Source organism: Hirundo rustica, chromosome 4 (genome assembly GCF_015227805.2).
Source record: "Hirundo rustica isolate bHirRus1 chromosome 4, bHirRus1.pri.v3, whole genome shotgun sequence".
In the NCBI taxonomy this organism is placed as follows: domain Eukaryota; kingdom Metazoa; phylum Chordata; class Aves; order Passeriformes; family Hirundinidae; genus Hirundo; species Hirundo rustica.
Window position 1 is genome coordinate 36,148,405 of NC_053453.1, and position 288,358 is coordinate 36,436,762.

The following is a 288,358-nucleotide window of genomic DNA, read 5'->3' on the forward strand; positions in this document are numbered from 1 at the left end:
GGTTTCTGCAAACTTTAGCCCAAATGGCCAAAGTGCCAAGAACAAACACATGGAAGAGGAGACACCTAGAACAGTGTTTAATAAGAAAAGAAAAACACTTATGCCATGGCTTATATTTCAATAATCAGATGAAAGGAAGCACAGCTGAATTTCTAATTATGATGCCTGTTATATCATGCAAATATGGTCTTTCAATCCCTGACAGAATTCCCATAGCCAGAGTTATCGAAAAATCAGCTTATTCCTGTGCGTGGTTTTCCTCTGAGAATAAAAGCCTGTTTGGTTTGGGGTTTTATTTCCCCTCAGTATGGAACAGCTGCTGCTCCTCCATTAACCGTCAGTCAGAAACCAACTGCTTCCCTTTCTGGCATCTTAAGACGCTGCTATGCTGATCTGTCAAACTAACAATCTTTGCTGCAGATAGCATGAGCAGGAAAACCTCTGAGGGAATATGTGTGCAATTAATCATACTGCCTTGTCAGGTCACAGGCCCACTGAATGAATCAGCCCCAAAGTTTGACATTCGAGAGGCTGTGTGATTTTTGTTCTGGTTTGATACCCAGGCCCAAATGATGCCATTGTTTGCATTGTGTTTAATTCACAGCCCTTTGGTGCTCTAATGGTTTGAAGTCTGGTGTGTGCATTGGATGCATGGCTGGACATACTATAAAAAGAAAAAAAGAATAGCTCATTACACTATATAGCTGTAATTTCCATGTAAAATTATATTATAAAATATGTCGTCATAGCTGTAAAATTGCATACACACCTATAGTACACAATCTCCAAACAGCACATACAGCCATCACTCGAAAATAACTCTCCCAGAAGTTCAGTACTACTTCTGACACTGCATTAAAGTAAAAAAAGAGCAAACTCTGTAATTTAATTTAATGAGCTAATGGAACATCAAAATTTACTTTTAATAATATAACTTTTTCATAATGTTTCAGCTAGCATAAGTTCTATCCTTATTTTATTTGCATGCCAATTGCCATTCACTAAAAGCAGTTGGAAAAAAAAAAATCAACCCGTAAGCTCTTTCACATAATTGCTGGTTCAGCATCTGAGGGTTTCTGGACAAAATACTTCAACTATTTGGACTCCATACAGCAGAATCAATTCCTTTCCTCTCTTGTAGTAGGCTGTTTTGTCTCGTGGTAGGGCAGCCACCCACTCTGCACTGCTGTGTCCATCCAACAGCTTCTCTAGGGTGGAATATCTGGCATTTGCCACGGTACTGGGTATTAGGAGCATTTCCAAGGTATGGGGCTGTGGGGATGGGAGCAGGACTCAGGGACATCAAGGAGAGAGCTCCCACCTGAGACAAATGTGAAATGTTGGAAGGGGCAGGGTTTTGGCAAAGAATGAAATCTTCCATGGAATCTAAAGGGATGAGCTATATTTTCCCACACTATTACTCTGAAGAAAAATGTTTGAGATGATTCAAAAATTCCTGTGAAATTTTCAGGAAATCTGTTCTTAGGCAGGGGGAGAGTCATTTGGAAGGACCAAATATACAGCAGTCAACACACCTAAACAGCAGGTAGCCTAGATCCTTGCTATTGCTTTTTTGAAAAATCATGAAAAATGTGTCTGATTCAAAAGGCAAAAAAAAAAAAAGGAAACAATGGAGTTAGCTACTGTGTCTTGCTTTTGATGGAATAATTTTCAATCCTTATCAAAAATATAGAGCATATGTTATGAATCTGCAAGTATGTGGACAAGTGAATCACAGGCAGTAAATTATTCTGTTGTATTAAACATAAATAGTGAACTTCACTCCTTTTTTGCTAATGGAGACATATACAGGAAGAAATACATCATAAGGAGGATTTAAAATATTATCTCAAGATCTTGTTGGTCAAGTCAATTCCGCTCAGGCTGGCAACGACAGAGAGAAGACTGAAAATGGGCTGCAGAATTGTCAACACAAAGCAATAATGAAGAGTGGGCTACCAAACACAGGTGTAGGATGAGGGTCTCAGTAACTTTTTTCATGACATTAAATGGAAAGATAAAGGGCAAATTGATTGCATTTTTAAAAATATGCCAGTTCAGGAGATTTATGAGCATCAGTTTGATGGGCAGGTGATTCAATAACAAATCTAAGGAACTAAGAATACTAGCAGAAGAATAAAATGTCTTGTCTATTCTTGGAAAATATAAGGTATTAAATAAAAATAAAACATAGAGACCAAATATTTTGGTGGAAGGAAATATTTCAGCAATCAAAACTGTAACTGCAAAGCCTTCAGGTAGCTGCTAAAAACATGCTAGTGCTAGCTAACCCTGGGTTTTGTTGGCATTTAGCTGATGTTTTGGGGACTGAAACTGTAGCCTTTTCTCCAGCAGCTGTCGCTAGGTGACATTTTGGAGACATGCTGGGGGACCATGTATTTTTAACCTGTTTCAACCCATTTTTTTCACCTGTTTTGCTCAGAGCAATGCATTTCCCATTCTTTTTTGTGCTGAAATTTCTGGGAAGTTGAGAGCAGTGTTGCATGGGATTGTTTACAGCAATTTGGATGTGTTTTGGTGCCTGAGGAAGGATCTGAAGCAGGCAGAATTTGGTGGAAATAGCCTCCTCCTGTCCGGGTCCAGGTAAAGCAGAGCAGCAACTTCTACTGCCAGCTTTAAGCTCTGTCAATGCAGCATCAGAACCATCACACTGATTTTTGTTTCCAAAAAGCAACACAGTTCTGCTGCAAACCCATGCATGACCAGAGGACCCCTGCCTAAATTCTTGCTAGGGAAGGAAGTTTGCACAGCTGGATGCAGCAGGCAGGACATTGCTGGGAGTGAACATCTCAGTGTTTGCTGGTATCAATGTCAACAGGTTTGGGGCTAGGTGGGGTTTTCCTCCAGACTTATTTTGGGCATAAGTCACACATTCATGCCCACAAGTTACTTGACAGTAACCTGTTCCTCACTGACAGGACATGCATGTGTGCCCACAGCATTCTTGCTATGCCAAGCCAAGCAAAATTGAAAATGGTTTAGGCAGTACTCTGTATTTCAAGTCAATTTTTAAATTATGCCTTGACCTGTATTGAAAATTTGTGGGAACTACTTGTCCTTGTTTATAATACCTATACAGATTTAAAGCCTATTTTGTAGGAATAGAACCACTAATGTATGGCTGCACAACAGAAGCTCATTGCAGCACTAACTGTGCCTCAAAGTTAGATGGATTGGAAGTTCTTCCTTCCCTGCATCCTGCTACTGGAGTGACTCACACACACTTTGATTTCCCTCTGTTGCTTCCTTGTTAAGCACCCTCTCTCCGGGCACACAAATACATATGTATTGTGCACTAAGTGTTTACCAAGCTCATCATTATTCTGCATTCATGCACACTGAGCAGTCTTTCTCAATAATTAGCTTTGTAATGATCAAAGACATTCTGTAGTCACTTGCATTCCTCCTCATTTTATTGTTCCTCCATCACTGCTAACTCCTCTTATGTTACATTTTCAAGGTTGCTTTTATTGATAGCCAAAACAAAAAGGCAAAATTAAAAATGAAAAGCCAAATTGATTATTTTTTTTTTTTTGCACAGACATATTAAAATGAAGTTTTTATTTTGTTTGATGTACATTCTGTGCTTTGCTAAATAACCTTGAAGACTGTTCTGCCAAGTAAAGCATTGCTATTAGCAATACGCATTCTGTAGTTCCAAAGTGTTCTGGTAATTTGTCCCTCTTCATTTAAACCCTACCTTTTATACCCTAGGACCTTTGAGAAAAAAGCCCCAAACATTAGAGCTGCAGTCTTGTTGACAGTGAAGCATTATCTTCCTCTTTCACAAGAGTACATTTCTGGCAAATGTATCATATTAAAACGTACTCTGTCCTTGGATGAGGAAGAGGGCTGGCAGTAGAGTTGTTAACTGGAGTTAGGTCTCTTCACAACTCCAGGAAGCAAGAATTTCTTTTACAGGAAACTGAACTACTACATGCAGAGGTTAGATTTTATATGAAAGGCTGGACAGTAAAACAGACAGATATGAACTGCAGGGATCCTGGTTTCTCAAGACCTGCCTCAGAGACTAGCCCAGTTCCTGCCCTTTGCTAGAAGCATCTGTGGGAAGATGCAGGTTTTGTGGGGCAATTTAGTGTTTCTGCACATCAGCAGCCCACTTAAGTGCCAAAAATGCTCTGGGAAACCGACTGTGCAGGCCAGGGTGTGAGGCTGTGAGTGGCAGTCCTTGCTGCTGCTTCCACTGGATGCTAGCTTGACGATGAAGACGCGGTTATCCATGTGGGCTGGTTTGGTGCTCACCCATCTGAGGGGAGAGAGACAGCTTTTCCTCCCTGTTCCTCCTTCCCCCCGTTGCTTAATCCCTTACTGTTCCTCTGAACAATGCCCTCACAGTTTGAACTCATTTTCTTTGAACTGCAGGCACTGCATAACTTATACTTCTGCCTGTTATTCCATCCCTAAACATCTGCCATTATTTATCTGGATGGTTTAAACTCTTTATGTTCGATTTATTAGTCTCTCTGAGAATTACCTCCAGCTTTGCGTGGAAATATGTTCAGCAGTGGAAACAGCTGCAGGGCTCCCCAGATCCTCTTGTGATGGATTCCATTAGAAGGCGACCTCCACCATTCAGAGGGTGGGATTTGATGACTTGGCCATTTTCCTGGACAGAAGCCACAGACCCATCCAACACAAGCCAGTGCAATCTCTTTTACCACCTAGGTGTAGAGTGAAGATGCTTTTAATGCAGATCCAGAAGCAAATGTCATTGGTGAACACCTTCCCTCAGTTATGCTGGCGAAAGAGCTCCCGTTCTCCTATCCTGCTGAACGTGCCACAGTGGGGTCCCACTGCACAGCGCTCCTCCAACATGTCTGGGACACGGCATTTGTGCTGCCAGCAACTGGGGCAGCTTGTCCTCACCCAGCCTTGTCTGGTTAAGACCTTGCCATGGTCTTAAATGTAAGGAAGATGGGGAGAAGGGGCTTAGAACCTCACACAGGTTAATGATCTCTTCTTTTTGGTGTCTTCTTCCCTTACATTTTAGACTTGTGCCAGGCTGAAAGGCTGGTTTCAGGGCTCCATCTTGCCCAGATCCCATATTTCCTTCCATTGTTAGTTACCAAAAACCTGGTTAGGTCACACCACATTCTGTGGCAAATTAGACCAGCCACAATGCTCATGGAAAAGCTTGATTTGGATACTTAATTGTGAGTATCAAGTTGAAGGCTGGAGGGGCATTCATTCCTTCTGCTTAAAGGTCATTGCACAAGCAGCCTTTGAAGTTCAATTACTTCAAGGCCCATATACCACCCAAATCTGTCCGTGTCTCTGCAGTAAGGTTTAAAATGCACCACTGTTTTCTATAGCATCTTGTATGCCATCTGTTTTCCAAATCACTTTCCTCAGCTGCATAATTTAATTACTGAGATAAGAACTAGAGGGGGGAGGATATGGAGAAAAAGGAGAAATTTGTTTGTGAAACCTCTGCATACAATTCCCCTTTTCAGTGTGTAGGTAACAGAAGAGTAAAGTGGCACTTCAAGAGCAAAGGGGACCTGGTCACACTGAAAAGGCTCTCAGCTTCCCCTCTCCCTGGAGAAGATTTGTGGAATCCTGTTTTGAGGAGGCTGAAATTATGACGCAACAAAGGTTGATGCAGGGAACAAAGTCTCATCATGCTGGGCTTCTGTGAGCTTAGCATAACACAAGGCATGAACCAGTATCCATCCTCCCCCTGCTATTCAGAGCTTTTCCTTCACTTTCTCTGGCCCCTTCCTCTTTGAGGCTGGTACCCAGTCATTGGTCATACTTGCACCTATGGGAAAATCAGTGTTAGGCTAGCCTTTTTTCAAACTCACCATGCCTGCTCCTCAGGGGGATAGGTGACAGTCTGGGGGCTGAGGCGGGTTGGCGTCTCATTTTCTGGGGACAGTCTAGAGGGACTTGTGAGTGGCAGATCATATTTGGCCAGAGCAGCTGGACTGAGGGAGTGGGAAGAGGTCTGAGAAACAGAGAGTGATGTCTGACAACTCATGCCCTGTGAGCCCATGGCTGCATAAAATCCTCAGACTCCCTCTCCTGGAACAAACGGGAGAGATTAAAAATAGCTATTTGTTTTTGTTGACAACAAGGTAATTTTAACACAGGTCACTACCCCAGTCTGCTGCACTGAGTGGCAACAAGAAGAGAAATGTGGGAACAAGTGGGCAGCACAGGGGGTGGAAAGGAGGAGGTGGGAGAGAGCCACTTCCTTAGGGACAGCAGCATCTCATGCAGACAATTCCAGTGTGGCTTTCCCTGGCGAGGCGGAGTGAGGAAGTAGAAGTTGACCTCCCCTTGGCGCAAGGACCTCATGGGTGAGGTGAGTGTGCTCCTGCACTGCATGATCTTGTCAGCTCAGCCCCCTGCTCAGAGCACAAGAGAGGCCGTCCCCTGTGATCACACCATATGGTCCTTCACAGGCTCTTTTTTTTTCTGGTCTTTGACAGTGTGCTGGAGAGAGAAGGGGAAATAAATAGAAGTTGTCACCACAATACTGTTGTACTTTGGAGGTTTTATCCTTCTTCCTAGCTGCCTTCCCATCCCAGCATGGATATATGCGTGTTTTTCCACCCTGAAATGGATGCATCTTTCCTAGACAAGAATAGAAAAAAAATTCACTCATATTTTCTCTTTTCTCCTTTTTCTCTCAGGGACCCAGTACAATAAGATGTTTAGAATCCCAGACAAAGCAAACACAAATCCGTGGGGAATAATATTGCCAGGTCAAGGATCAGCAATTTTCTTACCTGCCTTGGCTCAACAACCACAACATAGTTGACGCTAGCACTTCTTTTTGCTTCTTCTCTTCTCCACTTTTGTAATTGAAAGCTCTGGCATTTTAGAGGCAGGATTTCACCCTGGGAACTGCTGGAAGGTGCTAGGGGAGCTGCTTGTTCACCAGAATGTTTACAGAAAATTTGTCACAGCCTGACCGGATCTAATTGGCACAATGTGTAAAGTAATCCTTGGATATTTTTAGTACTTTCCAACCTTTCTAGCACAGAACTGTTGGGCATTAATTAATTCTAGTTGTCTGCCAGTTCATTCTCTTGAAGTTGGATTCTCACAAATAACTTGGCTCCAGGTGTATTTCAGATTCAATAAGACAACAGGATGCTGGCATTTATCATTTGTGGAATCATGAGCATATCTTTTCTGATGTTTGATACTTTGGACATTATATAACTCTTTATTGCCTTTGCAACTATCCATCTTTTTCTTCTAGTGGTTTCATAACTGCAACTTTAGTCACTGACAGGCAGGAGAAATGCCCCCAATTAACACATGAACCTTTCTGTAGCCGTCTTTTATTTGTACAACATTTTTCCCTAGCTAAGATGCATGGAGTATTCTAAACATCTTCACTTTGCTTTCTGCTTCCTATTATTTTTACTCTGTGTTTTTACAGTGTAGCTCCATTCATACCAAACCTATTTGGGTAGCTTTACTACAGGCCATATTGTCTGTATTTGATTTTCCAGGAAGTTTGGGTGTTCTCTGGAATGCCCCTTGCCTGTTATTTAATTTCAAGATTCTTTACTCTCTGTGGTATGGAAAACAGAATTGGAGGGCCCTCTTCCTGTGCTGGCCACACTACAGCCTCAAGCTTGATCTGGGAAAAAAACAGATACATTTGTCCCACGTATCCAATGGGGCTGGGAGAGATCTTGTGATTATAGTAGGAAGAATTAATTTTTAAAACTTCTGTTACTAAGTTTCCAAAGTAAAAATTTCTGAGCTAGAAGTGGATTTAGGAGACAAGAAAGACGTACCAGATCAAAGTCATATTTATGCTCCTGAAAACCCACCAAAAGGTTTTTATAAAGGTGTTCTAGTAACCTTATACTCAGCTTTCTTCTGCCCAAGTTTTGGACCTATGCATGAGGAAGCACTTGGGCATTGCTTAGTAAAACATGGATAGTTTTAATGCTTTGTGCAAACCAGCCCAGCCTAGACAGATACACATAAAAACATCCATGAGAGCCAACATTTGAAAAAGGGCTGCTGGAGGACATGGACTCCCAGGAGGGGTTCACTCAGCTTATCCCTTTATACCTGCCCTGTCCTTTGGAAAGAACAGTTCCTCTTATTGAAAACTGGGTTAAGATTTGCAGGGAAAAAAATACCCAGGTTTGGGCTCCTTCTTGTCCTGAGAGGATTAGGTTGTGTGGCCCCACCAATGTGGGGAGGGTGGGAAACCTTTGCCTTCATCCTCAGTAAGAAGTAGCTGCTCCATCTGCTACTGGTTTGGTTTGACATATCAGCAAGCAACCACCAAAGGCAAGCAAGGACACTGTGTGTGATTTGGCAGGGATTTTGGCATGAGTGTGCAAAAAGCTGTGTACAATGATGTCTGGCCAAGCTGCTGTAGCACTTGCCAGTGGCGCTTGGAGCCCGACGTTCAGCTGCTGCACAAGGCCAAGGCTGTCACCCTCTTGGCGTCGGTCTTGGCACTGAGCTCATGCTCTGGGCTTCTGGAGTATACAGATCCCTGTCAGCCTTGAGATGGGGGCACTGGTAGAGCCGGTGTGTCCGCATCACGTGCCTCTGCTGTTCCCAGCATGTGCTGCGACCCCACAGCTCAGTGACAGAAAGCCTCGGCACGGAGGGAGGAACACACCAGCGCTGAATCCCAGCTGAGCTACCTCAGTTTCCTCTCTCCTTGAACCCTGAAGATGTTCACCCATGTGTACACCCATGTGTACACCCACCTGAAGCTCTCTGTTGCCTAGGACATGCTTCTGCCACCCTTCCCGACAGGGAATTTGAGTCAGGACTGGGGAGGGCAGCCTGCAATAGGGCTTGGAGTGTACCCTCCCTGTGCCGACAGTGGGGATCCTGCCTGGCGAGAGCCCTCAGGGCAATTTTAGCCTCCTTAGGGGGCCCCAGGACCCCTGCAACAGCAAAGCTGCAGGTGCTTGAGATGATGTTTTCCCTGGAGACTTAAAGGCTTTGAGGTCCACAGAACGCTTTGCCCTTTCAGACCAAGGTGCCTTCGCACCTGCTCTGTGCTGCTGACTACTATCTCCAGATCTCTGGGACCATCTCTCCACCCAAGGAAAGCTGCTCATTGTAGCAAGGTTCTGCACGATGCCGTAAGCACAAATAAAGAGGATGCCAGGCACCTGCAGGAGCCAGACCCCAAGAAGCTGCAGCTTTGGCCTGAGGAGACCCAACAGCAGGTCAGTTCCAGGTGAGGCCATGGGCAGCTCAGTGACCAATCCAGCCCAGCCACACCAGCTGCTTCCTGACCTGCCAATGGCCTGTGCAGCCACGGCAGAGCAATCCCCAGCCCCACAGAGCACTGACCCTGGGAACAGGAGAAGGGCCTCTGGCTTTTGGAACATCTCCACAAATTGAAATGCTTTTTCCCCCCTCTCTTTTTCTGCTGTGTTTTTGTTTTTTTGGGAGGGGGAGTTGTGGTTTGTGTGTTTTTTTTTTTTTGTTTTGTTTTTTTTTTTTTTTTTTTTCTTTTCTTTTCTTTTCCCCACGTGTTGGGAGAGGTATTGTACCAGAGCAACGTGCAAAGCCGTGCCTAGTAACAACTGAAATTCTCACTCTTGGTATTTGCTGACATACACTAGCATCGCCATGTCCTGCCTGTCACAAGACATCTAAGCAGCTATTTCTAGGGCATAATAAAGCAATTGACAGTGAAGACAGGTAGACAGAAAACTGAGATTATGGTACAAGAGATGACTCTATCAGAAAAAACCACCAGCTCATAGGTATGAAGCCCAGGTACAAATCAAGTGCATATAAAAATATCAAAGTTAAAAACTAGATTCTGGGGATATTTTAACAGGAATCAAACACTGTATTCTTGTTGAACTACAAGAGACTTTAGTTTCCTTGCTGTACCTTGTAAAAACATTTGTATCTATCCTTGTCTGCAATGTTGGCCTTGTTTCTCCTGTGTGGAGATATTAACTGTACATTTTCTTATCTTTATCACTTCTCTTTTTTGTCTGCATTGGTTTCAGGACAGAGCAGAACTCTGAGATAAACTTTCAAATCACAAAGATAAAATCTCACAAATCCCTCAGCAAATAGCTCACAGTACAAATCTAAATCATTATTTATTTTAAATAAACTTGTCTTAAATACTTCTGATGACCAATAAGGAGTAACTGAAACAGAACATTGGCAGTAAGCACACTACTGCCAACCACCCTGACCCCACAAGGATGGTTATGCTAATGGTTTTTAAGAACTGTGGGGAGCAAGAGAAGAAATCCATTTGTTTAAAAGCATGGTTCAGATCCTCAAGGGGCAGGCAGCGACGGAGCTGCACCGCGATGGAGTGTGGTGCTAATTGGTACAACTGCCTGGCAAAATGTCCCTAAAATAAGACACATTCAGGTTCAAGACCCACTGTGGTTTCAGATATCCATTGCATAATCCATTCAGTATCCGGCTTATTAAAGGAGGGCACAAAACCAGGGAGGACAAGAGAACAACGGTATCTTTCCACTGGGGCACTAATCTGGCCAGCAGGCAACAGCAGAGCCTCTTTTCCCCCAACAGGTTGAGGCTTCTGATGAATTTAATGTTCTCTGAAGACTGTCTCAATTGAAATCAAACTCACTTATGACCTCTCCTCTGAGCAGCAGAACAACAAAATCCATGATGCAAAGGCAGTCAAACAGAAGACAAGAATGTGATTTTTTAAAAGAATGTTTTATTCATGAAGTATTTATAAAAATGTGTAAAATACGCTCAATTATATTTGATTTGTTGACTGTAGCTAAAAATATAAAAATATACTTAAATGCATAAATTAAATTGACAATAGTAGCACAGTCCTGTGTTCACCCAGTGTTTGTTAGGAACACAATTATAAGTAATTATATTGCAAATGAGCATGGAATACATACTGAAGATGTTTTTCAGACACTTTACTCCAGGCACTGGCAAAGAATTTATGGGTAGCCACACTTCAAAATTCTGGGGTTTTCACTACAGTGTACTGACCTAGAGCAAGACTGCACTGCTCTAGAGCAATATATATTTAGCTTCTTAATGTTACTTACAGTATTTCTTTAGCTTTCAAATAAAATAAACCAAGAAACAACTAAACTGTCATGGATATTAGACCACCAGCATTGCTGACACTGTATGTTTCCCAATTCAACAGTTCTTTCTCAATTAGCTAGTCTCTAGTCTCTAATATCTCCTGTCAGGCTTAAAAATAATAATAATAATTATATATATATATATATATTCCCAGTTTGAACCAACTGTTGATCTGTGAGGGCACTGCTAACAGACCAGCTTGCTTTGACCATAGTGGTGCTAGCAGCAGGTCAGGAATTTGATTTTGTCAGCATGAGGGAGACAGCTGAGGGCACAGGGTCTACAGCAAGTTGCCCAAATACTGGGGTGAGCACTTACTTCAATTACAAGTTACAGCATCCTGGGATTATAGGTCCCGGAGCTCACAGCTCCAGAGCCACAGACATCTGTGACAGGGCCATGAGGGAGCGGTAGTCATTCTATATTGCATTTTATTTACACAAACTGTGTGTCTGGAATATTGAAAGAAATCTGAATAAATGTTAAGCACCTGCTGAGGCACTCCTTGGACATGAAGCTGTGGCTGCAGTAGGCTGTATCTCTGAGTGTCAGATGCATTTCTCTGATCTGTGGCCTTGGAGAGAGATGCTGTTAGAATTATTCGATGGCTATTCTCACCCCTCTAGTCCATATATTAAATCCCAGGCTGAGGAGCACAGTTAAGTGCTCATGTACTCCTATCTGTCTAGTGTTTAACTTTTTGCTTTCAAAGTGTAAATAACCATATACAATACATAATATAAACTTAAAGCTCACATATTTTCTTTTCTCTGTTCTACAATTGAAAGGAAATTCATAGTATATTCTGGCACAAAATAGTATTTCTGGCATTTTAGGCATTATTTATTGCTAAATAACTATAGCAGCAGAGAAAAATGTATAAAGTTGCACTTTTTGACATCTTCACAGTATGCCTATTTTTCTCACTCACTTCTGTGTTCCATTAGTAACAAAAAATATCATTTATCAACTCCAGCTATGTAAAATATATTTTTTTCCCTACAATCGCTAGTGGATCTTGTAATTGTATTGCACAGATTAAAAAATATTTATTACAAGTTTTTCATTATTAAATAACTTTCAATACAAAAATTTGAATTAACCTAAAAGCCCAACCCTGCAAGTGCTTCAGAAATGGAATGGCATGTTCTTCAGACAAGCATTCCAGTTGACTTTCATGAAGGTACTCAGGTAGCTTTGTGGACAATACAGAGATTTGAAGGATGGGCTCCAAGTGTGCAAATCTTAGCTTATGGATCAGCAACAACACTAGCCTTGCTTTCTAACATTATTATTGGGAAACATCAAGAAAAGAATTCTGAACATCATCAAGGACATTCAAAAGATGTTGTTTGCCTTAAGAGCTGTCTTTGTTCAGCACACAAGCTCCTTCAAAACCATTCTTACATTGTTACATTAACAATTTCCCATTAATCCTGTTATTCAGCTTAGAGGCACAGTAAATATAATTACTTATATTGAGAAGTAGGTGTTGTATATTAAAAATGCTACATAGGTACTTTTTAAATTTTTTCTCAGTGGATTTACACTGGTTTCATATGAGCAGAATTGGCTAGAGAGCAGAACCAGAGCAATAATGTGCATATAGTCTCATGTGTGACCTACTTGGGCAGAAATGTAAAGCTGCTCATGAGCACCGTGCCAGAGTGTTTAAGGTCTTCTGTCATGTTATGAAGTGATGAGGAGGAAGAGGCTTATGAACTGTGTCCACTATTAACTGAGAGAAAAGATGAAACTAGCTGTCTGCTATGCAATCGTCATTTTGGGTACACATTTGTGAACTCTGTAGCTGAGAATGATAAAATAAACTGCAGAATGATGTGTGTCCTTCTGAAAATGATGAACAACACGTATACAGAGCATGCAATCAGACTTCTGCCCTCAGATCATATAGTATTGAGTGAGCTCCATTTCCCTCAGCATTAAAAAATGACGTGATACAGAGTGCGAGGTAACTTAGAGGGTACACTTCGTTATGTCTTAACAGTGTAACCGTACTGCTGGTAACTAACATGGTGATCTTCATTCCTCGGCTACCCCTGCAAAAAAGAAAGGACCAAATGCAGTGCACGTAACACAACAGCAGTTTTCATGATGCCTTACATCCAGCAGTCATTAGCATGATCAACAATCAATCTAAAACTGCCATGTTTGTTTACCCTTGCTTGCTAACACAGCCATCTAGCAAAGGAAATGGAGAAAAGAAGGCATCTGCAGACAATGTGCACATTTCTTTGTGGTTTTGCTTAGACTTTCCTCTGTGAAAATGTCTTCCACTTTAATGCTAGTTCCCTTCTTCAGTTTCTAGTAAGGGTGGTGAATTTCGAGGTTTGTGTGGCGCCAAGAGGATGAGCAGGAGGGATGAACAGTGTTTTCATTCAGAAACACCTAAGAAGATTAACCAAATTTACATGTTCTGAGCAGCTGTGACAGCTGATTTGAAGGGTGGCTTCTGAGGCATGTGAGGGTATTTGGTCAAGAAAGGATGAGATTCCAGGTGGAGTAGGAAGAGTGACTATCAGGCTGTTACCTTCTCTAGGAAAACCAGAGTGACACAGATGTGCACAGTCCTGCTGTGCCACAAGACTTCCTTTGTTAGGCACTTAGTTAGCTACTTACTGATTCTCAGAAGGCCTTCAGATATATTTATTTTTCCAAAACAGAAGTGGAATTTAGGCACTTGTCTTCAGTAACAAGCTAAGTTTTCTCTACAAAAAGCATGGGTATATGAAAGAAGAACTATGAAGCCCTTCCTTTTTTTCATGATGGAGAGGAACTGTATACTGTCTCTTCACTATTTGTTTGAGGAGCATTTTGTAAAGACAAGTAATAGCTGAACAGAGTGTTTAGACCCTTGAAGGAGGAGAGACAGGCTGTGCATAATCCAGCTGGCTGAGCAGGATACCTGGTAAGTGCTATTCGATGATACTTCTTGCTGATCACCACATATTTTCAGTAATGAGCTCCTGCCTGGGGGCATAAGGGTTGGAACTACATGATCTTTAATTTCTCTTCCAATCCAAAACATTTGATAATTCTATGATCAGAACAGCCCTGCCAGCTTACATTCCCTGATGAGCCTTTTTCCATTCCAACCGCCCCTGGGGTGGTGACATCAGGTAACATTCCTGTGGAGAATTCTTTCTATGCAGACATGCTGGGGCCAAACTGTCCCTTTGTGAAAGCAAGTGGCATTTGAAGGATACCAACAACTGGGACAAAGTGCAGCTTAAGGCCAGTTGTTTAAACTGTGGTATATATACCTTTATATGTCTTTGTTTCAATATGTTTGCAATCGCCGTACTTTTCTGGCTGTCATGGTACAGCATTGTTTCTAATGAGCTATGGAAGTTGCCAGACTTCACATCCTCACAGGTCTGTTAACAAAATGTCTGAGGTGTTTCTTTGAACACTTTTCTTAATTAAAATTATACACACGTAAAAGTGCACAGACACAAGTTGTGGTCTGATTCTGCTCTCTTAAACCAGTGTAAAGAAATCAGAATGTGACCTGTCTCCCTCCAAAGTATGTGGTGGGAGAAAGGTCTGCTTGACTTCACTGCAACATATGTTGTTTGATATTTTTCTACTATGTCACACTAGACTGAAATAGTTGCTTCTAGTGAGGTGAACCCTGTTTTGCTCAGTTGTTAATGAGTTCTGTAAAAGGTATGCCACTGTGATATGGATTACTTCCATTTTTGTCAGATGAAAAGCAGTAAGTTTAAAGTGTAGAGTAGCATTGCAATTCCTGTACAGGACTACTGTTCCCTTGCTTAATAGTAGCTTATTTCATCTCACAAACACTGCAATATTTTTAAAAAATGAGGTTCTCCATATAGGATTTTTCCCGTGTCATGGCAAATAGCGCCCCAAATGCAGCAGTCCTGTTAGCCACACAATTTAAAATAGTTTATGTAGAACAGTTTATAAAAACTGTGATAAGAAAAAAATAGTATTATCTGAAGCATATTAATATAAACAATATAGAAAAAATACATATTTACATAATGCCAAAATACAATTATATACATTAATATCTATTACATTTAAATTATATATCTTTAAAAAAAAAAACATCACCAGACCAATAAATTATACACAGTCTCAACCAAACGGTCTGGCACCTTTCTGGTGCAAGAAATACATACATAAAAAAACCCCCCCAAAACAAAACCCCTAGTTAACAAATGTGTTCACAAAAGCAGATATCTCTAACATTCTTAGTGCCTTGAATAAACAGCATCTGAAAGCAAGGAAAACTGAGATTAGAAAAAGTAAACCAACACAGATTCAGCAGTGCTCTGAGAGGTGGCTGTGTGGCAGCAGCACTAGCTGGTAACTGATGTGACAGCTAAAGATCAGATCCCACTTCTGCTTGGACTCTCAATATGTGGAACCTGGATATTTAAGTTTTTGGCCTCCTTCAAGCCTGTTCTACCTGCTGATGACAACTGATTTCTACAGGCTAAATCAGGAAAATTATTTGGATTTCTTATCATATGAACTTAATTCCTAACATCCAAATTTGTGGAGCCACTGAGATCCTTCTCCCTTGACCCTAAAAACTTCTACATCCCTTAAGAATCAGCTCTATTAAGGCACAAGGTCATCACTGCTTACAGCTTCCTCACATTGGTCCTCTGGCCATGGGCACAGGAGGTGAAGGGCAGCGCTAGCGCACTCTTATCAGCAAGGGACTGGATACAGGCTAGGAAAAGGAGCCTACAAGGTTGAGGAGTATGGGGAGAAAGAAAGCACAGCCTAGGACACCTCTATTTTCCAGTCAAGGCAGATGGGAAGTCTCCCAAGGCTGCCTATATTGTCAACAGCAGATGAGGGTGATGCAGACAGAAACTGAATGCCGTGAATTACAGAAGAGCCCAGTGAGTGCTGTCAGTGGCCTCAGTTGCTTATGGATGATGTAAAGACTTGTCAGGTAAAACTAATATCATGATAGGGAAAAGGGTTCAGTTCCCTTGACAGCATAGGAACCATGAAGTGTGAGACAAGGAGAGTATAAAGGTAAGGCAGGAGCAGGAAGTGATGCTAGAAAGACTACTAATGGAGAAAATAAAGACACAACTGCAAGAATGAAGAGTAGAGGGAACAAATGAAGGTCCAGGAAGTAAAGAAATATCAATGGTTAAGGATAGCACAATTCCCTCTCAATTACACTGTCAGTGAGCTACTACATTTGAAACATTTTACAATTTGATAAACGTGCAGTTACCTCTGTGATACTCTGGATTCACATTCTCATATATTGGAAATAAGGGATTTTCCTGTTCACTGCGAAGTTTTCTGGCTCTTAAGACATCTCTCACACATTGATGTAGATACACATATTGACACTGCAAAAGATTTGTTTTTAAGACATTGATGAATTTTGTAATTTAGATTTCTGCACTGTGAAAAATCACTACAAGCTAACTTCCCTCACAAAATCAAGGGCGGTGTTAAGAATTAAAAAATCCTTCTAAAATTAATCTCCTTTTCACAATAGTAACATAAACTTTTGTGATCACCTCTCTTTAGAAATAATACCAGTAAAATATAAATGAACATAGTATGTTTTGACAGATCATGCCATTAATGAAAGCTTTAGGAACTGTAAAGTGCAATTTCACATGGCACTATGTTAGATAGCTACTGTTTCTGAATGCTTTGGTATAAAGTATATGTAGAATTATTCATATGTACAGGGAAGCATGCAGAAGACAAACAATTTCCTGATTTTTCTTTTTGCTCTGAAAATAAATATTTTCCACAGAATTTTATAATATATATTTTAGACAACTGTGAGAAACATAAATATCTGAAAAAACTAGAAAACTCTCTGAAAAAATCTATTTTTTGGATCCATCCTAAGTTCTAAGATTGTTTCTGACTATGCAGCACATGAAAGTCTTTTCTGAAGAGTGCCCTTCATAGAATGGGGCTAAGATGACATTCACAACCAAAGTAAGGAGGGTCAGCATGTTATTGACGATTGACTACTTACCAAACTGTCTTGACAGAATAGATTATTAAACTTTCATGCTTTGCTAGTCTTTGTGGTTTATGACAGAGGTCATAATAATCTTTTGATTAGTGTAACATGGTACCCAAAAGTCAGGCTGAGCATGTTTATATATCAAGGTGTATCTTTTTAACATTATCTCAAAAACATAATTTCTCCAATAAGTATATGTATTTTCTCCCCTCATATAGTCAGCCATTGCTCTGTCTTTTTCTCAGTGCTCTGGCGCTGGGAAAATGAGGATATCTGCCTCTATGCACATGCAGCTGCTCTCTTTGTGGAGAAGAACCCTGCACCCACCAATACGATGGAAAGTTGGCCAAGCATGGAGACTTTCTTTGGCAAAGACCATTTTTGACTGGAAGCTGTAGCATGCTGCATTTTGAGATAACGCACAAAGTTTTCCCTTGCATGTCTCCACTTGCAGTCCCTTGTCTTGAACAATATTGAGCTGAGTCTGAAGCAGGAGCATCCCTTTGTTGCTGCTGTTTTTCTGTGCCTGAATATTACCAAGTATGATGGTACTGTGGCCTTTGACCTTTTGTGTGGATCTGGCTGCCTTTTGACTCAGATGTCGTGTCAAGCTCACGCCAAAGGAAAGTTTTGTATCACGCAACTTTAGTTGTCTATATGTCAAATTTAGGCTCTGGAGGTAGTTGCCTCTTTTTTCCAACTAGGGAAAAAGAGCCACCCTCCTGAGATGTCTGTCTACTGTTGCAGACTATGGATAATGGGAATGTAGGAGGATATGTCTCTGAAGATGCCCAGACCATGCTGAGAATCTGTCTCCCCTCCAACAGAAGGTCTTCTGTGATTAAGGTATTTCCAGGAACCCCTTGGTTTTGTGCTCCCAGCTGGGCCTCTCTCTTTATACCCATATGAGAATTCTACATCTATCAGAAAACACTGTCAATGACATATTGGTTTCCAAATTGCAGCAAAGTTCCATTAGTATGAAGCTACAGGCAAACCCAATTCTCATTCTTCTATTAATGGTTCACAGGAAAAATGTAAAAACTACCTACACACACACCTTTATTAAATTAGCTCCTAAGTTTTTCACTCCTATCAGTATAACATGATTTTCTTTCCATTTTAAAAGCACAGAAAGAAATACAAAATATTTAGTTTTCTCTGAACTTTGAGGGTAAATTTACTTGCTTTTCCATAGTATGTTACGAGAACAGCAATCAACTTTCCAAAATCATTATAATGAAAATGACAGAGCAGCTCAATAAAACATAAACTGCCAAGGCACAAGGTCATAGTGGCTAGAGTTTTAAAATTGCATATATCTAATTTTCTCTGTTCTGCATTCCTCTTTCCTATTATGTCAACCTATCTGTCTGGTTTAGGCTTGTCTTCCAAACCCATCCCTGAAGGACCTATCTCCACTTAAAGCTCATTTACTGGACTGCGCAGAAAAGCAACAGTGTGCTGTTAAGTGTCTTGCATAATGCTGCTGGGGTGATTGTGGGCCAGGGCAAATAAAAGGAGAAATCTAGATGAAGCGTATCTGCCACTTGTTGTGGTTTGGACCCTCTCCAAGAGAGCCAATGGAAAAAAAAACTGAACTGGAAATTCTCACAGAGCTAAAATACATCTATCTAACTAGTATTTCACAGTGGAGTTAAGTGCAAAGTGCTTTAAAAGCCTTTAAGATGAGAGACTGATTATTATATACTGTGGCTGTTGTTGCTGCACAGCAGGCTATCCAAACCTTACCTCTGTCTGAACCATGTGAACACGGTGAAGCCTTAGATCATGTACTGCTGCATAAATGTCAACAGTGTCCTTCGAATCCAGCTGTTGCAGAATTCGGTCCAGTGCAATGAATGTGCCAGTCCTGCCAACACCAGCACTGGAAAAGAAAACAACCCAAGAGATTTAAAAGCAGATGGATGGATCAAAGCATTCAGTCTCTTCACGTGATACTTCTGCAAAGTTCAGATCTCCAGGTGAGAAGCAAATTGTTCAAATGGCGCCTTTGGGCCTTTGTAGCACTTTATAATGGAATTTATTTAGGAAAGAGGAAAGGATAGTAATGGTAGAGGTATCTCTGCTATAGCCTGCAATGCTTTCTGCTTTGGATTAACTCAGACATTGAGATAGACTTTGAAACCTCTTTTCTCCACGGATGCAGCTGTGGGACACAGTAGACATCTGACATGCTGTAGCACATGCTGTACAGGCAGACACAGGCGGGGTCACATAAGATACAAGCCTCAGCCCATATAATGATGGAGAGGTCAGATACTACAATCAGGTCAGGTACTACCAGTGAACATATGGCTTTATCAGAAGATGCAGCACCAATCACACATTTTCTCTCTCTGTAGCCCTATATTCTGCTGCAACTGGCTAGTGGATAACAGATCAGACAGTTCAATTTTGTCATTTTTTATTCAAGTGTAGGGGTGGACCACATAACTGAGGGAAAAGTGCAGCCCTGTCACTGCCAGAGATGCAAAAAGCAGAAGAGCGTGAAAAGGCAGTAAGAAAAGGGAGTCTCAGTCAGAACGAGGGAAGGATGGATCTGGAAGCTAGTCTCAACATCCACACATAGTCAGATCCACCCTAGGCATATCGTATCTTTTAAAACACCCTTTTGTGATTCAAACATTGGGCCACAACAGCAGCACATGGGCAATTTAAGAATGTAAGAGCTTATGAGCAGTGGCAGCTGCTGACACTTTTGCACTCTCCAGTGGTACCACAGAGACACAGCGGTTCCCTAAGAATAACTTCCAAGGCATCTCCAGGGTGAGGTTGTGGGTGAATGCATGTGCCTTAGGAATACTGCTCTGATGCATCTGGAAACTTAAGACCATCAGCTATCTCTCAGATTCTGTGTCTGCCCATAGTCTAACAGGGATGGAGATTTGGGATCTTCCCAAGGGCATGCACAAGTGCTCTGTGCCACTGACCTTTTGCTGCTGCACATACCTGCAGTGTACAATACTTGGTCCTGTGTCTGGGGTCCTGTTGATATAATCTCTTACAGTTCTGACAAACTGAATCAGGGACTGGGTGGTCTCTGGCACCCCATGATCTGGCCATACAGTGTAGTGGAAGTGACGAATGAGCCTCGTTGAGTCAAGCTGCTCTTCCTGTTGGGATTCAAAAGTGTGGGTCATCAGGACAAGAGCGAAAGGGATACACAGAACAGGTGCCTTTAGAGAAAATGCTATAGCTTCCAACAGAGGGGAGCCAGGCATGACACAACTGAGGTACGGCAGAGTAAACCTTTCTAGTTTAGTCCTGCAGGTGTTTTAAGCTAATTAATCAGAGAAAAAAAAAATAGCAGACATACACTGCAGATTTTAAACTCTCGTATTGTCCACTCGGGTAGCACTGATTCAGACAGCATCTCAACAATCAGGTCTCCATAGTACAAGGAATCCTGGTCATGGGGCCAGTATTGATCACACTTTACCTGCAGGGACACAAGCAAAGACATATATAGTGTTTGAAACAGCTATAAACAATGCCTCCATCCTGCACTGGCACAAGCAGACTTCAGCGCTCTTGTGCCTGAGGATGAAGGAAGAAAGGTAGCAGCTGAATTCAGAGAGAGATGCCACTACTCTCTGCCATGTCAATAAACAGGGAATGAGTTAGCATGGGGGTGGGAAGTGGAAGTTCTCATAATTCATTTGTGATGAGGGGAATGGGAAGCATTTCACTGATGCCCCCTTCTAGGGCGTATTTTCTGCACAACTCTTCTCAAATCTCTGCTTGGATGAGAGCTATGCCTCCAGTCAGTACCCCTTTGTCACCTCCTGCTGAGACTTGGCAGTAGAGTCCCACTTGGAACCAGTGACATGAAGAGGGACACAGATCCTGTTCAGTGTTGGCTTTCACTCTCTCCTCAAGAAAAAGTGGGAAGCTGAAAGTACTGACCCTATATGTGCCACTAGAGGATCACTAATTCAAATTTGCTTAATCTTCTTATGGATCTAGTCGCTATCTTACAAAGGGCACAGGACGTGGTCATACCTGGGAGGTATGCTACACCTGCACTCAGTAAGAGTGTTAAGTGCATGAGTGGTCTCTTTGCTAAATACATCAGGACTTATATATCAGAGATAATTTGATGTATTTACTGATCAACATTTGCTCTCCAGACCTTATATTTGAAGTAGAAGTTGATCAGAGTTGATGCGATAAACAGGCACTTTTTGTTAGTGCTTGTCCTTCTGCATATTGAAGAGAATTGTCTAGTGAACAAAGTCCTGGACTAGAAACTGTGGAACACTGAGCTCTGTTCCTAATTCTAGCCTTGATGTGCTGCATGATCTTGAGATAGTCTGTGTATCCTCACTTCACAGCCTTAATCTGTCTCCAGTCTTTATATCTCCTTGACTGGGCTCTTCTTGGCTTTAGTGTGATGCAAATAAGCAAAAACTTTTAACAGATATTGAAACAGGCATTAATAATAAAGAAGAGTACTTACCCGGCCCTTCTCAACACACTGGGTTACCATGACAATATTGTGCACATTTTGCTCCCATGCCATCTTCCAGAACTCATCTTTGGTTCCAGGCAAAGGGCCCTGAGTTGCTATGTATTCCCTGCGGAAATTGTTGCCCTGTAAATAAAGAGAATTCCATCAGTTTCCAAAAAGACAGAAAAAAAGTAGCTTCTAACAACTGAAAAAGCCTTGGGGCTGCAACCAGGGCTCTGCAGCAACCCTTGCTGGGACAATAGTTTTGAAAGCTAAATTGTTGCCTTGGACCTGGAAGCAAATGACTGATTGGAACAGCGAGAAGGAAGAGACTATGGCAGTATATCTAAATACTGTTCCTTTTGTGACAGTTGAAGCTTTCCATTTTACTTTTGTGCTCAGCACAGTCTCAAGCAATTTAAAAACTGCTAGGGGTTTTTGTTTTATTTATAATTTTTAATAAATTAGCTGAGTTCTGGCTTGAAATCTGGATTGTTAGAGCCACTGCTATTATCAATCATAACTCTTTGGCAAAGGGCATTATTTTAATTTCAGCCAGTTTTACCACCCTGCAAGGTGCCAATGCTGTCAGGATGAGCTACAGCTCCACAGTGAGGATGCCACCTGCAGTGATAGCTACAGTTGTTGTGGACACTGTATAAAATCAGTGACCTTTAAAAATATGTCCTTGGCCAATTAGACTTGCTATCTTACATAACTATAGCAATGCAAGAAAGTCCTTAGTGCTGGGTAAATCACTCACAGTTAACTTAATGGCAGTCAGACACAGTCTTTTAGCACACCCAAAAAATGAGTTCTCAGTTTTTTAGCTCAATTGAATCAAGGAAGAGGGAGGGAAGCCTTAACCAGCCTTTATACTCAATTTTCAATGAAGGAAATATTACCACTGGAAGGAGGACTGTAAAACACCACCCTTGAGTCACTTACTGGTATGTAGCTTGCATTAATGTAGTCTGAGCAAGGGTCATCATCCACATTGGAAAGCTTCACTCTTGATGTATCATCTAGCAAGAAATTGATTACAAGAGGCTCAGGACTAGGTCTTGATTTTCAGTCCCTCTCGGCACTTACAGAAATGCATTTGTGAAAGGACTGCCAGAACTATTACAGGATTTTATATGAAGAGCTAATTTATAAGGAATAACTGCTGGGTTTACTGCCTCTTTAATCTGTGAGTGCTGTGGAGTGTTCCAGAGACTAGGAGATAGATGGGTAAGAAGGAAGCAGTAAATATTCTGAATTTCCTCTGCTGAGCTGCACAGGATTTGTTATGAAAACGAAAGGGCCAAAATAGCATCCTCCTTTGATCCTAACAGCAGTCGACTGTACTGGAAGCAGCACCCAGCTCTGCCCTTGAAAGAACAGTTGCACTTCAGTGATATTTCAAGCTAATGCTGAGCAGGCCAAACATCTTCTGTAGGTGAAGGGCCCTCTGTACAGAGATACAAAGCGTCTGAGCTTCCAGGACACTGATTCATGAGATAATGCCATGTTGGATCTCACTCAGGGGTCACTGCTGGCATGAGCAGGCAGGACACAGAAGAGGCTGTGCTGCAAGCACATGCCACATCCATTAGTAGGGATGTGGAGCAGTGAGTTATGTGGTGTTCCTCCTCAATGTTCTACCTCCAAAATGACAGGTAGGAGACTAAAGGGGGAACCTCTCAATGACAGACAGGTCTTGCCAGAGAAGAACAGGGTTAACTTGACACGTCTTACCATGCAGAATCACTAGCCCTGCATTGTATAGTAGGTTTGCTGTGTACTCTGAAGAACAAAGATTTGGCAAGGATGTCAATGAGCACTGAATGGATGATACCTGGTATGTAAAAACCCTAGTGTTATTTCTACTACCCTTCGCATCAGTGACTGAATGCCCCTAATAGCTGGAGCTTTTTCTCCCTGGACTGAAAGCTAGTCATTACACCTCTAGTGTGAAATTAAATTACTGGTCTGTGTGAAGCCATGCATCATCTGCCTCCTAGCACATGGACCTGAGCTGGCAAAGATATTTCATCTCTGACAGAAAGGAGGGAAAGGATTAGGCTCCACTCTTTTCCACTAGGCTTGCTGAAAAAAAAGTGAAAAATAGCTGGTGTGATGTAATAATATACAACCAAAGCTAAAACTCACAGGGCAATATATTATTGTATCGATTTTTCCCTCTGTTCTCTGGCAGAAGTGCTATGTCACATGTCTGGTTTCGACCCACATCTTTCAAGTCCTGCAAAAAAGGAATAGGAATAAAATATGAGGTGAAAATAATTAAAGGACAAGACAACACAAAGGGAAATAGTGCTCATCAGCTCTCAAAGCCAAGGACAGGAAACAGGTTGGTTTTTTTTTTTTTTTTTTAATACAAACTAAAATTGCATAGGTAATCATACTGTTTTAAAGCAAGCACATGGCTGGCAGGTACTTCCCATACTTTATCACATAGATGTGCCATACGAACAAAAACATCTGATCTCAGCCTGGCAGATATCAGGCAGAGGCTGCCAACCAGAAGATGCCAAATGAAGAGCTGGTTTCTGCACATGGACAAGCAGAGTTCGAATTAAATGCTCCACCTTATTTGGATTTGTGTGAATAAGACAAACAAATGCAGGCCTTTCTAATACATTAACAAGTCGATTCAGTCAGCCCGCCCCTTCCGAAGGCAAGTCCCTTGCCAAGGTTAGGATCCCACCTCGTACTCCTTGGACAGAAGGTAGTTGGAGTCTGCTTGAAGTTTGGTGAAGTGTGCTTCAAAGTGACTGACCTTGATCGGACTGAAATATTCAACAGGAGGAAGAAAATCACAGGATGAATCACAGTCATAATTTATCCAGTTGGTTACCAAGAAGTTTTTAGGTAATAATTTTTTCTTTTTACCTGGAAGTTTTCCGGTACCTGGAAATTATTTCAAAAGAAAAAGAGACATTTAATCAGTAAGTGATCAGATAGGTCTGCTCAACCATAATGCCATGTTAAAAAGCCCAAACTTTTTACATTACCCTTTTTGCCCCAAGTTCAAATGGACTGACAGTGGCCTGTCTCTGCGGATGCTCAGCCTTGTTGTAGGTCTCTCATGGCCATTGCTGGAATAAAAAGGAAGGTATTCTGTCATAACATTAAGTTTTGAAACTGGTAGGAGTTGTCAATGACATATACTTTCTTAAATTTCTTTTTTTCCAGTTTACCGTTTTCCAGTATGTTTCAATTTCTGGCTCTGATCCTGTGACATTGCTCTTAGCTGAGGCACAGAGTTTTCTTGTATTTTAGCTTGGCAATAGTGATGTGGAGTGTCTGCATGGCACAGGTAGTAAGACATTTTTCTTGCTCTGAAACACTCGCAGTCCAATCCATCACTAAGGAGGGAGCCCTATGCTAAGATGGACCCGAAATCGGTTGATTTTCTACCCGTAGAGGAACCTGTAGGTAGATTTTCAGAGCTGTAAAAGATCTACAGCTTCCAGCACATCTACTCTGCAGACCAGGCCTGTAGCAGATGCCCATGTTCATGGCAGAAGTAAGTGGCAGAACCACAGCAGGCTTTGGGAAAGCCACAGAAGTGGTACTTACTTCACACAGCTAGTGTGGCCTTTCATCTTTTTGTTGCCATCTCCTCCTTCAAGACACCTCCCTTAGAGAACACTTTCTCTTTATGTCTGATGTGGGAAAACCATACCAGTATTATTGCCATCCTCCTGGGTATATAACTTACAACAAGAAACCACATTCTATAATGAAGTTTAACCATTTTGGCTAAAAGCTATGACTAGTCAGAAAACAGGTTTTTTTCAATCTGAAATTCTGGAATATGAAAAGCAAGTTCAAAAACATATCAACTTAATTTTATATCAGTAAAAGAACTGAATTTCAGAGTTGCAGTGTTTCCCATGCACTGGAAATGCTGAGGATTTTTTATTAATTTCAGGAGCTACAAAGAATTTCACATCTCTCAGTCATGCAAAATAGTTTAAATAGATAAATTTTTTTTTCAGTTGAGATACAGTATTTAATTTTTTAAAAAGATGTAAGTTCACTGTTTAAGATTCATCTATAATGTGAGACATACAACTGTAACTGACAAAACATGAGAAGCAAAGGTTTGAGCTAATCTTTTGGACACTGAGGTAATGCCATATCTCAGTATTTTTGAATTGAAATTATAAAGTCTAAATTAACAGTTTCAAAAGCTTCCTATCTACAATGCAGATGTAATTAATCTGAAACACTTCATTTTTTGACAAAAGACTTTTTCACAGAAGATAAAAGTTTGAATGATTACTCAGAGCTATTCAGACTCCTATGCAAACTAAAAGTTACAAGGATCATCTATGACATAATTCTGACAACATTTGAATTAAGTATATATATTTCTTGATATGCAAGTCATTAGTTGTCTACTAGTGTGTAGACATTTGGGGGACATAGATTTTATCTGTTGAACAGTTCAGTGCATCCATCCAATTTTTTTAGCTGTGCCTAATCAATAGTATTACTTAAATGAATACAATTTGACATGACTTCAATAACAGAGACTGATAAAGAGAGTCAACTTACCAAACTTTTTGTCTGCAGACAAATAAAGCAGTAACAGCCACCAGCATCACAATCAGAAACAAGCCAGCACTCACACCTTCAATAACTCCAAAGAGAGGCTCTAGAAACAAAACAGCATATTTATATATCTTGAGGAAAGGATCAGAAGAATCAGAGAATCAATTACTTTCTGTTAGGGGATCTGTTATTATTAGCTGAAGAAAATGGCTAAATACAAGTAAATGTAAGGCATTAGAACACTTAGCTAAAACCTCGCCTTGATTTTCTGGCCTCATTTTTTCAAACCAATAAGAATTTTTTTTACTCCCAGCCACAGTAAAAGAAAGTACAACTCCATTATATGGAAGTGGTTCTCTTGCACTTAGAAGCTTTCTTGGTGGTAGCCTCACTGAGCATTCTTCCTTTCCTCTACTTTCAGCAGCTTGGTTAAGCAGTCTTCTCTCTCAATACTCCAGTAAAGGGAGATAAGCCAAGGCTGCAGCTTCCTCTCAGAGCAGCCCTCAGGACATGAACAACAAGCTTTGTTTCACCCCTTACAAATATTTCTAGATGCCAGAGTATTCCTAGGCACAATATATAATCACATGGCAGTCAGTGATAACAGCCTGAAACTAACCTGCCTCTGTAGTGATCGGTAAAGAGAAGAAAGTGTCTACAAAGAGTGGTTTAGGAAGTTCCTTTGGGTCGTCACTGAAAAGTTGAGTAAAAGCTCGTATGCTGATTCTAAAAAAAAACCAGTGAAAAAGAGGCTCATCAGATGTTCAGAACCAACAGCAGAAAAGTAAAAACTCATTTGCCCCTTTGAGACGACTAAAAGCTTCCCACATACCACAGCTAATTCTTAATACAGACACTTGAGTAAACCAGTCTTCCAACTAATTATTAATACTGATCCCTGAGTAAAATGCAGAGGAGCCCAGCTAGTACATGTGGAGGGCTCTGAGGTACCCTGGCAGAGGAAACAGATGGGACTCTGGCTGCTGGCACACACAGCCTGACCATGTCTGAAGACAGGACCAGCAGGAGCTGCAGAGGAGAGAGGACTCAGAAATGCTTCTCAAGTGGGACACATTCCCTTCAATTGGCTGGGCATGACTGTGATAATGGATGTATGTTACAGTCCTCTTTGTTCTCCTGGTAATGCGGGTATTTCCCAGAATGAAGTTTTGGGAAATGTGCCCTAATGAGAGCAGACTATAGCAGGCTAGCACTGTTTTAATGATAATGAAGAAGCTGAGAGGCATAATGGGCACTCCTTGGCATGTGCCTTCTGTCCATGTACCATTTCAGTGAGTAGCTTGCAGATCTCTTGGGGCAGTATTTGCCTGTGGGAGGGGTGTCACTAAGCCTGGTCCTGGCAGCCACGCTCTTCTACACCCTAAGGCTAACCTGGACCTATCTCTGTAGCTTGCAGATGGTGCTACAGGATAGAATGGCCTCCAGGTTTTTCTAGCTTGTTCCAAAAGAACAACTGGGGGAGTTCTGCCAGACTGAGTGAAGCATGCTTGCCTTCTTCTGTTAAGTACTCTTCTAACTTAGCTAATAGTCTTCAGCCTTTCCAACGAAATGTTGAGCAGCAATAGGAGAGCTTCTCATCGAGCTGAGGTAAATAAATAAGCCCATTCACTGCTCAGAGTTTTGTGCATAATTAATCATATAATTCCCATGCTAGTGAATGACTGGTTACCTATGGAACAGGGGCATGGATAAACATTTGCAGTGAAACACAAAGAACACTGTACAACACAGTTACTAATCTACAGAAGCCCAAGTGGATCAGGCACCCAGATGACACCAAGCCTAATAATGCGACAGAGCACAACTACCAATATAAGTCCAACCTATACGCAGTTCGAGGCTTTAGAGGTCCATCGCAGAATTTCTGGTGATCTGGATCACACTTTCCTCCCAGATTTTCCATTTCTCCTCCAAGCTTAATGTCAAAGCTTTTATAGTCACTATCAGGGTTTTCAGCACAGCTACTGGCAAAATAATTTGTCTGGTAGATGCGTATAGAGTCATTGTGTTTGTACTCCAGGTAGGAAGGTAATGGGTGCTGCTCATCAGGCTTTGGTCCTTCGCTACCTACATCATGTGCAGAGAAAGACAGAAAGTTTAGATGCCACAGCAATTAATGTGGTGAGGTTTACAGGCTCAAGCTCTTGACAGAAATATCCTTATCCAATTTTCTTTTTCTTGAAGGCCATCTCATGAATTCAAAGCTACAATGGTTAAGGTACCTTGTTTCTAGTACCAACCTTTTTATTACTTTTTAGGCAGATTTCCTCACAAGTCCTCAGTGTAACCTCTGCTGCAATAGGCATGCACAGGTCAAATGCTATGACATTTTTTCCTGTGCTGTCGGTGGGAGTTTTTGTGATCCAGATTCCTGGATCCTACTACTAGCTATTTCACAAAGCAAGTAAAAAAATCCCACATGCTGACAACTCTACTGTAAAAAGAGAAAAACTACAGTAGGAAATTACAGGGGTCCCCTGAATGTAAATTCACAGTAGTGGATAAGAGACTCAGCTAGGCAAAGCTATGGCAATGAGTAGTCCCTTTCTCAAAGAGCTTTATAGTTTGCCCACACATACCAAAGCAGACAGTGGAAACATGACCTGTAGTTTGTTTTTTTTTTTTCCTCTAAGGGCAGACAGACAGAGAAATTAAGAAACTTTCATAAGGGTCACAAAATATGCCCTGGTATGCCAGTAAATGAAGCCACTTCTAAAAACAAGGCATAAATTGTTGAGACATGTATCTGATTTATCAGATACATCTCAACAATAGGTCAGCTGTAGAAAGGGAGACTTACATGCATATAACAAGGACAATTTCTGTTCTGTTTTATAGTGCTGCCTGCAAAGTAATTTTCTTAAGTTAGCAAACATCACCTGGCAGACATGTGTCTTCTCAGCATGGTTTACTGAGACTCTCCAAAAGGGTTGTCTTTTCGTGTTTGCACCTAACACTTAAACTACCTCTTGAGATCTGTGCCTTGCTGTGTTCACTGGCAATGGCAACCAACATAAGCCTTCTACTATGGAAATTGTCTGAACACAGGACAGTGTAATCTAGAGTACGGAAGCTAACTACTGCTTCTGACTCAGCTCTATAGTTGCTACAGACTCCCTGAGAATAGAACTGAGTTCCTACATCCTCAGGCTAGGGAGAGAGTACAGATCCAGAGCCTGTACGACACACAGTCGTGAGGAGAAACCCCTCTGCTGTGTGGCGATAGGGATCCACTTCCACATGCAAATTTTATTGGCTATAGAGAGAATAGCATTAAATCATGACACTTACCATCAGCCTCCCTCACAACCACAGTAAAGTACTTCACAGCTCCATTAGTATCACTAAACCAGCTGCAGTTAAAAGTAAAGTTGATGGAGGATTTGGTAATCAACACCTCTTTTTTGTTGACTCGTACATCTGGAGGTGGCTGAGGAGGACCTGAGTAATTAAATAAATAGAAAATAAATACAAAATAGAGAGAAAGCATTACTTATGTAGTTGTTGTGAGCTAGACCCAGTAAGGAAAATGCAATCCGTAATAAATCTCAGTTGCCTGGACCCAAGTATCTGATTCTATTCTCTTTGCAATCAAGGAAGTGTCTTCACCTCCCACAGTGAAACTGCCAAAAGATGAAACAAGCCAGCAGTGTGTTCACCATAGTAAGAGTGACATGCCCTCAGTAGGAATTCCTGCAGAAGCCCACATGGAAAGGCATTAAAGTTGTGTCAAGCCTATGAAAACAGAAATTGTAGCTGCTAAAAACAACACAGGCTTAAGACAAGTATTTGGAGGCCACTTAACACACTCACTATAGAAGTTACCTATTTTAATCTGTATTTTCTGCTTTCTTTTCCAGAGGAACAGGCAGGGTTAGCCAGACCCAACATTCAACTAGAGTACCATTTTCTAGACTGACTGCAGAATTTCCATAGGAAATGTTCTTTGTATGATACAAAACTAAACCTTGAATGGTGACACAATAGAAGTAAACTGGAAAGTGAAATACGCAGTGAAGAAAGTACACCAAAATTTGGGATTTTAAGGATCCACATTGCTGATTCTTTTAAAAATCTGTAGTACTGAAACTATATTGCACATATGGGAAACATAAAAACCGTAAGCAGGCGGCTAAATTTCAAAAGCTTTTAGAATACCAAAAGAACCAAAAATTCATACATTTGTATGCTTTTTAGCTAAACCTCTTACATACACAAAATCTAGCTGCAATTTTTTGTGTTCCCTTGAGGTAGGGCCTCCAGTGCTAACCAGGGTCTGGGAGGGCAGCAGTGTTCAAAACAAGTAAGTGACAATAAACAAACATGAACATAAACCAAATAAGAATAAACATGATCAGCAAACCTTCAGACAGGACTGAGTCTCACTTGTGACATGAATAACTAGGTGTTACATCTGGATTTGTAGTATCCTTTGTGACAGTCAGGAAGGAGAGTAAAAGGCAATTGAGGGGCAAAGGAGAAGGTGGGTTGGTGACTGAGCTCTAGCTCAGCTAAATAGCTCCCAAAACAAACATAATTTCTATGATCTAGCATTTCATACAAACATGGCTTTTAATAAGCAACTACAGAGGCATCCCTGAACATAGGCCTCCTGGCCATCCTCTCATTTTTGAGAAGTTTAGCCCTGGAACAGTTCAGACCGCTGCATTGTGCTGTGCCACTGAATCCAGAGGAAGTGCAAAATCTGGGGCAGCTCTAGGGTCAGCAATGGCAAACTGTTGACTGCAGTGCTGCCTGGCAGTGCAGAGGTACCAGCAGATGCTACTGATACACTCCACTCAGTAGCCCATGGGTAGAGAAGCTGAAGAATTTGTTTCAAAGAACAGGCTATAGAAATCTGGATCCTCTCTCAGGTAAAAGTCCTACAGGTGATTTGGTCAAGTAGAACCTCAGAAGAGTCTACAGAAGCCAAAAAAGAAGGTAGTACTATGATCCAAGGTCCTTACTGATGGTATTTGGGCTGAGGATGGCTACCATCTATGAGAGGAATAGCCAGATACAGAAAGCCAAGCAGCGGGTGTGAAGACAGCTGAAGGCATGTGATGATAAGAAGCCAAATAACTGGATCTGGCAATGTAATGAGAGGCAATATAGTCAAAATCCAGCATTGTCTGTCGCAACAGGGACCAAAGGATGGGTTCAGTCTACTTTGGCTACCACTCCACGCATTGGCAGTTATAGAGTTCAGAATTCCTTTTACTGTTTAACCAACACGAGCAATTGCTTATTGCCGCTCAATGCCTCTCTTCAGGGCAACTCTGAATTCCACTTACGATCAATCATTGTGATGGTGCTGTCTTCTACCACTTCACTCGTCATGTCTGCAGAATGCACCTTGATGGACACCAGGTATCGCTTGTGGGGAACAAGGGTCATGATATTAAGTAGAGATTTGTCTTTTTCTATCCTTTTAGAAAATTCCACTTCAGGAGCATCCATTTTCTTGCACTCGACGCTATACCCATCGAAGTCAGAATCGGGAGGAGTCCAAGAACACGCAATGGCAGTAGAGGTTTGGGGCCGACAGTGTAGGCTTTGTATCTTGTCTGGTTCTAGAGAAATGTTAAGAAGTTGAAGCTTGGTGGGAAAAGGGACAGGTGTCATATACTCTCTGCTCACACTACAGCTCCTAGATTCTGCATCAACTATCAGATCAGAGCAGGAAGCTGGGAGTCAGAATTCCCAACTATCCTGCAAATGTGTGCTGCCTGATTATCATATAAGGCCGTCTAATCATTTTAACCCTCTGAAATCAGATCTAGTGACATCCAGCCCCGTTAGCATTGTGAAGCTCCAGTAATCAATTGTGAAAACAAGGAAAAAACTCCACAAAGAAATGGATTTCTAGAAAGTTCTTACAATTTATTTGGAGGCTCCATGTGGTCACTTATTTAGTCAATACTAATACTGTCATCTCATGACTGATTTGGTTTCCTGAGCAGCATGCAATGTGTTCATATCACAAAAACATAACACAGAAATATGCTTCACCCATGTAATATGGGAGCACCATTTATATCATATAACACATAAAGACAGGATTTCACTCTCAGATGGCAGGCATCTACATTTAAGTGATTAAGTACAGGTGAAATTTTAATTATTATAATGTATTAAGGAGCCATATAGCTTACTAAACATAGATGTCAATTTAGAGCTGAATCCCACCCCAAATGACATGAGGATTTGCCACGACTCACTTAGTTTTATAATTTCATGTCACTTTTTCAAATCAGCCTGTTACTGAGGTTGCTGAAGACAGCTAGAGATGAAAGATTCACAGAGATGGGCAGAAACACAGAGCAGTGAAACACTGATTCCATTTTCAAATCTAGTACAGCATAGTTTCTGTCATCCTTCCTGCCTTACCACTCAGAAACATGATTATTTCAATGTACCACCATCAGAGAAGTTTGGATATTCAGCCTTATTTTACCCCTAAAACTGACTGATTCTGGCTCTGCAACCAAACAGCTTGACTCTGGATGTGAAGATTATAAATGTATGTCCATTACCAGTCTTTAAACAGCTGACCCTGCACACAGCAAGGGCTTAGAATCTAGCTGAATTGATCAGTGTCATTTATGAATTTAATAATGGAAATTACTGACTGCATAAGAAATTGGTAATATTTTATAGTTTTGCATCTTCTTCAGCTGAGTGTTAGGGTGCTGGAAATTTTTACTTACTTGTTCTCACAGTTGCAGACTGTGACCGACTGTATGTCTTCCAGCTGTCGCCACTGACGGTTCTGACATTGAACTCATAGAGTCTTCCTGGTCGCAGGCCATAGATGATGCGTACTTTAGATTTGCTGCTGCTGTAGGGATTGAATACTGTGAGGGGATCCCTTGGAAGCCACTGCACCTCAAAATCATCATAGTCTGTCCAGTCTGGAGGACCCAGCCAAGTGATTGATAAAGAAGTGTTTGAAACATCAGTAAACGACACAGTGTTAGGAGGGCTGGGTGCTATGCAGAAAGGGGGAAAAAATGGAGAGAAGAAAGAGATTCTTAACGAATTTTTACACCAGACAAACGAAACATGCATTATTTTCTTCATGCATCACAGAGGAGTTTGTATTATCTTGTATACACAGCCAGTTACTGCACCTGTGCTGATTATGGTGACTTTCACAGTCGTATCATATTCCTGAGCTTTTGAAAGAAAAACAGTGCTGAATGCTTTTCTTTCACATTCCATTGGTTTAATAAATCCTCCCTCAGAATAAGTCTGTTGCATAGTTGTGAACTAATAAATTCAAACAGATGGGACTAAAAAATAAATCCCATACCTGTTCTTCCTTCAGCATTTGCTGTGTTGGTCAGGTCACCACTGTGAGTCACCACAACCAAAGTGTATTTTCTGCCAGGAATGAGTCCCTGGAAATGCCACTCTTCCAGGTCTTTCATTTGCTCAGTTTCTTTCTGTGTCCCATTTGGGTTGTAAAGATGCAGCTCGTAGAAGTCAACATCTCCTGCTGCTGGACCCCAGGTGAACCACAGACTGTCTGTCATGTTTCGGTTGGTTGCCTTGAGACCAACAACTGGGGCTGGTACTGAAAAAAGGAGGAATGAATATTACTTTATTCATCTTTTGGGTGAGAAGAAACAAAAAGGTCAAGCAGACCTTATACTCATCCTGTAATGACAGTCATCCTATAAACTAGAGAGCCACCACAGCTGGCTGAAAAGCACAAAGCATATCTCAGGAGCTTCCTTTATTATTCTGAACTGCCACAGTTACCAAAAGAGGTTGCAATGTTTATAATGGATAATTTTGCAAATGTTCAACAGTTTTTTCCTAGTCACTATTTGGAAACACCCATTTCTGAGGTGGCTGAAGAAAGTGCAGCACTGCGCAGATGTAGTCCCACAGATGGGTTCCTATATGGTGCCGTACGGGAATAAAGAATGGTTTCACAGAATGACAGAGCTGCTAGGACTGCTTAGAAAACTCTGCTTCCCACATGTGGCTGAACAAATATAGAGCTGCACCCAGAGCTTCCCAAGGGAAACAAGTTTTATTTCACTGGTAGACTGTCTATCCCATTAACCCTACTCGCTTTTTCTTTTTGCCTTTTCCACGCAGACCAATACTGCTTTTAGGGATACAGCCATTTTCCTGCTTAAGGAGCATACACTGGAATGTCTTCTTCTGACATGAGCTCCTGGGAACTGTTGTAGGGTTTTCTACTTCATTTTTCCTGCTGTAACTACATCAATCAGAATTTACCTTTTTATATATCTAATGCTTTTTACATATTAGAGCTTTTGATACTCCTAATAGTTGCTCTAATCTAGTATAAGCGTCAGACTCAGACCAGCTCACTGGTGTCCCCCCTAAGCACCACACTGGAGACAGGTGGATTTCTTAGATGTTCTTGCCTGTTCTTCCATAGACAGATGACTCATTACTGAGGTCTCCACTGTGTGTAACAATCACCATTCGATACATCCTGCCTTGACGCAGGTTCTGGAACGAACACTGCTGGAGATGCTGCTCTCCTGAAATCCTGTCATGAAGGGACTTGTCTGGATTGTATAGGAAGATGTCATATGAATCTAGCTCCCCTTGAGAGGTGGTCCAGCTGAAGGACAGTCGGTCAGTGGTGTTCTCTGTGACTTTCAGATTTGTAACAGCTGCTGGAACTGAAAAGAACGATAAATGTAAGAGTAAATATCAGAGTCTAGGCACTAAGCTGAACCTTTAATAAATGCTTGGCTACAACACATTTCAATTAAGCCACAAGTAGCTAAGTAATATCAACAGCAATTGTCAGAAACAAGAAGAAAGCATTTATGAAATGCCAGTCTCTCCAATACAATATTCTTATTTCCCAGAAGGTCTGATTCAGTAGACTGTGCTCACTCAGAACTGTCCATTAGCTGCTACAAGAAGTTTTAAAACAGTAAAGGCTGCAAGCAAGACTTGGCCTTGAGTTTAGAAGTGTGTGTTCACATCAAATCCCGCACTAAGAACTTTGAGACTGTGAATTAAAAACTTGATGACAAAAAGCATTCAGGTATTTCCACAAAAGACAGAGGGGAAGCATCTAGCATTTTGGTTTAATATCCTTATTATGAACCATGGCCACATTAGAATGATAATAAATTTCAGATTCACATAAAAAGCATGCATCAGGAAAAATGATGCATAAACATGCAGAGTTTGTACCTTACTAGAATCTTTGCAGAATCATGGTAGACAGATGGTTCAGGTATTTAATGACATCTGACTGAGGGAAGCATAAGTAAACCAAGACGTTCTAATTACCTGTTCGGCCAACAGTTTCTGCACGCTTACTGAAGAGTCCACCACTGACTGTCAGAACTTGTATTTTATACTTCTTGCCAGCTAGTAAATCTTCAAATTTGTGCTGTTTGGCAGTAGGTGGCTCTGATTTGTTACTCAGCAGGATTCCTTGCTCATTCAAGAGCAGAATGTCATATCTTTCGGCTACACCGGGAGCTTTCTGCCAGGTTACTAACAAGGAATGACTGCTGTAAGCATGATGGGCTAATAATTCCTGGACAGCAGCTGGAACTGGAAGCAACAATTAAAGGCAGAGTATTACCAGGTGAAATACAGATCATTCAATACACAAATCTGAATAAAGTAATTAACAAGACATAACTTTATATATTTTCAGGTTCACTCGTGGGAAAAGAAGTGTCTGTGCATATGTTTATGCAAACAAATAATTCCTAGGCATAAATACAAACAGATACAGCATCATGGATATCTGAACTGGGAACGGAGAAGCAACATACATACACATATAAACTATCATGCAAAGACAGAGAAGGAGAGTAAACTGAAGTGACTGAAACAGGTAAGAAAGGAACATGAAAAATAAAGGAGTGGTAAATTGGTGCAAAACAGTAGCCCAGAATAGAAAATGTTAGCCAGCAGCTGCTGCACAAAAGTCAAGGCCACAGATAAACGCAGGTGCTAAAGAGAAAGGACAGATTAAAAACAAGGTATTGCATTGTTGCAATACTGACACCCTGGATACTGGGGCAATACATTGTCTAACAAGCCTTGACCATGCAATAGACTCTGCTGAAACACAACACTTGACTACATGGAGTGGAGGTATGTGTCAGATGGGTACAGGCATAGGAAATGAGAGGGAGGGAACTGCATTCATCCTATGAAGGAAAACACTGGGCTGGGCTAGAATTCCATGTACATTCACCCAGGTAAAGCTACTGAAATGACACATCTCACTGGTATTAACAGACCCATGCCCACTCATGCTTTGAGATAAAAACTTCCCATGAGTCTGAATGTCCCCACGCCTTATGGTACATTCATAAACACTGTTAAACAAGGGTCAGCCACTGGGAAGATATAATGCAACTTTCTCATTGTCTCAAGAGAAACATACTTGTTCTCCCAAAAGCTGCTAAGCTGTTGTGCAAGGTGCCACTGTTAGACTGCACCACAACCCGGTACTGCTCCCCAGCTTCCAACTTGTGAAACATGTGCTCAGAGATGTGTTTGGAGACACTCTGGGAATCAAGCTGATGGTTTTGCTGAAATATAGTCACTGTGTAGGAATCAACATCTCCACCTCCAGGGGTCCAGCTCACTTTCAGGCTGTTTGTCATGCCATTAGGTGACACATGAATGTTTCGGACCTTGCTTGGAACTGGAAAAAACAGGGAACAAAAAGGCACCTGCTCACAAATTTCCTGTTTGACTCAGGCTTCCTAATTTCTACCTATTTTATGGCAATAGAAAAATGATTCAAAAGAGGAACATCAATTACAATTACAAATAATATCATTCACGGGTGAACACAAAGTTGTAAACATTTGTGTGGGCTTATGCCACTTTAGAAAAGCAATTCTATGTGTAACCTCCCTCTTGTCCAAATGATGCTTTAAGAACATCTCAAAAAATGAGAGCTCTTTAGGTACCCTCAGTTAGTTAGCCATCTTGCCATTTTCACCTCAATCACTACTTTCAGGTAGGTAAAGAGAGGCGTAAAATAAGTAAGTGATTTATCTAGAGACACTAATAAACAACTGTCACGCATGGGAGTAACAGAAACCTAAATGCCGACATCTCAGTACAACTGCCATGCAACAAATCAGATTCTCTGCCAACAATCAAACATTAGTAAATGCGACACTTTTTTATTAAGCATGGGTCACAAGCTGGCTGAAGTACTACTGTGATTTTCAACGAGATCTGCTGTCTCTGAGCCAGCGTTACCAGAGATTGAATATAATCATGGCTCACCCTTGATTTTTCAGTGCTCCATTTTAGAGAAGCCTAAACACGCTTTAGATACCACATTATTTCTTACTTGTCAGGCCTTCTATGAAAGTAGCACGCTGTGCATCTCCGCTGATGGTCAAAACGAGAATTTTGTATAGACGTCCTGGAGTCAGAGCTGTAAACCAATACTCCTCAATGGTGTTCCCAAGGAAAATGGGTGGGAAGATCTTCATATCATTGAAGAGAAGCTGAATCTCATACTTATCAACATCCCCCTCAGCCTTTGACCAAGTTACCTGCAGATCTTCTGTGCTCCTGTTACTAAGAGTCAGTTCCTTCACTGACTCTGGCACTGAAGAGGTGGGAAGAAAGATGGCAAACTTCTCAGTACTTACTAACAGATCACAGCAAAAAGCTAGCAGCTCTGAAGCCATGCTTCTGAGCTACAATTCATCTCCCAAGAAAAGCAGTAGATTGCACTCATTCGGGAAAGTCTGCACCCCATCTAACACTGGAAGGCCCCATTTCAGAACAGAAGTCCACAATTTAGCAGCATAAAAATAATAAAGCAATAATAATGGAGCCTGCAGGGAGTTTACCTAGCCAACAAAACCTGAGTAAGATCTGCATGTACAACAAATACAGAGAAAAGAGGCCTGAGCTAATGCCAAGCCAAGGGAATCCATCTGCGTGAGGCAGCACCACAATGCAGTTTCTGAACTGTGCCAGACACAGGTGTGTTATTTTTCCCCCTTGCTACATCTTTGCCAATAAACTGAGTTTCTCAGCATGGCTCCTTAACTCACATAGGGTGCTAGGTGAAGGTTGCACCTAGATCCCTGCTGGGTCCCAACTAGCCACCTTACCACCCTTGCCCCATGCTCTCCAATTTCAGTGCTCGGGGTAGTTTGAATAGAGTGAGATCTAGTCTATCTTCTTTTCTATATATTTCCATGACCAGAAAAAGCTGCATTCTGGCATAATTTAATTATAAATACTAAGCTCACGTGGAAAACTGTACAACTGTTTTTTGGCTTTCAAAGTTTCAAGATTTGCTTTCCAATTTAACCGCACAGGTCTTTTCTTTCACTTTTTGTTTATTTGTAACTTGAACACTAGTCACAAACTAAACACTGCTTTCTGTATTTGGAATAATACACATTGAAAGAGTCATAGTCAACATCATATGTTAAAATCATATGAGATTTTTATTCCTGGGTATGGTAAATAAAATAAAATAAAAAAATACCCTGGGGCGTCTCATAATGTTTCCAGGGTGTGTACTTACTTGTTCTGCCATAGACTCTTTCACTAGTTTCATATTTTCCACTCCTTGTGCTGACTGTGACACTGTACTGCCTCCCTGGGACCAGACTGGTGAACACACATTCATTTTCATCCTTTGGGACACTTTTTGTTTGGATGAAATCATTGTTGTTCCTAATGATCACTTCATAATTATCAAAATATCCAGATGCATGTAACCAGGATACCTTCAAGTAGTCACTTCTGGCTGAATTGCTGACAGTAAGTCCCTGGACACTTGAAGGGACTGAAAGAAAAAATGCAGTTCAAGATTCAGAAAGCAATAACTTCCTAAAGTAACCAGAATTGTGGTAGAGAACTATATCTGTGGCAGTTATCAGAGTTTGTGAGGAAGTTGCAACAAGACAACAATGTGGATTTAAGCAATAAAATAGTATCTGCAGTTTCCAGGCTGCTTTACATCTTATGACGATACAACGGTTAGCCTTTCTAATTTTTTGGTCTTATGGAACTTGGTCCATTTTTGTAATTAATGCATTACAACATAGTGAGTTCCACAAACACTGATCCAAAATATGGTTCTTGTCCTTTTGTAGCTGTTCCTTGGATTTCCACTTAGATCATGAGAAGACTAAAATTGCACTAATTGATACTCTTCGGTATTTTAACGCCTGTTTCAATCTTTCTTTTGTTCTACTGGTTTACCAAATGTAAAGTCTCAGTTTTTACAAAATTTGAGAAAGTTTTAAAAGGTTCTCCATCATTATTGCCATCCTTTTCTGAGATTTCTCTATTCCTGTTATATCCTTGAAAATTGCATGACCAAAACCATAGACACACGTTTTACATTATCAAAACCAATTGACATGGATGTTACTCATTATTGTGACACCTCACTAACATTTTACTAATTAGTCTATCATATTCTTTTCTTTCTGATTAACTTTCTGAGGACATGCTCTGCAGGATATTCTTGAAGGGGCAAGTAAAGGCATTAAGGGCAGGATAACACATTTGAGCCAAAACTGACACATGATTTCTGTTTGCTCATAAGGACTGACAGACAGCACTTTTATTCATGCGAAAGTACTTCTGCATGAAATAAAACAGCAAGAGGGGCATAAGGATAAAACAAAGTCTTTAAAGCTGTAATTTTATGGTTTGACCCCCCAGCCCGTTCTCATCCATCCCAGTTTGGTCAGATATTGATAAATCATTGGTAATAGCTATACATTAGCCATTATCAACATAATAATGGTTATAGTGACTGTACTTGCCCAGAGCCCCTCTTTACCTGTTCGTTCCTGGCTGAGGGAATAGTTTTCATACTTTCCACTCTTTGTGGTTATCATTATATCATAAAGCGTCCCAGGAGTAAGGCTGCTGAAGGAGCATTCACTGAATGATTTGGAAACGGTAAGAGTCTGAACAATCCTATCATCATGAGACAGCGTTACCAAATAACTGTCTACATCTCCAGAAGCTGGCAGCCAAGAAACACTGAGGTAGTCACTCCGACCTGAGTTATTTACTGTTACTCCAGTCACGCTGGAAGGAACTGTCCAACAAAGAGGAAAAACAAGAAAAGCATTAACTGGCCAATTCCTATTGTTATGAGAATCCCTGGAATGCCATCCCCTGCAAAATAAGCGCTCTTAAGACTCCTGAGAAGTTCTGCACTGACTGCCTCTCAGCAACATTCATCTACCTTTTTAAATACAGTGAAGGAAACTGTCTTTGGTGGTTTAATCCCAGCACTTCTAAACTCCCAGAAGTTGAGATATCCTCTCATATTGCCATTCCTCAGTAACAGCAATAACCGGTGAGACTGGCAAGACGCTAAGGCCTACAGCTGAATGTTTCATTTCCAGTGGGTTCTCTGACGCCTAGCGGACAAAACATGAATGCCACCCGTTTTTCGAGCCAGCAAGGTGAGCTCAAAGGCTCTGTGTTGCCAGAATTATCATCACTCAGGTACAAAACTCTCAGTTATTACAGGGGCTGAACTTGACACAATGAACTTCCAAATTTTCACTGGGCTCTGCTGCATTGAACTCACTCATCTCAGCAGAGGGACTGGCCAACAGCTGTCCGAGTCAACCCCCCCCTCCCCCAGATTTTACAAAATACGCTTATCTACTTTAAGCCATTTAGTATTATTCCTCTCCAATTTTTTTTTTTTTCAGGTTTGTTTTGCCTTTTCACCTGAAAATAGTCATTTTCAGGAACATTGCAGAAAACCGCAGGTTTGCCTCTGCCAAATTCACATAAATTGCACTGTTGCCAAATTTTTCTTCTAAATATCCACAGAACAGGTATTACATTTCACAACTCTTTAAACCTAAAGAATTTGATGCAACAGTAGAAGTTCTGTGAAGTACAGAAGGACCTCATAATAACTAATTAGCCCTGGTGGACATTCTTTGATGCTGGATTGAAGAAAAAGGGTTGTGAGAAACTGAGACACAAATTCACCCCACCACCTTTAGGCAGGTTCTTGGCACACATAAGTGAGGAGCAACCATCCTACACCACAGCATAGCCAAGGAGTGATTCGCCCAGCACAGTTGTTCTCTATTCTCAGGGCATATTGTTGTCTTCATTACAGAGTGATCCTGCTGTAGAGTTCCCACTGTAGGTAGAGCAGTTAGCTCTCTAAAGCTGTATTTACACAAATCTGAACAGTGTGCACATATGAAGCTACATGGATGAAACTCCCACTCTTCTGAATTCTCAGTGCAGTGCCTTAATCACAAGACCATTCTCTTAGATAAATTCAGCTTTTAAGAACTACCAAAAAGCATGCTGGAGTGTTTTCCTTTTTACCTGTCCTTTCCTCTGCAATCGTTTGCCTTGAAGATATCCCTCCACTGACAGTAGTGACAACAACTGAATAGAGTCCTCCAGGTTTCAGGGGATAGAAGTGATATCTGTTGGTTTCACTGGGAACAGTTTCATTTTTAATGACAACATTCTCATGAATCAGTAACACTTGGTATGAGTCTACATCTCCCAGTGCTCTTGTCCAGTTGGTGAACAAGCTGTTGGTTGATCCCTGACTTGCCACAGTCAGACCTGTCACTTGGGCTGGCACTGAAAAGGAAATCGTCGCACTGTTACTGAGAAGAAATAAAACAAAATAGAATCCCCCAAAGAACACAAGTTTAGTCACACTGAGGAAGTACATCAAAAGAACATTCCAATTTGCAGCCAGACTCAACAGGACTAAAAATACTCTAACTGGGGACTGCTTCCTGTCTGGGATGTGGTCTATGGGAAACTAAGTAAGGCACAGAAAGGTCTTTCAGCCTTTAGCACAACTTTTCTCAGACACATGAAAATGAGTCAAGATCAGGAAACTGAAAGAGATGGCATTTTATAAATACCATTAAATAAAAGACAACAATTTAGGAAATCACTCAGGGTTTTCGATGACTATTTCAAATATAGTCTGTGTCTTTCATTTTCCCTTTCCTCTCCCATTCCGAGTATTTCATTTCTAATAAATGGCAAACTTGTTTGAAGAATACCTCAGGCACAGCCATCTATACTGTGTCAGACCCTTTAATTTTGGGGATAACTGAGATAGATGGTTATGGTTCAACTTTTTATGTCAGAAGATCTACAAGATACCAACTTTTATAGCATCAAAAAGATGAATTGTTAAACAAACATAACATTTCTCTAAGGCACAAGCTCATAACTTAGCCAGACCAAAATGGAAAAAGAAATAACAAAGAAATGTAATATGTAGCACAAATTTTACTCCAAATCCTCTTTTTTTTAAATTTGGTTTGACGATATTTGCTCAAAGCAAGGAAATATGATTACTTCTAAAGATTTCTGTTTACATGACCAAGCACAACTAAAACAAAATGTGAATGCATTCTTCTGTTCTTGTTTTACATCAGCCTTTTTGCACACGTAGTACTGGTTTAGTAATCATTAACAGAAACTAGAAAGTCAGGCACATAGCTGAAAAAATATGAAGTTGACAAAAAAACTCAATCAAAAATCCTTCCTGTTTTATAATGTTCTCATAACATAGTTAGCTCCAACAAGACACTAAAGTCCCACATTTCTGTGCTAAATGCTCTTTCAGCGATACTGGAGGTTTCACTGGAAGCTGACCAGTCTGGGATGGAAGTAAGAACTACTTCTGTCATATTTACAGCAATATTTTTCAAGCCTAGTAAGCTGTCAGGCTGCAAGGAAGATTCAGAGGATTGGAATGCTTATTAAAACCTATGTTCAAGCTAAATGATATTAGCTCATTATAGCTCACTTTGAATGTAAATTGACACACAATCAGTGCCTGATGCATTTTCAAGCACTGACTCATACTACTGAAGTGGGACCTTCATGCCTGAATAGGTCACCCTAAAGGGGTGTAAGTCAGATGGAAGTGAAATTCCAGTTAATAACCTTAGAGAAAAATGAAAGTATAAGCCAAACTTCTCAGGCCTCAGAAGGATCTATAAAATTTAAGGACCACCATCAACACTAGGCATGCTTAGATTCAGACACAAGCAGCTTGTTTTTCCCTGTGCTGTGCAAGGCCAGAGCTGCATTTTAAAACTTTGCTTGTACTGGAGAATGCTTAAGTCAGTGCTTGCGCAGAGTAAAGCTACCTGTATGGTTTAAAACTTGCACATGTGCACAAAATTAGCACCCTGCAGGGTGTGAGAATGGGACCTTCCTTGTGACACAGTTATCATCCTTGGTAACAAATACATATTCTGGAATCAGAAGAGCAGAAAGATTCAAAATACATCTTCAAGGTCACATGTGTTCTGTGTCTGTCAACTTTGGAATGTTACCCTTAAAGTAACATTTTCCTGTGTGGTGATGTTTCTCTTTTTCCCAGATAATGAATGCTTTGTATCAAGGAAGTGACCCTCCAGAAAATACACAGTGAAAATGGCTCTTCTTATATGGAATCTTGTGCTAATGTAGATTGATTAGATGGGACATAATATTTCAGAAACCTTTTTTTCCAGGAATTACACATCTATTTCCCAAAAATCTTAAATAAATACAGCAAGATAACTGACAGTCAGAAATGAGAGACTCAGACATGTAACATTTTTACTGAGGAAAAAAACATAAGATTAAGACTTTTGAGATTTAGACATTGAGTTAATTCACTTCACTACAAAGCAAAAAAAAAAAAAAAAAAAAATTTGTTAATGATTAACAGAAGATTAAAACAGTTTGACAAGATGATACCTGTTCTTCCTTCTACAGAAGTCCAGTTGCTTAAAGTCCCACTAATGGTAGTGACAGTAGCTATGTATTTCCTTCCAGGTATCAAGTCAGTAAAAGTGAATTCCTTTGCTTCTTTTTCAAGTCCTTTTTTTACAATAGCAAGATCACTGTCTCCCAGAGAAACCACATAGCTGTCCCATTCTGCAACAGGGGTCATCCACATGACACTAAGTGAAGATTCATTAGCATGCTTCACACGGAGCTGGAGAACAGGCTCAGGAGCTGGAAAAGTACACAGATATTACAATGAGAACAAGACTGTGTGGTGAGCACACATGCCCTATCTCAAGCTGTTATTAAGAAATGTGTTCTGTATGACAAATGAGACAGCAACAGAGTATCTCCAATCAAGAGGAGATTCTTCATCTTTCTCTAGGAAGCCATTGTTACAAATCTAATATTTGTGCCCCTCCTCCAGAAAGGACTGCTAGCAGCAGACTTCAGCAATACACTATGGCTGTAATGCTTAGGTTTAAACTTACATCAGGATATATATTTCAGCGCAAATGAAATGCAGGGAATTCAGTGAACTTCCTCTTGAACTCTGGGTGCTCAACAGGGATATAAGACATTGGTACCATAAATCAGATCTACACCAATGTGGATGTGTTGCATCCAACAAGGATGCAAATTACAGTGTCAGAGTAAAATTGATTTTGCATTGGTCTAAACCTCAGTCAAGTTGGGAGACACTTAAAACTTACAGTGGAATAAAAGAAAGAAGTCAATCAGTGAATTTCTGTGTGTGTTTGTGTGCACGTGCCTGCATACCCAGCAAGCGTGTCTTGCCTTATATAGTCCCTGATCTGATTTCATCTCTGTCACATTGAAATACAACTCACTTTCCAAGTCTGTGGGTCAATGTAAGAGAAAACTGAGTCATAACAGGGCCTAATACTGATACTTCATAACAGACCCATTATGCACCTCACTGTGGGTCAAACAGTCACAATACACCCATTGCTGGGTATTATTTAATGTACCATGTTCTAATCAAAGAATCATACACTCAACTTAGATTGCAAAACACCCCTAAAATCATTGGGTCCAACCATCAATTGCTCAGCTGAGTCAATTAAAAGTAACATCATAAACTTAAATTACTTGCAACATATGTCATAGTAAGGAAGATGAGAATGTATCTTGCTCTGATCAAGTTTGCTACAAGTCAGAGAAAGCTTCAGTTCTTTAGCTTCTACTGGTCTTACTGCTGTGCAAAATTGACAAAATCAAGTCCTCTAGGAATGACAGATGAGGGTATAGTAAAAAAGGCCACAGGAAGGGTGAGGATGAAGTAGAATTGACCTGTCCTACCTCACGTTCTTCAGTGAGATAAGGGTTAGACTTGAGCCTTGCCTGTTATTCCTATTCCAAGTCTTTCTCTCCTCTGAAAGGGACTTATTCTGCATTCACTGAGCAGAAATTCCAACAATTATATAGGAATTATTTTTTAAGGTTGAAGTAAATCAGATGTGGCTTTGACTAATGCACTGCAAAAGAATTCCACTCATGTGCCTGCAGTGTATATGGATTCCCTGTGGAAACACAGACTTGAACAGACTAACCCATTTTCTTCATGGACCACAAAAACAAGAACTGGGATGTTATAGGACACCCATACTGAGATACACCTTAGCCATATGGTCAATATTCTTTACACAGAATGGCAAGGAAACATACAGGAAGCCTATAGTGCTTTCTTTAAGACCTTTATAGCGTGCTTTACAATCAGCTACAAAATCTAGCAGTGAAATAAACATGTAATGTAAAATTTGAGTCACGACAGAATTGTGACATAGTTTCCCTAGCTTTCACTAACAACATATACTATAAAAATAATCCCAAAAGTTTTCAGAGAACTGCTAAAATTATTTCTGTAGTTTACAAGGGAGCTCCTTTTTACTGCATTAATGGTGAAATTCATCTGTGGATTCCAAGTACTCCTTCATTGTTCAGAGAGCTGAACTCTTCGCACTCTCACAGCGCCTGTGTGAGCATGCTGACCTGTTCTCCCCAAGCAACTCGCGTTGCTCTGCAAATCGCCGCTCTCCACAATGACTTCCACGCCGTACTCCCTCCCCGGGACAAGGCCCGCATCACGGATGAGGTACTCGGTGGTGTCCTTCTCGAGGGTGGTGTTGAGCAGCAGGGCTGAGCGGTTCCACAGGAGCAGGTGGTACCTCTCCCAGTCTCCCGCAGGGGGCACCCAGGTCACTCGCAGAGAACGCAGCCAGCCGCCAGCACCCGCCTGCAGCTCCAAAACTTTCTGGGGAACTGGAGAAAGAGAAGGCAAAAAAGCAATTCTGAAGTGGGTTATTTCTGGTGAGATGTACATGTGCTGGATAAACCTGTCTCGCAGCACAGCTATCGTACAAATGCTTGGACCAGCTAGAGCAATGTGAGTTATCTTGTTGGAAAAGTTGGCTTTCATTTTAAAGACAATTTTTACTCATCCCCACACAAACCACTCGCTTATTTTCCTGCTGATTTCTGACATGAGAGATAGGCAAGCCCTCTTAGGGCAGACAAAATCTCCCCCGTATGCTTCTCAGATGCATCTCACAGTTTTCAGTCAGGTTCCCTATTGTTTCCTGCCCTTCAGCTCACATAGAAACAGTCAATTTTTCACCACTAAGGTTAAACTTCAATCTATATTGGCCCAATTCTGGTATTAGCAGCAGAAATGCAGTCTAAAGGCTTCTTTCACAGACACAGCTTCTTCCACCTTGTATGCCCTAATTCCTCCCAACTATATAAGGTTAACTATATGAGGTTACGACAATGGTCCATTAAAGTGTCCACTCTGTCCTGTACTTCAAGGATCCTGAATTTACACGCCTAACCTTCTTATCCTATACTCCTGCAGGTCACATTGGACCACTGAATTTTTTTACTTCCATGGAATAATTAAATATTAACCAGACCAAGCAGAGACTAGAAGAAGACAGATGCAGACCCTCAGGACAAGATACCTGTAAGCATCATATTAAATACTCAGAGAACAGCATTGGAGCCCTGAGACCATCCATAAGTATTAACTGTAAACTACAAGGCTAGCATCATGTTCTTATGCTTTATCTAGCTTATTTAATATTTAATTGCTCGTTATCTAGCACAGGATTAAAACCTCTCTACCAGCATCACAAAATACTCACCGGTTCCACTTCCCATGGGCATAGCTGGATATCAGACCTAGAACTCCCATATGCCAGTGAATATGGGAAATGTGTTTCAACTTCTGATTGAGTGGATAAAAGCACACAGTGTATTGTTAGGAAGCACAGATGGACTTACATCATAACAGATAACGTTCAGCCTTGTCAGGCTGGCTGGACATCACTACACCTTAATGGTACAAAGTTTCAGGCTCTGAGACGTCTGTATTTCTTACCACAACACTTCTTGGCAGGTTCTGATGCTGTAGGCACCCTCTCAATACACAGCAATGTGTATTGCGCTCTTAGACACATGGCTTTCTCTGTGAGTTACAGAGGGACCCAAAGAGTCTAATCCCTTCAGCATCTCTAGACCTGACAGTTTGGACTTAAAAATTTATGTCTACTGCACAGAGCTTTTGCTGAAGTGACTGTTTACAAAGCTCTTGATGCCTATAGTAGAGGAAGGAATTACATATGATCAGCACCCTTGGAAACAGGACTTCTAAACCCTGACTTTGAAAGCACTGGGTCTAGGTCACAAAGCTGGGGATCTGTGGTGTTGCGTGAGGGCCAGAAGTTCTCCCTTTAGATTGAAATGGTAATCTTAAAGGACTTTAATTATAGGCTAAACAAACAAAACAGACTTGCACATAAACCACTCCAGCTTCGTACTTTCTGGACATGAAAAATTTTTAAGGCTCTTCCTTGCACTGAGATTGAGGTATCAGCTAGGTATGTCAAGGATATGACTTTCACATGAGATGTTTAGTTGCAGATAATAAATATTTTCTAAAATAAATACTCTGTCTTACACACACATTTCCCACCTTTTGGCCCTGAGTCTACTAGAAATTTATGTATGAACTCTTCACTGAGTTAGACATTTTTTACCATCTAACTTTCACTCAGGCTACGCTGGTATGGAAAAGATGACACACCTCTAGGGCTAGTAATGTACTGGGAGATTTATGTAGTATTTTTCAGGTTCCGCACTCATACAAAAGACACCTGAAAGAAAATTATTACTTCTGAAAGACGATAAAAAAACCTCATAACTCAGCTCTACCCCAGCTGCTGCATGCCTTTGTTAATCCATGCTGTTTATAATAGAGAAATCTGAGATGTAATATTTTCTGGTTTGTAGATTTGTGTCTAGTAGAAGGAGTAAGACTAGACCTTGCAGAATTATTTAAAAACTGTTAATAATTTGACTACACACACACTTCCCCACCATGTAACTCAGTTTATGTAGTATGCTAAGCTGAATTCAAGATAACGAAGTTGGTCAGAAGTGCAGTAGTATTGCAACAGCTTTGTAACAGACTGACTCAACTATAAGGTCCAATAAAAATTCACAACTGTTCACAAAATATTCACAAAATATTCTGGAGCTGCTTTTGGCTGTCAGATTAACTCTTGCCAGAGAGTCAGCAGGGGATATTCCTAAAACAGTATTATGCTCTTAATATCATTTTGCCTCAAATACAAATCACTTTGTCTCTTACAATGATTTGCTACAAGGCTAGCACAGGCAAAAATAGCACTAGTTACAATGTTCTTACTGAAGCAGAAGACTTACATGTCCTGCCAGTTGCCATCCTATCGGTGAACAGTTCACCACTGACTGTGCGGGCAGTAACCTGATAAAGACGTCCTGGAGTTAGCTTGTCAAACTGCGTCTCTGTGACTGGTGGCTGCACAGTTTTGACTTCTTTAACTGATCCGAGATGAGACAGAGTGATATTATAGAAATTGAGGTTTCCCAAAGGTCTTCTCCACTTAACTCTTAAGGCATCCAAGCTGCCACCATTAGTCACCATCAAATCTAAGACTTCAGCTGGAGCTAAAAAAGGAAAATAAGAAAGAGAATAAAATACATCCGCCAAACACATAAGACGTGCTGCCTCCCAAACTCCTATAGTTAAGTTTTGATTTTGAATAGTTATATGAGATGAACAATTTTGTCTGAACAGTGAAAGGGCAAAGTCAGGTCAAGTGCAACTGAACCCTGCCCTGTGTAAGACATTGCAATTCTGAGAATGACATGTCTTATGATGCCCACTCTTTTCTCATGGAACAGAAAACCTTTTACCTATGTCTGCCTTCACACCCATCATTTTGACCATAAACCAGATCATGCACATGCTCCTAAGAACAAGAGATGCCTGAATACATTTTGGTAAACAATACAGCATTACTGCAGATATGCCCAATTTACACCAGTGTAAAGGGATTTGAATAATTATTCAAATGTTCCACCAAAACAAAAGCACAGCCACCTCCAATATCTTAATTTCTCAGGCCTGGGGCAAAGAATGTACTGAAATGCGGGACCATGCTGCAAGCTATATGGAATGGTTTTATGTTTTAAGAATACCTGTGAGATTTGAATTTTTTTTCACCCCAAAAGGGAAAGAAATAAGAATTTCTGAAGAAACCAAATGAAATTAGTATCACCTGTTGTCAAGATGGCCACAGCACTCAAGAGTGCTTCCTTAAGAACCTCAGGGGGCTCCAAGTATCAGTCCTTTGTTATCTAAAAGTCTTTCATACCTTTTCTATGTTGCAGTCCCATGAGTAACTCCACACAGCTCTGGCTTTCTCTCCTTCTTCTACCTTCCTTCTGCATTTCCAGCTCACTCCTTCCTATCCCTGGCACAGCTGCCTAACCCTGTCTGTCCCCTGTATGATATCTTACCCTTTCTATCCCTCACACGACCTCCCATCCTTTCCTCCTCACAGCACAGCCAGCAGACTCCAACTAACCTCTCAGCCAATTCACTCTTTAATCACACCCATAGCTGTGAGGGTGAGGCTGTTCCCAGTCTTGGATAATTAACACAGCTGCAATGTATGGGGGCAAGACTGCCTTTAGCACTATCTCTGTCTTCCCACAATAACCCCCTAAACACCCCCGACAACAGCACTCATCTGTGCATCTTAGACATGACAATATTAAGTGAAAATATTGTCATGTCTAGGATGCATCTTAAATTGCATCTTACTCTTCCCAGAAATTAAGGAGAGCAAAAACATGACCTTTTTTTTGCCTACATAAGTATTTTAACCATTGGACTCTAACAGGAAGTCATCTTATCATTATTTCTATGACCACAGAACTCCAGCCTGAAAAATGTTCCTGAAAAAACCAAAATTCTAAAATTCTAGTTCTGTGAATCAGTATCTCCTTGTGAAAAGAAAAAAATCCCAACAATTCACAAAAACCCGTATCAAACCAACCAACTAGGCAAAAAAACCCCCAAACAACCCAAACCACCATTTAATTTTAAAGTTCTTTACCTACTTTACATTTTTTCCCACTTCCCTTTCACACTTCTACTTTTATTTTAGCCTCTAAGTTTGTTGCAGTGATAACTGAGGGAATTAAACAAGCAGCTTATGGCGTCTCTAACTTGGAACACAAATCACTTGTTATTCTGAAATATGTCCTATAATACTATTAGGTTATGGCCTTAGCTTCTTGCTTTGTTGTGATGAATTTTGAAATCGTACCTGTCCTGACTGTTTGAAAATTGCTGCTCTCCAATCCTGCAGCCTGGGTTATGATAGAGAGGTTATACAGGTGACCTGCTGTAAGTCCTGAAAAAGTGTAGGAGGTCAGAGAACCTTCCTGGTGAATCTCATGAACTGGTACATGATTATCCAGTAACAGCAGCCTATAACGATCCACATGTCCAGAGCCAGAAGACCATGAAACGTGGATAGTGTCTGTCTTGGCACTGACCTGAATATTTTTCACGGGAGATGGCACTGTTGGTACAAAAAGAACACATGCTTAAGGCTTAATGGTTATCTCCATGATTTCAGCCATTTTGAATAGATTTACTCTTGGAATATGTTGGTTACCTTTAGTTATTGAAAACCTGACCCCAAACACACAATAAAAATGAGACTCTATTCTTAGCAAACAATTCTCTATGTCAGTCAGAGATTCATTTTTTTTTTTTCTACTTACAATCAATAGATAATTACACACACACACACACACACACACACATATATATATATATATAGCCATGTAGAAGAATTATACCCATTATACCCAATTATACCCAATCTCAAAATGCAGAAGTGCAGAATACATTAAGTGGTTTTACTCAGATGAACTACTGGAAAAGAAGTCCTACCAGTGGATCCACTTATGTGAAGTTTGGGAGTAGTCTTATTTCCAGCAACGGCACTGAGGACAATGTCATATTTATTCCCAGGAATGAGATTGGAAAATGTATTTTCTGTTTTTGAAATTCTTCCTGGTACAGAGACCTCTTGTATCTTTTTATTATCACGATCAAATAATACTAGGTTATACATGTCCACCTTTCCTGAGGAAGGATCCCATTGAACCTGCAAGCTTGTGGGTGTAGTCTTTTCCTTATTAATTTCCAAATGAGATGGTGGCAAGGGATCTGCAGTTATGAAAAAAAAAAAAAAAAAAAAAAAAAAAAAAAAAAAAAAAGAACACAGAAAACATAAACCATTTCTTGCTTCGGGATTGTCTGAAATTTTGCACAGCAGCACAAAAAATCTTCCAAAACTCTCTCTTTATCATCAACACGCTGCCAATACTTTTCAAAAAGTTTTTTTCTTTCTATTTATAAACACTGTGCATTGAAGCCAGTCTACAAAAGAGTCTTGCAGAATCCAGAAATATTACTTTTATATATTTGTACACAGTCACACAGACATACACATAGCAAAACACTTTCACTGTGGATGTATATTGCAAGCTTGGAAATTTGCTGAAAATTAAACTGCAACAACTTTAATAAGAAACAGTAAATATGTAAACCCAGCAAATTATACTCAGCGCCTCAGTGTAATGTACCTTCAAAGATGGCAGCAACAGCTTTCACTTCCTAGCACTCACCCTGAACACTTTATCAGTTATGGGCAGGAGCGTTTATATAATCTTTTGGTTTTAGTATTAGCTTCAATTACTTCAAACAGATTCTGACAGAATATGCTTCTGCTCTGTTGTAGTACTGTGCATATAAATTTAAAAAACCCAAACAGTACACTGGATATACCTTATGGAACTAAGATTGGGATTAATTCTCTGAAATTCTCAACATTCATTACGTTGTTTATTAAGAAGCTCTCCAGTAAAACCTCCTGCGAAACAAGATACACTCTAAAGGAAAGGCAAACTGACCAAACTTAAGAATCTGGTTGCTTTTATTTTCCAGGTGTATTTCATCACTCACAAGACTTGATGCAAACCACACAAAATATATTACTAAAATATATGAACTAAGGTATTGATGTTTATGTCTTCCAATAAGGTTAAGCAAATGTTTATTAAGAAGGTATCATGAAACAACACAAAACAGTGAAATCAAGCCTTCATAAGTTGGGACGCTATAGTTTCCCAAAGATTTAGGAATAAATTTTCCTACTACAAGAGTACACTCTGTGTTACTCTTTCCTAGCATCAGACCAGGAGTGTAAGGAGCATCCAGGCAAGAACTGTGGTATGAACAGCACCTCAAACACAGAAGAACAAAACTGTTTTTCCAATGCAGTCATTGCTGCTTGGTTCCCTGAACAAAGGAGATGAGTAAGTGTCAATCACATAATTAAAAAATGCAATGGAAAGGCTGAAAGGATGAAGTTGAACCTCCCCCCACCTACAAATACATAAGTAGGAGGGCCTTTGAAGCCTTTAAGTTGCTTTTTCTTCAAATTCTGGGTGGTGTGGAAAGTTTAATCACTTCCTACAAAGCTCTGCTGAGAACAGAGTAATGCCGAGTTTTGGTGGTATACTTGGTCAATCAAATACATTAGGAATGTCAAGGAAGCATCTCCTTCCCTGGAAACATTCAAAAACTGACTGGACATAGTCCTGGGCAACCAGATACAGGTGGTCTTGCTTGAGTGGGAGCTTGGACCACATGAACTCCAGAGGTCCCCTCCAAAGTCAACCTTTCTGTGACTCTGTAAAATACTGTGTCCTTTTGAACCCACGTCTCTGCTTAAATTCAAATTCTTCCTTTGGACCACAGAGATGTTAGTGCTCTTCAGAAAAAGAGATGAAAAGCAAACAAACTGATTTACAAAATCGATCAGTAAAATTAATCTTTTCTTGACTGCTTTCTTAAAGGCCAAACTAAGTCTGCTTAAATCTGAAAAAGAAAAAAGTAATATTAAAAATCAATTCAAAGACCAAGCACATGAAACTTTAGGCCAAAAAGTTAAAACTTCACCCAGTTACAGCAACTGAAACAGGAGGTTTTGATGAAAAGTGTCAGGAAATCTTAACAATAGGCTTAACTACCAGCTCCACCTATAATATGTACTAAACCACTAAAGACTATTATGTTGGCAAAAGTGAATAGTGGGGATATAATCTTGTTCCTTGAAGGCAATTGTTCTAATCTGAAAGGTCAGACTTTGGAAGTCAGAAATAAATTCCAGCACTATATATGGTCAGATGCACAGCCAGCTGAAAAAGTTTTAATTTGACTGACATTGAAAGAACAGTCATGATAACTGGCAAGAAGTTTAACCCTCTTTCTGACTAAGTTAGGATAAGGTGGAATGTTCTTTAGCCCTGCAAAAGTAATCACCATTGTCATCTGTATTATTTGCCAAATTTGACAAAAGAAGATATCTGCATTTTTAGAAGCACTTATACTGTCCTGGGTAATCTGTCTTCTAAGGTGCATGAGCAAAGAAGAAAGTTGCGTGCCTAGAAGGTGAAGTTCAGAAATTCAGACTTTATCTAATCTATCTGGTCCAGAAAACAAAACACTCAGTGCTTTGTACATCCGCTAGAACAAAGGAACAATGAGACTGGGAAGTGCCTGGGCTGAAAGAACCCTGGATGGAAACAAACACTTAAAAAACCATTTACATTGTTATACAAGTCTCTGTTGGCAATGACACAACACTGATATATCACAGAAATAAAATATTTTCATCAAGATATTTTTAACCGTTTGACACTACATGAATTAATGCCTCCTGGTCTACAAAGGCATCTTCCAGAAGACTTAATGGTCTTTGAATTATATTGCAACTCCATTTTCACTTTTGGGGAAGAGGCTGTGCCTTGTGTGCACAGCTGCTGCAGACCCAATTTATAGATATGGCTATGTCAAACTCTAGTGACGTGACTCCCAGATACAGCCTGTAAGCACAGAAAAACACCTGCCTTATGCAGGGCAAAAAACCCAAACAGCTGGGGGGAGATACGAGCCCAGGACTTAGTGACCAGGAATTCCTGCCAGTCTCAGTCATCTTCCTACCATATTATCTATTTTTTTCATAGATTTCCCTCTTCATAAAACAGTAACCTACTTCAAAAGAACTTTTCTGAAAGTTAAGTAAAGATGGTTGATTTCTTTGATGTTTTTTTTTTTTGGTCTTCACTAAGTACAAATATCCATTTATTTTGGATGACACGCAACTTGGAGAATCTTTAAAACACAGTTATTTTTCTTCTTGCACTCTGCTTTTGAAATGATGATCATAACCATTACATGATTACAGATGATAGGATTATACAGCCTATAGTTAGAGCCACATCACATGCTGTTGCTACAGATGGCTAGTAAATCAAATTTGTCCCAAACAAATTGGAATTTACAGGAGTGAACACGTGGCCAGGGTATGGTTCTGGCAGTTAGAGAGTTACATATTACAATGCAAAAACACTCCAACAGTCTGTGTCTTAGAAGATAGAATTTTATCTTCTTTTCATTCAAATATTTAATGGATTTTCTAACAAAAAAATTATTTACCTGTTAGTTCTCTCAGTACAGGAGGCTTGGATTAGGCAGTAATAGAATGTAGCACTGCAAAATTTTTGTAGACAATTATTTTTAAAATGGCATTTATAAGTTTATTTTAGAATACATAGTTGAAAGTGGGATAATTGCCAAATTGTTTTTCATGGCTCTCTAGACCAGTATCTCAAATCTGAATTTCAATTCAAAATTGAAATTAATAAATTTAACTGTAATTTAGGATCTAATAATATACTACTATTTTTAACAGACCTAGTCATTAATTGAAATACAGTAATACTGGTGCACCGACATTTGGAGACTTGAGAACTTAAAACGTATCTTTTACTTGAAATCAGGAAAGTCAAAATCCTATCATCTTTTGCCATACATCAGTTCTTAGTTACAGAAATAGTTTTACTGAGAAAACAAAGAGTATAACATGAAAGGAATGACACGTACATATCCCAGCTTTACAATGTCAGCAGCATGCTGACTAGTTGTATGATTTTATGTTCTGTTTCATGCATATATATTTATTTAGAAAAACCCAAACAAATTGTAAATATTAATATGAAGCAAATATGCAGACTTGTGCCTACTAACATTTGTAATCTCAGTTTTGCAGTGGAAAAGTTATCTATAGCTTGGAGCTGATAAATGGTGCTATCAGCATTTTCTTTCTTTCCTATTTTACCAAAATAGCACTAATGTCCCCACTGTTTGTGTTTCCATGTCTATGTATACATGGCTTATGAAGTGCATATGTGACTGTATTTTCCATCATTTTGGATGACTTATTCTGCTTTACAGGATTAAATACTTGCTGTTTGAAATTGACAACCCACAGATCAAAACTTCTTGAGTAAAGAGAGTCACTTTAGAGGACTAGTGTGGATTCTTGTACCCCTATTTTACACATTATTTAGACTTTAGATCTATGTATCCACAAGTGAAATAGAAGCTGCCTCTCTATGAAAAGATTCATAAGGGTGAATCTGGTGTTACTTGAGAGTTTACGGAATCTTGGCGAGCTGCACAATTATTCTATTGGACTATCAAACTTGGAAACAACATAGACCATGATGTTAATGTAACATTATACATACTCAAAAAGCCAATATGGTCTTCTCCAAGCTTTTACATTACCACTGCAGTTGTGGCATGCATTATACATTGCTTTCACCATGAGTTCCCAGTCAGAAAAGATCACACTCAAAATGTTTTGGATTTTATGTGCTTAGCTACTCATGTACTTTGTATCAAAGAAACTTGATGAAAACTAAACTCAGAACTCAGACACAAAAATTTTTACAGGATTGAATATGAGCAAAAAAGCTAGTTTCTGAACAAGGTATATAAACAAACTTGCAACTTTCTCGCACTTTCTCACATTCATTTATTGTATCAAGATCCCATCATTTTGCAAAAATAAAACCCATGAGGATGGGATTCCTTTCACTTCAACCAACTACACTTCAGTTTTCTGGTCTAACCTAGTCTCCTTTGATAGCCAGTGGAGAAAGCACCTTCAATGGACAGCTTAGCCCATCTTCCTTAGAAAAAGAGCTCAAAAAGGGAACCTCACTGACTATGTGGTCAGACATCATGGTTTCAGATGACCCATGACAACTCAGTTCCACTACCACTGAAATTGGTGGAAATTTTGTTTATAATATGGCTGGAAAGACTGCTTATACTTCCATATTCACACTATTATCATCAAGTTACAAAGGAACAGGTGAAAAAGAGCTTCCATGAAACTGGTTTGAAATGCTGCCCCTGGTGGAAACATAAGAGGAATAATCCTCTCCTATTCTGCACTGAAAAGCTTAGTATGGACAATACAACATGGGTTGCTCACAGGCATAGTTTAGAAAAATTCCTTAGGGGGGTAAAAAAAAAAAAAAAAAGACAAATTCTGGGGCTAATTGTGTGTTTTGAACACCATCAAGCAATTCAACTCAAGGAAAGCAAGGAACCACAAAGCAATCTGAGTAGCTCTCTGCAGGAAACATCCATGGCCATGGCCCCTGTATTCTCCTCTCATGCTTTTGACTGATATCTGCTATTCAAAATCCAAATGTAAACATCACTTCAACTATGGTATACCAATTTTAAGTATTTCAACTTAAACTTTAATCAGACTTTTCACTTTGATGTCAGCTACATAGTGACTCTAATGATCAGCTGCTTCCAACCACTTTCATCTTACAGCCTTGAAAAATCTACTTAGTGATAAAAAGTCATAAATGGCATATACAAGCTTCTGTGTTAATGGTTATGCATTAATCAAAATATGCTCCAAAGTGGTATCTTCTCAGCTTCTATGCAAGTGTTCAACAATAGAACTCTACTATACAAAAATGATGGTGATTTATACCCGTGTCTCTGATAATGGTTGATCTATTCTTTCGATTTTCACATTACAAGTCATCAATATTAAAAACAATCAGCATGATGCACAATAAATTTAAATCACTGTCTGCATAGAAACTATTAGTCATTTTTACCAACTGACGTGACTTGTGCTTAGTGTACAGCTGTGACACCAGCAGACTTGACAATGGATTCTCTTAAATTGAGTTAACACAGCAAATAAATGGAGAGTATTTAGTGAATTTGTATGGTTAATGCAGGAAAAAGGCTATGACAAAAAGAGACATCTCTGAACAGGGAACTGTGAACTATTTGGCTGTTGTAATCTTCAATACTAATATTAAGTACCTCTCTAAAACTAACACCTTAGAAGCAAATCAGAGAGGCATTTAATGATGGACTTTATTTAAGACAACTCTGTTTGGGGTCTTGAATTACTACCTTTTAGAGGTCAAACGATATTACATTTTACCATCTTCAAAGAAGCACAAATACAGGCAGAAAGAGGCGAGTTGTGCCACTGCAGCTGTCATTCAGCGCTGTCCATTGCTTCACAGCTGAATTGTTCACATGCCCACCCAAACACAAATGCAGAAAGGAGGCTTTCCTTGGCAGCCCTCTGTCAGGCTGCTGGACCATTTTTACAGCCAGCTATGGATGTGTCACTCTAAGTGCTTTGCACACAGCTGTATATCATGATACCCCACGCGATATCCAAGGAAAACATATAAGAAGGAAGATTCAGCCTTACTTTCTGACTTTTTAGACTCTGGTTAGACAGAATAAAAGTACAGAAATGGACTGAAACAGTAAGTTATCCTTAAAGAAGATTTACCTGCTATGAAATAGATTGTATTTTAAACACAGTAAATAAACTGTCAATTGAGGAACTATGACAACAACATGTTTGCATGAGCACAAAGGACGTTATGGGCTACTACTACAAAAAACAGTTTTCTGACTTAATATCCTCACAGCATCTTCTTTCAAGCTTGCTGGGTTACCTGTCAGCAAGTTACTTCTGGCAGTGGGCTAAAGAGAACTCAAGCGCAGGGCTGCTATGTTCAGCAAACATTGCCCGCTTGCAGTAACTGTAAATGCATCGCTCTTCTCCTCTTGGAGCCGGCCGAAGCGAGGGGAGGGAAAGGAAAAGCCCCGCGCACCTGCCGTGCCCGCGGCCGTACCTGTCTGCAGGGAGATGTTGAGAGCCTCGCCGGCGGCGAGCGGCTCGATGCGCAGGTGGTACCAGGTCCCAGCCTCCAGGCCCCGTAGGGTGCAGCCGTAGGTGCCGTTGCCGGCGGGGGCGGGCTGGCAGCCGGCCGCCTCCCCGTCCTCGGAGCGCCCGCTCAGGCTGAAGTTGCAGGCGCGGCCTGCGGCGCTCCAGCGCAGCCGAACGCTCTGCCCGGCGACGCTCCGCTCCGTCAGGTTGGCGCTGCATCCCTCCTCCTGCCCCGGCGCGGCCTGCGGAGAGCGGAGACAGCTCTGAGAGACGCTCCAGTACCTCCGGGCTCAGCCCCCAGCCCCGTCCCCGCGCCGTGCCGGTGCGGGGCGAACCTGCCCGCGTCCGCCAAGCTCGCCCGCGACCTGCGAGGGGCGACCCTACACCGCCCCCTCCTCCCGGCCGCTCACCTTGGTCAGGGCCAGCGCCGTCCACAGGGCGAATCCCGCTCCATAGCTCAGCATCGCCGACAGTTTTTAACCCCAAAAACCCTCGCGGGGAGGGGGAAAAAGGGAAAGGACGGCGGGGTTGGGGGACCCGAAGAAACGAAGTGGCGGCGGCGGGCCCCGGGGGCCGCCGCTCCCCGCCGGGCTCCGAGCCCTGTGCCGGGCCGCCCGCCTGCTGCATGCGCTCGGGGCTGCCCCGGCCGCCGAGCCGCCTCCCTGACACCGGCCTGGGGTGGGGGGGCTGCCCGCCCGCGGCTGAGGAGGAGCGCAGGAGGCGGGGGAGGCGGCCGCTGCTTCCCACGCTGCCATTCTGACCCGGGCTGACTCTCCCGGAGCCCTTCCCGCCGACTTCCGCAATCAAGAGGCGATTTCCTCGCGTCTCGCTGCGGGGGGCGAAGCTCGGCGAGTCGGGCCTGCCGCCCCCCGGGGCAGGAGACTAGCCCCGGGGTGCCGCCCCTCTCTCCTTAAGGATCCCACCTTCCTCCCGGCTCCTCTCCCACCCCACTTCCCTCCCTTCTTCGCTGCTTCCTCCTCATGTCGGTTTCCTCCTGTGTCTTGTCTTTCCAAGCGTTACCCCCGGCGGACGGGGCCCTTCAGCGATGCCGCTTTGAGGGGCGGCACTCTTGTCTCACGCTGGCTGCGCCTCACTTAGCGCTGCCTTGCCTTGTTTCGTAGTTGCATCGCCACACAATGTCTTCTTGCCTCTGTTCCATCTCGCAGCTGCCTTGTCTCATGCTGGTCTTGCCCCTGCCCCACCTTGCTTCTCGCCTGCCTTACCTCACGGCTGCCTTGCCTCCTGTGGCTCCTTCTCCTGCATGCCACTCCTCTTGGCCACCTCGCCTCATGCTTGTTTCTTTCCATGGCCACCTCACCTCACATGGTCTCCTCACACCTGCCACCCTGAACAGCCGTCCCACCTCCTGGCCCACCCTCCTCTCGGCCTCAGCTATCAGTAGCCCACCACTCCAGCTCCCACGTCCCAAACTCTGATGTTTTTAAGGGTTAACCATAGACCACCAGGGCCTCCATTCTCTCCCTGGCCATATGGCACTGCAACCAAGAGGCCTTGCATCCAGGAGAGTCCAGCAGAGCCCAACACTGAGCTCCTGCCTGCAGCAGCAGTCTGTGAGCAGCCAAGTCATCTCTGTTTTCTGTTTCAACTTATGTCCTCGAAACAATTCCTTCCCACATCCCTTGAATAACTCCCAAGCTAAAATTATACGCACCATGGAAAGCAAGAAAGCCTCCCTGTTTTCAGACCGCACCAATAAAGCAGTGTGCAACTCCGAGTTGGCTACTGCCAAAATGAAAACTTTCCATTTCTGTCATGCATACCCGTTTCCTTCTTGTTTAAATTTCAGCCTCTGTAAACTTGCATATAAGTGTGTATGTGGGGAGACAGGGAACTGTAGACAGAAGCATTTTGCACCTTCAGATACTCAAATACAAAATAGCAGCCATGGAGTGAATTTGAGGGTGCACAAAAGAGAAGTAAATGGACATTTACTTTCTTCAATGGGAATGGTATTTTCTGCATCTTTCTGTACTGCATTATGTGTGTGGGATTTTAACTTTTAAAAGGAGTACCTCAAATTCAACACCATCTCTGTTTCACCTTTGCTCTCTTTGAGAGAGAAAACGGTTCTAGGTTTACAAACGTTTAGGGGAGCTGCTGCTCTAGTATTTTTCTGGGCACCAGCCTGTCAAACAAGATACAAATATCTGAAAAGCCTTAGCTCTCCTTCTTCTGTTCTGAAATCAAAAGTCTGAGCACTCAAGGGTGTTACCTGCACCTACAGAAAACAACTATCACGGCGGAGCTCTGTGCCTGGTCCTAGGGACATGGCACTGAAAGTGTTGTGCTGTACTTTGCAAAGCTGAGGATAGTTAACAACTTTAGGATCATTGTCTTAAGTGACAATATAAATCTGTATTGGTTATTATGCCATTCTCAAGCCCATCACAGAAGAAGATCTCCCTTGGAAGAGATGTTTTACATACTTCAGACAGAAGGAGGAACCAAACCCCAAAGAGCTAGCACAGGGATAATCATACCATTGATGGGAAACACAAGGTGTATTTCTTAGACCTAAACTGGAACTAAAATGACATACGTGGCTTGTAATCACTTAAGGTGAGAGTTTTACAGTTCTTTAGGCGATTGTGCTTTTTGGGCTTAACAGCATAAACCACACCAATACATTTCCAGCACTAGAGAAGTGCAAATCTGAAGGCTTATTGGGATGTTTGGATTACTTCAAAACTGTCTCTAAAAATTAAAACATTCAGGGTAACCTGCCTTTTCCTGAAATGGAGCTCATATTCTAAGGATTTTTGGGAACATCCATGACCTGAATTTGCCGGGAAAATATAATTTAGATATTTAGATGTAAGTTGTTTAAGCAGATGTAATAAATAACAGGAAAAAGAAGCATAGTCAACACTGCAAACATAAAATTCAGGAAAAAAAGCAGAAACTATCACAAGTAAAATGTAAAGGCTTTTGAAAATAAATATCTCTTTGTCTCTTCTAGCTAGCATAAGATAATTTGCATAGGAAAATTATATTACTACTTCTCAGAAGTGCTCATAATTCAGAAGTTCCTACTTTATTATTGTTGCTATCATAAAATCTTTACTTTTTTGTATTAGTAGGAAAGTACTGGTTTATTACAGGTTTTGAGACTTCCTTCTGTATGTTTTCCAACAGAAGTTACTATATGGGTAAAGTCTGACACAGATGCCTATGCCAGCACTGGAATAAAACATGAGGCATCCATCATTCACTGGTGGCAATATATTTATATAGAATAGCCAACACAATGCAAATAATTATTTCCAGACTGGTATTAAATAAATAAATGGGCTTTTAGTAAATCAGCAGTCACACAGCCTTTAACACTTACTAACCTGTGTGGCAAGCCAAGAAACTAATTAAACTGAAAAAAGAGCTGGAAGTGAGTTTTGGGAGTTGCCGGATGTGTCTCTAATAGCAGGCTCCAAGGTCCCTTTTAGACACTTTCCCAAGGTTTCCTGACTCTTTTTTTTTTTTTTTTTTTTTTTTTAACACCAACCCCTCTGTCTCTCTAATCAAGAGGAAATGGGCTTTGCATAGCTTTTGTCATGGATTCAAAGTGCAAGCTGCAGTTTTACTTGAAATCCAAGACAGGTCTAAACTAAACATTTTGTTAAATTGAAATGTCACTATTGTCCCCCCCCCCAAAATGGGTATGTGCACAGCCAAATAACAACGTGGCTTTACTTCTGCAAACAAGAGGCCCCAGCCTGGGCAAATGCAGCTCATAGAAGGTATTGTCTTCTTCACAACAATACTCAGCCCTATGTGTTTTCAAAGTATTGTGTTAAATCAAGTTAATACTTTAAACATCCCTGAAGTTTGAAAAAAAAATGTTATAAACTCCGTTCTAAAGACTGGGAAACAGAGAGGAAGGCCAAAGATTTTAAGTTTTTGTGTCTAAATTGCTATATCTAGATTCAAATGTCCAGAGCCAGTTAGAGGTTGCAAGAGAAAGCTATTACTGATTTTTTTTTTTTTTTCCTTTTTCCATAGATATGCCTAGACAGCTTATCATAAGAATTCTGGTTTGAAAGTTTTACCTAAGCAGCTTGCTCAGTGCAAATGATGTAATTCAGGAAGTGAAGTGGGGTAAAAATACAAGAGGCATTAGTTTCTGTTAAAATTATGCCATTTCTCTTGCTTTGGCAGGGTTATGTAGTAGTAATAGTGCTGCTGGAGGCAGTTTGGATAATACCTGATTTTATAGGACATTTCCCTTTGGAAGGAACAAGTATTCTGGGCAGGAGGTATGCAAATGAACAGAGGGCATGAGGAGACAAGCTCAGCCTAGATGCACTGAGCCAGAAAGATCATATTTAAAAAGAGCTGCATCAGTTGTGGACTGCGGTGCAGTGCATCCATCCTTGGTTCAGTCCCTTCCCCTCATCAGTATCAGAACAGCAGTGTTGGGGTCCATAAGCCATCAAGTTTATGGACCCTGACACTCTGTCCACAGCCTTCCCAAACATAAAACACATTTCTTAGTCTTATCCACTTCCACATATAGTAGTAACTGAAACATGTTTGCCTGCCCCAATACATTGATTGTAGTGTGGTCTCCTGGAAGATAAACCACAGGGAATTTAGGGATTTTCAGTTCTAAGCCACTATGTGATAATAGTGATACAGTGACCAGTAATATCCTGCATGCTTTAGTTCTAACTGCCCATACGCGTTTTGCCAGTGGTGATTCCAGATTTGCTCTCAGATTATTGAACTGAGTCTTGCAGAAAAGTAAGACTGGAAATTGATTTGGAGGAAATGGCCTGCCATGTGCTCCTTCTACATCTGGGGATGGCAGCCCTATTCACTTTCTCTGCCAGGCCAGTTTGTGGTTGGACAGAGCAGAGACCAAGTACTGTCTGTGTGTTTCCACTCTGCCTATCAGCAAGTAGATAAGCTGACCATGGGCAAGGCCAGGGCTCCTTTGAGGCCAGTTAAAGCATTTGGATTTCTCTTGCTTTGATCTGTTAACAGTGTATGTAATTATCTGTAAATAAGACCATTGCATACCGTAATTCTTAGCATGTAATTAGAGCTGGACCCTCACATCATGCAGCAAGTAATACCAGAGTCCGAGTCACTGAGAACAGATACACAGGTTCCTGTGGGTCCGGCCACATCCGGGAGCTTTCCATTGCTTCTCACATACCCTAATTTCCCTTGAACTTTTCCCAGTGTAACATACACATTGGGATTGGGCTGTATAGAAGAGTGAGAATTTTTCTGCAGCTATGCTTCTAGCAAAGGACACTGTCAGCATGAACATCAAAACAAAGCATCCCACCAAAACCAGAACAAAGGTTAGTCCTGTAGCTAATTTTTTTCAGGTTTTGGTTTGTTGTTTTTTTAAGCCCACAAAACATCCACTTGTAATAGCTATCAGGCTCCACAGAGTGGAGCAGGCTTAATAAAAATCAGTAATTCTTCTGTCTTACCTCTTCTGTAGTACTAGAGTACTGAAGAGTGGTTGTTGGAATCCAGGCTTTCTCTGTTACTGCAGTTTTCAAGTCAAAGTAGAGGTTTTCAATGGGATTTTTACTGAAGTGTTCAGTCACATTTCTGATGAATATCTCTGTGCTACTCTTCAACACATTTTCAGGCCTAGAAGTAACAGCATTCGAAGAGAAGGATGTAGTTCTAGTACTCCACACAGAAGTGTCTGCATCTTGGAGATCTAAGACAAACAAAGGAAAATTATTAACATCAGCTCAACATTTTTATAAACAATTCACTAGATTCAACAAATGTGGCTGATACAACTTCCAAATAGTTTAAGTGCACTTCTCAGTTCTATAGGTTTTTTATTTTCAGTATAAACATGTTTTTGCATCAATACCAAAGCCTGCAAAACACAACCAGAAAAAAAAAAAAATTAATGTCCCTTACCATTCATTTAAAATACAGTCTGTCAGTGATTCTGAAGGGAAGAGGAAGATTGTACTTTGTCATTGAGGGTACAGTGTTTTTCATTTGCAACTTTTCCACTTGCTCGTATTTATCAAATGGCACACAGTATCAGCTTTATGTTGTCAACCCTCGCCCCTCCTTTCTAAGTGCATGGGCCAAATTCTCATCTGCCTTTTGCTGGTGTAAGTTTAAAATGTGGCTTTGTTCAGTATAATTTTTCAAGACGATTTTTTCAAGATTTTTTTTTTCTCAACATATGTGTTCAAGGTAAGTTCCTTGTGCCCACAGGAACATTTCTCTTGCTTCTAAAATCAGTTCTGTGCAGACCCCATACTAGTCTCTGACTGCTGCCTTCCTAAGGCTCACCTAATGATCTATCACTTAACTGAAGTATCTAAATACAACAGTGAATTCGCTTTTTTAGTCACGTACTCTTCAGAGAAAGCCAAAGTTGCAATTAGAGCTCAGGAAAGATTTTACTACACATTTTTCCTCCACATTTTCATGGCTCTTCCTCCCCATTGGTATGTATTTAATATCCTTTCTTTGTGGCAGTGAGGGCAGAGTTCAAGCTGTCATGGCCTCTACATCTGGGAGCATCACATTTCAGCTAAACTATTGGAATTACTCACTGCCCCCTTCTCACAAAATCTGTGTTGCCATTGCTGTAACACAGCTAGTGTGTATTGGCTCTATGCCCAAGACACTTTGTCTGTCCTTGAACTGGGGTCTCCAGCATGACAGAACCTTGTTTTGCTGCTGAGCTACTGGGCTGGTTGCCATTTATAACAATTTCAGCTCACAAATCCTTTAAAAACAAAGTAGTGACTGGGTTAAATTGCAGCAGAAGCTTTCAAATGCAATTACTTGGTGTGCCATTATGATGTCTTAGCTGGGCAATGTGTGATTACCTCTTACCTAAAGGAGCAGTGGGTAAGCTTTCACAAAATCAACATTATCAGGTTTTTTTTGTATATGTGTAAATAGATATGTTAACCTGTTAATGTAAAGAAATTTGCAGCACTCTTATTTGCACAGAAAAGTGAGATTGTAAAGCCTTGTAGGAGACATTTTCATGCAAGCATTTACTGTGCTTGACAGCACAGTGTTCAGCTGGTATATGGTTCTGGAACCTTTTGAAAAGTAGTGGTTTACTGGAATGGGTTGGTATCCAGAGTAGATGTTTTCCTTCCTTTTATCTAACTGTGCTCCTCTGGAAATAAAACAGAAAACTTCCAAATCTCCGTTAAATTACAGAAAATGTTGATCAAATATTTTTCCAAATCAAGGCAGTGAAAACAATACTACAGATCTAATTCTTCTCTCTTACACTTGGGCAAAGTTTTCTTCAAAACCTCAGGTCTCATCCAACTCCGCACGATCATCTTCATGCTGCTGCCTTTGCAGAACCCCCTGTAGAAAGCCTGAGGTGCAGACTCTGCTGTGGTCCCATATCACATACCTTCATGGTCCCCACCAGAAGGACAGGAACCTTGAGCTCATGTTGTCATCAGCTGCTGCAACAAACCCATTAGCTGACACAAGTCCAGACTTAGACTAGATTCCATGTTAGTCATTGTTCCTGGAGATCTCCTATCAGTTGGGGGTCTCTGAAAGCCTACGGTGGGCAACTAGAAATCCTAGCCCAAACAACTTGGAAAGAGCTCTATGCCTCTCAGATATTTCTGAGTTCAGCAGGAAGTAGAACTTACAAATAGAAAGACAGCAAAAAAAGGGGTATATCTGCAGTCAGCAACTGCTTTGGAAAAAAGGCCATACAGTTAGGTTCCTAAATATATATTTACACACCCAATGTGAAAACGCACTTAAAAAAAACAACAAAAAAACAAACAAACAAACAAAACTTTGCTTAATTTACAGACAAATAGCAGTGATTCCAGCAGGAAGGCATTTACATTCCAGAGAAGTTATGCTTTAGGAAAGCTGCTCCTCCATAGAAAGGAAGCTGGTGCTGCCAGTGACGTTTATGGGATTCAGAAGCCAGGGAATAGCTGGCATTCTTGGTGCAGGAGCTGAGGGGAGAGCTCGACTGTCCTGGAAACAAAACACTTGATCCTCAGAAAAGTTCCACTATCCCACAGAGGTCCCATGAACAAGCATTTGGTCACTGCATGACCCAAAATTTCTTGTTAAGCTTAGGACTATTCTGGGTTTCCAGTTAAAGGATCTTTCCCAGAAAATACTGGTTACAATCTGTTACCTGTAACCTATGGATAGAACTGACTTGTGTATAGCACTATGCCGTACTGAAACTTCAGATACATGCACCAATATATTCCATATAACCTACAGTGGACTGACTAATGGGTTTCATATCTGTTACACACTCTAAGAAAGTCAGAATCCATGTTTATATTCCAAGTAAAAACAGTATTGTGATCCTAGCATAAGGATTCTCATAGCCCTTCTTCAGGAGCAGGCACTTAAAAAAGAAAACTGCATATTATAAGGCCCATGTAGCAGATTTCTACACAACTTGAGTTCCAAATTTTTTAATGAGAAAAAATTCACCTCCTCTCTGGACGTTAGTGAAGTACCCACAAATTTCAACAGTGGCATTTTTAAGATGTGTTTAGCATTGTTCCAGCAGCCTCTTTGGAAATCAGTTGGAAAACTGTTCATGGGAAAGGAACAGTAGCACTGACACTGATGCTGATCACTAACGGCTGCATGATATACAGTGTGTGAACATAAAATTGTGGTAATCAGCACCACACCCAGGAGAAATGATGATGTTCTGACTAAGTGCATATTTCATCCATGGGATGTACTGCAAACCATATCCATCTTCATGCAGCAGGCTGCTTACAAGGAAGGGACTTCCATATGTTTGAATCTATGAATAGCAAAAGTGGTTAGCTGTGAAGAACTGAGAACCCTACACTGAGCTGGCACAGTGCAGCTTTCTGAAATAGCTCACATTGTACTCATCTGCCTACTCTATTAGAGCAGTTTCAGAAAACTAAGGCTGAACTGCTAGTGAAACATAGTTGAACCAGATATTTAGTGTATAAGATACAAAATACTCCATAAGACTGCATCTAACTCACTGCAAGGCTTGAAACAAGAAGGGGTTCCTTTAAGATCTCTTCATGTGCAGGACAAAATGAATTCTCTTTTTAGCTAAGTACTCGTAAATAAAAAAACCCCATAATTCAGATTTCTGTTGTATGTAGGAGTATTGACAGAAAACCAAAATCCGCTATGTATCCTTCCTTTCCCATTCAATGTGACTTTTAAAACCTGCAAAATCTGTGCTGCTTGAAAATTTTTACCTGCCTTATTTGAATGTTGTAAAAATTACTATCTGGTTTGTATCTTATGTCAGAGAGGTTGAATTTCTCAACACTCCAGTCTAAAGCTGAGCTGCTTCTTTTACTTGCTTGTTTTTGAAATGCTGAAGTAGCCACTGAAAGGTTCTTCCAGCATCAGTGGTAGCAGAACATCCATATAACTATGATGATAACACCATTGCTGTACCAGCCCTATTTCTGACACTATGGGTAGTTCCAGCTCACCCTGGAGTGGATTTTTGGTCACTGGACAGGCATCTAGACTACACATCCTCTTGAAGAGAGCTCGGATACTAAGGAATTACATAGACACCTTGGTCTCGGTTCAGTTGCCTAAAGCTAGTAGATCTGATCTGCCCTAAGGTATCTAAGGCATCTGCCTGGGGCTCTCATAACAACTACGGGAGACCTATGTCTCTCTGGACTAACAGCCAGAGATCAGGTGGAATATTGTGGAGGACCTCAAATGACAAAAAGCACCTTGTTGAGATAAGTGAAATAATAACTTCCCTCAGAGACCTACATTTAGATACCTAGAAGTTCAAACCCACTACAGCTTCCACATGAAGGTCCACACAAAATAAAGGGAGAGAATGTAATAATGAAAAATACCAGTATGGTTGTTTGGAGTTGCTGTCTTTGTTAGATTAGCAGAAGGTGAAATCATAAAGCAGGGCTTGCCTGATTGCTCTAGGAAGCTGTGCCTATTGTTCCATTTTTTCCCTATTAAAGTAGCTGAGCTGGTTTAGTTCAATATCCTTTGTGCTGTGGCACATTGAGACTTTGAAAATTTACAAAATCCAAATACCTAGGCTACAGTTTAGGCAGATTTCTCCCTTTATTTTTAGAAAATCTAAACCCACATTTATCTTTGAGCTTCTATCAGTATGCTATTGGATTGTGTACAAGGTCTTGTAATTATGTCCAAAGATCTGGTATTGATGCCTCTCTTTGTCCAGGTGGAGCACAGCAAAAGTGGTCATCCATGTATTTCTTTGACCAAAGAAAGAAGATTCAAGAAATTTTTTATATTTCAAGGCTTCACATAGATGTTAGTAAATTCTTATACTTAAAAAACCCTATAAAATATCTTGGAGAGATTAAAATGAATTTCAGTGAATGTATTTTAGGAAAAATGTTTTGGGTCAACTTAAAGGCAGAATGAAAATATTGTTTATCACTGTTCTAATTTATCCTGAAGAAATCTTAAAAGTTACATAAAAAATTGCAACCAGTAGTGAACTTATGGATGGACTATTGCAGTATCTACAAACACTTAAGTTGTGGAAAGCTTAAAGCCTAAAGATATTTTATTTATATTATTTCAAAAACAGGTAAGTGTTGCTGCCTATTCTCTGCTTCTGCCACCTTTCTTTGGTGCTTTTTCACCTTCCCAAGAGTCCCAAGAAGATGCATGTGTCTCCCCTTCCCATGTCCTGCAGTTGCTACTGCTGCTCCAGTTGTTTAGAGCATGCTTGGAGTGCGCACTTCTCTGGTGTCTTTTGTGCTCCATCTCAGCCACAAAGGATCAGCAGTGGGATGTGAACTTAATTAGCTGAAATTCTGATTATGAAGCAGGTAAACTGAAAGAGGGATAAGGGGAAGAGAGAAGCTCATGTGAAAGAGATTACTCCGGACAAGAACCAAGGGTAGAAAAGGGTGAAGGAACAGCATGAACGTCAGATTGCACATTAGACTTCAGCTCAGATCTGCTATCTGGTATTTTGTCTATTTCAGGCTGGAAACAAGAGATAGAAAGATGTTCTAGTTGTTATTTGAATTCCTTGTCCAGCGTGTTTTATATCTTTGTAGATCCCGCTATGGTTCTTCAGTGCTTGGCACACAACTGTAACTAAATCCTCCACAAATTCAGTTACTCTTTTTGAATGTCTCAATATCCACAGCTTTAGGGTTGTCCCTACCATGTATGATATGACAGAAGTGCAGTCTCTTGCAGAGGGAAGAGCATAATATTACAAAACAGTTCATGCCAGCTTCTGCATCCAGACCACTCTACAGCCTGTGTGACAGTGTCTAGAGCTCAGCGCATACCTGCAGCATATAGCTTGGCCTTGTGTCTCCTCATTTGAAGTAATTCTCTACTTAGTGAATAATTTTTGGTCAGCAGTGGTTTTGAGGTTTGCTGGTAATATTCAAGGTGCCCCATAGCATTGCATCTGTTCTTAATTGGATATTTTATTGAAATTTACCTACCCAGAACAAAAGATGCTTGTAAGAATTGCTTATGCATCTCAGGAGTGACATCAGTGTTCGCATATCAATATTAATGATGGACATTTGTTCCACAAGTGTTATTTACATGCAATAGTCTTTGTTCTTTTCAGTCATCCTGCCTTCTACCTCTTCACATGCCCCATCTTTTCCTCTTGTCTGTTTCGATTCCAGTTCCTTCCCCTCATTTCTGAGCTTAGAGAAGTTCTGAACCCAACAGTAGGCTGGTGAAAAGAAGGCTTTAACATTGCATAGATTTTTTTCTCTCTCTGCCCAGAATGGCCTTATGAATTTGGTGGGAAATGAAGTCTCTAATTATCAAGGGACACTGACACCTTATGACCACTCTTCATGTTAGCTGTTTCAGCTGGAGGCCAATTCAAACATGAGTTTGTATGAGAAGGACTGCTGCTAGATTTGGAATCACCTCTGAGTGAGCAGAGAAGGGTTGCATTCCCAAAGTGATCCTGGTTTCCATAAACAGTCATTTAGGTCAGGACTGTTACAAAACATATAAATTCAAACACATCTCAGATGGCTGATTTGAAATCCAAATCCAAGCTCAGACTTTCCACAGGCTCAGAAAAATCATGTTTGAAATTTGAGTAAGGTCCAGAATAAAAGGTAGTTGCAGTTATTGGATTTGGAGCTTGTCTGGGCTGATGTTTGGGATGCAATTCAGTCCTGTGCTAAAATATAACTATTTTTATGAGTACTATGAACACAGAAGGTGACTTACAGCAAAATGTGTTCTTAGTCAGGAGTAGAAAAACTTACAGCCATTTCAGCTCCAAAGATTTTGCTCAATTTTTACCATCTTAGCTAAATATAGACCAAATATGTTATTTTAGGCTGATCCACTTCTGCTTGTACTGAAAGCAGATAGATGTTCTTGGAAGACTAATTTTACACATTCAGCATTGAAAATTTTGACATGCATATGGATGCCACAACCAGAATTGGGGGCATTAGATATTGTTCTCACAGTACTTACTGCTACTTGAAAAATTAATCTCTTTGCACTACTTCCACTCTATGAGCTTCTTATATTCCTAGAATTCTTAGTTAAGTATTGAGAATTATAATGCTTTGTTGATTTTTCAGCAGAGCTTCCCGCAGCTGTCAAAAATAAGTAACACTCTTAGAAAGGATTTACAGGCTTTTCTAAGGAGAGAATTTCAGGAAAATCAAGGTACATTCATTTAAGAACTAAGCACAGTAAATAGATAGGAAGGTGCTTTAATATTCCATGGCAATTGTCTCAGTGCTTATTAGTCTTAAATTGCTTCTCCTCTGATGATGATTAAGAAAAGTGTGTAAGGTTACTTTAACTTTTTAAGGCTACACTCCATCCAGCTATCTAAAGGAAATAACACTACCTGTGTACCTCATCTGAAATGTTCATAGTATCTTTGAATATGCAAGCCATATGCACCACACAGGACTTCAAATGATTTTGCCATTTTAATCTAACATATATGGGCGGGCTGGGATGGCATCATGGCCTCTTTTCCATTCCCTGATTCTGAAGCTATCCTTTCATACCTCCACTCAGGTGAGTAGTCCTGGTTCTATGAATTGAGTTCTGCAAACACAAATTTGCTGGAAAAAAAATGGTACCGTGCCTTACAATAACTAGGAGTTTAGAAAGACTGATGTTTTGGTTTAAACATTCTGAAAACTTGTCCATATGCAACAATTTTGGGTCATAAAACATTTTTTTAACCCTGTAAACACAAGATTTAACAGTAAAAAGATATCTGTAGGTTGTTCTTTTTTACTATGGAGAACAGTATAAACAGGATTGCCAGGAAGGATTGACAATGGGAAATTGAAGAAAGGATTATCAAAGAGTATTCAAACCACTGTACCTTCCATTTTGCCATGGATATGGAAACCCTTAACTACACAGGTAAAATGCTACATGTCTGTAGGTATGTGCACAGACCTTTGCATTTCAAGGTACTATTACAAGAATTTCTGAGACTTTTGATTCAGTTCATTATTCTCAGGATTTTGATTGTTCTCATGTGTATGGCACCTAAGAGCAAAATTACACTGAGTAAACACATAAATGTGTAAGCCATGACTGTTCTAATCATGCATTTATGTTGCTCAGAGAAATAATTGTGCATGTGTTTGATTTTCAGATGTCTTCTTGCTCTTGACAGATTGAATCTGGATTCGTATGATAAAATGAATGGGTAGAAGAACTTGGCATCCACATTTTTGAAAAGAAGTAAGAATCAATACCCGTGGTTTAGAAATAGAAAAAGGAAATGACACAATAAAAGTGAGGTGAGATGAGATGACATATAAGCAAATTGATCCAAAGACTGGGAGTAGACAAAAGGAGGGATATTCTGAAAATATAAAGTGGCTTAAAAACTCCACTCGTTGTGAGAAAGACAGCACTCATCTCAGATGTTCTTTAATAGTTCTCAAAACGCTTTTCAACTGTGAAAAACATTCTTCTGTATGAAAAAATATCATAATTTTTCACATTTGAGTTAGCATGACAGAGCAAAACTCCCAGGATATTTTCTTGAAGGAATAACTCACCTTGCTTTGAGCACAGATTTACATAAACAGGTTTTCCCGTCTCGCTGGCTTTTAGCTGCATCCATGTATGAAGGTATTTTTTGCTCCGCTTGGCCATTACTTTCTGACCTTGTTTTGTGAGGAAAAGAGAGCTGTTGGCCACCTTCAGGAGCCCATCCTCATGGCAATTCCACCTGACTGCCTGGGGACAATCGACGATGATGCTGCGAGACGACAGAGCAGACTGTGTAGAGATACTCAGGCACTGGGCAGACTTCACCTGGAGGAGCCTGTCATCTGCCGTCCACTGCCACTTCTGGTTCAGGCTGGTCATATTGCACTTTTCCATAATGACTCCTTTCTTTTCTGAAAGACACTGCTGTTTCTGGACATGGATAATCAGAAACCCTTCTGGAAAAGGAAAATTCCAGAAAAATATGATAGATTACACATTTACTTGACAAAAAGCAAATTCTAAATTATGTAAAATACAGCAGCAAATAAATCTCTCTTCTCACTTTCTGTGTGTTGAACTTTCCATGAAACTTCCCATAAGTTGAACCCATTTAAAAAAAACTCTAAACACAACATCCACGTGATGCATGTGCTGGTAACGTAAATAATGAAAATGAAAAATCCTAAGTTATTGTGGCAATGTTATATTAACCTTCATTATATATAAAAATAAGAAAAAATTAACCTGGATATAAAAGAAATCCAAGAACTATTAACTTCAAACACAAGTTTGTCATTTTCCCTGCTGGAAAGCATAAAGAGATCTACATGAGTACTGTCTCTGTTTCAGTTTTACAACACAGACTTTTAAAAATATAATTTACTGCCTAAAATTCATAATGTTTCATGTTTCATAATGTTTCATAATATAGGAAGATATTCACAAACTGATGTGTCTCTCAGTGCCTGTGTTACAGGAATGGAGGTTCCTTACTGATAGGAAGTACATCTGTTTTACTGGATTTATTCCAATGTCTCTAGCTGTTAGCTTTGTGACCATTCCAATTCACATAAGATTAGCTGTCTGTGTCACCACACTTCACGATCAACACTAACTACTCAAATGAAGAAAATTACAGTGCATTAATCAAAACCCTAGAAAGTTATCAGTGCAAAATGCATACTTGTTACAGAACACAGAACTTATTTCAAATGCAGCCTCCCTGCTATATCATGTTTAGGTTGTTCTTTGTTTTTAATCTCAGTTACTCAAGCATTTCCAGCCCCATTAGTTACAAAGTGCTAAAGCAAATGTGTATTTATTTCCCGCAACTGATGTTGTCATTCCCCTGTTTTTACAAAACTGTAATTTTTTAACTAAGCATTACAGAAAGTTCTTGTCTCTGAAGTTTCATATAGTATGAGTAAAAGATAGGAATCTCCCCTCTGAAGAACTTGTCCCAAAAACTCAGCTCCTGGATTGTCTATCAGGAGACCTTCTTAAAATAAGAAGATGTATCTGCAGCATAGAACAAGAAAGTTTATTTTCCTTTGGAAAGGAATCTAAACAGAACGGGCTTTGTTGGCCCTGCCCCTCATTCCTCTGGTATGAAGCCCAGAGAAGAGGTGACTCCATTTTTGTAAGCCACTGGCTGTGCCGGAGGGCTCTGCTCAGCGGCAGAGAGAGCAATTCAGCTGAGGGGAAGTGGGGAGAGACACTTACCTGAGAATGTCAAGGCAAGACAGGTAGAAACCAGGACGTGAAATAAAGAGTCCATTTTCCCTCTAGCAACTCCCCATGCTTCTCTTAAAAAAACCCACCTCAGATAAGTGAAGCGAAGGCTAGGAAGGAAATGTGCCTTCACGGGGGAAAAAGTCAGTGACGAGCACTTCCTTCTATTCAATTGTTTTGGGGGGTTTTACAGCACTTTGTCCTTTTATATGATTCTTCAGTTTACTGGTTGGTTTATTTTGGAAAAATACAAGCAAAAGAGAAGTTTTCAAACACCTGGGAAATTAAAAGAGATTTTATTGAATCTCTTTAGACTAAAAGAAAGGGGATCATACTTTTGTGTAATTTGTTGCCTGTGAACTATTACAAATCTACAGGTCATCTGGATGGTGCTGACTAAGTATATTCTATATTATCCAGGGAAAAACATGTATTTTTGTAACTATACACAATCAAGAAAAATCTCAATATATTTCTAACTCCACATGGTCTAAAAGCCAAGTGGAGGGTGGAGAGGGAGGGGAAGAGGAGGAGACAAAGCTCTGGCATCAAGTGATGCTGGGTTTGCATTCCCATCAGGTCGTGCACCTTGCTCCATGTCATCTGGGGATTGCCTCTGTTGTCTGGGTTGGTTCCCAAGTGATCTGAAGCCATGGTGGAGGCTGACCAAATTGTGGTGGGCTGAGCCTGTTTATGGGGGTACAAGACTGCGTGTGCATTAACTACTCTAGGCAAGAACAGAGACTTCAGTTAATATTTTATATTAAGGGTAATTTATTAGCAGTATGAAGCAAAGTCAACATCACTGCATTAAAAACTCATTGTACCCTGTAAAAAGACCTTCCAGTGCTGTAAGCCATAATGCCAACTTCGCATCTCTCTTTAAAACAAACTTTTACTGAACAATAAAGGAAACAGTCATAGCAGCATTTTCTTTCTTTTATAACCTGTCATGGAAGAGTCCGTATCACTAAAGGCATCTATCTCTTACTGAAAGAAACAGAGCAGATAAACAACATATGCAAAAAATTCTGCATTAATAAAAGACAGACAAATGTTTAAAATCCTTACCATTTAATATATGCTACAAAGTTTCTTTTAAAAGTAGAATGACTTTCACAATTTACAAATACACTGGATTCAGGTCTGTAGCAGAAGCATGTTCCAAGACAATCAACAGTACAGAGTAAATACATACACACTGAATAACACACATTGTGCTCTGCAACTGCTCTGTAAGACCTACAGTAAATACACATTTAATAGTTAATAGTATGAAGAACATATATTTCCATATAAAATATTAACTGCTTTTGAATATTTTCAAAACCAGGATTTTAATTTTTTTTTATTATCTCCTTTTTTTTTTTTTTTAATCCATAGTTGAACACTTGCAATTTTAGCAGCAAGAATATTATGTGGCCAAGAAACAAGCTCACCACATAATCAGTAATAGCACTTTACAGTACAGTTGACAGTCCATTCACAAGACAGTTTGCAAACGTCAAAGCTTTTATACACTTGTTAAACATTTCTTCTGTAGAAGTCCCAATGTCCATCTGACCACAGCAGTAGTACATACATACATTCCATATGGCAGATATCAGCATTACCAAATTAAACCCACCTTTAGATACATACACAAAATCCATGTGTAGTTTCAGTACAGTACCCTCTTTATAAATCATTTTTGGGAAGCTCACAATACATTCATATATAGTAAGGGTCCAGCAATCTCTGTACTTTTGCCAAACCATCCACAATCCTTTCAGAAGTTGGCCTCAAAGCCGTCTTTCCCACTGCAGTAAACTCCTTGAAGAAGCTGCTGGTAGGTAATGAATCAAATTACCTCAAGTGACTGACATTCAGTTTTACCCTCCTTGGCTTCACTGGACAGCTTCTGCAGAAAGTCTGCTTTCATACAGACTCAGTGCATGGTGCACAAATTCATACTGCTCACTGGTCTGAACCATTCCACCCCTGAAAAGGAAACACACTGCACTGAAATCTTATTTCTTAAGATTGCAACACCCTCCAGCTCCTGCCAGCCCCATGACCACCAGATGACACAAGCCCTTTTCTCAGTTTTTGACTTAAAGAGTTTGCTTGAGTAAGTGAGAGATTTTGTCAGAGCAGGATTACTTTCTTCACAACTTACGCCATCCAACACTTGCCCAGCATGAAGAATTCCCAGTTCCATTAGAGAAGAAAACATCTGGCATCTACAGTGTTAAAACCTGTATTTCAAATTCAGTATATTCAAAGAGAATTTTGCTCAATCACTTGGGCAAGGAAGACCAGATACATGGATGCAGCATTACCACTCATGGAGCAAGGAAGCAGACAGAATCTGGTCTTTCATTTTTGTCCTTTACTAAAAATGTAACCTTCTGTGACCTGCAGATGGCCTGTGCAGAGAACAGCTCTTCCTGTCCTCTTTCTAACGCCTACAATGCATCCTGTCCCAACAGCCACCACCTACAAAATTTTACAGCGGTGAATCATTTCATCACCAACAATGCAAAAGTGTTTAACCTAACCGTAAAAAGAACTAGTTGCAGCCGGCTTAGATTAAATGCCTATATTTTATACATTGACCTGACAACAATCAAATTTTCAAGTCTAAGTATGAGGATCAAGTCCCACATCTCCAGTGCCAGTTGCAGCATCCTGCAGGAGGTAGGTGTGATAGAGTGCTACTATTTAGCTCTGAAATTAAACTGAGCCTCTTTCTGTCAATACTGAGGTACTCAAGGTCTCCCTTCTCATGGAGCAAGGCCTCAAGTTTACTCAATTCCACTTCTATTATCTCATCTGCCAAAGTTTTCAAAGCTATCTATCTACTCTGCTTCTAGAAACAAGTCCCTGGCTCATCCTCAGTGTACCCTGGAGCAGCTAGCTCCCTTTGGGATGATGAAAGACTAAATGGCTTTAGTGAGAAGGAAGACATTGAGATATGTGTCACATCTGGCTTCAGTTAGATCTTCCTTGAAACATTAAAATTTGCAAGGTGTTTGAATCCAGAGCACTGTTGGAGCCAGATATCTTGCAGGAGTAGGTCTGAAAATCTCATGAGATCCCTAACAACAGATATGGTACGGATACACCAAGCTATTTGAAAAATTGCAAAGCTTCCTCAACAAGTATTGTCCTTCAGTACTAGAGAAGCTTATTTACAACCACAAGGTCCTTTTATTTTCTTCAGAGCTACTGGATGGCTAAATGCCTATGGCAGTAAAATCACAATTAAAATAATACCTTCTTCTTTAAGCAAGTGACCAGTGGTCTGTGTTCCTCCAATGAGCTCAGGCAAATATAGGACACCTTTTAGTAAGCTGCATGGCTATTATGATATGCTACTCCTAGGAATGAAATCACAGGTCCTTAAATGGTCTCATCCAGCCCAAAATGCAGCACTCGTAGATTTGCCAACAAAGACAACCACAAATTCATAACTCTTGGCTGCCTTTTGCCTTCAGCTGCTTTCCTCTGTGCTTGTCCTCTGCCTGGAGATGCAGTGAGATACTAAAGGTGATGGGAGGGCTTTGCTCTGGTCCTCTATGCTGCCTAGTCTCCTTCCTTCCTCCTTGCTGCTGCATCCTGCTCTGCCCACGCAACCCCTTCCCAAACAGCTTCCCTCCCTGCCTTCCAGCCTCAATGTTCCGCCAAGGTGTTCTCTAAGGGAGTGCACTTCCCAGGTTAGAGCCACTGTGTGGAAGGGGTGGAGGAAGGGATCATATCCAGGGAGAAAGACTTAGCAGAAAGGGCAGGTTAAAACAATTTTGACTGCACTAGGCTGTGTGATGGTGATTCTTGCTCCTTCTTCTTCAGTGCTGAAGCAACACACAAAACCCCCAAGAAAGGGTGTGTAAGACTGGCGGGGGCTGAGCCAGCACCACATCTGCCCTGTTTTAGCAAGCACAATCCAGAGGATATGATGCTTCTGAACTTTGGCATGTATGAGCAAACAGTCCATATCTCTGTCTGCTTAAGGGCATATGATCTTATTCAGAGGTTCAGACAAATTAGCCTTGTCAGTGCCATTTTACATGGGATTTACTGAACGAAAGTACCACAAAATGGTTTGGTTTGGTAGGGACCTTAAAGACCACATAGTTCTAAAGCCCCTGCCATGGGCAGGGATACCTTCCCCTAAGACTAGGTTGCTCAGAGCCCCATCCAACCTGGCTTTAAAAACTTCTAGGGATGGGGAAGTAAAGATTTTTTTCCTAATATCTACTCTCTGAATTTACTCTCTCTAAGTTTACCATCACTATCTCTTGTCCTATCACTACAGACCCTGGTAAAAAGGCTTTCTCTGTCTTTTTTATAAGCCCCCTTTTATATTGAAAGGCAGAAAAAACATGTCCCTGGATTCCTCTCCAGGCTGAACAGCCCCATCTTTCTCAGACTTTGCTCATAGGAGAGGTGTTCTGTCCCTCTGACCATTTCCATGGCCCTTCTCTGGATCCACTGTAGCAGGCCTTTTTTGTCCTGGGGACCCCAGAGCTGGATGCAGCACTACAGGTGGGTTCTCACCAGAGCAGAGCAGAGCAGAGCAGAGCAGAGCAGAGGGGCAGAATCCCCTCCCAGGCCCTGCTGGCCACGCTGCTTTGGATGCAGCCCAAGATACACTTGGCTTTCTGGGCTGCAAGTGCACACTCCTGGCTCATGTCCAATTTTTCATCTACTAATACCCCAAGTCCTTCTTACCTTTGTTCTTATACAAGGCTCATATTTAATAGCAGGGAATTATCTGTGATCTCAAGACATTGCTTTGTGGAAATGTCTGTGTGGAAGAGCATTTCAGGAGGAAATTTGCTCAAGGAGGGAGGTTTCCTCTCTTGTGTCCCTAGTGTCCAGAAGGGATGTAGCCACAGCTACAGCACCTCTGGGTGAGCAGCCTTGGTCTATTTGCCAGCCTGCACTGCCAGCTGCTCTGTAAGCTGCTGGGGTCTCTGATTCTTTGAGCCTCTTTGGGATGGTGCTTGGAAGAAACAGACCCTGGTACCCAGAGGGCTCAGGGACTGTGACCATGTTTGCTTGAGTTGCAGTGGATGCATAAAGGGTCCTTTGCCCTGCCCTCTGGCTTGCTGCTAGTACAGCTGCATGCAGTCTGCTCCAGAATGAATGTGATGCAGGATTTGGGATTTTTTTTTTTTTTTAACCTGAAGCCATTTGTCAAAACACTTAAACAATGAATTGACGCACACTGGAAACTCTTTTCATCCTGTCTGAGGAGCCAAGAGCAAAGTTATCGGATGTCATTCCAAGAATGTGCCTTTAAGGTTAAGAATGTGCAAAGTTTCTAGATGTCACAGTAAGTCTTGAAGATGCCTCATATCAAACATTTCCTGTTTCTGTTGCAAAATATAAAAAATTAACTGGGAAAAAAAAGCAAGCTGAGCAGACCTGTGGGCCTGTCTTTCTACAAATTCACAGAGACCATGGCTGTATTTCCATCCTGGGCCAATATTTTGAGTGGATGGTCCATTTTCTCATTTCAGCTCAGCACTGCTTATTCAGATCCATTCACCCCTTAACTTAGACAAAACAGCTAAGGAAGAAGTGATACCTGGACATACTCTGGCTAGGAACAGCTCTGTCCTGTCTCAATCCTTGTTGGAGTTCTATTTAAAACTCTGTTTCCAGGGAGAGCTACATGGGCCATTATTTAAACTATTTTCCAGCATAACTTTTGCCACCATCTGCAACTTGTCTGGATTCTCGTTCTGTTTTCATTGAATATGCTGGGCAATAGGAATGTTTTGGTAAGTCACTACAACACCACTCATGAGTCCCTCAAGTCAGCTCTTTTCTTTTTCCCTATTGCTTGATTCACTTTGGTAGAAAAGTGGTCATGGACCCATGTGATAAAAAGTCCACATGAGAGTGGACATCCCTGAATGTGTTCATTCCATCAGCAACCTGCATTTGGAAGATGCAGCTCTGAGCATAAGCTAGAGTGGCCAGGAACCTAGTGGAGATAGGATACCAAGAATAAAATACTCAGTGTACCTCCTAGCCAGGTTGGGGGTCAGATAAAACCATTCTGTTCTGCTAAACTCTCTCTTCTTTTCTTTTCTTTTCTTTTCTTTTCTTTTCTTTTCTTTTCTTTTCTTTTCTTTTCTTTTCTTTTCTTTTCTTGTTTCTTTTCTTTCTTTTCTTTTCTTTTCTTTTCTTTCTCTTTTCTTTTCTCTTTTCTTTTCTTTTCTTTTCTTTTTCTTTTCTTTTCTTTTCTTTTCTTTTCTTTTCTTTTTCTTTTCTTTTCTTTTCTTTTCTTTTTCTTTTTCTTTTTCTTTTTCTTTTTCTTTTTCTTTTTTTGAGGGCTATATGATGCACAAAGAAAAAACTGGAACTCAGCTGCTGGCCAGCGTAAATGAGGAAGACAGCCTCAGCACTGCTCCTGCTCTGCCCACAATTGTACCTCACTGCTAATGTTGGCTGCGCTGGTAACTGATGTGCAACACCATGATGGCCACAGCCGGCTCTTGCAGCCAAGTCTAGTGGGCTTGAAGTGCATTTTTCCAGCTTCATGACACGTGTAATGACCCTGTCTCACACACCATCTGCCAGTGACCATCATGTCAGGACAGTGACAGCAGGGGAGGCCAGTCTCATTGAACTTTGTCCATGTAACAGTGACCCTTGCCCACTTCATGGACCCATGGTCTGATAGGGCTGGCAGCAGCTACTGTAGTCTAAGGGGCTGCTAAGTTTTGCCTTAATAATCATGACTATAAGCTGACTGCCAAGTCAGTGAGATTCATTCTGCAATATGGCCAGCTGGAAAAAAAAACCCCAAAAAATCAAGAAAAGAAAAGACAGGTTTGGATTACTGAGAAAAATGTCTTTAGAAATTAAAACAGAGACATACTCTTTGTCTCAGGTGATCCCTGAGAATATGAAGCATGATCTCTGTAGTCTATACACTAACCTGAAACTTGAAAAAATACAGAAATGTACAAGCCACAATATTTAACAATTCTTCTACCAAGCTTTGTGTCATGGAAATTTCAATGAATGTTATATTTGGGTCAGATTTTCATTCTCTTTCTGAGTTTATCTAGGATACTAATATGTAAAAGAAAGTTCATTAGGCACATCCACTCAATAAAATTGTGTTGTCAGTTAATAATGCTGAAAATCTGTGTTGTTTTTTATGTCTGAAATAGGGATATTAAAAGAGGCAGCTGAGACCGCAGTTTGCTTCCACTTCTATATAATGGATTGCAAAAGCAATACAAAAAAGCTTCTCTCATAATAGAAATACTAAAATGGGGACGAACACTTCAAACCTTTTTCAATATGACAGATAGATATTCAGAAAAGAGGGTTGGAAATCTGCCATTGGTAATTTAAAACAGAGTAAGCATTTTTCCCTCAGTTATTCGTTCTCATTTTGTTGCTGAGATTTTTAGGTCAATAACTCCCCTTGGAGAATTTTACACTCCAAGTGGCTCATATCGCCCTATAAAGATCATATTACAATGTCTAGTATGATGAAGCCGTATGGGAGGGGAAGGCAGAGGAGATGATCCATAAACACAGTCAACTATATGGATTCTGGTCCTTCTGCACTTCTCAGTTCCAGTATCTTTCAAAGCTCTTCACAACGCAAAAAATTCTGTATTAACCCTTTGACCTAAGCCATTTTTGAGCATTTGTATCCTTATGGATTTTTTTCATTTAAAGAAGACATGCATGTCAGAAGCAGTTCAGATACTTGCAAGGAGATTATACGACCTGGTACCTACAGCAGAAGAGGAGACTCCTCTACTCTTGGTGCAACCCTGTTTATTTACTTTATACAAAATCCTGTTTCTCACAGCAGAATAAGAAAGAAAAGTACATCCCAGCCAGCAGTTTCCATTGTACACAATACCCACATCCTCCTTTAAAACACAAATCCTTCTTCAGCCATGGTTTCACAAAACAAAGCACTGTGCAACAATGCTGGCTTACATTGTTCCTGCTTCCAAGCTGTGAATTCAGTCAGGGAATTGATCTGACTTCAGAAAAGTTTGGAATAAATGCCTTGGTATTTTCTTAGGCTGGGTAAATTTGCCAACTCAATTCAAAAGGACCCCCAACACAGCTGAGGAAATAGCAACAGCACTAGATTTGTCTTTATCCAGTGCTCAAAGAAACTACACACTCAGTGAGCCTGGACTTCTTCGTCAATCCAGGCTTAAAGAAAATCCCTTGTCTCCAGATTGCCTCCCCTCTCTTGTGTCCTAATGGATGATGCAGGCAGCAAGTAGAAAGTCCCAGGGGTGGGCGGGAAAGAGAAGCAACAAATGCCCAGCAACTACAGGGTTGTCATTTCAGGGGAATTTCGTTCAAGGGAAGTTTCACCCAGAAAACAATATGGTTCCTTATTCAGGACCTAAATACAAATGTTACCTTGAACATTCAGTTAATGTGGTCAATAAAAGTCAGCAAAAGCAATAGCAGCCATTTCACATAAACTAACATTCAACTGTGAAACTGTTTTCAGAATCATTACTGAATCATTACTGATCATTACCAAATCATTTTGGTAATGATTTCAGAATCACTGATTGATTTGTGGCTTTTCTGGAACTCACCGATCCACTCGCAGCTGGCAGACAATGCTCAGTGCATCTACAACTCCCTCTTCCTTTAACTGCTGACAACCAATGGCTGTGGCAATAAAACATCCTGTTCTTCCTATACCAGCACTGAAAAGAAGGCAAAATTTAATAGGGGAATGAAGTTCACAGATCAAGGAACTACCTGGAAAACACTAAATACATATGAAAACACAAAAAAATATGAAATATGGAATTGCTGGAACCCACAGTTCCCGGATGCAGTCCAGCAAGGCTGACTTCTCAGCCCACTTTAATAGAGAGAAATGAAAGTGTGCACTGTTCCAGCAGTCCAGTTGTGGGTAATTGTGGTGCTTACATTTTTTCAGATTGCACACAAGGGTATGGTAAGAAAACCAAGCCTCATTAGCACTACAAAATCTGAGTATTCTCTGGCCCAGTCCAAGCAAATGGTGGAGATAAGCACTGAAAAGGGGGAGAAGCTAACCGAAAGACAAAATTCAGTAGACCTTTATGTTTAAAGTCCTCTAAGTACACAGGGGTTCTGCTAACCATACCTCTAGCCATGTAGGCAAAAAGGACCTAGACCCATGCTGATGAAGTTAACTCACTCTCCTGTGATTCTGAAGGATGGTGAAGGATTTAGTGCTCCCAGGTTTTCTTGATGCCTGCTGGGAAACAGCCATTTTGGCATTATTTTTATCCCTGAAGCCTCAACAATTTCAAGAATCTCTGCCCCACTCTGTTTCTTGCTTAAGTAATGTGGAATGCAGTGCAACTCAGGGCTTTCATGCTGAATGGCTGGGAAATTGGAGGAAATTACTTAAAACATGAATTTGGGGTCCAGATCTTCATAGCCCTCTCACTCAGACAAAAAGGGAAGAAACTGTCTAACTGGAAAATGGAGTGTGAGATTTGTAGACCACAGTGTAGTGAACATATAGATAGCAGAGTTGTGACTGAAGAACTATGAATTTTAATCACAACAGAGATGATATCTTAATCACAACTGAGATGATATCTCTCTTCAATCATTAATAAATTCCTGCCTATGCTTACAGACCTTACTGTCATATCACTCATCTCAGAAAAACATCCCATTCTTCTAAAGACCTTCATTACTGAAGATCTGTACTATAAAAATGGCAATCTCAATAGCCATCCACAGTTTTCTGCATTGTTAGGGGAACTATAATTCTTGATAAATACAGCTGCATAAAATTTGGGAAAGTTGCTTATTCATCAGATTCTAGTTTTCAAAAATTATGGGTGGTACAAATCTGTCTTCCCTTTCTGTAAATCTCCAAATATGGAGCTGGAAAGTTGTTCAAGATGAAAAGTTCTGATTTAATGTACTTCTAGGAAAAAAAGATGTATTATTCCAACTGTAAGAGATGTATTATTACTGTTATGAGACAAACCAAGTAAAAAAACACTGGTTTTATTTTTACTTTCTGTTTTGCTTCTTTCCATCAATATAACAAATCCAGTGCTGTCTCCTATTATTTATATTGCAATATGGGGTAATGAATCAATATATAGCAATAAAATAGAATTAAATTAGAATTATTAGAAGGTCATTCTCTGGCATTGTAATTTGTGTGAGTAAAACTCTATTCTTGAGTACTGAATCACACTTTGCCCTTGAATATCCAACAAACTGCTTCTGTGAATATGTTCACAAATTGTAGTACTGATGTGTTTTGGTCTTGAAATGTGTACCTGATGCTTGCTCTTCAAAACTGATTTGGTTGGCAATATTTTAGCCTACTGGTCACCAGGCACTGCATCTGAATTAAGTATGCAATCATGCAGCGACAAAAAAGTAAGTAAATCATAAATAAGAAACAAAAGGAAAATAATTTTTCCAGCTGGTCTTTAAAAAGCAGAGTTCATTAACAGAAATAGAGAACATTTCAGAAGTGATCTGCTAACAACAAGGGAATTCTCTCCAAAACTCATATCCTCATATATGAACTAAAAAAGTCAATTAGCATGAAGAGGAACTGGGGAATTTTGCTGTAGCCTTGCTTTAGGTAGTCACTTAAGAGAAGGACTGGCTAATTACCTGCAGTGCACAATTACAGGCCCTCTGCCTGGTGATTCCACCCTGTCCTTCTCCACATCCAGCATGAGCTGCAGCAGAGGCTGAGCGCTGTCAGGGGTTTTGTGGTCCGGCCAGGATGTGTACCAGTAGTGCTTCACACTGTGGGACTGACTCCCTTGCTGAAAATAACACAAAGAATTTACATGAATAATTTACATTATTCTTTTCATTTCTTACAATGTTAAGGTAGAAAGACAGTAAACAATTAAACAAGATTAAACAATTTTTTATATTAGACTTGGAGGATGCAACTGTGGATGGAACTGATGTGCTTCCAGACACCCATTTGTAAGAAGGGTTTGTGCACCTGAAAACTTGGCTGATTTTCCAGCTGTGTAACTTGGCTGATTTTCCAGCTGTGTATGTTTTGTCCATCTGACTACTGACAATGACTGTGTTGTCAATAGCGAATTGTCAGAGGTCTGTGATATATCAGCAACAACATCTAGAGAGAATAGCTTGACGTGAGCGTCTGAATTTCTAAATTATCATGTATTTCTGCCTTTTAAGGTCATTATCATAAGGGTCTGATGCTAAAATTAGAAGGGTATTGAAGTTAAAGATGCAGAAGGACTTATTCTAGATTAATAAGATATCCCAGTTTGTTCAGTTATTCTCTCCAACAAAGTCTGCTACCACCTACTTCAACAAGGGGCTAAATATGGGCTAGGGTAATTTGTATTGGATGATATGACTTCTGCTCAGTCCTCAGTGCTGGGGCTGAAACACTGAACACATTTTCCCAATACATTATTTACTGTAATGCTCTGTCAAGAGTAGCAGGTCAATCTGATAGCATGAGACTGTACTATGGGGAGCTAATTCAGAAGAGGGGCATCTGTCTTATTTTGCACAATTAGTGTTTAGTGAGAACCAGGAAAGTATGAAAATTTCCTTATATACTGCTTGTATTTTTAGCTTCTCAGACAGGTTATAGTTTCTCTCAGCAAACAACATGTGCAGTGTATCTTTTTTTAGAATGATGTTATATTAGTTTTGTCATTAACTAAAATCCTTTTACTTTGCCTTGGCAATGTTAAAGGGGCCCCAAAACAAATGCAGTTCAAGAGAATGAAACTTGGACTCTTTTTTGAGGCCTTTTCTATTGCCAGAGTGATACGATGTGGCAATACAATAAGTATTCCAGTACTTCGGTATCAATCCTACCTTGCAGCTTCATAGCTCCTCCTGCAAAAATTTATACTCTTTAAAAAAGCTAACATTTAACTTCATTTAACAATAAAGAAAAGAGAGCATTGTGAATGATACTTCTCAGATGCAGATTATTACCTTTATTGTAAGCTGGCGGACAGTGTAGTTTTTGCATTCTTGCACACTGTTAACAAGGACTTCAACCTTCCCATAGATTCCTCTTTTTTCTGGCCAATAAAGCACACATTTCTGGAAAGCAAGCATCAGTATCATCAACAAACTGGATCCTGGAGCTATATCCATATCTAATTTTTACACAGAATGTATTTTTATGCAAAATTCAGATTAATTCAACTGAAGTGTTATTAATGTCGGAAGTATTCCTAAATAAGATTTTGCAGAGTTCTTACTGAATTAATTAGGCCTGGTTTTCAGGATCTGGGTTTTACAGTATAAATCACTTCCACAGAGCAATATGCACAGATGTTTTCATTCTTAAAAGCTCAGTGAAGTTCAGTTATAGAAATTATTTTCCACATTCAAAATTAAAGAGGTTTTTTTTCCTAGAAAACTCTAAAATTCAACTTTTGAAGGTTTATCTTTCCAAATGGGATTTCCCTCTGAGCAAGAGATTCAGAATTTGTCCTCTGCTCAAAAGACTTTTTATCCGATTTACTCTCCTGGGCCCTGATACAAGAAAGCATGTAAACGTGTCCTTAGATCTTACTAAACTCAATTGGACCTAATGTGCATGTTAAAGTATTTTGAGGAACCTGAGCTGTTTTACTAGATAACTTTCTGGAAATTAGTGTTAAAAATTTTTTTTAGTCTTGGTAGAGCTACACAAAATTGTATGCAGAATTCTCAATGAATCAATACTGTTACACTATTTCAGCAATTTATCTGACAAACATCTAATAACAAGGAGATGAAGAAATAGTATTTATGAAGTAAATAATTTTATTTTTCCCCTGCAATAGTTTGCTTATCTTCAAGTCTTCAGTATTTGTTTCAATTACAGTATCCCATAGGCTATATGAAAACAAATATCTCTCTTGTATAAATACTTCTTTAGAAATGGATGCTTATTCCCTTATGAATGTAAGGTATTTGAAAGCAACATTTTCTGAAATAAAGCTACCCAGTCCAACTCATTCATTAAATAAAAATGCAACTCAACATTTAAAGGAAACCTGTTTTAATATCCAATATATAGGCATAAAAACCCACTCACCCACCCGACCAACCAAATAAACAAGCAAACAAAAACCCTCGAAACCCCAGGAGAACAATTCTACAGTAATAGGAATCCCAGAAAGGCTTTGTTTGTATTTCCTCACAAACTCTCGCTGAAGCAATTGGTACACATGTAGATAGACAGTAGCCTACATTATGCAGCAAAATGAAACAATCCCTTTATTATAATTAATTGCCATAAAGCATAACTTCCAGTAAATACTGCTAAAAATGATCCAGAAAAACAATCAGTGAAATGCAAGGCTTTACCACCAGGTGTGATATTTAAGTTGCTACTTGATAACCCAATAGTGGATTGAACTGAATCACTTCACTTGTATAAATACTTTTCTAAAAATAGATGCTCATTACCTTAATAATGTAAGTGTGTGAAAGCCACATTTCCTGAAATAATGCTGGCCATTCTGACTGGCTTCGTTCAAATCCTGTCTTTTGCAGAACTACTCGAACATCCTACATTTGCTGTCTCCCCGAAGAGATCGAGAATGGCAATAAAATACTCAGAAATTTGTACGAAAAAGATTGTTCAAAAGTTCCACAGTCTACCCATGTGACTATCATCTGCCAGATCTGCAGTTCATGCCCCTCCCTGGGAGTGTAGTTTTCAGTGCTAATATGGGAAAAAGAAAAGTCTAAATACACAATTGTGCCCTGACAATCAACAATAGTTGAGTAAACTCCTGAGACTTCTTGATAAATGCGAGCATGCAATGCTCACTACAAAGCCTTCAGGCACTCCAGAAGAGTGTTTTTCTTGACTCTTTCCCAGAACTGGAATTGGCAACTTGTGCTGGGTGGACAATGAAATGTAGCTGTTCATTAAAATAACTTTCATTTAACAGTCCGTCTACATTTAGTGAGATACAATGGATTATTTTTAACACTGTTGCTGTGCATCTTTTAAAAATACTTTTGCTGCTTTAAAAATAGCCTTGAAAATACAGGTGGGATAAGCTGATGCAAGCCTTTCTAATGAGTGGAGAATTAACATGTTTTTGAAAGTTAACTGAAAAGAGGGAAAAATATGGCAGTCAGAGGGATAAAGTTTTCAGATATACAGAAAATAATATACAAAACCTCAGGACCATAATTAAAAAAGGTAAACTGCCTTAAGCTGTTACTTGGATATAAAAGAAAATTATTCTCTAGTAGGTATATTTTAAACCTGTTCAAACATCAGATATAGTGGATGAGGAGTCTGGTGTCCAGCCTCATGTGTGCAAGCAGGAAGAAGTCACTGCACACAGTATTTATTAGAAACAACCAAACATGGCCCCTCCCCACCCCCAGCTAAACATTCTCTGACAAACAGGAATTATGCATGAAACACTCTCTCACATGACTTTTAATTGATTTTGGCCTTTGTCCTTCCCCCTGTGACAGGGCTGCAGGCTTGGGCTTCCTTCCATTCCCTCTCCTGTCTCCTGGCATGCCCTATCCTATGCCCACTGGGTGCCAAGCTTCATGGGACTGCTCCTGAGGTGGATCTCCACAACTGAGAGGATCTGGCCCTGCCTCAGGCTGGGGCTGGCACCTGTAATTTATCACAGTCAATGTTTTCAACTTGCCAGAACTGCGCCTATTGCAGCCTCATCCCCTGTTCTGCCCAATAGAGAAAGGTTGTCCGAGGTGACATGGTATTTACTGCCTTTACATTCTCTGGACTTAGACTGCACAAAATTAACAATTCTCACATATTTGTGCAGTTGCTTTACTACAACTCTGCTTCTGGGGTATTTCTCCATATAGCTATGCCTATAAATTTATATATTAAAAGTCCCAATAACACAACAGTAAAGAATAATAACAGCAAAGCTTCAATTCCAGAATCCCTTTTTACTCCTGCCCTCTATTTCCTGTCATTACTAACTCAAGCATGAGAGGTACGCCTCTCATGAGAGGCTTGCAGGATTTGCCTTCATATACTGAAATCCTCACAGTTAGCACCAAATCTTTCTGAGTTCTTCCAAAACCTATATTTGGTACCAATACTCAAATAATAAGTAATCTTCAGACTTATATGAAGTCTGTAAAAGGCAGGATTTCTGAATTCCAGAATCTATGTGGCTGTACATATATAAGGGTAGACTATATACAGACCAACCAGGAAAAAATTTTACATGAAATATGACATGAGCGTTAAACAGTGAGTTAACAAGATTGACCTAGATAATTACTGACAATAAGATTTGCATTATCTGAGTAATCTGATGCATCAGGTAGTATTAGTTCTCTCTCTTGCAGAATGCTGTACAAGACTCTTTCCTTACGCTTCCCAAAATGTTTCCTGTTTACCATGTAATGTTTCTACTAAGTTTTGAAGGGAGAATAAATGTTTATTATTGATGTAGTACATAGCTCAATGACAAAAATCAGCTGATACAACAGAAGTCTATAAACTTCTCTATGAAATTATATGTCTGTGACATTCTTACACCCCACGTATTTATCTGAATTCCGCTGCTCAGTAGTTGTGACTAAACTCAGTAATATATGAAAATTATGTATGTCTTGTAAAGCTTTGGAGGACTGTGTTCTAGAATATTAGTACAGAATTAGAGGTGGTCGCCTTCAGTTAGTGATTTATCTCATTCTCTAAAAGAGGGATGGATCACAGCTCAAATAGAGGCTGACTAGTGTTAAACCAACTGAGAAATATGGCCTATACGTGAGAGTCAGTTGTGGAGGTTTATTTGTTCAGAAGTGCATGGGGATGAGTGGATAAATATGCTTGCAGATATGAAGGTATTTGTATGTCTGTATACTGCAGATTTCCATCCCTGAAAATGATGGAAATAAAGTAGACCTCAGAAAGGAAAAAAATACCGAGTGCTGTTATGCTAAATAAGATCTGCTTTTGCCTTCTCTATAGAGCAAATATTTTAACAGTAAAGATAATATGCTGAGCATGGCCAATAAGAGTTTGCTTCCTTTACAATAGCAAGCAAGGTTTTAGGAGGAACCTGCTGACAGTGGGAGAGCTCCTAAGGTTTCTAGACAGGACAGCTTGCACAAACACAGCCTCTCTATATAGCCTGGGAACAACTTGAGATCCCCCACCCTTTCTATGTGAAGGAAATTACTACTGCCAGGCACAGCGATGCCGATAAACACCAGTGCCTAGAGCCTGCGTAACTCAGGTAAACACAGAGCTTCCTGACATGATGAAAACCACTGGGCACTTCTTTCAAGTCATTCTTCTTACACAGTGTCAGATGTGAGTGTTTAAACAGTCAGCATTTCCTCAGTGAAATACTTACTCTTTTGGTCTATTAGCCTGGTCGATTGCTATGCTTTCGTGATTATTCCTAAATGTGGGATTCTGAACACTAACAGTCTACTGCAAAATGGCACCTGGTTTGGGAATACTTCTTGGGACATTTTATGGGACCAACCTACTTTTCATGTAGTTTCTTAAAATCCTCTGGATTTTGAGTTCATGTCAGAAGTCCAAACTCATGCTGAGATAGAGTGAAGCAACAGTCAAGAGCAGAAGAAAGCAGAATTTGTCTACTGAGTGCACATTTAAATGGAGCAGTGAGCCCTGGGAATGCACTCAGAGTCTTGGTCCTTGATCACTCAAACTAGAAACTTTGCCTGAATAAACTCTGTTGCTCTACCATCATGCATCTGAGTTTGAATAGCAGGGGTGTGAGTGTAGCAGGGGAAATACAGCCCTGGTGCTTACATGGCAGTGTGCTGAGACTTGATTGAGGACCTGGGACCTGGGAATCATTACTAAGTCTGGACTCAAGAAAAAAGTGAATCTCCTTTTTTTCTGACTCTCTCTTGTCCATAAGCCCTGTAAACTATTTATTTCTTCACCATTCAGTCTTCCAGAACAGGTTTTGTTTTGGCCTTCTGCATGGGAGAGTAATTTTTGTTCCTAATTTTTGGTAGTCAGAAATATGGACTCTGGGACTATCAAGGAAAGCCTGACAAAAATTTACATAATTACTAAATAAAGATATTGAAGATATAGTTTGGAATTGATGCAAAAGTCATGGAATGGGTAACAGGCAGATAGTTGGCCATTAGCCACTAAAATGCAATTGTCAAGTTTTAATTGATACTAAGGTAAAAAGCATTATTTCCATTCTGTCTAAATTCCTCTGTGGTGTTGGCATCTGGGAGCCTAGACTGTACTTCTGGGATGATCCAGAAGATTTGTAACATTGGGAATGGATTAAATCTCTGACATTATAGCAAAGTGCAAACCTCAGCCATGTCAGAAAACCACTAATCATAGCATTAACCGTCTAGTCTTCATATACCAGAAATTAAAAAGAAGTACAGAGGTGACCAACAGATAAATGAGGTGTTTCTTTAAAAGTTAGGAACCCAACAGCACTGATCTGGAAAATGAATTTTTATTTTTTAATACATAATGGCTTATGATGGCTATCCTATTGCACTTGGCGTATTTGGCTATCCCCTCATTTTTCACACATCTTATTAACAGATTATTTAAGAACCAGTTATCTGCTAGCTTTCTTCTGTATCTTCTAAAGTCCCTTCTGTAGCATGCAGCCATAAGAATAATTTCTCAGTTTAGCTAGTTGTCATACCTCATTTTTTTCTTTCAGCTTTGTGATCATAACAATGACAGGGCTGTCTTCTTGCCAAACCATCTGCCAGAAATCATTCACGGTATTAATCATGGGTCCCTGAGTTGCAATGAATGCCTTCTCTTTACCTCCATATCCCTGGTTTAGAAACAGACACAAAAGAATTTACTTTAAATTCATGTGATCAATCAATATTGCAAGTGAATAAAAGAGCAGAAAGAAAGAGCAGAAAAATTAATCTGAAATAAAATAAAATAAATATTTGAACTGAAAGAAGTTACAACTAAAAGTAGAGCAGATCAGAAATTTTTCAGCAGAACAGTTTTTTGTCTGGAAACAGATTTGATTAACTTAAATGGTCCTGAGAATACAACAATTCCTCTCAAATTTCCCTGCTTACTTGGCTTCTTTTAGCTAACTCCATTTTTCAAGTTATTGGGACTTTCCTCATCCAGTGGTACTTTAATCTATAATTTAAATTGCAGCAGTGTTTACATGCTAGTTTATAGTCAACAAGCCACAGGAGAGAAAAGAAAAACTATAAAACTGGTATCTACAAAGATTCATGACTGGAAAAAACTTTAAAATACATGACTGTTTGTGGAGTCAAAGACTCTGCTATACATGTTTGCTAAGGGAGAAGTGCCTTTATGAGACTTTATAGGAAGAACAACATATATGGGGAGTATAGGGAGTCCCAAGAAACGTGAACATTTAGGAGGACAAAGAAAAGTCAGGCAAACAGTGGGGAAGCAGAAGAGATGGAAAGACAAGAAGAAATGGCAAAAAAAAAAGACACACCTTATTTTTTGTGTGAAAAGAAGTTATGATTTTGTGCAGTGACAGGGTGCCCAGCAGTAAGGCAGGAGAAAGCCTGGCAATGTCTGAAGGGAATGAGTGAATTGAGAACAGCATGAGGTGGTGTGAGAGCTTCTAGCCTTGTGTCTTCCTTTTGGGAGCCTTTCTCCATGACAGCGGTTACTCATGAACCTCAGTGGGATAATCAAGTGTCCTCCTGCCACTCACCAATCTGCCTGAACATACCTTGTCCAAGACAGGTCTGTCAGGATCCTAGCAATCCCAATGATTTTGTATACAGGGATGTGAAATTTCATTTCATTGCTGTGTTGCATTTTTTTCCAAAGTTGCTGACAGTTCACCTAGTGTTAGTAGCAGGAATAATCACTATATGAGAGAGTGAAGGCTGGTGGCGTAGGGAGAAGGGAGACCTCAGAGGACTCAATATGTGGCCTGATTCTTGGATATGACGTTGTTATTGTCCAAATAGAAACACTCTGCTTAGTTACATGACGATGTCTTCATAAGAAATGTTGAAAGTACAGGATGCAAAGTGGGGCAGGGTAAGGGGCATGGTGCTATGTACCTACATATTAATGTACTGTTAATTAAAGAAGGAATATCACTGTAGAGTTCTGTGGCCAAATTTTCATCTCACGATTACGTTTATTCCAGCTGAAGGTCTGGATAATAACTCTAAGGAAAATATTAAATTTTGCAGGTAGAGGACTACACTCCTAAAATATGATTGAAGTAGTTTCTTTGTAGTCTATTTAGCATATACTCTGTCATGAGTTCAAGAAAGCTCTGTGTGTGGGGGTGTGTGTGTCTGTGTGTGTGATCAAGGACTATAGCATACCTGACACTTAGAAATACTGCTTTCCAACAGGGTTCATGCAGGTTATGTCATTTTGTCATGTGACCAATACAGGAAGTAAAATGTGAACGGCTGTGTTGTAGGCACATGTGTATATTTAATATGTCTGTTTATGTTCCTTTTCACAAACTGGTTACAGTATTCATTTAATTAATTAACTGTTGATTTCAGAACTATCAATTGGTATCTTAAAAATACTGGTATCTGTCACTGCTAAAAGGCAATCCTCTTTTCTTTACTGTAAGGCAGTAGATCACTATGAAACAGTAAATACCAAAGTAAACAAAAAGTAATGCATGTGTTTCTCAATGTTTTTTATAAATATTTTGATTATTTTTTTAAATTCCAACCATTTTTGTACATTCATGACTATGTTGTCTTTGTTAGACATGGCTCATGAAATTATTTGTCACACATATGTAGACAAAAAGACTTGGAATTATCAATGAAGATAGGTAAGAATAAAATAAGTAGCACCTTGGCAAAGCCAGTTATTCACATGGCAAAAAAACAAATTCTCAAAAGTACATGTAGAGTGTACATTTACTTACCCTAATGTAGTTAGCATTTATGTAGGTACTCAAGGAGTCAGATGGATTTTTTGGTTTCAAATACACTCTGCTTAGAGGATCTAAGAGCACAAGGAAGATGGAAATTAATAAGAAAACCCATAGTTAGAAGACTTCTAAAGAGAATCAGAGAATTCCTGAAGGAAAAATACCCCTACTGTTATTTGGGGTTGTCAAGTAGTAAAGAATTATGCACCAAATTCTTCCCTCTGCAAAGGATCATCACATGTAACTAAGGCACCCCTGTACTGCACAATGCTGGGCTGTGCAGAACCATCTCTGCGAGCTGTGGGCACTGAAGCAGCACTGCCTGGCCCAGGCAATGTTCAGTGGGGTCGAGTCTGCCCGCGCTGCCTATTGAGCTGGCCTGCCTAGATTGTCTCTGAAACCTGTGTCCTGTCATTGTACATCGGTTCACAATTACACCAAGCCCCTTGAAATTGACTTTGGTACTTCTGCCTGAAGCTGTAGTGTTCAGCGACTACACTGGACAGTTGGATTTAAATTAAGAAAAAGATTCCTCTGCCTGGGATGAAATTAAATAAAATATACGTGTTTTATATCAATTTAAGTTCACTGTAAGGGACTAGACTAGGTAATCCATATTCTTCCCTCCAGTCTTGTGTCCTCATCTGGCACAATTTGTGACCATTCATGTGTACTGGACTGGAGACACAATGCCAAAATACAAGAGTATATTTTCTTTCACACTCTTCTTCAGTCTTGGATGCTTTAGAATGGAGGCCAGCTCTATTGAGTAAAGAGCTGAGGCTTATTACATCCCTCCTGGAGAGGAAGGTTTTGCTTCTTCATTTGTGATGATGTGACACCACTCCCCACCTCCACATAATACCATTTTGGAATTAAAGCAGTATATTCTCAAGTATACAATATAGCAGAAAGGGGGAAGCAGACAGGGAGCGAGATGCCCATGCTGTGTCTTTCTAGAGACACACTTTGACTGTCTTCACACTTTTCCCAAAAGAATATTCTACCCCTAACAAAATGATATAGAAATATTTCTATGCTGAAAAAAGTATTTTATTCTGGCAATTTAGTTAAATATTTAGTTATAATCAGTGGTTTTTTGGACAGTATATGGACACCTATTGGTTTGGAAATAGTCTCTAGGTAGGTCCCTTGCAGAGTGCAATCTAGGCAATGTGTTTAATGATATATATGTGGGCACTGAGCTGGAAAGAGATAGGAGAACACTGTTCAGTGTGTGGCCCTGCTGTTCACATAAAAATATATATAACATATATATACATATGCTGCAGAAAAACCTAGTATTTTCAGAGTTGCTTCTGGATTTCTTTTGTGACTTTTCATCCTGTTCCTAAGAGCATGATACAACCTTTGCAAATCAAAGGAGAAAGAGGAATGATCCCAAACATATTTTATGTCCTTTTCCCACTGGAGGTCACAGGAGCACCTTGGACAGGAGTGGAGCCTTTGTGAACCCAGGATGATGTTTTGCATAATTTATATTCTTAAAATATGCAAATGACTGCATGACTTCAAAGTCTGCACATGGAAGCCTTGTCTTCTGTGGTTAATGGCACTACGTGAACCCTAATTAACTTGTGTTGAAATATCTTTGTACTAGCTTTCCTAACTTTTTTCACTTAGAGTTTTTTTCCCTTAACAATATGAGGACAGGAAACCTCTCATTTCTTTTCAGCACAGAGTGGTTATTAGCTATTTCCACAAATGCCTCAGGCTACGTGGCCTTGAAAAAACACCCGCTTCCTCTAGCTCACACAATGCCTCTGATTCTGGTGTCACTTGACCCCTACCTTAAAAAACCTCTTCTAAGTAGACTCAACATCCAGTTTAATTATCATGTCTTGAGACAAATTCCTCTGTTACTAAGGAGCAGCTAAATCACCCCCACAATTTCTGAGACCTCCTTCCAACTCCAATCAATGAAACAAACTCTGCTTCCGAACAGGAATCTTTTATAAATTAACAGTCATGATCAGTTATGAAATAGGGAAGTGCTGAGCTCTGAGATGAGGAAAACCTGAGCAATGCAAAAGATCCAGAGCCACTAGGCAATCAGACACAAATGGAAGTCATTAGCTTCCTCCTGAATAACAAATACTATGGAGGTAATAATCTTATCCCTAAGGATGGCAAAGTCTTGGAATCTGAAGCTACAGCAGAAAGACAGATGTTGACTGCAAGGTTGAATTCATCAATGTCTGTAAAGCATCTGCAAATGCACTGGTGCTGCTAAGCACTTATAATTACTAATAAAATATGTCTGCTATAGTTTTAACTGAGGCAAAATTACTGCTTTTTTTTCTATATATCTATGAAGTCTGGAATAGTTCACTCAGTAGAGGAGAAGGTGCTTCTTCTTAACTCCACCTTTAACAAATTTTTGTTGTCCTGAATTTATAACATTGGAGGAATAGGAGGGTGTTAAAGGGACTGTAACTTGCCTCCATGAGAGTGCCTGGTGCAGGGAACAAGCAGGGTTATATGGCAGGAGTGCTGGACAACCTCCCGCCATGCCATGGATACTGGAGGATCATTCACTCCATGAACTCCACTGCTGCTTTCATTAGGGAGCAAAACTGGAGCAAATATGATTGTCTCTAGTCAGGACTGGGGAGTCCAAGGTAGCTCAAAAATTTCAGCCTCAAGAGAATAGTTTTCCAGCATCTGTTTATATGTTTTCATAATAAAGTGGTTTGATGATATGATTTAACTTTCCCCTTGTCTTTAGTGGTATGTCAGAGCCAGTGTTGGCACAAGCACTTCAAGCAACAGATTGTGGACTTCTGGGTCTGACCCTTTAAATGGTTTCTATCTTCATGTTAGTGTGAATCTGCTGTTCTGCCCAGGGTGTTTTCATGCAGATATTTGACTTGAGGTTAGTCTTCAGAGAGGGATAGGGAATGGTAAGCTAATGGATGTGTTGCATATACAAAGATAGCCACAGAATAGTGTTAAACTACTTGCTCCTTTGTAAGCAAAAGTCCACGTATACTCTGAAATACCCCAGGAATTCTGCTTCTGGTTTGGGATGGAGAAGTGAGACAAGAAGTAGGAAAGATATAGGGTTGAAGAAGTAGTGGGAGATATAGAAGATAGTAGGAAGCCGAGGTCCTGCTGCAGGGACATGTAATGGGGGATGCAGGAGACAAGCAAAGGTGAAGATGTGGAGTAAGAGGATGAGGAATGAGCAGCAGGGCTGCTGTTCTGCCACACATTCTGGAACATGGCTGTGGTGAGAGATTGAGAAATCTGTGTGCAGGATTGGAAACCTGCTCAGAGGGCGTGAGGAATACTGTAGATTGGTGGCAGAGGGGATGCAGCTAAAGGTACAGAGCAGGAGCTATCAGTGGGCTCACAGTCAGGAGGAAGGATGGAGAAACACTGATCTTAAGGAACTGCTTAGCCACTCAACTCTGATCCCACATTGACCTCTGAGTAGTTGCATTAGAATATTATTGTAATGCAATTAAGACTTAGAAAATTTAAAGTGGCAGCCTGGTGTTTGCATAAGAGTGTTGGCTATGTTACACTGCAACTGAAGCATCTGTCATAGAAATGTAACATCTCCTGTACTTTGTAGTTTTCCATATAGAATAATTTTCAATAGGCATTAGTTGTATTTCACATGAGTGTGTCTGCCTGGGTGTCTGCCTGGCTGACATAAACCTGGCTAACATAAACCTACTCTCATGCACCCTGTCATGGACTTATCTCTTAGAAAATGAGCTGGGTGGAGCTGGCAGGACTGGGCATTTTTAGGATGTCACTTGTCATCACAGGTGCCTCGATTCAGGAGACGCACCCAGTGCTGGGAATGGAAAAGCTGATGTGGGTGTACAAAGCAGCGGGTTGATATCATCTGAGCAGGAAACCAGGAAAGCTGTTCTATTTAATCACTCAAATAATTTCCAAACCTTCTCAGACTGCATGTGAGGTGTGTGAATATTTATTATAAGCATGTGCCTCAATCCTCAAAATATCTTCTTTGGAACACCTGGTGCTAACACACAACAAACCTTCTGATTTCTGTCAAGGACAGTTACAAAGTGTTTGACAGTGGGCAGCTGTGGTGCACATCAGCAGTATGCTTGGATTGAAAATGTGCCGTGGAGCTAGCAGCACATCCTGGCTAACTGGAGGTGAAGACACACAGGCACTCTGGTTCTCAAACTCATCAGCATCAAGTATTGCCTAGCTGTCATGTCCCAATTCAAAACACATGCTACAGCGAAATTGAACTCATCACATTTGCAAGGCATTGCTGGAGGTGAACCTGATGGTGGCTGGGGCAGCCTGAACATGAGATGCTTTGGGAAGGCAGAGTTACTTCCAAAAATCTGACAGTCAGGTAGAGAGGGCTGGTGATATCTTGTCTCCACTGCAGCTGATGGCAAAAGTCCTGCTGTCATCGAGGGGGTCAGGACTTCACCCTCCATGTACACCCTGTTGACACTGGGCCGGACTAAGGGATGCTGAGTTGTCTGATTGTTGGTATCTAACTTGCATTCAGTTACCTTTGTCTTTAATTCCTTTCAATATTTCTTGACTGTACTTGGATGCACACAGCTATTGGTTGCAATAGATAAACTGACCTTGAATACAATGAAAATTTTCCGGAAGGCTGAAGAGAAGCAAGGACTCCACACAAGCTTCTTTTCCAGCTACATATCACATTTCTGAAATTAATCTAGAGGCTGAAGGCCATCAGTTTTCATTAGTTTAACTGCAAGGCCTTGGTGTGATATGAACAGTTTTCAGGTTTGGTGAAAGAAATCTCATCATTTAAGATATGTGAATTTGAATGACTAACATATAACATAGGCTTGCAAGGACATTCTAGAGATGTTTAGAAAGCAAATTTCTAGTTGATAGGATATGCTTTAAGTTTAAAAGTATTCTTCATTCCAATCCTAGGCAAAGAATTTACATTTTTCTGTGGGAATGTTCTGTAATATTTTGAATCACTGAACTATTTCACTTTGGTGATGTCAAAAATTATAAAAGCTCAGCTATTCATGTCTATATTTAGTGTAATGTTAAAACTTCCACAACCTATTTTGAAACAGAACACAAAACAAAATGTTTAATAAAGGAGAAACAGAATATCTCATTATCCACCAACAAATGTTATGAAAATAGCTGCATTTCAGAGAAACAGCTATTTTGAAGGAAAACTATTCCACTGAAAAGTTTTCAATCACCTCCAATTATAACAAAGCAATTGAATATGAATTTGGGCCAATGAAAATACAGAAGCAGTATAGCGAGGCAGTAACAAGTTAAGAGCAAGGAAGAGGCAGCACTCTTGGAATGTAAACAGATTTCCACAAAGAGAGTTTAGTGCATAGAGAAAAAAAAAAGCAATCACCAGAGGACCTGTAAAGATAGAAACCACTACAAGACAAGATAGGTTGTACTTGCTTTTTGTAGTCTGGGTTTTTTTAGTCCCAAGTATCTTGACCCAGCCAGAGGAGGGAATTCAGTGACTGCAAGATGCTTTGGGCTATGATAAAGAGCTACTGCAAGTCATGGTACACCTCACTCTCACCATCTGCCTGTGCTGCCTTTCAGAAAAAATCAGCATAAGCCAGGCTTGCCCTTCAGTACGTGGCTGAGATGCTGCCAACCTGCATACCTACCAAGGCATCCAGTGAGAGTTCTGCATTTGCCAGTCCTATAGCACTGGGCTTCTGTTCTCTTTCTATGTGCATTATAAATACAAGTATGAATGGGTACACATCGAGCAAATATAAAGACAGTTAGATTCTCACAGCAATATGTTCTCAAAGCAGGACTAAATATCATAGCACAAAACCATGGGCCAGCTCACTTACTTGGCAGAATTGTTTTATAGCGGTTTTTAGTTCCATGACTCGGGATGTCAATTTCTTTGGGATCCACAAAATTCATTGGTATTTCCTATAAAAAATAAATTAAATCAGACTGACGTTTCCAAAGGAGCTATGCAGGAAATTATCACCAGAAGGCCATCTACTGTTACACAACTGTCTCTTAACATCAAAGTTATTAAGAAAAAAAGTGGTTCCCACCTCAAGCCTGTCAACACCCTTCCTTTAATGAACACAGGGAGTCACATATTGAAGGGGTGACTTCCAAGGAACACTTCTGATGAATTATTAAAAAAAAAAATTATGGGATTAGGACTGAGGTTAAAATGCACTATAGTTCCAGAAAAGTGGAGTTCAAAAGTACAGTACTGTGGCAAAAAAGAGCAATACTTTACATAACTGGGGGAGGAACTTTAAAAATAATTATATATTAATATATGGCAAACTTAAAAAAAAAAATTGTGCTAAGCCCATAACAATAAATTCAAAGACCTCACTTGCCTTTTATTTAAACTATTAGAATAAAGTGCCTTAGTCTTTTGCATTCAGACTCAAGAGTAATAAAAATCTGAAGTAATTTCTTTTGCTTCTCATTTTCATCTTTTAGTGACTGATTTATATTGCAGATGTGCAATGTAAATTAATTAAAATTAATGTGGCAGTTTCAGGTTTCAAAAATACACAAATGATAAACTCCTCATAAATTTAAAATTACTGTTTTTCAAACTGTTTGTCAGTGTGGAAAGTAAAAATGCCCAAAATTTGCATTGAACGAAATGTTTAACTTGGTTTAAGGGAGAGTAAGAACAATTTTGATTTTGAGGTCCTGAAACGATGTTTCTACTGTTGAATAAAACGAACCCTTTTAAAATGGCAGGATGAAACATGCAGGGGTTTGTTGTTTTCACGATTGTGGGGGATGTTTTACCAACTAAAATAATCTGACAAAATCACATTAAAAATGCTTCAGTTTACTCAAATCTTCATTTTTATGCTGATTTTTTTTTTTTGGCCACCCTTATTTAAATTATCTTAGAGTAAGCTGGAGTTCAAGCTTCAGTAAATTAATACTTCTTGAAAGAACTCTCATAACTAGAGACTTGGAAACATCATGCTAGCCTGGGACATTTAGCCTAAGAGACACTGGCATATTATGTAGTCACCTCTTAGAGACACATAGGAACATGAGGAGGATCTGTTGGGTTGCATCACTGGAAAATTTACTTAAGGATTTTCCTCCAAAATGACTTGGTTTCTACTCAGAGGTGCAGGCCTGCCCAGTACTTCGGTACAGAAGAGATGCATGGTCCCTGTCCTTCAGACACAAGCTCTGGTCCTGCCCAGCATGACGACCTCTGCAGAGTTTTTTTTTTAAAGGAATGTGATAAGGCCTCTAACATCTTGTCAAGCATATACCCAACAGCAGATTTTCCCATGGGTTCACCAAGCAGGGGAAGCTACCCTCTCACTTCACTGCTTGAAGAGATGGCAAGGGAAGTAAAACTTAGATGGCTCATACTGAAATGTTGTGATTTGTCTCCACTTCCCAACTTGGCTTCCGAGCATCTTACTATGTGAGGTTCCACCTGTGTTTATTTTTCTACCTTATGTCCATGCATTTCATGGACTTTTATTCTTCCCCTCTCCTTCATTCAGTGTCTTCCTTGATCTCTTCTTGGTCTTCAGCTGACTCCTCAAAAGAATGACTTGCTGTGTCAGGCCTGTCAAAGTGTTCCTACTAAGGCATACCTTCCTTGCAGATACTTAACCCAATCCTGTACTGCCATCCATATGATGGCTGTCCTAAGTTCAGGATCTTCTCACTTCTAAGATTTAATTCTTGCATAAATCTCATCCCCACTACTTCAGGTCAAACCATCTCAGCTTCATCCTGCTTCCTTATCCGCAAAACTACAAAATGAGCTCCCATACCCTCCTCATACTCACTTTTGACTTCAACCACTTCCCAATGGTGAGCTCTGTCTGAGACTCTTACCCTTGGCCCTTGGGCTCTGAATTGTTCCAACTGGCTGACCTAGAGCTTCCCTAGCTCAGTTCTGGCTCAGTACAAACACCACCAGTACATGGCCTCTGAAAGGTTTCTGTGCTAAACTATGCACCGAGTGACAGAGAGCAAGACACTAAGGTTGTGCTTCATGGGATCTCTGTCTGTCAGCTACAGAGACTGGAAGAAGATGGGTGAGGAAGAGTCCTCTGCCCATCCAAGTGATGGCGGTCAGTGAGGGTCTTCCAGATGCCTGGCTATCTCCCTTACTATGCCTGCTGAAATTTTTAAATCATTCTTCTTTTGGCAAGTTACTGACAGATGCAAAAATACCACCAAGTTGAAAACAGAAACAAATTTCTTTGGGTCAACCAGTACCATTTAATAACATTAATCACTTACATCCTGTAAACACTTTCTAATCAGTGGTCTCCTCCCAGTAGTAAGTACTTGTGAGTCCAAGGGCACAGACAGAAATCTAACAATACACTGTGGATCACAGCCACAGACAAGTCACTTATTCTGAAACTTGTGAGAAAAAAGAGTTTATTCCAGAAAAAAAAAAATTAGGATAATATGGTGATAACAATCCTGCTAACAGGGGAGCAAATAAGCCCAGCAGACTGCAAATAGCAGGAACATATGCAAAATAGTATACAAACTCTGTAGCTGTATAGGCAACATATATATAAAATTTTTTTATTACACAAATTTATTTAATTAAATAATTGCAAATAATACATGAACTGCACACTTTCCTGTGCTCAGTCACTTGCATGCAATTATAGATGCATATGCATGTTGCTCATGGGCTGGTTTCCCTCTCTGAGTGATACCTTCTAATAGCAGCTATTCTGGATCACATAAAGTTTTAAATGCTGCTCATTCACTTGAAGAGGTATGATTAGGATCTCTGAAAGCATTCAAGAAAATGTGGCAACATTTAGGAAAATTCAGGCAGGTAGTCATTATACCTATCCCTCCATTTTTATGAGGACCTAATTTTATAGATTTAATGATCAGGCACTTTCCCATGCAGGACTTTATCTTGACATTTGGATGTTTTGGGAATGAATTTTATCTTCTGTCACCAACTTTACATATTTTGTCCTTTGAAGAGTAGCACCTCAGGTTACTAAAAGAAACATATATGCCGGGCAAATTATGTTTCTTCCTCCTTGCAAATCAGGTATAGTCTCTCAACGAAATATACCCTTTAATTAAGTAATGTCCCTTTAATTGTTAATGAAAAAAAGAATATGAAGAACTAAAAATAACCTGAAACTGCTCCTGTTTTAATTTTCCACTGAAAACGTCGAACCTTTCTCCACTTTTCTCACATTTGGAAGTTTTTCATGAGAGCTAATAATTCCAGGAGACTGCCTTACTGTATTTCTTCAGCTAGTTATAATGAGCTGTGTGAGTAGAATGGCTGAGGGTTATATACTGCATCCTTTGCATGCCTCAAGTTTCTACCTGAGCTATTATCTGCAGCAAGGAACATAGTAAACAGAGACTGTTCAACAGCTTCGTCTTAAAACACTTTTTTTGGGATGTTTAAAAAGAGAATAGATATGTCATGACCTTTTCAACAAAATTCTGTGGAAACACTGAATCGCCAAAGCCATGTTGTGCCCCGCTGAGGGACAAATAAAATGTGACTCTGTCTCCCCAAGGACAGTACAACTGCTGTGTGAGACGATTTGGGTAAATAGGATTCTATGAGGTTCCAATTTGTCTGTACAAACTGTCTCCTAACATGGGGGCTTAAGCATGATGAAGTTATTTCCTCTGACTTGCCTGCCTAAGCAGCAGAATGGCAGAGAACCTATGGCAAAACTGGTGATAAAAGTGTGTGGGAGGATTGTAATTTTTTCTGTATACACTATCTGTCCACGTTTTGGTAGAAGAACTGAGGGATTTACTTTTCTTAAGTAAATGACTTTCACTTTAAACTTTGCATTTTAAAGGTAAGTAAAAGGGCTGCTCCATAGCATGCAATTATTCATAATGAAAAGCAATTTTTAGTGTAAGATGACACTTATCATCTATTGATTCACATGCACAAATTGGAAACAAAATGAAACCTAAGGGATCACGTGTTCTGGCATGTTTAATTTTAATTCCTTCCAATTTTTCTGTTTTAGATATCAGATTTCTAGACATACAGTTCTCTGGATCAATTCTGGAACCCTTCTGAAAACCTGCTACCTCTGGCCCTCTGATTCCTCAGCTGCTGAAGCACAACCACTACATTATATCTCTCCAGTTAATACATCAGTAAGTGCATGTATGGACTCCTTTAGGATTCCTGGATGACTACTAGCTTACTTTTATTAATTTTATTGATTTGTTATAGAATTCCTTCCACTGATGCTTCAATATCAGATGGAACCTCTAGTATCCTGCTCGAACCTGGCCCTGTTACAGATGTAGGACATTCCTAAGTTCTTCTATGGTCAATGCAGATGCAAATAATGGAGTCACTTCTCACCTACTGGTTCAAATCCCCCAAATCACTTTTCTACCACTTTGACCATCAATTGATCTTTGTATTCTTTAGTAAGCATCATGCTTTTGATCTGTTTAAACATGAAGTTATGATTTTTTCAAATTCAAAACCTTTTTTGCCCTGCCTTAGTCAGCTTTCACATTCAAGCAGCATCAGTTTATGCTCTTCTCTATTTCCCTTTTAAAAAGCACCTCCTTTTTTTCTGACAGCTTTTTCATTTGAATGTTTTGCAATATCAGACTTTTTCAGGTCTTCTTTAAGTAATATGTTTTCCTTGACTGAGTTCTTCTGCTCTGACTTTTTTGCACCTGGCTGTTTTCTTCATTTTAGGTTCTTACCTTTTTTACTAATATATACACTTGTAAAACACTTCAGGTTTCTTTGTCTTGAGTATATTTGGATGCTGTATGGTATGCTTCTTAAAGGTATTTTGGACATTGGGAAAAAAAAAGTCCCTTTTGGACAGGGTGTCTGGGTGCCCCATTTGCGCCAAAAAAAAATTTACAGTGACTAAAAATCTAGTGTTCAAATTGCAAACATACATGGTGCTTACATGGGAATAAACAAAATCTTCAATTATTACTGTGTTTTCATCATAGCCTTTATGATCTCTTTGAAACTGTCACAGTGTTACAGTTCTGACTGTTTGCACTGTAGCTCTATTATAATACTTAGCCCATCTATGATGGGACTTCAAACCAAGAGGAATCTGTATTATCCATGGACAAAACTGACTGACTTATCTGTCTTTAGTGCACTGTAGCGGCTCTCTCTCTCCCTCGGAGCCCATGCTCCATTTCAGCTAGCTTGAGAGAGAAACCACTTCAGAAGGAATCTTCTTTCTGGGGCCTTAAAGCTACCCAGAGGCAAACCTTCTCATTTGGAGAGAGCAGGCATCCATCGATGGCAAAAGGAAAGAGTCTGCTCTTTGTCTGGGGGGGATCAGGGCTTTATTCTGGGGTCCTGCCCCTCCAGAATCCGGAGCTCCGTCCAATCCCCGTTCCCCGGTGGAAGAGAGCGAGCCTCTGCCCATCTGACGGCTCTTTCCCCAGGGGGACGGGCCTAGAGGCAGGGACAAACCACTACCCAATCAGGGACAAAGTGGGAATGGAACAGAGTTGGGTTACATTCCAGTGTGGGGGGATGGGCGGGGCAGAGGAGCAGGGACAAACCACGTGATACAGTTTCCAGGGAAACAGAAGAAACATTACAAAACCCAATATAAAAATGAAATAGAATATAAACCCAATTAACGCACTACAACAGTGTGCAAACATAAAACGTGAAACTATCTAATCTACCCTTTGGAAATGATTTGTACCTTGACATTAAAGTGTTGCCTGATTATTTTTTCCCCACAGTTTCTGTTATGCCACTTATGTCAAAAATCCTCATTTCAAGCGTGTTGTTAAACTCACCATGAATTCTGTTTGAAGCAAATGAGAACATGCAACTGTGTCTCGAAGCTGCTGCCGTGTCAGGACGCGGCCAGCTGACTGCAGGTATTCCATCGCTACTTTTTCACGTGGGGTTGGCACAGTGACGAAAGGTTCAACACTTCCCAAGCCGCTCATATCCAAAGTCAGTGAGACATTGGATCCTCGTCTGCATTAGAAGATAATTCAAATGGTTATATGAGATCTGTGTTACTGTAAATCCCATACTCATGAAGCTGATCCTGAGTTATTTATGCACCCTGACTTTCTCTATAGTCAGTGGTGGATTTGGGCATGCAAAGACTGCAAGACTAGTTTCACTGATACCACCAAGCAGATGGAAAACAAAGTACATCCTACTTCTTCAGTCTAACAATCAATGTTAGATTGTGCGCTACGGTCAACTATTTGAATTATTCTAAGAAGGAGAAACAGCTCTTTATATGCTAATTTATTGCAATGAATGTTGAATGTGAATATGGTATCTTGGTAAGGAAGAAATATTTCACAGAAAAAAGCACAGGGAATATACTTCTAACTGATACACATAACAGTGTGAAATAAATTCATAGTTATGTCAGGTGAATGTCTAAGAATTTACTGAAATTAAATATACATAATGGAGTGGAAAAATTTGATTAAAATGGCAGAAATAAGTGAAAGGCAGTGTAAACATTGTAACTACCAAGACAGTAGTCAATGTCTCATGTTAGACAGAAGGGAAGAGAGAGGCAATAAACCACAGTAAAGGATCTGTGTCTGAGGAGACGGAATGGTCATAGACTTAAAAGGGGCTATTTGGAAATGCCTAACATCTCTTACAGGACAATAAAATTCATAAGTTCCATTTCTACAGGAAAATAAAGTTGGATTCAGTAAGAACTTCGAGCCAAGGAAATACAAATACAAATACCACATTTGTATGGGGCTTGGTCTGAGTTCTATTCTTTTGGGTGCTTTCTCAAAACAGCGCTTAAGAAAACTAGCTTTTTTTTTTTTTTTTTTTTGCATTTTCAAACCATCAATCAAACATTACCTACTAGACCCCTGACTTTAGGCATATTGATTGCAAAAAATCCATGATCTGCAAATTGTGATGACTAAACACAAATTTATAAGCATTTATCAAAGATTTTGTGTTAACTAAGCAGCAATCAGTCCTATAAGACTGACAGATTCCGCTTGCTGAGCTGGACTTCAGATGCCCAGCTCATTTAACATTTACCAAGAAGCTATGCACTTACAGAGATATGAGAACACCAGTTTGATTCCTACCTCTTCACATCATTGTCTCCCCATTACGGTGTGCTTACAAGGAAGTTCTTTGAACTTTCAGTCACTCTATCATGCTTGGATATACACAAACATAAGATTGTCTCAAGTCTCTCCCAGTCAGCAGTACCAGCACTCACACCCAAATCCAGTGATAGTCTGGGAAGTGAGCACACCATGATGGCTGCTCTCAGCTGGATCCTGCAGGGGGTGCTGGCTCATATGCCCATCCCATTTCCCTGGGGACTGCCCCAGACTGGGGGGGGAAATCAGTTCCTAGCTCCACACCACTTCTCAAGGAAAACATCCTCTCTGTCACATGTTTCTTCTGACCATGACTAGCAGTTTATTCCATGGAAAAAGGCAGTCCCTCAAACAAGTGGCTCTGAGTGCATATATTGCAAATCCAATCTTTTGAAAACCATCCAGAAATCCACAGAAGAGCTGTGCAATGAATCTCTCCAGATCTGTTTAGGCTACCTTTGGTTGAGAAATGGGTAGCAATTTAGATTCAGACATTCTTCTGGGAGAGCCTAGTGGGATTTCCTAATATAGAGGAAAAGTATTCCCATTGTCCAGTAACAAAGTGAAATTGTTAATATTTTCTTTGGCTGTTACATTGTTATAACTGACAGTCTTGGCAACAGGGTGATTTCCTTTTTAACAACAACAAAAAATATACCTGATCTAATTATAACTGTGAGTTTACAGTTTTTACCATTTATGGGGATTAATGATGAACACTGGTCTTACTTTGGAAAGAAGAACCATCTTTAATGCATTAAAAGGTACACATTGAAAAAAATCTGAATATAAAGGAATCTTCTTAGAAGTTCATAAGAGGACAAACAATAGATCACAGTTCTAGAGGTAATTCTTCCATAAATATGTGTATCTCAAATAATCCTTTTGAAGATATAGTCTTCAATTAATAAAATTAATTAAATATTGCATATATATATATTAGAAATGTTATAACCAATATAAGCATTAATCACACAGACTTCTTTATTGCATTCTTTATGCTGAGGAACAGGGCTGGAAACAGAACATTTTTCATTTTCTTGAAAGAGGAGGGAGGGCCTGAACCATCATGTTCTAGTAGAAGATGCTTATAGTTTCAGGTCCTCCTCTAGACTCTTTGGATTCCCAATGTTCTTCTAATACTTAAATTCTTCACTCTCTGTTGAAGAATAGAAAGCAAGAATTCTCTTTTACTACCTGGATAAAAAGAGGTTACCTATTGAGCTCACCTTTTTCCACCTTACTAGGAGAGAATGCACAAGGCCAGCAACAAGGACGTACCACCTAAAACAAAGCCCATTTTTGGTATTTATCGCTTACCTACATTAAGTTTTGAATAAGGAAATCCCAATCAGACCAGTGACACTTCAAGTCAGACTCATTTTACTTGGAGATACATTATATATATCTATATATATGTGTAGGTATGTATGTATGTGGGTATCTCCTAACTGGTATTTTTCCACTTCAAATTAGAGTAAGGGACCCATACACATGGATTTTCCCTTACTTCTCCTGGCCAAACTTTTTTTTTTTTTTCCCTTTTAAATAACTTTATATTCTTTATGTTCCCCATGTGAATAGTCTGGGCCAAATAAGAGAAGATTTTGTTATGATACACCTACCCCAGCATCCTCTCGAGGTTGTGTCTTGATAGGGAAGAGTACCATGTGAGGAATCTGAGGAATTGTAAACATTTGTGACAACATAATATTAAAATTGTCAGGAGACTAACTCTTCCGAAGTTTCACCAGCTGGGACAGCCACCTCATCACAGGGTACGTGAATAAGTGCAATCAGGAAACCACTTGTGTCTGTGTATTGTCTGGATTCCCAGAGGGGGGTCTTACTGCATACTCACAGATCTCTTTTCAGTTGGATAATAGGAACAAGTCCACTGATGAGAATTCACTAGAGTATTTTAAATAATACATTTATAGGGGTGGATTTTATTACAAGGCATGACAAAAAAAAAATTTTAAAAGCAATGTTTGTTTGAAAATTCTCGAAAGGAAGCTCCACCTGTCCACCTTGGAGGGCCACCAGGTTACTAAAGCCCTACTAAACATTAGTGAGGTCATTTCCAGGTCTCCCCTGACCCTAAAATTAAACCATAGATGGAGATTATGAAAATCCAATTGCCCTACACATTTTCCAAGTTGTTTATTTGAGATGAATAATTTATTTAAATACACATTCCCATATTTATTCAGCACTCCTGAAAAATGCGACACCCAGATTCCTGAGCCTTGGCTTCTCATTCTCTCTCTAGTGGTTTTGGAAGCAGTGGTGATGGCTGCTGCCCTCTAGGAGTCATTGCCCTCTGACAAGCTGGGTCAGGTGTGTGGGTGAAGAAAGCCATCAATTAGCATGAATGGTACAGCTGGATGCAGTTGCTGGGGAGAGAGTTTGCTTTGGGTCCTCAAATCCTGCTTGTACCAGGGAAAATTCCACAGGGCTACTCTTCTTGTGTTTTACTGAAGAGAAAAATGTTGTAGTGTGTTATTTGGGTTTATATTGTATTTCATTTTTATACTGGGTTTTGTAATGGTTTCTTCTGTACCACCATGTATCACAAGATTTGTCCCTGCTCCTTCTCCCCTCCCATTGCCCCACATTGGAAGGTAACCCAACTCTGTTCCACTCCCACCATATCCCTCATTGGGTGGTGGCTTGTCCCTGCCTCTAGCCCCTTCCCCTTGGATAAAAGCAAGGAGAGCACATGGATCTCTCTCTTCGCTCTTGGGACTGGACTGAGCTCCAGACCCTGCAGTGGCAGGACCCCAGAATAAAGCCGTGATTCCCCCTGGACCAAGGGCAGACTCTTTCCTTTTGCCATCAACGAGGACCTGCTCTCTCTAAAGAAAAAGGTTTGCAGCCTCTGGGATCTTTAAGGCCCTGAGGAAAAAAATCCTTCCAGCTGTGGTTTCTCTCTCAAGCTAGCCGAGGCAAAAATGGAGCCGGGACTCCAGGAGAGAGAGAGAGCCACGTCAGAAAAACACCACAATTCCCCTGTACCTTTTGTTTCTTTGGTGTTCACAGATTAGGCTTAGACATGTGTCCTGAGTCTCTCACCTCGCAGGTCCATCTCATCAGCAAGTGCATGGAGTGCAGGTGGGGTTTGCACTGCTGTAACTGCACTGGGAAAGCACAGCTAGGCACACACTTTCCAGCACTCACTCCCTTACTGCTGCCAGGCTTCACCTGCCTATCTAGTTTTATGTTTCAGTAGAGCAATTCAAAGGAAAAAAAAAAAGTATAGTTGGAAAAAAGAACAATGGAAAAAATACAGTTCTCAGCTTTCTTTCTACTTTTAGCAAAATAGCTGAGAGAAAACATGATCGTGTAGAGGAACTAAAGTGATATGTAAAACTCCAGTGAAGTGTGAAAAGTACAGTTAAGTAAAAAAGAATTTAGAATTGTTATTAGTCCTCTGTACCAATAGAAAAGAAATAAAGATAGGAAACTGTGACTTCATCAAGAAAAATCAGCATTGAAAAAAGGAAAAGTAGAAGTACAGAGAGGTTAAAATAAACTTTTCAAATGACTGAAGATATTGCTGTTTTCTTCCTGCCTTGGGCAAATAGTAATATGGATCATCTAATAAACAACTGAGACATCTTTTCACAAATGAAGATTTGTAATATCCATTACAGACAGTCCTGAGAAGGTTAAGAGATGACTCATTGAAGCAATAATTTGGTAAGTGTTAAAGTAACATTCACAGTACTATTAAACAGTAGCTTCTAACACATAAAGACAATTTCTCTATTTTACCAAAATCCATATATATGATTCTCGCTGTGTATTTGCTAGCCTGAAATATATATCCACCATGTGCTGCTGATATTACTGGATATCTTGGGGAAGTAGGGCTGAATGAAAGTATGGTTACATTAATGGGTATCTCTTGATTTTCTTCTGAGCATCAGTATACTATCTCAAACAAGACTTCTAAGAATACAATAAAAATCCATTATTGACCATCCCAATTTGAAATATGAAGATTCATTTTTCTTACATCTACATTCTTTCCTTGGAAATATAGAGCTCATAAGTTTTAATTTTCTGTTGTGCTGCAGCACATATTGAAGAATATTCTGATGAAAAACTCTATGAGTTCTGACAATATACCATACACATGAATGTAATTATCCTCTTTACTCTTACTTTCCACAATGGTTAATCAATACCATCTGTATTAGTTTGAGAAAATCATGAATTAAAAATCTTTACCTAAGTACGTGAATGTCATCCTAACGCATAAATATTTGCACGTAGTATTTATTGCACATACCGTACCTTTAATTTTTACACTCTGAGGTGCCTTATGAAGCACTCATATACAGATGCCATGCTTGGCAGACCCATGATGAAAACTCAGTTTCCCAAATGCTCTCTGCTTTACCTGCTAACAAGTCTGGGTTTCACTGGAACAAGAGCTGTGGCTTTTAGGAACCCCTCTGACCCAAGGTTATTGACATTATCAACAAACCAAAGCTGTATCACACCCCAGACTGAAATACTCAAAAATCAGAAGCTGAGTTCAACCAACTAACAAGGCCAAACAAGAATTTACTTTGCATTATAACCAGTCTAAATTGATAGAACCTGATTCCCTGAAGGATCTAGTCTGCTTAGTTCATCTGGTTATTTTGCAGCCACTTTATTATGCATAAAAATAAAAAAATCAGGACCTTAATTCCACCTTCAGCACATGGGTGTGCAGTAGGTCAAAACATGACTTTCCCCACTCTCCTGCTATCCCCTGACATACCAGCGCTACTTAAATCACCACTAATTACCTACTGACTTCTTATCAAGCACAGGAACATTAAACCTCTCTTTTCTTATGGATTCCTAGCCTCATTTCCAAAACCTTATTCCTCTCACAGATAAACATTCCTCTGGCTCTGATTTTTCCTCTCCAGAGAAGAGATCCTAGACAGATAAGTAGATATTAGCCCAATTTTCCACACAGATGATTAACAATTAAATGGTTAATATCACTGATATTTATATTATTTCTACTCTGTCTTGCAAATATCTGCACCTGAGACAAATCCTGTAGCCATCGGTATGAACAGCCCCATCTCACCAAACCAAGGACCTCATTTACAGAGGCTAATTGGATATAGCACTAAAGTTAATACCTATCACCTGAAAGCCATAGATGGAATATATTTAAGCTTAGGACTCTAAAAAAGGCAATAATATGAAGTATGCATCTTCTTGGGAAGAATATCTGCTATTTCTGTTTGCTCTGTCACACAGCTCTCCTCACAGTATTCCAGTGTTGTATTTTTATTTTTCTCTATTTGTCACTCTTAACACTGATGTTTTCTGACTCTGAGGAAGGGGTCTGGAAATGACAGTAAGCCGTGTACCTACTGAAAGAAGAAGAGGGATATATGGCTGAAACAAAACTTCCACTCCTTCCTGCTACAAGATGTCTCCTGGCAGCAAAATTCATCTCTCTCTGAGACCACAGAAACGGATCTGGAGTCTCAGCTATGAAGTTTAAATAGCTTTTTCGAGAACTGGAGGCATTTCGTGTTCTCTCCAGAGGTCTGATCTTGTTCCCACAGCCACGAGCAAGAGGAGGCCAATGCATCTAATGCTAAATTGCAAACAATTCTCAGGATCTACTCACAGCTCAGCAGGTCAAAACGAGCTGAGGAAACAGTTTTGACAAGTACTTCTGGATTAAGTTTTAAGCAATCAGTATCTGGTTAGGACAGGAATGGCTCAATATCCTGTAGAGGAAAACAGCTGACACGAGTGTAGTTTCAATTTTCCCTCATTTAATCAGGCTTTCTAATGTTCTGCCAATTCACTCCTGTTCTGCCCTCGATAAGGCAATGCTGCTCAGCCACGGGAACTGACTGTTCAAAAATGCAAAGCTTAAACAGTCTCCCATCTTTTCCTGTAGATTATTTCTACAATCAAATTGCATTTTGTCACGCAATAAAATTTGAATGGCAACATAAAGCTCTGTTTCTGCTCCATAGTCACATATATCTGTCTGCAGCATGACTCAAAATTGAGTTAAATGTTCAGAAGTAAAAATAAATGAAGATGCTAATTTGTTGTGCTTATTTGAGCTGTTTATTCCAAGAGCTAAACAAATGTTTACCAATTTGTGGTTAATTTTCTTTAGATGGCAGAGCTTTAATTGAATTCAGTCTTGTTTATTACTATTCTTATCTGCTTGCATTGCAACATTGCTCTATTTTGTATGGGAGGCCTCACTGCACAAACCTACTGGATGACCTGTTCTCTCTCTGATTAATGCACATGCTAATTTAAACAGTGCTACAATGAATATAAGGAAAAGGAGTTAAAGGAATAGGAAGAAGGAAAAGAGAATGGGGAGTAATACTAATTGACTTCTAGGGCTGCACATATTAAATAAATCCACAACTTAAGGAGCTCAGATAATGCACTTATTTAGGGTAAGACAGCAAGGACTGTTAAAAAACCCCCATGTATTTTGTCTGCTGTATATTTTCCTTAAAAATTAAGGAAAAAAAAAGCAATTTGTAAAATATTTTTGTCATACTGGTATAAGTTTCCTCTCTATGCTTCCAGTTCATAAGTATCTCTGTGAGACCTTGGAGGAGCTGTAGCTATGTACCACCATTGCCAAATTAGATCTCTTATCCAGGTGCAAAGCCAGATTACTTTTCCCAGAACATGCAAGGCTCACTTCTTTGCTGAGCACTACATCATGCCCAGAGGGTGCTTGTCTGCATTATACAGAGAACAGCCTATCTAGGAAAACTGATCTAATCAGTGAGGATGGAGAGGTGGAACACTACAGCAATAGCTTCAAGGAAGAGGCATTTTAAGACTATTTAACTGTCATTTTCTGCTATGCAGTTGGTCTATAATCAAATAAATGAAAAATTTATCTAAGATTTTTCATCTTTTAGATGAAAAACAAAAAGAGTTGGTTTGGTTTTTTATTGCAAAAGGAGCCTTAGGTAAGTCAATTTAGCTTCATGTATTCCATAATAATTAATCTCTTAAGCACAAATTCTACTTCCATCCTGCAACTGCTGCTCATGTAAGGAATATAATCTACAACCCTTACATCCAAACACACAAATTTATAATCTATTTGCACATTAATGTCCCTCAATACTCTTTTGATACTTTAACCAAAACCAGCTGACCTGGAAAAAGACATGGACACAAATATTCTTAATGTAAATGGGCAGTATCTTCAGACAGTATCAGTAGGAGAAAATTATTTTTTTTATTGTGACTTGAAGACTAATCAGTACAATGAGTTCTTTCCTGGTGAGTTCGCCATTTGGGAAAGACAGGAAGGAACATCTGGGAAAAGAGGCATTTACTACACCCTGTCAACCTTAAGATAATAAAAAAGCACATTCCTTGTTTATTTGACTTGGTCCTCATTATCTTTACTGCAAGTGTCACACGGAAGATTTCTAAGCAGACAAATGAATTGTTAGTGCACTTTGAAGAAATTACTGAATAGCAGCAGTTTCTGATGAACGCAAAACCTCCGACCACAATGTTGCTCAACAGGGCTGCGCCACCTATGGACGTTTCCAAAGGGAGCCGAGCAGAACAGCTCCACTGTCTCTACAGACCCCAGATCCTTGTAGCACATCCACTTTGGAACATAATTCCATTTCCGGGTGACTAATGACCTAAGCTGTACAATGAATTGATGGGATTTAAGCTCTTAGAGACAGGATGCATATATGTGCTCTTAGATCTCCCCTTTAGCTGCTTCTAAAGTTTCCAGACCAGACACCTAAGCTTTTTTTTTTTTTTTTTTTTTTTTTTTTTTTTTTTTTTTTTTCTTTTTTTTTTTTTTTTTTTTCCCCACTTTCATAATCTGGCTTTCCAGCCTTGCTTTCTATGGGAAGGCTTGCTCAAACAAGTTTATTAATGTGAAAAGTGTCTGCATTCCCTTTGAAAATAAAGTTTAGGAAATCCATTCAGGCTTGCAATTTGAAACAAAGCAATGTTTAAATGCTTTTAAGACAGCTGCAAATGTCTGCATGCCAAGGTGTATTTTATCTTGCACTTCAGAGGTTAGGTAGGCCTTTAAAAGAGATATTGCCAAGCTGTGCAGTCCCATTTAGGGCTGAACAGTTGATGAGGAACTGACAGATAAGTGATCTGGAGCTCTCTTCTACAGAGCTCAGCAGATCCCTTGAAGTCCATGGCCATGGACTGTCTGCCTTTATGAAAGACATTCCTATAGGGGGCTGCATTGACAGGGCTCTAGAACAGGGAAATGCATCTGTACCTGTGCCCAGACATGAAGGCCAGAGAGAAGGCTTCTGATCTACTCTTTCTCATACATACCATCAATGAGTCCAAAGAGATTAAAAATTTTGGAGTGGAATAATAAGAATTGCTTCAGATTCACAGCCCTCTATTAGCAGAGGATTCACAACATTTAGAAACTTAATCAGCTTGATTTAACTTTACTTCTATGAATTTGAATAAAGGAGGGAAAAGCGAGTATCCTGGCAAAAGGAGTATTCCTGTAAATGCACATGGAATTATGAAATAAAGAGAAGGAGAGAAGTCATACCTGAAAGATAAATTGAAATCAGTCCCAACCTGACCGCCACCCCATCTACCTCAGCACAAGCACAACATACAGGGCTTCATATGACAAATGGTACAATATATGTTACTTTAATGTAACGTACACTGAAGGTAGTAATGTAGAAATATGAACATAAATTTGGTACACTCTGTAAAGCCAAAGGTTGACCAGTATCCTGTTTTCCATAGAAAGAGGAGGTTTAGGGAAAAAATGCAAGAACAAAGCAAGCAGGAATTGTTGATTACCTAATTAATACTGTTACTAATTTTCAGTATGTTCTCCATCTTCTGGCAATATGTACTTTAGGAATGTGCTGAACCAAAGGGTGTTTCCCTTCTGTAGCTTTTCCTTCAGAGAGTGTTCTTAGCCCACCTTATGACCTCTGCACTGACCCAGGATGATGAGCTCTGTAGCTGGGAGCTGGGCAATAGTGAACACTATACATGGGGACTAGAGGGGTATTTAAACCATCTACATTTGTGAAAATTCTTGTGATGAAGCAGAAGACATTTATTTTATTATAATCTTATCAGTAAATTGAAAATACACTCTCTGTAGCTACAGGATTAACTTGAGGATTAATTACAATACCAGCTTTCTGCTTTTCGCAATGCTGCCTTCTTTTGCAAGCCTATTCAGTATTGTGCTCTGTGGGCCAAACTCTCTTCCCAGACACGTCTATAAATCTATTGAGGCCAAGCAAATTAAACAGAGTCTGAAGTGAAACAAGCCCATGCAAATTGCATTTTTTAACCATTGTGTAGTTTTCTGCCATTTTGATTGTTTTTCTTCTCTTGTATGACTGTGCTTTTAGATCCACTATCAAATCCAGGACAAGAAACTGAAAGCCTCTGGACTATGCAGCAGTCTCCCAGGGGAATTTTTTATGACTCAGAAAGGATTTGAGACATCTCAGAAACAGGAGATGCCACTGTCAGGGGATGGTGGGAAGCAAAAGAATCAGCCCTGGCAGAGGAGAAAACTCAGCTGCCTCCTGCCCAGCACAAGCCCCATCTCTCGCTGGCAGCAGTTTTCCAGGGAGCTGCCATTGGTCATCCTGAAGCACTGGGACTGAATTCCCTAGAGAAGCATTGTACTTAACGACATTTTTCTGTGTGGGAATTATATACAGCACTTCCCTTTCTGATGCCTATCGCATATTTGAGCCGTCATTTGAAGTTGCTGTGTTCTGTTTTGCTCCTGTTATCAAATCACAGTATTAACATAACAAAGATAATTATAGATTCCATAAATTAATAACAATACACTCTCTTTGTTAAGCATCAAAGTATATTCTTTGATAGAGAACATAAGGAAAGCCCCTGTCCCAGAAAGAAATAGCACCTTTATAGCTTCTTATAGACTCCCCTGGTTAGAGAAATGAATAGAGAGTTCAAAGCCAAGGTATTTCATGAAAATAGGCACTGATTTGCAATACCATATTGGATCACTTAACCAATTAATGTCTCATTTATCTCAGTATGAAAATCACAAGAAGAGTTCCTGAAATGTCTTGGAAACAGCTAAGGTTCAGAGCCTAACCAAATGGGTGCATCAGCTTGGATGTGATGGTATCAAAGCAGACAAATAACTCTAGCAAGAGCCTAGCTGAAATGTCAGTGTCACAGGGAATCAGCTCTGCCTCTGGGTGGTATTTGCTTGGCTGAGCCACTCTCATGGTATACTTTGGGCACCCTCATCTCTGCCATGATGATCTCTGCTTCTCTGTTTCCTGAGGCATGTTTGAGTGTCTGTATGCATTTACTACCTTTTCTGATGTCTAGAATGTAAGTCTCTTGGATAGAGGAACATTGCATTTTTGTGTACATACGGAGTCTTGAACAGAGGGATCCTGATCTGTGACCAAGGCTCTCAGGTACTGAGAGAATGCTAAAGAGAATTTCCAGAAAGAGCTAAGAAATACTCCAGCCCACAGATTTACATGCAGTATTCTTTGAGCAAAAGTGCAAACAGGAGACATTTCTGCTAGCTAACAATATTAAGCTTTCTGTACATACTAGCTCTGACCATGCAATAGTCTCTGCTGGATATCCAGAACTGGATTTTTCAAAAAATAAGTAGTATGATTTGTCAACTTGCATAGTTTTGAAGATTTTCCTAGCACTGCATAGAAGTAAAATTAATTATGATTGCACTCAAATAAGAGATTCATGGCCTAGACTGTTAATTGATGGCTACAAGATAAGCTGGATGTAAGCACTCTCTAGCACATGGCTTCTTGCAATTCAAAGAAATACTTGGCTATCTTACATTGCAGTTTTGGAGGCACTTTGATGTTTTCTTTAACTGCTTTCTCTGTCTGTTCCTAATATTTTAAATTAAGGGGAGTTGAACTTAGTTCAGCTTTAGGCTGCCCTATAAAAGAAATGTCATGAACAGAGATAAATGCATTCCAAAACAAGAGGAAAGGTGAATATTTTTGTTTTAATTTGAAGCATTAGTCTTTTAAAGACATTAATGGGGACACTCAAGAAAACATCTCTATACAAACACTAAATGTGAAAATCAACCTTCCTTTTAAATATCAGAACTCTGTATATCTGATATGGATGCTTGTTTCTATATTGTTTTGCTGAAACCAGTACTTGTGGGTACTAGTCAAGGGCTCAGAAGATACTTCCCACTTACAACCAATCTCATAAAGAAGCTGGTGCTTTTGTCCCTTAGCGCAGCACTTCCAACCTACCATTGTGAAAAAGTTGATATATTAGGTTGCAAAAGTCACAGATGGACACATCCTGCTAAGGGCTGAGACAAGATGCTCAGAGCATTCAAGTCCAGCTAATGTGCATCTCCTCACTTTCCCAGATGTCCCACTCTGCCTGAACAGTAGGACAGCTGGTGAAGCAGTCACAGAAACCATGGCTGGATGGTCAAGTGCAGAACCAAATTAGAGGCGGAGAGGAGCCAAAGAAATCAGTCACTGGAAAGCTGCATCAGTTTAACCCTCCGATACCCAAACAGCATGTAAAGACCCCAAACCGCTTCTGAAAAAGACAAGAGGATCACTCACACAACTCAGATTACTCATGTGTTCTGGGCAAAACTGATGCCTGTAAATTCCAGGCTCAAGAAGCACTTAAAATATTAACATGGATATTTTCCCTTATGTGACTTTTCAAAAGATCAGCTGGACAAATCACTGCAAACCCACCAAACTGTCTACCAGATGGCAGCCACTGATTAATTTGTCTTAACTTAAGCCAAAAAGGAAGAAAATGTGATGGGTGGAGCCGTAAAGACAAGCACAATCAACATCCGACCAAATAGGGTTTCCTGTCACCTTGGGAACGACACTGATTGGCACTGCGGTTTCCTGTGTACAAGCTAAAACCAGTAGCAACTGGAGTAACAAGAATAAACGCCAGATAAGAGACCTGGGAATACAATAAAATTATTATAAAATTCCTGACTAAACCCCAGAGGACAAAGGCAAAACCAAGGGTAGGCAGAGACTGCATATGCTAAATGGAGCATTCCCCTGTACATGAGAGCAGAGGGCCATGAAGCTGCATCAGAAGAATTTCTCTAAACAACAGTAGGCTAATTTGCCTAAATTAACCACTCCCAAAAGTGAGAGTCGTGTGCTTTGGAAAGCTTATTTCTTCACAAGGGAAGAAAAAAGGGATGTGGGGCAATTCAAAGCAGAAATGGAAATAGGAGTAAAACCTATCATCTACCCACACTAACTGAAATAATTTTAAGATGTGCCACAGACAAGGGGAAATGGACTGTGGGTGTAAGTTTGAGCAATGGTACATAGTTATTAGCATTTATTTATTTAGATTACAACTCCCACAGTGTTTTGCTTCAAAGAGCTCTAAACACAACCAAAACAGCTTCTCAAGCAGTCAGGAGTCAAATAGTTAAAATATGGGGTTTAGAGGGTCTTTGTTAGGCTGGTGACTGAGTTCACTTCCTCTCCAGAGAAAGGCGACAATTCACATTCCTGCCCTCTTCCTACACTGCCGATAAGCAAAGATGTCTGTAATGGGTTGGACAGAACAGACGTTCATGCACTCAAAGATCTGGCACTTGCAGAAAGTTTTTAGAGTTACTGTGCACTTACAGAAATGTTCCATAAATGCAGGTTGGAGGCACAGCATTATTCTCTTTCTAGTGATTAATTCACGTGCCAACACAGACCTATTGGGCATTGAGCAGGAGACCCTTGAAGCTGGATCCCATCTCATGTTCCCCATTAGTTAGAGTAGTTTCTTCCACCTCAGTAGCCCAGGTTTGCAGTCCTTGACTTTACTCTTCACCCAGTCTGCAGGTGCCAGCAATCAGTGTGGCTTTCCAGCTAGCTGAGATGGCTGAGGAGGAGGGAAGCCACAATGCAGGGCTTTAGGGAGACCCTGCACTGAAAAGACAATTACCTAAAAGGCCATAAGCAACTGCCTAGTATCAGGATTGATCCCCTTGTATCAGCTGCTACACCCACTGCACACTTCATATGCAAGCTACATCTTGAAAAAAAATCACAGTGCCAGGAAAACAATCCTAGGTACTAAATGACAGTGCTACATATCAATCATTGCAGCCCTGGTTTGTTTTCAGCCTTTGACAACAAGAGCTCTCCAAAGCAATTTACTGCTGGGGAATGAGCGCGTGCACAAACCATTCCCAGGAGGCAGTCTGCATCCAGCCCCTGCTGTTCCGGCGGCAAAGAGAGCGTAGCAGCATGGACACAAACGAATCTCTTCTACACAGACTTAGTGCTACAAGTGTATCTGGGTGTATCGAATTTATAAGTGGATGCCCCACCCCTGGAGGTGTTCCTGGTCAGGTTGGATGTGGTTTTGAGCAACCTGATCAAGTGGAAGGTGTCCTAGCTCTTGGCAGTGGGGCTGGAACTAGATCTTCTTCGAAGTCCCTTCCAACCCAAGCCATTTTATGATTCTACGATCTTACAGACTGAGATGGAACATAGGTGCCAAATGAGAGAAATGTATTCTTAGGTCTTTCAGAAAGTGTTTGGCGGGAGTTGTAATTGTATCCTCTAACTCTCCTTAAATGATGTGAACAAATAGTAGCAAGTTAGACTTTTATTGCACCTCAGGTTAAGGTTCTCATGGTCGCTACATCTCTTCTGATGCACACATCATCCCGCCATCCTCAATCCAGTGGTTAGGAGTATGTCTGGAGATTTATGTGCCATGCCCAAAGTGCTCTAAGGAGTTTGTAGAAGAGACAGATCAGAGCATGAAAATTCCTGCCTCCCACCTCAAACCCAGTTTGCTGGTCCCTGGTGCTTTGCAAATTCCTTCTGATAGGATATCACCTCAAAACTATTCCACAGCTTGTACTTTTGTGTTGGCACATAGCTTTGCTTCAAACAATTACACTGACATTTTCCTAAAACAATCCCTAAGATTTAAATTAAGAATTCAGAAAGCATATTCAGCGCGGCACAATAGGGAAAAAAATCTATCCTCCAAATCTATGCAAAGCTACTGTATTTTAGCCAGGAAATCCAAGGCCCCTTCCTGTAAACATATTAAGTTCCCATGTTTGTGCAATAAACTACAAAATCTGGCATGTTTACAGTAGCCCAACTGCAAGGTGCTACCCTCTGAGTGTTACTTGAAATTATTACTCACAATGGATGGTTTTGTAAAACGATAATGGATCTGCAACACCATAACTGTATTTGCAGCAATTGTGCTCTTCTCTAAAAATCAGAACAGAGACAGAGAGAATTGTTGGATATTTTCCCCATCTATTAGAGCAGAGATATGGTTGAACAGTAATATCCTGAGGTGCAGCTGAGGTTATATTAATGAAGAAAAGAGCACATCAAATTCTTTACCCTGACTCCAATGTTTCTTATGAGGTTTTATTCAGTATACTGTATTGTTAAGATAATGATTCTTTTTAATGAACACAGCCTTTCTAAGATGAGGAAAACAGGTATTAGAGTTAGCTTTTGTGGTATTTGTCATCCACAGTATTTGTCATCCAGATGGCAATTTACAGTGTACAGAAATTGCCAAAGAGGCTGAAGCTATAGTTTAATAATTTGTGTGTCTATGCAGAATGAATAATAAAAGAGAATAGTTTTCAATATTAAGAGCAAATTTTTTTCACCTCCAAACCTGAAGCCCAAATTATACAAGATTTTCTCTGTAAAGGTGTAAAATACAAGATGCTTCCAAGGAAGGATGCTGAAGACAGAAAGAGAATAATATTTGCTCCCATTATTTGTGTGTGCACCTCTTGCTAATACATTCCTGTTTAAAAATTTACCTCTTGTCACTGAGTTCCATAGACTCCTATAGGTTATCTGAATCTGGTTTTTAGATTATAAAAACATATATTGCCTTTCTTTCCCACTAGAATATCTCTCTTCCTCATGTTACAAGGAAGTGGACAGAGATGAGCACTTGGCATTATAACGCATGTTATATTAACTTTTATTTCATTATAGTTACAGGGAGCTGTACTTACTGCATGTCTAGTGAATAATTCTTAGAACTGGAGAAAAATTCTGCTGCCAATTTACAGGGATCTTCAGGACAGCAAGAGAAATCTCACAGGGGCGAGTCTATTAACTGTGGCATAGGAGTTTTATACTATTGTTCTGCTTTGTGGGGAAAAGTAACATCACACAGAGTTCTCACAGTCAGAGTTCTAGCCAAATTTCACTCATCTGTTATGTTTGTAGAGAGCAATAATTGATTGATTTAGGTGATTGTCTGTGTACTGTTCCCTATGCTGATGGCTACTGATTTTCTGTAGAGGTTGCAGACTTGGTTGCACATTCTGTTGAATGATGCCTGTGAGCAGCCCTCTCCCCTCCAAGTTTTGCTCTTGCTGGCTCTTTCCTTTCACAGAGTATCTTCTATTTTCCTGGGTCACAACTGTGCCTCCATACCATTGCATAATTATGTCATTTCATATTTAAAAATGGTATATTGTTTCACTTATCTGCCGGGATTTCGTTTTATTTGCCAAACTTTTTTTCTATTCTTATCTTCACTCACTTGTGTATACTTGCAGAGAAAAAAAATCAACACAAGGTACATGTAAAATACCACCTGTTTTGAATAAGATCCTGTAAACCTCTGGCATCCTGATAGGTGAACATGAGGAGCTTTTAGACAGAATAATTTTCTGATGAATATGTAACAGCCTAAGAAAACACAGAGGTGTGATTTTTCCTCTGATTATTAAAATATAATAGCCATTTTTAGGTCTTTGTGGCTAGAAAGGAATACAATTGCTTGAGACAATTTTCCAAAGCACTTTTCAACACACAGTAGAAGAGACATTTTCCACATTTTCTTTTCTTCCATGTATCTTCGCACAGTAACTAATCTGAACAAAATCTCATATTGTCCACTAGTTAGTTGAAATGCAGTTGTCTTAGTCACAAAAACAACTGGAACTAAAACTCACAGCTGCAGTGGCCACAGAAAATGTGAAGCCAGTTGTAATACTGTGCTAGTGTGGAAACATTTATATCTACCATGATTGTCATTTAACAACTCACTGTTTTTACTAAGAATTTTCAATGCTTGCTATGGCAGAATGAAATCTAAAATATTACATTCCACTTCACCAGATTCTGCTTACGGCTGGGATCATTCATATCAAGATGAATTTTGGGCCAACAAACAGAATAAAAGGAAACCTTACTCTGCTGAAGGAAGAAGTATATATTATTCATATAAACCTATAAAAGCCTAAGTAGGAAAGTAAACACTGATGCAATATTCATAGATGTGCTCAAGGAAGAGAAAACAATCATTTACTTCCGAAAGTCAGGCGTCGGCACTGTGATATTGTGACAGTTCATCACTGAAGATAGGAGAACAGCAGTTCTCCGGCTCCTTTTGTCAGTAAGAGAACAGTGTGGGTCACCAGTGGAGAAGGTCTTTGCTGCAAAGGAGCACCAGTTCTGAATACATGAAAAGAGAGCAACTTCAAAGCATTCTGTGCTGAATGATCCAGAGGATGCAGGGAGGCTGGGAAGAAATAGAACTTGCCTGCCTCAGCAACTGTAATAGAAAGGGGTCAGTGCCTGTTTGTTCTTCAGTCCACCTTCTGCTCTTGGCCACCACTGTTCCATTCCTTTCCAAACTACATGCTGCATGTGAGCACACACGTCTGATCAGCGTCTAGTAAAATCATAGAATCAGAGAATAGTTTGAGTTGGAAAAGACTCTTAAATGTCATCTAGTCCCACTCACTTTCCATGGATAAGAACAGCTTCAATTACAATAGGTTTTTTAGAGCCCCATTCTACCTGACCTCAAATCTTCAAAAACTTCTTCCTCATATCTAATCTAAATCTAGTCTCCTTCAGTTTGAAGCCATTATCCTTTGTTCTACTGCAACACATCCTAAGAGAAAGTTTGTCTCCATCTTTCTTACAGACCCCTTCAAGTATCAAAAGGCTGCATGCAATAAGGTCTCCCCAGAGCCTTCTCTTCTCCAGCCTGAACAACCTCAGCTCTCTCAGCCTGTCCTCATAGGAGAGGTGCTCCAGCCATCTGAAAATTTTCATGGCCTTCCTTGCTCAAACAGGTCACTATCTTTCTCATCTTGGTGACACTGGAGCTGAACGCACTACTCCAGGTGGGGTCTCATAAGAGCGGAGCATGGGAGCGGAATCGCCTCCTGCGGCTACTGGGCCAGTGAACATCCTGAGCGTGTGACCCCCTCCCCTCCTCCAGGAGCTCCAGCTGAGGGAAAACCGTGCTGCCAGCCGGCTCTAGGTGTCACTCTCCCCGCACTCTCGCACAGCCGCATCCAGCGAGGCACCGGGCGCCACTGCGTGTGCGTACGCGGCATAAAACTGCAGCATCCCACACACTTGATAGTGCAAATAATCTGCTGGGAAGCGGTGGATCTAGTATGCAGAAGCACAATACGTTTTAAGAAGCTGGACAAACTCCCACAAATATTTCTATCCACGCGCAGTAGTCCATTAACAATTTGTTTGCCTCTGTACTGGCCAGTGCTATTCCAAATAAAAATGGAAAAGTTCAGAGAGCCAGAGGCTGATGTGGTGCTTTGTGAAAACTCAGTTCCACTATATTTTTGCATTTAGATCATAGAATAGTTTGGGATGGAAGGGACATTTAAAGGTCATGTAGTCCCATTCCCCTGCCTTGGGCAGAGAAAGCTTCAATTAGATCAGGTTGCTCAGAGCCCTCTCCAACCTGACCATGAGTGTTTCCAGGGATGGGGCCTCTGCCACCTCTCTGGGCACACTGTGCCAGTGTTTCATTTTCATTGCAAAAAAACTTCTTCCTTATATCTAATCTAAATCTACCCTCCTTTAGTTTAAAATCATTACCCCTTGTCCTGTCAAGGGTGTTCCTCAAAGCAGCACTTAGTAAGCAAAGCAAAGAGCTTGAGAGGCAGGCACAGAATCATGGAATAGTTTGGTCTAGAAGGGATCTTTCAAGGTCATCTAATCAAACCCTCCTGCAATGAGTAGGGACATCTTCAACTAGATCCTTAGGTTGCATTATCCAACTTTTCTGCCCCATTCTTCAGAGAGATTGTCACAAACTTCCCATCTAGATAACTATGCACAGCTCACTATTTGCTCAAAGAGAAATCAATGAACCATGGCCCAAATCAGGGACAGTCTGGTCTGGATCATACAAGGCATTTCATGACTACAGGTCACTCTTAAGGACTCAAACCAGGGAGTAGTCTGGATAGTTAGAAAATACTGCTCAGGAACCACTATCAAGCCATGTGACCAAAGGAATCTCCATCCTAAGTTTATCAAGGAGCCCCCATATCTACTGTAGCCTGCCAAGGGCTTCTTCCCTGGCAGAAACCAAAATCAGCATAGCAAAAATTATTGAAAGGGTGCCCCAAAGCTGTGCCATGAGCAGGACAGGACTTCCAGGCTTGATTCACTCCATAGTAACAGAAGAAGAGCTGCAAGTAGACTGTTTTGAGCATGGTTTGCTGCTCTTTGTAGTGTGCAGATCCATGCTCTAAGATCCACTTCTCACACACGTAATGAGGATGGCCCAAGGTTGCCTAGTGCAAGGGTTTTTTGGGGTAGAAAGGTGGAGTTTTAAACTGACCACTTACCTAGTCACTAGATAAAATCTGAGGCACAATGTGTCAGTGCATTATTATTTTTGCTTCCAATGCTGCTGAGTGTTAGAATGCATACAAATTCATTCATAGTAAAGGCTATGGTAAACAAATAAGAAATATACATAATAATAGCTGCTTATGTCAGCAGAACAGAAGATAAGCTATCCAATAAAGTTTTCTCCCTCACATCCCCAGACTTTTGTACACTGAGCTTGGAATAAACTTAAACCACCATTTCTTAGGAGTGGACTTGGGCTGATAGAGTCTAACTGTTAAGCATGGCAAAAAGAACTGCACAATGGGATGTTATCACAATGAATTTCACTTTTTCACAATGGTCTATTTAGGTTCTTTACAGTAGAAACTGAAGTGCTTAGTTTCTTCAACTTCTTTTTCCTTAGTAATAACCTAAATGTCTGGTTTATTTGGTCAAACATCAGGTTTAGTTTTCTCTTTGTATTTCAGCTCTCCATTTTGTCATACCTGACTCAAAACTTTGTCTTTCCAAAGGATGCAGTTAAGTTTAGGAGAATTAAATGCAGAGTTCCTTGTGGTGGAAATTAATATCCTAAATTAATTGTTTTTACTTTCTTTGCTTGAGAAATGGAAAAGTTTCTTCTCCCTAAGTACAAAATCCCTCTACAAATTCCTTTCCTTCAATCCCTCTCAACTATTGCATATGCTGTGTTAGATACTAAGTATTATAAATTAGCTATGTGATTCCCATGCTTGTGGGCTTTATTTTTAGGGTCTTGTGGAATGAGAGAAACTATCAAAATGTATTTACTTGCTTCCTCCATTCCTTTTTTTTTTTTCATCTGCAGTGATATCACTACATATTTTATGACAGCTCTGCCTTTAAGCCTCTTTTACTCACAGAAGAATCAAGCCCCCTCCCTGATCTCTGTCCATCATAAATCCATTGATAAAAACTCTGTCATTGAAATCCCCATGGTGCAAGCTGACTTAGGGTTACAGCTCAGCTGAGAGTCCTCACAGATGAGGCTCTGCTTGGTCTCTGCATGGCATCTGTTCTTTCATTTATCGTCTGTGCCAGGGCGGGAGAGTTCAGTTGTGCAGCTGCATGCTATGTGAGCTATTCAGAGCACTGATGCTTTATGAAAGCAGCCTGCAGCCATCAGACAAGAAATGATACAGGTTTCTAACAGAAGAGAGACAGATGTCAATGTGCATTCTCCTGTGGGAAGTTGTTTTATAAAAAGAGCACTGGCCCAGTTTTTGAAAGGTACAATGAGTGGCAGGGTTTGGTGTCCAACTATTTCTGAGGAACTACACAAAAGAGTTGGTTTCATTACTCATCATTTCTTCCTTTTTGTAAAGCCTGTTGACTTTGCACTGTATCCTGACCATCATGGAAAGCTGCATTTAAGAAGAAAAATTATCTAAAGGTGATAATGGAAATACTATATGAGATTGTTAAATGCATTCAGTTGGTGTAAATATTTCGGTTTTCCAGGTGCTAGAGACTCTCTGAAAATGTGAATGTCCTTTGCTGACAATATATAACCAGCCCTTGAACTCTCTTCCAGGGTCTCCAGGATCAAAACAGGCAAAAATCAATGAAAAAATTATTTCTTTGGAGTAGTCATTGGAAACGGGAAGAATATAATCAGCAAAAGAATGCCAGTAATGCAGTTAATCTCAGCCCAAACCTGAACATTTTCCTATGACCTGAATCTTTGGTCACATGTAAAGAAAAGGAAAGGAGAGAATGCCTGTGAGATAGATGTTAACGCACCAAAATCCCACTTCTCAGATATCCATATGGCAAAGTCTCCCATTCATTGAGAAACACATGAAACCATGGAAAAAAGCATATGAAACCATGAAGCATAAGTATAAAAATGCAGAATAAATCCTGAGCACACCAGGCACCATCCTACCTTTCCTGGAGTCCCACAGGTTTCATTCTGAAAGGAGATGGACTGACACACAGGGGAGGTTTGAGCTCAGGAACACATTGGCCTTGCTGGTCCACTACAACGTTGATAACCTTTGGAGCCTGGTGAGGCTGGACCATGCTGTTGGTGGTCTTATACTCAGTCTGAGATGTCTGCAGGGGAAGGGGTGAGAGGTGGATCTCCTGCTTTTTTTCCTTCTCTTGCCTTAGTGACAACTGGATCTTCTCCTTTAATCTGTACAGAACCTACAGAATAAGGAGGACAGCTCTATCTCAGTTGCTTGGTAAACAAGGCAAGGAAGGTATCGTAAATGCTGGATAAGATTGCTACACATGGCTTTCATTCCTAGAAGGTAAGTCACAAGTTGTGTTACACAGCATTTCCCACAACAAGATAAATATTTCCATTACATAAACTGCAGAGTGTACACATGGGCAGTAGGGATTTTAACAGTTCTTACCATGAGTCAAGCTTATTTGTAATACCTGCAGTAGTATTATTAAAAAAGCAAATAACACAGGATAGAAATCAGTTACAGAAGACATTGTGAAGAAGAAAATACTGATAAATAGAGTAACTAGAAGAAATTTAAGTATTCTAACACAAGAGAGACAATGGCACAAAATAAAATAGATGTTTATGACTTAGCCAGATACAAGTCTCTAATTACAGCAGCCTCAATTTGTTTTAGAGCAGATGTTCTTAAAACCCTCACTCATCTGGCATGGAGCTGATGTAACTTGACTCAGTCACTTTGGTAATAGTAGGCTGCTATTACTCTGAAATACTTCTCCAGGTAGGGATAGGCTCCAATATCCTCAGAGAAACATTATCTATTCTGAAATAAAGCTGAAGTGATGAGTGGCCTTTGAAGTTATTTAACCATCTCTTCAGAAAAGCCTGCTTTACAATCACCAAGAAATTGACTTCTGAACACTGTATACCAGGATTATCTGTCCACCTATTGCTTATGAATGTGGACATCAGCTTTGTGCAACAAAAGCAGAAGTTGTACTGATCTTCTTCCATCAAACTCTACACTGATGTTGTGGAACCATGACCTGGTGAGGGCAGGCAGGTAGTTCGTGCTCAATAATGTCACTCCAGAAGTACCCATGTTTAAAACATATTATTTCTTTGGAAGGCAATGCAAAAAGCAATTCCTGAGCCATAGCTGTTCCATTTTCAAAACATGCCCTACAAGCTATGAAATTTATGAGAATTGTAAATATTTCATGTGGAGATGGAAGGCACTTACACAGTCTTTTGAAAGTGTCTGCAGATACCCTTGTACTTTCCACTTTGCTTTATCTGTCCCTGTAAAGCATTTGATTTGGATTCTTGAGTAAGACAAAACTTAGACCAGAGCAATTTTTGTCTGCAAGTCAGGAGTTCTTTGACAGCTGTTGCCCCGCTAGCACCACATAAAGATCTATCACTCCATAGCTTTTCACTGATGACTGTATATATCTGACGGGTTTGTTTGTTCAAGGATCAGCATTACAGGTTTAGCTGGGAAATGACCTAATGTCATTAGCAATACACACATTAAACAAGACTTAGCTAGGTAAACCATCTGTTCATTCTGAAGGGTTTAGAATTGCATGGATAAGATCTCTTTTGCCATAATTTTTGCAGAAATAACCAGCCTGACTGTGAAGCAAAGCACTGGAACCAGTAAAGATAAAAGAGGGACTTGAAATATTTTAACTGTCTTTTCCTCCAGTGAGTGCTTTCTTCTAATTTGTTTCTGATAACCAGCAGATAAATAGCTCAGATATTCATGGCCATGACAATGTTCACCATACCTTTTGTCACTAATATGTTTTGACATAGTTTCTCTTCTTGAAGACCCAAGGAATTATGGTTTTGACTTCTAAAATGTGGACAAGTATTATTTCATACACTGTTTATTAACCTATTATTAGACCTGAGGGAAAAACAATAGCATGACCCTATCTTTTTGAAAAAAAAAAAAAAAAAAATCTAACAAACAACTTTTGGTCTAAGCGCTAACACTTTTCCTCAGAAAAGTGTTATATATGTATCAGAAATATGTATGTATCATCAGAAATATGTATCAGAAATATATATGTATCAGGGATATAACAGTTTTAATGAATTTTAGGTAAAGTAAAAGCAAAAAAAAAAAAAACCACCAGAAATTTCTAAAAATATAGTGACCAACCCAATCTGCTATTCTGACACACATTAAATGGAATAAAAACCAGTATGAGCTGTTTGTTAGCTTTACAGATTGCACACACCCCATGTATTTCAGCTCCTGGCAAAATCTGAGACAGTGTCCATTTGCACAGTCTAAACAGTAGCACACATAAAAATACCAGGTTGGACTTGGGAGGATAGAAAGGAGAATGCCTGCAGAAAAGACCACGGCATAATAGCAATTCCATTTGGAAGGAATTCAAGGAGTCTGCTAGTATTGGCTTCTACTCTAACTTCAGATCAGCTACACCCACACTATTTCTGATAGATATTTGCCCTAGAACCATAATGGGTGAAAACTCCCAAGCTTCCCCAAACAACACAATCCAGGGTGTAATGACACATGTGATAGCAAGGATCTTTCTAATGAGTCAGCCAAATCATCTGGTGAAAAATTTTGTCTTTTCCAATCCCCAATGGAGAAAGTATTATCTTCTTCCTTATGACTGCATTTGAAATCTTCCCATTTTTGAGAACTATCACGTTTCTGCTTGCTACTTTCCCTGTCATAAATAAACCAAATTATTTCATGTCCTTTGTGGCTCTGATCACTCTTATATCTCATTCCTCCTATAACTGTCTGAAATTTTTCATAAATTGGTAGAGACACTACAAAATTAGTAAGGCATAATACTATGACCAAATAATTACCACAGCAGAACTGAATTGACATCTTAGAGATCATATTCTCATTTATATATCCCAGAGTAAGAACTGTATTTTTTGCAACACTGGTGTTTCTTATCTGCTTATCTACTTCTCTGATACTGTTCTGGGATACTGCTGGAAGTTTTCCTACAGAACTGTTGTTTTCCCACATATTTTTTACATTATATAGATGCACAAGATTAGGGCTCGTCCCTGCCAAAAAGAATTCTTGTTCTTTCCCATCTTTTCTCTGACACACTGAGAATATTTGAAGTTCTGCTACTGTCATACAGAATGCTTACAATTTCCAGTACTGTTGATGCAGTCCAGATCATTAATGAAAATATTGTGTGGCACCAGGACAAGGACAGCCAGCATTTTTTACACCCTTCCAGTTAAACAGTCAGTAATGAACAAAATACCTCTTCTCCAAAACAGAGAGTAGAGAAGAAGAGCTTTCTAGAGTTACCCCCCTCTTTTTGAGTGAAATAGCATGGAGAGATGGAGACAAAGAGAAAGTAGAAATTAAATAAAGCAACAATTTCCTGTGATAAGTGCTTTTCAAATCTTCAGGAGACTTTAAAAGATTAAACATTTTGTTATAAGTTTTTGTGAACATTTGTATAAATGTGAACATTTTTTAATAACTTCAGATTCAACATGGTTTCTGTCTTAAGGTTATTAGTGTAAATGTGTTTGAGAGCAAAATATCTCAAAAGACTCCAAGATACTAAGTGTTCATAAATGCTGGTAATTGTCAGAGAATTCAGTTAATACTTATATGTGTGTGCCGCAGAAATATCACACAATATAAAGAAGGAAAATGTATAAGATACAACATTGGAAAAAATTGCAAAAATTACGCTACAAAAGTCAGCGGTGGTGTAGTGTTGTTTACCTTGTCTGTGACCATCACACATCTCATACTCAACATATTAGAATTGTGTAATGCTCAGAAACCTGGCCACTGAACTCACACAATGTGAATGGCAAAGTTGCTCAAAAATATGATTACTCCTTCATGTACTTACTAGTTATTTCAGTTTAAAATTTGTGTGTTTGATATACAAATACCAATACACACTATAAAAGTGTGCATTGACAAGATTCTATCAATGTGGTGTTGCTGGCCAATAAAACTGAAATAAATGCAGGTAATAGGACTTCAGGGATCCTGGGACCTAAGAAGTTTGAGAAGTCATCACTCATGTCCCTACACAGTTACCCTGTAGATTCAAGAACCTGTTATTTATTTCTTCAGCTTCCTTCTAGTTACATTCTTCATTCAACTCAAAATACATCAAGAAATTTGATTCTCCTAACTATGGTTTCCCAGCATTATGAGAGTGACCAGTTCTTACCTTGAAGGTGAATTTCTAATAGACTTGAGAAAACACCTGTCATGTAAAGAATGTGTGACCCTATCCTTCAGACTAAGAAAGCATGAAATAAAAAACAAAATAATAGTAAAAGAGAAACTTACCATTAAACAAGTCACTAGAATGACAAAGATGCTGAGAAGTATGACAACTGCATAAAATCCTTCTTTGCTCCAGATTTTGTCTGTTTCATGTTGGCCTTGCAAAACATTTTTCTTTTTTAAGCAATGAAACAGAAAGAGAAAGAGAAAAAAAGTTACAGAGTGGCATGTGCAGATTAAATAGCTCTCATTGGGCATTAATCATTCTCCTCAGCTTTGTCAGCATTGAAATTCCACAGCACGTGGCATGACTTTGAACGTCTCTATTGGCAGCCCCTGCCCACACCCAGTCCACGGAGCAGGGCCACCCCACGCTCCCAGCACTGCGCGGGGATCTCTGGCCTTCCGTGACTGCCGAGAGGATTCTCCACCACCCGGCACAGCCTGCTTGAAGGTAAAGCAAACAAGACCCAGCGCCTTTCTTGGAAATCACCTGGCTCATCAGGTCAAAGGGCTGGGCTCCTGCACAGACTCTGGGAAGCGCTCGCCCTGCCTCTTTCTTCCAGTGCTTATCCCCAGCACCCAGACCCCAGCCTTCCCAATGTTTACACCTGACACAGCAAAGAGCAGGTGACTTGCTGGTTTGCCTTCATGAGCTGGGAAGCCCTCACGCTGTCACCTCTAGCTTACACACACATATAAGTAAAAAATATTGATTTTGCTGAAAATAATCTCATGGTCTGTCTATCTATACTTCTGATTCTGCTTAATCTCATTATCTTTGGCTTCCTGCTGATAGAACATTTCTGAAACAGCTGTGCACACTAAAATTTCCAGAACTCCTGGGGAACTCCTGGGGATTATGAAATAATAATGATTGTAAAAGAATTTATTTTTGTCTTTACTGCAGCACTGGGACTTGGTAGAACTATTAAATTACCAGAATTTCACTATGTTTTCAAATAGAGATTTTGTAGCAGAAACAAAGTACATGTACCTTTGATCTAACTGCAATATATTATTTAGAATAAAGTATGTTTCTGGGACCACAGTTCAGTAGACATTGCCCTTCCAATTTTCAGCTACTTGCTTTTATTTTCTTAATTGTTTCTTTTCAGTAAAGTTATCAGACTGAGTAAAAACAACTTTCTAAAATTCTGCTTTCCATTGTAAATGGTCAAGGTCTTTGTGTTTCCCTCACACTGAAATTGTCTAATGGCTTTAAATAAATCTCTCGTTTAACTACTAAGTTGTCTCCCTGTCCCAATGTGGCCTTTTTTCCTCTCTGGGGATGTTGTTTAAGAGGTCTAGCAGTTTATCACTGCCAAGAAAGAGTTCCTCCATAAAACGATGAGTGGCTGCTCAATGGGCCTGTATAACCGCAGGGACGTTCTAACTCCACATCGGTACATCATGCCCTAGAGTCTGCTTAGCCACCCATTAGCCTGCTCTTTTGCACAGCTAATGTATCAAGACAACTCTGTCTTCCAAAAAGGCAAAGCCTCCCAAACCCAAGCCTCTTCAGCCTCCCAAACACAGAAAGTCTGGATGATGATAAATTAATATGGGAAAGCTTCCTGAGGAGTAGGAGATCATGGCCTGAGGAAGAGAACAAGCTGACAAAAAATGCTGAGTGCTGCATCTTGATATAGTTTTCATGGTCCTCCTTTCACCACAAGATTCTGCCCTGCTTGTTTTGAAAAGAGTCAGGACAATGCAAGACAATTTACAGATACAATTGCCACAAAACACAAACATTTAGAGAGGAATTTGGAAGCGTGGCTAATTTACTGAGACTTGCTTGGAGAAATGCTCATGTGTAACTGGGAGTACGACAGCTTTGGAACCGAAAGCATAATAAAGAAGATATTTTGTTGGAAGTAACAGTCCTGGGGACCAGAATGAAAATCCTTCAGCACAACTACAGAAACCAATCTTGTAATACTAGTATATTTGTGTGTGTATAATTATGCATAGTTTCATGGTCTCAGCTTTAAAATATTGCAGGTATTGACAGTTTAAAAGGCTTATTAAGTGTCAGTTTGATGTTTAATGAGTAACTTAAACCCCAGACTTTCAAAGAGAAGCTGGAAATCTTGCCAAATATTTCTGAAAAAATTCTTCCTAGACATATTTAAACACTGCTGCCTCTGTAGTGGGGTACCGCTCTCTGTGCAATCTGCTACCTCAGCACAGCAAGGTCATTCTGCTATGCTCATGGCACAGGACTTGGGTCCCAATACTGGCTCAGAGCCCAAACCTGCAGCTGCTCCACATCCAAGACTGCTCCTGTTGAGTTCCATGGGAATCCCATGGTGACAGCAGCAGCTGCAGCTGTGGCCTATTAGCTACAAATCCAATGTTTGACCCTGAGTGGGTTACCTGATGGCTTTCCGGTGTTTCATATCTCTCAGGAGGAAATTTAGATAAAAAGCAGGAGCTAAAGGAGAATTGGCCATGCTGACATTTTGTGAGTAAATGGGGTGCTTTAATACCTCTTTACTGAAAGGACAAATACACTAAAAAGTAAGTGAAGAGCTAATAGGATTTTTAGTCACAGTGTATGAGAGACTTAAACAAACTTTAATTAATTAATGTCACAAAACTTTTTAAATATTTTATAACGGACTTCATGCACATAACAGACTGAAGAGAATAAAAGAGAAGACTTTCAAAGAATGAATCTCTATGATGTCTGTCTAGTTCTATGTGTGTTCAGGACATGTCTTTGCCTGATTTGTCTTTCTAACAATAATAGTCAAAGAATACTAACGTGCTGTAAAAAGGGTAAAAAATGTATACCACAACTTAAACTTACTTGACACACCATTTTGAAACACTTTCATAGTACCTTCTCCTACTCAAGGAAACCTCTCTCCAGGATATAATTGGTGGAGAGCAAAATCATTGCTTAAGCTGCTTCCTAATGACAGAAGAAGTTGTGAACTCCAGTAACTGAGTCATCTCACACCCATGATAAGGAATTGCTTTTCAAAACGTCAATGCTGCTCATTCAGAACTTTGTTCCTTTGTCTGGGAAAACTGATAAGAGGGATAGCAACTGCCACACTCACTACAAATTGCTGACACCCAGGAAAAAAGCTAATATGACGGCCAAATGCAAGGCAAAAATGAGAGGATTCTTGTCCTTCAGATGGTTTTTGAGGAATAGGCTGGAGGATACACTCAGACCGATTTCCAAAGATCTGCAGCTAATAAAGGTGGGGGAATATCAGAGCAGATGGAATGGCAAGGGAATTCCAGTAGCTCAGGGAGCATCAGATCCTAGAGCAAACAGGGAAGAAGGTATAATTTCCTTGTATTTCCATTCCTAATGACTCTACAATAAGGCAAATTTTTCAGGCAGGTTAATTTAAACTGTTCAAATTCAGCATAATTTAATGTTCAGAAGAATCAAATATATTCCTACAACGCCATTCACAAATTTTACTGAAGACTGCCTGCACACAAGGGTATCTGCTGAACTGGAACAAATGTGTTTTTTCTAAACTACTTTTTTTTTTTTTTTTTTTTTTTTTTAAATACACTGAAAATCCACTCTGGCTTTTCTGGTCTTATTATGGAAAAATAGCAAAGTATTTCTGCAAGCAAGTAAAATGAGCAGCCAGATTTTAATAATAAAAAGAGAGACATAGGCCTGAAGTAGTCACTGTAAAATCTGTGAGTGAAAGATTCTGCAGCAGTATCAGGACCTGCCAGAAAAGGTAAATTTTGAGTGGAAAACAGGTGAATTTGCAAATTGGGTCAGTTAACCCCAATTAGTCCCTTGGGTTGGAACACTAAGGAGAGCATAGCAAGCTGTAGTTCTGAGCTCAGAGGAAATCTTACAGGAAGCTGGGGGCAGAACTCAAGATCAAAAAGGGTTCATGGAAGTTCACAGTTAATAGCTTTGTTTTTTCTGCTATTTTAACTATGTTAGCTAAGGCACATTAGGAAATGCTGCCAAGAAATCACTTCCATCCCCAGTGAAAACATGTAGGAATGTGTGTGACCTCTCAGGCTCACAAGACACTGGATAATAGCCGCTTAGCCATGACTCCCATGAAGAAGTCTCCCCAAAAGCTCTACCTTAGGCACATGTGTGATGAAGTGCTGTGATTCCACATCCACTCTGGCAGTCTGCAGGGCTCCTGTTCCTGTTGGGTACTCTGGATGCAGCCATGCAGGTATTACACCACAGCTGCCTTGCCTGATCACAGGAGCATGTCCTTGTGCTCTGCTTTATTCCCAGGTGCCTCTGTCAAATCCAGGCTGTTGTAATTTCTAAGATAATGGTTTTGATCACTTGTCCTTACAGCAACTTACAGTTTCTGTATACTTTAAGTGCATGATTGCTTCCCTTGATTTCTTCTCTAATATGTTAATATCACATACTTCAAAGGCAACCCCTTTGTGCAAGGATGCTGAAATGCTACATTTTGGGATTGCGTAATACTGGTATGAACTCCAGAAATTTCTCCTTCAGTGACACATTTCCAGCTGGCAGTTAGCTTAGTTCTCAAAATGTAGTAAACCTTATTTTATTTACTGTAACTTCAGTTGTTTTTGTCATTCAAAACCACTTTAAGTTCTCTTCTAGTAAATTCTGAAATCCAGCAGTATTTTATTTCAATCCAAGCAATTCAAAGACATTAGAAAGCCAGGATTCCCACACCATAATAACACAGACTGTCTAAGTCGTTGAATTTAGTCCTACCATCAAGCACCAGTTTGGTACTTTGTTCTGGAGAAGTCTGCTCCTGACCTTGGTACATCACATGGAGCAGAACTCAATCTGAAATCGCACTTCAGGCACAAACCTCAGACCACAATAGAAGAGCAAATGCCACAACAACGAGATGCAATTGGAAAATCAAGGAGATATGAAAGGTATAGACATTGTCTTGGACCTCTAAAGTGGCAAGGACACCTTTAAATTTATACATTCCCAACGGTACATATCTCATTCTACACTAGGCAGTAAAACTACTCTGGTGGTTCCTACAATAAAAACACAGCAAAATTGCCTTTCAGCTACTGCAGAATAAGAAACTGGAATATAATCTTGACACAGGCAATTCACTTGAAAATAGATCAACGAGTGATCAATGCATCAGCAATGTGAACAAGCAAATAATTTCTGTAATGAATAGAAATGTAGTTCCAGGTACTGACATCTAATGGGACTTTTGCTGTTTATGGTATAGTATGGGCTGAAACTTTGAGCAGAGCAGTTTTCCATGTGGGTTTTCCTACATAATCCTGGTAAAATTTCTTCGGACAGGCCAATCTCCCACAGCATTAACCCTCTGGGGGTTTAGTTTACACTAAACTTGTCAAAAAGGATCAACCAAGCAATCTAAGGAGAGGTGTCTCACAGATAGTGTGAACTGCCTGTCAAACATAACTCCTTTTGTTTACTATAGAGAGCCAGCAGGCTTTCAAGCCTTAGGTAGCTCTTACTGAAATACAGCTGAAAAAGGAAACAAATTCCAGCTCTAACACCTCTGTGTCAGCCCCCCACCTAGAAAGATGACAGTAATGCTTCCTTTGTGCACAGTTACACTGAAAATGCACATACAATACTGGTTGTAAAGAGTAGAAAAGTAGTTTTTCTCTGAATATTTCTCTGAATATGTCTTCTTTCAGTAGAAGTGTACAATTTTAGCTCATGATTTAATCAGGATTGATAGCTCAGGAGTACACACACAGCATTTTACAGTGGGTAAAATCTTCATATTACTGTACCTTCCTTCAAAGGTTTGCCTGTTTTGTTTAAGTTTGCTGTTACTTTGTTTGGAACAATTTGTTCTTAGAGCAAGTGGAGGGAAACTAAGTGATTAGCAGCCGACTAAGTAAAGATTGTATGTTGCTGGTTTTTTAGATGTTGTTTTCTGTGTAGTCTTACACATGTTAACTATTTATTGAGATCCATAAAAAATACCTATTAGTATAAAGCTGCATTATTTTTCAGGATCAATGCCTTAGCTGTATTATCTGCTATCAACTGAAATATTAAAACAATCATTTGTGTCTCCAACAGTATTAGGAGTTAGAGATTGCACAGCTTTCATTCTAATAATCCTGTTCTAAATTATTATCTACTTTTTTTTTTTTTTTTTCCCCAGAAAGAAAATACAAGTATCTGAGCACTCCAGATTATTGAAATATAACTCAAGAGGAGCTTTTGAGTTCAATGCTTGGTTTTTTCCAGCATCACTTCATAGCTTGATGACATTTCTCTGTTCATCTGTTATTCATATAAGTTCTTGCCCCATGTCTACCCGAAGTGTTACTTGTAACTGAAGTACTAGGAATAGATAATTGTCTCTATCCCAACTGTCAGACTCATGTGCTTCAGATACAAAGGAAATTTTGACCTAAAGGAAGCTTCGCTCAGATTGCTGAAGGTGGTATAAAGACTTTATTTGACATTTGGAAAACACTGACTTGCTATGTTTCATATTAGAATAGCTAAAACTTGAGAATCTGAATTGTGATAGTGGCAGGTTGCTGTAGCAGAACATAAATGGGCCTTATTTTATATTTCATTTTTTTGTAACAAAGGCATCTAGATTCTTAGAATACTTAAATGAGCAAAACAATTTCTAATCAGTAGAAATACAGGTAGGCATAACAGCCCAATGGCTCAAACAGCAATGTCCCAAACAAAGCTTTGGATATAAAAAACCCAGGAACTTTTTACCCATGGAGGGAAACACAGCTCATCAAACTATTTCATTCTTTTGGACACAAATACCTGCTCTGCCAAACTGGGAGTTTCCACTGAAAATCTTAATTCTTGACAATAGGATTGAAGGGCCCTGAAGGCTCTGAACTGTATTCTGAGGGTCTTTATATGTACATAAGAGCTTCAGGTAAGACACTAAATAAAATGCAGGGTGATGTGACCATGCCCATGAGCTCACTGGCTTTTTATCCTTAAGGCTTTTGCTTTCTTTCATTTTCTGGGCACAGTTTAAATGGTTAGCCCAGAATTTGATGTCCATCTCACTGACAATATCTCAGACAAGATGTGGAGATGACAATGTAATCTCTGCTTTGAAATGGATTTTTTTTTTCAAAAAAAATGGATGAAGTCATACAAATAATAGCTTCAAGTTTTATTTTTACCCTCTTTTTGGAGCACATAAGGAAAATAAATCTCTTGCCAATCCTGAAAATAAAAAGAAGCATGAGTGTAATATACAGATTCAGTTTTTCGAAATCATGTCAGACAAAAGTTACATGGGTAGTAATGGTGATACCTAATATCTGCATTCCATTTGTCTCTCTGTTGAAATTGTTATATCTTCCTACCCCCATCCATAGACTGGAATTCCTTATGTCCACTTCCTTTAAGGCAATTAGTGCCTTCTTAGGATCTAAACTCTGATTTCAATGCTCATCTGTGCAATGAGGACCCAGATATTAAAGAGTAAATTAATAAATAAATAATAAATAGTGCTAATAAAACACTACTAAAGTAATTTAACAGAGCTAGTTGGATAGGGCTCAGCAATCTGGTCAAGTGGAAGGTGCAAAAGTCCATGGTGAAGGGGTCGGAACTAGGTGATTTTTAAAGTCCTTTCCAAGCCACACTATTCTAGGATCCTATGATAATTGCCTTATAGTAGTGATGTTCTCTTAACCTATACATTTTCTGCCTCATGCTCAAGAACCTCATCTGGATAACTACCAAGGATGTAAGTGCCTAATCTATATCAAAATAATACGGGTTAGAAAATTGATAACCAACCTCAGGGGAGACCTCTGTTATTCCAAACTGGGATAAACTCTGATGCAGAATGTTGATATTGAGGGAACGCAGCACTTCTTCAGATGGGAGCGCCTCAGAAATTCCTGGCTTCCTGTTCAGTGGGGACACAAACAATTCCACACAGTTCTTCTTCCCCTAGGGGGGGGAAAAAAAAAAATCATAGGAGGGGTCTGACATTAGATAATCTCTTCTGTCTGTAGATTAGATAATCTCTTCTGTCTGTAGATTAGATAATCTCTTCTGTCTATAATTCCAAAGACAAAAGCATGGAATATAAAGGTTGCGACCTGCTCTGTGAAGACAGCATACTTTTTTACTGTCTCTGTAAATCCCAGCAGACTGTGGAAGGAAATGCAAATCCTAAACGTCGGCATGTGTGCTTTATCTCAATCAATACTGACAAGGCAGACTTTTCCTGACTCTAGTATCATTAAACAATCAATGAAACACAGTGATAGATGGAGCCATGGGATGGGGTCAATGGCAATGTACCAGCAGGGATTTTAGCAGATAGTTCATCTGAGCTGAGCTGAAATAGGAATGCTTAGCATAATGCTGTGATATTTGGACATTACTTTCTAGCCCCTTGTCAAAACATTGCAGACACATATCACAATAAAGTCCTTTTAGTTGACTGCAGTGGAACTTAATATGGTCCAACAAAATTAAAGGACCAGGGAAGTTTTGTTAACACTTAATGGGTAACCTGATCATGTCCACGCCCCTATCTATTCATTCTTTCCCTGGTGTCTTTGATGCAGTCCTGGTAGCCTAAGAGCTTCTGTATTAGAAATGTCAGTGATGCCCACTCTGTCTTAAGGCAGCAAAAGGAAAGGGAGTTTCTCTGTTGTCATAGACTTGAACAGCACATGAAACAGCTCTGATGTTCAAACAGGATGTAGAATCCCTGGCTCTGGAGACAGGGCTATAGCCAACAGAGCTGACACTGTGGAGTAGAGTCCAGATCTGAGGGACTCTGTACACATAGTTAGACATGGAGCTGCTCCTTGCATTGCTGCCTAGGCAGGCAAGAACCTCACCAGTCTGGTCATTTGCTATTCATCACTATGGGACGGTAGAGATCCGTTCAAACTGGGATAATCCTGATTTCCCCAGCCTCCTCCCCATCGTCTTGAATGTGCATCATTATTTCTACTGAAGTGAAGAAAAAGACATATTTTGCTATTCTTAAAATACCTTTGCATAAAATACTCTTTGCATAAAATACTCCTTGCATTCAAAATAGAGCTGACAAAAAAAGGAACTCTTTCAAACATGTTTGCCCTAAATTTATCCTCTGTGCTCTCAAATGTGCTGCTGGTCCATCTGCTCAATAAGAATGGTAAGGACGCTGACTACCAGTGGGAGCTGAAGAAACTGATTTGAAGCTGTGATTGTACTCAGTCTCTGACTTGGGAAGGGGACTGCTGCTGTGTGCAGGTCACAGGCACCATGCAAGGCTTGGTGGGTATGCAGCATTCCCGGTGTTTTGTGCCTCCTCTGTTTGTGGGTTTATCTAGCCCATTAAAGAATCTTTATGAGGGGAGGATGTACTGGAAAGGTTAAGGAGACCCTGGAAATATTGAGTTAATATTTCCTGGCACACTGTGTGTTGTTACATGTAAGAGGTTAGCAGGCTGTCTGCTCCCCCTGTGCCATCTACATGCTGGCTTCCAGACTCTGGATCACCTCTGAGAGCCACTCACTTGGGAGTGAGTCACCTCACCTCACTTCAGTTGTCTGCCTCTGAAAGTCAGCAGAGAGGGACTGTCATCTTTGAGAATTATTTAATCCTTCCTAATATAATTGGTACAGATCTCAATGCCTCTTCTCCTGCAGTTACCATCCCCTCTACTGCTTTTACAGGGAGCCTAGACAAGTAGTTTACACTACATCAAAACAAGACAAGATGAATTTTGATGTGCTCTGCTTGCTTGCCAGTACTCAGTGTGAGGAACTGTCTCGTATTAGAAAGATGAAAAGTGGGAATAATGTCTTCTAAGATGTATTTGTCTTCCTTGTGAATTTTGACTATGTGCGATTTTTAGAGCGAATAGGGGAGAACTTTTCTTGCTTTCTTGTATCACTGAAATATTGACTCACAGAAGAACTTTTACAGGTGTTGAAAAGGCTAATTAAACAATAGTACTTAATGCATTCTGGGCTATATGCAGGTGCAAAATGACATTACCTCTTCCATTAAATCATAAATGATAGGAGAAAGCAAAAAGCAGTGGAGCCAGTAGGAAAATAAACATCATATTTCTTGTGTTAATTTACATAATTTCTAAAGCGCATAGTAAGAAAGCTACTAGGGAATTCAGAGTTGAAATACGCATCTCAGACTCTAAAACATTTTTCATTTAATTGTGCTTTTTTCTAAATATGTCTTTAAACCTTTCATTCTAGTCAATGTATGGGACAAATGAAATTTAGCATTGCTTGTCACGAATGAGTGAGATTCTGAAGAATATGAAAAGGGCTGCAGTGCATTCCTATTGATCTTTCTCACTGTATTTTTTGTGAGATCTTTTCTCACAGAGACATTACTTGAAGGAGTTTTATAATCCTTTTTGATGTATACAATCCTATCAAGCTTTCAAGGCAGAAAATACTTTTATGCTGAACCTGTCAGTTTTCTTCCCTAATATTCAACCTGCACGTGGAATAAAAAAACTCTTCTTCCCTCTGCAAAGTGAATTGAAGGCTAGCAATACACACATGGTGTTGGGTTTTCTTGCTTCATGGTACAATTGTCATAAAAAGACAACAGTGTTAAGTATGCACACACAAAAAAAATGTACAATGACAGTTGATTTAAAAAAGTACTTTCTGCTAGAAGCAAATTTATCACCATCTTTTGCCAATAGGAATCGTAGTCCACAAGATCATTTCTGAGGATAAATAATTATAGCAGCATAACAAAGCATGAATATTAATATTGTAGATGACATTTAATTTACTAATGGAAAGTCTGAGGATAAATTGTGAAGATGCCTTTGAAAGGATGAATCACATATTTTTTGAGCAATATTCAACCTTTGAGAAACAAAACATTGATAAGGTGTGAACGTGAAAAAGAACTGCATTGGAATGAAAACTAAGGGATAAGCAACCTTATGAATAGGACAAAAAGATTTATCTGGTTTAGCTGAGAAAGGTGTCTTTTCAAAGGAAAATTGAATGGATTTTTTAATGGGGATCTATTTTTCTGCAGTGCAGTTGAAGAAATGGAATAATAAGCATTTTTTTCTGTCCTACTTAATTGCACTCTTCCATAGAGACAGGAAAATGAATTTAAGAGAATTTAAATAAACAGATACATTTTAATACACACAGTCTTTCGGTACTCACAATGAGTCTGTTGATATGAACTTGCTGAGGTAACAGTCCCAGTGCTGCTGCCACTCCTTGGCGAAATATCTGAAGCAATGTGATATTCAGCTTGTTTACATCCATTTGCAGTGTCTGAAAAACAAAATCAGTTCCAGTGAACTCCCTGCCCTAGTTCTCAAGATGACAGATCTCTGGGGCTTTTCACTAATTGTTGTTGGGTTTTTTTCTTGTAACAATAATCTGTGTAATCTATGTGCATCACCATACATAATAAATCCAAAGGTACATTTATGTACTTTAAATAGTATTCATTAGCAAAGTACCACCTTTACCCAAGTACCCTCAGAATGGGTTCCAGATGGTTTTGGCTTAACTCCTTGGACAAGTCACAGTGTTAAAGACAACACAATTACTATCTTAGAAATGAAAGGCAAGCATTAAACATAAATGCATCCTTAAAGAATGAGATGTTGAGTTTGCACAGTGAAGATTATTTTGAAGTATTGTCTTAGCATATTTCCCTGAAGGTGAAGAATGAGTCAAACATAGTGAAATCATACAATTTTAATTCTGATTAGCAGTTTCTGAGATCAGAAATGAAACATTCTGAATGCATTCCCCATGCTTGAATTTCCTAAATCTTCCTCATGCAAGTCAGAGGATGAGACAAACTATAGCACTGAAGCATTTTCTTTCCTTGTGTTAGAATTATAGTGAAATTTAGAAGTTTCCTCAAAGTTCAGATCCGTTTTGTGGGGTCAGTGGAACTTTACCTAAGAAATAATTTAGGCTCAAATCTTCTGTGTCCAAAAAGACCCAGATACTGGGTCTTCACATGATGCCTGGAAGACAGTACTTCTCTGCGGTACTTTGGGGTTTGCTGCTTCACTTTCATATCCCTTTTGCAGACAATATGTAGTGGAGAAGACAGGAAAGATTACTATGTCAGACAGCGAGAGGATTCCAATGCTTCTGGCAACCTCTGACTTAGGAAGTTACTAAGTTCTGCCTGAGCCAGTTGACTTGAGATAAAAAAGATTTTTATTTTAAGTTTCCTGTTTAGAGCCATGGGTCAGCTTGCTGCTCTTAGGAACCAAGCAGGTAGTCCTCCTTCTTAACCAGAGCTGCATAAAGGGAATTAAATATCCGTGGGTCATATATCACACTGGGAATATGGTTATGGTTCAGAAAGAAAGGAAACATTTATCGCTAAGAAAAACATCACACATTTTGAGTGTTGTTCTTTATCAGTATTTATAACCTATAATGTAAAATCATAAAATATTTGCTTTCCTTTTCCACAACTGATTTGATTTTTCTGTCAGTACTGAGTGTTTTTCTCTCTTTTCGTCCCTTTTTCTCATTTTTTTTACACTACAGGGATTGTCAGGTCTTGATGCATGATGCATGAGATCTGCTCTTACCACACAATTCAGTCAGAAGTGTTATAAGATTCTTCCACTTAAAATACCCTTTCTATTTTCGCATTTCCAAAATGTAAAATCTTCTTCTCCTTGCTTCTTCTTGAATTACACAGACATCCTCAGTGGTTACAAAACTGCTCCAACTTAATCAGTGAAACAGAGAGATGTCTTGAGAGCGGACATGTGGAGGTCTAACAGATGTGAGCACTTTTTCCTCTTGACCTCAGACTCACTCATGGAACACCTGACAAGAATTGGTTTGGAGCTTTGAAGCTGTCACTACACTGAGAGAACCTGGTCTGAAGACCATGAGTAAATGAGAAAGGGAGTTGCTGCTGAAATAAAAAGATTGTCATGAGGGTCCCCAAAGATCCGTTAGGATGGCATCGAGTGTCCAAGCTGGTGACACTGAGTTACGGATCATGCTGTTACTGAGCAAAATTAGCAGGCATAAAATCAAAATACATTCATTTAAACATAATTCAGCCAGGTATCACATTATAACATATTAATAGAGATATTGTTAAATAGTGTGTTAAGACCTCACTGATAATGAGGAAATGAAACAGCCAGAAAAACATCTAGCTTCAGAGGAAATAGAAGATCTTAAAGAGCCTGTAAGGAGGTAATAAATTCTCATAGATTTAGAATGCTGGGATTATGGTTCATCATATCCAGGGACAGTAAAATGTGGTGAAATTCCATTATCTTCAGGAGTGTCACATTTCCGCCTACCAGGTCTGAATTCAGTCCACTGTGTCCTTTTAACAAATATTCATCCAAGACTGCAGTGTGTGTGTGTGTCTGTAATAGCTGCATTGTCCTTCATGGTCCTGGGGGAAGCCTGAAGACCCCAGCTCTCTGTCAGTCTGGCATCAGCCCGCTTAAAAATCTCACCTGGCCTTGCACAGAGATTACAGGACCCTTTTAGAAAACTTTCTAAGTGGATGGGAAGAAATTTGTTCTTAAACCTTATCTCAGGATGCATCTTCTGTGGCTATAAAGCTTTTTGGGGTGTTATTTTTGTGGTTTCTATTTGTTTGTTTGGTAGGTTGGTTAGTTTTTTGGCAGTTTTTTGTGACTTTTCATCCCAAAAAACCCCAAGAAATATCTGAGGAAGAAGCATCTCACATTGATTACAAGAACCTTGCTTTGCTGTCCACTGAAAGGATCTGCCTCTGCCTTTCTGCTGTCAGTGTGAATCTTAGTTCCTTGGCAATTATAGCAAAAAATTAAGTAAGAGTATTATAGGTAGCCTTTTTCTTCTTCAGACAGTACAAGGGAGTGCATTTGACTCTTCCTGTCAAAAGGAAAGTAAGCAATCCAGAATCTGTCACTTTAGGAATGGAGTTTCTAACTCAATCAGTGAAAGGTAATTTACATAAATGCTTAATGGAATCCCAAGAGCACCTACTTTAGAGTGAGGAGAACATCACAAATGTGCTCTGTGCTCTCTATTATCCTTCTTTTGGCATTGTATTCATAAAAGCATAAAGCTGAAGGGGACTAGATTGGAGATGTATCAATTCATTATACTGTGGCAAACTCTGGCCGCTTATGGTAAATGACAGGAACAGGACAAGATTGCAGTTTTTTCCCAAGTTCCTTCTGACAAGACCACAGCTAATTTATGTCTATTCAGCACAGGCAATGGATCTTCTCAATAACAACACACTATCAGACTGGTCTGGGATGGAGGCAACACTTCTGAAGGTGACTGAAATTTAAGTCTGACCTGAGAGTCTGGTGTAAAATTGCCTTTCCGCAAATACTTAAGTATAACAATTTTAGTTGAGAAAAGGTAGTCAGAGAAAAAGAAAAAAAGAAAAAGAAAACAACGTATTCAGAAAAGAGAAAGAAAAAAAAGGCTTAAATGCTACTATAAGAAAATTTTCAAAACATTATTAAAATTTAAATATTTTAATATTATTGTGGCATTCTGATGGCATGCCTAGATACTGATTTGACTATATTGCACAAAGGTAAGAGATTAGGCTAGGAAACTGCTAATGGATGAAGAACAAATGCAATAATACCTGTACTTAGACAAACAATATTAAGTGTCATTATTAAGAGAATGACTCCTAAAATGGAAACCTGACCAGCCATTTACAGGTTATAATTACAAAAATGAAATCTTTGAGTTCTAATAGCGCCTGTAAAAAAAAAGTAAAATTAAAAAGTAATCCACCTAAATAAATAAAACAAAGCGTTAACATAGATACACAAGTTATGTCTTACTGTGTTCCTCTAGCTGCTCCTTTTCTTTGGAAAAGAAAGGGCTGAAACATCCCAGTAAAACAGCGCTAATCCTTTACCTTTGCTCATCTGCAGTGTTTATCATGGATCGCAACCACCTCCCCAAGGAGGTTATAATTTTGAATCAGGTGCCTCTGTTGGCAATAGCGACTTGTTGAGCCCAGAGGCAAACACCCTGGATGGCTCATTTTCCTGAGCAATTAGTGACCTGGATATTGCAACTGTGGTGACAGTTTCTAGGTTTCTCTGATCCAAGAAAAAAAGGTAGTTTGAAGTGAATGAGTTTTGTGCTTGTAGTGGAAAACTTGGGAAGACAGAGTTCCAGAAAGAGAAACAGCTCAGAAACCCACCAAAGTTCATTCACAAACATGAATGAACCCCTGACATTTTATAGGAGCTTTTTAATAAAGATCTTCATGTTAAAGGGACCAAAAAAAAAAAGAAAAAAAAGGAAAAAAAAATAATAAAAAATCCCAACATGAAAGGGAATGTGTAACACAGAGTCTGAAATAATATTTTTAGGATATTACAGTAAACCATAATTTGCCAGGTCAAGCTCTGCTTCTCAAGAAAAATTCAGAGAAGCATCTCTTTCTTACATCTTCCTTATCATCAATCATATCTTTTCTGCAATAAGCATCAAATATACGATTCCATCTCTATGCATTGTTGCTCCCACCAAAACTCCTGATCCTACCACCACAGATGTTTTCCCAAACTACCAGCTAAACTGATTATGCAGAACAAAAATAATCAAGGATAAAGAAGATTAAAGGTGAAAGTATACATCTTAACAACACTTTTATGAAAAAAAGCTGAAAAATAAATCAACAAATTATACATGCTAGGAATTTACATACTTAAGGGGCATTGGGTAGTGAGTTCTATTTTGTGCTAAAACAAAAACAAACACCCTTATTTAGTTAAACCAAACAAGTGAGAAAGCTCAGAAAAGGGTTTTCTTACCTGCCTGTGCTCTGGTAATTTATATATGTCTTTTAAAAATCAACAAAAATGTTATAAAATGGGAGGGTTTTGTGCACTAAATCAAATATTGCACTATGGCCAAGCTGTGGGTCCCTCTATCTGAGCACCCCGATCTGCTGCCTGCACAGTGAAGTGTCTCCAGTTCATTAGTGTCACAGTGCTTCATCCTGTCACCTCCATCAGACAGCCTCAGCTGTATAACCAAAAGGTATTATGTAAATACATAAGGATGTATTTATCGGGAAGGAAGGTGAAAGTGTTTCAGATTTATTTGTAGAATTTTGGTGCAGAACTACAACAAATATGGCAAAAACCCCCTGTGAAAATACCTGCATTTTCTTTCTTTTTCTCCCCCTAAATATATTAGACTTTCCTTCCTGTCACTGTTCAATATTTGAGATTGCATTGGGCTGTACTGGGCATCAGGTGAGCCCCTTCGGCTGTCTCAGGTGCCTGATTACACTCCCACAGAAGATTTTGGCTTTCTGAAATTATGTCATGTATGACAGCAACTTTAGTGTCTCACCTAGTCCATGAATCACATGGGAGGCAGTATTTGCTAGCCAGCATTATGCAACTAGAACAATGCATTTTGCCAAGTGCTACTCCCAAGGGACTTTGACCCTAGGCCAAACTGAGGTTCATTCACTCCTCTCCCATTTACCTCTCCCATTACCATATGATTTTCTACAAGAGGAAAGACTTGCCCTTTTATGAGGACCATATTAAACTTTGATTTATGTCTGTAAACTAAGATAAAATTCTCATGAGTATAAAATTAATGATTCTTAGTGATTAATCAAATTAGCTTCATATTTCTGTGTATCAGCATTTGTCTGCAGTTGCCTACTTAAACTTTCATATGTAATATATTTGTGCTAAAACACAATATAATCAGAAATATCATTCTTGGGACATTTAAATACTTCCAGTGTCAGGGAGTCATTACTGAATAAAGTGCAGTGAAAATCACCAGAAATAGTAGAAAAATTACAGGCATACATTTGAGTTTATAAGAACCAGTTAAAAGCAATGAGAAACACTCTTGACCTGGAACATGCTTCTGTTCAAGTCATCCAATTTCTAATGAGGAGACACTGAGGCTGCAGAATATGCAAATCTGTCAAACAATCCCAAATATCACATGTATAGCAAAAATATAAGTGCTCGTCCAAATAGTATTTGGGTGATGAGGACATAGAGCTCTAAGCTGGTTCTGTATAAATAGTAGGAAAAAGTGATAGGAATAGGTTACTTCGATTGCTTCAGTCCTGACTAGTCCAGGGAAGTTTGTATGTTGAATATGTGTATGTTGCTCTTCAAGATATGACAATGTAGAATTTCACTCACATTTTTGCTAGGAAAAAACCCAAACCCATCTGTTATTAAAAAAATCTTTGTTTAAAGTAAGCATAATATTTCCTGAAATTATGCATTTCTCATACAGTATTAAATAACAATTTTGGCTCTTTTTTTCATGAAAGCATATACATTTAAATATTTATCCATGTTATGAGCTCTCTGAAATAAATCAAAGACAGAAGTAACACTGATGAGAAATATAGGGTTAATACAATTAGTCCAGATAGCTGTATGGTTTCCCCTCAAAGTGATTTTCAAGTGAATGTTCATTAAAATATGAGAAAGTGAAAATTTATAAATCAAAGCAGTCTTTCGATTAATCCACAGACTTTTATACCAGAGGAATCTGCAGAGGCCAAAGACTGAATATGAGGTAGGAATGGGGCTGAATCGTTATATGGATGTTGAAAGTCACTTATGTCACTGGAAACTGTACAGTGGACATACTACAAGCCTCATCATCCAGTTGACTATCATACCTCTAAGAAACTAAGACAAACCCTAATGCAACAACAGAAGAATGTTCTCAGTCTGCTGTTGCAACGTTTGAGTGCTGCCCATCATAGTGGGTTTTATTCAAGTCCTGTATGCACAGGTAGGTACCAGCTGAAGATGATCCTAGAGACTGCTGCATCACAGAGGTTGAAGGTACCATAACAGCTGTTGGGGTGATGCCAGGGCACTCCACTGGCATCCACAGCTCAGCCTGGCAAAACTGCCCTAGTGGGTGCATGACATGACTAAACTGGTTTGCCTCAGCTGTGTGACAGATTTACATTTCTTTTTCCAGGGAGAAGAACTAATTTCTCAAATGAGATCAGCTGATTTGGGGCTGATTTGATCAATTCTGTAGGAAGCATCAACATAAGAGTGAGAAACAATCCATCTGTGCGGTCTGGCTTTTGGCCACAATGCCCTCAATTCCCTCACTGAGCTTACTTACACTTGGACAGTGAGTCAGTCAACTACAGGAAGACTTTATAACCTTCATTGATGATTGAAGGGTATGAGAATGAAATTCTGCCTACTAAGGATAAGGTTTGTTAAGGCCTGTCCTCAAGAGGTGCACTTTGATTTCTATCAGTCCTACGTTTTGCATTAACCTCTAGGCTTGCAGTCTGAGAAAAGGTAAGAACCAGCTTTTTCAGTGTGGTGCCACAAGGTAATGCAGATTTACTGATCATATCTAATGAGAAGAGACAGAGTTGTCTTCTTCATTCCAAAGGAAATCTCAGAAGGTATATTATTTCATTCTCCTGGCTTCTGAGTTGTGTGGGTCATTCCTGAACCCCAATGTGAGGTAGTTAGTGGGACAACAGTCTGAAATCATGTGTTACACTGTCCTCACAATGCTCATTGTATTCAGTTCCCTTTACCTCTTTCCTGTGGTGTCACTAATGCATCAATCATTAACCATGCTTTTGGAAGTCAGAAAGTATGTACAGGTTCCAAACACTGAATGAATTGCAGATTTTGAGAAACTACCATCCCACAGCCCCTACAACTCAGTCAGGGAGTAACCTCATGCAGAGCCCAGTAAAGTTAACAGGACCTCTCCTGAGTAAGAGTGTTGCAGAATCCCATATCCTAAATGCCCATGGAATGCATGGTTGTCATTGTTGAGGGGCTGTAGGAGAAGAGAAGGAAAAGTTACCTGCTGTCCGTGGGAGACAAGTTTGATGCAGCCTCACCATTAGCTAATACTGATACAAGCAGGTCTCTGTACTGTGGGAGCCCTTTGGAAGGGGAAAGGAGAGGAGCAGGAGGCTGCAGTAGTTCTCTTGTTCTTCATGGCTATTTTTAAAAAATTGACAACTATTTTTAAAAATATTAAACTGGCAACACTTGAAATTACTGCCAATTGATTACTAGTATGGATGAGAGGCTGAAATGTAGCTATGCCTTTGGCCTTAGCAAGTCTGCCTCAGTTACACTGCTTCAGTTCTATGCTTATAAATGGGAATAATAGAATTTGACTTTTCACAGGATTTTTTTATATTTTAGTAAGATGCAGGTCAGATATGTAGAATACAAATTTTCAGCTTCTTTCACAGACAATTTTAATGTTGCCCCCAAAAGTTACTTCCAGTCCTTTTTTTAATTAGGAGCTGCATTTCTTCAAGGACTGGGATTTTCTTAATCACAAAATATTTCAATTTTCTTAAAAAAAAAAATAAAATAAAATTTGAAGTTCATTTCAAAGCTCTGATAGTTTTTTAGGCTTTTTCCTGCATCCATCTACCTCTCCCTGCCCTCCTCCATTATGGCAGACAGTTGCAAAGGACAAGATGATGGAAAAGCACAAGACAATGCAGAGATATAGAAACACAAAGAGAGCTGAACACTATTTCAACCTTCTTGTTCTTTGAGAGGCATGTATAATGAGCTCCATAACATTGTCCTATCTGTCCTTACTCAATATTGGCAAAAAATTCATTCCCTGCATTGCAAAAGAAACTCATAGTGCTATTATGTCCAGTGCAACTTTTATGCACATCATGACTGTACCAGTCATATCCTATTTCATCATCCCAAAGCCAGCTGTAATCCTCAGAGCAAACAGATCCTTTTGAGCCTGTTCAGCACAGCACTTTAGAATATGCTTTGTTTTTTCTGTCCAATTATTAAACTCCTAGGTAAAGCCAGTGTAAAGTTGTAAATGCCAGAATACCATTATGATTTTTCTGCTCTTTTTGTAAAATCCTCATTTCAGCTATTAATTCTGTCCAATTATTAAATCCCTAGGTAGAGCCAGTATAAAGTTCTAAATGCCAGAAAGCTAGTATTGTTTCTTCTTGCCCTTTTTATAAAACCATCATTTCAGCTATTTTTTTTTTTCTAAATGATTATAGTTAACTGAAGTTTGAATTCCCATTACAACTTTGGATAATGGTCCTTAATCAAAAGACAACAAAAATGCCTTCTAGAAAAAAATGGCAGACATAAAACTCCACCCCAAACCCATTCTTTTCTTTTTATCTTCAGAATTTTGAATTTCATTTGTAGCAGGCATGGATATAAACATACATATAAACTTACAAACTAATGAAGAAGAAAAGTAGAAACATAAGATAAACAGCAACTTCCACATCTTTCAGGAACTGATGTGGCCAAAAGACTCCCACTGACCTACTCTTGTTCGTATTTTTTCTCTCTGCTTTGAAAATCAAACTAAGATTTCAGAACTGCTGAAATTCCTACCTTTCTCATGCATTTATTTTCAGAGACAATTTTTATTGCTAGTTTCAGATGAACAAAATCTACCTGAACTCAGACATAATGGGAATGTTATAAAAAGAGGCAAATGCTTTCCCTTTCATAATCATAGTTCTCTGCAGCTCCTGGACACAGAAAGAAAGAAAAAAAAAAAGTCTTTAAATAAATTTGGCTCAACTGGAATTGAGGTATTCACGTAAATGGCTATTCTTGTGAGATTCCTGAATAATGCTTATGTCCCAGGGCAGTCTGGATTTATGGTCCAACACAGCCAAGAAGTAAGAAGATTCTTAGCCTTCAACTCTTGAGTGATCAGAATCCCATTTTCAGGAAACTGATGTCCAATAACAAGGGCTGTTTAGCATGATGTAATTCATCAGTACATTATTTACTTTCAGCCTTTTAGCACAAAGAAATCTGTTTATAGACATTATCATCACCACAATCACAAATTATTGAAATAAAACTTGTATTACTGATTTTACCCTTCCTACTTTAGCACCTCAAATCAACATGAACAAAGCATAGACAATAAAAGACAACCTTGTCATTCCGGACTTATGTTTCTTTTACCATTTTGCACTTTAAAGAATCTTAAGCAAAATGAAGCAAAACCCTTGGGGGCCTGCAAGTTTTTTCTTAGATAAACCTGAATTACTTTGGATTTTATTCTGTCATGGAATCATATGACTGATGGAATCATAAGACTGAATATGTCACTTTGTCCAATGTTTTAGCAAAACCATCACTGTAAGTTCAGAAACAAGAAAGCAGATGAAAAGACAGTCTCATGATTCTGGCAACTGTCTCAGGAACCCTGACTTTCTGAAGATGCTAATACTGAATGTATTTTAGAAGCTTTCGAGTAAAAATTCCCTTTCACATGATCAGCTGAGCAGACTGGATTTTCCTCTTCTGTCTCGTACCAAAGAGAGGAGGCACAGGTGAATGGAAAACACTAACACCAAATCCTCAAAGATTTAAGAACAGTTTTACCTCAACAATTCCTATTAACGTTAATAACAATTTTGTATTTTTGACTAGCAGGTTTCTGGCTTTGATAATACTATCCATACACTGTGACCCAAATGTCCTAATACAGGACAAGATTTCTGACTTAACTATTAGAGAAAAAGTTTTCTAAAATGTCTTTCAGACTAATTTGGGGGACTTTTCTTTACAGGGGACTCCGCTTGTGAGGTCAAAATGAATAAATGAAGTCAAACATGAAGAAACTGTGCTGCCCTGTACTATTGGATGTTCCATCTCTAAAATAACAGGGAGACAGGGCCTAATTCATGGATCTTTAATCTCTGTCCTTTATATTCAGACCAGAAGACCATTCTGTGTTCATTTGTTCTAAACAGGCAACACATCTCTCAAAGCCAAACTCAGATGTTTAGAATGAGAAAAATGCATTTTTTTCCTTTTATTCCTAGAATTTATCACCCTTAAAAGAGAATATTGAAAAGTATTAGCACATAGTCCTCTCATTCTCACAGATACAAAAAAGCAAAACAATTCATAATTCAGTGAGAAACAGTGGTTACAGATTTGGAGGTATTTTTTTTCTTTTCCTTTTCCTTTTCCTTTTAATATTCTTTAAACATATAAGAAGCAATCTCCAGATTCCCCCAAGTGACCACATCCAGTGCCATTTGTATTTGAGAGGTTCTGCTCCTCTGTATGAATGCCACAATTGTACTTTCATGCACACTGTGGCTGCTGTTCTGTGCAGGCAGGAAGAGATGGCTGTGAAGAAACACTGAACTTCTCAGATACTGAGTGTATGGCTTCAATCCAGAGGAATATCAGTTTTATACCTGTCGTATTAAAAAAAGGTCCTGCAAATGATGGCAAAAGGACTTCTATACTTTATTAAAAAAAACTAAAAACACAGGACATCTACCTTATGTCCAAGGAAAGAGACAACAATAGCATCTATGCTTGTTAATAAAAGGCTGTGTGTCTTCTATCACAGTTGGTATACAGATAAAACTTATGGCCTAACCTACCAGTGGAGTCGTGTTACCTTAACAAGTCCAGAAGTTAACTGAAAAAACAAAATTAACCAAAAAGCTACAAAGCCTCATGAAAAGTAGCAGAGCATTACTTAAATTTGTATATTCATGTTACACGTTTTTTCACAGTAGCATGCTGAGAAAGACAGTAATTCCATTGGAGACTACAGTTATTGTTGTCTATTTTTTATACCTAATATCTAACTGATTTTTAGCTTGTTTTGTAAAAATATCTCAATGATCTATCCTTTAAAGGTCTTGTTCCCATTTGCTATGAAACAAGGACCGTTTTGCAAATGGCCCTAATGAGCAAAGGTTTCAGGGAAGAAAATCCACTGACATTATCCCACTGAAACTGATGACTTCCAGAGAGACACACTGGCTGCACACAGCAGAACACAGATGTGCCAGGCCTGAACAGCCTCTAGCCAGTGCATGGGAGCAAACTCAATGGATCCATTCCATGTTGGATTAAACATGCACTGTATTTTCAAAGATGTAGATGTGAATTTACTGGAGAGCCTTAAAGAGCTTTATTTCCTGCACTACCCTCACTTCCCACTTCCCTGCTGTGTTTTATCTTCTCTTCACACCATGCTGGCAAATCATATATTTTGGATAGCTTTTATGTCCCATCTTTTCCTCCTCCAAAAGACAGACATTTCACAGTGTTGTGCAGCATTCTAAATGTATATATTATATCCATTCATCCCCTCTCTTGTCAGCCCGGTGCAGCAGAGCCCTTATCATGCAACTCAATATGAGGCTGCAGTCGCACTTCACCACAAAACAGGACGCCAAGACAGAGTACAGAGGGGTACATACAGCAATGGGCGCCGCCCCATCTCCACTACAATTTTACTATCATGGCTCTGCATACAGCAAATTGCCCTATATCCAGAAATCATCATTACACTATAATGCAGCAGAGTATCATTTTACCTCAATGAAAAATGCGATAGGTTACTGCAAATGGGCTACCTGATGACCAATGTCATTAGGGTTGGCAGGGCTCAACCTCAGCCTGCTAACTGATCCCTCTTTTGCCTTTTCTTTGAGTTAGAACTAAAATCAAAAAATCCTGCTTTACCAGCCTCATCATTATATTGTGTCTGTCTTAGTGGAGTAATGTTCATTTCACTACCCCAAATAATATTGAACAAAAATAATGGACCATCAAAGGAGTAACTCCATGCTAGGATGAACAAAGAAACAGAAGATAAACTAAATGGCTATTCCAGCTTCTCATTTCTACAATCTTTTCCTCATTAAATACAAAATTCCCAGAAAAACTTCCAGAAATTTCCTGATGAAATGTGTGAAGGGGACAGAGTAGGACCTGTGTTCAGCAAGAGCTCACTTAGCCTCATGAGGACTGATGCAGCTCCTACTGAATTCCTTAGAATGTATTTCTTCAGAGGTATTTTGGACAGCTGCTACATTGACTTAACCAACAACATGGGTTTCTAATAGACAGAATTGTTTTTATTTGTAAAATTATCTCTTGGTCATCCATATGGTGATTTTATTTTTTCCTTTACTAATGCATACATAATATTTCTTGTGTTGGGTCTTTTTTGTCAGGTGGGTACAACATGGTCCAGGATGCTGCTGTCTCTGTTAAAGATAAGGCTGCTCCTATTCTTTCTAAACAATTTCAACAACACCGTGAAGGTTTATGTCATGCTGAGTGACAGAGAGAGCAAGAATGCAAGGAGAAGGAAAACTTTAGCAAAAAATAGTAATTCTCAGTTTACATTTATGTTCATGTGGACATGTAATTCTTTTCATGGTTCTTCTAACAGGGGACTAAGAATATTTATTAGGTCTGAATAACCAAAAGTACACCAAGGCCAAGTGTCGCTTATCTTAGAAACATGAAAAAGCATGTAATGTCAATTTTGTGAGTAAAAAGATTTGGACACCCAACACAGAATTCTGGCCAACATCCCTAGTTATCTCTTTTTCTGGGTTATTGGAGATATTCTTTATATTTTATGTCTGAAAATCTTAGTGTTCTAACCTTAACGAAGGTTTAAAAATTTAAGTTACACTTAGATTTTAAAGAACAGAAATAGTAGACTTCCTATATATCATTTACGAAGACCACTAAATCTAACTTCTTTTTATGTACTATCTCCTGAGTTCATCAAGTCATAGAAACATAGAGCAGCTTGAGTTGGAAGAGATCACAAAATCAATAAACACAGAGTCAACCCCCCTGCCACAAGCAGGGATACTTTCCCCAGCCTGAGACCAGGTTGCTCAGACTCTCATACAACCTCTCCTTGAACATTTCCAAGGAAGGGCCATCCACAATTTCTCTGAGCAACCTGTTCCTGCACCTCACAGAGAAGAATTTTTATTTTGATATCTAATTTAAAGCTACTCTCTTTCAGCTTGAAGCCATTCCCTCTTATCCTGTCACTACATGGCCTTGTAAAAAGTTTCTCTCCACCCTTTTTGTGGGCTCCCTTCAGGTGCTGGAAGGACACCCCAAAATCTCTTTTTCAGGCTGAACAGTCCCAATTCTCTCAGCCTTCCCTCACAGGAGAGGTGCTCCATCCCTCTAATCAATTTGGTGGCTCTCTGCTAGACTCTCTCCAACACATTGGTGTCCTGTCTGTAGTGGAGACCCCAAAGCTGTTATTTTGTACTTAAACATGTGTGTTCTTTTCTGTCTGTACCATGTACTGTATAAAGATTCTGTTTTATTAAGAACTACTTTTACAGTTAATTGACATAATAATATATTATAAAGCTAATATACAAAACATAAGACAAGCATTTAAATTATTTGCATAACCTGAATGAGATGGGAATTTCATCATGTTAGCTGAATGGTGTCTTTTTTAATCTAATATAATTTAAAAACATATTTATGATTCATGAGTCTTTTAAAATTAGACTGTAATTAGAGATTCTAAGCTCTTTGTACCTAACTGTGAAGTTTTAAAATTTCCTTTAAATTCTGTATTCTGTCTCTTCTCTGTCTTCTGCACTAGCCATTGATATAGAGATTACATAGATCATAGAACAGCTCACAAAAGAGAAAATGTTTTCCAAAATATTTTTCAAAATTCAATGAAAAAATAATATCTTTCCATTTTGCAGGAGTCCAAATACATTTAACCTTTAAATTGAACAGCAATTCTGCCATTTATGTAAATACCATATCTTCATTCAGTGACTCAAACCTTTTAATTTTAATATTTTAAGATGTAAAAGAAAGCAGAATTGACAGCTGCATAGGAAAACCAACAATTTTTGTTATTTAAAGACACTAATCTTTCATGCAAGAAAGAAGCTGCTAGTTGACAGTTTATGTCCTTAAGGAAGATGAGTCTTTGGATATATGAGACTTTTTGAAGGTCATATCCTTAAGATACATATGCACACCTTTGTATTCAAACTTCAAGTACAATTGAACACATGTAGAACTTTAATTGTTAGTAGAGGATGTGATTGTTTACTTTAGACTGAAGAAGTATTACATCCGGTAGTAAAGAGAAGCTGCAGTGCCATTCTTGGTTCAAAGATGAAATAAAAGTATGTGATGAGAGCTGTTACTAAAAGGCAATAACAGACTGCCTTAGAAACTTGGAAAAGCAGAAAGAGAATTGGGAATACAGACTTAATGTTACCAGTTTCCATCCCCCATTGGAATTTTACACTCAAACATTCAAATCCCATTAGGTAAACTTGATGAAAGGCATCATTTCTCACCAACAGTGATATTTGTACTTCTGTAGTGCCTTTAATTTGAACTTTTTTGGACATGAGTTTGCTTGTATTAAAAGGTTGTAAATCAGTGTTTCTGAAAGAACCTTGTAATGAATATGACCTGAAGCTGGGGCTGCACTTTTTTCTGCAGTGCAAACCCATTTGCAGGCTGCTTGGAATTCTGACAACAGTGACCATGGCAGTGGCAGTGCTACCCCAGCCTAAGGCTCTTGTCTTACATATTCTGCAGGTCTGGAAAAGGCAGTCTGCCCATGACAGCACCACCTTGTAATAGGTTCTGCTGAGTACTGCAACAAATGAAAGAAAAACAAACAAACAAACAACAACAAAAAAAACCCTTTAGGAGAAAGAGATAAATAGTTTGTATTTCTCAGAGCTACAGATACAGTCTGGCCCTCCAGGAATCCTCCTTTCAAACCCAGAATGCTGCCATCTGGATATTCGTCATTCATGAAAATCCAAAGTGCTTCCTTGTGCAGAAAACTGTGAAGTTTTTGAAAAGAGTAGAAACAGAAAAATAGAAATTATGCTGCTGCGAAGAAGGATAATTCTCATTGCTTTAGATAACCATATAAATACTGTAAAGTCTACATGATGTCCTGTAAAGTCTAAATAAAAAAAGAAGGCTACATGAATGGTTGGCAATGCCTAAAAGGAAGAAAAACTATCAATGAATATCTAGGGCCAGCAGACCTAAGTATTTGTAAGGTGTTTTTGTTTAAGTATCAACATCTGTTGATATTTGAACAAAATACATTAAGATGGCAAAATTTTCATACTTATAGAGAAAAGAAAGAAGGAGATTCTAGGTATCTTGATAGATAAGAAATTATAGGTGATAGTAATTTGATGTATATATTCTATTCCAGAAATAATCATATTGGATGTTGAAAGAGCAAATAGATGGGTAAACCTGAAAATATGCTGGAGCAGATAATCTCTTTCAGAAAACTGCTTGAAGCAATTTTGTGCCAGTCAACATGCTTATTAGAGGTCTGTTGAGTCATACATAGTCATACAGAAATGTGAAGATAATGCTGAAGCTTGAAGATAACTCAGAATTAGGGATCAGGGGGTAATTAGGTAGGTAGTAATTAGACACACTGGGTGATTCAGGTGAAGTTCACCTGAACATCATGTACATAAGATAATAAAAATGTTGGGACAGTATATATAGTTTACCTTCAAAGAAATACATTTTTAAAAGGAGTGATTCATAAAGTGAGTTAGGGTTCATATCGATAAACAAATGAACGGATACTTCCAGGAAAACAGGAGGAGTTATGTGAATACAATCCCTATTTAAACTCTGAACTGACTCAATTATGTACAGCCACATCAGGGAGGTAGTAAAATTTAGTTATATCTTTTATCTTGGTAATCAACAGAAAGAATTACACACATGCTGTCATTTTCTACCACTTTTCAATTCATTAATGTCTCACTCATGCTGGTGATCAGGAGCAGGACCATGACCATGACTGCACACATTCACACGCACACAGCTTCTATGGGATGTAATGATTTTGTAATTCTCCAGCTGCTTCCAGTTCTGTAAACACTTATTGACTTTGTTTCTACTAATGAGCTGAGACTTACCCAGTGACACAAAACACCTGAGGGGCAACCTGCACAGACTGCAATTAACTCTTGGTTCCTTTTTCTGTTATTTAATTAGTAACATCAATTTCAAACACTACACATACTGATCCCAGAACATACAGGCAATTACCAACAGCCATTAAACCCTATTTTCTAAATTACATGCCAAGGATAAATGATTTCAAAATATAAAAATAATGTAACCAAAACATTTTTTTTAATGCTGTGTCTCTGCTAGATAAGCTTAATAGTTCCTCACACTACATTATTATTCCTACTTCTGTCCAGGATATAATGATTTCATAAAAATTGTTCTCCTCTGCAGAAGTCTCAGAATGTGTTTTCCTACAGAACAATGTACAGATGCAGAGTGTGCATGGAAGTGAGTACAGCCTTGGGAGTACCATGTACCTTTTGCTACTCTATATGGATGTACACTGAAGAGGGTAAAGTGTTCAGTGGCTACTTAGGGTTTCAGTGTCTCTGTTTTACTTTGGATCTTGTTTCACCTGCTTGCAGCTAATGAGCACTTCACAGTTCTTGGTCCAGAGCTGTCAGGCATAGTTCATACATGCATAACCTTGAATACTGAAGTGATTACCTATGCCAGAAAAAGCTCTATTTCAATCCTATGGTTATATAACATAGGAAGCCTGGGAACCAGGTCTATGCCTACAGGACTATTCTGCCTTCTACATCATCAAGATGGAGAAAACTCAGGTTAGCTCTTGCCCTACCCCACTAGGCTCTGTAAATCAGCAATTGCTCCAGGTTTATGTTGAGCCTGAAATAAGCCAGACGTGGGGAAGAAGTGCATACGCCTTTGGCAGTGGCAGAGGTTTGATTTGGGCAAAAAGTCTAGGCTTCTGCTGAACTGAGAAGATAATGATGGTGAATAAAAGGGATTGGTATTCCCAATGAACTTCAAATAGACGAAGACCTGTGATCAGGGACACACTGCTGTTCACACAAGCACCAAAGTAAACATTACTTCACCACTGTGAAGACAATGGCTCCAAAGCAGTTGCTGGAACTTGGTGTAGGGTTGCTTAGTCTGGGGAAGGTACAGTTGCATAAATATCTGGTGGGAAGAAGCAGAGAAGACAGCTCCGGGCTCCTCTCAGTGCTGCCCCGCCAGGACAGGGAGGCAATATGCAAATTATGTAAGTGTGAGTTTGAAGATACAGAACTCAGTAGCAGCACCCCCAGCAGCTTCTGCTGTACAGGCTTCAACCCTAAACCTTGTTTCATTCAGAAGGAATAGCAGGAGAGCATACAGAAGCTGCAGGAAGTCTACCTCCTTAGGTATATTTATTAAAAGAAACTCACTTTTTTCCCCCATAGGACTTGCTAGAGATCAAAGCACTCTTGCAGAAGCTGCCAGATTTGGATAAGATCCTGAGCCTAAATATGATTTAATATTTACCCAGTGTTTCTGGATGCCTTCTCACCTGCCCAGTGTTTCTTTATGGCAGGGCCATAAAGATGCCATGCAAGTACATGTTTTCAGAGTTTTCTTCCTTGATCCTTCCTGACCAAGTCCTTTCCCTCTATAGTTCATGAAATATGAAATTGAACCTAGACCCTTTAGGATGCTAAAGACAATTGCCAATGCTGATGCTCGCTCTAATTCAATCATTACACCGAGATTATGTCTACTTTGTTGCAGCAGAGTTACTATCATTGCAAGGCAGAACACCAACACATTTTTTCTTTCAGGAAAGAAAAAATTTAGGCACACAGAGCTTTTAGACAAAGGATGAAGAGTCATACAGGATGTGGTTTGAAGACAAGAATTCTCCACATATGATAAAACTATCCCCTTATTTTGGTGGCTTCATCTTACTCTTCCTTGCCCCCTCGCCAGCTGTTATTTTTCTGTATGTGAAATGTATCCAAACCATTTCACATGTAGAAAACAAAAAAACCCTCCAATCCCAAATCCAGTTAAGAATAGAGTAATTCAAACATATGACAACATGATATCCAAAAAAACAGTCACTTTAGTCATTCAACTGATAAGTCAAACACCACATGTTAGAATTTAATTAGCAGCCATGGCAGAGATTGACAAATGGCACAATGGAGTGGAAAATCTTGCCTAGGAGATGATAACAGAGCTGTAGTACCTGATGTTGTCTATCTTCTCCTTCCACATCCTTCACAGCCTCTAATGACAAGACATCTTTCAAAAGAATATTTCTGTACCTTTAGAATAATTTGAAAATTAATCATGCACTAACTTTGAATGTTTAAAGTCCTTAGAAAAGGATACAATAATTTTATGTACAATTTAGTCGTCCATATTTTCACATAACTGCAAACTATTTCAGAGAGATAAAGGTGAGAACTACATTCTGTCCATGACACCAGAGCGTCTTTGCAGCATCAGGGCCTGATAAAAAATTTGTCAGCCATTCAGCACTGAATAAGTGAACTTTAAATGGCATAAAATAAAAGACCATTAAATAACTTCATTTACTCAGGCTGAGGACTGAAGAGTACTTTGATTATCATGATACATGGAGACTTAGCAACAGGAATTTATTAGGGTAATGCTGTTTTGATATTGTGGGAAATCACTCATGCTTTAAATGCATAGAAAATTATTCACAACTTTGTGAACATCTTTGCAAAAATCATAAGAGGGACTGGATAAGGTGTGTATTATCTTACTCTACATAAGCTGAAGCAATGACAAATTTTTTTCATTTTGATCGTGTTTGGTAACAGCAATCCATCATTAGCATGTATCTTTGTTATGGACTGTTGGGGGCTCCTTTGCAGGAGTTTAAATTCCCTGGCATTCAGGTGGTTTTAGTCTTTTTTGCCCTCTGCAAAGCTCTGAGCCAAACGGATGAAAGAGACGGAGTCTTCAAGGTTGCATGCTTCGTGTTTATTGTTTCTTATCTTACAATTTTCTCAGTGTCCAGCAAGATGTTTGCCGCGGCTCGGACATCTGACGACTCCTCCCGTCCCAGGGCTGTCCTTACCTTTTATACTAATTGCTACGTATTCTTTATTTACTATTTCTTACCAATGTCTATTATTATTACTAAAAAGGTCATCTTTACTCTGACCCAATCCTCACTAACTACTTTGTGCCAACGTCACTGCAGAAATGGAGTGAGGGAACAAGAAGAAAGAAGAAGGAGACAACGCCCCAAATTCTCCATCTTGCCCCATTCACTTCAATGCCAAAAATCCCAAACCCACTGTTTTTTCACCCTGCGATATACTAAACTACTATTTTTCACACTTTTGTGGCCTGTAAACCCTCTTGCAGTGCAAGAAGCCTTTCCCATTGAATGAAATCAAAGCCAGTGTCTCTCTGAGCTCTGGGCTCTGGGCTGGGGTCCCAGACCACCCTGCCCAGGTCCCTGACCCTCCAGGGCAACCAAAGGAATGCCCTGGACTCCAACAATGGACTTATCACTTAACTCTTACTGCTCAGCTGTCTCTCTGTATGAGGTACATGGAACATATACTAACAAATTAATCTCCGTAACAAATGAGGGGTTTTTTTTCTTCTGTCATTTTCTTGGTGGGAAAAACACAAGGTTTGAGGGAGACAATCTTCAGAAATTAGTTGATCAAATCATAAAATATGAACTGAACAGGGAGAAGAGTTGAGACATTGGTTTTTTAGCAGTGGTACAGAGCTTCCACAATTTAAATTAACATGACAGATGCAGGGTGAGGAAAAGAAAAACAAGTAGAATTATTAAAAGAGTGAGATCTTTAATGATATAAGGATTTGATTTAATAATATAAAAATTAAATAGAACTCCTGAGATGCCTTGTTTTTCTAAAACTGCAAGGCATGGGAGGAAAGTGGGTTTTGGCAACAAGTTTTTGCCTCACTGTGACAGAAGCCTGTGATTCATAGAGATAACAGTGAGTACCTTTCATCTAAAAGGATGTTTAAGTACATTACAAATTGATTCACAGACTATACACAGCATTAATTATACAAAATTCTAATTTATCACAGAAATTCAGCTATCAGTGGGAGAAACAGAATGAGTAATGAGGACAGGAAATTCAAAGCACATGTTCTCTCACCTCCGTTCTCACAAACCCACCCTCAAGGTTTTCCAGGGAATCTTTCTCTTTTTCTAATGGTCATGGTGAATAATGACATTCAATAAAGGCAGGATGTTTAAGTTATGCAAAACAGAGCTCAGCAGGCCTATGAGCTGCCCTCTTTTCTGACACATTACAAGTAACAAATGACAAACTGTTTGTCACATCCCCCCAGTTTGCTTTCTGCCACCAAATAATGGATGCCTGCTATAATTGATACCATGACAGCAGCTATCCTTCCTGCTCAGGTAGAAGAGATGTACATCTGGAGGTCAGTATTTCTTTTCCAGCCCTTGTTGAATGTAGGGCTGCAGAAATACTCAATGCTATCACCTCTCTGACAAACTGCATCAATGAAGCAAAGCTATAGATTTTGACCTCCCACTGAAATGAGGATACAAAAAAAAAAAAAATCAATTGCTACTAACCAACATTTTCCACTTGGCATTTCACATCTGGGCACATACAGAAAAAAATAAAGACAATGAAAAGGTAGATTTGGTGAACGTTTTCACTTCTGCAGAAAGAGCGTGGCAGTCAGAAGTCTCCATGGGAATTACAGCATGTAAGGTCTGCCACTCTGCCACCCTTGTGGCTGGGGGAATTGCCACCTAATTGCCATCTCCAGACTTGCAGGAGGAAGGAACCCCAACACGGTCAGTTGGCACCCTTGGCAAAGGAAATCCTGATTTCTCTTTCAGAAACACTTCCATTTTAGGTAAAGCATATTCAGTCAGTAAATGGTAGAGAAACACAGTTCAGGACACTATCCATGCTTGAATGCTACAGATGCTATTCTAGCAAATTGCCAATTAGCTCAGATTGGGTAAAAAATTGTCAAGGAAGGGAATGAAAACATCCAATGCAGAGACCCAGAAAAACAGTCATTAACTTAAATATTCAATTCTAGAACACATATCAGTTTCATATTAGAAGGACTGAACTTGCATGAAAAAAAAGCTTTTGCCACAAAATTTCTACTTCATTTCAAGGTAGTGTTGCTAACTTGAATACTCCCTTCTGGTGAATTATAAAAGGTCTCAGAAGAAGACATGAAGTTAGAATATATTGACTTCTCTATTATTACTTAACTTCTACATTATTATCTCAGCAAGAATTGTCCTTTTATATTTGTATGCTACTTTTATCTATTATGTTTAATTGCCTGGTTCATTTAAATTATTAGCCTGGGAAATTCTGGGGATATTGAAGAAGAGTCCTTTAAAACAGTAACTGTTAAAACCCAAGGTTTCCTTAGCTGTCAGTTCATTAAAACCACTTCCTGCAATTATTTCATCACTTTTGCCTTTGTCTTTAAAAATATACTTTCTGGACTTACAGGTCAAGAACATTTGCTCTCAAACATGAATGAACTTAAAATCTTCTAGAGTTGTATTCTTGAGTTTTGCAAACACTACTATTTCTTTGGGAAACATGAACTGCTACATTTATCTTTTCTAGAATTGAATTGTCACTATCAATACCATTAAGTACTGATAAAATTTTATTTTCTTGCTAATATATTGCAGTAAACACGCCCATATTCCTGCATGTATTTTAGATGCCAAAACTCATTCTTCTCCTCAGCTGTTCCATAAACTCTGAGACAAATCTAAACAACATTCTTAAACTTTTCCATATAAAAAATGAGAATGACTTAAGCAGAAAGAAATGTCAAATGAAAACAACAGAGATGATGTTGTGGTGATCATTTTACCACTATTGAAGAAAAATGAATCTCTAAAAATCAGAGGGTACACTTCCGTAGTTGTCTGCTTGCTTTCATAATGTGTTGCAGAATCTGGCCTTGTCACTGGCTTTCCACACATTATCTGCTACTTTGGCTACAATGAGATTGAAAGATGAGATTAAAAAAAAATCCTTTCCTCCATGACTTATTAAATCTGCTCAGATCATTTGGCCTGATCTTCAGGTCTTCAGGCAGTGAAAATGGACATGGAACCATTGATCAGAGCTTGCTGATTTACACTGGGAAATTCTTTTTCTTCAGTCATGCTAAAGCACAGATTATCTCAGTGCCCCACTGGCTTCTCTGCCTCATCTAGACTCCAAACACTAACTAGTTCAATATCAGTGTGCAAAGGCACTTTCTTCCTTTGTTCTAGATATCTCCATAATCAAATCTATTAGTGTTGATTTAACAAAAGACATTAAAAGGAAGATCAGACATTGTTCTAAAGGAAAAGGTGAAAGATTTGTCAAGCATAGTAAGCTCAAACATGAGTCCTTGAGTAACTGGTTTATTTATTTCTGTCTAAGTTCTTCACTGTGCGTTACCTCTCTGGTCTTATCCCAATAATTTTAGACATTCTTTATTTTTCAGCTGCAAGTGCCTGTCTCAAGCTTCCGCTTCTGTGGGCTACTTCTTGGGCAATGTGTGGGGTTGTTTATTGACAGCTCTAATTTAGAATTTAAATCACTTTTGTGTAGGCCTCCTGAAGTCTATTGGTTCATGAGCTAAGGAATTAGTAACAGGCTGCTGGTGGATGATGTTAAGCTACATGTCGTCATACAGCCTAATGGGGCAGAATCTGTTCAGGGGTGTAATACAATGTAGAAATAATATCTAAATATAGATTTTAGAGGAATGGGTAAAGCCTTTTCTTTAATACCCTTAACAGTGACTTAATAAAAGCAGTGTCCCTGAGAATAAAAGGACACTTCTACTTATAAGAGAGCAAGCAGAAACTCAGAACATCTCACTAGATTGAATTAAAACCCCACAGAGGATGCTATTATGAAAGAGTTATATACCAGATGAGCTCAGTTTCTTCACAAACTGAGAGGAAAGAACAGAGGAGTGATTTTTCAATTAACTTCAGAATCAGTTTGGAAACTCTCTATGAGAGAAAAGAACCCCTCAACTGCACTGATATAACACTGAACCATACTGAAATGATAAATAAGTTATGTTGTTGTGCATTATTTGGGTTCATATACATTTTTATATTGGGTTTTGTAATGGTTTCTTCTGTACCACCCTGTTCCCCTGGAAGATGTATCACGAGATTCGTCCCTACTCCTTCTCCCCTCCCATTCTCCCACTCTGGAATGTAACCCAACTCTGTTCCACTCCCACCTTATCCCTGATTGGGTAGTGGCCTGCCCCTGCCTCTAGCCCTTTCCCCTGGATAAAAGCCAGGAGACCAGGTGGAAAAATCTCTCTTGGCTCTTGGGACGGGGACTGGACTGAGCTCTGGACCCTGCAGGGGCAGGACCACAGGAGAAAGATTGAATAAAGCCGTGATTCCCCGCAGACCAAGGGCAGACTCTTTGTTTTTGCCATTATTGAGGACCTGCTCTCTCTAAAGGAAAAGGTTCCAGCCTCTCTGAGATCTTTAAGGCCCTGAGGAAAAAATCCATCCAGCTGTGGTTTCTCTCTCGAGCTAGCTAAGGCAAAAACAGAGCCGGGGCTCTGAGAGAGAGAGAGACACACAGCAGTTACAAATAGGTGTCTGAAAATAGATGTACCTGTTAGGCCACTGAACTAGTTTTGTTGCTTGTGTAATTTCTCTGAAGTCAATAGTGCTATACAGACATGCAATTCATTCATCATATTTCACCATTGACACTTCATTTTTTGGAATGATCAGACATATTGTGCATGGTTGGCATATGGTGTAGTTGCAAACCAGAAGATCTACTCCGAAACTATTTTTGGCTATTTCTCTCTTTCCTGTCACAAAATCAGAGATCTATAACAAGTACTTCACTGAAAGGCTATGTCTACTGTTGTAGCAATTATGCTGAAGTAGCCAGGAATATTAATTCAGTACACACATTAAAAATCCTGTTTAGCATTTGTCATGACACTAGATGGTGGTGGCAGTTTATAAAAAATGGTTCTATTTATTGTCCTCAATAAGAAGACATAAGACTGGCAAATGAGCAGTGGCAATCATCTAGCACCTACTTACCACTAGAATGGTAGAATAGAATGGTAGAATAATAGAATGGGAGATTTTTCAACCCCTTTCTAACATAAAACAATAAACTATCCCAACTAATTAATTATTGAAATGTGTCAGGAAAAAAAGCTTTCCATTAATCCTTCATGTATCTTTTTAAATGTTTGTATTTAAGAAGGATAATACAAAAATTCTTCTAACATGACAATTAAAGAAGCATACTATTGCCAGCTACTCACTAGCAAAAACAGTTTCTAATAAACTAGACTGTATCATAGCACAGATCTTCTGCTTAAGTCAGGGTGTTTTAAATTTTTGGGGTTGTCTTATGAACCATAAAAGCCCATACCTGTCAGAGAGAAATTTAACTATTCTCTCTCCTTATCTCCAACTATCATGATCCCTACTCTTCCAGATTTACCTAATATTTTAATGACATCTTTTCCCTGTGCATTCCCTCTCCCCTGTCTGCTGCTTAATTTTATTTTTCCTTGAAACAGGGAGACAAAAGCACCTCTGTGCCAATTAGCAGGCCTTTTTTGGTAAGGGAATCAAGCCTAATTGAAATACACTCTGACAGCTGGGTTGCAGCCAGTAATGTCAACACTAAGAAGGGTGTGAGGTAACAGATCAGTCCCTACTGAATAGGCAGAGAGGCACTCTAATAATCACTAATAATCTAATAGTATCCCTATGCAGCATCTCATCGTAGTTCTTCATAGTTTGGTGAAGTAACTATTCTTTGCTAGCAATGGAAATGTGTGTTAGAATGTTTATCCATATTATTTATTTTAATAAAGAACCCTAGGAAATAAAGTATTCACATAGAAATAATCTTTCCACTGCTAGGAAAGGATCACTGACCAAAGTTCCTTGACTTAAAAATGTTTCCTTACAATTCTTGACTTCTGCAAATTTAGAAAGTTCTTGGAAAGGCTTTTATCCCTTATAATCTCAGAACAAACCAGGTTTAGAACCTGTCATAATATAAATCAAATAATTTGTTGAAGGAGAGGCAGTTCAAGGCTACTGTCTCAGAGCTGGAAGATGTTGTGAAGGGTAATCAGAATCTCTGTTTCTCATCAGCGTGTCTTTTTTTGCTCGTCATCATCTTGAACATGATATAATTACAGCTGAGTGCCTGATGTTTTCTTCTGCATGGGATCACCTTTCCCATTATTGACAGCAGCCTAACCAGCAACTTTCAGACAAGTTTGGACTAGTTCATTTGTATTATCCTTTGATTTTTGAAGCTGTCAGCTCTGGAAGAGCCAGAAGGCCACAAGCAAGTCAGGAAATGGGCAACTACCCTTAAAGGATTTTTTCTTTCTTTCTGTCTAACAACACTCTCAGGCATAGCATGAGCTATGTGCCAAAGCAGAAAAGCTGAAGAATTCCTCATGTTCCATTTTATCATGAAAGATATTACTATTATTTATTGAAGTATCAGTAATCTGCAAGACTAGAATGACTGATAATTTGCTAGCAAGTAGACCTCATTTCATTTACCTTATTCTCTGATAATACCAGTGCCCCTCTCATTACTACCCCCATTGCCTGAAGGCTGGTGGGAGGATTGCACCAGTCAGATGGGAGATAGTGACCTACATTTCATTGTGAATTTGATTTCTCACCAAACTTCCTCTGCCACAAGAGAAAAGAGAATTCATTCACTAAGGCAGGAAGCTTTTGCATGCGGCATTATATCATCTATAGAGAGATAATTTCATTAACACAACCAATACAAAACCAAAAAACCCTTTAAAAACATCTGAGCTCCTTTTTTTTAAAATGAAATATTATGATTGATTTAGTTTCCTAGATATACCCCTTGTCAGAGTCTTATGGCCATCTCTAGTGTTTTCCAGTAAGAAGAAAAAAATCAGAGGGTTTTATTTCTCAGAGGAACACATTTATTGGCACATTTTTTCCCCACGATATTTCATTTTCTCCAAAAATATCCAGCATATGTAATAAAGAAGAATACCAGTATAATCTTATTTAAAAGACATTATTCACTTAACAATTAACTATTAATGGAAGTGAAGATTCAAGGTTTATTTACTCTTTTCATTTCTGGTTCTGTGCAGTCATGCTAAATTTAGTAACAAGTGAGAATGGCTCAGCTTGTGCTGGGAAGCTAAGACAACTTTTAAAATGTATGCAATACATTTTTTCCTGCTCAAATACACAGGTTCAAATAATAGTGTAATGTGCTCAGTTGGGCTTTCTTTTCCTAGCAGTTAATATAACTATTGCACCTTTCTAAAGCTTCATAAAAATTTAAACCATTTTGGAGAAATATTTTCCCCAGCTCACTGGAGACCTGACTGGGAAGATGACTAGAGAAAAAACCCTGTTTGAAGATGACTCTTCCTATGATCTCCTTGACTGTTTGCCTTCACATAGCTTTAGGATATATACATACATGGGAGCACTAAAGAAATTCATCTGACAGGTTCTTACCAAATTTTTGTGAAAAAAAAGTATAAAGAGAACACAATGGTGGATGCTTTTTAATACTATGAGACACAACATTTGATGGAAAAAATAGACAGTCAAAGCATGACACAATTTAGAATGACAATGGGAGCTTTTTTCACAGGGGTAAATGGGGAAGACTGAAGACTGGATTTCTCAAATATGTCCTCCTGTGATGTCAGCAAAGGAAGAATTAAGTTTCCTCAGATAAGGTCTTCTGGAGAGAAGAAAGAAGGGATGCAATGAATGACTTTTGGAAAAGGAGGATGTGGATGGACTGACCACCTCAACTCATTTACTCTTAGCTGACAATCTGTGTGGCAAAGTGGAAGAGCTGGAAATTTAGTATTAATCATTAGGGAAGCAGTGTAAATGAGTCACATGAATGAATCTAAAGTAAAGGAGAAATATAGATATAGCCACTATTCCCTTTCCCCTCCCACATGTCCTATGAAATGAGTAGAAAAGAGAAATGAAATGAGGCAGCAAAACCGTAAGATGAAATGTAACATGGGAGGGAGATGATAGAAAAGGACTAGAAAGAAGTGATGTTTAATGAACAATGAGTAACACAAAACCAACTAAACTCCTATCACCAGATCTTCAGTGAAGAAGCCAAACAAGAAATCGCACATTCCTGAAGCGACAGTTTTTGGATGCTGTTTGTTGTTTTTTCCTTCTGTTACTGCCTACCCAGTGCTGCCACACAGCTTCTTTCCTGCCATACCTGCCTCAACACCAGTTCACACTTACAGATAATGTCTCATGCTGGCCTTAAAACCCAGCTCTGAGACAGCCCACGGAGGGTAAGACTCCTCTCACATCAGTGGCATGATGAATTGCTAAATAAAATCCCAAAGGTGCAAGAGATCAGCACATCTTACTGCAGGACCGTAGTTGTATGGCACTAATGCCATCAGGACATTTCCCACTGAATTCAGAGGGTAATGAAACAAATCCTATAAAAATGACATTTGTGAATGCACTTTTTACAGAACAGTTTGTCCCATATTGGGGAGAAACTACATCTTTGGCAGACTTACAGTAATGAAAATTTTCCATGACCTTTTACTCTGTCTCTTTACATTACAAATAAATGTTAACATCCTACTAATTTGGATCAGCCTGGTCTTCCTAGCCAATATTGTTATAATATATTTAAACTTTCTAAGATGACAGAAGCTGGGTGATTTTCTTTGTTCTGAAGAAGTCTTTTTCCAAATAATTATTCACTCTGATTCATCAGCCTACCAATGAGATAAGCATATACTGCCTGTAGCTGTTTATTTAGTTTTATTACAGGTAAAAAGGACAACAACCAGCAATAAGTGAACAAATATTTGCTGAGACTCTTACAGTTACTGCATAAGAGCTCATGATCACAACCATGAAGACATATGAACTTTAAACACATAAAGGCATGGCAGTGGAGATTATATATTAACAGAACTAAATTACCCATGAGGCTGCTAATTTCATTCAGAATATGCTAGGAAAGCTCTATGCATGTAGTCCATAAAGGTATTTGCAATATATATACAAATGTTTTTTAAAAATCCAAAGAAATTATTTGTCTTCTAAGAAAGATTTTCCCTAGAATTTTTTGTTTTCTTTAAATTTTCTGCAAAGAACTTAGGAAGAATAGTTTGACACATCTTGGAGGCTAGAAACTGCATGTAAACAGTAGTAGATTTAGAGCTAGTTTAGCTACTGGCCAAAACATTTTGCTACATTTTTGTCCTAGTTTCAATCAAAAAGCAACCTAAAGCTTTTGTCAAAACTCTCTGACATAATAAGTCACTATTATAAAAGGCTGTTCTGGTAAAATACATTGTTTTAGTAGATTTCCCCCTTTTGCCCTTGTAATTACTTACAACTCTTAATATTAGAGAGACATAATTCTTTATTCAGAATGAAAATTTCATGCTTCCACCAGCTTTAAGGTTGAGGAAGACTAATAATTTTATCTTTAATTCCCTCTTTGGAGACCTCAATCATTAATACCTTTTATCCATGCACAGATAAAAGGCCTTGTTGAATGAGGAATCACTTTTTAAAAATTTGGTTTATAGAATTTCTTCATTACACAAAATAGTTTCCAGTTTTCCTGCAACTTACCAATTATATCTACAAGAGCAGAGCAGTCTATTGTCCCTCAGTGCCTTCAAGAAGGCTAGAAAAATATCTGTATGCTTTTGAGAGGGGGGGCTTTATCTAGGTTAGCTCTGCTGCTGCTGCTGCCGCCGTCCTCTGGAATTACTGCAGCATGGATAACCCAGTTCAATAGCCCTAGATCAAAAGCATTCATATCTTCAGATTATTTTGTTCTGCTCCACATGATTGAATGCATGAAGGATAACGTAAAGACCTTGGGGAACTCTTCTATCTCCTTGGTGCTTGTGTGATACTTGCTGTAATGGTAATGGGAGTTACATGTGTGCACCCAGGTTTCTAATATGATAAACAAGGAGAAACCTAGAAGTTTTTTACTGCAGTGCATATTTGAAGTACATACACAGCAACAGGTTTTTAAAACAGTCACTACTCATTGAGAATTGTGACCGTAAAGTTCTCTACCCCTAAATAATTAGGCAGTTTGAAATCTGATTCAACAGACTTTTAAAATGAAAATTAAGTTTATTAATAATTTATTATTTATTATTTTAGAGATTTTTATCATAACAACCATACCTACCTATGAGATATATATATTATTGAGTGTTTAAAAACATATACATATGAGACAGATATTTTATAGATATATAATGTGCATAGATATAGATATATACATATATGTGTATCTGGAGAGCTACGGAGCTACATGGGGCAGGACAATTAGTTGCTATTTTCTGCATGGAGACTTTGTGCTATTTTGAAGAAAACACGCTGTCAATCTACATATATTGGAAACTTCTTTGGAGAATGGTTTCAAAATGGGTGATACCACTGAATGATACCATGTGCATGTATGCATGCATACTAGAGACAGAACATATAAAATATTGTCTGAATTGTTTTGAATGATGAGCTCTTTTCCCTAGAATGCTGGAAATTGTACTTTTATTATTCCAGCATGCCTGCTCTTCAGGCATACTGACCTTTTCTAATTATGCTCTTCCAACTTGAAGTGACTACGCTGTAAATCAGATACACACACATGCACAGGTAAAACGAGAAAACAAATGCATGCTTTCAAAATATTAAATACACTTGGTATAATTCATAAGACAGAGAAACTCTAAAGTAGAGAATACACTGTAGGGAGACTAGCTTTTATCCAAATTCTTTCATCCAGTTACCAAGGCAAGGTCAGGGTTTAAACAAGATAATGTGAGTTCTTCTGTTTCTGAGAGAATTCTTCTCTCTGAAAGATACAAGTGCTTTTAATTTAATCCCCTTTTAAGTTCTTACCATTCTGTTGGAGAATTAGAAATAGGATCACAAGGCTATTAACAACAACAACAACAGAATCAAAAATATTAATGAGATTATCTGCTAATCTAAAACATAAATTTGTGCATTTAAAAAAAAAATCAAACTGCCTTTTCACTACAAACCTTTTGCTTAAGAGATGATCTGAATCATTCAGGTGAAGACAACCTGCAGAGCAGTACCCTAAATGCACAATCTGCTAGTGCGTATTCCTTAGTGGCCACACCCGTCTGAACTTCACAATGCTGCCCTTTCACTTGTAAAACCTCACCCTTGCACTGCCCTTCTTCACCATCATATTGTAACTGCAAGGAGGTTGAGCTGACAACATGGTTGTAAACAATTAATAGTTCTTGGGAAAGGCAGAAACCTCCAGAGCTGCTGGGAGACTTAGAACTTCATTGGTTTCTCCAAAACACTCAGCAAGACAAGCTACACTTTAAAGTTTTCTTGTAGCATGCTTCTTTCCTTCATATAAGAAAGCATTCAAAGCCTAATATTTCAAAGTTTGATACAGATGAAAATATTTTCTTATTATGAGATTTAATTTTTAGTCCTGAACTATGCATCATCTGCATACAATATCATTATGTCAAACAGGGGGCAATGCACAACGATGTAAATGAAACATGGAAATTCCTTTTGCCCAGCTGATTCAGCTGATGATCAATAGACAGTTGGCATTGGCGTTTCTAACCTCTCAAACTGCAACTTGATACTTGGGGATGCTTCTGAGATCACTGCAAAGAGAACAGCTCCTAAACTTTTCCAAATCATGACTGCAATCCACAGGAGCAAAGACCTGTCCACCCCAGAAGGACTGAATGACACATTCTGTCTGAAAGTTTACCCACTGGAAAATAACATTGCCTTATTTTTTATCAAAGAAAGCAACATTTGAATGTTATTAATATGGAATTATAAGTAACACCCACCCAGCAAACACATCAGCAAACTTGACATTATTCCAGTTGGAATTCCTACACCGATTCCACTTTGAAATACAAAAAAGTATGATACATCTTTTTTGCCCCTCTAAGTCTCCATCCCCCATCCAAATTTTTTGCCATCTACCAGAATAGAAGACATTATTTCCAGCTTTGCTATTTATTTTCATTTCCTTTTCAGTTTTCCTATCTCTTTGTGTGTGTGTGTGCTATTTTTTTGTCACTGCTTATTTAACTTATCCAAATCACATCAAGTTTTTAAGAATTACAGAATGCAAAATGTAAAAAAAAGATGAATAAAGAACAACCATGAAAAAAAGCAGAGGTACAATTAACTTAATGAAAAACAAAACAGCAAAAGAGAAAAATAAGAAGATATGTAGAACTGGAAGGGGTGTTGAAAACTAAGAAAAATTAATTTGGTCTAATGAATTTATATAATTTTCTATAGAATATTCACAGTGTTGGAGAAAAATATAAGTAAGAATTTCCATTTTTTTCCCCTTTAAATAGGAAAAAAAAATTGAAAAATAGGATTTTAAAAGTATGCCCCATTATCTTTAGAACTAATATCATTTGCAAGAGAATAGTTACAATTTACTACCACTATGGCTTACAGAGTTTCTGCAGTTTAGGATGATTACCTGCAGTGTTAACCACCAGCCTCTGCAAAATACTGAAAGACATGTGATAACACAAATAGAGCCTCACCAATCCTCCCTTTCTCACAGCCTTTTCTTTCCCAAGAAAACATATTGGAGATGATGCAACCTTTCTGAAATCAAGGTACTAAGAATGAGGAGAATGATTTCCCTGCCTGTGTAGGGCTACAAAAAATAAACTTTGACCTACCCGATCGGCCTTGGTTGCTGTTCAGTGCTGAACAGTTTGTCATTCAAGAGTTCACACTGAGCACCACACATTAATCCTGACTTTTAAGTTTTGATTGTCAGAACTAAAAAATTTGTTAAAATGGATGGAAACCTGTAATTTCTTGCAGTGCTTTTGCCTTACCTGCCACATCTGCAGGCAGCACCTCATCTGCAAATTAAGCCTTTCACTCAAAAAAACCCAAGACATATTTATAGACTTATTCAGTTTTACTGATAGTGAAACATGACTTTAAAGAGTTAAGATTCTAGCTAAGGGTTAGAAGTAATTTATATTGATCAAGATGTAAGTTTGATTAGTAAATGGTAGGTTAATGATTATTAGATGCCCAAGCTAGAGCTGTTATATTATGAGCTTGTTTATAGAAAAAGTGGAGTAAGTGAACCATCAAAAGAACAGATTGAAACCACTAAGAACAATGGCCAGCACCTGGACTTGGTATCAATCAATCACAAAGCAGGGGACCTTGGATCATGCCAGAGGGTCCCAGAGACCTGATGAAGACTCTCCTGACTTCATCCTTTGAGACCACTGACCCAATTCGAGACCACCGACCCAATTCAAGAGAAGAACTGCGCACACGTGAAGGACTGATAGCCTCATTTTAATACAGAGCGGGGATGGGAGGTGCTGGGGTTATGCATATGTATTGTATGTAAGATCTTGGAAAATAAATAGAGAGCAAAGAGCCTTGTTCGGGGCGGCCACGCCTTTTGGAGATGACTCCAGAGCTGCCCGCCAGTGAATAAACATACCACTTTCTAACTTTAGTTAGTTAGAGGGTCTTTGTCCGTGACTATATCAGTTTTCAATGACTCAACAGTTTCACTAAAATGATTTCTTTGCATTGTCATAGAAGTAAATGTAGATTTGTCTCTACTAGATGCATATCCCCCATCACATTGTGTCAGATTCTTTATGATTATATAAATGCCATGGGGCTTTTTTTAAGAGACAGATTAGTAAGAAATTACCCATGTTTAGTAGATAAAGCCAGATCCAAACTAGTGAATGTGTTACCCGTGACATCATATCAACAAGCCTGTATTTTGATTTTTTGTGTTTTCGGTGTTACAGCTTTAAGGAGATATCCTATGCATAATGCATGCATATTTGAAGCTATCTCAGTATGTGTCAAGATCAAATAATAGCCTACCTAAAAAGGAGGGAAACCAAGTCATGAACATGCACAAAACCCGTGCTGGGGCTTATAACCAAACCAAGATCACTGTAGACAGTGACTGGTCTAACTCCTATTCCAGATGTCTGGGGCAGAACTCTGTTTAGCCTGCTTTCATACTCAATACAAAACAAGCCTTATTGTACCCTTACTCCCTCCTTCTAGAAATTTGGATATTAGGGAGGTAATTCAAAGTAAAAAAGATATGGGTCAAATATTCGCCATTTTACAAGGGGACTCCAAACCAGATTTCCCAGAAATTAGTGTTGTCTAAAAAGCCTGAGGTCATTCTAGGACTTCCAGCATTCTCCTTCTACCCTATTGAAGCCAGTTCAGTGTACAGAAGTTCAGACTTTTGAGGGAAGAGATAAAGAACAAAAGTGACTGTGACTCTGCAATTTAGTGACTGCTTTAGGCACAGAAGGAAGCAAGTCCTGTCTTCTGTTCCCTGATTTTTATCTAGCAAATATTTAATTATACCAGTATTTGGTATTTTTTACTTAGCTACCAACAATTAGCTACCAACAATTAATTATTTTAGAAAATTATAACCAAACATATTTTAAAAGTACTCATTTTCATTTACAAGCCAAAACCATCTCCCACTGAGTAAAATGAGATGAGTACCTCATCTCATTTTATGCTGAAGTTCCTAAACAGAATTTCATTCCTTGTTTTAATTTCAGAGAATTAAGAATTGATTTTACTCTTGTTCATGGTTATTAATAAACATATACCACTCAGCATATATATAACTCACCAAATTTGACATATCGTTTATGACAGAGGCCTTATTTTGTCAACTATTTTATGATCTTGCATTTCAGAGGGCATTTGGTGGGCAACAATCACACTTCGGCTAAGGAAGCAGAAGAAAAGACTTTTATGGTGACATGGTCCCTTCCTGCTCACCAAATGTTTACAGATGCCACCTCCTAAGTCATGGCATTTTGAGATGCAGTGCAGAAAAATCCAAACAGCTTCCGGAAGCTTACAAGTTGACCACGGTTATGGCTACTATGTGATGATGGCACACTCTTTCCAATACCTGGCTCATTCCAAAATCTGGCTCATTTACAGATAGTTCTTCATGATAGGTACCATTCATATGTCCTTATTTGCTTCTCTGGTTTCCAAGAAGGTTATGTGATCAAGACAGAAATCAGATGCTCATGAGAATGCTCTTTATAGAGGCTGAAAATATGGAAGTGCTTGGGTAAAATGTCTAATGTTAAAGATGAGTGCACCTTGGCATATTTGTGGTTGTGGTCAGAAAAAAAATGTGTGTTGGGAAGCTGCCTTGCTCCAAAGGAAGAAGCTTTCAGCAGAGAGCTTTGACCCTCTCCAAAGATCATTTTCTCCCAGCCTACTCCCCAGGCTGAATCAAACAAGCAGTTAGACAAGGCCGTGTTTATCCAGGTAAAATACTGTTGTTCCTCTCTTACGTGCCACCCTCTTTGGTACTACCTCTGTCACAGGTATTCCACCTCTACCATTCTAGCAAGAGAAACATAATCAAAAGGAAAAGGTTAAAACTGAAGTACGTGGGAGTTAAGCTTGAATGAGTGTTACAAGATTCGACAGATGCACTTTTGTTGTATTTAATGTCATTATGTGATATGGCAAGTCATAGAAAGAAAAGAAATTAAAGAATCAGGAACATTTTGCTCATTTATGCTACTCCGCTGAAGGAAAGTTTTTTCCTGGATCTTTGCTTCTGTGAACATATTACATCTATCCTGGACTACAATCCAAATGCTTAGAGAAATAACTAATATGACAAGTTAGGAGAATTGCCTTTTTCATTGTGTAAACAACCTTCAAGCACTGTGTTGTAGAACATACACACAAATGCTCTAAAACACCAGAGTACCATTTAATAGACTTAATATTGTTTGTCATTGATGGAGCCAAGCCAAATGTAAACAGATTAGTTCTCTGAAAATCTCTCAGGAGTTAGGTTTGTCCTCAAAAAGAAGGATACCATGAGTGCTATAAGCCCTTATAGGAAGAAAGGACAAAATGAAAAACAAAATATAGTTGCATTCTGGACAGCTCTAGTGGTCTGGAATTTCAGTCAGGGAGGTCTCAGGCAGAGTACAATGTCACACTGACTAACAGCAATTACTGTTAACTATCAGAAAAGTAATCTAGAACCACAGATTTAAACTCGACAGCTATTCAAAACAAAAATGTAGCTGTCCATGCTCACTGAAATCTGAAAGCTTCCAGATGACATACTCATGGTCATATTAATAAGACTCAAGATGACAACGTATAAGCAGACAGGACTCGTTCAGTCCCTTCTACATTCCTCATTAATTTGCTGTGCTGCAGTAGTGCACTCACTGCTGGATGGTAGCTGTCATGTTCCTACATCCTGAGATCTCAGTCCTATCCAGGAAGAAACTTACACTTGAACTTGACCCTTTTCTTTTCTCATCAAAGTAGAAATTAACGCAGTCCCATGTCTTGTGAAGCAATTTATCTAAGGCATGTTCAGTTTGAGCAAGTGACTATAGGTTACTTTGTCCACAGGGACCTTTGGCTCCCTTCTTTCAGTGAGACAAGCAAATAGATACCCAAACATTTCAACAGATCCCCATATACACAGAGCAGATGTGGATACAACCTAGAACAGAAGCGCTATGAGCCCAAGGAATACGGGTGTTTTTCACATGGCTACCAAGGAAACATCACCCCACACAAGGAAATAGAAAAACATCATCCACACCAAGGAAATAGAAAAACATATGGTCATGGAATTCACTAAGCATGAAAAAAAGGAAATAAAAGACGGTTAAGGAAGAAATTGTATTTAAAAAGGCCATCACTGAACAAAACTTATACATATTTGTATGAAATATACTTTACAGACATTTAGCACAAGTACTGTAATATTTCATGACTATCACTGTAGAAATAATCAGTGCTAGATTGTCTGTAAACTGAAATTTAGGTCATTAAAAGGACAAGATGTAATGAGCAGTCAAGAGTCATTCTATTGCAGCATTAACAACCTATTTCTAAAACAGAGCTAAGTCACTTTTTGATTATTATACCTTTGCCTATTTTATACCATTCATTCTGCTTTCGAGCACAAGATCTATTTAACCATTACAAGTACTTACATAAATAGACTACATTACTGCCTTTACAGTGGGTGTACATTCCTACATTCAGATTAATAAAGTTGAGCAAGAAATTGTCTCTATTTCTTTTTCAGCCAAAACTTTCCTGAACACACGCAAGCAGTTTAGTAAGTATGATATTTCATGAGATTAAAGAGCTAGAGATAATCCAAGAAACTGCAAAAAAAGATAACAAGATTAAGTTATAGTTAGCCCAGTGGACTGAAGTAAATTTAGCTCACTCTGTGGGGCTAAAATGCATGTAAAAGCTTTTACTTTCACTAAACTTTATTCCTGAAAGCTCCTTTACATTAATATCACAGTATGTCACAAACTGAAAATATGTTAATAAAAATAAATACATCTAGGATGGAAAAAATGGATTTAAAACATAAATTACTTATTGATTGATCTATGGATTTGGGAATCAGAGTAGCATTTTCTAATACTCAGACTTGGAATAATCTTTCATGCCTTGTTTACTGGGTTATTGCATTAAATACTTTAATTCTTCTTTTGTTTGGTAGCAGTTCATCAGAAACAATAATGCCACACAGAAACAGAAAACTTTGCAACCAGGAAGTCAAAAGAAAATACTTAAATTTCCACGCAATACACTATCTTGACACATATATATGAAAACATACATAAATATAAGATATATTTTCATGTAATAAATATGAATTGTTAGTTATGTCTTAATATAGGAAAGGCAAACTCTTGGCATATCCATCAAGATCAGGATGCATGCTACTTTCAGAAGCGCCTTGTTTTCTCCACATTAGTTACAGTTTTGTTCTATCCCACTCCCTTCCTGCCTCCTTGGTTCCTACTGATTTTGCTTTACTTCATAAAGCTTAAAGTGCTCAGACAGCAGATGGCAGTCCTCTTTTAAGACAGAATTCCTACTGATTAACCAATTGTCAGAGACTGAAATGGTTCATACTTTAAAGATTGCTATGAAGGATTTTTGCCCATTATAGCAAAAACTATATAAGAAGCTACAACCACCAAAGCCCGCCCCTCCCTGAAGATGCCTTTGGACTGTGAGTTAATCTGATCAGATAAGCTAAAGGACACACTATTGTTCAATCATCTCAGGTCTAGGGAGAACTAAACAAGACTGAAGGAGAAGAATGCATCCACAAGAAAGCCAAATCCAGCAGAAAATCATCCCTGGCTGGGTTTGGGATGGGGGAGGCCATAGCCCACAGAGGCAAGGTTTGCACAGAATTCCCCCCAGCCCCCCAACAAAGCAGAGAGGAGGAGAGTTTTGGGTGTGTGGTGGAACCTCTGGTCAGAGGCAATGAATCCATCAAAGATCCACCTGAGGGAAGAACCTGGGCATTCCCACCTGGCCTGAACATACATTAATCCATTGGATTATATGTTTTTCAAGGGGACCCTCACCACCAAGAAGACCAGATGGAGAGGATCATCAGGACACTTTTGGGATACACAGAGTGGTGATATTTTCATTTATCTGTCTCTGTCACCATCTTTCTGTTCCCCTCCACCTCTTTTCTCTTTCTTTCTTTCTTTCTTTCTCTCTCTCTCTCTCTCTCTGTGTCTCTTACATTTACTGTTAAATAAAATCCTTACTACTGAATTTGGCATATGGTCTCATTTGCACCTTAATTTGGTCAGAGGTATTTCTCATAATTTTAAGGACCATAACATCAATCTATGTATCTAGTATGACAACTCACATAACTGCTCACTGATCAGAAAAGTCACATGCATGTAATAAAAGAAGGAATCGCAAACACATTGAAAACAAAGAAACTGTATCATTTGCTCTATAATCATTATCAGAAGGCACTATTAAGAGGCAATAAAAATTTACCCAGTTTTAATAAGGAATTTTTAGGGTTTTTTTTTTAAAGAGGCAACAGATAACAACAGAAATGCCCATAAATACATTTATGCACATTCTACAGAAATTTTCAAGGCTATGCATCTTGCAAAGCTTTGTAACTACAATTGAAAAGCAGAAGATTGGTTATAGGATCATCATTAAAATTAAACATTCTAATCAAGTAATAAGTTGCCAAACACAGAAACATCTGGTGGGTCACAACTACAACTATAAAATAATTTTGTAAAATTCAATCTCTATAATTTAACTTATAACAGAGAAAATGAAAGGAAGACTTGGACATAGGTTCTGCCACCAATGTTTGATGCCTCTCTTTCCAAGGATATTTCCTCATGTAGACTTGACAGAGTGAACGCCTGGGGTGGGATTTCTCAGTCCTGCCAGGGCCTTGCTCCCAGCATGGATTCAGATGCCCTTCTGGCAGCTTAGTTATGCCAAGGAGAAAGAGGACAAGGTGTCCTTTCTGTGCTGTGGCATCACTAAAAATTCAAGTTGTGTCTTCAAATTGGCCACAATGTTTAAGTGCACAAGCACTGGCAGACCTGCCCAGGGTAAATAACACATACCTGACCATACCACCATGGGTATGGTCAGGTATATGGTTATCTACACATTTGAGGGGAGGAGTCTAAGTCCCTACTTGTGAAGAGATACCTCACAGTCCTGCTGTAGCCACTAAACATGCATGGACAGCTGGTAGCTAAGCATTTGGCTGGAACATGCTGCACAGCAAGCCAAGGGAGCAGCTGACAAAAATGAAACACACTGCGTGAATACAGGTGCCATGACCAAAATATGCTCCAATAGCTACCAAAGCTAAAAGAAATCTCAACAAAAGCCACAATCCTTCAACTCACTAGTTCTTCAGTTCTAGTTAGTTAAAGTATTTTATAGATAGGCAGATAGATGAAAACATATTGCTTGGTAATATTTATATGAATAATGTATTTAAATTTATATAAATAACAAATATAAGAGATAAATAGTTATTACTTTTACCATGCAATAGTAATGATAAAGGTAGACTGTTTTCCAAGAGAAGGAAAAGCACACAAATTTGAGATGGCAAATAGAAATTTTAGAGTGAATTCTTGCAATTTATTTTCATAACTACAGCTCTCAAGTACTGCTAATAAAATTGCCAGTTATTCACAGTCTTATTACAAAGTAGTTAACAAAGACTTGGGAAACGCATATACTATGCGTAAATTGCCTTTACTAAAAGCAATTGAGTAGGCAAATGAATTTTGTCCATTACCACCTATGAGTACAGGGACATCTGGTGGACAATATTGGTACTTGATGTATTTTCACTAGACATTTTTCCTCCAAAACTCTACAGAGTACAAATTCAACCTATTCAATACCTACACTTCAAAAAAATCTTTTATGTTGATAAGTGACCTTTACATGTACATCCTACAAAAAAATAATCTTAAATTAATATTTAGTTTAGCTGAGATAACTTTTTTATTGTCTTTGAGCAAACACCAATTTCACTTTGGTTAGTCACAATTCATGTGGCAAACATTACCTCTTTCAAAGTGAAAATACATTTTTCTGTAAAATTTTGTCAAGATTAGCAAAATTTAATCTTGGACTTCAAAGTATATTTTGGTCATGAGTTTAAATAGGATTTTTCAGAAATCAGTTATACCATAATTTAATTCCAGGTCTGTAAGTACTTGGGTGTAAATGCTTCACAATAATCCCTACAGCAACTGGAATCTAGAAGTCTATACAACCCAAAACAGTTGCAGTCTATACAACTGCAAAAACAAAGCAACTCTATACCAAAAGCAGGAATGCTCTATAGCTATTTTATGCCAGTTTAAGACAAGGAAATCAGAAATTAGGTGCACTTACAGTGAATCAATGCAGTTAAGATAAATTAAAAAACAAAACAAAACAAAACAACCTCAACTAAAAAACCACAAACAAACAAACAAGAAAACAAAAACATCACCAGACCAAAAAAACTAATTAAAATCAGAGTTGAGAACACCTACCATATTATCTTAGTATATGGTGAGAACATGGACATTACAGTTCAAGAAAATTTCCAATATCCACAGCAATGTCAAAGATCTGATAAGAGAACACCTCAGCAAAAAGAAGCATCCATGGTAAAGGGGAAGATTATCAAGGGAACCATTTTGGTTTAGGATAAATTTCAGAGGAAATAAGTTGAAAGGGTGTTATTTTTAACCAAGAGTTTTAATAGAATTAATTTAAATAGTTGTTTTTAATTGGCTTGTGACATGTATTGTTGGAAGAAGAGAGAGAAGTGTGGTCTTACAAAATATGTAAAAATGGAGAGGAAAAAGAAAACAGTAAAGTGGTTTGAGACTACAAGACTAAAGGAAGGGCTGAAAGACAGAAGTAGAAGGTGATTAAAAAGGAATGGCATGCCGAGACCCTGGTAATAGCCTGAGGAATGGGGCCACACTTATGGAAGGCAAAAGAGTAGACCATGACAAGAATGAGAATGTGCAAGAAAAAGGGATGAGTTCACAGGCAGAAGTGTGCAGAAGACCAATAAAGCACTCCAAGGAGGAAAGAAGAGCTAAACTTCCAATGGCTATATGGGGGCATGGCCAAAGAAGGTGTGCTATTTCAAGCATTTTTCCAAGTTTGAATCTATTATGAAAGATTCCATGTAAGATTAGATATTTATCCTATCATAGCCTGAAACCCAAACACATTAAAAAAAACAGTAAAAGTGTTGGCTGAGGAAAGGATATGACTTGTACACAGCAGTGATAGAATAGATGAAGGAACGGAATCACTGCGGACTAGTTGAATAGATGGTGAGACAAATGTTTTAAGTAGGCGCTACAGACTAGATAGTGTGGGGACAAGAACTCCAGCAACCTTATTACAGGAATGAAAGACAAGGGTTAAAAGGGGTAGAGAATACTGCATGGGAAGCATCAAATGGCTGACAAAACCAGAAAAGAATGAAATAAAAAAGAATGTATGAAAAATGCAGCACTGTTCTGAACCATTGCTTTTGAATACATTACACGCCTGATTAACTGGAGAAAAATACAAGTTTTATGCTGGGTAACACAAAGTAGTTTCAAGCAGTAAGGACTCTTATTCTCATAAGTTTTACATCAATTCACATCAGTAGTATTAAATTGTAAGTCCCAGTACAAAATATCATTACGGAAAAAATAAACAATGCAGAAGTAATGTAATGCAAGTTTGGCTGAAATGATTGTCTAGTTAACAATGATTTTAACTAAATGACTCCTGAATATATATTCAACTTTTAAAAGACAGAGAATAACAGAGTGTACAAAATGCAAAACATTAAAGTTTTATTAATTCCTTTCTGTTTATGCAATTTTCTGGTACTGCCTCTGAAAAACAACTTCTGCCTTTCCACTTCACCCGAGAAAGCACATGGACTGCATATGGTTTTGCCTCCTTGTACAAAAGCACGTCTGAATTTTTACTTTATAGTGTTTTCTTTTTTTTTTTTTTTTCTCTAGCAAGGGTGCAGAAACTCCTTACTATCTCTATCTTGCATGAACAACTCAGTATAAACTTATCAGGATAATCTGTATTGAGACTCATGCTGATACACTGCCTCCTGATTTTGCACCCCCTGTTAGCAAAAGAACAGCTAAGAATAGCTTCTTTCTCCTGTTCCCTAAAAATCTTGTCAGATTTTTAGTTTTATTCTGATGAGAAATAATATATTGCTGATCATCTCACTAAGGGACAACATACTGAAGATATTAAGAAGACTGATTTACTTCAGAATAAGCAACAGATACATGGTGGAGCTTTATATTGCATGTGGACCCCAGCTCAGGTCCCAAATCTGTATATGCTTCAGGATGAAGAGTCATTGATTTGTCCTCATATGCCACATGACAAATTGAATGACTAGACTTCCAAACAAACCTTTTTCCAACAACATTACAGATTCCACTCAGCTGAACTAATTAAATAAAATCTAATCTGGAAAGAAGAGCAAAACATTTCAGTGTCTAAAAGAGATCTGGCCTTGCAACTCTCATATATTGACGGCAAAGCCGATCTCAAATGCATTGAAAATACCCCTTCCATAAGCTTATCTCACCTCTATCCTACAATGTAAATAAGACACGAAATAACCTGACTTGGATGATTAAACGAATTTCCCCATGATTCTTGGTTCCTACCAGGATGTGACAAAAGAGGTGCTGGAACCTGAGTGCCCATTGTAGCCTTGAGCTTTGGGATTTTCATGATTCATGACTTTTATTTCCTCCTCACCTCCCAGCTAAAGGATTTAAATAGTTTCATTTCATCCCAGTGATTTTTTTTTTTTTTTTTTTTTTTACTTCAAAATTCTCTAAAAAGGGAATTAATTTCCAACCTCTGCATTGAGTTTTTGACTCAGAAGACTTCATTCATTTCAGTGGTTGTTGATCAGCAGCCCATACAGCTCAATTGCTACAAGGAATATGTGATCCAATCCATTACTAATGAGCTGTTAGAGAGCTGTTTCACAGTTGATGTGATATGAAAATGAAGGTGTTTTTGCATTGCATCACCCTCAAAGTAATTTTGAAAGAAACCCACAATTAAAGAAAAGGGCAAGAAAAAGAAAGCCAATGGTAGAGGCAGAGTCAGTCAGCCTCTAGGGAGAATAAGATTTAGGAAAGCAAAGATGTAGTGTCTATGTTAAAGTAGACAAGCCAAGAGAATAAATTGCTACCTATTGGAGCCAAAGATTATAGTAAATTCCTTTCTATTACAGCTGAAGAAACTACAATAGTAGTAACATGGCCAAAAGATCAATAGCAAAAGACCATTGGATGGTGAGGGTTATAACAACATTATGACAAAGAAAAGCTAGCAGCATTTGCCAAACTTTGCTTGACAAAGGCTAGGATCGCTGGGACTGGCAACACATAAGACATTAATGAGGTCACATAGATTGAACAGTCCTTTTAAGCATCAGATATGTCTTTCTGAAGCATTTAACTTCTTCGGTGATTGATCAGAAAACATGAATATGCAGTGTGCCAAAAGCACTGGACTTTTTGTTTAAAGTCTCTTTTAATGAAAAGAATTTTTAGGGCTGTGCTCATAACAGAGGACTGGCAACCAGCAGCCCATGAGTCAAACAGGACATGCAAGGAAATTCTGACCACCCCCTGGAACATCCTGCAGCTTTATGCTAAGCCTGTTTTACAACCCACTGAAAGATAATGGTAGAAAGCAAAAGAGAATTTGATGTGGGCAAAGAGAAAGCATTGGGAAACATTGAACAAACTTGGCTGGCCAGCCAAATAAACTGGTAGTATAGCAGAAGAAGAAAGGTCAATTTACATGAGAACAAGAGAAAGGGCTTGACTGTGGCAACGACAGTCCGGAACATTCACATCTGGTCTAGAAGTACACTCCCTGGTCTGGAAATACAGTCAGTGTCCAAGTCGTCCTTGTTCATCAGTTTAATGGCAGATGAATATGGAGACACCAAGGCTGCTCTTAGGCATTAGTAGCTCAGAGTTAGAGGGATACCATAACTCAGTAATGATACTGATGCTCCTCAAGCTCTGCAATATATTTCCCAGCACTGGAACTCTAAGGGATTTTTTGTTAGAGATGGCCAACTCTCTGCATTTATGCTATGCCTTATACAGCAAGCCCTGCAAGATGTGAGCTAACTCAGTGCCCAGTACATCCACTTCATGTGCCTTACTCTCTACACCCGCATGAAAGGGAGGCTGTAGCCAGGTGGGGGTCGATCTCTTCTCCAAGGCAACAAGCAACAGGACAAGGGGACACAGTCTTAAGCTGCACCACGGCAAGTTCAGGCCGGACATTAGGAAAAAGTTCTTCACAGAAAGGATGACTGGACATTGGAATGTGGTCTCCAGGGAAGTGATGGACTTACTGTCCCTAGAGGTGTTTAAGACTGGATGCGGCAACCATGGTCTGGTTGAAAGGTCGTGTTATGTCATAGGCTGGACTTGATGACCTCAGAGGTCTTTTGTAATCTACTCAATTCTGTGATTCTGTGATGGTCTTAATATGTTCATCATAGTTTTACATTACATGATAAGGGTTTTTGCATTATCTACAACATTCTTTAGTCCCTTATTTTGAACAATGAAAAACTGAATATAAAAACATCCTATTCATAACAACTGAACAGAAATAAATATGGCACTTGAAAATAAACTGCCTATCTCTACTTTTCCTTAGCATATTTACCACCACAACAAAGATGTACTATTCAAACTAAATAATATTATTGTCAGACTGAATCTTGTATTTTTTTAGAAACAATAGTGTAAATCCATTTTTTGGTTAAAATTTTTCCTTAAGTATTTTATTAAGGCAAACCTGATCTTTTTGCCATAGGCATATATCTTTGGCAGAATAAGCTTACAGCTGAAGTCCCCCATTAATTTCAGCATTTATAAAATGCTCTCATTTTATAAGATTGATGCAAAACATTTATTTTGGCCATATTAGTAATGAAATTAGATCACTATTAAAGATCACAAAATGAGAGTTTAAATTATTTTGTTTAAATACAAGGGAAAAAAAAACCCACAAAAAGGTATTTTCTTCAGTGTTCCCTTGTTTCTACTGACATGGAGGACTGGGCATAGAATGAACTGCCTAAAAAGGTCCTCAGAATCTCTGCCTTTAAAAGGGGAAACAGGCTCACTGACAGTTACTGTAAGGAATAGGTCACCCTACTTTTCTAATTGTACTCTACAGTCATTTGAAGCATTTGGAATTGTCTGGGCAATTCAACAGTTAATTCTATAAACAAAATAGTATTCCATCATGCTTGCTGAACAAGTTAAAGTAGAAAACAACTTTCATTAACCAGAAGAAGAGAGTAATTAAAATAGAAAAAAACTCAAATATGACTAAAGTAACACTGTTCTGCAAGTATTTTTAATGGCTCAGGCCCTCAGCGTTCTAAAATTAATTAATGTCTTAATGAAAGTTGCCTGTTATCTGAGTAGCAAATCTAATTTTTCTAATATTCAGCTACCCTGGATTTCAATTAAGACTCAAAGAGCCAAGAACTGATGAAGAGGACATCATAAATGATTTATGGATGTCCTACTTTTGTGTATGGTGCATTAATTATTCTACTTAATGCATCCATACGATTTTCTAATTCACTCATTACCAAAAGACTCACATTACAGTTATTTCATTAAAGTTTGTATCCATCTTCAGGCAGATTCTTACAAAGTATATTTAAAAATTAAAGACACAATCAGATTTTTTATTTAGTCTATGGATTTCAAATCATATATCTATCTATTAAATTATTGCCCTATTACCTGTTTCTAAGAGTCAGTTGCTGTTGTTTGGGGGTTTTTTAATTAATATATTGATCAGCATTCTAGACATTTCTTGCTGTTTCATTATTTATGTGATCTTTTACACATGCAGTTTATCTTTTCCCCTTTGCCCAACTCCAGTCATTTGTGCCCAACCACAAATGTATACAGCATGCAAGAGGGGTGTTTCTACAGCTATTAGCCACCTTCCCTTTTCCCACCACAGCTCTCCTTTAACAGGGATTCTACCAGGGTCAGTCTAGATACCCTTAAAATAAGCACATGTTGGAGTAGCCAAAGGACAAAGGGGAGAGGTCTTTAACTAACATAGCTACAGTTTAAACAGAAAAGAGGGAAAGAAAGGGAGAACTTTTAATTTTCAAGGTAATTTCTATTGCCTGCACACAGCTTTATTGTAGCTAATTAGGCAGAACCACAAGATCCTGTAACACCATTTCAGAGAAAGTCTGTGAGAAAGGTTTTGGGGACGATGTCTGTTTATTTTTCATCAGCTTAAAACAAGGAATATAATTTCTGCACTCTTTTAGCTTTACTTTGCCTAAATAATACTAAGGCTCTAAGAGTGCAGTAATTAAGGTCATTCTTCCACTCACCCAAACATTTATGTTTTAAAGACCTGACAGCTCAGAAGACTGCACCCCTGTAAGACTATATGTTACAGTACCTGAAAATAAACTATTATAGCATGAAATTAATTTTCTACTTGAAATTGAAATATCATATATATTTTTAAAGGCTAGCCTCCAGAGCTGTATTCCTAATTAGACAACATACCATGTGTTGCACGAAGAAAGCATTTCAGCAACAATTTGGCTAAACAAAGCAGAAAGCTGTAAGTGTTGCCAGAACACCACAGGACCATAAAAGAAGTGACCCTTACTTTCCTGTGTATTCAAAAAGAAAACAAGATTACTGGTATGATTAGTACCAGCAAAAAGATAGCCTCTTCTTCTGAAAGTACCAACAGAAAAATGGGCAAAAAATTAAATTCAATTAAACAGTGACATTGTATAAATTTAGTTTAGCATACTTTAAATGTAAACAGTTTCATTTACATTGTCATTGATTTCTATTCTACAGTTTTTTAACAATTACTAATCCCAAGGAAAATATGTGATCTCAGCCAAAACTGTACAAAGCAGACGTTCCACTATTATTCTCCAACAGCTAAAAAAAGTTAAAACGTAAATCTGGTACAACTCAAGTTTAAATAAACATTGATGTAACATGCAGTCAACCACCTTTATGTACTATTAAACACTATTATATTAGCAGTCTTGATATATACTCCCAGCGCTCTTCATGATGCATCTATCCTATATTCAGTACTTCTAGTATCCACTAGAAGTACTTTCCACCAGTTTATTGTGGTGCAGAGACCAGCAAGAATTAGCTCCAATACAAATTGTCAGTCATGGCTGACCTTCAAGGGAAGGACGGTGAAGCACCACTTAAATGCTTTTAACAACAAGAAAAAAGGCAGACAAAGAATTTGTACTTCTCTGCTTACTTCCCTGAACCATTTCCCTTTCCATGAACCAGTATGATATTGAGGGTGACTGAAAAAAACATCATTCACCTGAGAGCTATGCTATCACATTCAAACCCCAGTATCATCTGAGCATGTGCATTTAATTTCAGAATCCAGTATTTATTCATTGCAAAAGAGATGCCAAAGGGCAGTAATGTTAGACATAGGAAGCATTTAAAAAAGTAAATTCAGATGATCATTTTCTGTCTCAAGACATTGTTTAGCTGATTCAAATATTGTTTGGCTTATTCAAAAATCTTAAACTGTGTTTCAGAATATCATCTTTTTATGTCATGATGATAAAAAAAATAATGGTTTTGGTTTGATTTTTTTTAATTTTTTCAAAATCAGTTTTTAGAAGGCTTAATATTTAAGGGGTTACACACAACCTTAATAGATGGTTATGAACCATCTATTAAGGGACTTTACAGAAGCTGTCACTTTTCCTAACAACAAAGTCAGAAATGAAGAACCAGAAGGATTATTCCAGAGGCTGAACTGCCAGATCCAACAGAACATTGACTGATAAGAAAACACATGCTGTCTTGCTGTCTTTTATCTGAGTGGCCTTTATCTGCCTTTTAAATATTACTGTAGGGGACTTGGGTTTTTACAAACATAGTTCTCTGAGGGTGCTAAAAGAATTTTTAAGAAGTGCTTCTGGATTATTTATCCCTGAACATTATCAACATAATGCATATATTTATTGTGGGAAGTAGTCACTGATTTTCTATTGGTGGGTCTCATGATCCCAATAGGGCCATCTAGCTTGTTTATGATTCTGAACATAAAGCATATGTGATTCTAGTGATGGCACCTCTAACTCTGCATGCCAGGGAACTTTCCCTTTCCTTAGTCAAATTTAGGTAGTAATAGGTTTCCACTCACTTTTAAGAGGAAAAGATATAGAGGAAGAACAACTTCCTGAACTTCTGAAATACAAGCCTGCCTGTACTATTCTAGGTAATGAAGTCACTGCAATTCCAACCAATGAGGAGTCCTCTGAACCTAAATGCCAAAATGCACCCAAAGTGCAGTTTGGACATTATCATTAAAAAGCCAAAAAATTTCCACAATTGTTTAAATCTCTGTGCCTTTTCTTCTGGAATTCAGTACAGCATGGCACAGAAATAATATAGAAGCCTTTTTTCAATCAGAGGAATAAATGGGGCCATGTAAGAAACAAAGAGAAGGAGGGGGGGAGGGTCTTGGGGGATTTGTTGTTTGTTTAGGGGAGAGGGATTCCCTCTTTTGGATACCAAATCAAAACACATATAAGACATTGGTACTGAATCAGCCCAAGAACAACACTTCTCTGAATTTTCAGTTAGCTGAAACAATGTGATTTGGGTCAAACAAATAATTTCATCTGCAAGTATGAGAAAAGTGGTGCTCTCTACCCCTTAGCTCAGCAACTAGATCACATGAAATTAGAAAAAGCTAAAATTCAGCTTAAGCAACAGTGAAAATCTTTGATGTGACTGCAACTGTATGTGAATTTAATTTTGTGGAAATGCTTAAAAAATTAAAATTATCAATTAATAAGGATTTTTTCCTAGAGGACAAAACTCACATATTTGAAGAATGGAAGTACATAAGCAGATTCTGTTCTGCTACACATAAGTATTTAATTTATAGCTGGGATTGGCCAGTAACATGAATACACAGTTGAAAGAAATATGGAACAGCTGACACCTCCTCTAGAGATAAACTGCACTAGGCTAACTGTCAATGAAACTTCAGCCTTTAGCTTAAAAACATAACATGCCTGCTCCTAAAATCCTGTTTTCATTTAAATGGTGCAGCATATGAAGAAAATTAAATGACTTCAAGAAATATTTTCCATTCACAAAAGATGCAGGAAAAGGAACACTGACTGAAGAGGATATGGACAATTTGGGAAAGATATGACCAGCTTTTATGCAAGCATAACATCCCACCGAATGTTCCAAAAGCACCCCCAAAGTTGCCAGCAGTAAGATCATCAATCAAAGCACTAGGTTGCTGAATATCCCACTAACATTCTTTTAACATTTTGCAAATCAGATGACACAAAAGTGCCTTAAGGAGGTTTTAGTGCATGTTACAACCTAATGCAATCATTCCTGTTTTCCACAAAGACTGGCAGCGAACACAATACCATGCTAATGGTTCAGTATGCAATTATCCCTGCTGAAGTGCACAGAAGAAAGTAGAAAGCAAATGAGGCCAACTTATGCAGACTCTCTAGATTTCTTTGTGCGAACAAAATCCAGAATGACAGAGCTGCAGGCTACCAGGTCTGTTTACAGGGCCTGCTGCAGATATGTTATGTCGAGTATAATACCTTAAGGAGTAATGGTGAGCATCTACCTCTTACTAGAAAGTGGACTTGAGTCTAGAAGCCAAATACTGTGAAACCCTGATATTTGGGGTCACAATGTAAAGTGTAAAAAGACACAAGAGTGATTAAAACAATCACTCTAAGTATATTGACTGATACTGCCCACTCTTGAAATGTGTGACTAACACTTAGAGCCGGTTAACAATTCAGCACTGTAATTATAATACGATCTTAAAATTTCACTGACAGTATGGCATTTGTCCTCTGCTATTCCAAGCATTGCACAAATACATGACCTGGAACTGGAGATGGATACAGTTGATACCTCACTAGATTCCAAGACCTTACTCCTCAGAAAGTTTCTTTAAAAAGTCACTGCAGAGACATGATTTTCTATTTATGCCTCCTTGGCCTGGGCTAGTGCCAATCCCTCTCTTAGCCCGGCAATAATAGATGTTCAGTGACAAAACACAACATCTGACTTTTCATTATATTTCCATCTATTTCATAGATAGCTTGGCTGTTTGCCCTAGCACTGTTTGAACTGTCATTTATGGACTACTTGTTCTCCTCACTTGCATTTTTTGCCTTATTTTCAACAGCTTAATATACCTTCAAAAGTATTTTGACCATCTCTTCACAAGGTCTACAGAGGGAATGAGCTTAGAGTACTCTTACCAGCCAGTAGGAGCAGGATTGCCCTCTGAGTCACAGCACCAAACTATGCATGATCTTTCCACACACCAGGAGGTAAATGGTTTTTTGGAGTCAGAATTTGACAGACTCAAGGCTGAGACCTCAGTGTCAGGCACAGTATTCAAAAAGCAGCTCCTTAATAATTTCTATTATTGCAACATAGCATAATTACATCTAGAAATAGATAGAACTACATAGATATACATTACATTTATCCCAACAAAAATTAGGGCATTACTGTACAGTGTGTAATGTGATGACAAACCTACCATTTTGAATAACTTTTGAATTGACCATGACATAACATATCATGCTGCAAGGCATGATGCAAGGCAGACAGTGCATGAGCATCAAATCACTTGCTTCAGAAACTGTGCTTCTTCTTTTGTAAGAACATTCCCCAATCCTTTTTCCTTCTCTAGGTCCCAAAGAAAATGACTTTTAGTCTGTAGGCCTAAATTTCTGTCTAATGGATCATGCTTAGCTATCAACATTTCTCATAGACTTCTATGCATATTTATCAGACTGAAACAGTAACATTTTAAGATACCTTTACTGATTGTTCAGCATGGCCTTACTGGGCCACTTAACTGAGTGGATGCTGAGCCAGCAGAGGCTGACACAGTATTTGAGAGATAGAAGAGTTCCTAACTAAGAGAACCGAAGAAAGGAAGAGACTTCATCTTATGTCAAGGCATGATATTCAGCATCAGGAAAATAACAAGAGATATTGGAAAAAAATCAGTCAGGGGGACAGCTGGGGAAAATGTGAAAAAGGCTAGTAAAAAAAGTAAAAAGTAAAAGTAAAGCAAAAGTGAAAAAACATTATCAGAGCATCTTCTTGTCTTGGGATTCTCAGAAGATCATTTACCTTCTGGCATGCAGAAAGATCACATGCAACTTGGTGCTATGGGTCAGGTGGCTCCCTTTATTCTACTCCTCTCATTCAGTAAGACTCAGTAACTTAGCCTTGAAAAAGAAGGCATCCTGTACTACCAAATTGCCAGTGAGAAGAAACATTGATTCCTTTAAGAAGAGTGAAAAATAAATTCCACAAACAGTGCTCTATGTTCATTAAAGGAAATCTACATAAATGTTTTTACAAAAGAGGCAACTACAGGGAAAACCTTTTTTGGACTGAAAATAATTGTAAGCATTGAATGCCCCCACCTTTTAATCAGAATCTTTTCAGAGAGTTCTTTTTATGGCCCCCAATAAAAGCAGTCAGTGGAGAGAATGCTCAGAAGAAAGGGTATATAGTAGTCTGGTTCCCATTGTTTCACAGGCTTTTTTGAGGATGAAGCAAGAGGATGTCCTGTGTGCTTCTAGAGAAACTTAAAGATGACATTTCACGTGGATGCTGTGGCTTCATAAAGAGTACAAAGAATTAGAAAAATAAACCGTTTTGGCAGAAAAGAGGTGTGGGAAGATGAAATAAAATTTAGGAACAAATAATTCTGGGCTTTGACATTGGTAATTAAGCATGACACATCAGGCTATGAGGAATTAAAGAAGAAATAAACTGATACATCTAAGGCAATGTCAGCAAGTGTGCAAAAGATGCATCATTTCTGAGTATGTAGTATGAGGAAAGTTACATAAGAGAATACAGCAGTACTTGTGGGATGAATGTGACATAAGTGTAAAAGCAGTTCTGCTATGGTTTCACAGCTACCCAAACCCACCCAGAAGAAGCCCACCTACTTGAACTGTGCCTAGATTTGGAAAGGATTTCCACAGTATTTCAACATAAACTGTGTTGCTTAAGCTGGGATCAGCTCCAGTTTAAGATGTCACTAAATGTATGTCTGCATGTGTGTATGAGTGTATATAAATAGGTAGTCAGTGTGCAGTTGGTGCCTAAGCACCCGTTATCATCAATATAAATCTTGTCACTATAGCCATTTGGAATTAGGATACTCACCCTGAAGCAGATACCAAGGCTGTATTATACTAGTAGATTAAATGCATCTGGTACTGTTCTCTGGCTGTGAGAAAACTGATGTGGAAATGGTCCATGTCAGTACTAATCTCCAAATCAGGATGATCATATCTAGACTGCCTACTGGATATGGTCTCTGACCTATATTAACTCCCTAGTAATCCAGAAAGTGTTTAGAAACATGCTAGATATCTTAATAGATTACCAGCTTGAATACCTGGTTCCCACATGAATATCTACTTATAGATACATATGTTGTTGCACTTTATTCTTCCACGGAATTCTCTCTCAAAGTACTAGCACCTGAAGTTCTTCCTTGTGCTCTTCAGGATGCTTGAAAGTAAATAGTTCAAATAATGGAGACAAAATAGATGTGATGGTATGGGAAAGCTATAGCTCTGAGGCATTCAGCCTTACATAGCCCTATACAAAATGCCATGGAAAAGGCAAAGAGAAGCTCTGTGTGGCTGTCGGTGAATCATATGTCCCATTGACATTAGCTGAAAGAAACTAATTAAATCAATTCAGTTCAGTAACACTCACGTAAATCAAACAAAAATTAAGAGACGAGCTGAATTTCAGGCTACACTACAGCACTGTGGCATTTCTAAGCAACAGAAAAAGAAACAGATTTCATGTTTATGTAAGAAGGTGCAGAGTTAAGAGTGAGGTGTGAAAGGGAAAATTTTGATATATTGAGCAAGCTTATTACCTTTACATTTCTGAAACACTTCACAGGATGCAAGTGAAAAAAGCATTTGAGTAGCTTGTTTCAATCTTGGTACAACACGTTTGTGTGCCTGAGAGAGGTTTTGGACAGACCGAACTACATCAGGTTACAAAGGATGATGCTTTAACATATCCATGAGGTGATAATTTAGACCTAGTCTGAGCTGTAACCTTTACTATAAGTCCTGTTTTTCTCCCAAGTTCAGCCCTATCTCTATATGTTTGTATGTGTTTTGGTTTTTTAAAAAGTATGTTGGATGATATTTTCTATCATAAGTGATTATCCACACTCTATTCCCACTTTCCGTGTAATGTCTTGACACTGGCGGTTCTCACATTCAGTATTGGAAGTACTAGGAATAAACACAAATAAACATTTTGTGAACTTGTTCACTGCACTACCAATTCTCTAATACCTTCAATGAGTATATGGTTTCTGAGATACAAAAGAAAAGCTCACAAATAGAAAACTCAAGTATTACAAAAAAGTTTATGTAACTCTGTATGTTATCCAAGAAATTTTCAGATGACTTGCTCTCACACCATCTAGAGAGACAGCTAAACAGTATATATGGGTAAGCACTAAGGCATTTATAGAACAGTCAGAATGCTTCTAAGAGCTCTGAATTGTCCTCACTTCCTTCAATAAACAAGGTGAACGGAACACACACATGAAAACAAACAGGAACTTAATATCAGGTAATGTGATTGCCTTTAATTACATAAAACTCCCTCCCAGAAAATAAATACCTCCTCTTCCTTGCTTAGGCAAACAAGCACTATAATATCCCCAGTTTCAGTAAAATTACTTCTTAATGCATTCTTTATTGTTAGTCACAAAACATCATATTTTGACACAATATCTGCAGAATTCTTGGCTTCATAGCACTCTGCTGTGCACTGGCAACATTTTCCTCAACAGATGTTTAGTCCTTAGCACAAAATGTAACCTTGTAATATATTGTTCTGCATTAGGCATCCATTCACCCTACCTTTCCACCTTGATTATGAAGAAAATCGACCTTTGAGTCACTGAAATTACCTTGAATTCAGTTTCCTTTCCTCTGCAAAGCCAACTGAGCATTGATTTATTAAAAAAAAGAAAAAAAAAAAAAGTTGCTGGCTGTCATACTAAATCACAATGTGCACCAGTCGTGTAACTGGATTACAGCAAGCACTAACAGTAGCAACTGCCCTTCCAAGTTGAGCAACCAACAACATTGCTAAAGGCTGGAACAAAAAGGGTCAGCTAGGGCAAAACAACAAACATTGATGCTTGCCCTATATATATTAAAAAAACAGAAAGCAGCAACAGGCAGTAAGCGCTAATTCAAAACAAAGAGAGAGCAATACACATGCAATTCAAAACTAAACAGGTTCCCTTGGTAATTACATTCTACTTCAGGTGACAGTCAAGAGGGAGAAACAGAATGTTGAAATACAGAAACCTGGAAAGAGCAGTGCTGTGCTTGGATGATGGCAACCACCCTGTTGTGGGACAGCTGCCCTTTTAAAGAAGACATCTTCAAAATTTGTGATGGTGCGATTAGTCCAGTGCACAATCTGACTCACAGCACTTTGGCTTCAAACATATGCCCAAAAGCTTTTTCTCAAAGGATGACATTAGAAACAAACCAAACCCACTGTCCTTCAGAACATCCAGAGACAGCTGAAGAACCTAAGCAATAAACAGCTTTCATGTCATGATTAGCTCATGCTGTTGTACCTCCCCTTAAAACACATATGGTTCTCAGCCAGAACAGAAGGCTCCAGAGCAGCAGCTTCATCCTAGAAATGCAGTAGCAAAGCCTCAGACCAAAGTCACTTAATGAGAACTTAATATAGATTTAATGGACCTTTTTTTATGTGCATTTATCTGCCAGTTGAAAATCTGCCTCATTTAGCTTTTAATGCAGGCACAGATCCAGTCAGCTAAAATCAGGATAGCCCCAGAATATTTAGCAGGATTCTTCTATTACTAGTTGAGGACCACAGGTCCCCCAAACTGTGTAAAACCCTACTAAAATAACAGTTCATAGGTAACAGTGTCATATAATGAAAAAAAACAGGGCCATGCCTATTCTGAGTTTGTTGCACTAACAGAAAGGTTTCACCTCAAAAGGAAATGAAATAATGCTCGCGCTGGAAAGAAGAGAGCAGGTACCTTCACTATGGAGTTGGCCCTGCTGCCTTAGGCTAGCTTTGAGGCATAGATATATCCAGCTTGCTTGGCATCTCCTTCCCTTGATCAATACCATTCAGTATTGGGACTCTGCAGTTGACCTGTCCCCAGTAAAGCAAGACTGACAGTACCTTATTTCACTCTGATATGGACACTTGCACATAGCTGAATCTAGTCCAATAACAATGGAAGCCATCTGAACTCTGATGAGGAGGTCTTGCTCATATGGGATGCAACAAGTCCAGAACACAGCTTTTTGAGCCTAGTTCCCTGACAGTACCTTTTAACTGTTAAAACTTTAATAATTGACCAAAAAAAAGATTACTTTCCTTTTTTTTACCCTGATTATTCTTTTCACTGTCACTACTCTATTGCATTTGCTGCATTCATGAGGGCAAATCTCTAGAGTACCATACAGGGAACTTGTATGGGATTCTGAAACATGAAACACTTGGTATGCTAACATGCTGTAGTGTTCCACGCTCTTTTTTTCCTTGTTTGTAAAGGCCATTCTCTTAACTTCTCATCTTCCTCTGAAACAAGCAATTTACAGATTTCACTTTAATCTTTATTAGTTCACCCTAATGAGTGCACAAGCCCTTTTAAGTGGCTCTTCTTCCCTTCAGGAATCAAGAAGAACTGCCTACACATGGGGGTGAGGAAAGAGGTCTGTGCAGAACACAGACAGACTGTACTGTGCACCCCACCAAGAAGAGCTCTCCTGACAGCAGGCTGCTCCACTGGCACAAAGGGTGAGCATGCAGCAGGGCAGCATCAGTACGTGGTTAAACTGACATGCCCTTCACTGCAGGAGGGAGCACTGCCATCACCATCTTCAGAACGGGAAAGGTCACACACAAAGTTAACTGACAGCAGAGGGTCCCCAATCCATATGTCCCAGAAGAAGAGCATATGGCTTGCACCAACAAAACCAAAGTTCTTATTCTTTGCAAGAAACAGGAATATTTTTTTCAAACAGCTAAGAAAGCATAATGATGGATTTAGCAAAGTAACAGAAGTGAATGAAACCTTTATGTCACCCTTTTAAAATCTTACTGCCTCCATAGAATAGTTCCCTGAAGTACATCTTGTGACTTAAAGCCCATCCAGTAAAAACTGTGCAAACATCAGTCAAGACAAGAGGATCAACAGCACTTGAGGCAAAGGTCTTTACCTACAGACAGGCTATATTCTGGTTCACCAGTTTCTTTGTTAATCAGTGTGATTATATGAATGCAAATTCCACAAAACTGAAGAAATTCAAGACATGAGATCATTATTTAGATTTAGCTGATCAGTCAGGCATAAAATTACAATCCATCTATATTTATCTGCAGGCATATTTATTCACAAAAAAACCCCGCAGAGAACCCAGAAAAGTCACTTACCACAATAATCACATTTCTCGTAGGAATGGGAAGATTCTCTACTTCCAAATCTTGACCAGTCATAGCTAGGAGATTGAGGGATGGGTCATAAACAGACCTGGGGAAGGCTGATTTAACAATTATTGCAGGGTGCAACTCGCTTATTTTGGTGTGGGAAGAAGAATGGAAATTTTGTTTGGAATCCTTATAGCTGTCTGTATCCAGACTTTTCTCCACACTCTCCACGTGGTGATAAATAAACATAGGTTTTCCACTCTTTCTCTGATGAATTGCCAAAAAATGATCGCTGTCTCCAGAAAAGCAGCCTGTAGAAAGAGAAGAGTAAGATTAGAAAGTCTCTTTTGGCTATTCTGTAGATGGCACTGGAAATTCAATGAGATCTTTGGGTTCTGAGAAAATTGGAAAAGTATTTTTGGAATACAAGAATTCACTTAAAATCTTACAATGCATTTTCTATAGCTTAGTTAACAGCACTACAGACTCTACTAAGTATGTGAAGAGTACTGCATTCTTGAGCTCATTTTCACAGGGCTTTTAAAAATATTATTTATATTTCCAGCCATGGCTACATTTAAAAAATTATGTACAAAAGCAGAACACATGCTAAGCCAAGTTCAACTTCTGTATTCATATCAGCTTCAATTGGAAAACATATGCAGTCAACTTTCTGACATATTTTATCACTCAGTAATATCCAGTATGAGAATAGTGGTGATCAGCTGTTAAAACTTGAGGAGAAAAGGTCAACAACCTGACCAAAAAATTGGATTTAAACATGTGAGAAAATTCAGATGAGTCCATAATCCTAATTCTGCATTCTTTGTTCAGCTACTTGTATCAGGAGACCTTATAGGCCCTTGTGCCAGCTCTTGTTATGACCCAGCCTTCACTCAAGGATTGCCTGGCCAGCCAACGGAAGATCTGGCTCTCTGCAGAGATATTGGTGTGTGGCCATGCCTTGCATGCCTTGGTGCTGGGCACAAAGGACCCTCTCAGATTAGGGAACTGGAGACACTGGACTTGAGCATCGCTAACAAGGAGTTAAGAGAGACTTAAGCGCTTTTGTTCAGCCTCAAGAAGAGATGACTGAGAGGGAACCTCATCAATGTCTATCAGTATCTGAAGACAGGGTGTCAAGAGGATGGAGCCAGCATCTTCTCTGTGGAAGTGGTGCCTAGCAATAATACAAGAGGCAATGGGCAGAAACTGATACATAGGAAGTTCCACCCGAATATGAAGGAAGAACTTCTTTACTGTGTGTGTGACTGAGCACTGGGACAGATTGACCAGAGAGGCTGTGGAATCTCCCTCATTGGAGATACTCAGGAATGGTCTGGGTGAAATCCTGTGCAAAGTGCTCTCAGATGACTCTGCTTGAGCAGGGAGGTTGGACCACATGAACCCACCTGTCCCTTCCAACCATACTCATTCTGTGATTCTCTGATTACATGGATTTAACTAATCATGTATTAGTAAAAAATATGTTCTCTTTAAAAGATAAAATACTTCCTAATGATGCCTTTACAAGAGGAACAAAGACTAAATTTTTATTTGGTTTTCGGGTTTGTTTGTTTGTTTGTTTGTTTTTTTGTTGGTTTTTTTTTTTTTTTTTTTAATGGATGAAAAATAGTGAATCTTCAGTGCCTTTATGCTGAACAGAATAGCTACAGTTCAGCTCCCAGTCTGGAAGGTGTCCTGTCTGACCAGAAAAATAGGCAAGGAACAGCTGCCTCACAGATAAAAAGTTACTGAAGCTGCATTAGTCACCTCCAGAAAAACACCCTAAGAAGCCCAGGGTGGTAGAAAAGGGACTTTGTGTTCTGAGAGAAGTGAACCCAGAGAACTCACTCTGACCAGCCTGGAATTTCCTCTTCACATGCTGCTGGAGTTAATGGCAATGTTAAATTTGAGAGCTGATTTTTAGTTAAAAAAATATAAAATCAATGTTATATTATTTCTCATAATGAGCTATGAAGACCAGCTTAGCACCAAGAACATTTCAACTCAGGGTGAACAAGAAATCATTTTGTTCTATGCAAACTGAATTTTTCATCTGATTTTTTTTGCTTCTGTAAGCAAATCAAAATAATCAGTCATTTGCACAGCTCTACCCAGTGCCCTTAGGAGGTTTCAGTGTAGGTAATTACATTCCGCTGACCTAATTTCTTCATGAAATTTCAGTTAGGGAAATCAAGGACAATACCTTATCTGAGCTATAGTATTGCTTTGCATCATTGAGAAATGCATTCTCTGAATAAGTGGGTCCCTATCAGTAGTCAGTGAAGCAATTTATAGCATACATGAACAGAAAATCAATCGTAAAAAGAGAGAACACAGATCCTCTATTATAAAGTGAAATGCTTAATCTAAGACTACTCTTTCAAATGGCTGAAACAATTTTCTAGATGACCACTGAGGTCACATGTTTTCAGCTCTTGTCAGGTTTTGACTGGGAAGACATCTGAAAGCAGGAGGAAAAAAAATAAAAAGAGAAACTGCAGACTATAGTCTTAAAGACAGCTGAATTTCAAAACTTGTTAAACTTGCAGGGTTCTCATTAAGCTTTGTGGGTATTGGCTTCATTGATAAAATCCTGAGGGCTGGCCATAACTAGCAATTTAGAGAGGTGCGTCTGTGGCAAAATAAAAATATGGAAGCATCAGCACTTCTTATCATCACCTACTTCTCACAGTCATTTCTTTGCTGGATTTATTTTCATGTCTTCTTCACAGAAAACCAGTATTTCCAAACTGATTTCAAGACAAGGGAATGTGACCACCAACACATTTGGCGTGTCTTCTTTGCTTCCTTCACTGCTGCTCCTTTGTTTCTGAGGGAATCAAACCAACTGTGATTCTCCACGAATTCTTTGTATTGCATTTTCTACCCACTTCAATATTCCAGCTTTCCCTCTTATTTCATTAGTTTCACAGAATGAAGCAGAAAAAAATACAACTAACTACCAGCTCAAATTCCTCCCTGAATATTTTTGATAAAAAAATAGTTAAAGGAACTACCCCAAAAGTGCGCTTGTCCTTGAATCTCAATACTTCTTAACAGCAGAATCACCATTTGTTTCTAAATCCCAGACTTGCTTCTATTAGAATGCTAAATATCACATTAGTACCACCAGTCCCTGCAGCCGTACAAGGTCCATTGTTGCAGATTTTTAAGATGGACAATAAAATATTGTTTAACCTGCAGCAATGAGAAATTAGAAGTATAATTACAGAACACTACATTTCATAACATATATAATTACATATCATTACATTTCATATTCACACAAAACTTTTTTCATCAGCTAAGCACTCAGATGTTAAAATATTTTCCAAGAAAAATCACTACACTGAATTTGGTTATCTGAGAAATCCATATAGCCTCAGTACATTAAGTAGGTTACAAGCAGCCACAGTGCCTCAGGTGAAAAACTTCACTAAATTTAGAAGACTGTGTATAACGCCCTAACCACTACCAGACTGGCTCCCAGAGTGCCATGGATGCCTCAGGTGACCCTCACAAATGGGCCACCCTTGATACTACAGGGGAACTTAAAGTCCTCTCAGTCGGGTGAAGTGATAGTATCTTCCTTCTTGACCCTCCAGACTTTAGCTCCAAACAAAAGCAATTAGGCACCAACCAGACACTTGGAGAATTAAATAGTTATAAATACCAGCACTTCTACTATGTAACACCTTTAAACATCTCCACTCTCCAAGCCTAAAGGGAGAGAAGACTGGGATTCCTATATCAAACTCTGTACTTCTACAAAAAAAGAATATGCTTCTCTGTGGCCACCACGGAAACTGTCAGAAGCTATGAAAAGCTGATTTTGGTGCCTTTTAAGTTTCAAATATTCCAACATACACAAAAATTTAGTAAATATGGTTTAGGACAAGTCTCAAAAAATGTAATTCCTAGAGGTTTCTCTTCCATAAGCTTAGCAAACTTTATCCAAAATTATGTTCTGATGTTCTCTCCACTCAGGAGAACTCCACTTCAGGACGTAGAGTTATTTATGACTCACTTGAAATATCCACCCAGTGCTGCTATTATCCATTAACTATAATAATTTTATTCCTTCTCTTAAATTTGTCTCCCCTCAAGTGTATTTACAAAGAATAGCAGTTTATTCTGCCTCAGCACTCAGAACAGACTAGATATTGTATTGTGGTTCCATGCTATTTCTTCTATCCAAAAAAATGATGAGTCTTCATCTATTTCTCAGCTAAATGTAGCTATGTTCATGTCATGGGAATTTTTTTTCATTCCAAAGTGAAAAATAATCAATGTTTAATTTCAAACCCACATCAGAACTTCTCTGAGCAGCAGGTTCATATGTACTTTTGCTCCTAGAAAACAACCAGTCCTTTCTTCATGCAGATCATCTCATGTAATAACCATTCCAACTTCCTTTAGTAACAGGTGCTGCACTGTGACTCTGTACTGATCTGAACTGTTCATTCCACCCTCCACTTCTTCTGCCTGTGTGATGTAGTGACTGGTCACCACTCTTCACTAGATTTCAGCTCCTGATGAATATTGCTATTTCCTCCTCTGTTCTTTACCTATAGGTTAACTTTTCCTTCCTTGCAGCTCCTCAATGCTGATGCTTTTCCTTAGATTTTTTTTAACAAGAAAGCCTGTCTTGATCTTGCTTTCATGTTCATCCACTGTAAGCCCCTTCTTTAATTTATCTGGTCCTTTACAACAGTATTCTTCTTCCAGATATTCTCAGATTTAGTTGCAGTAGTTTCTCAATAGCTCCTTCTTCTTCCTTCCAGTAGTTCTTAGATTTCCAATCCCTGGAGCTGGGCTTCTAGGATCTCTACCAAGTATAACACTACATCTATTAAAGTGTAACAGAAGTTTCAGGGCAATGTAGAATGCATACTTTCTAAATCTGAACATCTTCACTACTTGTACTAGTTTCAGTATTTCTATCACTGCCACCATTTGCCATCCTCCTGAAAGGAAAATTGGACAAATCCCTACAAAATTCCCTGTTCTGCAGAATCCAAATGTTCTGCTTAATGGTTCAAAATATGTGTTCACTTGATCTTCTTAGTTGTCTGCACAAACATACTATTTAAAACCATTTCTGTCATAAATTAAAAAGGGAAAACAAACAAACAAACAAAAAACCACTAATCTACAGAAGATTGATGGAGAATGTAACAGTAGAATTCCATATCAAATACACACATCATCCCAGTATATGGGAAGCACAAAGTTTCCTCATGAAAACAGATGTGTAAATCACAAGAGTGCTATATAGCATAAACGTTTAAGCCTATCCCACACTACAAAATTACATTATTTATGCAGAAAGGAAAGCCTGTAACAAATAGTAAATCTGATGTGCTGAATGTTGTAGGAACTTTTGACTGTTCCAATTGGCCTCTGCTTTATAGAGGAAAACCTAAGATTTTTTCAGACTGTCTTCACTCTCTGAATAGTTTCAGACAATTGACATTTTATGTCAAAGCAACCTGCCAGAAAATTGTTGACTCCCAATTCCCAAATACCTTCATTTTCACTAAAAAAGACAGATAAAAAAATTCAAGATAGTTAAGATCCATTAATCAGCCAGTAACGCAGCAGCATGGTTTTTATCTTCTTAAAACATAAAAATATCAGAGCTTTACAGATATTTTATCTCGCATCCTTGTTAAGGAAACTATGACTTGACTCCCTACTCACCTCAGTCTCAGTCACACAGGTATTCTTTGCCATCTCAGCCCCAGGTTTCCCATGGCAGAGTCTCAGACCTCTGGTTCCTTTAAGTAATTTTACCATGGTACAACAACACAAAAGCCACTCAAGCTGGGTGCCTCCCCATTAACATTCTCTACAGCCAGAAACCAGAAATTTATTTGACTAGAAAAGTCCCAGTGGGACATATAAACCTGATAGGGTCATGATAATGGTGTTTAAAGTATTGATGTGTGCCTGGAAAAACAACTTGAGGTAATTTCTTCAATCTTGTTATTTATCTTAATCTGAACAAATTTGGTAATAAATTATGCTCTTGAACAGTCACATTTTTCTGTAATGAGATATATACTGTATATTTGCTACTTGTAAGCAGTGCAGCCACCCCAAATCCACTGAAAAAAGTGTTGTGTTGTGTCTGACTAGTAAGTAAAATGCACAAATGAATTTAGACATCTAGTGTATATATTTTACAAACACAATACTACTTAATACTCTAGCACTATAATAACTCTGAAGTCTTTTTATTGTTAAAAATAACTTGGTATATTACACAGCTTGAGGTTTTTATGCTAAAAGCTGGAAATTGAAGGGAAAATAGCATAAAATGTAGACTCATTTCGTAACAGAACAACATGTTGAAACTTGACGCATTGCTTTCAAAGACAAACTTAATTTAAATGCAATTTGAGTTACAGTACTTAATGTTGTTGCCAAGTAATTTCTCATTTTCAGTAACAAAAATACTTAGCAAATTTTGATAATTAAATTTTGTACCCTGAGCTCTTCATGCTTTTTCCTTCTGTTTGGCTCACCACTCTGAAAGAAGCTCTTTGTCCCATACAAACTTCCTTCAAACCCATAAATCAGTCCCAGACTAGACAGTCTTGGCTTCATCATCTCTTGCACCATGGTTTATTACCTCTTGATCAGCTATCGTAGTTACTGTGAGATGCAGGTCAATGCACTTCTACAGACCAATGATCAATCCTCTCCCACAACACCAAAGTTCCCACAGCTGGGAGATTCATTCCCTGTCTCTTTTTAGAACATTGAAATAGAAATGGACTCCCATTCAGAGCAGAATTTGCAGGTCTCTCTTGTCTGTACAAGGGCCAAGGAGGTGTTGGCCCACAGAAAGGAGAATAAAAAGCTTAAATGTCAAAATGCTTACTCTCATGCTGGCCATTTATGAGCCAAACTCTCAGGAGTCAAAACAGCAATGATACTAAGGGAAATGCTAACTGTTGGTAATTCTAGACATAGCATAAACACTGCTGTAGGTTTAGAAGATTTCTGTCTGTTCTGGGCTGTGAAAGTTGTCTCTTTTGGTGCATGCAACAGGATTTTCCTTTGGATTTGCCTTCAAAAGACACAAAATCTTTTGTTTTATCCCCATATCATCTACCTTACCAAGGGAAAAGAAAGAAAAAGAAAAAGAAAAAAAAGAAAAAGCGTATTAAAGGAGTCAAGAGCTCTGGTGGAAAATATAGAGGTTTTAAATGATGTTGAAAGGAAAAATGAAAACAAAAGCTGTCTGGAGGCAATATGCTTTGCATCTGTACCATCTAGCTAACAATATATCTTACTGTCAGCAAAGTAGTATATCAATCAAATCTAAATCTTATTTGGATAAAGTTAGGCACTTTTTGCCAAACATAAACTACTGTTGAACTTTAGCATGGTGCACCAAAAATTATTGCCAATTATAATGCAGTTAAAACAGTGGCTAAAATATGACTTGAACATTAGCTGGACAACAGAACATACTTTCAAAAGTGCTTTTGTGAGGTACACCAGGGAAACCTGAAAAGGAAAAAAATACACCTCCACTTGCTGCTTTGGTAATACATGAAGTTTGGAATTGACAAAAGAATTCACCTAGGAAACTACTTCACATAAATAACAGAGGGACTTGCAGGCTGTGACTGTTTCCATCATTCAAAGACTAATCCCAAAACACAAGCCTTCACACCATTGCTTTGTCTGTAGCCAAAACCTGTTAGAGCAATACAAATGAAGCTATTCTTTACTCAGAGTAGGCTTCTAGACCTAACTATCATGCATGCTGCTGTATAGCTTCTCACAGCCTCCTTCAGGCAGATGAATTCCTCTCTTACTTCCAAAGTCTTGTCTATAAACAAATATGACGCAAACCTCATACATGTAAGTGAAGCCAAGAGTTTATCGTTAGCATCAAACTAATTCAAGAAGCACTGTTAATCTAGATCTAACTTTTATAGAAAAACAAGGAATACAGAAAAGTCACAATTATAGGCATAGTACAATTAAATTGTCTATCCCTTTCCCTGGTGTTAATCTAACTCCGTGCTTCTCTGGGTCCTCAGATCAATTATTTCCCACTGGTGTTAGTGATGGGCATTGTTAGGAAAAGTTGTCAGCACCTGGAGTCCTTCATCAGAAGGGATATGGTGTTCATGCTGATGGATTTTTCTTCCTCCTCTCTTCTTCCTTCTTCTTAGGAAGCTACATATACCTGTGTTTTCTAGCATGCATTTATACTTACTATTTCTTCAGTTGGTCTGCAGCTCCAGGTTATATTTGAACTTACTATAAATGTTGCCACATATGTATGTTAGATACTATCTCTTTGTTCTCTTCATTAATGCCTAAAACCTTTTCTCAAGCTCCAGGTCTGCATTTTTACCTTTTACTGGGCCTTTTATAGCATGGAGTCTTTAGTGCCAAAACTGTGCCCTGCACCTGCACTCCTCTAATGAAACATCCTCCACTCTGCAAGCCTCTGCTGTTCTACAAAGCCTTTGTTACTGCTCCTGCATAGACTATAGTTGTACCACCCACACACACCCACACACACACACACAACTAGATTAAAACATATATAAATGCTTGCTTAGGTAGAAAAAATGCTGTCAGCACTAACCCAAGCAAAACAGGCAGGTCAAGGAAAGTTTGGACAGAGCAGGTGTCCTGAATGAGTGTGCTTGAGATTGGTCAACAATCACCAGCAAGGGTATGAGCAAAAGTCAGATTTAATATTAAATTAGTCAAATCTCTATCATGAGGCCTTGCAAAATCAGGATAAAACATACAGCTTTGCTACTAGCAATGGCAACATCCCATTACAAGACTACTAGGTCACTTTCCTTCATAGGAAGGGTTCTGTGCTTTCTTAGCTAGATGCAGTAACTAAAGACCAGGCCTTTTCCAGCAGAGGAACAGTACCCATGATATGTCAAAATTCAGAGCAAATAAACTACACCAGAGATAAGCAAGAACAGGATAGGACAATTGTAAAAATTCAGAAAAATATTTTGATTTGCCCCTAAACACAATGTTCAGAACCATTGACCAAAAGTTTTGGACAAAATCAAGTAATACAAAATGTATGCATATATGTGACCATGTATATAAACGATTCTCTATGCATGTATTTGTATCTGTGAGAGCAAGGAAGTGCACACACATGCATGTGTGGTGGGGGTGGAGCAGCACCACCAAGGGAGGGTGTGAGTACACACAAGAGAAGGGAGGGAGGGAGAGAGATGATCCCAAGGATTTTTTTTTCCCCTTTTTAATAAGCAATCTGCTGAAAATAGAAACAACTTCAAATTCATTTTTTGCTAAATTTGTTCTTTTCTGTAGGAAAAAAAAAATGCCCTGGACAAAAATATCCACAGCCACAGTGAATCTGTATTAAGCATATGAGTGGTATCTTTTTCAAAAAGACACTTAGCCTCTCATTTCATGGGCCTGTTGCCTGATACGTCAATACTGAAACTAGATACCACAGACCATTGATTTCACTAGGTCTACTCATGTGAATTAAGAGATGAGCTAGTGGTCCCAAAGGCACCTAAGTATTCTGCCATACTTACGCCTTGGCACTAATGTATCATTTGGTGGGGGGTTTTTTTGTTTTTTTTTTTTCCCAGAAGGCACAAGAAACTGATGCATTAATTTTCTAATTTTGTGATTACTGTCATTTTTCCAATGAAGGTAGCAGAGAAATTCTTCTCTGCATAAGATGGATGTATATACATAGTATTTCAAGGAAATATATTGTATCTCCATGGAAATCTATAGCTGGTTTGGAGGAAAGTTAACTCCAGTCTTAAAGTTTTTGCTTTCTTTTATAGCAGTATTGCTCTAAAAAATCCCACTGCAGACTTCTGAACAGATCTTATTAACTTGTCCAAGTATTTATTCCAAAGCCATGCTGAAAATCCTACAGGACAATGACTGCACTTTATGGAGTAAGAGCCCTACATTTCCATCTAATTCCCCACAGCAGCCCTTGTAACACCCCTGTGGAGGGGGAGCCACCACCAAATAGAGCCACCCAGTTATGTCATTAGCCTTCTTCTAGAGAGACATATGGGCCCCATGAGCCCAATTCATGGACTTTCAGCAACTCTCCTACTTTGCTCTCCAGAGAAGCTGGAACCAGCCTTCACTGTCTTTTTCAGTCTTCTTTATAATACAACAAATGGAATTAGTCAGAGATTCCAAGACTACAAACCTTGATAATTTCTTAATGGATGTACTAAACATAAATCTCTCATGGAAGATGATGTCTTTTAAAATTATGAATAGGAAGCATTTCCACATGTAAAAATAAAATGAGTCTCTTTTCCAACTAAATACTTTCTCAAAAATATGAAATCAGATACTGAATTATAAAACGGTTTTTCCCCCCAACAGAACCTTTGAAGAGACAGATGACTACCATCTGATTATTCATGAGTCCTACTAATAAAAACCAGAAAAATCTCTTCTAGTAAAAACACCCACTCATGGCCAGCAATGTGTTTTTAAAGAAGGCAATTATGAGAACCAGCTTCATTTAGATTATGTTAGTGTAATGAGGGAGAATCCTTATTCATTTTTTAAATCAATAGCTCCTTCACTTTCACTCTAAATGTATTTAGAACCTAGAATTATTCATTCATTAGTATGAGGTTACTGAAATGGATTTGATGGCAAATGCATTTTGTGCAGATCTCACCTCAACCCCAAAAGTACAGTCTCCAGATTCTCTTACTTTTGTGACAGAGCTCGGGCATTTTATAGAAAATAGGCCTGCCCAACATCTAAATAGAAACTGCAATGCACTGGATTCATTTCCAGCCATGAAAATACCACACAGTGCATGTTTGACCAGAAAAGCTGAACTCAGGAGAACTTAGTAAGGACACCCTGTGAGCTTATTCACAACCCAATCTAGCATATTTAAAACATACATTTCTACCTAGCAAATTGTACCCAAAGGAGCATTAGTTTGTGGCCAAATAAACTTCAGGTTTGATATAAGCAATCCTCCTGTTACTACAGCATTGCCCAAAAAAGATAAAATGCCACTATTTCCTGCTCTGAAGTTTATGTGATTCCACTGAGGGGCAGGAAGAATGGATTCATCAAGAGGTTGAGACAAGGATGTACACACTTCCCCTCTGAAAAGGCTAGCAGGAACATAGTGGTTCATATTGACTTAAGGCTGGCGACGCATGTGTTCACTGATGGGGAGAGCAATAGAATGAGGTAATAGAAGCTCTAGCAAGCTAGTGTAAGGCCTTTCTCAAGAGACCATGACTTAGATGACCTGACCAAATAATCAGTTGTGAACTTTTTGCTTTTGCAGGACCAGGATTTGTTTATCTTAAGCAAATTCTGCAAAAGTGCTTTCTTAAAGAGAGTTTTTTATTGCAAGGCAGGTGATACATTGATACCACAATTGTTAACTGTGTAAGTTTTTTCTAATCAGGTTGGTTTTCCTAGTCTATTTCACAGAATTACAGATTTACTTTTTTTCCCCCACAGATTTTCAGTAAATGGATACTTAATTAATCATATATTTTTATTTTTAAAAATTGCTAAAAAAAAAAAAAACCAAGGTGAAAGAGGTAGTTAATTGAGTAATCTGCATGACTGAAATGGCTCTCTAATTACAAGTTAGTCTAATGCAACACTTTGTGTTTTTCCTACTACCTGCCATTCTTTTACAAGGAGACAATGCTTCCTAGTCACCTCGGGAGACACTAGGTTTTTATTGCAAGAACATGTGTATTAGATCATACATACTAAACGAGAGTATAACCTATGCTGTCATGCACTCTCTCATGCAATGTATAATGTAAGTGGAAGGTTTATGCTGACCTGTAATCACTTGCTACAAATTTAGGTCTTTCTGTAACAGCCAGCTCTATATAGGTTGATTACTTCACCTGCTGCACTCAGCAGAAGGGCCTAATTCTGTGTTCAGAGATGCACACACGTGTCTTATTTTAGGTAGCAATATATGCATATACCAACAGTACAATCATATTTAATTTTCTGATAACATGATTGTCATGCTATATTGGGATCAGTATCTAAGTCAGCTCAGTAAAATGGTACCTTATTGAGCACATGAAAATCCCTGATCACAGTTTTGACAAGAACATTTCCCTTTTTTGTACAAAATTTTACTACAATGGTAGTAAAATTGTAATTCCATAGGAAACCAGATTTGCTATATGAGCACTACTTAAACACTAAGTCTTTTTGCTGCAGCATTAGCTGAAGTAAATCTTGACTTAAGTTTTCTCTAAAATCTATTACTACCAACTGATATCAAGGGAGATTTTCCTAATATCTACTGATAGTGTCTTCAGCATTCTCTAGAAACATGTCTCATAGAAATTCAGCCTCAGAACAAAAAGCAGTTTCCAACACATTACACAAAAATTAACATTTGGGATATAATTTGTGACCTAGCAAGTAGAATGCATCTTGTGATTTCCCATGTACCAAATCTTCAAAATCACCGTAAGTAATTCAAAAGTCGAGGTTATACATAAAAGATATCCATAGTGGTAGCCTGTGTAAGACCAAATTTTCTACTTGTATCAGATGAAACAGAGATATCTTAGCATGTTAAGCTTCCTTTGTTATTTCATTGTTGTGACATCTTCAATGACTTTCAACAAGAGCAAGTTGTATGCAGCCCTGTCTCAAAGGAAGCTCAGTTCTTGTGCTGAGTGCAAACCGTGTCCAACCGTGGAAAGGTTGAATTCAGCTCCTGTACATCCTCCCCCCTGTCTTCTCTGAAATAATTACTTTCCACGATTACTCAGGCAAAAAAAAGTAGCACCATATATAAAACTATTTTCTTCGTTTTTTCTGATGATTAGAGACATTTGAATAATGAAGACCAAGATCTTTTTGCAAGCATTCCCAGTCACTTAATGAAACAAGTAGAACTTAGTAAGGAAAGTGACTAGATTACTGGGAGAATATATACCCAGTTTCCATTAGCAGGACAGAAAAATGAAGCACAAAAAACCTAATGTAAATTACACTGTTAATAGAGGAGATTAGATGGCATGCTATGTCAAATAGACACTGTACACTAATTTTCTGCAGATGGTCAATTTAATACATGTTGCAAAAGAACAATTTAAAAGCAGGTTAAGGCTTTTATTAAAACAAATCATGAAATGCTCCCATCGTTCAGTCAATAATCTCTTGCACATAAGATTATAAGGCAAAACAGCATGAGCATCCTAACTAAAGATTTACAGGAAAGAGGCTCCATATTTTATGAAGTGTAGCCTAATATTACAGGGTAATAAAATACCAGTAACTGAGATAAAGTTATTTCTCCTGACAACGGTAAAAAAAAAAAACCAAAAAAACCCCACAACACAGAAAAAAACCCCCAACCCCCAAACAATTACTTTCATAATAGATCTTATTTGGGATGCTCATACAGTTCTTCTATATTAAGAGTCATGTAGTTCAATTGTTCCTTTTAATGATTCTGCAGTAAGACAACACAAATTTGTTGCATCTTAAAAATCTCTCCTAGAAACAAAATTGCCTGGACCAAAAGAAGTAGTACCTGTGCATTTTATAGTAGTTCCTAATTAAACTTCATGGAACTTCCAAGCCGTTTACTACTTCAGAAGTGGCTAAGCTTGTCATAAATGACAAAACAAAGAAACTCTTCCACTTTACTAATTGAGAACTTAATTCAATTATACAGTTACCCCAGATTTTATTTCCTTCCTCAGATAATACATGCTGAAGTCTGCACAGGATAAAGGGAGGCTCTGAACGATGAGCAGTTTTTCACGGCTTAAAGGAAGCCTGAGATTTATGCCAGAAATATAAGCTCTGACTACTGGAACGAAACTGGCAGTGGAACTTCATGTACGTACTAGGGCGCTCATCTCTCACCGCATTTCTGAATGAGGCACGCGTTTTGCCAGCAAAGCAGAGAGAGGATTTATAAGCACCGCTAACAGCCGAAACGCCTGCTGCTGTCGCAGCTGAAATTTCCCTTTCTAAAAACACTGCTGCCACGAGCACATACAAGTAGCGACGCCTCCCCATCAGTATCTAAAAATAAATAAATAAATAAAATAAGAAGAAGGAATAGAGGGAGTCCCGATTTTTCCTCGCTGTCGTAGCCCCCGGCCAGGTCCTCGCCATTCGGGGCCGAAGCGCGGCCGCTCCGCGGGGCGCGCGGCGCAGGGCTCGCCCGCCCGGGGCCGCCGCTGTCCGCGGTGCTGACCGGCGCTCCCGCCGCCTCCGGGGCTGGCGGGGTCCCGACCCGGGCGGCCGCGGCCGGACCCGGGCGGCCGCCGCCTCCCGCCACAACAGGTGCGCCGCCGGGCGTAAGCCGGTCCCCACTGCCGTCCCGCCCGCCCCACCGTCCGGCCGCGGCCGCCCCCGCTCACCTGCGGCGCGTAGGTGGAGCAGGAGGCAGAGCGCCCGGAGGCAGGCGGCCGCCCGCCGCCGCATGGTGCGAGCCGAGGGCAGCCGAGCGCGGGGAGCCGCGGCGAGCCGAGGGGATCCGAGGGGAGCCGCGGGGAGCCGAGGGCAGCCGGGCAGCGCCGCCACACCGCGTCCCGCTCCCCCCGCCCCCGGCAGTGAGCATGCCTGGGAGCGCGCTGCGCATGCGCAACGCCGCGCGGGCGGGCGGCCGCCCTCACCTGCCTCCCCTCCTGGCGCGGGGTGAGGCGAGGGGCGAGCATGGGCGGCGGGATGGGCGGCATGCGGCGGCCTCTGGCATCGGGAGATGGGGCCGCGCAATAGCCGCGGGGAACCGCAACAGGAGGATAGGAGAAGCGAAAAGAGATTTCCAGGTCCAGAGGCATATTCGGGGAGGAGGCGAGATTGGGTGGCGGGGGCTGATTTTCTCCTCGGCTTCCAGCTGGAGCAGCATTCGGGGCTCCTGCTGCAGAGGAACGGTGAAGATTGCATCTCCCCAATCTTGCAGCGCTGAGGAGGCGATCTCAGGAGTTTGGGCATGTGTGGGAGGATTTGGACGATATGTGGATTTATGCTTAAAGTTCAGGTAATCCTAATCCTCCTCTTCGATGTGTTGTGAAACACGTGTTGTAAAACAAGCGGTTTGCATAATGAAAATCACGGCTGATGCAGAAATACAGTAATAACCACTGAACTCCAGGCAGTGGTTCAGACCAGGCTGATGCAACACCTACTCAGGAGACACTTCGGGCATTTGATTACATGGGTATCAGAGAGCAATAGAGGCCAAATATGAAGCAGCCCTGTAACAAGGTAATTTTCTAAAACTGAGTTTAATTGATCGAAAGATTTGCTGGAGAGCAACCATGAGAGCCAGTGGCAAATGTGTCACCCAGCAAGTGATCCATCTACAGGAGCCTGTTACTGGCATATGGCAACCAATGTAAGTGCATGGTCAGGTCTGCAGCTGAAGTGATGTGCCCTAAGTGAAAAATAGCAAAGGAAATCGACAGAGCTTGCTTGGCTCTAGCTGGCTTTAAATGAGCCTTTGTACAGAAATTTTCTTCATACAGAAAGACTGCACAGGCCCTGATATCTAGACGCGTGTGTGACTGTACATATGCAAACGAGCTTCCTTTACCAGCCCCCGCATGGCTGTTCACACACACGTATAGGCAGTCAGGTTGTTTGCTTGACAGCAATGTAAGTGAGAAAAGGCTTGAGTTGGAAGACAGCACTTGGTCTTGAGTTCTGCCAGAAACGGGGAATTAATATGATCAAGGGGATTTCTGAACAAGGAGTGGTATTTTAGCCCTGTCATTTCAGTCAAATCTTTTGTAAATATTGTGCCTCAGATGTCCTGCTAAGCTAAGAATTTTCTGCTGCTTCCTTTACTGTGATGATAATTTGGTGTTGGTATATACAAATTACAGCACATCCTGTTCCAGTTTAATCCTATTAGTCCTAACTAGTAGAAGTGAAAGCTAAAAGGAGTGGAAGAAATAAGTCTTGTCTGTATGGTGCACCCCAGTGGTGCCCCTGCAACTTCAGCTTCTACATGCCCAGGCCTCAGAGGTACACATATAGCAAAAACGAGTAGAGGATTATATTTACTTCCCTCAGTGTGTTGTACAATACTAATTACAATTTAGCTAGCTCCTCGGGAGAAGTTAAAGAAAATTTTACTTTCAGTCCTCTGATGTTTTGTATGTCTACAGGTCCTCACCCTTGTGTGTTCTAGGTAAGGATTTAGGATCAAATATGTCAACAGGATATCTTTACTGAAGCTAATGGTATTGATTTGTCCCAATGTGGTTATAGATGAGGCAGCTGTGGTTTCATATGATTGAGTGCTGTAGCAGTATCTACTCACCTCACTTGCAGAGCCCTAAGGCACAAAGACCAGATGACTCACCACTACCCTGTTAAAGAAATTATTTTCCACTGGGGAAATGTCTTAAGATACTGTTTTGAGCTCACATCCAAGAAAACATTTTAAGCTTCCAGCTCATACATAAGCTGAATTCAATGAGAAGGTAGGACTAGACTAAATAATTTGCTAAATTTTGTATCAATGTATCCTTTTTAAAAGACAGTCTTGTCAATGCAAAATGGAAGCATTACTATGGAGTGGGAAGTTGTTACACAGAAAGTAAGCTAAAACATGCATCAATTTTAATTCTCTAGCTTCACTGATTTTTAAATTTATTTCCACATGTAGAATAGTATGGTAACAGAGTGGAGATCATTAGTGTGTGTTTTAGTTCAAGAAAGTGTATTAAGTGTAGAGCTGAATTAAACCTTCAGCTGAATGCTGAATATTACCAATAATTCTAAGTGAGGTAAATGGTGTGAGATATGGCTAATTCTTTACAAAATTTTTTTCTCTAGTACCTTCATCTCTTCTCATATGACATATTGAACATGCTGCTGAGAAGTCACACTTGATGTTGGTTACAATTAGAAGAGACTGGTCTGAGTGTTGTTTTTCTTGCTGTTTTCCTCCTATCACATCGACTAGACTGTCTTTCTTGTCTGGGAATCATTTTGCACTAGGCTTTCATTGACAAATTGCTTTAAGAGGAAGCTAAACCAATGAAAGCCAAATTCTAAAGTGATCTTTAGTTTAAGAAGCAGCAATACACAGATTATCAAGCACAAAATATATCTAAAGGAGAGAGAATCACACATTTGTCTGACATCAATAACAAGGATCCTCATATCTCTTGTCCCTTGTCAAGCTTCAGCAAAAAAAATGAAGCAGTGTTTTTTAATAAATGAACACAGGTTGGAGAAGGAGGAGGGGTGAAGAGGAGGTTATATGCCTAGATCAAAGGATTCTTTGGAGACAGAAATGCAAATCAGAAAAATAGCTACTTTTTGGTGAATGTGTGTGTGAATACATAGCAATCTCAGCAGAGGAGAGCTCATGGCATGTACAATTAGGTCTCACACTAAATGACGTTGCCAGGATGGGAAGAGGGCTTCTTTTTACACAGTGCAGAAAGGTAGCTGCTACAGGAAATGTGTCAGGGGGGATTGCCAGTCGGCAAAGCCATAATTGTACTAATGCAAATGTATCATATTCCCTAATGAGTATTGTCAATATTGGATTACAGCCTTCTAAAGTGCTCTGAGACCCTCCAGTGTATTTTTGGCATAATCTCTAATATAGACATGCAAAACTGACCCTGACTCACTTGCGAGTACAAAAACTTTGATAGCAAGTAGGAGGGAGGAAGAGAGAATGCAAGGGTATTTTAGTCTCTGAGCTACTACTTTGTGACTATGTGTGTAGATCTGAAACTTCAAGAACATTATTCTGAATTTTGCAAGACCATATTATAATTTTTATAGAACTTTTTTTAAATTTCACTGAAGATGTTGACTATAGCTCAGATGGAAACAATTCCCTCCTGTTTGATGGGGCTGTTGGGAAAGAATCAAAACGCATTCAGGCAAACCTGACTAAAAGCTGCCTGTTTAGGCAGACAAGATTAATCTGCAGTATGAGTAGCTAAGTACTAAATGAGACCTGTAAGGGGCTGGTGTAGTCCTAACCAGTACTGAGTATCTAACAAATACATGAGTGGCAAATGGCAAATGGATTTAGCCATGGCTCTCTGTCCAGGTCCATTCAAAGCAAGTATGAGGAACAGGCCATGTCATCATTTTCTCAGATTTTGAGTTCTTTTCTCTTTTATGCTATTCATACCATAGTGTATTAAAGTTATCATCCTCCAATATTCTACAAGGGCCATCAAGATTTATAAAGACAGGTGCTTTAAATTACAACACAGCCAGAAAAAATATAAAAAGAAGTTCCAGATTATCCTTAAAAGACCTTTAGTCAAGGCTAAGAATATCTCTCTTGAGATATACGTATTTGTGTAGTCAGTTATTTTATGTCAAAGGAATTTGGTATGATATGCTTTTCTCATGAAATACTCTAAATGGTGCAGTAACTAAAGTAAATTGCACAGTGCTATTTATATGCTGCATGTAAATTTCTCAACACAGAAGTAACTAAATTTGTGTAAAGATACCAAAATGGGCAACTCTGATCAAACCCATGAATGTCAGCTTTAGGTTAAAGTCAGGTTCAGATAAGATGAGGGAATCTGGGCATTTGACTATTTGCAATATTAACCTCATATGGTTTACTTTGATGTTCTATTTCAAGAAGAGTAACATTCCTTGAAATAGGAAATAAAAGAGAAATCAGTCAAAAACTTATTAATTGAATATGCAATTTTGTGCGAAGTTGTCTTTCTCATCCTAGCTCAAGACCAAACTGCTAGCCATTGCTCTCAGACTGATTTAACATTCACCTAAATCAAAAAATTTTTACTGATTTTTTATTTGCCCTATTTGGCTGCCCATAGGCTTTTCACACAATGTTTCTAGAATATATTTGCAACAGAAGAGGTTTCTGCGCCTCAGAAACTGCAGCACCTTCAACTGGATGACAAGAATATGAACAGGAGACTGTCATCTGTCAGTATCTAAGTGACATACACAGAACATTAAAGGGTAGGAGTCATAGCAGTTGTCCTCAGCAAGTAACAAGTAAACATCTTGTATAATTAATATTCAGCCTAACACTGTTCAGAGATGCAGTGGATAGAAGAATTTTTTCATTAATTATTTTTCTTTAGGGTATCATTTGATTAATTTTTTATTAGGCACATGACATACTGTAATTGTAAGATCAACGTAATTGCTCTAGCCAGAAAGTTTAGATAATTGGTAGGACTCTGTTATCTGTTTGTGTCCTGTGAAGTTATACATGCCTTTACTATGGGAGGAGTTACATGATAACCTCAAGACATCTCAAGTTGGGCCTGATTAAATCTCTGGATAAATTCTATCTATCTCTAGATATTTTTTTAAAAGGTTGATAGTGGTTTTAAAGTATCAGAACTTCACCTTTCTATTCACACAGTTCCTTACACACAGACAATCCCCTGAAGTTCATGGGTGCCCTAAAACCAGTCTTTTTCAGTGGCTGGTCAAAATCATTGAATAAAATTCCACAGGGATTAAGAGCCATTTTAGAGCAAAAGCTAATTTACTTTCATTCCAAGTCTAAGGCATATTTCTTCAACATTCCTTTATCCAGGATAAGCCCACAGAATAATGCATATATTTGTTCTAAAATCTCTTCCAAACAATTTCCCTCTGGGACGGAAGATGGGTAAATGAATAATATCAGGAAGATGCTAGCTATGTTGCTTAATATGGTTCTGGAAGAAAGACCAGTCTCACATCAGTGAATTGGTATAACCTGAACAGTATGGGTTTATGAACTTGCAGCATGCTCCTAAATCTTTAATGAAGTCACATATTTTCTTATTAAAAATACTGTTTCTTGAGTGGTGGTTTGTTGGTTTGGGGGTTTTGGGAAGCAGGGGGTGGGGGAGGGAGGGTCCTGCCTTTTTTATAAGTATAAACCAGAAAGCAGCAGCCTGTAATAAATTAATATCTCACTTCAGTAATACATATAAAATATCTATAGTATTTAAATAATGTTTACAGTTAAATGTACTTTTAAAGAGAGCAATAAAGGAATCGTCAAAGAGATAAAAATCTTGTGTGGACATTTTTTAAAAAATTATTTATAGCAAAAATTATTCAAGTTTCAGTCTACAGGTTTGGAAGCATTTTTATGAATTACGAGGACTGTATGACAATTTCCTAGCAAGCCTAGATACCCAAGTGCACATAGTTTTGTTGAGAGTTGAAAGTGTTGTCATTCAGAAAAAAAACACAAGTTCTTCTATAGGTAAGAGGGCACAAATAAAAATTTCAGAACATCTGCTATTTCTAAGTGTCTAAGATTTCCTGGACTCCTCCACTAGAGAGTGCTTTTCTTCTCCGGCTTCTCCTAAGGCCTATAATTTTAAAAAAATTTATATTAAAATTTGCATGTAGAGTTTGTCTAATTTTATTGCAACAAACTTGCCTTCACCTAGTAATGCCAAGTGGTACTCATTGAAATTATACTATCTCTATTATATCCAAGTTTTCAATGGAATGTAAGAACCATTCTGATGTCACCATGTATCTATTGTTGTTACTGTAAAATGCTGATCCAAATCTGACAAAGTTGTAAGGACTAAAATTTTGGCTATGTGTTCTTGAGTATTTCTGGAGGCAGTGACTGGTGTTTGGAAGCCAAATTCTCTCAAAATTTTATCTGCCCTGAATATTATTCCATTGTAGTTGCTGGCTGGAATGCTCATCCGCCATTCCATCAAACCAAAAATGTATGATTTATTTCAAAGGTAGGAGAGCTTCCTTGTAACTTCTATTCTTAGCAGCAGGGAGTCATAATGTGTTAGGATGGAATACGGGGAAGTTCTTCTACCTATTCATTTTTAAAAGGGAAGCTCAAAAGGAAATATTGGAACAGGTATGAGTGAAAAGGAAAATATTAGTTACATGAAATAGAACAGGCATTAATACCCTGATTCAGTCTGACTGCAAAAGGAAAAACTGAAGTACAGCAGTCAATGGAAGAAAACATGAGACTAGACAAAAAGTGGTCAGGGAAACAGAAGGAGGTGGCAATAAGAAGAATGAGGGTGTGTAGACAGTAAAGTCAAGTCTAGTTTGGAAAAGAACACCAAATACTTTGTGGGTTGAAAAAAACATGTTCCAATTTGCTGAGCAGCAAATAATTTTATTCAAATGAAGTAAACAAAATTTCCCTCTTCAATTTATAATCTGGAGAAATAAAAATGAGAGGCCAACATTTAGTAATTGTTTCTTTTAATGCTACTTCAGGGACTCCAGTCCGACTTTCCCAGTCACATGGGCTCCCTCACCATCACCTAGGGGACACAACTGTTATAGGCAAGGAAAATAACTGTGCTTATTAACCATGACTTTTTAATTGATAAAAAGAGGAAAAGACAAATTAAAAACAGAGCACAAACAAAAGGAATGGCTATTTAATTTAATTATTTTTATTTATCATTTTGTCAAAAGGTTTTAATGAAGATTGCATCACTGTGTGTGGTCTAACCATATGGAGAATATCTACATCTTCCAAGTAGGAACAAGTCTTTTCCTAAGTAACAAAGAGAGCTTCTAGGTAGATCAGCAATTCCAGCTAAGGATCTGTGTAATGTATCACAGACAGCCTAACTGGTAAGGGTTATAGACGATCAATGGATAGAAACTTTAAATCTTACAAAATCTGAAAAGTGATTCTATAAAAAGCAAGCTATTTGGTAGTTGTTGGTCTTGATTTCAACCAGAGTTAATTTGTCCACAGTTGCTCTGAGGAGGCAAAGCCTGGAGCTGTGTGGGCATGTCTAGGTAGTTATTCTATACCATCTTGTGTCATTGCTGGGGAGCAGAAATTAGAGACTCTCAGTTCCGAGAAGTGAGTAAGGCTTGCAGTAGGGGAAAAGCGTGGTGTGCGGAGGGTCTGTCCGCCATTGTGATTCATTATTCTGGGCCTGGTGAGCATGTTTGTCTGGAAATCACTGTCTCTTTGTACACTTTTGTTATTAGTATTGTTGCTGTTACTGTTCATTTTTGTATCTCGTGGCTGTTTCCATTAAATTGTTACTATCTCAACACATAATCTCTGCCTTTTGTCTCCCACTGTAGGGAGGGGATCGGCTTGTGGTTTTCTTTTTAGTGGGAATATGAAATAGTAGAATGCCATTCCTACAACACGACCTTGTCAAAAATAATAATCCCATAGAAATATCTCACTAGTCCTATGAATATATATATATGTCTCTCCAATGTTCTCAGTTCCCCTTAATATTTGAATTTAAATAGTAAATCAATGTCCTGGTAGGTACTTCAAAATAGGTATATCAGGGTATAAGAAATTGGCTGGATGTTCAACTCAAGAAGCTGTGTCAATGGTTCAATGTCATCAGTGAAAAGTGGCATTGCTAGTGGTTTGGTATCGGAACTAGTGCTGTTTAACATCATCACTGGTGAGATGGACAGTGGGATTGAGTGCACCTTCAGCAAGGTTGCTGAGAACGATGAGCTCCATGGTGTGGTCACCATGCTGGAGGGATGGGATGCCATCCAGAGGGACCTTGACAGGTTTCAGAGCCTGTGGGACTGTGCGAACCTTATGAAGTTCAACAAGACCGAGTGCAAGGCACTGCAATTGCTCGGGGCAATTCCAAGCATAAATACAGGCTGGGTACAAAATGGATTGATAGTGACCCTGAGAAGAATTGCTTGAAGGTTGTTGACAAGAAGTCCAGTGCAGCCCAGAAAGCCAGCCACACCCTGGGCTTCATCAAAAGAAGCATGGCCATCAGATCAAAGAAGGTGATTATTCCCCTGTACTCTGCTCTGGTGAGACTCCACATTGTGACAGCCCCACCTATAGTACTCTATCCTGCTCAGGAAAATATGGATCAGTTAGAGCAACTTCAAAGAAAGGCTGTAAAGATGATCATGGGGCCAGAGCACCTCTTCTACGAGGACGTGCTGAGAGACCTGAGGTTGTAAAGCCTCACAGACAGAAGGGTCCAGAGAGACTTTAGGGCAGCCTTTTAGTACCTAACAAGGACTACAAGAGAGCTAGAGAGGGACTTTTTACTAGGACAAGGGGGAATGGCTTCAGACTGAAAAAAATAAATTTAGGTTAGATATGAAGAATTTGTTTGCTGTCTGTATAGTGAGGCACTGGAACAGGTTGCCCAGAGAAACTGTGGTAGCCCCATCCCTGAAGATGTTCCAGGCTAATTTGGATGAGGCTCTGAGCAACCTGATCTAGTGGAAGGTGTCCCTGCCCATGGCAGTAGGGTTGTAGTAAACAGATATTTTGTTAAAAAATCAATTTTGCTCCCTTTGTCCTCCAAACACAATCACTTGACTATGGCTGGCTCCCATATCCTGGCTGCCACACAGTCTGACTCCTGTGTCATGTTTCCGGTGATGTGTAATAGCTCATGTCCTCCCGATAGCAAATTCTTCATCAGATCCCTGCAGAAAAACCCTTGTTCCAAGAGGAATCAGGCAAGCCTTGAGAGCCAGTGTCTGTGTTGGTGACAGTGTGGTTGTGACAGTCAGCCATCCTCTTCTAAGGAGTCCTGTTGTGCCTATCCAATAAGATGCAGATTCCTTGAGATGTCTACATACTGTGCTTTTCCCTGAGATAAAACAAGAGGAGCTGTAACACAGTGGGGTAGTCTTCAGATTCCATTCTTGACATTTGAGATATTTGCACAAGTTTTCCTCAAACGTGTGCATGCTTCCAGCATTTGCAGTGAGGGGGAAAAAAAAACAAAAACCAAAAACCAACAAACAAACAAACAAAACCAAAACAAAAAAAACCCCATCACTGTAAATGCCATGACACAGAAAATGATAAAAAAAAAAAAAATCACATTGCAGTGAGAATTTCATCTATTCAAGAAGCATATAATAAGACATTTATGTAAAATAAATTTCCTATCCTCCAGCTTTAGAAACTACATAGCACATAATGTAAACATTTATTTACTGTTAGTTTTCCACCAGTCTAGGCCTTATTATATTTTTTAATTTCTTCAAATATTGGCAGGGGAATATGTGGGATATAATAATCTAGTTGTAAAAGGATTGTGCCTTTTTAAAGTAGCACAGTCACAAAAAAAAAAAAAAAAATAATCTTAGATTGCTTTAAGAAAAACTGCTGAATCTGACACAGTATCCTTCATAATACTAATAAAATATCTGTAATTTATATAATAAAGTGGATGTTTACAGCCTGGACAGGTAGGATTGGATATAATAGTCATTTATCACACAGGTGAAAGATCACCTCTCTTGATGCTAATGAAGTGCTGAAAACTTCCAGTTTGGTGTGTGCATACCTCAAAATGATTTGTAAATCCCAAGATCATAGTGTGATTCACTGCAATCTTTGAGATCTTTTCCTCTGTAGTGACATTTCTGGTTTCTTATGACTCCCTTTCCTCTGTCCACAGGTCTTGGAGTATCATCCCTCTCGTCACTTACTCACAGTGCTACAATGTAAAATTAATGGATTTTTTTGTTCCAAAAGGATGGAACAAATGGATTTTGTTTCAAAGCTCTAGCATCTTTGCTCCTTCATGCATGTGTCCACACGCTATCATAGTCCTGGGCTGAACCCCGGGACAGGAGTGCAAGCTATACTTCACAGATGAATTGAGACTAGTGTCTGGGGAAGTCCATCTGGCTGCAAGTGGAAATGAGTACGGCTACTTGCCCTGGGATCTCCAGGATGAGAAGGAAGCTATGAACTCTGGTGAGAGCTTCCCAGGAGTCCAGAAGCAGAAATTCTACCAGGAAAGTGCTGAACTAATGAACCACTTACACTTTGTGGTTTCTGGCTGATACGGCTCCTGACTGATTGACAGCTTGATGCTTGTTGCCTAGGCAATTCTGCTACCACCATAATTCCTCTGCTGCAAAAAATTTGTCCCAGGCCACATACCTACACATTCCTTGCCATGCTTAAGTCCCCTCTTTGAAGTCACCCCACTCCCTCAACATACTATGTCACAGCTACTTTGCTGTTTATGTTCATTAGACCTTGTCAGAGATGAGCAGCACATGCAGTTCAGATTCAAGAACTGTGAAGTTCAAAGAGAACTAGTTCAAATAAGTCCAAGTAGAAGGCTCAATCCTTAAGACCCCAGGAAATGCTCAGTTTCGGTCAGAATGCTCACTAGGTGTCACTGTTCTCCAAAAATAAACGTCTGAGCACTTTGGCTGCAAATATACGGGGTCTTTAGCCAAGTGCAGCGACTCATATTTTCAGAAACTGAGCTCATGTAAAAAACTTCCATAGTTCAGCAAAAGGCTCTCCAAACACCTTACTTCACTTGCGCTGTCTTATTTTCCACTCACTAGTCTCAGATTAAACCAAGAACAACTTCTCTTAAATTTGAATAGTGGTCCTGGTTCCTGTCAATAAAAGAATCCTGACATTTTTCAGCATTTTACCTAACCATGCTTTATAATATATGACTTTAGAAATGGAGTGATCTCAAAATGAACAATGCATTCTTTTACACTGCATGACTGCTTGTGTTCATTTTTTTCCCTCTGCAGATAAAAAAATATTTTTGATGACACTTTTCTCCAAGTACTTAATTCTGGGCACTCAATTTCCTGTGTCTAAATTATAAGTTAGTTTTCTTAGGCTTCTTATATGATGATTAGAGACTAACTGTGTCTCCTGCTGTGGTTCAGAAAGGAAGCACAATTCACATGCTTCGAGAGAGAGCTTCTCTTTTTCCTGTAAGTATATCAGCAGCTCAGAGGAAGATGGTTTTCTTCACCTGAGAACATAAAGTTACATTATTAAAATTTGCCAGTGTGAGTGCCCCCAGACATACTAGGGTGTGCTGTATCCATGTATTTCAAATTAGAAATTATGCTATGAGCAAGAAAACAGGTAGGAAGGACAGACAGATGAGTTACTAGAGAGGTAATCATCTGTGAAGAGGATAATGTGGTGAATCAGTCTGTGTTAAACTAGGCTCTTTGGAAAATATTTCAGAGCATTGTATGTTCACGAGCAGCATGGAGTCGCTAATAACTGCCAGATTTGGCACTCCTTTCTACACATTTGCTAAATCAATATACATTGCAGAAAAAAGCCCAACCCACCAGTCACCCAAGCGTGTCCAGAACATCATTACGGCATAACAGCATGTTTCAACGTGGGGGGTCAGGCTGCTCACTTGAAGCTGTTAGCTTAGGTGCTCCAACTTGCCTCATGCAGAGCCTACTGCTCTCTAGTGACTCCTTTATTTTTATATAGAGAAACTAGGCTGTGAATCATCCTCAAGAGTGCAATTCAACAGCATTTTAAACTGATCTAAATCAGTGGTGTGGCAAATCCCACCTCCACCTCCAGCTGTACATTCCTGCTCTTTCTCCCTTGTGTCTGGTAGGTGGTGAATTGGGTTTGTAAAAAAATCAGTCCAGAAGAAAAAATCAGAGTAGTTTGGATAAGCTGCTGGAAGAGATGTGATGTTTGACCTCATTGTTAGTGAAGGACTAACCTGATAATGGGCCAGCAGGATGACAGAAGAAGACCCAAGTCATTATGACTCTGCGGGGGTTCCTCCCCCTTAAGGAGATGCCTGAATCGGCCTGTACCAAGAAATGGGAGCTCCACTCTCACTCACAGAATCATAGAATGGTTCATGTTGAAAGGGCCTTTAAAGCTCATGTAGTTCCAGCCCCCAAGGCAGGGACACCTTGCACTTGACCAAGTTGCTTAAAGCCCCACCCAGCCTGGCTTTGCAGACTCCTCTCCTTGCAGTCTTTGTCCCAAACACACCTCCCAAAAAGTAAAGCTTCCAGGGCAGATTCTGGCTCCTGGCTCTAATGAGGTAAGAAGTCCTGTTTCAGTGCAGTGTGGAAAGGGTTTCTATCAATGAGGAGACGGTGGGAGGGGATGGAGAGGACACTCACGTTCCCTTGTGAGCAAAACATTAAAGCACAGCTAAACTATATGACAGGGAAGACTTAAAGAGCAGTGATGCATATTTCTGAGTTGCTACAGCTTTCTCAGGGGTACCTTGGCTCCCACTTTGGTTATAAACTGGGAAGATCATAAATTGCTTAGAGTAATACTTTTTTTAAGCCCCAGTTGTAGCTCAAGTACAGCTTCCACAGATCATGGAACTTCTCTCTACATATTTTAAATTATGCAAAGCAATTAGTCTTGATTAATAGCTTGTCTAATTTAGTTTCAAGAGATCAAACTGTTTCCCTGTTAGATGACTGAAGTGAACAAACAAACAAACAAACAAACAAACAAACAAACTAAAACAAACAAAAAAAACCCCTTCAAACTTGTATGTGACTGCCAAGTGTATATATATCAACTAAACTCTGGAGTTGTCACTACTCACCTCAGCTTTTCATATGCTTTCATTTTATCCACAAAATTCATATCACTCTTGACATCATATCAGAACATTTCATGGATGGTCTCTTGCACTACAAAGTACCAAGTACTACGGGAGATTGATTCTTTATTTCCCTAGAAGCAACTAGGAAAAGGACAGAAATCAAGGCCTTTCAACTAGCCCATAGCATCAAGAGTCTTACATGAATTGAAATTCCTGTCATGTGGAATTTCTCAAAGAAATTCAGAGATTCATTGAAATTTCCTAGGATGTAGCTAATACAGCCATCTTTAAATAAACCAGTAGTCGTCAGATTTGGGTTGGTGGGTGCCTTCACCAACCACCTCTAGCTTTTTTCTGCGGGATGCTTGTTTCTAAAATCACATATTCACGGTAGTATTAATTGATAGGCTACAAGCAAACAGTTCTCTGATCTTCTTATCCATGTCTGGGAGTGTCGCTGTAGGACACAAAAAAAGACGAAACACTTTAAATATTTCAGAAGGCAAAGAGTATAGAAAAGCTTTATTGTCTGATTCTTACTACCTTTTATAAGGTGTTTCAATACAGACTTAACATTATTGGCGAACAGGAACAGCACCTCTCTAATCCCATTGGTGAAACTAGAGAAACAGCAAAACACCACCTAGAGAAAGGTTGTTTTGAGAAAGGACAGTCGTTTTGCCAAGATTGATTTGAGAAGAAGCTTTCTTGAGAACTTTTCCCTTGGGAAAAAACCAGGAGCTGCTAGTAGGCTAAAGTCTCTCAGACCCACATAGGAGCCTATGCTACTTAAAGATATTCAGTCTAGGACTGTGTGTCTCCTTGGTTACCCTTAATTGCTGAGAAATAAATGCTAAATTCAGAGGTTTTGAAGGCCTGCAAGCATTTGCCAGAGACTTATAAAAGTCTGTGGTCTGTGATGGAGGTAGCCTGCATTTTAGAAGGCTAAAAAATCAAATAAATGCCAGGGGAGGGGGTGGTTTCCAAGTAAGCCATTTCTGGTTTCCCTGCTCTGATATCACTGTATTTATATAAAACTACATCTAATGAAATAGAAAGGACTCAATATATAGGCATAAGGAGTGAAAGGATGGAAGGCAATATAGTTTCTGACTATTCAAAGGAAGTGGATGGTCTTTATTGTCCTACTCTTATTTGTTCTTAGAGAGCTGGAAACTTTCTCATATTCAGGGGGCCAGAGAGTCCAGGAAATTTATAGAAATGTAAATTTGGGTCACGATTTGCCAGAGTTCATAGGACTGAAACAGACAATCAGGAGAAAAAGAAGTAAGAAAGCAGGGTGGTCTTGAAATGCCAATTGGGATATGAAGGTCATGATCTAAATACCTTTGGTTTTCATCCCCATCAAGAATTTGATCCAAATTCTTCCATTTCTTCAGACTGTGCCCTGACCAAGGATATCTTTCCTCTCTTTTGCTGAAATAGGTTCTTTCCGTAAAAATACTGCACTTTCCATGAATGCATCTCTCAGGCCCTCATTTGCAAACAGAATATTTGATGGGGTTTTTATATTCTTTTCAGTTCAACATAATAAAATGCCTAATTGGTGTGACTATTGCAATTATGTTCCTTACCTCAGTTTCCTGTCTGTTCTTAGACTGTCTTTAGTTAGACTTTGTACACCTTGCTGTTTCAAAATTTATTTTTTTTTTAAGAAAAGCTGGGGAATTAGTTGCTGTGTGAATAAGTAGCTGTTCAGCAGCCAAAGAGTTCCTGTTTGTTTTCAACTTGTCATCTAAGGTGTGGTTCAGAAAGTTGAGAAGTTGTTACTGGCAGAGCCTTGACAAAAATATTGCTTCAGACATCTCATAAAAAACATTTTATAAAAAAAAAAGGAGAGCACTGAATTTGTGAGAACTGTAGATACAGGGCCTTTAAGGCTTCATGGTCTTCTTGTATTCAGATGATGTCATGCCTAAGAGGTGTTTTTTCCTACACTATTTCTTGGGAAACAGTCTAGCTATGGAACTTGACCCATAAAACACAAAGAAGAAAGGAGTTACCAACTCTTCTGGAGGAGATCATATCAGCATGGGGGGTGAGGGGGAAGAGAGATAATTTTTTTGGCTAACCAGGTAAGCCAAATGACATATAAGGAGTTTGGTCACCCTAAGTTCCCTCTACTACGAATGTCTGAAAATAGGTACTGCTAAATTACTCTTTCCGCCATAGCTGGACTACATTAAATGTCAAAGGAGCGTCTTATTGTCCTGCTCTGACTATAGAGAAAGCTTGAAACAACCATTTTCCTCACTTGGATTCTCTGTCAGATGAGAATCTATACCACATTAGCTGCCCCTCAGTACTTGTAAAACAACAAGTTCAAAGGGAGTATTTTCTTCTCTGTAAGTATTGAAGCAAAGCGAGATTTAATAACTCAGCCAGGGTCACCCAAGGAGTCTGTGACTGAGACAGAAATTTAGGCAATGTAAAGCCTATTTCAGCACTTAAAACATAAAGCAATCTTACCTTTTCCTGTAAAGCTTTCTTAAGCTGTTTCATTTTATTTTTATATCACTTAAGTGGAAAATTTTGAAAGTAGACTCATTTGTTGGAACTCATCTGAAAAAAAGTAAGTTTGAGACTGAGTATCAGTTTTGGTGTTTCTTATGCATTTGTCATCTTAAAATTGTGGAACTACTTCACAATAGAACAAATATTTCCTTTTTTTCCAGTAAATCAATGCAGATGATTGCTGACTATGTTCCATTGGCATTTCCATTTTATTATGAAAATATTCACCCTTTGGTGTTGTGGGAGGAGAATGTTGTGACTGAAAGATGATTTGATTGGCAAACCAGCAGACTCTCCATACAGCAATTTTTCCTTCTTCAAGCCCAGATGCTTTTAGGACTTTACAGTGTCGTCTCACAAATATGAAGAGGCAAATTCTCTCCCTGCAGGCTCCTTGTGCTCCTCATCCATTGATCTAAGTATCCCTGTTCTTGACTCGGGACTGAAGGCTTCCTTTGTCAGTGATTGATGGCCACCCTCTCACAGGAAGAATGACTAACTCCAATCTGTGAGTATTGGAGGCGCTACAGAATATATCTGCTGTGCTATTTATTTTGGGAGGCGGACGTGTGCCCACATTTTTTTTCTTGGAATAAACATTCTGACATTTTCTGGCAGGTGTGAACGCTGTAACGTACCAGCAGGCAGAAAAAAACCTAAAATGACAGCTTCTAACCTCTCTGATGGAAACAAACTGACTGTTACTAATGTGAAAATTGTAAACCCTCACCAGATTTCATATGAATCGTATCACTTGGAAAGACAGATTTTGATCTTAAGGGTCCCCTGGCAGTCCAAAAAATATGAATATTCTTTAAATGGTGCCTACTTGCTCTTCAAAACCAAATCCAAACCATAAGACAACTGCATAATGAATTATGTAAATTTTAAACCTCAACCTGATTGTGGCCAACTCGTTTTGCCAATAGTCTGAAAAGATTAACCCTAATGTGTAAGTGATAGCATTCAGAACCCTTCTGAAACCTCTTTCAGCTGTTGTCTCATCAAAAGTGTATTGGTGTAGCTGCCTTGATGCGAAGGGACAATTTCACTTTTTATTTGGTTTAAGATCAGCAAAAATTAGTCTTAATTTTACGTTGCTTAATTCCAACACTTGCCTAGAAATTTACATAAGAAGAACTTTTGAAACAAATATATAAGAAAACCTGTTACAGTAATAATTTCTTCCACATCATTTAATAAGAGATGCCTTGACTGTGTTGTCTTAGAAGTTAACAGTATATATATGTATATAAAACATTGAAAATCAGAGATGGGACATATCCTTTTTACCCTGAATCCCACGTATGCATAATTCTAGATTATAAATAGTAACTATTGTGATTGTCATTGGTCCATTGAGAGATAATCTCAAATTTCAAACTAAATGAAATCTTCTGATGTCAACCAGGACAACATACAAGAAAGAGGAAAATGCAGGAGTCAAAATGAGAAAATTATAATAAATTACACTATATAGGGTAGAATAAAAAGAGTTCTGGATATATTGTGGGAAAATCTTAGGTCAATTAAAATTTTCTTCTAATTATATACACTATATTTACAGCTATATGTACTTCTCTTCTACTCAAAGAACATTTTAGTTGTGAAAAATTGCATCTTAAAAATTAATCTATCCCACATGACCTATACATGAGTATAGGTCAATAGTAACCATTTTGGACAAGTACGCACAGAGCAATTTGATTTGTCCATTAAATCATTTCAGCGCTTTAACACTACCACAAGGACAGAGTATCCTGAGAAGCCAAGGTTGAGATGTCTAACTGAAGGCGTAAAGGAGTCTGTCACTAAGATGTTTCAGTGCTTCAGAAGTCACTTCACTGCTCTGTGCCTCAGTTCCCTGTTTCTGTAACCGTCATGCCTTTTTACTGTGAGAATCTTCAAGACCGGAGTTATAGTTTTTATCACTACAAATATTTGAGGTTTAGTTTGGGTACTGGTGAATTCCTTTTTAAATAGCATTTCTGGAACAATACCATTTCCAGAATGTGTTGCTATTCATATGTGACTGAATAATAAATAATCAAATGTGAAAAACTATGGCTAAGAACAAATGGGCTCATCTCTGCGCAGTTGCCTTGTTCGTAAGCAAATTGTTCATATGCACAAATGTCTGAGGGCACAACTGAGCTGAAAAATATTTAGCATTTCAATGAATGTAGGACTGCCAAACCACAGTGTCAGACCACCAACATTCATGGCATTGGTATGAAATCCAAATATTAAGAAATACTACATTTTTTGTTTCTTTTTATTGGTCTTCTGGTTTTTGAGCCTGACATGATCTTTTTTTTCCATATTTCCTCAGCAACTACAGCTATTCATAAACGGAATTTCTATCCTCAATAAAAAAACCCCATTAAATTATTAGAAGTATTTTGGAATATAATATTTAAAGAATAAATAAACGTAGGTATGAAAACACAGATATATTTAATTCTGATAATGTTGAAATATTTAAATAATTTGAAATCCAGATGAACTTTTTCAACTTTATTAAAATAGGAAAGTGGAAATTATTTTCTCTGAGAAATAATCATTAATCCTTGACGATGATGATGATGATATATTTTCCAGAAGCAAACCATACTGCTAAGAGTTTTCCTATCTATGTACATGAGAGTTTAAGGTAGATTTTTAAAAGTAAAACTGATATTTTTACTTTCATGATAACAGTCTGTGTAAATCCGAAGAATTTTCCATACCCATGAGATCCGCGGCATTGCTGAACCTTCATATACTTCTTTACTGCATTTCAATATTGCTCTGAGAGAACAATTGCCATGGGGTCAGGTGTAGATGTGCAATGGAGAAGAGCAATATATTTTCCTCATTACATTGCCATCATTTACACGAGTGATGTGGCATTGTCGCCCACATCTTAGGATATGTCTACAGGCTGTGCAGCACCTGTCATTTAGGTCTGTGCTGGTTCGTGTTGGGAGAACTATGCAGCCAGATTTAGCAGATCACTGCACAGTTTTCTGTCAAGTCACTGCTCCACTGGGCAATTTTCTGCACTACCTCTACAACAGTCAGCCACCATAATGTCATCCTTTAGTTTTCAAAGGTACTGGGATGATTTTTTTCAGAACATCAGCAAGTATGTGAAACTGCCTCCTCATCAACTTTGAATCAGTATTGCCTATGGAGCCAATGGAGACAAACATCTACATCTAATTAGGATTGAATTAAAGGAGTTATAAGGGCCTAGATTGTCATCTTGCTGTGTTACCTCTATCATCTCCCACTCCCCACTTGCATAGGGATCCAAATGTGATGCTCTGGAGAGTAGAAAGTTTGAGTTACTCTTTGTTCTCCTTAATGCAAAATCCATGTTACTGTAAGGTAAGGTAGTAAGTCAGGCATGGGGGCCATCTGCATACATCCTGCTAAGCCTTCATTCTCTCAAAAAGAAGTGGAAATAATACTCCTGTCCTTTCTTAAGCATGAACATGCATGAGTACACTTGCCCTGTCTGTATTCTGCCAGACACAGCCTGAAACAGAAAGATGTGTGGCTAACACTGAAGACAGAGCTCAAGCAGTTTTCCCCAAGAACAAGTTATGCCTCTAGCTGTTCTTTTTGAATACTGTAAAGCAAACATTTATACTGGCTTTTCTTTTGCATCCACATGGGCTGTGTATTCTCCATGTGCACTACAGCCAGCTAATCTGAATGGAACAAAAACATTTGTTTTTTCTCATATTTCTTTATGTACCAAGTTCTTCCAAATAAATATTCAGCTGAAACCTCTTGCGCTTTTAGGGAAAACAAATAAATCATATTAATAAATTGATTTGAATGCCAGAAAGATCTATCATTTCTGTGTTCTAAGAATATCCCACAAACAATTAAATGTTCGTGAAACGGAGGCAAGACTGATAAAATGATGAGTCTCTCTGGCGCCAGCAATGGGCCTGGCTGAAAGCCAGCAACAGACATTTAAAGCCCTACAGAAACCGTAAGTGACCCCAGAATGGATAAACTGAGGAAGAGCTTTCCTTAGCAGTCCACCATGTTGCACGTTCCTTTAGTCTTTGGCTTCATTGCCTGGCTCAAACTTGCAGATGAATTACCAGATGTATTTTGTGGGTCTTTACAACCCAGCAAAAATCAACCAGACATTTCGATTTTGATTGAATGATCTTTGGCTTTGGAGTTCAGTATTCCTTGAACTGATAAAAAAAAGTGATAAGGTGATGGAGAGCTGAAAATTTCCCAGCACATTAGTAGAAATGATACCGGGTACTGTAAAATTTGTTACGCCACCTGTACCATTAGCTCCTTTGGGTTCCAAAAATGGGCCATTCCACAATGAAACAGGAGGCAGAAATGATCTTCTGCCTTCACTGCCTGCTCCAAGTTGTGCCGTGATTTGGCCTGTGGTCAAGGGATCAAGAAACACAAGAGATTTTTCAGGGCAGAATGGATAAAAAATGACCTAGCTTTTGGGATGTACAACCCCCATTGAACCAATTTAATATACTTTAAACTAGATTTACAGGCTTAAACTTTCTGGTAATGTAAATTATAGTAAGCAATGGGATTGAATAAATTGTTTTTTTCTTTTAAGGAATTATTAATTGCCCTCTGCTAGCAATGGTACTCTTGTTAATGGTAGCTGAAAAAAGGCAAGATTATTATACTGTTGCAAAAAGGAAAAAAAATTACCCAAAGAGGTTGAGGAAATTGCTTTGCAGACACTGATGGGTGCTTTGCATCCATTGAAAATCACCCCAAGTAAACAGGCATCACTTGTAAGTATCCTCAAGCTGGTATCAAAAAATCTTGAATACAGGATGTAAGCAAAACGTAATAATTTTTATATGTACAGTGAATTAATTACAGACTTGTCAATTTTAATTTCAGAAGAAGAATCTGCTCCAGTTACTGAACTGAAACTTTAACCTCATTTGAAAGGCTCTAGCCTTAGAGATTAAACTCTGTCTTCTACCTCTTAACTTCCTTCCTAATTTCCTTTATTTAAATGGAGCCAGCTCCCTCTTTCTCTGTCTTTTCCTCAGGAGGGGCGCTCTCTGAGTAATGGGCAGAGCAGAGCTTTTGCTGATGCACTCATGTAAGCTGGAAATAGAGATGAAACCCTAGCACAGGTTGCTACCGCAGGTTCCTTCTGTAATTACATGGGGAAAAGAGAAGAGTAGAATGTCTAGGTTTGCTGAAAGGATTGCATATCTACTGGAGTAGAAAACTGCAGAATAATGTCACCTTTTCATTGCACCCTTTAATTTTATGTGACTGGGGCAGCCATCACAAAAGGCATTAGGGTTATGGACTGTTCAGTTCAAGCAGAGGGAGATGTAAGCAACCTGCGACTCCGTGGCTCATACATACCCACCCTCCCTGTAAGTACAGCTGGTCCTGCAGATCACATTTGTGTGACTAACACTTCTATGGAGCCCTGTTCTTGTGATTAAATTCTCTCATCTTGAGAATCCTGCCCCTTCTCCTTTCAAATGTAGTGTAAACTCAAGGATAACTCTGCTGCTTCACTCACTGATAACCTGCACGTAAGAACAAGTGCACAAATGCATAGGTGTTCTCCCACAGTGCAAAAGGTTGCTGTGTGTTGTGCTGTGTGCTACTTCATAATAAAATGCCTTGAAGCAGAGTATGACAAGCAGAAATTATATATTTTAATGTCCAAGTTTCTTATAAATCACATCAAGTGTGTTTCAGGCACTTCACCCTCAGTCTACCTTGAACCCTAATATTCAGGCATGAATCAGGCTTCTTGTGAGGATCCCACAGCAGAGATCACGTGCCCCTTCCCTAAGGGACATCTTCAATGTGAATGTGGAAATCCATATACTCTGGATGGAAATAAAATAATTCACAGTTGTGTTTGTGTGTATTCTAACTGAAAACAATGGCTGGATCACAATCAGCACTTTCTTGTTTGGTACACCCTGTTGTCTGACAAGGCAGAACAGAGGTATTCTGGACCTTTGGAGTTGAGACCCAGTGCGTTTTTCTCTGTGAAAGTAGAAGAAATCTTACAATTCCATCAACTTTAGTTTCCTTTTCTCAGACTATCACTGTAATTTACTTGGAATGATTAATGAAAACCTGGTTTTGGACATTATGTGTTTACACGTGTGTAACCAATTTGTGCGATTTTTTTATCTTAGCAAACAAAAAGGTAGGTGAAACACACATAAAATTCAGCAAACATAAATTGCTGTAAACCTGAGCATCAGATTCCTCAAAAGGAAAAAAAACTCAATAAGTTGTTAGCTTCAGAGATGGAAGATATATCCTATATGCTGCAACTTGCAGAACTACTCAAGAACTACTACTTGAGTCCTATAGCTCAGGTAATACCTGCTTGTAACTACTAGTAATAATTCTTAGAGTCATATGCAGTTAGTGTAAATGATGACACATTGAGGAGACTTTTGAAGTAAGCTCTGTTGTTTTGTAAACGTCTGAAATCTATGAATTATGTTAGTTTTAGTTCACATTAAAGCAAAAAGAAGAGGATCAATTTAAAGTGCTCACTGCAGGTAGCATCTTGTTTAGTATGACTTACTGTAACAGCGGAAAGAAAACACAGTTTTGAAGATGATATGGTGTCCTCAGGAGTTCTAAAAAATGCATAAATCTTCTAGTGTTGTACTGAGTGAGGCAAATCTGTAAATAATGTGTGAGATTTTTTGTGAAATTATACTGTAAGGTAGAACCCGTGATACTTCCAGTCATCTGCAGTTTGCTGCTGCATATACCATACTTGTTTTTCCCTACTGCCCACAAAAGTATAGCTATTTTTCACTCAATATTTAACAAGTGGTGCTTTTTTCACAAGAGAGTTGTACTTTTAAAAAAACAAAATGTAGAAATATTGCATACCCTCGATTTTTTAAAAAAACTAAAACATAATACCACCTAACAGAATTGATGCTGCTTTTTTTTTTTTTTTTTTTTTTTTTTTTCAATCAAGGGGGAAATATTGTTTGCAGTTACAACATTTCTTCAAGGTTATTTAAGTATTTGAGTGTTCTGTTTATTGTACTGATTATGACTTGATTTGCCAAGGCCAACAAATTTTAAGTCACTGCTTTGATAGCCTACCATTCCTTCTGTTCAACATGTGGTTTTTCTAGCATATGGATGTAATATTTCATATTCACTTCATACTTCTTATTAAAACTCCAGCTCTTCTGCAAGTCTTGGTTCTTTCACCTTCTATCCATTCTGCTATATCAAATCTGGCCCATTTATGACATGCTCAAGGCTGTCATAATAGTCTGTTCTAAATCCTCTTGTTAAACCCTTATTCAAGACTGGTGAGATTTTCTACATTTTTAAGAACTTAGCTATGTGCGTATCAACTTCTTTCAAAAAGGGCTAGCATTAAAAAAATGTTATGCTGGGGCTTTTCTACCTAAATCTAGTAGGTACCATCAGTATGAAATGTCATGTCTTCCAGATGTTTTGAATATTTTAGCAATTGTTGAGCCATTTCTATGACATCCCAAATGACAAAATCTAGAAATTCATATTCTGAATACTTACTTGTGGCATTACTTAAGGGCCTGATCCTCCAACATATTGAGCATGTCATGAGAGGTCATAAATGCCCTGAAATCCCACTAAACTCAGAACTTTAGAATTAAATTTGGAAACCGTATAAGATTTTTGAGCTTTCACAAGTTAAACTCTGGAACACTGGTAATAGAGGATACTCTGGTTTGGAGACATATGTAACACATAGTCACAACGGTTGAGGAAATCAGTATATTTAGAACAGGAAATCCCTTTATTACACATGCCAATTAGATCAAAATTCCCACTGAGAAAAAAACATAGCTAGTTTAGGAAACATATTGTTTTCCAATGGTCTTGATTCTTGAGCAAAAACATCTGCTACTAATACTAATCATACTAGAAAGAACATCCTAATTAAAGAATGCATTTGACGTCCAAAAGTTAAAACACAAAGTCAGATTCTAAGCTTTGTTTAATCACTTGGAAGAAAAAAGAGTTTTATCCCTTACATGATGTCCTGATTCAGGACCAAAAGCCCATATAATTCTTTACCTTGACATGACACTTTTTTTCCCAGTAAGAGCAGAAATGAGTTGTGTGTATTAACACAATAAATGAAAATCATTGTGCAGTGGCAGTTTCTCCCATTGTCTTTTTTGTCTGTGTAGCTTTCACATACAAGGTGTAGTTTTCTTACTGATTGTCCAAATTGCTGCCTCTATGTGTATCATTTAATGGCATGTATTTTTGTGACACATATCTGAGCAGGGATAGATGCTTCTGCCATTCTCAGAGATCGATTTTTTCAAGTGATCCACCAGAAACATGCTTTCTAAAATTTGGTCCCTGAGATACTCTATGGCAAATTTAGTCACTTGCTGACAGTTCACCCCGAAATATTTAGCAAGTGTTTATACAGAGCATAAAGTGGCAGATTTTTACCCTTCAAACTCTTGTGTGTTTGATCCATCTAATAATTTGCAATTTCTCAGGTGACTGTAAAATCATCAGGGCAATGCCACCTGTGAATTTTTGCCCCTGTGTATTCTTCTCTTAGATGTGCATCATAAATATTTCAGTATTTATTTAAATGATGGCTGTTGTTCAAAATTCTGAGCTTGCCCTGCTGGTAATTCCCTTGGTCTTCACAGATGTAAAATACAAACAAAAAGTATGGTTGTATCTAGTCTTTAGTTACCTCCCAGTTTTCATGCATGTATTTTATGTAACCTCATTCTTTTCTGAAGTAATTTCTAGAGATTATTTGGTTTCACTGTTGGCTACTTCATTATACAAGCCTGTCAAGGTTTTCTCTAATTGCTACCTTACATACTATGATTAAATATTATTCTGCACTATAAAACTTTAAAAAAAGTAGAAGCCAAAAATGAGATTTCATTAGAGTATGAGATTCACAAGAACAGAAGACTTATTCTGGCTATTTCCTTCACTAAAATATGGCAGATTAAATATACTTAGTGCATCCAAAGCTTTCACTACAAATGGCTAGCTCTTTGGATTTGAGAAAGACTTTTACATTTCAGAAATGTTTCAGGCTGCATTTTCTAGAGTTTAAAATAATTTGGGAAAGTACAGGTGATTTGTGGTCCTTATTTTTTTCCCTGAGTTTCTTTCTACACAGCTTTCAAGCATGAATGCCTGTCAGCCTGTTTGTACACTCTCTCCTTGCTGCACATTGGCAAGCTGGCAAATAGATAAAATTTTTAAGTGGTTTCCATCATTCAATATTTGTATAGTTCATAAAAGGAGGAAAAAATACTTTTCCAGAAGTAAAGTATTATGACATTTTACATTCATATATTTACATTATCTGAGATTTTTAAATGTAATATATTACCACAACATGAAGTTCCTTTAGACAGTAGCATTGGACTGACTGTCCACAGAAAAGCAGGAAGGAAAGATGCCTCACTACATTTTACTAGAACAAAATTTATCTACTCAAATGCCTGAAGCATACAGGGCGGGGAGGTATTATGTTACCCTGGTGGAGTGACCTTGTACTGCTGACAGAATAGTAGGAGCTCCTTCATGGCATCAAACTGCTGTAAAATTAACAAAGAATACAACAAGATGAGAAGTATAACTCCTAAAAAGGCAAAACCTCAAATCATTGATCCTGACCATCCCTCTGATAGAACAGCCATCCTGGTAACAGATGTGAGAAATATGATCTGCTTCCTACTAGAGAATGCACAATGCAGGACTTCATCAGTTTTCATTTCTTCTGAGGATATGGGAAGGCTTCTCTGGCAACTCAATGAGAAATAGCCCTGTGGTTTTTGTGTGCTTGTGTATTGCTGCCTCTTTTTGGGTTGCAATTTTTATGTGTAAAATGCTACATTTATGCAAGTGCTTGGTAGCATGTCAAAAGTGGTATAAAATTGAAAACAAATATAATTTTTTCTCAAATTAAAGACATGCAATTTCTGTGTTTGCTGAGTGTTAGTCATGGACCCTTCTTTTGGATCCACAGCATCCATTTTAGTCTCTCAGTATTTTCTTTCCAGAGACTGTGTCCCACTTCAGAAACAGTGAGCTGCAGGATTTTTGCAGACAGTGGTTACGTTTATGAAGCATTATGAGAGGGATACCTCCAGCAAGTCGAAGGACTGTACAGTAGTATTGATTAGTGTGTTTTCCAGAAAAAATCAAGAAGAAGAAAGGAAAACAAAGGTCAGAGACCTGTAGTTTTGACATTACTTACTGTTTTCATAAATATTGTGGGTTTTTCCCCCTACACTCAAATTTAAGAGACAGCATTCACTATTCAGGGTCACATTCTTGAGTTTGCCCATGTTGTTCACTATTCATGGTCTATTTGTGGTTCTTCCTAAACACTTTGGCCTCTCCAAACATACCTAATGAGACATGGCTGCCAGTCCTGTGCAGGAATTACTGGACTCCCTGGTGGGTTGCCTTCTTTGACCACTGCTTGCAGAAGCTATATAACCCAGCAAGTCAAACAGAGATTCAGGGAGCAGCCTCACTTGACTAAAATAGGATAGTGCTGTCTAGGTTGCTGTACCACATTCACTTGAGACTGTCAATACCTGTCGAAGATCTTATTCACCTACAGGACATCCTTAAGGATCCAAATGAGCACAAGACACCTGTGTTTAGGCAACTGATTCTTTAAATATGTGTTCTCTCTTCTGCAAATCTTGCAGTAAAAAATTGAAAAGTGTTTTATCAAGGATGTTAAATATCTAGCTTCTACTTATGAAGAAAAGATAGCATCAAATCAAATACCAGAGAAGGTGAACATAACTTTAGCCAAAGCCTTTGGACTGGATCTCTTGCTTATACAGACCAACAGATGACTCTGCACTACATATGAATAGATTGCATAGATAGTCTAGATGGGTAAATAGACTTTGAAATACAAGGTGCCCTCATGAAAAGATACTTTTGAACTTGTATCGCTTTTGAACTCCTTTCACTGAAACAATCTACTGCTTGGCAGGGGTTTGGCAGCTAAAGGACCACAGCTAAATGTTGAACCTCTATCACTGATCCAACCCTTGAAAAGACTTCCCATTTCTGGAAAACAAGCTTGCTCTGCTCACACTTCCCATTTATGTCTAGTACTGGCCTTGCTGGACTCTGCTGGGTAGCTTTTTCAATGCCTCCACCGATTTTAGCACATCCATGCCTGGAAAGCTTTGGGCACAGCAACAGCTAGGCCTGATTCAACTCTCACAAATCTCTCTTGTTCACATGGTTCAGCACACGTGAGTCTGTAGGCGAGTCCAGTGCAGGGAGGCTCAAGCTGGTCCTGTGTGAACCAGTTCAGGGCTGGAAACTATCACACTGCCTGGGTTTCTTAGTGCCAGGATGCTGTAATGCCCAGATTGTCCTGGGAAACAGAGAGCTGAGGTCAGTGATGTTATATTGACTTGAAACAGACAAAAATCTACTTTGTTGTGTGTGATTGCAGAAAGAAAATATGGAATAAAGTTTCAGAGGAGATTAAATGAATCTAGAGTCTAACCACACTTTAGAAATTTTGCCAGCCCTATTTATTTGATAGAGTACATTTTATCATAACCAGAACATCTCTCATTCTTTTTCTAAAGAACATTTCATGGCAAAGAGAGTTTTATAGAAGAGAAAAAGGAGAAGAGACAGAACATCCATGGTGTCTGTCATAGATTTCATGGTTGCCCTCTAAATTACAAGGAAAGGGCTCAGGTAATACTGTGTCTGACAGAAACATGTCTAAAATAAGATTTATGCTATACTTCAGTGGAGGAAAAGAGTTAGAGTTACAGATAACAGGACTACTAAACTCGCAAATAAAAAAAAAAGCAGCTCAACAGCAATCATCTTCCGCAAATAATTACATGTTCTTGAAATCTTAGATTGATCACAGCTTCAAAGAATGGACACTGATGAGTCTCTTATGTAGCTAGTGTGCAATGCTCCAAAAAATAGTAACAACACTGCTGCTGTGATCTGCACCAGTGTCCTCACTGTCATTGATGCTGTCCTCTACTGCATACTAGGGTTCTACTGTCATAGCACTCCTTAAAAATGTATTGGTACCCATCTCCTCTTCTGGATGCTTTTATTATCCAAGAATGCACCCTTATTCCTATCCAGTAAGATCACATTCAGTGTTTTACTTACTAAAAAAAGTGTTGGCGGGAAAAAAAGATTTGTCTGACATGTTCCTGTTTCCAATGAGAACTTAATTTAATTTATTGGGAAACAAATGAAATTAAAGAAAACAATATGTAGTGAAAGGCTTAAATTATAATGAAAAGTAAAAAAGGAAATTCCAATCCCCCCCTTTTTTAGAGAAGCAGCCCCAAACCAGAGTTTGCATTCATCTCACCTAGTCATCAATGCTTACATCAAAGCTCAATATCTGGACTTTTTTTGCCACCAGTGGGAAAAATAATAACCCAATCCAATGCAGAAGTATAGGGTGGAAGTTCTCTGCAGGAAATAAGTTTCCAGTTCAGGACTGGCAGCAGCACTAGTGCTGCCTTTGTCTTGAAAAATCCCGGGAATGGAAGGCTAGGTTGGATGGGACATTGAGAAACCCATGCTAGTGGAAGGTGTCCCTGCCCATATCAGGGGATTGGAACTTGATCTTTAAGGCCTCTTCTAATACAAACTGTTCTGTGATTATTTGATTCTATAGAGATTTCACAATCTTTCTGGGAAGCTTCTGCAGCCCTTCCCAGAAAATGTCATCTGTGTAGGTTTATGGAATTAGGTAGCTCCTCCAACCTGTTTTAAGTGATCACTGCAGAATGAAGGAATGGCACCTCAGACCGGGAGCCCTCCAGGGATTTTGTCAGATGTGGGTGGCCAGCATTTGATGTTTAGCAGGACAAAGCCTATCCCAGTTAGGCATTTTGTACCACATTGTCTGTGAATAAGACTCAGCTCTCCTGATTTTAGATATGGAAAAGTCTGAGTGTTAAGACCATCCCACAGACTCCTTCCTTGGTCAGTGGAGAAATATTTCCAAACAGTAATTCATCACATCCTAAAGCATATGTCTCTGAGGAGGGATAAGCTGCCTTCAAGAAATTTGCCCTTTTTATCAGCTATGGTGGGAGAGTAGGTGAACAATTCAGACAACACGTATACACTCCAGATTGTAGATATTTAGGTATTTCCAAATCAGATAGTCCAAAATTTAGGAACAAAAACTTATCTTCCACCTATAGATATATATACACATATATAAATCTCCAACAAACATTACAAATCCTGGTTATCATATCATTAAAAATTATTGCACTTTAAAAATGCTTTTCATCCACAGAAAGAAATCTTGTGCTAAAATACTGCTCAGACCTCAATTTTCCAAAAATATTTCTCTAAAGAGACAATAATAGAAATTAAATTCTTTGAGGTTTAATTTATATATTCTACTTTTCCCATTTGTGGGAAAAATACCAAAGGCATAAACAGCTTTTCTCTGTAATTGTTTAGGATGATGCATAAATTTTTAAAGGAATTATATTTCAGTGTGGGTAGATTGTGTGGCTAAAAGAATCCAGTGTGCAATGAAACATAAACAATGCATGCTGAGATTCATAGTTTTGTCTATATATAAACGTATAAATTAGCTTTTTAACATTTAAAAATTCAATCAGAGAAAGCATATGCTTTTCTAGCAGGCTATGTCACTCAACTGGGAGTAATCTAGTTAAAGAAAGTATATTTAATATAGCTAGTGAAGATTTTTTTAGAAGAGTCACCAAGCAAAACCACTACTTAATACTTTTTTGATGAAGATGTTACCGTCCTAGTCATCTTAACTGCCCCATGACTGAATGGTGCTACTGCTGTTTGTGGCTTCTGCCTCATTTAGTGAAGGTAATGAAAAAATAGTTTAGTTTAGTTAAGTTTAAGTAAAACAGGACCAGTTCATGACTTCAAGGGTGGGAGTTGGGGGGGAGAGAGAGAGAGAATTTCAATAGTTTCAAAAAAGATGCTGGTAAAACAAGCAACAGCAGCATGGCTATGACACATCTGTTGTAGGCTGGAAATATGCTGGTGTCTAACTGATAAAGCTGTTTCAAGGAAGCTCCCAACAACTTATCTTTTATGACTGTAGTCCTGTTTAATGCTCCTTTGCCTTTATGCCCAATGTTTGTTCACATAAAATGAAGATGACTCGGTCAAACATAATTTAAAAGATTTTAAATTATTTCTAAATAATTCTTCTGCCAATAGGGTAATAATTTTTTTTCCATCTAATATGGACAAATAGATTGTGTGTAATCCCAGTCTTGGCTGGCAGTATGTAGCTTGGATTAATGACTGTTGATGGAAACAGGACATGCAGTAGCATCCCTATCACAAACCATAAAGATCTGTTACTCAGCGGAACGAGCAACAGAGTAAAACATTATTCCATGCAGTCATTTTAAATGGATGTAGCATTTTGGATGCTTATTTGTGGTGAGTAGTTGCCTGTGTATGGTGTGACAAGTTCAGTCCCTGACCACAGGACAGATCTGTAGTATATGCAAAACTACTTTGTAGACAGATGCCTACTCCCTTAGGTCTCTCCTTAAGCACAGTGGTAGTATCCAAGTCACTGGGGTTTGGCAGGTTGAACTCTTGATTCAGACAGGTCTTCAGTGAACCCTTCACCTTTATTCTAGGCCTCTTCAATTTATTTGGCCTGTAAATTAGTACTAAAATTTATCAGCCAACCCGGCTGACCATGCACTGACATAGAAAAACCTCAAAATATTATATTATTATATCCCTTTTTTTACATTATTAAATAAATAGATATCTTCTCTTTTCCTGGTCTGCTTAAGTATATATTTTTCTCTATTTTCTGTGATCAGAATAAACATCATAACTGCAATCTCAATCTTTTAGCTCTGAACAAGACATTAAAACAAGGAGAGAATTACTGTCTCTTCAGCTACTTTTATCTCCTCCCTGCTAGGCTTTCCTGGGGGTTTACCAGAAACCTATCAAACCATACCACAACAACGACCCCTGAGCATAGTAAAAACCAAAGGGCTGGCTGAAAAACGGTAATTCCATCTCATGAAACACACAGGTTTCAAAGCCTGTTCTAACAGGAACAAAACCACTACCTTCTTTTAAATTAGGACAAAGGAAAGAATCTAACCCAGGAGACAAGCTGGAATACTATCTATAACATGCACTTTGGTTACTTGCCTTAAGCCAAAAAGGAGCCACATTTGACTCTCAACAAGGAACCAGGCAGTGAAGAAGCTGACTTTAAACTTCCCTTCTTCCAGGCATATACTTCTCTCTCTCTCTCTCCTCTGAACCTGAGAAGATCAATCATCAAATTTTCAGAGAAGACCAATATGTTTTACAAAACATTTTGTTTTTAATCAAATCACCGTCATGGAAGAAAAGAGCTAATTGAAGCTTTGAAGCAAATACAGCTGCAGACAGCAGAATAAACTGCCCCTCAGAGGCTTGGTCTCCCATCCTGCATGTGGCTGTCTATGTCAAAAGCAGTCAGGAAAGGTTACTGGTTTCAGTCAGATAGGCATCAACCTTTCAGGGCACACAGAATATTTGGGGCTTTTACAAGCGTAAGTATTTTGGGATGCCAACTCAGCCCTCTGCCTTTCCTTACTTCAGATTTATGGTCAGCAAATCTAGCCACAAATGACGGCTCTTTCAGCCAGGCAAGTATTCACACCTGACGTTTCAGCACTAAAATACAGTCATTCTTCCAGGCTTTAATTCACTTTTAACCTCAGCTGCTCAGGAGTTCCCAGTGCTACAAATCATTGGCCCATTTGACAAAAGCAGGGTTGGTATTTTCACATTGTGTATCTCTGTTTTTTCCTTTCAAAAAGCTCTGGTAAAAGGGGATGACAACTGAATATTTTACAAGGTGAAGAAGAAAGTGAAATTATGGGATTCAAATTATCCACCACAAAACTCTGTCATGCTAATAGAAATATAAAATTCACCTATCCTAGGCTGATGTCTTAAGGGAGGCATGGTTATCAGGTTCATTCAGTCTTCTTCATTTACTTTCCTAGAGTGTTCAAGCCTGTTTGAACCTAATCTGATATTAAGATAAAGATTTCAAAAATACCAGAATATGTTGCCAGATGTAGGAAAAAAAGATCTTTGTGTTGTGACTGATGATAGTCAGTATGAATTCCCCAGTGTGTAATAAAGTATAAGCTTTTTTCCCATGTAACTTATTGAAACATTTAGTCAGCTGTAGAGTATAGTGATTGGAAACCGGGCTTTTACAACTCTGGCTATTAAAAAACTGTGAAGATTTTTTAAGAAACTGATTAGATCAAGAAGCCATGCATGTAAGGTGCTGCTACACTGTGAGTTTTCATACTGTCTGCATAGGAATCTCTGATTAAGTACTACTTTTCTCCTAATCCATTGTCTTATCTTATTTTTACTGATGTCCTCTGGTTTTGATCAACACTCCCCATACCATTCAATTTGGACATGTTTTACTAAACAAATGTTTACATTTTTCTCTTGCACTTTTCATCAATAATATAATTTAACAACAACTCCATATTTTCATCTAAAACAATTCCAGCAGCAAACTTAAAATCTGTCATGTAAATCAGATTCCTTAAATTGTACTCTGAAATAAATAAATAAATAAATAAATAAATAAATAAATAAATAAATATTTTTCAGGATTTTGAGAAACAATTTTTCAAATGCAAATAATAATAATACAAAATTGGGGTACAAGAAACAGAAAATACAGTATAGTGTCTTCTTAAAATCCTGTTTTGTTTTTCTATAGTTTTAAATGACAATATTTGTCAGCAGAAGTCTGTGAATAGATGTAGTTAATCCAAACTGTATTTTTAATTGGTCTGCTAAATAGCTTCTGCTTTTACAATTAAGGAAATTAAGGGTAGGAAATATTTTTCCATCTTTTAATGGGCTCATAAGGCTTTGTTATTCACAAAGACTGACAACAATTTATGCACATTTAATTTTTATTTAGTATTTAACCTTTTTTTCCCATTCTCTAATGCCATCACATGCTTTTAACAGTTTTTAAATTATATCACATTATAATATTAAATCAAAGTAAATTCCTGACCATTATAGTTGTAAACACAGAATTTTCATAACCTGATGCTTGTTGTGGCTTTGATTTTAATATGTAAGCAAAATCACATTTGTTTCTAGGTCACTTTAGTAAGCTTAGGCCAAGAAGTAACCACTATGCAAGACTTGGTGTGTTAAGCCTAAGCCTTAAGATTATTTGAATCTCTTTGTGTTCAGTTTATCTTAAAAGCATAATTTGGTACCTTTTTGATTTTTTTTGTTTGTTTGTTTTTGAAATGTCCTCCTGCTCCCTATGTTATGCAATATATTAGTTGCAAGTAAAAATGAGTTTGACTCATCCAAGATGGTAGTGAAATAGTGGCTGTTGAGCTGCCAGTGAAGATTTAAATTCCCAGGCCTACAGTCCACTCAGACAAAGCAGATTAAAGAGGTACATTGCTCAGTATTGATAAAAGATGGGAGAAGGTCATACTATGTCTTCTTTCCTCTTTCTAACATAAACGCCTCATATGCAATTGATAGGTCTTCAAATGCTGAGAAATACAGTGACAGGACATCACAAACTCTTAGCTGCCCCCTAAACAAGTTTCATCATCTATAACAAGGTTATGTGCAAGCTTCCACATTTACAAGTTGCTCCCTTGTTTAGTGCACAGTATCAGTACATCAGTCCTATTTTGTAGGAGTGTACTATGGCAAGGTGGAGTTTCCAAACTCCAGATGAACCTTTTCAAGCAGGAGGAACCCATGTTTTCCTCAGCTGGCAGGCCTAGCATATCCTTGTGAGTGCTTGGGGAACTCCACCGGTACAGCTGTGTTGGCTGCCAACCATGAAATGCCTAATTCACAGGGGAAGGTTGACGAACTCTCTTGGATTCAGTTTAAACATGAGCTTAGTCCCAGTAAAGTCAGTGGTGCTTAAACATATACAGAAAGCTAAGCAAGTGTTGGCAAAGCAAAGATGGCTACAGGAGAAGAACTTAATCTTTTCTACTGCCTTCTGCTTTGGCTCCTCAACCTTCAACCGGGTGGGCCCAACAATAGCTTCAGAATTTTTGGCCAACCATTCCCCTCTTGGAGAAAGTTCACACTTTGTTTTCATTGCCAAATCAGAGTAGTCAAATTTGAAATGGTGAAGCACTACATGAAATGAAATTTCTTTCTTCTGCCCACTTCTAATAATGACTTAGAGTTGAGTTTAAGTAAAAGATAATTATACTTTTATTGAACTAAGTGAAATTTGTTAACAACACTAAGGAGTCAGACTAGAAATTCTGTTGCTGTATGCTGCCCAAATGAGTAAAAAATTGCTATTATTTCCGCTTCAAAGTGCTGTGAGGACTTTTTTCCCACTCGTTTATGTGATATCCCATTATATGTTCCCTGCATGTGCACAGCAGGGTCATTCGGCTGAAATATCCTTGCCATGAAATTCCATGAAAATTCACACTTAACTACAACATAAGTATTTCTCTCACTCTTAGCTAAAAAAATCAGCATTTAGTGCTCTTTTCTGATGAAAGTAAAGAGGTCTTGTGGCATAAGGAGAATATGTGGTTGCTGTTGGAAATGTGTTGTCAGTTGAACTTTCCACCCTGATTAAGGAAATATATTTATGAATTAAGGCAGTAGAATAATATAACTACATTGCATTTTGCATCTTAACTTATTAGGTAAGTGGTCTTCAAGACCTATTATAAAAAAAATAAAAATAAATTAAAAATATATATTTATACATTGCTATCAGGTTGTTCTTGATCAGAATAATTTATTATAAGGTAAATCAACTCCTGAACTTCATCTTTTATACCACTCAGAATGAGGTAGACTATCTTGTGGACTATAGCCTAATTCAACCCAACCTTTAGGTTGTATATGAAGAGCCTTTAAATTAAGAAAAAGATTGTTCAGATTACAGGATGTTTTGTGGTGAGTGTTTAATCATCCTTTTGGAGGGAGGGGAGGGAAGAGAGAGGGAAGATTGCACAACACCACTTTCCTGCAGCTCACGCCTTTTCCCCGTTTTCTTCAGCCCCGCTGCTGAGACACTTTCCACCCCCAGACCTGAACTGTAGTTAAATCTTTGGGATAGCACAAACCAGCTCCTACTGAAAGTACTGTCATCAGCTTTCCTTGTTGTGGTGATTCTTTAGAGAGACCCAGACGACCATCAATGGCAAAAGGCAAGAGCCTGCTCTTAGGCCAGGGGGGGAAACTATAGCTTTATTTGGTCCGGAGTTCCTTCAGCTCCTTCTCCGTCCTTGTTTCCAGGCGAAAGAGACTGCACCTCCCACTCCCAGGGATTTTTCCCAGGGGGAAGGGCCCAGAGGCAGGGACAAGCCACTGCCCAATCAGGGACAAGGTGGGAGTGGAGCAGAGTTGGGTTACATTCCAGTGTGGGGGATGGGCGCGGCCGAGCAGGGACAAATCATGTGATACAGTTTCCAAGGAGATACAATAGAAAAACATTACAGAGCACAATATAAAATGAAACACAATATAAACCAAGTTAACACACTGTAACACTTTGTCATCATCTTCAGAGAAAAACAAACAAATAAATCCCCCCCACCCCTGCAAACATCCAGCTAACCAAAAATAACAAGACCTGTCCTTCTCAGATTTAAGATATTCTCATTTTGCCTGATTCTGACATGTATGAAGCAGGTTGTTCAGCTCTGTTATGTTTCTGATAGTTCTCAGTGAGCATAAGCAGTTACTCCCTCTGATAGTACTGCTTAACTATTCATAAGTTTAAATAATATCCTCCCTCTTCCTTCCATAAATGCATTTCCTAAAAATGTTTCCTAACTTTAAAAAGCCATTCAGTTAGTCACATGCATTTGTCCCTTTAATGGCTTTTTTGCATCCACTTTTGTTTCATTTGCATTGAGTTATACATACAAATACACACCTTTTTTATTTTATTTTATTTATTAAAAAACCTCAACAAAATGAAATAAAAATGGAATATCTATACTGGAGAACAACAGAGGCTATATGCTACAGATTGGTAAGATCCTGATCTCTCTTGTGATACTTAGTACTCTACAGAAATCATTGCTTTAACAACAGCATGATCTCATATTAAGTTCTTGCCTAATTTGTTGTGCAGGATTATCCCCTATTTCACCACTCTCAGCACACCCTCATGTGCCCTGCCTTTAAGCAAGCATTGGTGTTGTCACAGGTTTTTTTCTCAATCACCCCATATGAAGCAGAGATCAGGCTGCTGGCTGGGAAAACACAGGAAAGACACAGCTGAGGTATTTCTTTATGAGACTAGACAACCGCCAATGGCAAAAGGAAAGAGGCTGCTCTCTATCACCGGGTGGGATATAGCAGCATTTCTCGAGTCCTGCCCTGCTTGGCTGGAGCTCTTCCTGGTGGCTCACCGGTGCCAGAGAGAGATGAGGCCCCACCCATGTTGGGGCTTTTTCCCCAGGGGGCAGAGCCCAGAGGCAGGGACAAGACACTGCCCAATCAGGGAGAAAGTGGGAGTGGAAGAGAGTTGTGTTACAGCTGAGTAAGGACAAACGACATGATACAGATTACAAAATCAGTGAAACACAATATAAACCAAATTAATGCATTACAACATTTCCCCTTTTCTTATTAAATTAAGAAGGAGGAAGGCTCGGTTCATGGGAGATGCTCAGAGTTTGGACCTTGAGTACCTTTAAAGTTGCAGAAGAAAAATGACCTTTAGTGCAAACAAACTGTCTAGAAAAACACTGTTATGGAATAATGATTATTAGAAGGAGAAGGTTTGGTGCTTTCTCCTCCTCCAGGCAGCACTGGCCACTTGTGGGGCCTCTGCAGGTGGCTTTGCAGTTTTAGGGATAAAAGGTTTCACCCATTTGGCTGGCACCCACTTGAGACCTGGGGGAGTGGACACGCTGGCATACCCACGACCCCAGGTGATTAGATCATGAGGACCCTCTGTTTCCCTGGTTGCTGGATCCTTTACCATCACCGGTGGCTTTGCTTTCAGCTGCAGTTGGCAGTTCTCTCTGAAATGGCACACAATTGGTGGGTTAAGATTTTCAAACGTGCAATTTAAAAAGTTCAGAATGAACAAGGCTTTGGACAACTGGATTTGGGGTGTTTCTAATTTTAGAGACTGATGTTGTGGGTTGAGGACCCTTTTGAGATTTTGGTGGGCTCTTTCCACGATGGCCTGACCTGTCGGGGAGTAGGGGATGCCTGTTTTGTGCTCTACTCCCCATTGCTGCAGGAAGCTTCTGAACTCCTTGGATGTGTATGTAGGTCCACTATCAGTTTTTATTGATTTGGGGATGCCCAGGAAGGAGAAAGCCTGTATTAGGTGTTTCATGGCATCACTAGACTTCTCCCCTGTGTGGGCAGAGGCATAGACAGCTCCAGAAAAGGTGTCTACAGATACATGGACATACCTTTGCCTACCACATGATGTGGGTCACGTCTGTCTGCCATACCTCACAGCTGTTCAACCCCCTGGGGTTCGCTCCTGCACTCAGGGCTGGGAGTGCGTGTTGCTGGCACGAGGGGCACATTGACACAATTGCCCGAGTCTGTTCCCGAGTTAGGTGGAACTGGCGGACTAGGCCTGGCACATTCTGGTGAAAAAGCGGATTGCTGATTTTGGCTTGCCCAAAGATGTTTGGGAGTGGGGCCATCTCCACAGGTGCAGCAAGAGCATCGGCCCTTCTGTTGCCCTTGGCTATGAACCCTGGTAAATTGGTGTGTGATCTGATGTGCATCACATAAAATTGTTGCTCTCGGTGGGAGATCAGATTTACTAGTTTTGAGAGCAAGTTGAAAAGTGCAGAACTGGAGACCTCACTCAGTACAGCTTGTTCAGCTCTGGATACTACACCTGCTACATAGGCCGAATCTGTGACCAAATTGAATGGTTCAGGAAAATTTTCAAAAGCCCTAACAACTGCAGCCAACTCAGCTACCTGAGGCGACCCTTCTACCTCGACAATATCTTTTTCCCACTGCTGAGTTTGAGGATTTTTCCATGTTATTACTGATTTATGAGATGTTCCAGATGCATCTGTAAGAACGGTTAAAGCCTTTAAAGGCCTCCTGCTCTGAACACCTTTTAATGACAATTTGAACGGAATTTGTTCTCTAATAATTTGTGAGCAGGCCCATGAATTTAAATATGACCTGTGTAGCTATCCAGAGCAAACTGCAAACCTTCGTTTTCATGAATCAGGTGCTCCAACATTGCTTTTGTGATTTGGCCCGAGTTTATCTCAATTGGGATGTGAATACACTCAAAATCACTTCCTACCAACTCCCTGACCCGGGTCCTGGCTTTCCGGATCAATTCTGTTACCAGTTCCTGTGGCCTGGGCATTCTTTTGGACCAGTGGTGACTGAGGAAAACCCACTCTATGATTAAGAGGGGATCCCTACAGTCTTTGTCCTTTTTTGATTTTTCCACTCTTTCCCACAGAAAAATCATCCCGTGTAAGTGTGGCAATTTGCCTAAAATGATGAATTTGAATGGCAAGTCTGATTTGCACCTGTTGGCCTGTCTGGTGGCCATACAGTCTTGTACCTTTTCTAGGGCTGCTCTTGCCTCTTGGGTGAGGGTCCTAGGAGAACTTAGCTCCTCTCCCCCTTTTAAAAGATTAAAGAGGGGGTCTAGGTCCTCAATGGTCAGACATAGCCAAGGTCTTACCCAATTTAAGGACCCACACAACTGCTGGACATCTGCTAAGGTCTTGATGTTATTTTTGACAACCAATTTTTGTGGCACAATGGTCCGCTTACCAATCTCCAGACCCAGGTACTTCCAAGGCAGCATCCTTTGAATCTTTTCCTCCTGAAGGTCAAACCCCGCAGCAACCAAAGAATCGATTGTCAGGTCAAGCACGTGGGACAGTAAGTCATCATTGGGGGCACACACGAGCACATCATCCATGTAGTGCAGGATGATGGCTTCTCCTACAGCTGCGTGCACTGGGGACAGCAGGGAAGAGAGGTACCACTGACAAATAGATGGCGAGTTTTTCATCCCTTGGGGAAGAAATTTCCAGTGCTATCTTTTCCTCGGGGCTTCTCGGTTGAGGGTAGGGACCGAGAAGGTGAAACGTGGGGCATCATCAGGGTGCAGAGGGATCTGGAAGAAACAATCTTTGATATCAATAATTGCCAAATTCCAATTTTGCAGGAGCATTGCTGGGGATGGCATCCCTGGTTGGAGAGAACCCATGTCCTCAATGACATTATTAATTTGATGGAGATCGTGGAGGAGCCACCACTTGCCTTTGTTTGCCTTTTTTGTAACAAAGACTGGGGAATCCCACGGAGACATGGTTTCCACAATGTGGCCTTTAGCTAGCTGTTCGTCCACTAACTCCTGAAGCGCCTTCAGTTTTTCTTTACTGAGCGGCCACTGCTCTACCCAGACTGGTGAATCAGTTTTCCAATTGAGTTTCTGGGTAGGGCGATCTTCAGTGGCCACAGCCTGAAAACGGAGGGGGCATCTGGAATGCCAGTCGTGATCCCCCACTGGGCCATCAGGTCTCTCCCCCACAAGGGGTCTGAATAATCTAAAACAAATGGACGCAGTGTAGCTAATTTTCCATTCAGCCCCTTAATTTGCACAACACTTTTTGTTTGTTTTGCCCATTTCATTCCCCCTATACCTTCTACATGCCCTGCCACATTTTGCAGTTCCCAATGTGAGGGCCACATCTTTTCTGTTACAATCGTTACATCCACACCTGTGTCCAAAACCCCTTTGAGGTTTACTACTTCCCCACCGTGATGGACTTCACACCCTGTTATGAGTTTGTCCCTCCCAATAACTCATGTGGGGCAAACATCAAGGTGTTTGTCCCTTGTGCTGTTTTTTTCAGGGAACGGGTCAGGTGCTGGAATTGCCTGAGCTATTACCTGCCCCTTAGGCAGAAACAAAGGTGGGCGGACATAGCGCAGCCAGAGAACTGGTTGTTTAGGGTTTGATGAGATGAGACCTGGAAGGATCTCGATCTCTCTCGGTGTGTACTTGGTGTCCCCAAGGATGACATACTTACTGCCAACATGTTGCCAGGAGCCTAGCACTTGTAGATCCATTGAACCTAAATGCCAGTCTGTGTCACTTAGGTGCAAGGACTCTGTCAGTTGCAACCTAAAAGGCTTTTGGAGACATTCAGTGGTTAGACAGGGTTAGTTCAGATCATGTCATGATCTGAAAGGGTCATATTTGGTGACTTCTGCTGAAAGGTAGAACTGGTTATAGCAAGATTATTTAATTTAACATTTGCATTTTCTAGTTTTTTCTCCCCCCTCCTTGGATTTGCCCTATTTATGTCGGCACGCTGGGCAAGTAAGCACTGACATTTTAGTTTTTTCGAAAAATTCCCTTTGAACTCTTGAGACCTCCCGCGCCCATTGTCCCAAAAGTCCAGAAATTGCTTCTTTAAAGGGCATTGAGATACCCAATGTCCAGCCTGATCACACAGGAGGCACATTGTTCTTCTCTTGGGTGGTGGCTGTGGCACAGGCACAGGGGGCACGGCGTCTGCTGCGGCAGCTCTTTGCAGTGGTCTGAATACATCTCTGAACTGTGATTAAGGTGTGCTGTCATGAAGGGAACCTTGTTGGTACACACATGGAGCATGACATCTAAGGTTGGCACTGGTTCCAAGGACAGGCTGAGGATGGCTGCCTTGCACTGTTCGTTTGCATTGGTCAGTGCCATCTCCTCCAGGACCTGTTCCTGGACTCCTTCATTCTTAACCTGTAACTCAATAGCTCGGGTTAATCGCTCCACAAATGTTACTAAAGGTTCTGATGGAAGCTGCTTCATTTTACTGTAAGGTTGGAAGGACCCATTGGGCTGGATTGAAAAGAATGATTTGAAAGCAGCATCTTTAATGCGCTCCAAAACAGCTAAAGGAATTTCTTGAGCTTGCTTGAGTGCTGCAACCCATTCACCATCACCACACAGATGTTCTAATCGAATTGGCAAATTATTATTATCAACAGCCGTTTCAGGATTTTGCCAAAGCTCTGGAAGTAAATCTCTTAATCTTTTTTTCCATGTGGAGTCCCAAAGCCTAAACTGTGTGGATGAAAGGAGGGCAGAAAAAAGCTGCCGGAGGTCAAAGGGAACAATAGGATTCCCTGCTAAATTTGCTTTTAAAAGGCTGTGAAAGTATTCACTTTCGCGTCCAAATTTGGCCTGATCTTTGCACAAATCCTGAATTGCTTGTTGGGGGAAGGGGTCCCAATTACTGTGGAGAGCACCCCCCCTTTTTGACCATCCGTATGTGACAGGAGTGGCAGAAAAGCCGGGATCACTTCCTGCTTCCGGGTTCCCAGCTCCAACCCCACCCCCCCCCCTCTGCCCCCAACCCTGGTGTGTGGGAACCGGGATCGTGGGCAGGGAAACCATGGGAACCAGGGTCAGGGAGGGGCTGGAGGCTTGAGTCACATGGGGAAGAGTCGGAGGGCGGAGGTTTGAGGGTAGGGGGCAGTCAGAGGAGAGGGCAGTGCCAGGGGCGGCACCGAAGGGAAGGAGGGGTCTGGGGAGAGGAAGGGATTGCGAAAGGGATTGCGAGAAGGAGGGACAAACAAGGAGAGAGGCTCCTTGTGACTCAAGAGCACGTGACTTCGGCCATTTTGGGGGAACAAAGGAGTCCCCTCCATCTTGTGACTCCCCTTCCGAACTAAGACTAATTTGGGGATCACTAAGATAGGTGTTTTGTGCTCTTGAACTGCCTGCAAAAGCAAACTGAACCTGGGGTTTACAAAGTGGGGAAGAAGGGAGTTTTGGGGAAAGTTTAGGGGTTTCTCAAGGAATATTTAATTTTGGGGAAGGGTTTTGTGCTCTTGAACAGCCAGCAAAAGCAAACCAAACCCATGGTTTACAAACTGGGCAAGAAGGGAGTTTTGTGGAAAGTTTAGGGGTTTCTTGAGGAATATTTGATTTTGAGGAAGGGATTTCGGGGTCAGGATAGGGAGAAACTGAGGAAACTGGGGAAAGTCCACAAGGAACTGGCTTTTTTTTCTTTTAATTTTGTTTTTGCATTGCAAATAAAATCTGCAAGCTCCAAAGAGCAAAATTTGCTTTTTCTTTATCATTAGGGGAGCTTGATTGAGACAATTTTTTTGCAACAGCTTCCCCAAATTCTGGGGAGCTTATTTGCTCAGATGATACATCTGGAAATTGAGCAAATGACCACTGAAGGAAATTTTTTAATTGCTTCTTGGAAAAATTGGTTTTCCCGTCATCTGAGGCACTTAAAATTTGATAATAGGCTCTTTTTTGAGACACAGACGGCCTAGCACCCATTTTTAGCTCAGCTTTTAAGTTTCTGTGTCCCCTTTAACTGTGACTGAGAAACCGAAAGGAAAAAAAACCTGGCTGGAGAGGAAAAAAAAAGCCAAAAAGGGGAAACAGTTTCCTTCCCTACACCCAGCGCCACCCCACCCCCCACCCCCCGCCCCAGCTGCCGAAAGAAAGCACCTTGAAGGTTTTTACTCTGAAAGCAAAAACCTTCCCCGAAAGGAAAAACTCTTTTCCCTGAGGTTCAATGCCTCTGATTTTCCCTTAGAAAACCGGAAGTGGTACTCACCACAAATCCAGTGTTCCTTTCCTTTCTTTCCCAATCACTCCTTTTGCCTGAGACTGACCCTTTTTGGTGCAAAAAGAGCTTCCAGTCCCGGATCCCAGGATCAGTTTTCCACAAACATGTGGTCACTCTCTCTGGGAGCAGCTTGCTGGTTGAGGGCTTCTTGGCAGCATTCCGATGGGATTTTTGAGTCCAAAGGGGAAAACTGCAACCCTGCCTGTGGAATCCTGTGTTTTGGAGACTCCACAGCGAACGCCAAGCCTGACAGGTCTGTGTCTCTGCGTGGGTGGGCTGTGTTTTTTGACTCATGTACCTGCATGAGATTCCTTGGTCATGTGCTCCCCGAGTGGTTCCTCCAGCTTTTGGGGAATCTCTTGTGGCTTCGAGCCCCATGTTGGGCACCAGATGAGGTATTTCTTTATGAGACTAGACGACTGCCAATGGCAAAAGGAAAGAGTCTTCTCTCTATCACCAGGTGGGATATAACACCTTTTATTCTCGAGTCCTGCCCTGCTTGGCTGGAGCTCTTCCTGGTGGCTCACTAGTGCCAGAGAAATGAGGCCTTGCCCGTGCTGGGGCTTTTTCCCCAGGGGGCAGAGCCCAGAGGCAGGGACAAGACACTACCCAATCAGGGAGAAAGTGGGAGTGGAAGATAGTTGTGTTGCAGCTGAGTAGGGACAAACGACATGATACAGATTACAAATCCGATGAAACACAATATAAACCCAATTAATGCATTGCAACACACAGCACTTGGTCAGATGGATCTATGGGAAGGACTGGAAAAGGCCAGTTATGCCACCAGCCAGACTTCAGCTCCCACTGCTGGAACATCCTATTCAGCTGGGGTTTTTTCCCCTGCAGGGGATTTGTGCAGCTAGCACAAGGGTGAAAGATAGTATAGTAGCCAGCTTTTGGACAAAGTTGATTCTACTTGGAAAGTGCTGACTCACACAAAATACAGCTTTGTATAGTGTGTGCCAGATTCAATGAAAGAGTGATTGAGAAGTGTTTTCTGCCCAAGAATGAAATTTCTTCTCAAAACTACGGACAGAGGTCCTCCCCCAATTAGCCAAAAACCTAGCTCTCATAGTGGTCTCTTAAAATGTGGAAAGTCTGGGGCTAAAACCCTTGCTCCATCCCAGGTTCTACTCACCAAGCATAAATATTTGCAGGTCCAAAAGCCAGAAAAATGACATAATGTTTGAAAGTCAAACATCTAATTTTATATAACTTATCATAGCCAAGTAGAAATTTTTCACTCAATAGGGCCCAATAATTACTTTCACTTGATAATTTATGTAAAATTTAATTTACACATGCACTTGGCTCATTTGAATTAATAGTTTATATATTGAAACTATGTATCGAGGTTACAGTGCTAGAACATGCTTCCTTGTTATTAACACTGGAATGCATTGTCTAATATGAAAATGTTTGTAAATAACTGGCATAATAGCAACTACATTAGGCTACTTAAGCACTTCTCAATTTATTTGCTGTAGAGTCTTTAAAGGGATGTAAAGCACACTTTGGTAGAAAATAAAATCTGAAACCCCACTGTGCTTCAATAACCCCATGGACATGTCAAACTCAGCAATTTCTGCTAAATGACTCCATGGCTCCTGTGCCTTCCCAGTTGTCAAAAAGTCTCTGGGGGATATTTGTGTGTGATTATAGTCCAGAATTACAGGTTCTAGGAAGGCAAACCTCTCTCTTGGTGCGTCACTCCAGCAGTAGTCCCAGCCCCATGCTCTCACAGAAATTGCACCACAGTGGGAGCAAAAGGAAGAGAGACTGGGAACTCTTGACCTGAAATCCCAAGAGGCAGCCTGCAAAGGTTTTTTTGCTGCAAGTCTGGGGTTTGTTGCATCTATTGTTATATACACTGTTTTGAATTGTGAATAAACTTTTTCTCTAAGAACTTCATCCAGTAGAGACAGAAACAACATAATTTCTGTTACATTGTGTTTGCCCACGAGTGTCATTCAACCTGATGTAGGTTCGACCATTGTTGGGAAGGATGAAGCCGGAAAGCCCTATAAATATGATTGCTTAGATTCTGAGAATGTGAAACCTGTAACTGAGATAGAATTGAAAGTAAGTTTTGATGTTTGAGATGTCCTAGCTGCTGGATGCCTAGGAAAACAACCCCCAATGTATGATTTATCCCACACTTGTAACACCCCCCTGAAGTATCAAGTATCTGTAACCCCATTGGCACAACCCTGTTACAGCCCACCTCGAGACCCCTTATCAGGGGGCTGCGAGAGTGGGCCGCTCTCTGTTTCTTCTCTTCTCTTCTTCTGCCTCTTCTCTGTTTCTTCTGTCCCTTCTCTCCTCTTATCTCTTTGTTTACCTCTTGCATCTTGCTCTTGGAATTTCCTTATCTCTCACTACCCCCACCTTCCAAGGCCATGCTTCAGCTGCGCCTGGCGGCTCTGAGCAAGGCCTCCCATCTTATACAATAAACCCCTTCTTCTAAAACCCAACTTCAGAGATCTCTTGTCTACATTCATCTACACCGTCCTGGAGTCCTCAGCAGCAGGAAGAGGAAGCTATTTCTACAAATTGGCGCCCAATGTGGAAGATGCAGGACCCAGCCTTTCAAGCTGTGAGAGACTTCATCATGGACGGTAATTAATTACTAGTGGTACGCTACTCGGTGTCGCGAGCACAGCAAATCGCTGCTGAGCAGCGTGAGGCTGGAGCTCTTTAAAGTTGCCGAGGGCAAAACCTTGAGCACGAGGACCGTTACTCAGTAGCGGACACCCTGAGCTCTGAGAAGGTTTTTGCCAGGCATCCCTCGAGCACAGACGGCTGCTGCTGAGCGGCGGCCACTGGGGCTCACGGAGGGAGTTTTGCCGTGGTACGTTGCCACGTGCGTTGAGCGCGTGTGGGCACCGCTTTGCACTGCCCGCACTGAAGCGCCGAGGGGAGGTTGGAGTCCCGAGCACGGAAGAGCTGTTTCTGAGCAGCGCCTGGAGCCGTGGCTTTGAAGGGGACCCCGTGCAGTGTCCTGAGAGCCGACTGGAGTGTCTGGCCAACCCCCACGTCGGATCTTGAGTGAGGACCTGCTTCTGCGACATCGAGGTGAGCTACACTAGTGTTAACAATATGGGTCTATCCCGTTCTACCCTTGATAGAGATCTCTATAAGAAACTTAAGCATCTTTTACGCTGCAACAACAGTACTTTACATAAGCAAGAGCTGAAAGACCTTTTAGAATGGACTCTAGTTAACTTTCCCAATGCTGACCGTTCAGCCGTCTTTACCAGAGACTTTTGGGACTCAGTTGGAAATAGACTCTTTAATGATATTTCACGAAAGAATTTTGCTGTTGCTGAGCTCGTTCCAGCTTGTAGGGCCCTCGTAGAGCTCTTTGCTACAAAAAATGCCGCTGCAGACGCGACACCTGGTCACGCCGCTCCCGGAGATCCCGTCCGCATGGCCGCGGGTCTGCAGCAGAAACCGCCCCCCTCCCCCCCTCCGCGCCACGCGGTTTCGGCATCCGCGGTCCCGCCGAGCGCCGCGGACCCATCCCCCACCCTCGTGGCCGCGGCACCCGTTCCCTCGGCCCCTACGCCCCCACCGGACCCTGCGGCCCCTCCCACCGCGCCCTCGGTCCCGTTCACGGATGGAATTCCTCTTATCGGGGCCCCCTCCCCTCGCTCCAGTGTGCCGGGCCCCGTCCCCGTCTCTGCCCCTTCGAGCCCGCCCACTGAAGACTTCTCGCTGCCGGCACGGCGGCAGCCCCGCACCCCCCTCACCCCGCGGCTCGGGCTGTACTCCCCCTCCCCCCCGCGGGTCCCGCCGCTCCGCCGGCCACGGCTTTTGCAGCTGTAGCCGCGGCCGTTGCCGGCGTCCTTCACACACAGGCAGCGACCCTCCTGCAAGCGGCACAAGCCCCCCTCGCAGCAGCCGACGCGGCGCTGGCGGTGCCACCGCTCTCGCCCGTGCCAGCCGCTGCCTCGCCGCCGCTGCCTTTCTATGAGCCGGCGGTGCCGGCTGCAGCGGTGTCGGCGCCCGCGGTGCCACCGGCGCTGGTACCGGCTGTCCCTGCAGTTCCCCTCGCGCACGCTAACGCGGAGATGCCCACCACCCCGCCGCGTGTTCTGCCACAGTGCCCCAGCCCCGCACCGCGGCGGATGCTGCAGGCCGTTCCAGTCCCGGCTCCGCGGCGTGTCCCGGCCCTGCCCGCAAGCTACGAGCAGCTCACTGCCGCGGCACAGACGGCGGATGGCCATGCGAGCCCAGTCCCTGCTCCGCGGTGTGTTCTACCCCGCCCCCCCGTCCCTGCCGGAGCAGCGGCTGCACCAGACGCCGCGGCCGCCACCGGGTTCACTGCGCTGCCCCCTGCCGCAGCCCCTGCGTGTCCTGTGCCCGCAGACTCCTTCGCGTTCCCTCCCGCGGCCCCTGAAACTACCGCTGCTGCGGCTCCCGCGCCCCCGCCACCTCCCGCGCGCCCCATGCGAGCCGCCGCCATAACGTCCCCCTACACCGAGACTGCGCACCTCGCGCATGCGCAGACTGCGCAGCCCGCGCATGCGCAGTACGCGCCAACCGGCCAAGCCGCATCACCGCCTGTAATTCAGCCTGCCAGCTCCCGCAGCCATGCTGAAACCTACGCTCAGCCGGAACTTGTTACAGTGCCATCGCAAATAGTCCACACTGCCGAGTGTCCTGCACAGCCGCCGATGCTACAGCCATCAGCAGCCCTTCCTTCGTCCACGACCCTGCACACAGCACAACAGCAACACGATTCTACAGCGACTTATATGTATCCTTCCGCGCCTCTTCCACCGCCAGACCTACATGCTACAGTAACAGCTTCATGCCTGACGACTCCTTCCCGCGGCTTCAAGTTCCTCTCACATGCCTCCACTGACAGGCCCTCTACCTCCTGCATCCCTGCCTCTGCCGCCGCATCTTGCATCGTGCCCAAGCATGACAAGACCACAGCTTGACGCACAAACCATGCAACGAGAAGGGGGAGGATGGAATGTGGCAGCCACTTTAACAAATACAGGACAGACAGAGAACTGTTTTGCCCTTGCAGCTGCCAACTCTTTCAAATCTGAGGATCCACCACCACCAATCCCGATTTTGGAAGGTCCCCAGAAATGTTCTGATGACCTTCAACTGACAGACTGGCATGAAGTCACACGAGAAATTTGCAAAGAAGAAAATCTAAATCCTTTAGCCATGCCTGTGATATTCAGCCAGCAAGCCGGAGGTCCCAGAACATGGACACCTATCCCATCTCAAGACATGAAAGAATTGCGAAAAGTGATAAAGGACAGTGGCATCTGCTCTCCATATTTTAAAGAACTGCTGAAAAATACCCTAGAAAGAACACACCAAACCCTAAAACGCATTTTAAGTCAAGTGAAAAGGGGGAAAGCCCAAGCTACACCTCAAAAGAGATTGAAGAAAGCTCAGTATGTTTATAATTTTCTGAACAGCTCTGCAAAAGAGCCTCACCCTCACATTTACAGACATTTCTTGAACACTAAAAAGGTAAAACTGAAAGTACACCCCCCAGTTTCAATTAAAAATTTAAAATCAAGACAGTTAGAAAGACCATATAATCCTGTAACATCGGGGAAGAGGTTTGCATTTGCCTCCACAGAAAGAGGACTCAAGTGGGTTCCAGTGAAAAATGTGAAGCAGTACCACGCATCGAAGCCCGCTGAGACCCCCACATCAGCCAGTACTGCTGCAAACCAAGAAGCAAGCACCCAGACCTGAGCTGCGCAGAATCATCAAGAGAAGATGATCCGCCAAAAGCAGCCCAAGAAAAGACTGAAGTTTTATCATTTGCGCGCGTGCATGTTACTTTTGTTCTTTTGTTTTAGTTCTTGTAGTCAAGCTTTACCTGTAAGTCAACCAAAGACAAATGTCTGGGTTGCTTTAGCCAAGTCTGCAGGCTCTGACACCATCTGTCTATCCGACACAAGCCCTGACAAACCTTTTTCGACCTGTTTAGTTGGAGTGCCTTTTCCAGAAGGTTTTGACAATGTTACTTTTGACAAATACTGGCCGTATGATGATCATCACATATCCCCAACTCCCAGCCAAAGACACCAAACTTATATTGACAATTCTAAAGTTGATAAATCTGACCTCCAAGAGCTAGAAATCCTAGGCTCACTAACTATGAGCACCTGTTATTTCTTTCATTTCCGAGGAGAAAATGGTCCTCATTTAAACGTTACCCCTTATCACCCAGTTTATAGCAACATGACTTCCTGGTGCAATCAAACTAAGCTTCTCGTGTATGATGAGCCCCACGCAGATCGCTTTAACAAACTTCCTATTCGATTTCCTAAAGGGATTTGGCTCATCTGTGGAGACAGGGCCTGGCAAGGTATACCTTCAAAAATAGATGGTGGTCCTTGCGCCATGGGACAACTCACAGTAATTGCTCCCAGTGTCAAAAAAGTAGTCAAAAAGAAAAGCAGGAGGATTAGATCCTCCTGGGGACATGAATATGAGAGCAACTGTGATAGTAATTTCCATCCTTGGAACTCAGGGGAGTCAATTGCTGCTAGCATTTTCCTGCCTCAGCTGAGCTCCTCAATTGCCCTAAAACAACTAAACAAGTTAGGATGCTGGCTCAGCAAAGAAGTAAATGCCACCTCTACTATGATCAGTGACTTGCTAACAGATGAGGAAGCAATCAGACATGCCACTTTACAAAACAGAGCTGCCATTGACTACCTTCTTCTAGCACATGGACATGGTTGTGAAGATTTTGAAGGTTTGTGCTGCATGAATTTATCCGATCACTCTGTTTCCATTCACAAACAATTGCAAGAATTGAGAGATTTAGCTGGCCAAATTACAATAGATGACCCATCTTGGCTAGACAATTTTTTTGATGGTATGAGCTTTGCACCTTGGCTAAAGGAACTTTGTAAGATAGGTTTGATTGTTTTAATAGTAGTAATTGTAGTTTTAGTAGCGGTTCCCTGCATACTTCAGTGTGTGCAAAAATTAATGAGTAAGACAGTATCTAGTGTTTTAGTTGTTAATAAGAACGGGGGAGATGTTGGGAAGGATGAAGCCAGAAAGCCCTATAAATATGATTGCTTAGATTCTGAGAATGTGAAACCTGTAACTGAGATAGAATTGAAAGTAAGTTTTGATGTTTGAGATGTCCTAGCTGCTGGATGCCTAGGAAAACAACCCCCAATGTATGATTTATCCCACACTTGTAACACCCCCCTGAAGTATCAAGTATCTGTAACCCCATTGGCACAACCCTGTTACAGCCCACCTCGAGACCCCTTATCAGGGGGCTGCGAGAGTGGGCCTCTCTCTGTTTCTTCTCTTCTCTTCTTCTGCCTCTTCTCTGTTTCTTCTGTCCCTTCTCTCCTCTTATCTCTTTGTTTACCTCTTGCATCTTGCTCTTGGAATTTCCTTATCTCTCACTACCCCCACCTTCCAAGGCCATGCTTCAGCTGCGCCTGGCGGCTCTGAGCAAGGCCTCCCATCTTATACAATAAACCCCTTCTTCTAAAACCCAACTTCAGAGATCTCTTGTCTACATTCATCTACACCGTCCTGGAGTCCTCAGCAGCAGGAAGAGGAAGCTATTTCTACAGACCATCTCTCTTAGTCAGTTGGGAAGAAAAGAGACATATTTGCAGAATATGAAACTTTGATGAGAAAGAAACCATCTGAATGGCTAAGTCTTGTGTAGTTGTTTTTCCTCAGTCTTGGTGGTTTCCATTTAGGCACTACCACCAAAAAGAAGATAAAATCTGCCTCAACCATAGAGCTAATGAGGTTTAGATGTAAAACCACCACGGCACAGCAATAATGATCTCCTGTCTATAGGCCACCTTTAATCCAGGGAGATTCCAATGATGTACACAAAACTGTGTCTGTGCTTACAAGGCTTCACCCGGTGAAAGGCTGCAGGTCCCTCAGGAGTGGAGATCTGCAGTTGTTTATAAAATGCACAGCAATATCAAGCAGTTCAGAGAGGAAGAGGTTTTTGACCTGAGGTTGGAGCAGTAGTTTAGACTAAAGATATACCAACCCTCCAGAAAATTTGGTTGCAGAGGTATAGCCAAGTGCTGGCTTCACAAAGGAACTTGAGTGGCAGCATCTTTATCATCTGACTTGACCTTTCCTGTCTCTGTCCTGTCCTGTCCTGTCTCTGAAATGAAGCAAGGTAGTTCTTACAGAGCACTTGGGAGAACTAGTTTCCTCAGAGTAAAATTAACACAGTAGAATGGCTTTCTAACTTTGCTCTCAAATACCTGGTTGCAGACTGTCAGGTTTGTGTACAGACAAGATAAAACACATCTGAGGATTAAGGGAATTGCTAACGAAATATTCCTGCTATTCTACTATAAACTAAGTCTCATAACTGTACAAGTAGGACTAGACTACTGAACTCACCAGAGGAAGGAAGAATGGGAGATTAATCCCTGGAGCTCACTCAAGCTAAGGTTCCTATTCTGCAACCAAGTTCCCTAGTGCTAGTAGGGTTTCTGCTTGCACTTCTGTTAGCCAATGGGGACTTAGTTATACACTTCTGTTAGAACAAAACAGAATTTGACAGTGCAAACTTTTCCTTATGCTAGAAGCCTAAAAATGTGTGCCAAATATGCAAGATAATATAATAGAACTGAAACAGCATAAAAATAGTTTACAGTAAGCATACATTTTTATAACTACATATTTTTCCAGTTGATCCACCCAGTCCATCTTTCTTCAAATAATCGTCATTAATCAAATACAAATATAGGTCCTGTGGGTCAAGCACAGATTTAAAGCTAAGCACATGTGTATGTGTTTGTTGGTCTGGAGTCTTGGTTTTCACTGTTATATTGAAAAGCATTCTACAATAGGTTTTTTTCCTTCCATATCCCCCTCCTTCCACCCAACAAATCAAATTACAGAGCAAGAGATCTAATCAGTTTGAAAATTTTTTTCGTAAATGAAATATAGTCTCACACTCCCTCCCCCCCTTTCTAAAAAAATAAAGCCAGAAAAATATCTGCTTTTTCCATTGTCAATAGCATCTACAGTCAAGTCTTGCTGTAAATCTTGTAGGTGGACAGCAGCTTCAGTTACTTGCAGTGCAGCAATGGTTACAGAGAAAACAAGTTCACAAAGCATCGGCTCACACAAGTCAGAGAAGGCAGAAACAAAGGTTCAGGTAGGTTGCTCCTCCCTTAGGCAGTTCCTTTAAAGACACCCGAGGTGCAGCAGCCTTCTGACAAACGGCAAGTGCCTGGATTTGAGCTCAGCAAAAAGAGTCAATCTGTACTTCAGCTGTCAAAATGTACCCCACATACCTGCTATTGCTGGAAAAAGGCTCATTGATTTCAGCCATAAGCATGTGGCTGTGCTTTTGCACAACTCAGTATATATAAGGCTTTATTCCTAAAGACATTTTCAGATGTATGTATGTTCATATATTTAGAGCCATGCGTATATTCTGGTTTGTATATACATACATAAGCTACATTCACATGGATACATAAGGAAAATGATTTCTCAAGCCACAACTACAAAGTAACAAACAAATAGCCCAAAGCCTGATAACCCTTGGCACTCCAAAAAAACTCAGCCTAAGAAAGCAGAAAAGAACAACAGACCAGAATATGTCCTTCCCCACCCACCATGAGAATTCTGGACTATACCACTACCATGGTCCCAGGCTGTAATACCATCCTCAAATACAGTTTTTTGTGAAAGCCTCCTTTCTGCAACAGGCTCCAGCATTTCACATTCCTCCTCTCCACGAAAGAGCCTTTGGATACACAAAACCAACCAGTCCTTGTTATTTTTCTTTCCATCTTTAATATCCTGTGTCACGTATTTTGTTCCTAGCTGCTCCATAACTTACTGTAGCAGGAGGATCTGCCACTTCTTCATATCCCTGTGATAAACCTTTCAGAGATCTGCATTTTGGCCATACTGTTTGTACTGAAGCAGGCTTTTAACACTTCGGGGTAAACAAGACACCTTCATGCTACTTTAATTCAATCACACCCTGGAAGAAGGATTTGTGCAGGGAGCATTTCAGCGTAAACTTTCCACCTTTCCTTTTAGGGATGTAACATCAGATTGAGAGCAGGGCTACAGAATTCCAGACAAATAACAAGTGAGTTTGCAGGTTCACGTGATCCGTTTTCCACACATCTTGTGCAAACCCTGGACATTACTGGAATGGAAGATTAATTACTCAGGTTCTGTGAGAGCAAAGAGCAGGGCCCTCCATAAGGAAAAATTACATAGAGGCTAAGGGTCAAAGTATGCTTCAAATGTTCTCAGTTATCTATTTTACTATGTACAAAAGACAAGAGCAGAAAAGGATTTCTTAATTCCACTCTTCTTCCCCTTTCTTGTAGTAGGGGGATTTGCTTAATTCTTTACAGCTGACCCAGCCCTTCCTTTCTGACAGTCTTTGTGCAGAGTTTACGGCATGCAGCTGTGGTCCTTCTGCTCAGGGCAGGAGTGTTAACCCTTCCCATGACAATCCTTGGACTGGTTATTATATACAGTTCATCACATCAATCTGATTTGAGACACTGCCAGATGGTTGTCATTTAGGTGAAAGCAGACTCAGAATAATAGTCAAAAACACAACAGGGTGAATTTCTAAACTACTAATTTGTGATCAGAAGTTGGAAGGAAGAAATGTGTTGGCATGAAGAAGGGGCATGGATGAGAACTGTATGTTCTTTCAGCCCCTTGCCTTCCTCCTCTTGAAGAACTTTTAAACTGCAGTCAAGAAATTTTTCTTCCTTTAAGTGTCCTGTTTTAGACCTTGGGTGAGTTTATTGTTTCTTTTGCTGGGGTGTGGTGGGTTTTTTTGTTGTTCTTTTGTGGTTGGTTTTTTTTTTTTTTGGGGGGGGGGGGGGGTTGTTTAAATGTTGTTCTGAAACCCAAACCTTTTTCAGGAAATGTTGAACTTAATGTACAGTGGAGCCAGAAAAAGAAAGCCAACCCCCTGCTGGCACTTCTGCATCTGAAAGAGGACAAAAATTGACACCTGAAAATTCTGACATTCTGGAAAACAAATCTTACTCATTTTGAGTACAAGTAGGAGGCTGGCAAACAAGAAGACATTGAAGTAGGAGGAATGTAGGAAAACTTACCAAAACCAAACCAACAAACAAACAAACAAAAAACCACCCACCTGAGAGGAGTATTTAAGAACAAACAAAGAGTAAGTCTGTTGAATTTGTGTCACCATATTTTGGGTCATGAAAAGAGCCTGGTAGTCCCTTCTTACCTTTTCCCTCATAACAGCTGCAGAGATATTAACACTGATCCTGAAGCAGTCTATCAAAACTGTTGGATTTTTACTGGTATGCCTCAAATCAGCATGACAGTTCCTGTTATGGTTTTGCAGCAGGTAGGCCTGAGTGAAGAATTCCAAACACTTCCTTCTCTGCATCTTAGTAGAGGATTCCTTTCAACGCTGGCATCCATACAGTCTCTTGCGTACTGTCCTTCAGGTAGTTTCTTTATTTTGGCTAGTTTATAAGGTGCTCAAGGACTGATTTTTAGATGATAATATGCTATAATAGATCCATGGTACCAATACAAAAAGATGTATTACAACAATGTTTGGAAAGTGAAGGCAAACAAAAAAGGCCCCAGACATTAACATATATTAGTTCAAGCAGAAGACAGTTGGAATTAATTTAGTTGTATACTTTACACTTTAATATATCATATATGTATATTAAAAAATGCTTTTAAAGCAAAAACAAGGAAAAAAACAAAATAGAAACAAATCTGCAGAACTCTGTACACTCATATAGTGGGTGCATTTTTGTCCCATATCACTAAACTTGGTAGTTAGTGTTTGGTTGTTTGGTTTTTTCCCCTTATTTTCTGTATTATTGTACCTAATTGGTTCTTTTTAAAAGAAAACTCAAGCAAGTTTGGGTTGTAGGAAGTTTTCCCATTGTAGCAAACAACAGAAACAGCATCACAATCATTTGGGGCCTGTCACCTTAAATTTATGCTAGTTATTTTCAAAGACACTGTCTTTTGTAAATAAATTCATATACTGCTAATGTTTTCAGAGTCTCAGCTTTCATAACACAAAAACCAATCATTTCCCTGAACCTGTTGCTCTCAGTTAGGTTATTGGCTTTTCATCTGGCTATTATGGAAAAAGTAGCCAGAGTCCTCCAAGCCTATCACTGGAGACCACATTCCCAACTCAGTTGAAAGGTAGTTATATCTGCAAGACTGAAACTTCTACAAGGATAGGGGCTTTTGTTTGTTTCTTAAAAGATGGGATTATAGTGGAAAATAGTGTTAGGCTAAAGAAATAGCACTGGTGGTATAATTTGGCAGAAAAATAAAGGCCATCCAAACAAAAGGGTTTTTATTTCTGGAAAGATAATTTTAGTTTTGTGCCAACACAGTCTGTATGGATCAAAAATATGATTTACACCTTTATAAAACCTTGAACCCAGTGCCAGATGTATGTAAGAAAAGTCAAAATCCTAAGGAGTAAATTTCTTGGTCTGACATTTCCAATGAGTAACTTTGATAAATAAAACTTAATTTTTACATCTGCCGTAGATTCTGTGGTATGATTAATAGATTGAACATTGTGGCCAGTAGCCAATGTATGTATGTGATTACAGCAGTCTTAAATATAGTACATTTTGAATAAATATGCCAAATAAAGAGTATTAAAAACATGCCACGCATGCTTGGAAAAAATCTTGTCACTGTGTCAAATATTAAATCCTTATGAAAGTCAAATACCACAGGCATTGTTGGGCACAATCACAGAAGCATGGGTTGCCACTGGCATCAGCTCAGCTTTGGGAGATCCGTCATAGAAACCCCATTTCTGTTCATTTTGTTCTCTACATTTAGTTTGTGATAATTTTCTATATATTGAAGTGGAAAAAAATAAAAGGAAAGAACACCACCTGAACACCCCTGCTTTGCCAAAAAGTCCCATATTAAACTGCTTGTCTTTCAGTTACCTAAAAAATAAAAGTTTTAATTAAAAAATTACTCTGCTAACTCAGATTCACATTTTGTGACCAGCAGGTTTCCCTCTCCTCTTCAAGGGTATCAGAGACTGAAATGGTTCATACTTTAAAGATTGCTATGAAGGATTTTTGCCCATTATAGCAAAAACTATATAAGAAGCTACAACCACCAAAGCCCGCCCCTCCCTGACGATGCCTTTGGACTGTGAATTAATCTGATCAGATAAGATAAAGGACACACTATTGTTCAATCATCTCAGGTCTAGGGAGAACTAAACAAGGCTGAAGGAGAAGAATGCATCCACAAGAAAGCCAAATCCAGCAGAAAATCATCCCTGGCTGGGTTTGGGATGGGGGAAGCCATAGCCCACAGAGGCAAGGTTTGCACAGAATTCCCCCCAACCCCTCAACAAAGCAGAGAGGAGGAGAGTTTTGGGTGTGTGGTGGAACCTCTGGTCAGAGGCAATGAATCCATCAAAGATCCACCTGAGGGAAGAACCTGGGCATTCCCACCTGGCCTGAACATACATTAATCCATTGGATTATATGTTTTTCAAGGGGACCCTCACCACCAAGAAGACCAGATGGAGAGGATCATCAGGACACTGGTGGGATCCACAGAGCGGTGATATTTTCTTTTATCTGTCTCTGTCACCATCTTTCTGCTCCCCTCCACCTCTTTTCTCTTTCTTTCTCTCTCACTCTCATACACACATTTATTGTTAAATAAAAATACATACTATTGACTTTGACATATGGTCTCATTTGCACCTTAATTTGGTCAGAGGCATTTCTAATAATTTTAAGAACCAGATCATAGTAAAGGAGCATCATGTTTTCATCTGTGCTTGTAGCAGCAGGAGGATCATAGAGATCACTAAACTCCCCTGCACTTACACCACACATTTAATGGAATTTTTACTAGGGAGTGTTCACTGGGATTTCAAATAAATATAGGTTATCCTCTAAATCTCTATATCTGTAGGAGAGGGAATTTTTATTCCTTCTCTTTCCTTACCTTCATGTCATGGACTCTCCTGCTTTTGTAGTTCCGCTGCTGTTGGCTCTTCCTTTAGTGCTTCCACCATGCCTCTTCTCTGCAGAGGAAAAACTCTGTACCAAGGGTTTGTTTTTAGGTAGAAGCAAAATGTAAATGAAGCCTCAGAATTTCAGAGCTTAACTAAGGCTTGTTCAAGTCAATCAATAATTTTAGCCACGTGGTTTTAGAAACTTTTTCAATTAAAATTATTGACCACTAGGTTTCAAGTGCCTGAATTCTGTAAGTCTCTCCTTTCTCTAAAAATTGGAAAGTAGTGTTGAACTGATTTTATTTAGAATACTTTATCTATATTTAGTAGAAATTTTAGACTCCAAGTTCCCAATTAGGACAAACTCTTCAGGGCAGAAAGTATCATCTATGTGATGGAAGCACAGTTACACACTTAACTTTTCAGGGAAGGGAGAAAGCAGCACCTTTACTATTAAAGGCTATCTTCTCCCTGCATCTGAATGGGTGAAGTTCAGTTTCCATAATTACATTCCTTGCCTAATTACATTCTTAAACAAAAATCACACCTTAAAAGAGGCTTAGGGCTCCAATCTAAGCAGTGATCTTAGAGCTGATGTTTGTATTACACAGTATTGACATCCAGTGGAGAGTTAGAACAATTACAGGTCTGCAGATAACTAAATGCTACTGTCTGGTTTACATCCTCAGTTCAGCTTGAACAGAGCAGTCTACTTGCCTTGATCTATCAATACTACCTCCTTATAAAAATGTAACTCTTCATCTTAGTGTGTTCTCTATGTTAAGAAAAAATAGAATAATATTACACAAAATCTCCTATTTCTCTGTGAAGAGATTTTCTTCCAAGCAGAGTTTTCTTCCACTTTTATAAACTAGTTCAGGCTCCAGTGAATTGTTGAATATCTGGTCCTGGTGTAACTGCTAAAAAGTGCAGAAGTGTCCAGCAGTAGCAGATTTTGCAAAGTTGTGTGCTCTCTCACAGTGTGTGTTTCAGAGAAAAAATAAAGAGGAAAAACTAACTATTGGAAGAACCTATGGTCTCTAAATGTGTTGGTGGTTTCCACAGCCTTTTGCAACTCCAAGGCCTATGAGAGCCTTAGTCTTGGACAATACCTTGTAGAATTCATAATGAAATGGGACTGCTGGGAAAGAAACCTCTGGTTCAGATGCTCAAGTGCCCTCAAGGGTAAGGGTGTGCTCCCTTACACTGTCCATGTGACTCTACCATTAGCAGCTCTCCCCAAGGATGACTTGAGTAAGGCTGTGTTCACCCCAAAGCTCAAGACATTTGGTGAGATTTTTTTTTTTCAAAGGCTTGATAATACATGTGAACCATGGAGCCACTGGGCTTATGAGACCAGAAGCACTGCTATCAGGAGCACCTGCTCCGCAAGAGGCTCTCACAGCAGAAACTCATTAAAGAAAAGATACCTGCAAAGAAGAGTAGAGAGCTACTTCTACTCTGCTGCAGGGATACTGTGTCAGCTGACAGGTACAGGTCCAGGTAGACCATGGAGGTGCATGGGAAATGTTGCTCACAGCTAATGTCAAACTGCTGGACAATGCTAGCAGGCAGTACAGGCAGCATTTTTCAAATAGGTGAGGAAACTAGTAAAAAGGGCATTTCAAAATACTGTGAATCTTGTGGGATGCATGCAATACATATCAGAGAGACTCAGAATGTATCACCAAGACTTCAAGTGCAGATTCCCATGGAAGATCCTCACTGAGGTAGTCTTTAAAAGTGAACTAAGAGAATGCTTCTTCATAATATGCTGATATGGTCCAGACCCACTGTTCTTTGAAATAAGGCCTAACACCACCCGATATTTTCACTCGTAATGGTGTACATGTCGCAGTTTAGTTCTCTTGCAGTCATCTGGTGAGTTAGATCATGGCTTTCAGTTAATAATTTGCTTTTTTTCAAGCTTTTGCAAATGAATTGCCTGAATAATTTAATTGTTCCATCTACCCTTTGACTTAATGTTTCTTCTTGTCGCAAAGGATAGCACTAATTGGTCCCCACTCTTAATTATGTCTACATTTTCTGCAAGAGCAAAGAATTCAGTTGTCTCTATATTCAATATTTGTTGCATAACTGCTGTTGGTTTTCCCAGTTTGTGTTGTAACAGTTCTGACTGCTACTGACTTCTCCCAGTTAGTGGATTTCCCTGGGACACTTCGAAGTGCACATGACAGGAAATGCACTAAAAAGATCTGTGTTAATAGAATTTCAGGTGTCTGAATAATTTGTTAAATTTTGAAGGAAAAATTGCCACAAATTTTAGGGTTTGTAAAACATGTAAATAAAAATTCATGCAAGAGATTGTTTTGTTAAAAAACAGAGATATTTGGAAAAAAATAGAAAACCACAAAGATTTTCTTTTTGATTTCTGAGACTGATCATAACTGTTATAATAGATGTATAATATGCCAGCTAATTTTTGTGAAATACACACTAGTTAACTAGCAGAAACATCCTGAGGTCTGACAACCACAAGAGGTCTGTATCGCTCATTATAGACCTAGGCTGCAGTGCTGTCCACCACAATGATTTGTCTTATGTGCTCTGCTTATTTTTCTAATCCTTCTTTCTTCATCAGCCCTGCAGTTGCCAGAGGTTATGACTGTGGGCTTCTCAGTGAAAGAGACACTAACTGTTTGCATTATGAGAAATCTTTATCTCTGCCAGGATCTGCACAATATTGCAGCAGCATGGCTGAAGAACAAGAGACATTGTCTGCTTCCTTACTTTGGAGAGCTGTTAGATATTAGCAGCACTGGAGTACTAAAAATCCCTATGTCTGTTTTTGAGATGTTTCAAATATGAGAGGCCGTATTCAGCTCTTCATCTCAAGCAACTGAAGAAATATATGCATTTCATTTTGCTGTTGCTTTTTTAATAGCACACTTGAATCCCATTGTCTTTGCAGTTAAATATATATCCAAGACAAAAATAAAATCCTGCTTGGGACTATGCAATAATTTTTTTTTTCCAAGTGCAGAGATTACCACAGTGAGAACTACCTCTGCTTTAAAGCCTGTGCTTGTATAACCATTGGGACTGCATGCTTAGGAATGGGTGGTTTATTCTGCAACCGATATTTACGTATTTCTTAACCTGTTGGCATTTGTCACAAATTTGGTTGTATATGACAGTAAGTCAACCTAGGAACTCATCCTTTTGTGCCCATTTTAGACAATCATTACCATTATTAATAACTTACTGCTTTGAGTCAAATGTGAGAATTGTAAGGAATCACAGGACTTCACTTGGTGAAGACAAAGTGTCACAAAATAAATTCCCAATTCTATGTACGTAAATTTCACAGTGGATCCCTATGGCAAGTAAGAGACTTGTTCACTAAAGCTAAATTCTAAAATATCAGACAGTCATTCAGAAATTCAGTTTAACCCTAGACACTGGGGAACTGTTGTATAGTTTGTGGTTATAGTCCTTCCCTTGTGTCCATTTGTCTTCTTTTCAATTCTTATGAGACTAAGATAACTCGCTAGCACAATTCCCCTTGGATTTCTCAGAGCTAGAGAGAGTTTGTTCACAATGCTGCAGAGAGAGGTTTTGTTCACTGTAGTTCTCTATCCCCTCAAAACAGAGGTCATCTGACCTGTCTTAAACCTCAGAATTTTAAAACACTTCACCAAAAAGAAGGAATTGAAAATTGTATTCTTGACCTCTCCTAGGCTTATCATAAATCCTGATGTTTGATAAATGCTTTGCCAAATTTTTTTCCTTCATGAGTCATACATTTAAAGTACCAAAAAAAGAAAGATTATTCTATTCCACTGCTCTCTTGCCAGACTGTTAGAAGTTTTCAGAACATGTATGAAATGTATGAGGCACCATCTCTACACACAGAGAAGGATTCGAGACACTGTCAGATAGTCTATCTGATATAGCTAAAATAATCAAAATTCATTTGACCAGGCTTCACTTAGAGACCATACAGGCAATGCAGCTTTTGCTCTGGGGACTTCTCTTAAAGATCAGCTGAAATTATATCCATAAACATAGGAAATTGTTTATAAGTCCTCCCAGCATGAAAATACTACCTTGCCCTACCTGTCACTTATAAGCCTCTGGTGTTTTGCTGCTAAAAAGAAGTGCTTTCCGTATTAACTATAATTTTCAGGATAACGCCTCTTGACTATGTCTAGTCTAATAAACAAGAAACAGGCAGAGCATGCCTCACACCCTGGTTCACAATTGTGACAAGACAAGCAGAACACTCCTGTCTGTTTCTGGCTGGTCTCTATTAGTGCCGCCCCATGCCATGCTCCAGCCCGGCGCCTGCCAGGGAGGGACCTGTCCTGCAAAGCGGCCTGATGTTTGGAGAGAGCATGGAGTTCAGGTCTGTGGATGGCTTCAATGCCATGCCTTTAGTACAGAGAGTGATCTGCCTTTGGTTGGTGGGGTATAGGCACTGCCTTTCAGACAACACCAGAATATTTATTAAAAGTTACATGAGAACACATTATGTTCTTCAGATGGGTACACAGCCTGAATAAGTGGGACACTGCAATATCAGCCTCACCCTTTTTTTTTTTTTAGATGAGGTGACCCACTCCCTACACGTACCAATTTCTCTGCATGCAGAGGGGAAATAGCTTAGTTCTTGACCAAGCTAGAAAAGGATCTCTGGACTTTGAAGCTCCTTTTTGTTGAAGTAAGGAAGGAAATCCCAGCACTGATGTTGGAATAAATCTTTTGCAGCAGTTTAGCAATGGCACAACTGTTCACTCAGTGGGCCAAGACTTGATGCTTGGTGGTATTGTGATCTTGTTCCGCTTACTTGCTCAAAGCAGTCTACTAATTTATTAGAATGAGTGGAGTGAGGAAAAGCCTCCTTACACACCCTGCTAGAGGTTGTTCAGAACAAAGAGACTTTTGTACTTTTCATATGTGAGGCACCTTGTTAAAATTCTCTTCAAGAACTGCAACTATTACTAATTAAACTTCCTTACCATCAAAGTAGCTACATAAATCAGCCACACAGTAAAGGTTCTATGAAAAATACTTTATCAAGTCTTCTGAACACACTTTAATGCAGTGCAACTGAAGAGTAACAGATCAACAACTTTATTTCCTCTGGTCAAATACTAAACCAACCAACTTAAGTTAAAAGCAACTTATATTTTATACCTACAGCTTTGATTCAATCAACAGTCTTGAATGACAAAAGTATATGCAAAGAGCCTTAACATCAGTCTTTTTCCTCAGTAAAAATCAGGTCTTGCTTTCAAATGTTACTCTCAGATATGCTGCAGTACATGGTACAATTAACCTGCAATGGTAGTGTTATATTAAGTGATATTTTTTTGTTCATATGACTTTTTTATCATTTCTATTGGTTGTTATAGATAACCCCCCCTTTTTTTTCCATTATCTTGGTTTTTATTTGTATTACCAGTTCCTGAAGATCAAAACTATGTGAGTTTTCCATAATACCCATTCCTGCAGAGTTTTGGATTCTTAACTCCTGGAAGTGATATATTTTACTAATTTAAAGTAAAATTATCTTTGGTTCTGACTCTTCTCTGATTGGCCTGTGGCTCTCTTAGTCCTGAGCACCATCATTGTCCTAATACAGATTCCCACTGTATGTATCTTTCTCCCTGTCCTGAGCTATTACATATTGCTGATGTCTCTCTCTCATGAAAAGTGGGTATAAATTAAATCAATTAAATTCTGTTGAGAAACAGAATTTATTAAATATGCCCAGAAGTGTTTTACTTACCTCTGTGTAAGAGCCAAGTACTAGAATGAGCAAATGAAGACAACTGGGTTTTGGGTTTCTTTTCATTCTGAATAATGTCTTTTCCCATTTGACAGAGATCAAGGCAGCTGGTCTGGTTTCTTGTCTGCAAGACACATAAAGTATCTTAATCTTCTCTGTTACCTATTTTGTGTGGTGCCAGTTTCTGTATCTTTTGGGGATTCCCATATGCACAGTGGTACAGTCACAAAAGCAATACTGTCTTGATTTAAGGCATCTAGACAAATACCATCTAAACTAACAAGGAAGCATCTATTCCCAGCTTGTAAGAAAGTAGAGGTTGAGAAATTCTCTAGTGAGAAAATTCTTTGAAGATCTACACTCTGGCATAATATTGCTGAAGGAAAGCTTAGACCCTGTGAAGTACATGTCAACATTGTTGCTGATTTCCGTCAGCCCAGTGCTGCTTCCAGTGTCTTCAAGAGAACAAAGGATTTGGGGCTTGGGAGAATTTTTTTTTTTAATAATAAAAATGGGATTTTGGCTGCCTCTTCTGCACAGAGACAGTCATACCAGCAGGTGAAAAGGAAGTCAGAACTGTTTAGTCAATGGAAAAATTACACACAGAAAAGGAGAGGCTGTTTCACAACTTTCAGAGATGTGCTAGAGCTTTCTTGGTGTACAAACAGGCTAAGGAAAAGTAACCTTCTTCTTCCTGCCTTTGGACACCATAGGTGTGTTTTGGCAAGAGAAGCACTGGATATCACTGTATACTAGCTGATAGAACAGCTGAAATCAACACAAATCATTTCTGGAAAGCAGACAGACTTGTGGGATGACAGATATAACAGGGATTGCAATGATACTGATTTGATCTCCACCCATCCGGCCTCTGTAACTATAAAATAAACCAAAGGAGAAAACCAAAGCAAATTAGCTGAGAGAGCTGTGGGATTTCTTCTTTAGACCAATGCCAGCTAGCAGACCCCCACAAGAAAACAAAAGAAATTGTTTATAGTTTTAAAAATATTTTCCATTTCTGAAGTTACTCACAAATGAATTTCCTAAAAGGAAGAAAAAAAAGACAGAGAGGAACAGATTAGGCAAGCTAAACTTAAAGTAAAAGAAAGAGCAAAACCTCCAGCTATAGTGAGATGAAAAAAAAAATTCCCAGAAATGTAATAGACTGTTACTTCAGAGTGTTCTCTTGCAATAATTCCTGTAACAAGCCCATAGCCAAATCCATAGCATTTTCACCATCCAGCTGTGCTTTGCAGCCATTGGGGCAAATTTGAACCCTCAGGATGGAGTAGTACCTATATCTCACTTTTCCCCCAGAAGCATAGTCTGACATTCCATACTGTTAAACAGTACTGGGCTGATAAAGATTTAAAGAGGCAATTCTTTGGCAATGGCCCAAATAATTCTAGCTAATCTGAGACACCAAATAGACAGACCTGATTTACAGATGTCTAAAAGGTAACAACAGCTTTGTAGCAAGTACAGAGTCTTAATCCTCTCTACTTTCCTGCTGGTTGAAGTTTCAGTAGCCTGTTCCCCTCTGAAGTTTCACACTTGAAGTAAAAATGCCCACTTTTGCCTTGAGCAATGACTGGAATAACACCACTGATTGATGGTCCTATCCATTACTACTGTCTAAGGCCCCACATATCTCATGAGAAATTCCTCCAATTCTGTCATGTGGTTGACTTGAAATGCAGCAGAAGGAGTATTTAAAGGGGCATCTGAGCTAATAGAGCCTCTTTTTGCTTGTGTCACAGGATTGGTTGGCTTCTGTGTTTATGAAGATGTGGGTTCTGCTGCAGTTTTTACACATTCAGGGCAGTGATAAATCTCTCTTTCTCTCTCTCTCTCTTTGTGAATTCTCAAAGATATGTAAGTCCTCAATAGCACTGAAATCAACAAAAATATTCAAAAGATAGGGAACAAACAATGCCCAGCGAGCAAGATTATAAACCTTGTTCTTTCCAAAAAACTGGCTAAAAATGTTTCCCTTTGAATGAATTGAAAAATGCATTCAAAGAAGGACTTCATTCTCAGTGCAACATCTGCTCATTTGTACATCCATAGGCTGCAGGTTAGAGAACTACCATGCCTGGGTAGTGTACCCCACAGGCAATCACAAGTGATTTCAAGCTGTAGGCATCCAAGGGGCTGAAAGCCCCCTTCCTGCTGAGCAACATCTGCTGAGCCTGGCACAACGAGAGACTGCTGCCAACACTGCCTGCACCCTGCTTCTAAAATGTTCTTGCAGTTTCTCAGATTTCTCTTCAATAGATCTGATTTTTCCACCCCAAGGAACAGAGAATGATCAAGGGAATCTACGTTACTTTGAAAAGAGATGCGATTAGTCATTCAGGAAAAAACTCTCATCAAGACTCATTCTGTGCAGAGAAAGAGACTGGGCTGCATGCCAGACTGCTATTAATTCTACCTGGAAACAGATTAAATCCTAGGTCACTGTTCTGGACATGGAAACCTTTTGCTTCTTCCATGTTTTCAGCAGGGCTCTGGAGTTTTTGGCAGTGTTTTGAGCATTGTGCTCTATAAAGCAGTGTTAAATACTGCACATTTATAGTCAGGAAACACCTCAAAGTCCCCTAATGTCAATTAGCTGCTTCCTCTGCAAGGTTGCTAGCAGATGCATGAGAGCAGCTCTACAGGAATATATTTGCTAACAGGTGCACCATTAGGAAGAAAAGAAGGTTGTTTATGTTAATGGGAAGGAAGTCCCCTTCAAAATTGCTCACCCAGGGTTTTCAGGCTGCTTCTGGCCCTGCTGTTGCCTCTCACTTTTCACCCACATGTGTTGGATAATTATGGGTTCAAACAATGCGTGAAAGGCCTCAGCTTCTAGTGACTCATAGCTTCAGGGATTATCCAAGGTTACTGAATGGCTTATGATTCCCTCATGATTCCCTTATGGTGTGCATAACACATTGGTCTTCATAGGTGCTATAAGATTAAATTACAGGGACTCCTGACAGTAATGATAAATCATACCACACTAAGACAGGTCTTCCAGAGATATGAAATGGGGCAACTTCACTGAAGGTAGCAGAGCTTTGCCAAATTAACCATGTTGGTGAACTAGCCCATTGCAAACAACTGCTGCACAATGGTTTCTTTCCTTTGCACTACAATAATGCTTTTTCTTTCTCACTGTTCATCTGTCAAGATATATAGGGTCAGTTACAGTTCTATCCCCTGGTTTTAGACCACCAAACTCATAGATTTATACAAACCTAAGTCAGAATCCCCAGCTATATTGACTTGGACTCAATTTTAATGAGATCTATTTTGGCATGGGACCAACAGCCACATATTTGCAAGCAACCCTTACATTTTAGTACACAAAGTCCATTGAAATCATAGATGATGCTCTCACAACAAAAAAAATCCTATTTCTAGCTCCACCACCAATGTGTAATAAAATACTCAAACTTTTAGGGATCCATTATAAACACTACATTTGAAAAACAAACTCTGGGTGAAAACCAGTGTTTGCAAGGAACTCTTTCCGAACTTGGAGTAAATTGGTGTGAAAAAAATGCAGCTTGCCTTTAAAAATGAATTGACACAATCTTCTGCTCTTCTGAGGAAGAGAGGGACATTCTGTTTTGGTCTCATTTCACAGAGGCAGTGAATTAAAACAAATGATTGTACTGGCTTTGAGTTACTTGCTTGGAGATATCTACACACTCATGCAAGCAATTTAAAGATGCATTTCGAATTAAAGAATGAGTTCATCTGCCAACTCAGATGATCCAAAAGCCCTTTAGAGATGGCCATGGGTGTAGAGAACAAGTGCACTGGCACATAATTTGATCCTGTTACACTTTTGTGCTGCATTGAACATACTTCAGATCAGCATGGATGCTAGTCTGCTGGATTACTTGACCCTTTGCCTTTAAGGACAACAAATATATGCTTGATACAGCTTGTATCATACATATGATATAGGTCGCCTCACTTGAAGTATCCTAACGCATTGCAGGCTTAATGAGAAAAGGCACATATGTCAACCATACCAGATGAGGGTTTTCCTTCAAGGGATAACATTTGGTCCTTGTGTCTTCCATGGACATTTTGCAAATTTCCCATTAACTTAGGAGACTAGGTCCCATATAAAAACTGACAGTAGATCTACAACATGCAAGAACACACAGTGCACAGATAACAAAACCCGTACTCTCAAGCTACGGTGCAGAAACGTGTGTGAACACCAGCCCGTCTCCAGCATGCTGCAACCAGGTCAACAAGGCGCAGCTGAGCTGAAACGCTCTGCCCCGAGCTGGGGTACAGCACAGATGAGATGCCCAGGCTCCTGCTGCTGCTGAAATTATGTGCTTTCACTGTGGTGTGTCAGGTGTCTGCTCATCGTTCTGTGTGGCATGACACAAGTGTAACCTTAGGCTTCTGAATTTCAGGAAAGAGGTCCTAGAATCACTACCATGCTCTTGCAAATATTATTTTTCTGCCTTAATCAGGCAAGCTCTATTACTGCTTCAGCAACAGACATAGGAACTGAGTAAAGGAAGGAATATGGAATTTAGCCCAGAGCCCTTTTAGATGCACTTCTACATGTAATTTAATAGCCGTATTATAAACATTAATGTTAGTATAAAAATCTGGGAAATTTCAGGCCCAACTGGGTTAACTTCTTTCTTTTACCTTCTTTCCTCTTGAGAAGCTTGTTTTCTTTTTATTGCATTCCAATAACGAGAGACCATTTCACACAGGTACATCTGCAATATGTTACAGGCAGCATAGAATATTAAAACAACCTGTGCTACTGCTAGTGAAACTAATAAAGGAGGTAAAATTTTTCTCAGGCTGAGAGGAAAAAGGTGTCTATAGCAGGAACTCCATTAGCGAACTCCATTACTGAAGGGACTACACTGAAGGCTGAAGTCATTTCTAATTTAAAGTCCTGTTTCAAACAGCAGCTCTAATACTCAAAGAGAGAAGCAAGCTACGGTGAAGTGGTGGTGGTGGTGGCGGCCTGGTAGTTCACATGAGGTTGTGTTTAGATATGGATCAGGGGTTTAAAACAAAATGACAAGTTAAGATAATAAAACTGAGGAGACTATAAAGCAGAGAGAGAGGAAGCTTATACATTAACCTTACTTCATAAAGAGGGGCGAACCTGTCTACCCTAATCCTCTGAATCGACACAACTGTGAAAGTTCACCTCCAGTGTTACTGAGTTCATGCTCAGCAAAGGATCAGCTGTGAAATAGATTGCAAAGCCAGGAGAGAGAGAACAGTTCAGTTGAGAAATGAAACAGTGAAAGGGGAAAAATGAGCAGAAGGAACAAAAAGGGGGAATGGAAAGGGTAGCTGAGTGAGAGAAGCCAGAGAAACAGAGAGGAAGAGCCTAATGGAAAAATAAACAAATTGTTTCTTCTTTGGTTATGGCTTAGGAATTCCTGCTCCACAGAAAAATTACCATTTTCAAATTTGATTTATTTTTTATTTAAAATTGGAAGGAAAAGTCAGAAAGACAAAAGAAATGTATAATGGAATTTATAGAATCAACACATTCCACCAAAATTTCATTGTCCATTGGATAGTGGCTCCACTGGAAAACCTCTGTCCAGCTATATATCCTATCACTGCTTTTTTAAGCAGCATAGATACCCAAGGGGAGCTTGGCTTCAAGAATAATAACACAATATGGTGTGCTAGTGCACATAATTTTTCAGTTTAGATTTCAAAAGGGAAGTTACAAATGTGCAGTGGGTCTTTCCAAGGACGGAAAATGTAAATCTGTTTTATTGTTGTACCTATACTGGTGGAAGAAGGGAGGAGGGAAATGTGGGAAGAGGACAAGACAGACTCATGTTCATGGAAATAATTTGTCTCTGTGTGTGAGAGGAAATTAGCTGAATTTATTCTGTGGCTCGACGAAAGACTTATAGCTCCGTATTTGGTTCTCCCAACCACAGATGTCCTAGACATTGTTAAATTTATTGGAAGTTTGGTAACAATTTACTATTAACAATTTATTGGAAGTTTGATGAACCACTACTAGTACTTTGATGGTAGACTCAAGCCTCAGATAATGCACATCCTTGTAGCTGGCTCTTACTTCACATTCCTCACCCATGAAACTGGTACCTGACATGTTGTGAGAGCCATGATATCTTCCCAGTTTTTGTTCCAAGGCAAAGTCACATCCCTCTGCCACACCTTGCACCCTCATGGTGAAGCTCTGGAAGGTTCTTCATGGCTGCAGACTGTGACCAGGTTCTTAAAATTCCACTCTTTCTCCAGGGATAATCAGGGTATGGAGTTGACATAGCCAGAATGGAAGAGAAGTCGTGGATTAGTACAGAGGTGGGGATGGAACAGTCTAAGGGGAGGGATGGGATATCATCCCAAAACAATTATTTTGGGATACCACCCCAAAAACAAGCTGGCTTTACTCAGAGGACAAACATGGGCAGTAGGAGACCAGGCACAAGGAGGTCTGGAAATGCAGATCAGGATCATTTGCAGATGGGGAGCAGTGAAAAGGGTTGGAGACCTGGAAGGGTGGGGTTGAAAAGGTGAACACTGGGTGAAAAGAGATGGGAATTTGTGGTGTACAGGACTGAGAAATAACATGGAGCATTTTACCGCCACCCACCATCTCACCACGTAAGATTCTTTGTTCATTTTTCTTTACTTCATTCCTTTTGTGTTTAGTTTTATGGTAATCTATCAAATCCAGCTGGTCTGCTTGATCTTAAATCTGCCAAATTTGCTACTCAGGCCTGAGGTGTCCTAGAGCAGGGGAAAGGCTGTGGCTCAGTACTGTAACCGGGACCCCATGTTCAGAATCTATGCCCTTATCATGCAGTTCATCAAATATATGTGCCTCCTGACAAAACTCCATGCAGATGTGGCTGGTCTTGGGGAAATTTGTACTAGTGCACATGAAACTAGAGGGAAAAAACCTATCTAGCTACAAAAGGGTCACATTACTTTGACTTGGGAACTTAAATGTCTGCATTGTTGCCTCTGAAAGCAATCCAGGATCTGTGAATTCACATGCACATATAGATGTTTGGCAGATGCATCAAAGAAAAATATGTACTCCACTATACATCATTACTAGGTTAGTTTATCTGAGGTAAGGGACATAATACTGGCTAAGAAGACCTTTCCATACTGTATCAGTTCTTCAAAACTGATTTGAAAGGAATTCAGGTTTTAATTCAGACTCGGCATTCATTTCCAATAAATTCATTTTCAGTGTTCTTTGTATTTCTGCTTCTTTCAGCCTGTTTTACTTCCATTTGGCAATCTGTATATGCAAGTCTAACTCTTAGTTTTTGGACCTGGTTGCTGCAATTGGAACTGGCTGAGGTCTTAAATTATGTTTGAGAGTTTGATCCCACTTGAATAAAATCAAAAAGTGCTTTCCATTAAATTTAACCTGAACAAGAGAGAAATCAGAAATTAGGAATATTTTGCTTCTTAAAAATATCCAGGAAGTTCCACAGCTCAGAACTTCAGTAGATGTATACAGACAGGATGCAAAGATGGGATATAAAGCTGATTTATCAGAATCCAGGCTTTCAAATTAAATTAGTAGATAAATTACTTCTACATAAGCAGGACAAATTCTACACTTTAACACATATTCCTCCTTGCAAGTCTATTGCACTCATATTTTGCACTATGTATCAGAACAAACTATAGTTTGTTAGATTTTGTCTTATAATTCTGTTTCTCACAGTTCTAGAACTTCTCAGGTGCCATCTCCAAAACAAGCATTTTTCCACAGATAATGGCTGTGTTCTGGGAAAATTGCTTCTCTGTGCCAACAGAACAAGTCAGAGACATCCTAAGAGACATGCCAGTGAAATGCTGTTTAGTAGCATCCTGCTGATTTGCACAAAAAATAAAACCCTAAACCTCGGCTGATTCCCTTTGGATTTTTTAACCTTCAGCTGTGAAATCCCTGGAGGCAAAGACCCTCTCCTTTTAACAGTATGGAAACTTCTTTGCCCAAAAGAAATGCTACTATGAGCAAAGGACAATTTTGAAACTTTGTGAAGTTGCAAATGTTAGGTGGCAAAACTTCTCCCTGTGTGATGTGTGCTTCCTCACACAAATAGTCCCCCCAAAAGTTGGCTGGGCTCCTGCTGAGAATAAATGCGTACCATTGCAAATAAAAGCTGTGATTGAGGCCTTAAAGCTTTACTGTTCGCCAGCCAGACAATTCATTTGTACTTGATTTTTCATTAACTCTTTTTCTGCTGCTTAAGAGAATCTTCCCAGGGCTGTTTCTAGCTGTAGTAACCCTAAGATCTTTATCTTCCATGTGCTTTTCTTCTATATGAAGGGAAAAAATGAAACCACATGAAACCGGGCAATGCACCAGAAAACATTTATGAAATTTCTGGTGAAGTGTTTTGGCATAACTACATAACAATAACATACTATTTTCATTAACTTGCACAAACAAACCCAATAGATTATTAAAAAACAAAACTAAGAAGAAAGTACAGATGCAGTGTAACTTTACAATTTGACAATGCAGAGGACAGATTTACCAGCTTATTTACTGCTTCTCTTGACAAAGGAGAAGAACTAACCCAAAAGCCACAGGCGGGATCTACAGCAAAGAACATGGGGGGAAATTCCAGATGATCTAGGTCTCACTGGTGACAGTGAACCAGTAAGATTCACAGCAATGTTAAGGATACAGCATTTGCAATCTTTTAAGTGTCGTCTAGTTAACTTGATGACCATAGAGGTAATGAATGCTCAGCAGAGTATTGAATGCTTCCAAAGAGATAGGAACATATTCCTCATTTATGCTCCTGCAAGCATGGACTAATAATTGCTCTAGAAGAATTCTTCTCTCATTTCTTTCAGAAATTACATGGTTGCCTAATAGCATAAGAATTATTTTGGTGTCATACAGCACACAGGACCATATGCTCTGTGCAGCATTTGGAGAAACTCACTCAAGTGACTGATCAGTCTAAACATCCTCCACTGCTGAGCCGAATTGGAGTCGTGTAGGTGGTGTCACACAAATCACTGCCATACAAACAATCTGCCTGGAAGAGAAGCAACCTAGTTTGGACAGTAGAAGCAATTAAGCCCAATTAATATCACAGTTCAGGGTGACTATTTTATTGTACTTTTAGGGATAAATTTATCTCCCGGGAAACACTGCAGGCTGATTTATCCTGTAGAGGCCTCTGTGCTGTGTTGCCTGTGCTTGGTAACACACAGCTTTCTCAGGCCATCTCTTTGCAGGAATATACTGTGGGACATCATATAAATATCTTAAATGTACATGCTGTTCTGGAGAAAGGACATAGCAAACAGGAGGTAGAAGAAAGAAGAATGAAGGAAGAAGCATCAGCTCCAGTCAGCTCTGACCCAAAGTCACAAAAGGAGAGGAACAAGAAAGAAGGATAACTAGGAGTTCAAAACTGTTTAGATGAAGGTTAATGTGCTAGTTAAATGACAATCAAACTGTTCAGAGATTAATGCCTCACAGTTGTGGATAAGGGGAGAAAAGAAACCCTGAGGGTTACAGCTCATCTGCTGTTATATAAGGGGCAATGTACCCACCTCAACCCTCCCAGTAAATCCTTCTCAGAGTTTTGAAAGACATTTATTTATGCTTCTTCAGAGCATTGAGTCTCATGAGACAACTAAAAAAGTCTTACAGAGTGCTTCTAAAAGTCCAACAGCTATTTCAAATATGAAAGAACAAAGGGTAGGCTGCGATTCAGGGATCTCGCAGAGTAAGAGAGCATTCACAGTGAAAGAAGAGCAAGTGGGCTGTGTTTGCTACATTAAAGCAGATTAGTTGTGAAAGAGTGAGGGGTTTTGTGCATTTTTTATTTCTTCTTGTGTGAACTTGTACATCTGTTAGGCGTTTGTGTGCTAGTTTATAAGTAGCGGTGCTATTTAAGTTGGTAAGACATACAAATACCCCAGAGGGAACAAATATGTTAACATATACCGCTGTTATGAAACTGGCATTTTCCGTGCTAGGCCAGAGAATTACCATCCTTGTGGTGTTTCCACTAATTCAGAATGAATATAAATGTTGAAAATATTGTTCTATTTCTCATACAATAGAGATTTCTTCTCTTTTAAATAGAAATGGTGTTAAGCTCACCATTGCGCTTCATTCCAGTGGCTCCTCCTGAACAAAGTCTTATGTCTTGTGGAACACCCTGATTGGATCCAATTCAAACAAATAATTTCCCATTCCTATGCATGGCAGTATATTGGAAGAGGTTTTTGTTTTTCTTTTAAATGCAGTCCTGCTGTTCCAGCTCATGTTTTATTTTCCATATCTGCCCTTTAACTAATTACTGCATTGCAGAGCTTGGTGATGCTTGACAAGGAGCTGAAGTGAGCTGAACTATTGTGAAGGAAAAAAAGGCTGACAACAGTAGACAGTGTAAAAAATCATAATTGCAGGGGGGTGAGAGGCAGAAAAAAGCCGTGGGCAAACTTAATCACCAATGTCCAGCACAGTGGGTCCTCTGCCTCCATTCTTTCTAACCCCAAGTTCATGCACTTTGCAGAGTGAACTTTAGGAAAGCTTTGCAATACTGCAAAAGAATAAGACCTGTCCCTTAAAACAGAGGCATGCCTTAGGCTCCTGAGTAGAGCTCTTGGACCCTGAATCCCATCTGTGCAAGCAGGATCCCTCTGCAGGGCCCTGGTATCCCCCATTCTCCCACCAGGATGCCACATGGGCTGTGGACATCCATGCCCTTACAGCCCTCATGTTCCACTCAGGGTACAGATGACTGGGACCCTTGCCTTGGGTTTATGTATTGCTCTTCACCCCAGTCCCTGGCATGTGTCCTAGGTTACAATGTAATATGTACCCAAACTATGTATTCTATCACCATCTTCATGAGCTGTTGAAACTAGGTTGGGCAGTGTTTCCCTTGCCCCCTCCCTCCGGACTATCTTCTGTTAATGGCCCATCAATGCCCTGCTGCATGACTCATAGATAACTCCCTCCAGGAGCTACCTGTGTTTAATGGGCAATCAAGGACCCATTGCAAGACTGATAAAATGATATCAGCCCATTGTGAGATGCTCCGCCCAGGGGGAGGAGCCAAGCATTCCCACCTGGATATAATCTGGGATTTGGGACAGCACAGGCAGCCTTACCCACTGGATTCCCAGAGGACAAGAGCTACCAGACCTTTCTGTGGGAACACCGCTTCAACAAGACCGCTTCATCTGGACTGCTACCACCACGGTTTCAGGTTGTATTCTGACTCTGTCAGTGATCTTTTGTACTATTGCATGTGTTTTATTTTATTTTACCTTTTTTTTTTTTTTCTCTGCTATTAAATTGTTTTTTTTTCTGACTTGGAGTCTCTTGCTGGTTTTGCCTTCAAGCCAGCACAGCATGGCATCCTGATGCTCAGCCCTGTGGTGTATTTGTCCCAAAAAGAATTAGAAAACCTTTTCACAGGGGTGAGATTCAGAGGCAAGTATAGGAAGACCTACCCAGTACTTACAAGTTTTATCAGGACTTGAGCTGTCTGCGGTGGTCTCCTATCTGACAGGAAGAGCCTGCCAGCTGGTTACAGAAGCTCATTATCCCCTGCTGAGGTTTTTCATCTCTCACCATTCGTTTTGTCAGCAGCTCAAGATGCCAAAGGCAACTCCTGAGCTCCTGCCTTCCTCATTAATGGGAAAAGACAGACACTTCTGCAGAGAGATTTGGCTCACCTAAGGCTGTGATGGATCTGAGCTCCTAGAGCCATCATTTTCCTTCAGCCTTTGTTCCCAACAGCTGGCAGGAAACAGGCAACAGGGACCACAGGCCACAGGGAAATTGGCCCCTGGGAAACAAGTTGGAAGAAAGTGAGAGATTTTGTGATGGATTTTTTTCTGCTTCCCAGCCAATCCCCAAAAAAAATCAGGCCATCCATGTGGAAAGTTTTTTTCTATGAGCAGTCAATGAAGAAATATGTCATTGATTATATTCTGATATGGCTTTATTTGCAGTTGTTGTCTGAAATGCATATTTTTTGAAAATTAATGGGAATACAGACTTATAAGTCAGATGTGGCCAGTGGGAATGAAGAACTTAACTGTCTGAGCTTG

The 288,358-nt window shown here is 39.5% G+C and overlaps 2 protein-coding genes and 1 long non-coding RNA gene across 6 annotated transcripts; 1 reads left to right on the forward strand and 2 right to left on the reverse strand.

The window, feature by feature from the left end:
* Positions 1 to 10,733: 10,733 nt before the first annotated feature.
* PTPRB (protein tyrosine phosphatase receptor type B) lies at positions 10,734 to 74,261 on the reverse strand. 4 transcript variants are annotated; one of them, XM_040063274.2, is made up of 34 exons: positions 74,174 to 74,261; positions 72,517 to 72,906; positions 63,937 to 64,175; positions 58,440 to 58,716; positions 51,277 to 51,555; positions 50,642 to 50,899; positions 48,708 to 48,971; positions 45,975 to 46,244; positions 43,932 to 44,192; positions 41,529 to 41,795; positions 39,997 to 40,260; positions 38,725 to 38,988; positions 37,525 to 37,788; positions 36,598 to 36,861; positions 35,481 to 35,750; positions 34,592 to 34,855; positions 33,499 to 33,762; positions 32,894 to 33,175; positions 31,478 to 31,756; positions 29,475 to 29,624; positions 28,007 to 28,250; positions 26,782 to 26,888; positions 26,166 to 26,265; positions 24,614 to 24,697; positions 24,492 to 24,509; positions 24,307 to 24,388; positions 23,751 to 23,841; positions 22,545 to 22,621; positions 21,606 to 21,740; positions 20,463 to 20,585; positions 20,096 to 20,259; positions 18,875 to 19,010; positions 16,361 to 16,481; positions 10,734 to 13,166 (listed from the first exon to the last, which is right to left on the reverse strand). In XM_040063274.2, the coding sequence occupies exons 1-34, from the start codon at positions 74,226 to 74,228 to the stop codon at positions 13,150 to 13,152; spliced, it is 6,624 nt and encodes a 2,207-aa protein (XP_039919208.1). In that variant the 5' UTR covers positions 74,229 to 74,261; the 3' UTR covers positions 10,734 to 13,149. The 4 variants fall into 4 exon arrangements, with proteins under 4 accessions (XP_039919208.1, XP_039919207.1, XP_039919209.1 ...); XM_040063273.2 differs by having other exon boundaries at positions 10,734 to 15,373; XM_040063275.2 differs by lacking the exon at positions 37,525 to 37,788 and having other exon boundaries at positions 10,734 to 15,373.
* Positions 74,262 to 74,938: 677 nt separating this feature from the next.
* PTPRR (protein tyrosine phosphatase receptor type R) lies at positions 74,939 to 214,365 on the reverse strand. Its single transcript, XM_040063343.2, has 14 exons — positions 214,342 to 214,365; positions 199,922 to 200,226; positions 143,238 to 143,351; positions 139,863 to 140,018; positions 132,167 to 132,277; positions 127,792 to 128,054; positions 105,880 to 106,066; positions 99,930 to 100,014; positions 94,069 to 94,148; positions 91,843 to 91,980; positions 86,156 to 86,266; positions 84,827 to 84,984; positions 82,774 to 82,887; positions 74,939 to 76,162 (listed from the first exon to the last, which is right to left on the reverse strand). Exons 2-14 carry the CDS (start codon positions 200,162 to 200,164, stop codon positions 76,069 to 76,071), a joined length of 1,854 nt encoding a protein of 617 aa, XP_039919277.1. The 5' UTR covers positions 200,165 to 200,226; positions 214,342 to 214,365; the 3' UTR covers positions 74,939 to 76,068.
* Positions 214,366 to 267,124: 52,759 nt separating this feature from the next.
* Positions 267,125 to 269,988, forward strand: LOC120752355 (uncharacterized). The gene is made up of 3 exons (XR_005700675.2): positions 267,125 to 267,271; positions 267,401 to 267,669; positions 269,529 to 269,988. It is a non-coding gene; the product is annotated as an uncharacterized LOC120752355 (long non-coding RNA).
* The last annotated feature ends 18,370 nt before the right edge of the window (positions 269,989 to 288,358 follow it).

What these genes read in the sequence shown, in the direction of transcription:
- PTPRB (XM_040063273.2), bottom strand. Translation starts at nt 74,228, where the DNA reads ATGGACTCTTTATTTCACGTCCTGGTTTCTACCTGTCTTGCCTTGACA. An exon ending in TTTCATAGAAGGCCTGACAA is followed by an intron (nt 36,862 to 37,524) that starts GTAAGAAATAAT and finishes TGTTTTTTCCAG; the next exon opens with TTCCAAGCAAGGTCCGAAAC. An exon ending in ACCGATCACTACAGAGGCAG is followed by an intron (nt 26,266 to 26,781) that starts GTTAGTTTCAGG and finishes TTTTGTTTCTAG; the next exon opens with AGCCTCTCTTTGGAGTTATT.
- PTPRR (XM_040063343.2), bottom strand. Translation starts at nt 200,164, where the DNA reads ATGTTTATTTATCACCACGTGGAGAGTGTGGAGAAAAGTCTGGATACA. An exon ending in TTCTAGTGACTTGTTTAATG is followed by an intron (nt 128,055 to 132,166) that starts GTAAGTTTCTCT and finishes CTTATTCTGTAG; the next exon opens with GTTCTGTACAGATTAAAGGA. An exon ending in TAAATGCTAACTACATTAGG is followed by an intron (nt 91,981 to 94,068) that starts GTAAGTAAATGT and finishes TTTCTAAACCAG; the next exon opens with GGATATGGAGGTAAAGAGAA.